The sequence below is a fragment of the Diceros bicornis genome, chromosome 8, assembly GCF_020826845.1.
Source record: "Diceros bicornis minor isolate mBicDic1 chromosome 8, mDicBic1.mat.cur, whole genome shotgun sequence".
Taxonomy (NCBI): domain Eukaryota; kingdom Metazoa; phylum Chordata; class Mammalia; order Perissodactyla; family Rhinocerotidae; genus Diceros; species Diceros bicornis.
In genome coordinates this window covers 77,745,958-78,034,315 of record NC_080747.1, presented here as the reverse complement: position 1 = coordinate 78,034,315, position 288,358 = coordinate 77,745,958, and the positions used below count along the sequence as shown (strand labels likewise).

General features: G+C 37.1%; 1 protein-coding gene across 6 annotated transcripts; it reads right to left on the bottom strand.

Moving 5' to 3' along the window:
* Positions 1-64,407: 64,407 nt before the first annotated feature.
* Positions 64,408-277,689, bottom strand: PDLIM5 (PDZ and LIM domain 5). 6 transcript variants are annotated; one of them, XM_058547524.1, is made up of 16 exons: positions 277,616-277,689; positions 274,253-274,390; positions 216,009-216,160; positions 167,120-167,162; positions 165,037-165,128; positions 155,215-155,387; positions 154,800-154,836; positions 135,777-135,893; positions 133,611-133,757; positions 132,742-132,873; positions 125,297-125,484; positions 89,311-89,485; positions 74,769-74,949; positions 72,281-72,401; positions 69,067-69,182; positions 64,408-67,666 (listed from the first exon to the last, which is right to left on the bottom strand). In XM_058547524.1, the coding sequence occupies exons 2-16, from the start codon at positions 274,346-274,348 to the stop codon at positions 67,577-67,579; spliced, it is 1,860 nt and encodes a 619-aa protein (XP_058403507.1). In that variant the 5' UTR covers positions 274,349-274,390; positions 277,616-277,689; the 3' UTR covers positions 64,408-67,576. The 6 variants fall into 6 exon arrangements, with proteins under 6 accessions (XP_058403507.1, XP_058403503.1, XP_058403504.1 ...); XM_058547520.1 differs by lacking the exons at positions 132,742-132,873; positions 133,611-133,757; positions 135,777-135,893 and having other exon boundaries at positions 165,037-165,455; XM_058547521.1 differs by lacking the exons at positions 132,742-132,873; positions 133,611-133,757; positions 135,777-135,893 and having other exon boundaries at positions 89,311-89,482; positions 165,037-165,455.
* Positions 277,690-288,358: the final 10,669 nt, after the last annotated feature.

Here is a 288,358-nt window from a genome sequence, read left to right as displayed (position 1 = left end):
CCATTCTACCACCCTTGCACGAGGTCAGGCCCTCCTCACACAAAAACAGCCATCCACGGGGGCTGGCCTGTCGGCATAGTGGTTAAGATCGCGCGCTCCACTTCGGCAGCCCAGGTTCAGATCCCAGGCGTGGACCTATGGACCCCTTGTCAAGCTATGCTGTGGCAGGTGTCCCACATATAAAATAGAGGAAGATGGGCACAGATGCTAGCTCAGGGCCAATCTTCCTCAGCAAAAAGAGGAGGATTAGCAACAGATGTTAGCTCAGGGCTAGGGTTAGTCTTCCTCACCAAAAAAAGAAAACAACAAAAAAACACCCAGCTATCTTGCCACCAGAGTGAAATAGCGGGATGTGATGGGATCTTGTCACTCTCCTGATTGAGACTCTTCAGGCCGGACTAATGCTTCTGTGTTCATAAATAATGCCCTGTGTGTGTTTCAATCATGGCCTCTACTACATTGTATTATAGTTACCTGTTTATATCTCTGTCCCACTAACCTATAAGCTCCCTGGTGTTAGGGATTGCGTTTTATTCATCTCCATATCCCCAGCACTTAGCATAGTACCAGACATAGCACAGACAGTCAATAAATGTTTACTGAATGAATGAAAAATTCATAAGCAACCACAATATTGATGATTCACTTAATGTGAGTGAAATAAGAGATAACTCGATTATATCAGATGCAGATTTTGGTGCTGATCTTAAATACTATCAATGAAATGATTGACTATCATCCTTTGGAATTCTTTTAGGACAAAATAGATATTTAAATAAAATTAATACATTCTTGACTTTAAATGATCAACAAAAAATGCTCAGCCTAATAACTTGATGAGTTTATTTTCCTTGTTTGAATAAAGGAGATATTAAAAAACCCACTTCTAATCATAAGAAAGTGGGTTTCCTGCTGCCCTTTTCTCGTTTACTTAAAAACAGTTATTAAATAGCAACCATGTGCTAAGCAGCGTGCCAGAAAATGAGAAAGGGTAGAAGGTAGGGGAAAATAGTCATGGTAACTAGGAAATGATGTTTTCCTGGGGTGTTCAAAGTACGATAGGGGAAACAGTCATGTAAACAAAAATCACTGTGCACGTGGCAAGTGTAACAATGAAGTTATGTACAAAGCATTATGAAAGCACTGGGAGAGCTGTGGTCCATGTGCCTTTGAGGGAGAGGTGTGGAGCAGGCTTCTTAGATAAACTAACATTTGAATTGGGTTCAATTATTGTATCAGTCAGCATAGGTGAGGGTAAGCCACGGTAACAAACACTACCAAAATGTCTGTTGATTTAACACAGACTCAGAAGTTTATACCTCACTCACATTAGACACCCAGTTCTGGTTAGCAGGGAACTGCTGCTCAACGTAGTCTCCAGGTGATCAGGTGACAGACTTCATCCCAACATGTGCCTTCTTGGTAGCTGCAAAGGGCGAGGGAACTCAGGAATTCGCATTCCTCTGAAAATTTCTGCCAGGAAATTTCTACCAAACACATAGCACATCTGCTGACAACATATTAGGAAAAGCAAGTCACGTGGCCACGTCTAAGTTAAGTGGGATGGGGAAGAGCAATACCACCAACTGCCTGAAAGCAGGAGAAACTGACCATCTGTAAAGAGCTATAAAGATTGCAAGTTAAGGATGAATAAGACTACGCTATATGGACAAGAGAAGGCAGGTCATTCTAGACAGAAAGAATGGCAGGCACAATGTCAGAAGGGTGCTGTATGATGTTTACAGGCAATGACATTAAGTTTAGTGTTGGCTGGAGCACAGGCTATACAGCCAGAGATGTTAGAAAACAGTGGGAAAGGGAGTTTGGGGCCACATTGTTAAGGGCCTTATTAGCAAGTTGAGTTTAGACTTTTATCTATCTATCTATCTATCTATCTATCTATCTATCTATCTATCTCTATCTATCTATGTACATCGATCGATCTATCTATATTAGTTTATCAAAAATAGAGTGTACTTTTCAAAAGCTTTCAGTCAATCCAATCAGTGTATCCAATGGTAAACTGGGAGACATTAAAGACGTAGTAGAGACTGGGTAGAACCAAAACACTTAAAAAAGAAAGTACATGAAGCGCAAAATAGCTTCACATCCTCCATAACCTGCATCCACAGACTTTCTGGATTCAGGACCCTGGGCTGAGTAGGTGTGTGAATGTAGATCACTGCCTTCTGGCTAGAGGCTCTGACACTTCCCATCAGGGAGTTACAGCCCCTGGAAACAACAGGGTGCTTTGAACTGTTAATTTACTGTCAAATAGAAAACCACAATTCTCCCTATGGTTTAAGGGTAATTAAGGTTTTGTTTTAAAATTAAAAGTAAATTACATATGTTAAAGATGCCCTGGGGACCATTAGGTCTCCATCATTTGAAGCAAACCAAACAGAATCTTGAAATTATTAGAATTCCTCTAGAGAATATGTTGGGCTGTCTCCTAGTGTCCATTTAATGGCCTGTTTATTAGGAAATTTTGTAAAGTTTCTATATCAAACTCAAAGCTTTTTCCATTCAATCATACAGAGAGAGGGTCTAAATAAACAGAAAACATAGGAATAATTAACTTACCTTTCCAACAGACACTGATGAGAGATCTCAGGTTCGAACTCTGCTGTGGCAACCATTACCACACACAGGTTTTATTTTTTTTCCATCACAAACCAAGTTTAATAAATATAATATATACATATGGATACCAAATATATATATGGATACCAAAATCCAGTCACTCACTCATTTCTTCATTTACTCAAATTCTGGTGAGGGTCCAAGCTTGATCCCCAACAGGAAATCAACATGACAAACGTGCCTAATAAATAGATATGTTAAGGTCTCTAAGAGTTGAGTGAAAGTGTTTTGTGGGCACGTGGAGTTAAGACTAGGAGAGGGGGTCAGCAACCTCGCCTTCTCGAATCTTGGTCCCACTGCAGTTGACTGGGCCTTGTGCATACAGAGGCTGTGTCCAGAAGTTGAAGCTGCTGTTTTTGGGAGGGACAGGATGCAAGCAGTGCTACTTCAGTGCTCAGGTGTCCAAGTGTGTCATAGCACAGAGGGAAAAAGCACTTTCCCCATTTCTGTAGTAACACACATGATATCGGCATATCATGGACTCCAGGGAATACAGCACCATTTTTTGATATGCAGAGGATGTACAAGCAAAGCCACATTGTAGCACAATTCTAGGGAGTGTCTTGCACATTGGAGTGTATGGAACTGGTACGAGGTTGTGCAGGGCACAACATTTATAGTCCTATACAGACCTACTGGCAGCCCTGTTCAGAAGATCAGAAGGCTGCAGCTTAGCAAGGCTATTAGCAGGGCCGTGTTGAACCCCTTAAGCAATTTCTAATCTGCAGAAGTCGAGAAAGGGGCTGGAGTAGAGACCACGACACACCTGCTTTTCAACTCAAATAAGACATTCCTTTCAAACTCCCAGAATCACTGGGTGAAAAATGAAGGAGGCCTGAAGGTCTTGCAGCTTCAGTACAGAGTGAGAGTTATTGCTGTTTGTGTAACAGTCGGGGGCCTAGAGGAAGCTGGGTTATACTTTATTAAAAAACATTTGAGTACCTAATGTGCCAGAGTATTGTGCTATATATTTTCCAAAGGGCATTTTCAAGAAACAAATAAAAAATAAAAAGTCAATGCACTTCACCCTGAAAGTTTTGTCTGTAATCACAGATTTCCCTCTATGCAGCATCCCATCCTATGCTTCCATCCCTCTGAATAACAGCCACTTCTCAGGGGGTGGGGGAGCGTACACACACACGTGCGAGCACACACACACACATATATATATTCAGGTTTCTCTTGCTCTATTCATATTCCCATTTAAACAGAAATAAATACTAAAATCCCCGTGGGTGCTCTTTTTGTCCTGACTGCATCCAGCATAAGCGATAAAACAGAAAAGATTTTCTCTCTTTCCTTCCAAATTCCAAGTGATATTAAAAACGAACAGTTCCAATAAACATTGGTGGTGTGGCCAGGTTTGGTGGAGGCATAATCTTTCCTTTTGTGTTCCAATTTATTGCCTGCCTCTAATTTGGTCTATCCACAGATTGTCACTGCCAAAAAAGGTGATGTTGAGAATGGAGGGACTAATTCAGATACATTTTGCCCTCAAAACAACTTTTCCCTTGAGTGTTAAGATCATTTAACACAGGTGGCATCTCCCCTTGAATGCTTTTGCTTTCTCCTTGGACTTCGCTCCCTTACATGAATATGACTAAACTTACGAAAATGCTTCATAGGAATGATTTACTCTCCACATACATAAAATCTTCACTTTACTTTGAAGTCCAGTTTCAAACCAATACAACATAAAAACAAGAAGAAAAAAAAATCAGGAAACTCTGCCAGCAAAGTCAACTTTCCCCGACAAGATCCAAATATTCCAGGTTCACAGTACAGATAAAACCTTTTATACTGTTGCATTGGAAAGGATATTTCCAATGATCTACCCATCTATTTTTTTTAACCTTTTAGTATCTTAGTCCCCTGGATCACGCTTCACACTGTAGGTCTCACCCCGGACACGAAACTGTTAAGTTCCAAGTGACAGATTTCTATTTTAGAAGAAGCAGCTCACTACTCAACAAAACAAATTCATTTCCTCATACAGATTAAGGCTTGAGGACTGTCCTCCCTCCTGAAGCCTCCGTCTCTAGACAAAGCTAAAGCTTAAGCAGAGTGTACCTGGTCCTCTGACAACAGTTACATCAGAGGGCCTTTGTTACACACCCTTTCTGAGGCGATAAATGAGAAAGCACTTTACCAGAAATTGATTTAAACAAAACTCGTGGCCCACTTACAGCTTTTCTCACACCATTCTCTCTACTGATGTAAAGTCCAGGTTGACAACTAAGAAAAGAAAGTAAGATTTTAGAGGCAAAAATATTTCTTACAACATAATAAAGATGATATTGAGAATTGAGATTTCCATCAGAATTAAAATAGTTTTGCTTGATCTAATGATCAGATGGGACTATTTCAGAAGGGATTCTAAGCCATCAGTAGCTTTGTTTTAGTTATATTAGAATTCATTCGCCTTCATGAAAATTAACTCATATATCTATTTAGAGGTAACCATTCATATTTTTTTTTTACGAGTGAGGTTGTATGCTTTTGGGATAGTGGAACTCATTTTTATTTGTTTGATATAAAGAATGTATTCTGATAAGTGTTAGTGATTCTACCGTTCCTTTTTTTAATGCAATGCTTATTTGACACCTGGAAAAGTGATCTTTCGGTTTTAAATCTTCTGATGGAAAAGCGATTACATTTTGAGTAATGTTTCTATTATACTTCCCATGAGTCTTGTGGAAGTAAATCTGAGCTCTTTTTGCTTCTTAACACCTACTGCCAAGCATAGATTTAATGAAGAACCGAATATGATAATATACCTAAATAGTGGAGGTGAAAATCAGCAGCTACGTTTCTGGCTTCAACTATACCAACCACATAAACAGTTTTACTATTTATGATTAAACCGAATGGTCAACTTAATACAAAAAACCACCACTATGGTGAGATCAGTTAAAATAGTCAAACTGTTTAACAATATCATCCACATTTATACTAGTCAAGCTTTCCAAAACTTTAATTATAAAATCTTTCTTTTAGTAGTTAATGAAGAAATTTTTCAATCTTAAAATGAGTGATAATTGAAAGTAACAGTAAAAAATTACAGAGAAATTGATGCTTGATTTTGTACAAGAACGGAGAGGATTACATTACAATGGATGGTAATTATAGCTCGGTTTAGGCAGCATAAAAATCATCATTTAAATATTTTTTATAATAGAAAATATGTGAATAGGCTGTTGTGTTTTTATGTCAACTGGCAAAAATATGATTGCATATTTTATGAAAGATAAATGATAGGATCCAAATGGCAAGTTGCAGCAGGTGTAGGATTCAGGGCCAGTTTTCTAGTTTATCACATCTCCCCTTACAGGAAATGAAAGTGGGGGAATAAAAAAGCAGAAGCTGTGGATATGGTCAAGGGCAATTGATGTTTATAAGTGCATACTTAACTTTCCTGGCTAGCATTTGACAGTATCACCTGTGTCAAAGCAAACTGAAAAATCACTTCTACAGACAGTTTTGTCATATTATCGTGACACAGTCCTATCCTTATTTAGGAGGGTGGCTATAGACAGGGCGAGCAGGGATAAGAAACCCAGCCCAGTTTAATAAAATGTGGATAGGATAGTTCATTAATAAGGAAGTAAACAATTTTTTATTCTCAGGTATACATAATAATAAATTTAGACTGCAAATTAGACAGGGTCATTCATTAATGCTCAGGATGAGAAGAACAATCAAATCTGCTTTAATGAGTAGAAAAAGACAAATCTGTAGTTTAGTTTAGTTCAGGAAAAAAACAAAACAAAACTTTCAACAGAGTCACTGAGTATGCTTGTGCAGGTGGTGGCCTGTACAAGGCGCCCAGCCCAGGAGGCCAGGGAGCTAAAATCATCTGGCACCCCTCTTGCCAAACCATACACCCACGTGGGCATCTGTGTCTGCCCAGAGAAGGGGCACCTTTTCCTAATTCTTACAAAGTCACCCTTTGGACGAGCAGAGGCCCTGCTTTAAAGAGAATGCTCAGTGTTTTCTAGGGCTCAGGAAAATAGAAACACATATACTGCTATAGGAGTAAAATTAGTACAAATTGTCTGAAGGGCAATTCAAAAATACGTATAAGCCTTAACGTGTTCCATATCCTTTGGTCCTTCAAGTCCTATCTTTAGGAATTTATTTTAAGGTTAGTTGTTGTGATGGTTTTTAAATTGTATCCACAAAAATTTTTAACACTCCTCCCTTCAAAAGATGGAGGCTAATTCCTCTCCTCTTGAATATGGACCAGATTTGGAGAGGACTCACTTCTCATAGACACAACATGGCACAAGTGCTGCTATATGAATTCTAAGGTTAAATCGTTAAAGGAATAGCTTCTTTCTGCCTTTCTCTCTCTAAGATCAATCGCTCTGGGGCAGGAAGCCAGCTGCCATGTTGTAAGAACACTCAAGCAGCCTGTAGAGGAGCCTACCTGGGGAGGAACTGAGGCCTCCTGCCAAAACCCACACTGACTTGCTGGCCATGAGAGTGAGCCATGCAAGTCAAGCCTTCAGCCTCTGGCAAGACTTCAGATGACTCTTCAATAAATAGTGTTGGGAAAACTGGACAGCCAGGTGCAAAAGAATGAAACCGGACCTCTGATGCCACACACACAAGTCAACTCAAAATGGGTTAAAGACTTGAATGTAAGACCTGAAACTGTAAAACTCCTAGAAGAAAACGTAGGGGTAAGCTCCTTGATATCACTCTTGGCAATGATTTTTTGGATTGACACCAAAAGCAAGGCAACAAAAGCAAAAATAAACAAGTGGCACAACATCAAACTAAAAAGCTTCTGCACAATGAAGGAAAGCATCAACAAAATAAAAAGGCAATTTATGGAATGGGAGAAAATATTTACAAATCATATATCTAATAAGGGGTTAATATCCAAAATATATAGAACTCATACAACTCACTAACAAAAAAACCAAACAATTCCATTAAAAAATGGGGAGAGGAACTAAATACACATTTTTCTAAAGAAAACATACAAATGGTAAAAAGGTGCTCAACATTCCTAATCATCAAGGAAGTGCAAATCAAAACCGCAATGAAACATGACCTCATACCTGTTAGAATGGCTAATATCAACAAGACAAGAAATAAGTGTTGGTGAGGGTGTGGAGAAAAGGGAACCCCTGTGTACTGTTGGTGGGAATGTAAATTGGTGCAGCCACTATGGAAAAAAGTATGGAGGTTCCTCAAAAAATTAAAATAGAACTACTATATGATCCAGCAATCCCACTTCTGGGTATATGTCCAAAGGAAATGAAAACAAGATTGCAAAGAGATACATGAACTCTCATGTTTATTGCAGCATTATTCACAATAGCTAAGATATGGAAACAACCTAAGTGTTCATCAATGGACAAATGGATAAAGAAGATGTGGTATATCTATATATATTACATACATACACATACACACATACACAATGGAATATTATTCAGCCATGAGAAAGAAGGATATCCTGCCATTTGCAACAACATGGACAGACCTTGAGGAGATTGTCTCAGACAGAGAAAGACAAATACCATATAATCTCACTTAACATGTGGAATCTAAAAAAAGGCAAGCTCATGGAAACAGATATTAGAATGGTGGTTTCCAGTGGCTGGGGAGTGGGGAAAAAGGGCAGATTTTGGTCAGAGAGTACAAACTTCCAGTTATAAGATGAGTAAGTTCTGGGGATCTAATGTACAGCATAGTGATTATACTTAATAATACTGTATTGTATACATAAAAAAACAAAACAAAACAAAAAAGGACTTCAGATGACTACAGCCTGGGCTGACATCTTGACTACAACCTATGAAAGACCCTGAGCCAGAACCACCAGCCGCGCCTCTCTTTAATTCCTGATCCATACAGAATGTGAGAATAATAAATGTTTATTGTTGTGTTAGCCATTAGGTGTTGGACAATTTGTTAATGCAGCAATAGACAATTGATACAGGTATATACAAAACTTTGACTACATGGATGTGTATTGGAATGTTGTCAGTAATAACAAAGAGTAAGAAAAAATTTAAACATTCAATATCAGAAAGTGATTAAATAGAGTATTATCACACGACTGTCCATAAGATGAAGCAAGAGGTAGACATTAAAAATTATATTCTAAGATTTACTAACATAAACTATATTTATTAATATTAAATGAAAAGTAATTTATAAATCATTAGGCACAATATAATTCTATTCTGTAAAAATATTTCTATATATTTATAGGTCTATAATAAAGACTGGAAGACTGAAAATGTTAGCAGCAATTACCTATGAGTGGCATAGGATTAAAGTCAGGTTTTTTTCTTTTTTTCCTGCTGGTCTATATTTTTCAAATTTTCTGCAATAAGCATGTGTTACTTTTGTCAAATAAAAACATTTTTAAAAATCAGGGTGGGGGACAAGTTAAATTATTAGAACAGGGGAATCCCAATACTCCTGACGTTTGGGTTCCCTCTACGGTATTCCTAGAAGTGAACTTGCCGCTTATGTGCAACCCCTCTAGTGAGATGGAAATTTACTGTTCCCCAAAGTGACCCATTCCATCACTAAGCAGCTTTGACTGAAAGTTATTCTTCATTTGATCTGAAATTTGTGTTTCTATAACTTGCATTCAAAGTTTCTGAGAGGGAACACACTGTGTGATATAATTTGTGAAGAATCAAAGGAAATTTTCATCTCTTATTCTACATATAAACTCTTATCAGTGAAGCATAAGATGTTAACTTTTGGTCAATTCTTTATATTATCAATATCCAGAGCTTCCTGTCAAATTAAACCATAAATACTTTTTTCCAATTTTGCCACAAGCACTGCCCCCAACCTCAACTTAATAAAAATAATTGACATTTGCACAAAAAAAAATTTCAAATATTTTGGACACAAGTAAAGGATTTTACTTTAGTCTTGAAAAAGATTTAATATTCAGTAAGATGCATCCTGGGAATCTATACTTTCAATAACACTCTTTTCAGATGACTCCGAATCTCAAATTGCACTTTGAAAAACACCGTTTTGGAAAAAGTTACAGACTCTTGCCTCAGAAAAACATTCACACTCACAAACTTTGCACACAATTTTAGCGGTTTTGCGGGCCTTCTCAAAGCCATCGTTTGTGCTCTAGGCTGATGGTGCCTGGGTCCATTTGGGGGCTCCTACTTTTCGCTATAATTTATCTCCTGACTGCACAGATTCATTCTTTCCAACTTATTCTATATCATGGCACACACAGAAAATGATAATTATTGTAATCCCGAGCAGAGAAGGCCAGACGGCAACGCACCCCAGCTTTCCAGACCAGGCTGAGCCGCTGAGAGGAAGCAATGACTGCGCATGTGCACCCTGTTGGTGGCACACTTGTAGGGCCCCTGCTTGGGAATCATTGACAGAGGTCAGATATTTTGAAATATAGAGCCAAAATAAATATTTTAAAATATACCAAGTTAAACTCATGCAACAATCAAAGATGATGTCTAGGTGACTAGTTAAGTTGGTTCTTTTCAGGATGCACAATTATATAAAAGAATGGCATAGACTCTCAAATGACCCCTAGAGGGGCATAAAAATCCCAAGTGTGAAGCAACTCTTCAGTACCTTTATTCAGTAAACTAGATATTGTTAATTGCTTAATAAAATTCCAAAAGTCATAGATTTCTTCACTCTTAACAGCTGACATAATTTCTTGAGAAAAGGACAAGATGAAGAAGAAGGAAAAAAAATGGGCACGTTTATATGATTTGAGTTTGTAAATAGAAAGTTTAGACCAATGGATACAATCTCTGAGTAACCTCCTTGTGTGATTTAGTCAGGCTACCTGGGTATCATAGATTCAAAAACATTAGGAAATGTTGACCTAAAGAACAGAATCAGAGACTTCTAGTTTAAGGTGGTAGATTGAAAAGAATTTTCCACTGCTGAATACTTCAAGTTAGCCATAATAACAAAAAAAAAGATTATCTAACATTCATTAAGTGCTTATTATATGCCAGAGACTGTTCTAAAAGCTTTACTTGTATTAACTGATTTACTCCTAATAACAATCTCTTGAGAAAGGTACTTGACAGACTGGGAAACTAACACCATCGAAGCCAAATATCTGACCCAAGTCTCAGAGCAGGCAAGTGGCAGAGACTTGAAGCCAGCCGGTGTAGCTCCAGAGTTCACGCCTTTATCCACTCTACCAAAGCTGCCTTTTATAGTTTAAAAAATGTAAAAACCAACAACAGAAAAAATTCATCAAACCAAATAAGGAAAGAGGCAGAAGCTATTGCAATAAGAAACAGCTGATTTTGGAATGAAGCAATGATAAAAGACATAGCTTGGCTCGGAATCCAGCCCTCAGCTTTCCAGAAACCATGATGTTGGGTTCACAAAAATCTGAGAATTCCCACAAAAACTTCCAAGTATGGAGGAAAGGAAATTGAGTTGGTTTTATTATCCAATTCCTCTTCTGACTGACGAATAGTGGAAAACGGCTGAAGGGGAGCGATAGGTGAAAGAGAAAACAACCCATAGCCCAAGAGTCCTCCGCAGAGTGGACGGGATGAAGTCCTAATTAGTTGGAGTGAACTCTTGTACAGGATAGGTAATAAAATCTCAGAAAAAAAATACAGGACCCAGGTCATCTAACACAGCCTGCACACTACTCCCATTCCCCACCACTCCTTGAGGGTAGAGAAAAAACGGGTAAGAACATATAGAATCTCAAGCTGTAGGTGGGAAGTGAAAAAACACAAACCCTCAGATGTTTTGGAAAGAGTTTAGCAATCACTCGCCATGATCAGAGCAAAGAAGAGTGGAGAGAGTCACCTAGGCAGGAACGATACAAAAGGAAACAGCACAGGCACTCTGTGACGTGCAAACATACAAATGGCAAGATACGACAAAAACCCACCAACAAAATGAAGCGAAAGAGTAGGAGCAAACCATCCAACACACACACACACACACACACACACACACACACCCTCAAGCCACAAAAAAAGAAAATTCAAAACACAGGAGATTCCTCCTAAGTACTTCGCATTGTTCACCTTAACAAGAACATCAAAACAATAATAATAAAAAAGAGCTTAAAGATGTGATTATACAACAAAGTGAGATGAAAAGAAATATGGCAGTTGAAATGAAACAAAGTTAATAGCTTGAGAAAACAAGGTCAATTTCAAAACAAGGATAATTGAGGTCTCAGAAGCAAAGAGCCTATGAAAAGAATAGAAGACATATTCAAAGATAATATAATACAAGAAAATTTTTCTAAAATGAAGGGAAAAATGATATTTGCAGATAGACTGCATACGGAAAGTTTGACACAGAAATCTTAAGCCTGACACACACCCCAATTAAGTTATTGAGCTTCAAGTTACAAACAAACAAACAAAAATCTTCTACTCAGAGAAAATCAGTCTAGACTCTTAATCTAATTTACAGCGAAGTTCAATTCTAGAAGTCAATGTAGCAGTTTGCCAAATTTTGAGGAAAAGAAAAGCATGACCCATAATTATCATAGCCAGCCAAGATGTTCAAATATAACTGAGACAGGCAGAATTCTCGAAGATAAAGAAAGGAACTTAAGAATACAGCCCGCTGAGCCCTTCTGAAAAATATCGCTTGACAATGAAATCTATCCTTTAAGAGCTGAATCAAGACACAGAACATAGAAATAAGAAAATTGTGATAAGAGCTGATGGTAGCACTACGTAAATTTAAACACAGAATTAATAAGAACAGGCGTGTGTTCCACAGAACAGAATGTTAACATGATAAACCTGGGCCAAAGAAAAACAATAATATAAAATACAAAAATCAGGATGTGAAGGAGGATAAAAGAGGTATTATGAGGGCTTTCATGGTCTAGCTAACCAAGGATCAATTTCTACTGTTTAAAAATAATTTTAAAAAAATCATGTTGATGCCAACTTTAAAAGTTATTCATAAATTATTTTTTAGCTTTAGCATAGTTTTTTAGGAAGTAATATCTCCTAAGTGTGTGTATATGCATATATGGGTGTATTAAATTATTTGTTCTCTTCCATTCCAGTTTCTCCTCTTTCTTCACATTCAAGTAAAATTAAATACTTTTATATTAAAAGCAGCATCTATAGTGTGAGTCCAGTTTTATAAAAGGATTTCCACATATCTACATACATAGAATAATATTGCAACTGATGTTTACCTAATGTTGATGTTATATCTCTGGGTGTGGGATTTGGGGTTTTTTTCTTTCAGTTTTGTATTTTTCTGCATTTTTTTGAATACTTTGTAATCAATATGTATAATTTTTAAAAAAAACAAGAGTGATTAAGTTGAAAAAAGGAAAATAGGAATGGAAGAAAGAAGGAAATATGTGAAAATTGGTTAATACTGCGTAGTACAAATGTGAAACAATATATTCTTCTTTGTGTGCATTTATCCTTCTTAAATTTCCAATGGAGAGCAAAAAAAGGAAGTAGGACTGTTGGTAGGACTGAGGTGCTCTCAGGTACACACAAAAATCAAAGGATTATGTGTAAAATTTGCTCTTTTGGAATTGACTACTTTTAGAACGTCCAGGAGGAAGACCTAATTCCACCCATGTTCCATGTCTTGCGCACGTCACTAACCGCGCTCGAGTGATTTCCCGCCCGTCTTCCCACTCCCATCCCTCCATGGCTCCCATGAAAGGACTGAAACGTTGACCCTAGGGAATCCTTCCTCCAAGGTACTCGCAATGAAACAAGACAATGAAACCCTCAGTTCGTTTGCTATTCGCTCTGACTCAATAGACCAAAGCAAACAAGCAAGAACGTGTTTCATTTATTATATTAAAATCAAACACATAAATAAGCCAAAAAACAAATTAAAAAAACACAAGGTCATCAGCATTTCTCCTTTCCCAGCTCGGCATGGGTTGAGAGTCACAAATGGTGTTGAGAAAAGTATATTTTTTCCTCCATTCTCCTTTCCTGGAGATTTGTAGTAAGCGCCTCACGGTCCCCTCATGTAAGGTGCTGCTATGCTCTGAAAATGAGGGTTTTTATATCTTTTGGAATACTCTTGGAAAAACTCAGCAGTCAGAGCAACTACCCTGAAGCTAACAGTTAATCCAATAGTGAGAGTCACAGTCAGGATAAAGATTGAGTGAAATGCTTCTGGCTCCCTAACATTTATTTCTTCTTGACTATTCATCGTGTGTCCTGAGGTTTCCGTAGCACCTGCAGAGATTGTAACTCCGGGCTGTGCTGATGCTCAACGGGGCCACAAAGACAGATAACAAACCAGAACAGGACTTGGTTTTTTAAAAAACTGTCAGCAATAAAGTCATACTTTAATTTGGTTGTGAAGATATTTATTTTCAGATGAAAATACGTTCACTTACTAAAAATTGATTATCAGGCGGTATGGTATTCTCTGATACTAAATATTTGACAATTACAGGTGCACAATTGGCAATGTCATGGTCAGAGGGTTGAACTTGAACAAAAATACTCATTTGTATTTCCTACTAAATGTTTGTCCTTCTTCACACAACTGTCCTCCTTATCCATATAGTAGAAGCTACTTCACTGCCTGAGAATAGAAGTAATCACCCTAAACACATGAAGAGAAACTAAGTTGTGTTTCAAAGATCCACGTCCTGAGAATCATTCGAGTCCCTCTGAAGAATGGAATTCAGACTAAATGAGAGTGAAGTGTGCTAATTATTCCCTTTGCTCGCCTAGGAGTGGAAAAGATCAGGACTAAATATCATTATTCCACACATTCGTTCAATAATATATATTGAGCATTAGTGAGCGTCTAGTTTTTTTCTCTCCTCTTTTTCTAAAAACAGCACCTACACGTTCATTTGGGGAATAACCTCTTCCACTTTCCTGCTTGCAGTCTATTTGGCTCCATTGGTGTAATTTCCTTTCCTGGCACACGACCCAGCATTGGTCCATTAGTATTCTCTATCCCTTAATGATTGGTTCAAGGATGGCACAGACCCAAAGATTGGCCCACAGGATTCAATCCTGGACTTTTACTGAAAATATTGGCAAAGCGTACCTTTTTTCCACTGGGTTGGCTAGGTTGAAAAAATGTGAACCTAAGGACACCAACAGCCATTTTTCTACCTAAATTTTCAGCTGGCAGCTGAGAAATCTTTTGAAATCGTAAAGGTAGTTCCTTCTTTTAGCCCTAAGGGATCGTGATTGGTGTTTTAGGTAATACTTGTCAACCTTGGCTGCACATTAGAATCACCTGGGAAACTTAAATATATCTGATGCCTAGGCCACACCCCAGGACAATTTCATCAGAATCTCTAGGAGGTGAGAATCAGGCATCAGTACTTTTTAAGGCTCTGAAGGTGATTTCAACATGCAGCAAAATTTGAGTCATGCTGGCATATGTTAATCATGGTAATCCCTTTCTTTTTGCTAGTGATTGATCTGGGGTAGGCATGGGACCCAATTTGGGCTAATGTGTATGGACCTAGATCTAGCCTAAGGGATGTTAGAGATAGCTCATTGCTTCTGGAAAACTAGTTTTCCTCTCAGGTGAAAAGAAGGAGTGTCATGAGGCAAAGGCCTTCTACTGCCACCCTTTCTTCCTGCTTTGAACCAGTTGAGTGAGGAAATGACAGTCCAATTGTTACCATGATAAAAGATGGTAGAATAGAAAAGGAGAAAGAACTGGGGTTCTTGGTGATATTGCTATTTCTTCATGAAACCTGCAACTGCCTGCCTTCATTTTCCTGTTGTGTGAAATCATCGAACATCTTGATCGCTTAAGCCACAGCCAGTTGGGTACGCTCTTACTTCCTGTTGAAAGTATTCCTAACAAAACTAACTGAAAGCTTCTTTAAGAAATCAGTTTTACAAGGAAAATATGTCTTAGAAACAGTCACATGGGCTCAGGACATAGTCTTTGTATATCTCAAATGTTTACATGCAAAAGGCAGAGATGAGAAGGAAATTTGGAAGATTTCTGGAATGCAATGCTAAGAATCATGAAGGCATTTATGCAAGGGAATGGAATCATCAAAGCAGGACTTTTCTCGCTCTTGCTTTCTCTTCTGATACGTCTGGCTTTCCGAGCCCCTGCAAATGAGCTGCACATTTCACACCCTTAATTCTAAGCTCAATCCAGATTTGAAGCAGACAATAAGTACTTTAAACAACCGTAACCATACTCTGCCTCCCCCTCTCATAAAGCTAAATATTGAGGTACGTCCCTTTTTTACAAGGAGTCAACGCCCCTTGGTCAGAGCTCTGTCCCTGCATTCTTCCTATGCTGTGCCAGTTGTGTTCCTCTGACTCTCCACTTGCGCTACTCTTTGCCAAGTAAAATAAGTGTTAACCTCTTTGTCTAATATCTTACCACATTGTTCAGCTTCTCATGGGTTTCCTTGTCTGAGTTTTCCTTCCTCTGCAGGCCTTAGTTCACATAACTGGAGATTTTCCCATGGTCCCTCTTTTCAAGTAATTTGTGATACCCTAGTGGGTATTCTAGCATACTTCTAGTGCTGAAGTCCTCTCTTGATCTTATCAATCATCTTCCTAGGATAAAATTCTGTCCTTATACCCCTGAGCAGGGTCTGATTTCTCCTTCTTATGGTTGGCTCTCTCTTATATAAACTTCCACAGATCCCCTATGTTGGGTTCTCTGTTACTGGGTGTTCACCTCTTACAAGATCTCACTTCTTATTGGATCTCTAGTTACTGCACAGTTAACTATCAGTAAGTCTAAACCTCTTGTCAAGAACTGTGAAGGGTCTGATATTTTTCCCTGCTTGCAAGCTACCAAGTTAGCCTGCCTCAGTTTTGTGGATGCCAGCAGAAGACATGAGAAGTTTGAGTTAGAGACAAAGGAGTTTATTACTCAACAGCTTTAAGCCAGAGTACTAGCATTTTCTTATACCAATTCCTCAAGCCCAATTTCCACAGGGCAATGCAAAGAAGGCCAGGTAACACTTGCATACACACTGGATTGTTTTCCAGGAGAAGAAACTTAAACTTGGAGAACTCAAATCTTTTATAATAGCCAATAAGCATGCCTGCCCTTTGCTCCAGAGGCCGACACTATTTCTGTTGTTCTCCAAGATTGTTTCCTATGGAGAAGGAGATAGTCCAGAAAAGATAGTCCAGAGCAAAACCATCAGTGCCTCTTCTTGCAAGACATGCAGAAATACGAGAGACCACTGAGCATTGTCTCCCAATACTCCCACCATAAATCACACATTCAAGTATTTATCTTTTCTTCTACCTTAATCAGTACTACCATCATCTCTTACTGAGACTAATGCAATAGGATTCTAAACAGTCTGTTTCCACTATCATCCCCTTATGATCCATTCTACACACAGAACAGTCAGAGTGCTAGTATTAAAATGTAATTCACACTTTGTCTTAAAACCTCTTAAAAGCGTGCGTGGCTCCCAGCACAATTTTTATTAACATCCAACTCCATATGGCAAGAATTTCTATGAATACATGAAGTCCTACGTGTTCTGGTCTCTACTTCCTTCTTTGACCTCAACTTCTACCACTTTCTCTCTCATTCACTATGCTTCTTTCTGTCTCCTAACATATAAGCTTATTCCCTTCTCAGATTCTTTGTTCTTCTATTCCCTCTGCCTGAAATATTCTTGCCCTAGATCTTGGCAAATTCTCGTTCTCAATAAGACCTTTCCTGATCCCTAGTTAACTTCACTAATTCTGCCTTCAGCTGTGGTTGCAGTTAAAGCTATCAAATTTTAATTTCAGTTATCATTTGTCTGGTTCTGTTTGGTTCTTTTAAAAATCTGCTAAGACTTTTAAAAAACGGTTTTCTGTTCCCTAAAGGTATTTTAAGCTTATCTTCTCTTCGTTTAAATATGATTTGTTTTAGACATAAATTGATACTCACATTTACCTTAAAATCCATGTCTCATTATATCAACATTTGACATTTACAAGGGTCTGTTTTGTTGACTGCTGTTTCTGCTGGTTCTTGCCCATAATGCCTTATTTCCTTGTGTGCTTGATTATCTTTGTGAACTCCTCTTTTCCCTTGAAAAATTCTATATAGGAAATTTTTGAGGCCTAGGATGTAGGTGGGTTTCTCCAAAGGGGATTTGTATTTACTTCAGCCAGGTATCCAAGTACCATGAGTCCTGGAACACTTTAGGATAAATTCAAAGCTTGAACTTTTGGAGGCCTCCCAGAAGGTGTGAATTTTGCCTGTGAAATTCTTTTAGGACAGCCTTGTGGTTGCATCTTCTTAGCGATTGCTTTATTACTTTTTTCCCAACCTTGCTTTGCCCGATAACTTTCCTTGCAATTCTTACAATCCTCTGAGGTTAGGGGAGTGGAAGGAGCAGAGAGAGTTTATTATTGGTTCAATCTTACATCCTTACACATGTGGCATAACCCCTTGAGGTCCCAGGTATATTAGGAATTTACTTGTTAGACTGCTGGTTTTACACTAGGAGGGCCCTTTACACTCCACAAAGCCTTGATAAATTAAGCTAGGTTCTTAGTAACAGCTCTGCTTACCTTTCTAGTTACTGCCTTTTACATGGATTGTGACCTGATATTTCCTTACTATTTTTTCAGCATTTTGATGCTTAAAACACACAGACGCATACACGCACAGCATTTGTAATTCTTTTCAGTAAAATGGTTAGTATAAATACTTCGATAGCCATTTTATAGATGTGGAACTCAAAGAGGATACCATAGTTCCAAAATATTTATGGAATCCCTTCCCTCCTCTCCATTCCTATGGCTCTTGCCCTAGTTGAAGTCATTGCTTTTTTACTTGAATTGTTGAAATAGTCTTTTAAACTGTTTTCTCAGCCTCCAGCCAGGCCCCATTAATTTCATTTTCTACCCTGCTGACAAATTCTTTGTAAAATACTGACCTATCATGTGCCTCTTTTACTTAAAAATATTCAGTGGCTCCTTGCTGCCTATAGAGGTCAAACTCTAGTCTTGTCCCAACTTAACTTGACTCTAGTTCAATCACTTTCTTCACCACACACCAAAGTATAATACTCATCCTTAAACCACCACCCACTTCCATACTTCCATGCCTTTGTTGAAACACCATCTTCTACCTGGTATGTACTGTTCTCTGCTTGGTAAATTTCTCCTCACTCTTCACAGACGAGATCTCAGATCTTCCCTTCTCTTGAGGGCAGCCTTAACTCACACAGGGAGAACCACTCCTTCCTTCCCCTCCTTTACCATATTACATGTTAAAAGTTCATTTGCACAGTCATCTGTCAAAACAGAATGTGAGGCTAAAGTAAGTCAGGGAATGAGTGCTATTTATTTGGTTTAAAATTTTCTAACCTTTAGCATAGTGCCTGTTACATAGCCAGCGTTTAATAAACAAATAAATGAAGGCAGTAGGGTCAGTCTTTATAAAAGTCCAATGTGCAGTTTTTTGTTTTAAATTTCCCACTTACGGCAGTGTAGTCATAGCATTTCAGAGTTAAAGGCACTTTAGAAGTCATTAGTATAATTGCTTTTATGAGTATGAAAGACTAAGGCCCAAAAGGGTTACGTGTAAAACTACATGAAAACTCAATGGACGTTTGTTGTGAAAATGAATACTATTTATTCACTGTTTACTGAAGACCAGCCATCACTAAGTATATTTTATTTTATTTCATTTTCCCCATGACCCCATAAAGTAGGAATATTTTCCTCATTTTATGCACAGTGTTTATCAGTTATACCAACTAAACTTTGTAATCTGAAATAATGCCACAGGTTCAAGTTATTGGACTTTTTCATGGCCCCTGGCACCTTCTCCTTCAGCCAGTTCCTGGCTGCCATATAGAGGAAAAGGTTTTATTGCCTCCTTAACACCTTCTGGTTACTCTAGGCTCTTAATTTCTCTCCCCCAGGGCTGTTCCTGACTTAGAGGCTAGAGCTTGGAGCCTCTGTGCACTTTTCTGCTTTTATCAAAATGGTGGCAAATCATTTCAGAAAGCTCTTCCCACTCTTCCTGAGAGCCACTTCTTCCTGGAACAATTCCTACAGTTGGCACTCTGGTTTCTTAAAGGGACTATATCCTTTTTATATCTGTTTTACATATATTTTAAATATATTTCCTCCCACATCACGTCAACCAATTCTGAATAATTAATTGATTTAAACAAGCATCATCTGATTCAATCAGGACTCCTTCAGTCATAACAGTTTTCTCATTTTATGGTTTTCATCTCATTATACCAAATTACCCTAGCTGTATAAGTCTTTTAATTGTCACAAAATAGTTTTCCAATTTCCCAGCTTCTATATGATTTTTTTAATGGAATCTCATAAGGCTAAAATAGCTAGAGGCATTCAGTAAATTAGTAATCTAGGCACTAAATTAGGAGCAATTAACTGTAGGAAGCCTCGGTAATTCAACCTGGATTTCAATAACAAAATTTTATTGTTTTTAGTAAAATATTGTTTTCCCAAACATGAGTATCATCTCACACCCTGATCGAGTATTGATTAAAAAATCATGAAATTCCCAATAAACAGAGAAGGAATGAGAAAAATAGAAAAATCACCACTAAGCAAACATTAAGGCAAGAACCATCGATGGATGTCAAATTTATTGAGCAAAGTACAATGAGAAACAGCATATTTGCATGCTCTGAAAGTATCTCCTCACAAGATATTTTTTAATAACACAAAGAAAAATAGTAACTTTATTTATTTTATTTTTTTGTGAGGAAAATCGGCCCTGAGCTAACATCTGCAATCCTCCTCTTTTTTTTTGCTGAGGAAGACTGGCCCTGGGCTAACATCCATGCCCATCTTCCTCCACTTTACATGAGACACTGCCACAGCATGGCTTGACAAGCAGTGCATCTGTGCACTCCCAGGATCCGAACCGGGGAACCACAGGCCGCCGCAGCAGAGTGCACGCACTTAACCACTTGCGCCACCGGGCTGGTCCGAAAAATAGTAACTTTATAGTAGAGGAGCCTGGCAGACACCACATCAACCAAATGAGCAAAGTTAAGATCACCAGTAAGACAACAAATTGACATTATGCAGAGTTTGATGTGATGCACAACGTCACTACAAGGACACAACATCACTTCTGTGGTGTTCTTGCCAAAAATGCACAACCTCAAGCTAATAGTGGAAAATGTCAGACAAACCCAAGTTGGGAGACATTCTACAAAACAGTGGACCAGTACTCTTTACAAGTGTCAAGGTCACAAAAGACACAGAAGGCCTGAGGAACCGCCACAGACTGGAGGAGACTAAGGAGACATGACAATTAACGCAATGCAGAATCCTGGATTAGATTCTGTACAAGCAAAATACATTCATGAGAAAATTGGTGAAACCAGAAGAAGATCTGCAGTTTAGTTAATAATTTGTATCAATGTCAATTTCTAGGTTTTGATCACCATACTATGGTATACAAGATGTTAACTTTAGGGGAAGCTGGAGGAAGGGTATACAGGAACTCTCTGTACTACTTGTGCAACTCTTCTGTAAGTCTACATTATTTCAAAATAAGAGTTAAAATAAATCATGAAATTCCAGCACATAAGCTCTCTGGGCTATTTCTCCTTTTCAGTTTATTCTGGGCAGGAGGGAATAAAAGCATGGACTGGGCCAGTGTCTGCACTTCTATTGTCACTACTGGTGCCCTGAACAAACTCTCCAGTCATTCCTGCAGTCAGATCTCATCCTTCAGTTTTTCCTTAGATCTTTGTGAACTAGTCAATACCTTTCCAATAAATCATTTGTTTTCCTCTCTTTTTCTTAAGATTGTCAGAGGTGCGTTTCATTTTACTTTGTAAAATCTGACCTTAGTTAAATATTTAAAAAATCACTATTACACCCAATTAGGTACCTCTCTGTACAAGATGAAACAAATAGATAAAAATGGCTCCTGTTTTAGGAGTTTACAATGTGGTTGCTGCCCCCACCTCACTTATAAATTCTCACTCCTTGCTCCTGTCGTCACACTCCCAGCCCCACTGTTGTGTGCTTTCCTCACCCCAGCACAGCCCTCCAGAGTTTGTTTTTGTTGTTTGTAACCAGTCAATCTGTACATAGACAGTGTTAGCGCTCGCCTCACTTTTCTGACTTCTTGTCCATTTTTCCCCTTAATTTCCTCTGACTTTTATTTTATTTTGGTCTCACCCTGCTTACAGTTCTTCTTTCTTAACTAACACCTTCCTGTGCTCATGAGCTCTCTCTCTCTAACTCTCCCTCAAACTTCTAAGCACATCTTATTATATCAACTGGCAGTTCACCGTGCAAATTAAAATATTTACCTTCACATCTGAGGTTTCTGCATTTAAAACTGCATTTGTATACGTTCTTTTATCTGACCCTGTGAAGTAGGTGGGCCTGTTGTTACTTATCCTGTGTTCAAAGAAAGAAATCGAGTCCCAGAGATGCTAACTGACTGCTCAAAGGAGCAAAAGGAGATTGGGGGCCCCCGAGCACCGAGTGCCTGCAGCTTTGAGACCCAGAGGGCAGCAGTAGCACTGGGGTAAGTACCCTGAGGGTCATGGCACCAGAAGGGGCACAGTCCCCAGGGTGATGGCAGCTGTGGGAGTGTTGTGTAGGAGCATGGAGAGACACCCCTCCCTGAGTTCTCCTCACTGGGGGGACCCTTGGGCTACTGAGTCCCGGGAGACTAAGTACTCTGAGGAGCAGGGACCTGTGTCTTTCTTTTGCTTTCCTAATGAAAAATCGTAGCTTCAGAGCCCTCCCCATAATTTCTCTTTCCAACACAGAAAATTCTCACAACTGTCATAGTTGCTATTTTTCAAAATGTAAAAATAAAGGAAAAAAGCTTAGTTATTCCAGTGCATTTGCTCTCAAAATATACAGTGATTAGACCGAGCTATGTCATTTGGCAGTGAAGGTTGGACCACCCTTTGGTTTTGTCTGTTCCATTCCTGAAGGCCATGGGAATTCTTGGCGCTCGGCGTTCTGTTTTCACAGCTTTGCCCCAGCACCTGTTCCAAAAGCAATTGGAAGGGCTTGACTGGATTCTGATTCCTAATTTTCAGCTCACAAGCAAGAATGTTTAGGATTTAAGGTATAATACTATATTTTACAGTGTAAGAGCTGAAGCTTTTATGTGGAATTATACCATAAAACACTTTTCACGATTTAGTGAAAACAGTATATTTAAAAGGGATTTTTGTCCTTACTGCAAGAAGATAAATAAACACATATGATAACCATATAAGGAGGGAAAAACACATATTTGTATGAACTTTTATTATTTTGACCTATTGATTAGACTGTAACCTTTTCCCTTATGGAATCTCATAGAGTGTAAATGTCTTATAAATGTTGTTTCATCAAACAATGAAAGAATAAAGAATAGTTACTCCAGTATTTTCAGATGTTTGCCCACCTACATGAATCAAAGATCCTTTCAATTCTACAACTGTGTATGAATTATTCATTAAGGCATTGAGAATAAAAATATTAAGTACTAATTAATTTAGTATACATCTAAAACAGAGTTCAAAACTGTTACCTGAGCTTTGGTCAAGTTTGTCCAAAGAGGACTTATATAAACGGTCATGAAAAAGTAAGCTTTTAAAGGATTTTAGGATCTTACTTAGAGACCAGTAAGGGAGAGAAAAGATAATTTTGGGGAGTATCTTTTGTCTTTCTTTGGACTGAAAGACTTCCAGCCTACACCACCATAAAATGACTTAAAATATAAACTCACTTTTCGTTTAGAATTCACTCAACTTAAAAGAGAGATGTCATAATTATAATTGGTACTGATTTAGTGGGACACTGGACTTCCACGGGGGACTCCGGTCGGGAGGCCTGCGTTGAGGCAAGGGTGGGCCAAGGCCTGGGCCTGTGGAGTTCCACTCAATACAAAGCAGGGGGCAATGATGGGCCTGAAACAACCAGTGTGAAGGAGTAGGCACCCAAACTTACAAGTTTTACTACAAAATTGAGAACAGAAGAGGGGATTAAAGAGGTTTATGAGTGAGAGCCTGGGTGGATTTCCCAGGCAACCTCATTAGGTGGAGGGAGCTGTTCCCAGAGGGCAGCCCCGGGGCCTCCTGCTGGGAATGGCTGTAGGTGCAGGCAGAGATTGGGGTTAGGTCACCAAAAGGGAAGTGCCCGAAGACATGAGTGGGTGCTGGTCACTTCTAGACTTCAGAGAGTGAGAACAAAAAGATAAAGTGGACATTTACACTCAGCTTTTCTGTAACACAACAGAATGTCACTCTGTCTCTTAACAGTGGGTTCTGAAATATGCATGAAATGTCTTGTTTGAAATCAACTGTGATATGCAGTCAGGTTCTTTCAGAGCATTTCCCAAAGGACAAAAGAAGACATTGTGATGAACTTTCTCACGTACAGAACTGAAGAACAAAACTGTTTATGTTTGTTCACTTTATACAAAGTCTAAATGCCAGATAAAAGCTCTCTTACAGTATCATCATTCAGGATTATTCCCATTTAAACTACGAACTTTTGAAAACCACATCTTTAAATTTCTTTTATTTTTACTGAATTGTTAATATAAATGTCAATAGAAATAACAGCGGTACACAGACTGATAGAAAGTTTTTATAAATTGATCTGCAAAAGTTGTTAGCAAAGTTACTTCCTAAGCTTATAATTTCTATGCTTGTAAATTAAATAGCCGTGAAGAGCAAAAGTCATTTCAAACAATTGAAAAGTCTCCTTCCAGTCTCTTATAAGGATTGAATTGCTTCATCAAGTAAACTGTACTATTCTAGAATTGTAAAGTAACAACAAAAATAACACATTCTACTCTTTTTCAGATGGTGTATTCTGATTTTCATATTGTAAGATATGTTTAAACATAAAGTGTTAGTCTTATAAAATTTGGAAATCTCTGACCTCGTCCAAACTGAGGCTTGGGATCACAGAGCATCTAAATGACCGGCAGTGTTATGACTAGAATCTGAATTTCCTGACTTCCACCCTGGTGCCATTTCCATTAGAACATACTTAGGCAAGTAAAACAAAGTTGATCAAACTGATGTTGAACTTAAAAAATTATAATAAAATGTAGTTCCGGAGTTTGCCAGTGTATTTATAATAAATGGCAATTAAAATAAAAGAAACCTACAATCTTACTAGTTTAATAAAGAAAAAGTTTTCAATTTGAAATAGTGTTCCAAATATAAACTTTATGGATCAAGGCCATGTTGTACTGTTAAGTTCATATTTTGGCCCCTAGAAATACGAGTATAGTGGAAGTATATACTACAACTTTGGAAGAGGAATTGTGCCAATGTCATAAAATTCAATACCATAAGTCTTCAATTTTATACCAAAAATATAAAAAAATAAACAAATAAGAACACATTGAGAAATTATGCCGAAAACCTATTAAATGTTTAAAGGGCAATAAAACTGCCACCAACCCATTAAATATTCTCTTGTAAGCATTAGATTAAGAGGCAATAGTACCAAAGTTCCCACAATTTAAAAAAAAGAGGCAAAATTCTAAAGGACAGACTTACTAAAAAATTATAAAAATGGCTTAGTTGTGGATGAGAAAATAAATGTATTTAATATTCTAAACACCATACCTACTTGCACTATTGTGCACCATAAGCAAAATAATTGTTGCAAGAAAATGAGGGTCGAATATAGGATGTTTTAATTCAGTATAAAATTAAGAACTGGGAAAATCTTCAAATTCCTTAACAGAAACTTAAGAACACATAAACCTAAGAATATAACGCACTGTTTATTTGCTTTAAACAAAGTTGGAAAGGGAACACATATTGTGTTCTTAATGAGGCAAAGAAAATGAACTCATTTTCAAATATAGCATGTTGTATAGAATATGAAGGTACTTTGTGAATCCAAAAACGATGTTTACTTATGTGATACATTTGTGTGATGTTAAACAGAACACATCATTTTGTTGAAATATTTACTGACAATATGAAAGATTTCTCTAACAATACTTGTGAATTGTTTTAGTCAGACTTGCTGCATTTCAAGGAAGAGAACTCTGTTGAAGGGACTTTAATTATTAGGACAGGTGTGGAATCTTGGGTTTCTAACAGGTGTTCTCAGAAGGGCGCATGGTATATAGAAATATAACGAGGTTCTACCATCAGGAGGAGTGATCTTACTTTGATTAACTTTTCTTTGTATTCACTGGACTTATGCAAACTCTGGAGTCAGGCTATCTGGATTTGAATACTGAGCTCACCACATGCTACTCATGTAATAATATTTTTATTAAAGACTATTTTGTAGCTGTAGCCAGAAAAACATAGCACTTAAGGATATTCATTGCTTTTGTCTGTCATTCTTCTAACTACTTCCAAATAAAATGCACAATTTATTTAAATAACATAGAAGAACAAAAAGCTTTTCAACATCTATATAGTTTTAGTAATATAGCTGATGCCTCTTCCTTTAAGAGTTTCATATCTGCAAATGTTTCTTTAACATCCTCGCAGTCAAAGGGAAAAGAAATCAGAGACCTGGGTCCATACAGGATAAAAGATCACGTATAAGGAATTCTCTCTACAATAAGTTGGGGTGCAAATGGGCCTTTATCCTCAGGATAAAGTTGAGAACCATAGGTAAACCAGCCCTTGCCTGGATTTGCATTCCAAGTTCACCCTGGGTTGTATGAGGAAATTAAGGTGGCTCTGTATTAGCAATGTCCCCAGGATGGTGGAACTGTATTACACATTAAGGCAAAAAAAAAACATTACTAGAAGTAAAGACAGTAATTTAATAAAAACAAAATATTTAATTCATCAGGAAAATATAACAATTTTAAATTTGTATGCACCTCAGAACACAGCCTCAAAATGCATAAAGTGAGAAAACATACCACAACACAATAAAGGCCGTATACGACAAGCCCTAGCTAACGTTGTACTCAATAGTGAAAAGCTGAAAGTTTTTCCTCTAAGATCAGGAACGAGACAAGAATGTCCACTGTCACCACTTTTATTCAACATAGTGTTGGAAACCCTTGCCAGAGCAATTAGGCAAAAAAAGAAATAAAGAAAGAAAAGGCATCCAAATCAGAAAGGAAGAAGTAAAACTGTCACTATTTGCAGATAACATGATATTATAAATAGAAAACTCTAAAGACTTCACCAAAAAACTGTTAGCATAAGCAAATTCAATAAAGTGTCAGGATTCAAAAGCAATATCCAAAAATCTGTTGCATTTGTATACACTAATAATGAATTATCAGAAGAGAAATTAAGAAAACAATCCAAATTACAACCAGGGCCAGCCTTGTGGCCTAGTGGTTAAGTTCAGCATGCTCTGCTTCGGCAGCCCGGGTTCGGTTCCTGGGCATGGACCTATACCACTTATCAGCAGCCATGCTGTGGAGGTGACTCACATACAAAATAGAGGAAGATTGGCACAAATGTTAGCTCAAAGTGAATCTTCCTCAAGCAAAAAGAGGAAAATTGGCAACAGATATTAGCTCAGTGTGAATCTTCCTCAGCAAATTAAAAAAAAAAAAAAAAGAATAAAATACCTAAGAATAACTTTAACCAAGGAGGTGAAAGACCTGTACACTGAAAACTATAAGACATTGATGAAAGAAATTGAAGAAGACACAAATAAATGGAAAGATACTCTATGATCATGGATTGGAAGAATATTGTTAAAATGTCCATGCTATCCAAAGCAATCTACAGATTCAATGCAATCCCTATCAAAATTCCAATGGCATTTTTCACAGAAATAGAATAATTCTAAAATTTGTATGGAACCACAAAAGACCCTGAATAACCAAAGAAATCTTGAGAAAGAAGAACAAAGCTGGAGGCATTGTGCTCTCTGATTTCAAAGTATATTACAGTTATAGTAATCAAAACAGTATGGTATTGGCATAAAAACAGACACAAAATCAATGGAACAGAATAGTGAGCCCAGGAATAAACCCATGCATATATGGTCAATTAATTTATGACAAAGGAGCCAAGAATACACAATGGAGAAAGGACAGTCTCTTCAATAAATGGTGTTGGGAAAACTGGCTAGGCACATGCAAAAGAATGAAACTGGACCACTATCTTATGCCATCTACAAAAACTAACTGAAAATGCATTAAAGACTTGAATGTAAGGCCTGAAACAAAAAAAGTCCCAAGAAAACATAGGTAGTAAGCTCCTTAACATCAGTCTTGGTGATGATTTTTTGGCTCTCACACCAAAAGAAAAGGCAACAAAAGCAAAAATAAACAAGTGGGACTACATCAGATTAAAAAGCTTCTGCACAGCAAAGGAAACCATCCACAAAACAAAAAGGCAATTTATGGAATGGGAGAAAATATTTGCAAATCATATATCTGATAAGAGGTTAATATCCAAAATATATAAAGAACTCATACAACTCAACAGCAAAAAAACAAACAATTCGATTAGAAAAATGGGCAGAGGATCTGAATAGACATTTTCCCAAAGAAGGCACACAAGATGAGCAACGAGTACATGACAAGGTGTTTAATATCACTAACCATTAGGAAAATGCAAATCAAAACCACAATGAGATATCACCTCACACCTGTTAGAATGGCTATTATCAAAAAGATAAGGAGTGATGTCAGCATCATGGCAGAGTGAGCTGCTCCCTTAGTCTCTCCCTGCTAAGATACAGCCAAAAGGACATTCATTAACCAACAGAGGATACCCACACAGCATAATAGGACGTCTGAGAGATCCACGCAGCCAGACGTCTGAAGGTGGGGGTACTGGATCCCCAGGAAGCAGTGGAAGGAGGTGAGCAGATCTCCTTCCCTTCCCCAGTGTCAGGGATCTAGATCATGGGTCCACATGCAGTGGCTGGCATGTGACTCTGGGAGGAGGTGGGGGAGCAAGTGGGCCTCTACTTGAATGCTTTTGCTATCAGGGCTGCATCCTGGCCCACAGGTGCGCTCCATCCTGAATTGGCTTGGCCACTGTGTGGGTGCCCCCACCAAGCCCAGCAGCCCAGACAGGCTTCTGGTGAGTACAGAGCAGGCTTGTGTGTGCAAAAGAGAGTGCTCCTCCCCTCTGCTCCCACCTGGCACACCAGCTCTGCCAGTCAGCTAGGGCAGTGGACCCAAATCAGAACAACTGCACCTGCGTGTGTGACCTGCCAGGCAACGGTGGCTGGTGAGCAGATACAGATGGGCCCTGTTGGCACAGCTTCCAGCTGATGGGCACAACTTACAGCAGATGTGGTGGGTTCACAAAACACAGCGTCTGCCCCCACCCATGGTGGCAGGTGGAATCTGCAACCAGATACTACCACTATGCTCTGGCAAAGGTCCACTTCATCAAACACCATGTAGAAATACATTAACACTCCAGATCAGCAGGAAAATGACAAGTACCCAGAAACCAATCCTGAAGTAACAGAAATTTACAATCTAAATGAAAGAGAATTCAAAATAGTTATCATAAAGAAACTCAATGAGTAACAAGAAAACTCAGAAAGGCAGTTCATTGAACACAGGAATAAAATTAATGAGCAGAAGGAATTCTTCACAAAAGAGATTGAAACTCTTAAAAAAAAAACAAACAGAAATGCTGGAGATGAAGAACACAATGAATGAGAGAAAAAGCCATCTAGAAATCTTAAAAAACAGAGCTAACATAATGGAGGAAAGAATTAGTAATTTATGGGACAGAAATATAGAAATACTTTGGGTGGAGGAAGAGAGAGAACTAAGACTTAAAAAAAAATGAAGAAATTCTCTGAGAAATATCCAACTCAATTAAGAAATGCAGCATAAGGATTATAGGTATTCCAGAGGGAGAAGTGAGGGAGAAAGGAGCAGAGAGATTGTTCCAAGAAATAACAGCTGAGCACTTCCCAAACCTGAGGAAGGAACTGGAATTACAAGTAAATGAAGCCAATAGAACTCCTAAAAACATCAGTGCAAAAAAACTTTCTCCAAGGTATATATTAGTAAAACTGGCAAAAGTCAATTACAAAGAAAAAATATTAAGGGCAGCAAGGTAGAAGAGAATAATCTATAAAGGAACCCCTATCAGGCTTTCAGTGGACTTCTCAGCAGAAACCTTACAGGCTAGGAGAAGTGAAACGATATATTCAAAATACCGAAAGGCAAAAACTTTCAGCCAAGAATACTCTATCCAGCAAAACTATCCTTCAGATGTGATGGAGAAATAAAAACTTTCCCAGATAATCAAAAACCGAGGGAGTTCATCACCACAAGGCCCCTTCTACAAGAAATGATCAAGAATGCCCTCACACTTGAAACAAAAAGGAAAAGGTTTACAACAACTTGAACAAGGAGATAAATAGACAAAATCAGAAAACTGCAGTTCTCTATCAGAACAGGTTAGCAAACACAATGTTATATTTAATTATAACATTTAACTATAACATTAAAGATAAAGTGAAGGAAAGCATCAAATATAACTATGAACACTTCATGTTAATCACAAACTCACAGCACAAAACTGAATATTTTGTGACAACAACAATTTAGAGAGGGAAGAGGAAAATGACGGAATGTGCTTAGGCTAATGGAGATAAGAGGCCATCAGAAAAGGGACTATCTATGAGATCTTTTATACAAACCTCACGGTCATGACTAAACAAAAATCAGAATAGAGACACAAATGATAAATAAAGAGAAAACTGAGAAGACCATCATAGAAAATCACCAAACTGAAATGGCAGTCAGAAATACGTTGGAAGGGAAACAAGGGAAATATAGAACAACTGGAAAACAAGAGATAAAATGGCAGAATTAAGCCCTCATATATCAATAATCACTCTAAAGGTAAATGAATTGAATTCTCCAATCAAAAGACACAGAGTGGCAGGATGGATTAAAAAACAAGACTTAACAATATGCTGCCTCCAGGAAACACATCTTAGCTTTAAAGACAAACACAGGCTCAGAGTGTAGGGATGGAAGATGATACCCCAAGTAAATGGCAAACAAAAGAAAGCAGATGTTGCCATACTTATATCAGACAAAGCAGACTTCGAGATAAAAAAGGCAATGAGAAACAAAGCGGGGCAACATATAATGATAAAAGGGACATTCCACCAAGAGGACAGAACACTTATGAATATATATGCAACTAACACAGAAGCACAAAAGTACATAAAGTAACTATTAACAGGCCTAACGGGAGAAATTAACAGGAACAGAATAAGAGTAGGGGACCTCAACACCCCACTTACATCAATGGATAGATCATCCAGACAGAAAGTCAACAAGGGAAGAGTGGAATTAAACAAAAAACTAGACCAGATGGACTTAATAGATATATATAGAACATTCCATCCAAAAATAGCAGAACACACATTCTTCTCAAGTGCACATGGAACATTCTCAAAGATAGACCATATGTTGGGAAACAAGGCAAGCCTCAACAAATTTAACAAGATTGAAATCATATCAAGCATCTTTTCTGACCATAATGCTATGAAACCAGAAATCAACTAAAGAAAAAAACTGGGAAAGTCACAAATATGTGGAGACGAAACAACATGCTACTGAACAACCATAGGATCAATGAAGAAATCAAAAAATATCTAGAGACAAATGAAAATGAAAATACTTCATACCAACTCTTATGGGATGCAGTAAAAGCAGTTCTAAGAGGGAAATTCATAGCAATACAGGCACACCTCAACAAATGAGAAAAATATCAAATAAGTAATCTTAAACTACACTTAACAGAACTAGAAAGAGAAGAACAAACAAAGCCCAAAGTCAACAGAAGGAGGAAAATAATAAAAATCAGAGTGGAAATAAATGAAATAGAAACCAAAAAAACAGTAGAAAGGATCAAAGAAACTAAGAGCTGTTTCCTTGAGAAGATAAACAAAATTGACAAACCCTTAGCAGATTCATTAAGCAAAAAAGAGAGAAGGCTCAAACAAATAAAATTAGAAATGAAAGAGGAGAAATTACAACTGAAACCACAGAAATACAAACGATTATGAGAGGATACTATGAAAAACTACATGCCAACAAATTGGACAATCTAGAAGAAATAGATAAATTCTTAGACTCATACAACCTCCCAAAAATGAACCAAGAAGAAGTAGAGAATCTGAATAGACCAATCACAAATAAAGAGGTTGAAACAGTAATCAAAAACCACCCCCCGCAAAAAAAGTCCAGGATCATATGGCTTCTCTGGAAAATTCTACCAAACATTCAAAGAAGATTTAATACCTACCTATCCTTCTCAAACTATTACAAAAAATTGAGGAAGACAGAATGCTTCCTAACACATTCTATGAGGCCAACATCACCCTGATCCGAAAACAAGAAAAGGACAACACAAAGAAGGAAAATTACAGGCCAATATTGCTAAAGAACATAGATGCAAAAATCCTCAACAAAATATTGGCAAACCAAATACAGCAATACATTAAAAGTATCATACACCATGATCAAGTGGGATTTATACAAGGGACACAAGGATGCTTCAACATCTGCAAATCAATCAGTGTGATACACCACATTAACAAAATGAGAAATAAAAATCACTTGATCATCTCAATAGTTACAAAGAAAGCATTTGACAAGAACAACATCCATTTATGATAAAAACTCCCAATAAAATGGGTATAGAAGGAAAGTACCTCAACATAATAAAGACAATATATGACAAACCCACAGCCAACATCATACTCAATGGGGAAAAACTGAAGGCCATCCCTCTGAGAACAGGAAGAAGGCAAGGGTGCCCACACTCGCCACTCTTATTCAACATAGTACTGGAGGTTTTGGTCAGGGCAATTAGGCAAGAAAAAGAAATAAAAGGTGTCCAATTTGGAAAGGAAGAAGTGAAACTCTTGCTGTTTGCAGATGACATGATTCTACATACGGAAAACCCTAAAGAATCCATCATAAAACTGTTAGAAATAATCAACAACTACAGCAAAGTTGCAGGGTACAAAATCAACTTACAAAAATAAGTTGAATTTCTATACTTTAATAATGAACTAGCAGAAAGAGAAGTCAAGAATATAAACCCATTTACAATTGCAACACAAAGAATAAAATATCTGGGAATAAACCTAACCAAGGAGGTGAGAGACCTATATAATGAAAACTATAAGACATTATTGAAAGAAATTGAAGATGACATAAGGAAATGGAAAGATATTCCATGCACTTGGATTGGAAGAATAAACATAGTTAAAATGTCCATATTACCTAAAGCAATCTACAGATTTTATGCAATCCCAATCAGAATCCCAATGACATTCTTCATGGAAATAGAACAAAGAATCCTAAAATTTACATGGAACAACAAAAGACCCCGAATAGCAAAAGCAATCCTGAGAAAAAAGAACAAAGCTGGAGGCATCACAATCCCCGACTTCAAAATATGCTAGAAAGCTATAGCAATCAAAACTGCATGGTACTGGTACAAAAACAGACACATAGATCAATGGAGCAGAATTGAAAGCCCAGAAATAAAACCACGCAACTACAGACAGCTAATCTTCAACAAAGGAGCCAAGAACATACGATGGAGAAAGGAAAGTCTCTTCAACATATGGTGTTGGCAAAAGTGGACAGCCACATGCAAAAGAACGAAAGTAGACCATTATCTTACACGATACACAAAAATTAACTCAAAATAGATTAACGACTTGAAAGTAAAATGTGAAACCATAAAACTCCTAGAAGAAAATATAGGCAGTACACTCTTTGTCATCGATCTTAGTGGCATCTTTTTCAATACCACATCTACTCAGGCAACGGAAACAAAAGAAAAAATAAACAAATGGGACTACATCAGACTAAAGAGCTTCTGTAAGACCAAGGAAACCATGAATAAAATGAAAAAACAACCCACCAACTGGAAGAAAATATTTGCAAATCATACATCCAACAAGGGGCTAATCTCCAAAATATATAAAGGACTCATACAACACAACAACAAAAAAACAATCCGACAAAAAAACGGGCAGAGGATATGAACAGATATTTTTCCAAAGAAGATATAGAGATAGCCAATAGGCACATGGAAAGATGTTCAACATCACTAATCATCAGGGAATTGCAAATCAAAACTACAAGATATCACCTTACACTCATCAGAATGGCTATAACTAACAAGACAAAAAATAACAAATGTTGGAGAGGATGTGGAGAAAAGGGAACCCTCACTCACTGCTGGTGGGCATGCAAACTGGTGCAGCCACTATGGAAAACAGTAGGGAGATTTCTCAAAAAATTAAAAATAGAAATACCATACAATCCAGCTCTCCCACTACTGGGTATATTTTTTTCCCCCAAAGCCCCAGTAGATAGTTGCATGTCATAGCTGCACATCCTTGCTGTATGTGGGACGCGGCCTCAGCATGGCCGGAGAAGCGGTGCATCGGTGTGTGCCCAGGATCCGAACCCTGGCCTCCAGCAGCAGTGCGCGCACACTTAACCGCTAAGCCATGGCGCCGGCCCTACTACTGGGTATTTATCCAAAGAACTTGAAATCAACAATTCAAAGAGACTTATGCACCCCTATGTTCATTGTAGCATTACTCACAATAGCCAAGATGTGGAAGCAACCCAAGTGCCCATCAACTGATGAATGGATAAAGAAGATGTGGTATATAATGGAATACTACTCAGCCATAAAAAAAGACAAATTCATCCCATTTGCAACATGGATGGACCTTGAGGGTACGATGCTAAGCTAAATAAGCCAGGCAGAGAAAGAAAAACAATGCGTGATTTCACTCATATGTGGAAGATAAACAAACACATGGACAAAGAGAGCAAATTAGTGGTGACCAGAAGGGAAGAGGGTTGGCGGGTGGGCAAAAGGGCTAAACGGGCACATATATATGGTGATGGATAAAAATTAGACTATGGGTGGTGAGCAGGATGCAGTCTATACAGAATACTGATAAATAATAATATGCACCTGAAATTTCACAATGTATAAACCATTATGACCTCAATAAAATAATTTTTAAAAAAGGACAAGAAATAAGTGTTGATGAGGATGTGGAGGAAAGGAAACCTTTGTGCATTGTTGGTGGGAATGTAAATTGGTATAGCCGGTATGGAACACAGTTTGGAGTTCCCTCAAAAAAAAAAAAAAAAGAACTACCATATGATTCAACAATTCCACTTCTGGGTATTTATCTAAATGAAACAAAAACACTAACTTGAAAAGATATATGCACCCCCATGTTCACTGAAGCATTATTTCCAATAGCCAAGATATGGAAACAACCTAAGTGCCCATTAATGGATCAATGGATAAAGAAGATGTGATATATATAGATATATATACAGTGATAGATATATATAAAATAATATATATTAATATAATATATATAATATTATTCAACCATAAAAAAGAAGGAAATCCTGCCATTTGCAACAACGCAGATGGACCTTGAGGGCAAATGCTAAATTAAATAAATCAGACAGTGAAAGACAAATACTGTATGATTTCATTTATATGTGGAATCTTAACAAAACAAAACAAAACAAACAAAATTGAACTCATAGATACAGAGAACAGTTTGGTGGTTGCCAGAGGCAGGGAGTGGGGTGTGGGTGAAATGGGTGAAATTGGTCAAAAGGTACAAACTTTCGGTTATAAAATAAATAAGTCCTTGGAGATGTGATGTACAGCGTGGCAACTATAGTTAGTAATACTGTATTGTATCCTTGAAAAGTCCTCCAAATTGTATCATAGGTTCTCTTCACTCATTGTCATCCCTACTTTGACTTCCATGCTCAAGGCTTCAGCTATCAGTTTGGTGCAGATGACTCCTTATTCAACACTTTTAGTCCTAAATTCCAGGCCCATATTCTTAGCTTCCTTTCGGATACTTCTCTGTGTATTGTTTCGGCCCCTGAACTTCCTTCAACGAATCCCAAAATGGATTCATCACGTCCTACCTCAAACCAGCTCTTCCCTCTTCATTCATTCAACAAATAATTACTGGGCTCCAAATGTGGTTGGCCGCAGCGGGGGCTATAGCAGTGAACACAAGAGATAAATGCCTCACCTGCATGGCACCTACAGCTGACTGGAGAAGACCGACATCGAAAAGGGTATTGCAAGTTAAGGAATTTTTTTTTTTTTTAAGAAGAGGAGGAGGAAGAGGAAAGGAGGAACTACAAGAATGACAAACTACATGCAAGCTGTCGCCTGCCTGGCCCTTACTCTCCTGGTCAAACAGACTGCTCTCCACTTGCCAATATCTGTCTTCTAGCCCCATCATGATTCTGTCGTCACAAACTCCCCCATTTTTTCCTCACGCCTTCTTTTCCATTGCTGTCTGAACTATTTCAGTGACATCCAAATGTGCATCACTGCAGTCATGCCAATCAAGTACTCAGTATGGCCAGAACAATCTGCCCAAGCTCACAGCTGTAGTTATGTGGCTTTTCTAGATGAAAACCTACAACTGAAGTAAGACAGAGAAAGACAAACACTGTATGATCTCACTTATACGTGGAATCTAAAAAAAAAAAAAACAAAAACGACTCATAGATGAAGAGAACAGATTGATGGTTGCCAGCGACAGGGGGTGGGGCGTGGGTGAAATGGCGGAAGGTGGTCAAAAAGTACAAACTTCCAGTTATAAAATAAGTAAGTCCTGGAGAGGTACTACACAGCATGGTGACTACAGTTAATAATACTGTATTATAGTATTTGAAAGTTACTAACAGAGTAGATCTTAAAAGTTTTTATTATAGTTGTGCTGATCATTTCACAATATATACATATATTGAACCATTATGTTGTATATCTTAAACTAATATCTCAATAAAATTATCTCAATAAAAATGAATAAAGCAAAATGACAATTAAAAGGAGAAATATTCACAAAAGTTCTGAGTAACTTGATAGAGCAAATGAACAAAAATGTAGTAAGATTAAAAGAGATCATAGGACCTGATTAACAAATATGACCTAGTGGGCATATATATAATGGTAAGAACAACTGTAGAATATATATATTTTTCAAGAATACTTGTCATATTTACAAATGTTAAACATATCTTGGCCATAAAGCAAGTCTCAACAAATTGAAATCATATGGAGTAGGCTCTCAAACCATAAGTTCTAGCAACTAAGCTAGAAATAGATAACAAAAAGACAACTAGAAATCTACAGCATTTGTAAATTAGGAAATTTACTTATAAATGATTCAAAGGTCAAAGAATAAATCAAATTAGAAAATATCTTGAACGGAATAATCATTAAAACACTAACTTGCCAATTTTAAGGCTATAGATAAGACAAGGAAATATGGGGCTTCAAATACATATACTGGAAAATATAAGAGCTAAAAGTTAGTGAGCTAACTATGCATCTCAGGAAGTTAGAAAAAGAGTAGCTAAATAAATAAAAAAGACAGAAAAAATAAAAACAATGGCAGAAATCAACTAAATAGAAACAAGTATATAATAGATTCAACAGGGCCGGCCCCGTGGCTTAGCGGTTAAGTGCTCACACTCCGATGCTGGCGGCCCGGGTTTGGATCCCAGGGGCACACCGACGCACTGCTTCTCCGGCCATGCTGAGGCCACGTCCCACATACAGCAACTAGAAGGATGTGCAACTATGACATACAACTATCTACTGGGGCTTTGGGGGAAAAATAAAAAAATAAAAATTAATAGATTCAACAAAGACAAAAGCTTGTTCTTTAAAAAGAGTGATAATGATAGACCTTTGATGAGATTTTGATCAATAAAAGTGAAAAGACACAACTTACAGACTATCAGAAATGAAAAAGGAATATTACCACATATGCTGCAAACTTAATAATTAAAGGATATTAAAAACAACTTTATGCCAATAATCTAAAATTATAGACAAAATGAATACATTTATGGAAAAATGTAACCTACCAGAATTTACTCAAGAAATAAATTAACTGAAACATCCTATAATACTAAAGAAATCAAATTAAAAAATTATATTTCAAATCATTCAATCAATCAATCAATCAATCAATCAATCCTCTGAACCCAGATGGCTTCATCAGAAACATCTACCAAAAATTTAATAAAGAGATCATGCTATCTTACACAAACCATTCCAAGAACAAAAAAAGGAGAAAAACTCCCCAAGTCATTTTATCATCATTTTTGACCAGCAAAAAACAGTAAGAAAATGTAATTTTTAAAACATCATATAAAATAGTGATAAAAATTTTAAGTCCTGGAAACTAAGATAACATAAGCTATACAGGGACTTCACGTAGAAGTCTATAAAGCTTTATTGAAAGCCTCCTGTTGACATAGATCAAATTTTCATGTGTTTATGGATTTGAATCTGGATCTTCTGTTTGTTTCCATTGATCTATTTGTTTATCCTGTGTCAACACTACTCCAATTACTGTCTTAAAACATATTGGTTATACAAAATATTTACTGCAAGGAGGCTTAAAATGATTAAATCCTTTAAGCATTAATAACAACTTAATTGTAAAAAATCTAACTCACATAATATTTTAGGAGCCATCTATTCCGTAAAAGCAATAAGCTACATTTACTGTGTGATCATAGGGTTTAACATTTACTTCTCATGGGTAAAAACTCTGATCACTTAACAGTATCTATTGAACTCAATACCTGTAAGTGCAACGAATGAATGGATGGATGATTGACAATCATTGGGCGTAGAATTTCTGCCACTTTGTTAGACACCAACTTCGTTATTCAATAATCATACTTTCGATTTATAACTCTTACAGCAAAGGTGTGTAAGGCAAGAATTGTCCTTGTCCAAAGCTCAGACCTTCTAGGAATGGCCTCCACAAAGGCTTTATTCCTTTTGTCCTGGCAACTCACTTCTGCACTGGGCTTCAAGGGATTCTTCTTCATACATTCTTGAGTGTGTGTGTATTTGTGTGTGTATGTGCAAACATGTGTGTGCTAGAGGAGTGGGGAAAAGGGGGGTCACATTTATCATTCTCAGATTGTTTTCCTGTTAAAGTCTTTCAAAATACGCACCTATACCTAAGTGTTTGTGTTGAGACCCCAGTCCCAGTTGTCAGCAGAGAACAGAGCTCTCACTGCCGCAGGCAGACCTGCGGTCCAATAAGGAGAGAGAAAACAAAAGGATAAAATAGAATCTTGCCTTAAGGCAAGTTCAGGCAGCTGCTGAGGATCTTTTAAAAATTTTTATGACAAATTGGCATCTCATTTTGAATTTATAGGAAATTGATTATCTAAAAGTCAGCTGGGAAATGAGCAGCAGGAAATGAGTCTTATTCTATGGGAATTTAGCTTTAGAGAGGAGAGTGGGGTGTGCACAGCCTAATTTACAATGCGAGCGCTAAATATGTCAAGATGATTCTTAGTAAGAGTCCAGAGGCAATTTCTGCCAAGGATCAAAGAGAGAGGAAAGCAGATTCCTCTCTTTCCATCCCAAAGCTGATGGGATCCTTGAATACATTGAAATTGGAGCGACGTAATTTTTAAAATATTTCTGAGGGCGTACACAGTCCCTAAATTAAATAAAATTCTTGTTGGAATTAAAAGCTGTTTTTGAAAATTTGTCTTGCTCTCAGTGACTATTTCTGAACTTACTTTTATGGAGTATTTTATAACATCCTTTTATGACAACTATGAAATTTCAAGTTAACAAAAATCTTTGTTAAGGGAAGAGTGAAATACCATGGTAAACCTTTGAAAATCTCCCCAACTCAAAGAGAATCATGCGCTATCAGGGATGCTTGCTCAAGGAAAAGAAATTAACAATGATAATATCTAACATTTTAAAGTGTTTACTAGGTACAGCTAGTGACACGTTCCATTGTCTATAAACATCGTGACTCTATGAGGTAATATTTTTCCCATTTGACAGATGGGGAAACCGAGGCTTAAACAAATAAAGTAACATTCCTTATGTTGTATTTCTAGTAAGTAGTGGAGATGAACTGGAATTAGGTCTAATTTGAGTCCAAAAGCCACACCATTTTTCCTAAACCAATTGGGTATAATCACCATATAGTACCTGAGGTAGGCAGATAAGTTCCCCAAGAGATGTCCACATCCTAATCCTCAGAACCTGGAAACACAGTATCTACGTGGCAAAAGGGACTTTGAAGATGTGATTAAAATTAAGGATCTTGAGATGGAGAGATTAACCAGGATTATGAAGCTGGGCCCAATTAATCATAAGCGTCCTTACACATGAAAGAGGGCGAGTCAGAGAAGGAGATGTGATGACGGAAGCAGAAGTCACAGTGATGCAATTATTGGAAGAGGACAAGAGCCAAGGAATATAGGCAGCCTCCAGAAGCTGGAAAAGGCAAGAAATAAATTCTTCTCTAGAGCCTCCAGAATTGTAACATGGCCCTGCCAAACCCTTGTTTTTATCTCTCTAAGAACCATTTTGTACCTCTACAATTGTGGTACCGATTTCAATTCCTATGTGTTTTTTTCCCGCACCACCAAGCAATTCTCCAACACCAGGTGGAGATAGCTCAGTCCTGCAAGATGGCTCCCCTGCCCCACTTCTGAAGCCAATTACAAGTCCAGGTTGTCACCTGTGCTTCTGACCAACTGGCTACAGATCAAGGGTTCCAACAATCCCCTCCTTAGGTTCCATTAATTTGCTAGAGCAGCTCATAGAACTCATATAAACGGTTTACTTACTAGATTACAGGTTAATTATAAAAGGATATAACTCAGGAACAGCCAGATGCATAAGGCAAGCTATGGGGAAAGGGCTTGGAGCTTCCACGTCCTCTCTGTGTGCACCACTCTCCCCAAATCTCCACTTGTTTACCAGCACAGAAGCTCTTCGAACCCCATCCTTTTGGGTTTTTATGGAGGCTTCATTACACAGGCATGATTGATTAAATCATTGGCCATTGGTGATTGAACTCAATCTCCAGTCCCTCTCCCCTCCCTGGAGGTCAGGGGGTGGGACTGAAAATTCTAACCCTCTAATCACATGGTTGGTTCCTCTGGCAACAAGCCCCATCCTCAGGTGCCTTCTAAAAGTCACCTCATTAATGTAACAAAAGACACCTTTATTGCTCTCATCATTTAGGAAAATCCGAGGATTTTAGGAACTCTGTGAGAGGGAGGGGGACAAAGACTAAATATATATTTCTTATTATAAATCACAATATAACAACTTCTGACCTCCAGAACTGTAAGATAACAAAATTGTGTTGTTTAAAGCCACTACGTTTGTGATAATTGGTTACAGCAAAAATAGGAAACTAATACAGTGGCCAAAGAATGACTATCTGCTCCTAATTTAGAACCCGATTCAACGTCTAGAAATACAAGTACTTGAATTGACAGGGTCCAATGTGTAATCCGGTTTGAAACCCAAAATATGAGATGTAAAGAGATGTTAAAATACAGTGGGTTTGTGAAGACATCTCAGTTCCAGGGTCTTCCCCAACTTAGGATGATGTTGGGCATCCCTCTTCCAAAACAGTCAAAGCCCTAGTTTTCAGTGGCTGGTGAGTATCTTCAATAATTTCTACTTTATTCATCATGAGGCCATGAATGGGCATGGACTCCCTAAGACGAAATTCAGTGACAGTGTAATGTCAATCTCAGGGAAGGCTGTGTGAAACACAATTTTAACTGTGTACAACCTGAAAGCCTGTTCTCAACTCTAACTCAGTGGCAGGAAATTCACAACTCACGCCTCAGTGTCGGCTGCCAAGGACTGTCCGCTGGGAGCCACTAGATATCAGGGAGTAGCATGGCTACTTGCCATTGGACATTCATTCATTCAACAAAGATTTATTGAATATTTAGTACATGAGTGAACAAGACAGACAAGGTCTCTCTCCTCATAGAGCTTATACTCAGATTGGGGAACCAGCAAATAAACAAGGCATTGCAGAAATAATTATGTTAACGGAATCGTGCTAAATGCAGTGATGGAGGAGGACAGTGGTGAGCCAATCTAGTCAGGAGACCCAGAGTAAGTCACTTAACCTTTGGGGGAAGATTTGATAATGTTTTTGAAAATGATTTGGAATTATTAAAATCCAGATAAGATCTTGTTATGCAATGTGACCATAAAGTAAAGGCAAAGTTCTAAAGGCATATGAGCACATGACTACATGAGCATACAGGATTATTACTTTAGAAGACATAATGTTTCTGAAAGGCAAACCTGAGAGCCGTGTTTCTGCTTAAAACCATTCAATGGTTTCCCTGAGCCCTAGGATAATGCCCAAACTTCTTGAGTGGCCCACAGGTCCTTCAAGATCTGAGCCCTGCTTCCCTCCATAGCCCATCCCTCTGCCTCTCTCTATCACACATTTCTGCCCCCACCCTTCTCTTGGTTACTTTCTGTTCTTCCTTCCAAAGTTATCAGCTTAGCCAAGGCGACACCTAGAAGCCTTCTGTGATGCCAGAGTGTGGATCAGGCGCCCCTTCCTGTGCACTCATGGTGTTACTGGTGGCTGGCTAGATTTTCCAGGTTCTTGTTCAGCGTTGCAAAGGAATTTGTGAGTGCACACGAGTGGTGGAGGGGTATAGGAGGGGATTGAAGGGGGTCTATCCAATTAGCTTCTTGCCACCTCATGTTGGGAGGGGGAGGTTTTTCCCTTAGATGGTCCCTATGGGAACTGTCATGGTATCCATCCCCCCAAGGGGGGCGGTCAAAATCGCAATGTACCTACCTATAACTGTGGCTGCTTTTATGTTCCCTTTACTCGCACTCCCCACCATGTGCATCAACATGAATTCTGTGAAGGCAAGGTCCATGTTGTCTCATTGACTGGGGATGGAAATGTGTATGTGGCTTACGTAGATGGAATAGTGGTGGGAAGGAGAAGAAAAGAGGAAACATTGCTGTGGTCCTCTGCATGGATGATAGAGATACCCGCCCACTGGGCTGAACTGGGTATTAAGGATGACTAAGGGAGGTGATAGAGAATCACACCTAAGCATGTACCTCCAGGGTCACACTGCCTGGGTTTGACTCCCAGACCCCCTCGACATAATGCATCCAAGTGCAGGGGGAGTTAGGTAAGAACTGGAGTTAAAACTCAGTCCACTGCTCACCAAGCCTTATGCCCTGGTGCAGGGCTTTATCTGCTCTAAAAAGGGGGCACCTCTTTCTTGTTAGAAAGATGATACCTATCCTCCAAGATGTGATGGCTGAATCCCGCTTGGAGGGTTACATGGACATAAAGGGGCAGGCACCTTTTTATAATGCCTTTGCCTGTGAAGCCCCCTTCTGTAATTTGTCTACCTATATATAGTGCCTTTTTTTATTTGATACAGATGCCAGATACAGGCTAGCCTACCAGGGTGAGATCCCAGGCAAGTGACCGACTCTGAGCAAACGTCAGCTTCATCACTATCTACGTTCCCGGGGCTGTTCCGAAGCTTCTGTTAGATGACCTGCTAAGATACTAAGCACATAGGAAGTGTTCAAAACTGGTAGCTATTGTGTTTAAAACATTCAAGACCCCACGCCACCATTTTGCCTTCTTTTTTTTAAATATGCCTTGGGAATTGCACCCGTTCCCAAAAGCCTTGTAGGAGGTGCCAGAAGTTTCAGAGATGCCTTCTTACTCGCCTGTTCTGCTTACATTGCTCGTTAAATCTTTCCTTGTGCATTATGCCCTTCTAGGCCCACTTGTAAAACTGCAGGATGCTGATTTCCTTGCACATAATATAATTCTCACAATGGATATTTAAAATTTATGGCCAAATCTCCCACATGAAGGTGGTCTGGCAGGCATAACTTTTTCCTTCTGTACATAAATGACTCTTAACTTGTTGGCAGACAGGTTTTGATGAACTATGATATTTTGCTTAAAATCATTCCAAGAATAATGTCAGACTTCGTAATTGCCTTACCCATGACCACCAGCAAGCAAAATTCACCTCCACAGCACAGCTTATATTAAAAGGAATCAAACTACAACCACAGACAGAACTGTGAATTCGAGAACACAGGGCAGACGGCTCCTTTTCTGCAAGGTCCTGGGAATGCACTCAGAAGTGGCACAGAGTTTGGACTATAAATATCTATAAGTGGGTTTCTACAAGCATAGAAATATGCTGTGAGGATGGCTTGTATAGGCTCTTTCAGATTTAAAAAAAACTTGGCAGATGGCTTAACATGAAAACAAAGCAATAATCAAAATTTAATCATAGTGACAATAAAAATATTTCAGTTTGTAATTGGATGCTGTTTAGAACAAATGTTCCTAAATACAAGACTATGTTAAAATGTTCACTCTTTCAGAGCAAAATCAGACATTTATATATGTAACATTTATACATGTAAAAACAAATGCATATATGTATGTCCGGGCTAGACCGCCAACAATCTTTACTCAGGAAAAATTGTCAGTTATTCTGAGATTACGTCCTTTCAACTTCTTTGATGTTAAAATGTTCTTTCTTTCTTTTTTTTTTTTTAATTTTTTGTTTATCGCAGTAACATTGGTTTATAACATTGTATAAATTTCAAGTGTACATCATTATACTTCTATTTCTGCATAGATTACATCATGTTCACCACCCAAATACTAATTACAACCCATCACCACACACATGTGCCAAATTATCCCTTTCGCCCTCCTCCCTCCCCCTTCTCCTCTGGTAACCACCAATCCAATCTCTGTCTCTATGTGTTTGTTTATTGTTGTTATTATCTACTACTTAATGAAGGAAATCATACGGCATTTGACCTTCTCCCTCTGACTTATTTCACTTTGCATAATACCCTCAATGTCCATCCATGTTGTCACAAATGGCTGGATTTCATCGTTTCTTATGGCTGAGTAGTATTCCATTGTGTATATATACCACATCTTCTTTATCCATCCATCCCTTGATGGGCACTTAGGTTGCTTCCAAGTCTTGGCTATTGTGAATAATGCTGCAATGAACACAGGGGTGCATGTATCTTTATGCATTGGTGTTTTCAAGTTCTTTGGATAAATACCCAACAGTGGAATAGCTGGATCATACGGTAGTTCTATCCTTGATTTTTTGAGGAATCTCCATACTGTTTTCCATAGTGGCTGCACCAGTTTGCACTCCCACCAGCAGTGTATGAGAGTTCCCTTCTCTCCACATCCTCTCCAACACATCTTGTTTCCCATCTTGTTAATTATAGCCATTCTGACGGGCATGAGGTGATATGTCATTGTAGTTTTGATTTGCATTTCCCCGATAGTTAATGATTTTGAATGTTTTTTCATGTGTCTGTTGGCCATCTGTATATCTTCTTTGGAGAAATGTCTGTTCAGGTCTTTTGTCCATTTTTTAATTGGGTTAGTTTTTTTGTTGTTGAGATGCATGAGTTCTTTATATATTTTAGAGATTAAGCCCTTATCAGATGTATGGTTTGCAAATATCTTCTCCCAATTGTTAGGTTGTCTTTTCGTTTTGTTGATGGTTTCCTTTGCTGTGCGGAAGCTTTTTAGTTTGATGTAGTCCCATCTATTTTTTCTATTGTTTCTCTTGCCCGGTCAGACATGGTGCTTGAAAATATGTTGCTAAGACCGATGTCAAAGAGCGTACTGCCTATGTTTTCTTCTAGAAGTTTCATAGTTTCAGGTCTCACATTGAAGTCTTTAATCCATTTGGAGTTAATTTTTGTGTATGGTGTAAGGTAAGGGTTTACTTTCATTTTTTTGCATATGGCTATCCAGTTTTCCCAACACCATTTGTTGAAGAGACTTTCTTTTCCCCATTGTATGTTCTTGGCTCCTTTGTCAAAGATTAGCTGTCCATAGATGTGTGGGTTTGTTTCTGGGCTTTCGATTCTATTCCATTGATCTGTGTGTCTGTTTTTGTGCCAGTACCATGCTGTTTTGGTTACTATAGCTTTGTAGTATATTTTGAAATCAGGGAGTGTGATACCTCCAGCTTTGTTCTTTTTTCTCAGGATTCCTTTAGCTATTCGGGGTCTTTTGTTGTTCCAAATAAATTTTAGGATTCTTTGTTCTATTTCTGTGAAAAGGGTTGTTGGAACTTTGATAGGGATTGCATTGAATCTATAGATTGCTTTAGGAAGTATGGACATCTTAACTATGTTAATTCTTCTAATCCAAGAGCACGGAATATCTTTCCATTTCTTTGTCTTCTTCAATTTTTTTCAGCAATGTTTTATAGTTTTCAGTGTACAGATCTTTAACCTCTTTAGTTAAGTTTATTCCTAGGTATTTTATTCTTTTTGTTGCAATTATAAATGGGATTATATTCTTAATTTCTCTTTCTGCTACTTCGTTGTTAGTGTATAGAAATGCAACTGATTTTTGTATGTTGATTTTGTATCCTGCAACTTTACCGTATTCGTTTATTACTTCTAAAAGTTTTCTGGTGGATTCTTTAGGGTTTTCTATATATAAAATCATGTCATCTGCAAATAGTGACAGTTTCACTTCTTCCTTTCCAATTTGGATCCCTTTTATTTCTTTCTCTTGCCTGATTGCTCTGGCTAGGACTTCCAGTACTATGTTAAATAGGAGTGGTGAGAGTGGGCATCCTTGTCTGGTTCCTGTTCTTAGAGGGATAGCTTTCAGTTTTTCACCATTGAGGATGATATTAGCTGTGGGTTTGTCATATATGGCCTTTATTATCTTGAGGTACTTTCCTTCTATCCCCATTTTATTCAGAGTTTTTATCGTAAATGGATGCTGTATCTTCTCAAATGCTTTCCCTGCATCTATTGAGATAATCATGTGATTTTTTATTCTTCATTTTATTAATGTGGTGTATTACGTTGATTGATTTGCGAATGTTGAACCATCCCTGCATACCTGGAATAAATCCCACTTGATCATGGTGTATAATCTTTTTAACGTATTGTTGTATGTGATTTGCTAGTATTTTGTTGAGGATTTTTGCATCCATGTTCATCAGTGATATTGGCCTGTAACTTTCTTTTTTTGTGTTGTCCTTGTCTGGTTTTGGTATCAGGGTAATGTCGACTTCGTAGAATGAGTTAGGGAGCTTCCCCCTCTCCTCAATTTTTTGGAAGAGTTTGAGAAGGATAGGTATTAAGTCTTCTTTGAATGTTTGGTGGAATTCACCAGGGAAGCCGTCTGGTCCTGGACTTTTATTTTTGGGGAGGTTTGTGATTACTGTTTCGATCTCCTTACTGGTGATTGGTCTATTCAAATTCTCTACTTCTTCTTGATCCAGTTTTGGAAGGTTGTATGATTCTAAGAATTTATCCATTTCTTCCAGATTGTCGAATTGGTTGGCATATAGCTTTTCATAGTATTCTCTTATAATCTTTTGTATTTCTGAGGTGTCTGTTGTAATTTCTCCTCTTTCATTTCTGATTTTATTTATTTGAGCCTTCTCTCTTTTTTTCTTGGTGAGTCTAGCTAAAGGTTTGCCAATTTTGTTGATCTTTTCAAAGAACCAGCTCTTGGTTTTATTAATTTTTTCTATTGGTATTTTAATCTCTATTTCATGTATTTCCACTCTGACTTTTATTATTTCCCTCCTTCTACTGATTTTGGGCTTTGTTTGTTCTTCTTTTTCCAGTTCCTTTAGGTGCATTGTTAGATTGTTCATTTGAGATTTTTCTTGTTGAGATAGGCCTGTATTGCTATAAACTTCCCTCTTAGAACTACTTTTGCTGTATCCCGTAAATTCTGGCATGTTGTATTTTCATTTTCATTTGTCTCCAGGTATTTTTTGATTTCTTCTTTGATTTCTTCATTGACCCAGTCGTTGTTCAGTAGCATTTTGTTTAATCTCCACATATTTGTGGCTTTTCTGATTTTCTTCTTATAGTTGATTTCCAGTTTCATACCGTTGTGGTCAGAAAAGATGCTTGGTATTATTTCAATCTTCTTAAATTTACGGAGACTCGTTTTGTGGCCTAATATGTGATCAATCCTGGAGAATGTTCCATGTGCATTTGAAAAGAATGTGTATTCTTTGGTTTTTGGATGGAATGCTCTGTATGTATCTACTAGGTCCATCTGTTCTAGTGTGTCATTTAAGGCCAATGTTTCCTTATTGATCTTCTGTTTGGATGATCTATCCATTGGTGTAAGTGGAGTATTAAAGTCCCCTACTATTATTGTGTTACTATTTCTCTTTTTATGTCTGTTAATAATTGCTTTATATATTTATGTGCCCCTACATTGGGTGCGTAGATATTTACAAGTGTTATATCCTCTTGTTGGATTGTTCCCTTGATCATTATGTAATGCCCTTCTTTGTCTCTTTTTACAGTTTTTGTTTTAAAGTCTATTTTGTCTGATATGAGTATTGCTACCCCAGCTTTCTTTTCTTTGCCATTTGCATGGAGTATCTTTTTCCATCCCTTCACTTTCAGTTTGTGAGTGTCTTTAGTTCTGAAGGATGTCTCTTGTATGCAGCATATATATGGGTCTTGGTGTTTTATCCAATCAGCCACCCTATGCCTTTTAATTGGGGCATTTAATCCATTGACGTTTAAAGTAGCTATTGATAAGTATGTACTTACTGCCATTTTTTAACTTTTTTTCTCAGTGTTTTAGTAGTCCTTCTCTGTTCCTTTCTCTTTCTATACAGAATTGATGGTCTCTTTAGTTTGACCTCTGTCTGAAAACTTTACTCTTTAACTCCCCTCCTCCCTCATTTTATATTTTTGATATCATGTCTAACCTCTTTTTTGTGCATTTGTATCCATTGCCCTCTTATCATGGAAATAGATAATTTTTCCTATTTGTGGTCTTTTCTTTTTGCCTTAAATCAGTCCCTTTAACATTTCTCGTTGCACTGGTTTCTTGGTGACAAACGCCTTTAATTTTTGCTCGTCTGGGAAATTTTTGATCTCTCCTTCCATTTTGAATGATAATCTTGCTGGGTAGAGTATTCTTGGCTGTAAGATTTTTCCTTTTAGCACTTTAAATATATCTTGCCACTCTCTTCTAGCCTGTAAGGTTTCTGCTGAGAAGTCAGCTGATAGCCTTACGGGGTTTCCTTTGTATGTAACTTGTCTTTCTCTGGGAGCTTTTAGGATTCTCCCTTTAATTCTAGACATTTTGATTATGATGTGTCTTGGTGTGGGCCTCTTTGGGTTTATCTTGTTTGGGGCTCTCTGTGCTTCCTGTACCTGGATGTCTGCTTCCTTTCTTAGGTTAGGGAAGTTTTCATCTATTATTTCTTGAAATAGATTCTCTGCCCCTTTGTCTCACTCTTCTCCTTCAGGGACACCTATAACACGGATATTAGTGTGCTTGATGTTGTCCCAGAGGTCCCTTAGACTGTCCTCACTCTTTTTAATTCTTTTCTCTTTTACCTGTTCAGCTTGGGTAATTTCTTCTAGTCTTTCGTCCAGCTCGCAGATCCATTCTTCTGTATCCTCTACTCTGCTTTTGAGTCCCTCAGCGAATTTTTCATTTCCAGTATCGTATTATTTATTTCTGATTGGTTCTTTTTTATATCTTCCATTTCTTTGTTGACATTCTCACTGAGTTCATCTATTCTTCTCCCCAGATCAGTGAGCATCCTTAACACTCTTAGTTTGAACTCCCTGTCAGGTAGGTTGCTCATTTCTGTTTCACTTAGTTCCTTTTCTGGAGTTTTGTCCTGTTCCCTTACTTGGAATGTATTCCTTTGCCTCCTCATTTTGCCTCTTTCCTGTGCTTGTGTCTACCTATTAGGTAGGTCAGCTACGTCTCCTGCTCTTGGATAGGTGACCTTATACAAGTGATGCCTTAGGAGTCCTGCAGTGTTCTTCCCTCAGTTCTCAATGTTCCAGGGGTGACCCCTATGTGGGCTACGTGTGTCCTTCTGTTGTGGCCTGTTTGCTCTCCCTGTATGCATCCAGGGAGGCCGAGTTATGCTCCTGGTCAGCTGTTGTAATGCTCAGCTGCTTGTAGTTGTTGTGGGCCCTTCAGTCTCTTTATGAGGTGTGGGGAGCCCCAGCACATTTGGCTGCAAGTTCTAATACCACATTTGTGTTGCAGTATTTCTTTTAAGTGAGTAGGCCCCCAGCATGGCAGGTTGTTAGGCTCAGGGGCTTACAATTGCTATAAGCCTCCAGCCTTTAGGTCTCTTGTCAGCTCTCTGAGGATTGCAGCTGGGTGGGGCTGGCCTCAGGCACAGGAGCACCCAATTGTTTCAGGCTTTGGAAGGTGGAGCAAACCCCCTTTGTGGGTCTTTGAGAAGCACAAGTCTTCTGCAGCTGACAAGCCCTGCCGCCCACAGGTCCACACACACAGTCAACACAGTCCTGCCCCGTGTGTGTGCCCCGACCTTCCGAAGTGGACCCAGTCTCTCCACAGCGGGAGCCCCACACACTCCACCACTGCCCCACACTCTCCACCCGCTCCTTGTGCACGCCCTGCCCCACTGAAGTGGGCTCAGTTGCCAGGCTGCAGAGAATCCAGTCGCCAATCTATGCAGGCCCACAAGTTGCCTGAGGGCTCGTTGTTGGGTGGGGCCAGTCTCTAAGGTGGGCTGCCCGCCCTGGCTGAGCTGGATTAAATCGGTGCTCTAGCAGGTGGGGCAGACCTGGGCTAGCAGGCCTCAGGGAGAACTCCAATGGCGTCTGTGTCAGCACACCCACACCAGGCCACAACAATGGCTGCCGCCAATGTCCCAGTCTCTGGAGAGGTCTCACCTCTCACTGAGATGCACTCAGGGCCTATCAGGTGAGTCTCTTTTCACCAAAGCACTATGCACCTTTCTTTCTGGTGATTTGAGGATGCTTTCTGAAACAGGTGAGTTTGCGTGCGGGCCCTTTAAGAGCCAGTTTTACTTTCTTGGTGAACAGGGTTTTCTGGGGGTACTCCCCAATGTTTTAGTGGCAGGCAAAGTCAGATATTCTGCCACTCGTCTCGATTGTGCTGTGTCCACAAATGCCCACAGCGGGGGCGCTCCCCGGCTCAGGGCCCCGCGCCTCCAGGGAGGCTGCGTACCTGTGCGCTGCTCCCGGCGGCCGTGACGCTGGCGGCTTGTGAAGGCGGCGTTTTTCCTCTCCGGAAGGGGGTCTCTGCCTCTTCCACCTCAGTTAGGATTGTCCGTTGTTGCAGGAGTTCCTTATCCAGTTTTCAGTTCTGTCTCAGGGGGAATTTTTCCACGAGTAGTTGTAAATTGGCTGTGTCCGTGGGAGGAGGTGAGTTCCGAGTCTGCCTACGCCGCCATCTTGACTCCTCTCCCTAAAATGTTCTTTCTTTATGTAATGATTTCCACAGCAAATGACAGTTGTCAATCTGTGGAAAATTAAAAAATTGACAGCATTTGAATTTGTGTTTTAGGAAATGTTAATACTACATAAAATCCAAAAGCCTCAGAACAAAAAACTGACTGTATTTTCTATTTTCCCCACTGGTTCTCTCTCATGTAGACTAAGCTGACTATCCTCTGTCAAAGAATGGTGTGGAGACCTGGGCCAAGACCTTGGACACGTTCTCAGACGCAGCCTCGGGGCAAACAGGTCTGCATGGAGAACCGCAGCCCACCACATAGCAATCCACTGAGGAGGGTTATAAGATATTTTTCTGTTCAAGAAACATGAAAAAGAAAAAAAAAGAGGGAAAAAAAAGAATAAAATAAAATCCGGCTCATTACACAATGTCTAGTTCCATTAGGACCTTTACTCCAAACCTGATACTTTGCATCATTTTGTCTCACCACGAATGGATGCACTTTCTCACACATCTTCAACAGAAAGCAGCTCTCATGCCACACAACCTCGGGGAATATTGCTTTTCCTAGAAAAGGCTTTCTCTCCCCAGCTGTAAAACAAGGGTTGGACTCAGTTGCTAAAGCACCTCCCAACACTAACATTCCACACTTGTTGGCTCCTGTAGTTTACAAATAATACTCCACTCCCTAGAAGAGCTTGTTTAGTGGGCAGATTTGAACGGCAGTTAGTGAGTATTAGGGATGGCTAGCAATCACATAAAGTGCCACATGCAGCAAATCTGAAGATCTCTTTTCATGTATCACTTTGTCCCTTTTCTTGCATCTTAAAACTCTTCTTTAATCATGTTACTCTCCTCCTGACAGCCCTCCGTGGTTCTTCATTATTCAATCAGGGGCATTGCACTCAAGGGTTTGGCGGGCCCGGCAGGTGATGGATATGAGCGAAGCCCTGCAGGGGCACAGGAGCAAACCAATACCCCGGCCATGGCAAGAGATGGCAGCCACTCGGCTCCAGCACTCGGGGCCAACCAGAAGGGCCACGAGCTGCCAAATCTCTCTTGTTTTTGAGACAAGATAGAAATCGGACTTTCTGAGTATATAATCTATAGAATTTTTATAGTTGGCAACTATGTTTAAAAACTTTTAAACCTGATGGCCCATAAAGACCACAACCAGCAGGTAGACAGGTTGCTTGTCTCTAATTTCTGAGATAAAAGATAAAAATTCTAGTAACCAAGACTGTCATGTAGCCCTAACTTATTTTAGGGCCCCAAAACACATTCTTTTCTTTTCATTATGTTCTTGAAGTCAGCAATTGAGTCCAACAGTCCTGATTTACAGACGAGGGCAGAGAACACAGGCATAAAGAGAGACATCTTGATGCAAGTTCTGATTCGCCATTTGCTATCTTGTAAGATCCTCCATTAGCATTTGTTTTTGCCATCACCAAAAACCTTTTTTTTTTTTTGCTGAGGAAGATTTGCCCTGAATTAACATCTGTTGCCAATCTTCCTCCATTTTGTATGTGAGCTGCCATCACAGCATGGCCACTGATAGACGAATGGTGTGGTGTAGGTCTGCGCCTGGGAACTGAACCCGGGCCGCCGAAGTGAAGCGTGCAGAACTTAACCACTAGGCCATTGGGGCTGGCCCCCAAAATCTTTTGTCTGTCGTTTCTTTGTCTCATTCTGGATTTCAGAGAATGCGTTGAAAATGATCAACTCCCATTGTCAAATTCTAACCTCAGTTGGAAAGAGTGAAATTATTTGAAATGAGAGCACTCTCAGAAATTGTATAGGTTTCAAATTTGATTAGTCCCAAGCATCATCACATGCATAAAATCAGACAATCCCCCTGCAGTGACACAAAACTTCCATGCAGCATAACTGGGAGACTTGGAAAAGAGTTATCTTTTTGACGGTTGCTTTTTAAATACCAACAAGGACGAATTTCAAGAGCCACAACCAGGAACATTTTCTATTCTGCTGAACAACAGTATCAATAATAATAACTAGTATGTATTGTCACAGTTGTTTCCTCTTGTACTCTAAAACATGGCCCTAGTTCTGAGCTGCTAATAAGATCCTGCTCTAATTTTGCTCTGGGCTATGTCCAGACTTGATGGCAAAATGCTCTGCATACACTGAGGTACACAGAGGCCCCGCGAGTGTTTTTCATCAAAGCCTCGCTCTAGTGATAAACCCTGCTCTCTAAGGAGATAAGTAATGCCCTCCCGCGGCAATCCATTTCAATATCTGTCCAGCATAGGTTTCTCTGGAGATTTATTTGCACTAAGTTCCCATGATGTCACACAGAGGTGGTGATCTGGAGACACAATTAGAGAGAAGTGTTTGGGGGAATTATTCTGATGAATGATTGGTTGAGGCGGGTGGTAACGGTGGACACAACACCGATGAGCCTTTCTTACTTGGAGTAAATGATCAACTGTCAATTGTTCCTACCTTCTGAAGCTCATAAAAACTAGCCACACAAATTGGCAAATGCACACAATGTACCCGGAGCCCAGAAGGAACAAATAATGTCATGAGTATAAAACATTCTTATGTGTGTTTAGAGGGAACTGTCTGTAAAGCTTTGAAAATTTTATGTGGCCAGAAAGCAGTGTGCAGAACAAGGTGACTGCTGTCCAGCTGGACAGCAGCTCAAGAGGACAAGCGAAGGGCAGGAAGGGCAAGGACAGCCAAGGAAGCCAGTTTATTGATGGTGCTGAACAAGGTCTGAGGGGCCAGACCACACCATCGGTTCATGTCCTCCCCCACCACCAAGCAAATCCCCAACACCAAGAGGAAGGCTTTAAATCTTTATATTCTCTTCACATGTACACATTCATGATATGTTTGGGGGACTCCTTTTTACCTTTAAACTGCTCCTGATAGTTATTTTTCCTGGACAAAAATGTTTGGGGTGGGGATTACAGTGTGATTTCCCAAAAGCTTTGCAGGTCTCTCAAACAGTGGTTAGAATCACTTTAAGACAAGTAATCAAGGAAACAAACAAAATACAAGAGTCTCATTTTTAATTTCAAGTGAAATTCCACAACACCTCTTCTAGGGGCCCGTGGGAAGAAGGCAGAGGTTATTCCCTTCCCCTGTGGATGCAGGGACATCTACATAACCTCCTGGGCCTTCAGCAACTAACTTAACATCTGGTCATTTCACCTGCTTCCCACGCAACCCGGGCCGTAAGAATCCTATGGGGAGCCCCTTCTAAGTGTCTATGAGCTGATTTGAGCAAGGGGTTGTCAAAGGCTTATCTCATAGGGCAGTAGCCCTGTGAGAATGAGCTTCCTCCAGGCCCAGAAACAGTAAGAAACAAGAAAAGGAAAATTGGAGACTACCAAATTTTGTATTATGGAAATTAGATGGAGTCCAGACTTGTGAAATTTCATCAAGATGAGAACTACATAATTTCTCTTATAAGCCAAAAATAGAGTGTTCAGGAAGCCCTGCCCTGTGAGCAAATCACAGTAAAAGTCAAAGGTTGTTAGTAATGCTACAGACACTTGGGCCTTCATTCATTCAGACATTGGAATGTGGTCCACCAGTTGCCAAAGACCTGCCTCAGAAGTGGGGATAGAGAGAGAGAAAAACATACACGGACCTAAAGGACTTGTTAACTATTTATCATTAAAGTGAAAGCCAGAGTCTTTACAAGGGGAGGCCATCCCTGCTCCCTTCTCCTGCTCCCCAAACTCCTCTTCCTCTCTCCCACTCGCTCCAGCCACGTTGGCTCTTTGCTGTGCTTTGAGTATGCCAAGATTTTTCCTTTTCCTGGAACAAGCTTCTTCCAAATATCTATGTGGCTCTCTCCCTCCCTTCCTGTCTGGTTCACCCACACCTACACTCCTTCCCTCACTCTCATTTCGCTTCATTTAACATCTGATATTCTCTATATTCAGTTGCTACCTTGTTTCTTGTGTATCTCCTGACTGGAATGTAAGCTTTTGGAGGGAAGAGACATGTACTAAATTCCCAGTGACTGAAATGGTGCAAGGTAAATTCTAGGTGCTCCAATACATATTTATTCAATAAATGAAAGAATGCATGAGGCACTGACATATGTGGACCATATTTTTTCAACTCCTTTGCAGAAATGTTTTTTGGGAAGAAATTTAATATTTTGCTCTTAGAGCTGATATAAAACATGATTTTATACAAATGATGGTCTTTCCGACCTATTCAGAGTTTGAAAACATGGGCCATTTTGTTACTCGAGGATCTCACACAAGGATAAACACAAAAAATTCCTTCAAGAATCCAGGGCCAGGAAGTTTTCCCAGAGTGACACTTATTCGCATCTTTAAAATCTGACTGTGCAGACCACATAGCACCTTGCCCTTAGCTGCCAGGAAAATAATACCACTGTTACTAATATACAGAAAGTGTGTGTGTGTGTGTGTGCGTGTGTGTGTGCACTTGTAAGAGGCTGTTCTAATTAGAATTGTCTGAAATTTTATAATTTTCTCTTGCTGGTTATACTTTATATTGACACAAGAATGTATGTGTATTTTCTAGCTCCCTACTGTGTTGGATGGAATTAGAAGTAATGTTATTTTACTGTTTCCTAGGAGACCTCCTGGTCCTTAAAATTGCTTCTGAGTCCTCTGAGACGGAGGGAACTCAAAAACAGGGCCACGTATCATTGCACTAGAATAAACCAAAAGGAGAGTCATCTCCCAGAGTGTGGGCAGAGAGAGAGCCAGAGAGGAATGGGAAATTAAAAGAGGAGACCCTGATGGAAGAGGGGAAATTTTGTGCTCTATTGCCTCCAAACTAACCTACAGGTCTCCTGGAATCGCCGTTACTCTTTTGAGGGCCGCCTTCACATTGGCCTCTGTCCAAGCAGGTTTAGTGGGAAAAGTATTAATGCTTGCAAGGTGGTCCTACAGCAAGGTCCCTGAGGACAGAGGTTCCAGTACAGCTGGAGAAAAGCCGGAGGAATAGGCCGATTCCAACACCATGGCGTCTGCCGCTAAGTGACAAGGCACTATATCATGTAACAAACTGCAGCTTTAGAATGGGGGACGGCAGAGGAATGACGGAAACCCGTGTGTCCCACAGATGGATGTGAAGTGAGTGAGTAGCGCTCTCCTGGAAGAACATGATCTACGTTCCAGAACAGGCATGGGTTTGTTTAGGTCTAAGTCATGGCAACAAATTTTAGCTCTGCAGCTCTCAGAACAGCTGTACTGAGGAGCTGTGGGCAAGGCCCGCACTGGCGTTCCTGGACTCCCTCCTCTGGGCTCTGTTGTATTGTATCTTCAAACAGCACCTAAGTGTTAACCCTTCAGTTCATTTGCACAGCACAGCTAAGAAAACAAGGTCACTCCCAGACCTCCCTGTGCGGCTGCAGACAACCTTCCCTCTTACCTCCTTCTCCCAGACTGAAGTCGTTTTCAACAGCTTGAAAAGAAAAAAACTCTGCTTGTTAGTTTTGGGAGGCAAAACATTGAAAAAAGGGATTATGATTAAAAACAAAAACAAAAAAACTATGGTTTAGGAGAAGCCCGGGTCATTGTAGGGAACATGAATGGATGTGTATCAGCACAGACCCACGGTCCCCACAGGCAGGTTCAATGTTAGACTAGAAGACATTTAGGGGCCTTCTGGTTAAGCAGCTTACGAATCTTGTTCCTGAGAACCTGGGGAATACAGAGTTTCTTTGGTGGTTTTGCAAATTAGAAGTATCTTCTGCTAAAAAATTAAGAAATTAAAATGCCCAATGCTCACCTCTTGCCTGTTTTATGTGTTAGGTTCTGAAGATGTGCGAAGAGACAGTAAAACAAAGTGTAGAAACCATTGATCTAGTTGATTTTTACACAGAAGGAAGGTCTGGTCAGGGTTGGTGAAGTACCATTTCCAGGGTCACAGAAATAATTAGTGATCAACTGGGCCAAACACCCAAATCCGTTCTTCCTCGCTCAGCGCATGCTCTTCTACTGCCGAGCACTCCCCCACCATGAAGTTTATCTTTAAAGGTTAAGAAAATTAACACCCTTAATCTGGAATGGTGAAAAAAATTAAAGATTTAACTTAATTTCTAACTCGCTTGCAGGGCTGCACGTCTACTGCTGGCAGTTAGTGAGCGCTCCAGACCAGCCAACAGCCAGATCTGTCGTATCTGCTCTGCTTCCCACGAGAGCCATAGAGATCCTGGAAAGAAACATAGGTGAAAGAAACTTGCAAAACTCCCAGAGTGGGTCATATTTTTCTATTTATCTAATTTTCAGAAATCGAAGCAGGAGTCTCTGATTTCAGACACAAGAGGAAGAGAGAAAACGCTGGCTTCTCTCTGTGGTCTCCTAAGGCTCCTCACCACGTCGTTTCAGGACATCTAAGCAAGAGAACCCATCCTCCAAGGGTGGCCTGTGGGCCAGCAGCAGCTTGTCAGCAATGCAAACTTATTGACTCCATCCCAGTCCTACCTAATCAGAGTCTGCGGGGGCGGGGGGGGGGGGACAGGAATGCCTTTTAACAAGACCCGCAGGTCATCTGTATATTAAAATGAGAAGCTGTGGTCTAGATCTAGAACAGGTGCTTCCCATAGAGCGGTCTGCAGACCAGCAGGATCAGCTTCACCTGGAAACTTCGTAGAAATGGAGATTTTCACCCTGCTCCAGACCTGCTAAATCAGAAACTCAGGTGTGGGGTTCAACAATCTAGTTTTAACAAGCCCTCTAGAAGATTCTAGACACACCCTCCAAAGTTTGAGAACCACTGGTTTAAAATGTGAAGACAGGCATGACTCAGGGTACTTAGCGTATGAAAAAAAAGACAGGATAAGCCAATATTGCCCAAATATATTTTGGGAAAACATAGTTAACACATTTTTATTTTTCATAGCAAGACTACTCAGCTTAAGCGTGCATTGTGAATCTCTGAGATAGTTGATGGCAATTTCCAAATTTATCTGGGAACACTTAAGATTTAAGCTATAGCAGTCCATTCACATATTACATTATATGTCTCATTGTCTGAACAAAGGATTAACAACTTGAATTTGCTTTTTGACTAATGTCTCTTACTGTCTCCTAGAACAGAGCCTGGATAGGTTGTTTGTAACTCTGGTATGTTCACATACACTATCTCATTTCTGTGTCGCAACAACTCTCCAAGACATTGGAGCATTATCCTTCAAGACAGTGAGGGCGCACACTAGTGAAAAAAAACATAGGCTCAACCAAGTTCTGTAGCTTTTCCAAGGTCAGAAGGGAACACAAGTTAAAGACATTGGTTTACTGGTCAATTGCCTAGGGTGCAAACCCACAAGAAGCTTTCTAAAACACCGCTGGAAACATTATGAGATGGAGAAAATTGTAGTTTATTGGGCGATTCTTGGGGAGAGAAGTCCACAGGGTTGGATGGGATACTTGGATAAACAGCTTGAGTCAGGAATTGAGACTCCTAAGGGAGATTCTGGAGCAACACCAGCTAACTCCTGGCCAAGGGCTGCTCTGCTGAGTGGGGTGGACAAGTGTGAGCAGAGCTAACTGGAGGATGATCGCTTCCAGGCATCCTCCACCTCCTCCTTTTTCCCAACAGTGTGCTCAGCCCTCCCTCTACATAAATGTTGAATAAAAACGAAAAAAGCAACGCCATTGATTTGGAGGTGATCCCGATTATTAGCCTCCCTGTGGCAACCCTAAACATAAGTTCAACCCAGGTGTGATCAAGATTCACACTCAGATAGGTCTATCAAATGCCAGTGCCTGTGTTCCTCCTAAACAAAGTCTTCTCTCCTTAAGCCCTTGACTCGTATATTTCAATACAATTACTATGTAACTGGTAATACTCTGACAACAGCTAAGTTGGTCTTGAGATAAACTAACTCTGTTCTTGAACATTTTCCATTGGCTCCCCATCATATCAGTGTGAGAATGAAATTTATTAGTGTGAGAGTGAACTTTATTACAATCCTTTCAAGAGATTCTTTAGTGATTTTTTTCTCCCTCTTTTTTATTTTCAGAACATTTCATTACCACCTGGAACTCAAGCAAGCACGGTTGTAACCAAGTCATGTCTCTCAAAGAATCTGAGAGTTAGTCAAATCATACAGCTTTCTGACGTATAATAAATGTAATCGTTAGAAGTCTGAAAGACATTATTTCATCAACATTATTTTAGTTTGAACCAGTTTAAGAGCCTAAACACTTAAGACTTAAGCCATAGCAGTCCATTCACATATTTCATAATATGTCTCATTTTCTGAACAAAGGATTAACAACTTGAATGTAAGAAGCAGGTGTGAGCACTCTTGATGGGTCAAAACCTTAACACTACCCAGACAAGTCTATAATTTCTGGGCACAGTACATGGCATGCGTGAATTTTGTTTCAATATGTTTTCCATAGTGATAGCTTGGAAAGTCACATAGCCATAGCCTACCCAGACTTCCATTCCTAGTGGCAGAAGTATTTGCTGATGATTGAAAGGTCATGCAAAACAGATGTGAGGGCAGCTGGATTTTCCAGCTCTGCTTCAGTGGACTTAGCAGTGGTGCCTGCCATTGCCAAATAGCAGAGAGATTTTATTACAATCGAGTAAAAAAAGAATCTTAGGCAACCTTGTCAGCATAATTGGCCGTAGCTGCAGTTTTTCACTGAGGTCTCACCTTTTCCATCTTCCACTCTTCAGACTCACAGCCTGGAACTAACTTCATCACACTGCACAGTAACAATGAGCTGGGTGTCAACAATCTTGACCTGTTTTCCACCATCTTATAAGTAGATATTATTGACCTCTGTGTGAGGAAGTAATTTTAATTGGATTTCCTACAGCCTTCTCATTTGTTTGCTATCACATTTGGCATTATCTACACTTCAAGCCAACTTTCATTATTCCTGTGCTTCTTTGAAACGTAGCAAAAACACAAAGAACAGCAAATGGTGCATAGCAGAGAGGGCTACCACATCACAAATACCATTGAAGAACACAGGGTCCAGTTGCAAACCTCCCAAATATTGACATCTGTATAGCAGGCAACTGTACAAGTCACATAGATACAGCTTTTAAGTTTTACATATTGTACCAAAATTAAGTAATTCCTAAAACTGTCTTTTACTAACTGAATATATGGGAATTGTCCCTTATTAATAAAAGGGACTCTAAGAGAATGTAGATGAAATAGTAAATTTTCTCCCTAGCCATTAGAAAGTCTAAGTCTCAGATTTGCCAGTTAATAACTGTATGCTTTTAGAGAATCATTTCTCTGAGTTTTCATTTTCTTTTCTCTAATATGTGGATTTAAAATACTTGACTCTCAGACTTTCTCCGACTATTAGAACCTTACAGGGTATTAGTGTACCCTGGTATATAACAGATGAGATATATACCACACAAATTACAATGACTATACAACAACATATGTTATTATTATAGATCCACTGGGCTTGCTCCTCCATGGTTTAGTTTATTGTGAAGGGGAAATGGTTAATCTCCTTGCTTATATTACTGAGTATGAAAAAAATCCACTTTTCTATATGATAGGGGTTTAGATTTATACAGAAAAACTTCTATTAACTGAAATTCCAATTAACTAACACAAACCTTCAGTTAAGAATGTTTTACTCATTGTAACTGTAGGAAAAGCATTACAGTACAATAAAATGAACTTATATAAAAACCCTTTGGTTATATCTTAGCATATATCCAACTAAATCTCTGAAATATTCAGAACTGTTCAATTATACTGGATGTTTAGAGGGTAGACCTTGAAAAACACAATGAATGCTGCATAGTGTTTACTCTTCATATGGAAGGTATACTAATTATCAGAGGATTCTGACAGTAAAGAACGAAGTTAGAATTTCCTGTTTGACTTTCCAATTCACCAAGATATGCATTGATGCCCTGGATAATGGAGATTTCAATTTAGTGAGGATCTAAAGTTTTTATTTTGTACTCAGATGTGCCAAGTATCAATTTATTGATTTTCTGTTCCAAATTTCCCCCTCAGGACCCGCTCTGTGCGAGTGGCCTGGACTCGCAGCATTTCTCCTTGATGGTGAGCACAGTGTTAATCTTTGTCGACTGTCAGCCGAGGCAGGTGAAGGAAGACCACAGAAATAAGGGGCTTCTCTTCCGGGTGCCACGTGCTGCACCTGGCTTCTTCTCACTGCAGCTGCATGGTCCACCCATGGTGCCTGTGTATGGAGACATCTGCTGGAGCTCTGCCCCAGCTGTGCATCCAGAGTGCACAGTCCCTCACGGCTTCATTATCTGGCCTGGGCCGGGTGACCACCTGGTGCCGCAGCCCTCTCTCTCAGTGGATACTGTGTATTCTGGGCCTTGTGCCCACAGCAGGACCCCAACTTTCTTGTACACCCACCACCAACCTCAGCTTACCTGTATTCCAGAGGGAGCTTTCCTTGTTCCCAGCAACTGAGGGCCAGCTCTGGCATCAGCGACCCAGAGAACTTCTCTGTCATTGGGAGCTGCAACTACACTTTTGCCAACAAGGTCTGACCCTCAGCCATGGGGAGGGGGCCTCCTTCTAAGGTTGTCCTTCCTTGGGTCCTCTCCCTCAGCCCTAGGTTACCCTTTAGAGTTCTCTTCATATTTTCATAGTTACTCTCCCCTTACAGCTTAATAATTCTTTACATTAAACTTCTCCTGTTAAGTTACTGTGTGATTTTTATCTCCTGATGGGACCCAGTCTGATCCACCAGGAGTAATCAAACACGTTTTCCCCCTTAAGCTCTAATTAATTTATACTCTCAACATCTATACTATGTTGATATTGTTAAAGATCATCTAGAACTTCCTAACTATTCAGGCATAAGAAAACTATAATTGATTCACTTTGTTGATTTGTATCTTTCCTTGGGGCAGAAGTACTGGGTTCATTTCAGTGCCTCTTAATTTGCTTATTAAGTTCATTTTTATTTAAAACATTTATAATGGTACCAGAAAAATTATTAAGCAGTAGCATAAAAATTTAACAGAGCAGAATGAATGGTAAGTTTCAGTTGATGAAGCCAGAATTAATTTAACTTATATTTCAAAGTTCATAATTGAAAAGCTCCGTGGATTCTTTTGCTCTCCACTTCATTCAACTAAGGAGGCTTTCGATTGTCAAGATTCTCAAGCAAACAGGGACAGAGAAAGCTTCCAGGGTCAGATGACATCAATATAGGGTCACCTAACCAAAGATTTCTATTTATGCAAAATTAATATTGGTATGGGGCCGGCCCGGTGGTGCAAGCAGTTAAGTGTGAGCGCTCCGCTGCGGCGGCCCGGGGTTCGCCTATTCGGATCCTGGGCGTGCACCAATGCACCGCTTGGCAAGCCGTGCTGTGGCGGCGTCCCATATAAAGTGGAGGAAGATGGGCACGGATGTTAGCCCAGGGCTAGTCTTCCTCAGCAAAAAGAGGAGGATTGGCAGATGTTAGCTCAAGGCCAATCCTCCTCACAAAAAAAAAAAAAAAATTAATATTGGTATAAGTCACTGGAGTTCAAATTACTTTCCTGTTTACCAAGGGAGCAGTTTGGCCTATCAGCAATACACTAGGGAAAAAAAAAAATCAAAAGACACCTCTGAAGATATTATAGTCTACTAAAATACTTGAAACAAACAACGGTATTTTTGAATAAGTGCTTAGAATAGCACCAGCTGTGTGTGCTTTACAAGCAAAAGAAAAAGAGCAAAAAGAAAAAACAAACCTAAGTATATTTGAACTAGAGAGCAAATGTCACAATTTAGAATATGAAGATGAAAAACTAATTTAGAACCCAATTATTAAACAGAAACTTTGTCCTTTGAAACACGGATGCATGAGAGACCGTGTCGAGCAGTCGATGGAGCTGGCACAGGGTCCTTTTCCTTGGGAACTATAGTCGCCTGAAGAGAAATTGAAAAATTATACTCTCTGTGAACTCTAAACTGTTTTATTTTTCTCCCTGAGGTCGGTGATCAGCAGTTTTCTGACATGGAAATGTTTTATTCTTCTACACTAAGCAACGGCTCCAACTTTCATTGTATGGGATTACACGCAGTTACAGACACAGGAAAACAATTCCCTTGTTGGCAAACTTTGGTTTAATAGGGCTCCCTCAATGCTCTGCCATTAGTGCCAATCACCAAACACTAAATACACCGTGCTTTCCCCCAACTCTGTGTTCAAGGTGTGGAGACCACACCTTTCTTACTAATCACTGATGTCATCTTGCCACCTACTCAGACAGCTTCTAAATCACGGACTAAAGAGGAAAAGGTTAGTAATGTAATACCATAGACAAATTAGTTGTTCTAAATTCTCTTTATAAAACGAACAGTTGAGTGAATCAGACATTTGCCACATTAAAAATACTATGCATATCTCCTTAGTATGATAAATATACAGGCTGCTTTTGACTTTTGGAGGGAAAGGGATTCTTTCACAAACTTTTGGGCTTTATGCTACCTGAGTTAAATGCTCTCATTCATGAGTACAACACAGAACTGTATCAGTCTGTCTGAGATTTCTCTTGGGCAGCCCTGTGTCCTGGTCCCTTTCCTCTCTTAAATTTTAAATACTGCAAAGGGACCATTTTCCCTGCGAGGCTCCCACACTTGGGGTGAACCTTCTCTGCGGAATTTTGGCACCCTATTAATTAGTGGTTATGAGTGAGAGCTGCTCTCTCTCAGCAACTCCTATTCCGCCATCAGTCAAGTGTGATTCTGTAATAAATTCCCACGAAGCAAACTATTTCTGGTAATTCTCCCTAATTAACACCAGGCCTGCTAATAAGACATCAGTACCTATGTGTTTCTGATATAACCAAGATCTTGTCTGCGAGTATGCAAAATGGGAAACCGCCAACCTAAATTAAGCTTTTGCTGGCAAAAAGGATTTTATATGTAGTTCTGTAAGAAAACCTTTGATAATCTTCTATTAGGAACATTTTGAGCAGAAAGCACTGACCGACAGGGAGGCTTGTTCTGGTCTGAGCACTGAATGGGGATTTATTGTGAACACACACTGTTGAGTCTTAAGCCTATAAATCTTGTACTGGATTACTGTTTCTTAACGAAGAAATGACAGATCTCTTATTTTGTCGGTGCATTTTAATGTGCAATGACGTGATTGATAGAAACCAAACAGCAGCTATTAAAATGTCAGATGCAGACTTGATGCTCTTATAAGTTTGGCTTCTGGAGTTTAATATACTGTGAGCAAATAGACTTGAATTTGTGTTTTATTTCCAATATATAGTCTGCAACAGAAACATTTCCTCTCAACTTTATACAGTTGGGAAAAAATCTTATTCAAGTCAATCAACAAACGGGGAATAGGTAGGCCTACTTAGTTATAGAAAAGTTAGCTAATGAGATCAGGATGAGTTAAGCATGAAGTAGCGTACCCCAGTCAATGAGAAATGTAGATAGCGATTTACGTTGTTTGATGTGATATACAATAGAATATAGTGCTTGATATTACAAGTTATTCCAATAAATAATTTCAGCAATACATATTTTTTAAAAGACAATAGAGCTTATTTATCTATTAATTCATAAAGATTTATTGTGTACATGCTACATGCAGAGCATAAAAATGGACTGTAGAACAAATGTGGCAGTTATTTTCAAATGTTTTTTCCTGAGACATTTTGATAGGAAAATGTCATAAAAGAGGGAGTCTTCTGAGAATTATTCATCTCATCCTATCCTGTGAACATGGTTTTTTCCCCACGATGACTTAATGGAAACCACTTGCTACCCAAAAAGAAAAACCAGGAGAGCTTGTCAACATCACTGCAGCCATTTATTTATTGAGGATGTGCACATCAAGATATTACTATACTGATTATATTTCTCATGTGGTTTTTAATTAGAAAATGTATCCAAAAGCAATAGAGCACAGACATATACAAACTTAAAAACTTAAAGAAACAGAAGACAGAGATTAATAGATAAGGCAAATGATACATTGAGAATCCAAACCTTAAACATTTGGGAGATGAAGCCACATTAGATTTGTGTAAAATGATTCAGTACATCTTCGCTTCCCTTATGTCTGAAAAGTCTTTCCTTTCAATAGGGATGACTAAACTCCAAACATCACAAAAATTACTATAACATGAGATTTACACTTGAGCAGGGGAGAGGAAGGAATTATTTTCTATAAAAGTGGTTCTCATATAGTATCCCTTGAAAATGGTACGAAGAATACATTTTTGTTGTAGACGATTTTTAAACATAATGCTGTGCTAATATTTTCAAGATTTAAACTCTTATTTTTATTTATCACAATACTGTGACCAAATGATCAGGTTTTAGTTTTCGACTCTAAATGTAACCTGAATCAGTAGGAAATACGTATGCTACTACAAGCATAAGCAGAGGGGGTCATTCTAAGGCTGCTACTTCAGTGGGCAACATTCAGTCCTTGGAAGTCTAGAGAAACGTTATAAATCTGAACCTATCACTAACATTTGGAAACTGAGAAATCGAAGTAGGGAATGTTTTAGAGTCAGGTACTGTGATTTTAATCTGTATTATACTAAGCACAGCATTCCAAAATATACATCTAGAGACTAAAAGTAAATGCTCTACAGCAAAGAGGTAATAATTAAAAAAATGCTACTGACATGGAATATTTATAATCAGAAAAATAAATATTCGGGGAGCGCACCAGAAGAATAAAGTGCTCTGCCAGTTATTAAAAGATTAATGCTGGTGTATTAAATATGGCATTCCCCACTGGAAAATACAAAGATTCTTCTGGATTATAATCAATATTTATTTCACAGGATTAACTGTTTTCGGGACAGATATAAGGCTTTTCCACAGAAGAGAAGGACAAAGCGCAAAGACAAAATGATAAATTAGGAAGCAACGTTACTCTTTTAGGGATAAAATTTAGAGAGATGCAACATTATGCTCCATGAATAGTATGTAGAAAGAAAAGTCTAATAAAAATGATATCCTTAATGTAAGATAACTTTATAAGAAATCCAGGCCAAATAAAATTCTTTGAAGGAAATACCCAAATGCCATTAACTTATCAAAGCCTATCTTAGCATATAATCTATAAAGGCAAAACTAAATAACAAAAAATCTCTACCACACCAAAACAAAACCACCAACTTATTTTATTATTATGTAAAGCAAAAGACTGACATTAAGATATGCGACAATGCACATTAGCCAGCATGTCTTCCATAGGTGGTTTCAGCAGCAATGAGAAACAACGCACAATTCAGTTCCAGCACTTCAGAAAAACCTTCCTGCCTCCCTCCAAGATGCAAGGGCGGAGGGAGTTAGGGGTTGCTACTGGTGAAGCATTCAGTTTGCCACTTTGTGTCACCCTTCTCATTCTTTTATCCCCAGTTAATTATTATCTGTATATAACATAAATCTGCTAGACCATAAATTAACAGCTTTCAGGAGAGATGCCTTGGAAAGTTCTTAGGGAGGTTAAACAAATATTGTAGCGAAAACCTCCCTCCACAACAAACATGAACACAATAGAAGTGAAGTCGTGAGTGAGTGATGGGGCCGGAAGGACTTTGGGGCTCTGTCTCAACTTTAAAAACACCTTGCCCCAAACAAATTTAAATTATAACTTAGCGGGATCCTGGGCTTTCATCCATTCTGGAAACAAAGGAAAACTATCAAATGCCATCATCTCTTTCTCACTGGGCAAGCAGGATCCACAATTTTGCGACAATTGTTTCTCTGTCTTCATGTGGTATCTACATAACTTTTTTCCTTAAATGAAGAAAATAATGGGCCAGTCTGAGTATTAATCATATTCCCCTCTTATACTACCAAACCTCTGTGAAGAAAAGCTTTCCAAACTTTGTGATCACATTTGGAAGAGGTTCACTTATTACTGAGAGAGAACTACCCAAAGGAAAAAAAAAATCTAGATTTGATCACATCCCCAAGCCTTTTATTTTTCCAATGTAGAATAAAAGAAAAAAAAATTCTGCAAAGAGAGCTCTCAAACCTTCATCAGTCAGCACTACCACCCTGAAACTGATTTAATTGATTCATTGTCCAAAAAGGAGGAATTTTTTAACATTTTGGATCCAATCCTCTGATTTACCATAATTCCCAATCACATTCTTCTCTACTTATTTCTCTTTAAAGAGAGAGAAAACGGTCAGAGTCCAAAGTTATTCAATTAGCTCTTTACCTCAACATGAGGGAAGGGAAAAAAATGGAGTTTGACTAATACAGGTGATGAAACATACATAATGAATACAACGACTATATTTTAATAAAAGGCAAAAAATTGAGTTGTAAGCTATATGGTGGCTTTTTTGGGGGAGAATGAGAGAAAAATATAACATCTCTTATCGGCATGACACATTTTGATCAAAAATCTCATTGGCCTTTCCTACTGGAATGATCAACTGTAAAACAAAAAAAAAATGTACATACAGTTTTTAAAAAACGGACACCCGCCACTGATAAAATTCTCTGTTTTAACTCCTATTTACTGTTTTAAAGATAAACACTATTTTTTAAAAAAATACATTTCACATATTGATCAAGTGTAAGGCATTTTTATTGCCTTTTACAGATTTACTCATAACCACCTAACAAGGAAAGAAAGTATAATTATTTCAGCATAGAGGTTCAAGGTTTTTATTCTAAAATTTAATTCTTTACTAATTTATTCTAAGATAAATTTAATAGTCAACCAAGAAATTGATTTTTATAAAAGTTATTTTATGGGCAGAAAATACATGAAAAAAGTAATAATAAATGCCCAACTGTCTCTTTACTTTATGAAGCCAAATATTTCCCATAGACCTGGCTTTTAAAGCTGGAATTTATCCCTTCAGGGCCACTATTATTTTTCAAAACTCCATATAAATATTAAATCTAAAAATTAATTGGTAATTTTAATTCTCCTCTTTCTCTTCAAATTTCTTCTCATCTCCTGAACTGTTGACTTTCAAAAATTCACAGAATGAGCATGTTTCTTGCAAAGTGGCTTGTCCTTCTTGGAGAAAAAGGTCTGACCTTCCAAACTTTCACAACATACCTGAAAAAGAAGCATTATTTAAGGGAATATCATTATTTTATCTCATAAGCCTAAGAAGGGGAAAATGACTTTTCACCCAATGGACAACATGACAAAGCACTCCAGTTGGCTGTGTCAGACACTTGGACATTCACGATTACCATGACATTTCATGTAATCTTTCAAAAGCAACGAAGAAGGACTTTTTCCTGGAATGCACTCTAATTTATTTAAGTCACTGATCATTATTTTTCTTTATTGGGAGTGAAGCACTTGGTCCTAATGAAAAAATTAACATATAAAGAGGTCACATTAAATATAATTTCTCTTCCCAAATTCTAATCAATGCTTTAAATCTGCCTCCTGTTGTAGAGGACCAAAGCATTCCAAAAGAACACACAACACATCTGCTTTGCCAAGTATTCCCAAGCCCCCAAATGCACGGGCAGAGGACACTTAAGAATTCTTTGTACTCATTCCTCTGTGTCTCAGAGTGAGAGCCCTGGTCAACGTCTGGCTGCCAGATGATTATACAGTCAGTTAACTACCCACATTTATGTCTTCTTGTCTTTCCTGTTGCCTTTGTTAATTTGCTCAAGAGCAGCTGGAGCAGAGAACAGAAAATGCAAATCTGCTAAAAGTTGTTGCTTTTTAAGGACTGTATAAAGACTAGGAGATGGATGAGGTAAACAGTGGTCATGTTTGGGGAAATCATTCAACTTCAGTTAACATGACTTTTTTCCCTTCATATAATGAGTATTGAAAACTATTAGATACAGTAATTCTAATAAAAAAAAATCAAACATCTAAACAGAGTATCTTTACTGGATATTTACTTTCTAAATTAAAAAACATATATCTTAGGTTAATGTTAATCTCTGAATCTAGCCTCATCATTAAAAATAAAACCAAAAATATTAAAGTATGAAATGAAATAGGTAAATATATTACTACACATTTATTACAGTCTCAAAAAGAAAAGAATATTCATGGACTATTGCTAAGGAAGGAAATGGACCAATATATAGTTTATTTCCAGTGTTTATTCAATAACAGATTTTTATAATTGTTTATTTCTATTTTAAGAATTACATATGTTTCCAAAAATTACTAAAAACACTCCAATAAAACAGTTTAAAAAAAAAGTAAAGGACTTTTACCCTTTTAAGAAATATATAGCCTCTCCTTATAAACAAAAATGTATTAAAAATAGGATTTTCTCTAAAGGGGTAAGCATCTTATTCTGTGCCAAGTAATTTCAAAAAGTGTCAAAAATTCTAATAAACAACTTTCACAGTCACTGTAAAAATATTTTTAGGTTTGAAGGACTGAAAGATACAAGAACTGTTATTTGCATTTAGTGCTTAGGCTAGAACTGGCCACAGTGTGCCCCCTTAACTTGCAAATAAGAGTTTACTTACTGAGCATACAAAGCAAGTGTCATGCCAGGTATAGCCCAGAGCCTCCAGGAACATGTCGCCAGCTTCGATGGGAAATTCACATCCACGGCATATGGTACCAAAGAGGGCATAATAATCTGTATTGAGGCGGGGGTAGGGGTGTGGAGACACAATGTAAACATGGCAAAGCTTTAGAATGATAATTTCTAGAAAATAGCAACAAAATTAGAATTAACTGAGATGATGATAAAGTTAGTAGTAACTGGAAAATTTTCAGATGGCATTGAGTATTTGGCTTGAGATATATGTACAGCATATTTCAGGTTACTCTTGGTAAACGTTATTTACACAACTTAACATCTTATTTGTGTGTGTGTGAGGAAGATTAGCTCTGAGCTAACATCTGTTGCCAATCATCTTCTTTTTGCTGAGGAAGATTGGCCTTGAGCTAACATCTGTGCCCATCTTCCTCTATTTTATGTGGTACGCCTGCCACAGCTTGGCTTGATAAGCGGTGTGTAGGTCCATGCCCGGGATATGAACCTGCGAACCCTGGGCTGCTGAAGTGGAGTGCGCGAACTCAACCACTACGTCACCACGCCGGCCCCTTAACATCTTTTATTATATTTTTCCATGTAATATTTCTCATTTCTCTCCAACTACTTAAATATGTATGAAGAAGAACAACAACACTGTTCTCTGATAAGTTATCAATAGACATGACTGTTTCGACAAAATACAAGAGAACTTCCAATAACCAGCAGCAATAAGATTAATGAACTTAAATCAAGAAGCAATATTTGACGTTAGCAAATTTCATAGTGTATCTGACTTGATAAGGGAAAAAAAAGGTCACAGGAAACTCCCATGAATAAGTGCCATGACTGAGTTTCTAACTGGACTGTAACACAACAATAATAGCCACTATTGTTTTTGCTGTATTTTCCTTTCAATTTTATGACTTCATGCTGAAAATCCTTAACCAGAGAACACCATTTACTTGACACAGATTACAGTTTTATAACATACTAATAGGATTTCCTTCTGAAGAAAGCAGTTTTGAAAAGATGTTTCTTTATTATTACTAAATTACAACTTAGCGACATTTTTGTTTTCTTTTATGCGGCCACTCTCACTACTTGTGTTTACTCATGGTTTATTCTTTGGCCTTTGACCTTTTCAATCCAGCCTGGGCTGCAGGAGAAAGGAGGCTATCATTTGCAACTTGATTCACCTTTCTTAGCAATCTTCAATCTTCCTTAGCACCATTTGCTTAACACATATCCACAGAGTCCTACTGTGTGCCAGGCACTGTCTGGGCACTAGTTAGGGGGATAGTGGTGAAGCAGACAGACATGGTTGCTCTCCTCATGGGGCTTATACTCTCATCGGGAGCAGGAGGGCATCACTTACTGTATTTTAAATGATAATAAATAATTTCAGTTGTGGTAAGTACCATTAAGGAAAGAAAACAGTGATGTGATATACAATAATTAGGGGAGGTGTATAACACTAGAAGAGGTTTAGAAGAAACAGCAAGTACAAAAGCCCTGAGGCCAAAAGGATCTTAGCATGTTCAGAAACAGCAAAGGGGCTGGGTATGGCTAGAATCCAGTGACAGAAAGGGGCAGGAGATAAGGTTGGCAAAGCCGGCCCTAGTAAGGAGTATAGTTTTGCTCTAGTGGAAGCCATGAAGGGTATCAAGCACAATCTGATTCACATGTAAACAAATATTACCACAGCTGCTATTTGAGGGTTGGGGGAAAGCAGATACACCATTTCGTTGGTGATTACAATGTCCAGGCAAAGGGTGAGAGTGAGCTGGGTTTAGTCGTAACAGTTGAAGAGCAGAGAAATGAATGAATTCAATACACATTGAGGGTAGAACTGTTAGAATTTACTAATTATATTGGATATAGGGAGAACAAGGGAAAGAGCAGAATCCAAGATGACTAGGTTTGGGATAGTGGATAGCAGGGCCATTTACTGAGATGGGGAAGACTGGGTTAAGAACAAGTCTGGGAGGTTAAAGAAAAAGAATGAAAATAGACCCAGTTGATTAGAAGTGACATTTAAATAAATCTTCAATAATAGTTTTCCCTTTCTGTAAGCAATTTTGGGGTTTTAAAAATATGACTTCTTAGACTACATTAAATATGATATTAAGGCTAGATAGTTTTATATGTGTTTTGGCTAGATAGGGGCTATCTGCCAGTTAGTCAAAACGTCTTGCAAAGCTTCTAAAACAAACAAATAAGCTCTTTCTTAAAGGAGTTAAATTGAATTATAAAATGTAAAATATTCTGTTTGAATCAGGGTATACAACTTATAGCCAGCCTGTCCTAAAACGTCCATGGGTAGTTTACTGGAATTTCCATAGGGCTTCCTGGTGTCTGGTGTGGCACAGATCTAGACTGGTCCTAACTAAGGAGCTACAAGAAAGGTGAAAATAAGACAATATTCAGCGGGCAAAGAGGGGTTGAGTGTTTTTCAATTTTGAATTTCAAGGCAGAACAACAACAAAACCTTATAGTGGGAAAGCAGTGGTAGTGAGTAGAGGCATGATGAAGGAAAAATACTTTATTTTTTGAAATATGTATGTGTGGTAGTAATAGCTAAGTAAGGGTAATATTAACAAGTAAGTGTTATGAAAGTTCACTTACTACCTTTGGGAAGGAAAAGAAAGTGTTCAGAGTTCAGGTAATGAGATAAATGCAGTACATTGGTCCTTAGAGCCTAGTTTATTAAAATATTTACCAAGAAGCAATCCCAGCCAGGATTACCCTCTTACTCAGCAAAAGGAACAAAGGATTTCCAATTTATTGTCAAGGTAGTTGCTTTAAAGAGCAAATCAATATCATATTCAAAAGTTGAACATTTCTCTTGTTTATAACCACTGAAAATTCACTACTGGAGCATAAGAGGTGGCTTTTACCTACACAATTTGGTAGAATTTATATCTGTAAATTATTGGGGAATCAAGCAAAATATTTTTCTACTAAGTAATGCTTACATGCTCACTTCTCTTAATGATGTTGGGAATATATCTGTTTTGACAAAGTCACATAAAAACTTTACATAGTTTTTTGCTATATATTTAGAGTAACATTAAATGCTCCTAAAACAAGTAGGAAAACTACTTTGCCTAATATTTCCTTTGAACTTTATAGCAATGTAAGGGTTAATGTTTTATCTTTATTCAAAACGTAAGAAACGAACAGCTTCTGGATCCTACCAGTCTCACAGTAGGGCTCGCCATCCTCCAAGTGAAAAACATTGTTACGAATGGGTTTTCCACAGGCCACACACACGAAACAGGAAACGTGCCAAGTTTGTTTCAAAGCATTGATGACTTCCTGTTATAGAAAGGTAATTGGATGTAAAGAAAGATGACAATATACAAATGCTTATTCTACTAGCTGGACCAACACAGACCTTTTAAACTGACCAAAGTAGATACACAGGCTTTGTCTTTGAAAGACTTACAAATCATCTAAACTGATGCACTATATAATATGTGCGTTCTTCACAAACACACATCAATAAACTTATTTAAAGAATGATTACTGTGTTATTTAAACATTATACATGCAGTAAATAAAGCAAGCATTTCATAAGTGCTTGCTACAATACATTCTGCTTTCTCTCAAAGGGGTGTCAGGAAACATTAACTTATAAAGGTTTCATAGTATTATCTTGAAAATGTCACGGAGGAAAGGCAAAACATTTAAAAACTAAAACAAACCTATACTTTGGTGCATTATGGAAGCAATAACATAATCAGCGTAATCCAATCAGTTTAACACATGTTTAGGATTTGGGAAATCAGCTGTGACTGTACTAAGCACACACTCAAATGAATGTCTAAAATTTGAACCATAAAGCATGGATTCTAGTCAACAATGGCCCTATGGTTAAATATACCAAGCACCAAGGACTTGGGCTAGATTTTAATTAGTAAAAGAAGTTTGGGGAAGTTGGTTTTGCAAGGAATCATTTCTTGGATTGAGAGATATGGATGGAGCCACTAAAAATCATTTTTGAAGAACAGTTAATAAAATATTTCCATAATATTTATCACAAAAAAGAGGATGCTATACATAAAGTATGGTTACAATTTTCTAAATGAATTACTTATAAAGAGAAAACTGGAAGAAAATACATCCTAAGGTTAACAGGAATTATCTGGGTTTGGTAAATGTATAGGTCATTTTAATTTTATTCTTTACATTTTTCATATTTTCTAATTGTGGTAGAGTGAAATATTTTCTTTTATAATAAAAATATCAAAGTAAAATAAAATGATACAGAATAAATTATTAGCCATAGAAAATGCCATAGTTCACTACTGAAGGACAAGAGGAAGACATGACAGTTGTTTAGATCCGAAAAGATCACCATGAACATGTACAACAAATGTACAGTGAGCCAAATCATTTCTCAAGGCTGCCAGCAGAGACTTCCCTTTCTATCCTACAGACAGATTACCATTTCTTATTTAATAGGTCATCAAACAACTAAAACACAATGCAGAAAATCTATCCCTTCAGTGAAGTTCCGGCCCATCTCTAAAGCAGAAAGTGTAAGATTTCCATCCCTACTTGATTTCATTTTACTAATTATTCTAGAATCCATAGAATACTTTTATATACTAAAACAGTATTATTAATATATATTCTACTTATGAATTATTTGTCATTTGGGAAGGTACAGCCTGAATCATTCTACTCTTTTATTCCCAACATATTGTACAAATTAATAATATAGAACTATTTCATGTGGTGTATTTATAATTTAAGCGTCCTCAAAGTTTTGGACCCATTTAAAGATACTGAGTAAGACTGCTCAATAATTCATACTAACTTTTCTCTCAAGTGATATGAATAGAGTTTCACTATTATATTTTCATATTGAGAATATCAGAATTCAGCAATGCCAATTTCAACTTTTGTATGAGCTGTATGAGTTTTGTATGAGACCAGGCACTTTGGCTGCTTCTAAAATAAGATTCCAACTCCTGATTACTCATAGGAAATGCCTGACCCTTACTCTGTAATTGCAAACTGGCTATTCCAGAGCAGGAAATTCATTCATTCATCATTATTTATTATGTATCTGACTCCTAAATTACTCCCTTTTGTGCAAAAAAAAAAAAAAAGGTGTGGTTTGATTATTTTTCTATCACATAAATACTCTCATGAAACTGAGGTTATATTTTTAAACATTATATGCATTCAAGAAAAATATCATTTATAAGCCTCATGTTTTACGTATTTCATGAGATCTGTGCCCTGTGCTTGAACCCTGACAAATGGGGAAATGCTGCTCTTATAAAAGCTATGGCATTTAATTTAAAACAGTGAAGGTGTCAGTTCTGAGAACTCTTGATGTGTGTGGTCCTGTGCGACCTCTTCATTCCTGAGCAAACAGGGTCCTGTTGAGGTAGCACACCCGCAGTAAATTATTTCTTCCCCACAGTGGCTAGACTTTCACTAGACAAACCAGCCCTCAGTAAGACAAAACCAAAGACAACTTAACCCCAGGAGTCCGATATACTTCTACAGAGGTCTATTTAGTTTTGCTTTACAATAATAAACTGTGATGAAAGCAAAGAGGGAATCAAGCAAGAAGAAAATAAAAAGTAAAAATGATGGAAGAGTTTCATAACAAAAAATTATTCTGCTTTAAAACTCACTCAGAATAAAAAGTTTTCCAATACTTACTCCAAGGATCTTCCTTTGGCATCGACTACATTCAGGAGCAAAGAATTTCTCATAGCACAGCTCACAATACAGGGCTCCCTTCTCCTCCACAAATCCAATGTAGGCCATCGTATTTTTGCAGTGTGCACAGTTAAATTCTTCTGGGTGCCAAGATTTCCCCAGTGCCACCAGGTATGGTCCCCTGCAGAAGAAAAGAGATCAAGTTGGTTCAGGAATAAAAGTTTCTAAAGTTAGCCTGGAGAGGACTTCTTTAATGCAATGTCCAAACAATTACGTACTTGCTCAATTCTCCTTCTCAATGACTGAACACTGTAAATTTACACAGGAACACTCTGTGCACTTGTGTGAAGAGAAAGGGGATAAGAGTTAGAGCGCTGAAGGGATTCCTTCAAGAAAGGCCATTGCCTCCACTTTTTTCTGTCTTCAAGAGATTTGGTGGTTATGATTCTTGAGCTGCAAGGAGCGAGCCTGTCTCATTGTGTCATGATTACGATTGAGAATGAGGATGTTAACTCTGACAGAAAATGAAGTAACCAGAAAAAAATATATAGTTTAGGCAGACATGAGAATTTGACATTTCTATAAAATAAACAAAAGAAAAATTTCAATTTGGTAATGTCAGAGTTTTAAAAACAGTAATAATTATTACCTGAGAAAACATTCTAGTCAATTTCTCTTCCCCACACATTGTTTCATATACTTATTTCTCAACTTTATTACATACATCAAATACTCACCCTCCAAAATGACTACAGAAACTGTAAACTGGATGTTAGGGATTGTTTCAAGCTACTTAGAAAGGTTTTATTTAATTCAAACATGACTGACTTTTAATGCACATTTGTATCAAGGTAACATGTGTTTATTATGAGATTTTTTTCCATTAAATACTATACAGTCAGGAACTGATAAGATGGGTTTGGTTTGCTTGACTGGAATCCATTATGAAGCCTTATCTAGTCATGAAGCCTGCAGAGACGAACCATTCTAGCCTCTGCAACATACTTTTCAGTAGCTACATCACACTAATTTTTATTCATAGAGTGGCTTTACCTCCAAGGCACTTTTACACTTATCTAATTTGTCCATGCAACATTCCTGTGAGATAGACCAGGGCAGTTATTACGAACTCAGTTTAACAGATGGAGAAGCTGAGATACAGAATGTTCAAAAGATATGACATGTGTCATAAAATCACTGTGTGAGTGAAGGCCAGAAGCTGGCTTTCCTGATTTCTAGTGCACTGCTCTAGTCAACCGATATTCTGCCTCTGATCTCATTACCATCAATTATCATCACTGAGGACCACAGGGTAATTGTCAGCAGGCATCAGATACCTGACTTCTAGGCAGATTATTAATAGGAAAAATCACTGTAATGAGCATCACAAAGTCGAAGCATTTTTTAGTCTTTGACAATAACATAAACTTTGGTATTTAGTAACCATTTCCCATAGGGAAATTCTTTGAAAATACATTGATATTTACTCAGAACCAGCACCTAATTCTGCAAGAGTCAAGAAAGGAAAAAGGCTCTTGATGAATGATGAAAATGTGTTCTGTGAGGTCTAAGAGGATATTTGCTAGTCTCACTCTTTGCTAACTTGTTTCTTCTTAATAATATGATGTCACTTTGTATAAGCTAGTGCATGCGGCTCTCTTAGCATTTAAGACAAGTAGTTTATTATTATTTTCTAAGTGTCAGGGTACTATAGTTTTATTATCTCTAACAAGGAATGCCTTTGTTAACTAATTCCTGCCAGAAAAATAAGGGCTACAGATCACCTATTCTGTAACCAAATATGTTCCTTTTGGCAGGTTGTCTCTCAATTTTTAAGTGGTTTATAAATAACAGTCCTACTTAAAAAGTGTCTTCATTTCATTTTCTCAGTGAATATTTGGCAAGTAGTTTACCTTCAGAGATAAACCAAGGAATCACAATGCTCAAAGCCAGAAAAAGCTTTATGAGTGCTCTGAGCTTTTCCACCAGGTGGGTATCTGGTTATACATGCTTGAAAAATCTGCCAGGCTAAATTTATCGTGACCATAACATAGAGTGTGGGAGAACTCTGGGGTTTTATGCTACCATTTGTCTGGACATTAGAGCAGATTCAAAACAATTTGCTGGGTGAATTTTTTAACAGGGCACATCTTCAGCTCATCCATAAGGTTAGATGGCCCCTCAAGGCCCGTGTCCTTATTTAGCTTGTCAGTTTGCAGAATAAGTCAATCCAACCTCAAACTCCAGTTAAAGCATTAGGTGTTGGTATACAGCTGGAGTAAAGAGCTTTACTCCTGGAACATGTCTATCAGTGCTACCAAATATTTAACAAAGTTCATCTGAGAAAAGAAGACATTTAAGAACAACTGATTAAGGAACATTTTCTAGATTTCCTAAAATATGTGTTGAGCTCAAGTCAGACCAGCAGAGAACCAGGTTCTGCGATCACAGCATATTGGGCCTGACCCAGGCCACAGAATCATTCCTTTAATGACCAACGCTCTGCGTGACACCATCAGTCTGGAGCGACACTTGTCACAGGAATAGCTCTACGACAGTCACCCTTGCCCTGCCTGCAGGGCACTGCTGAGAGTGTTGTGTGGTCACTCAGGTCAGTTTCACACAGACTCCTCAGGGAAATTTCTTTCAGGTTTTTGTAACAAGAATAGTTTTGCTTCTTTTGAGCAACAGGTTTATTTTTATCTCATATAGTAAATTGCAAAATTAACTTTCTTTTTTTGTTGATTTCTAGAAGGCTTAAAGCCAAATTTAGTCTAACCAAAGGCAAGTACATAGGTCATTATTGCAGGTTTTGTCCACTCTCAGTGACAAATTTTTGTCCAGTCTTCATTTTAATGGTCCCATCCGTGACTTTCATTCTTCTTTTGCTCCCTTTTGTAATTTAGATTTTCTTATATTTCATGTATTCTTCAATGTTTTTAACAGCTTTCTAGAATAGAGTCCACTAAAAATAAAAACTATCATCCACAGAAAGGACAACTTTATTTCCTTAATTTCTTTACCAAATTTTAATAGTGAAAGGTCTTAAGAACAGTGAAGAAACTCCCTCTGCACCTTTAAAAAGGGAGTTGAAAATGACCCTTGCTTCTGCCAGATCTCTTTTCATTTTTTTTTGACTGAGGAAGATCTGCCCTGAGCAAACATCTGTGCCAATATTCCTCTATTTTGTATGTGGCCTGCTGCCACAGCATGGCCACCGACAAGTGGTGCAGGGTCCATGCCCAGGAACTGAGCCTGGGCCACCGAAGTGTGCTGAACTTAACCATCAGGCCACAGGCCTGGCCCCCAGATCTCCTTTCTTAAACAGACACGCTGAGTGCAGATACTGGCCTAAAGTGATACTGCCTGGCTGCACTGAAAGAGCATCTTTCCCCATCAATACCCTTGAAGTTATGTATAGATTAAACAATAAAATCTCTTACATATAAATACATACAAATACTCTCTTCTCTGTGTCAGCAGAGACTAATTTAACAAATTCATTAACACAGGATTAACACTGAAGAAGTTCTTCTCGTTCCAGGCAGGATTTGGTTTCCATTTGTGAACTGGAACGACACGCTTGGATAACTGCACAGTGGAATTAAGTATTCAGCTCCCTCTTATAGTACTGTGCACCCTGTGAGCCCTTGCTAAATACTCATTGACTCATAAAGGAAGGGAGGGAGAGAGTTAAAGCATTGATTGGCTGAGAAAGAAGAGCTGTGGCATAAAACATTTACCCTGTTTATCTTCTGCAAGACTTATGCCAAAAAAAAAAAAAGAATGAAAGGTAAGGAAGGATGCCAAAGAAGAGTTCAGAGGAAAAGAAACACTTACAAACACTCAGGAAGGTGAAAGGAATTCCAAATTTCAACAGGCACAATCTAACAGGGATTTAGCTTCAAAATTAAATGCTTACTTTTTGCTTCCCTTTGTTATTTAATTCTCACAATAATCCTCAGTGATAGAAATTAACGTTATAAATAGATGAAGAAAACATTGGAGAAGTTAGCCAATTTTCCTAGATCATGTGGATGGCGAACTGTAAAGCTGGAGTCCTCCAGGGCCCAGCCACTACAGACTAAAATTTTATTCGATCAAAAGTTACTGCATCAATAGAAGGTAAAAACAAAAAAAGAACTTAAAAAAAAATCAAAAGAAATCAATCAACAAAAGTTAAAAACAAAGCCACATAAAAAAGAACACACGTGCTGAAAAATAAATATGGAATCTGATATTCTACTTAACTAGATATAATAAATATGTATAAGCCAGTTTTATAATATAGTCATCTTTTAGGAAGAGCCTGGCATGAGTAAACAGTCTAAGAACAACATAACTAGAAGAATAGAGTGAAATAGAAAAGATTATTGGGAGAAATTGCACACACAGTCACAAATATACACAAAGACACACAAGGAAGAGAAGAGAGTAAGACACAGTGACTATCTTTCTTGAAATTAGAGATATTAACAATCCTTCCTAAAATTTAGAAACACTGTATTTTTGACATGCTTAATTTTTCACTTCCAGTGGATTATGCTCAAACTTTCCAATGTGGAACATTTAAGGGCTGGCCCGGTGGCGGAGTGGTTAAGTTTGTACACTCCACTGAGGTGGCCTGGGGTTCGTGGGTTCGGATCCTGGGCGCGGACCTACGCACCACTTATCAAGCCACGCTGTGGCAAGCATCCCACATACAAAGTGGAGGAAGATGGGCACGGATGTTAGCCCAGGGCCAATCTTCCTCAACAAAAAAGAGGAGGATTGGCAACAGATGTTAGCTCAGAGCTAATCTTCCTCAAAAAAAACCCATAGTTCTACTTTCATTGACTATTATCTTTAATTCATAGCCCCTTAAAATATTGCATTTAGGGGCCGGCCCCGTGGTGTAGCAGTTAAGTGCACGCGCTCCGCTGCTGGCCGCCCAGGTTCAGATCCCGGGCGTGCACCGACACACCGCTTGTCAGGCCATACTGTGGGGGCATCCCACATAAAGTGGAGGGAGATGGGCACGGATGTTAGCTCAGGGCCAGTCTTCCTCAGCAAAAAGAGGAGGATTGGCATAGATGTTAGCTCAGGGCTGATTTTCCTCACACACACAAAAAAATATATTGCATTTAAAAGGCTGTGAGGCCAACTATAGTTTTTTATTTAAAGGCATAAATGACTTGCTCCTCCAGAATAAATGCACAGTGAAAATGAGCCCAAACATAATAGTGAATAAAGAGAGCAAGTTATAAAAAATGTAATATTAATTGATAATTTTTTGAAAAGCTTATTGGAGATGATTACAGTCAGTTCTTTATATTGAGGTTATTATAAAATCAGAAAAGCAGGAGAAATGTGATTCTATATAATAAGACAAATAAGTGGGATATAATTTCAACTTGGCAAGCCTAACATCATACATTCCTCCAAATACTTTTAAAAAGTCAATTCATCAACTGAACAAATATTTACTACATGCAATGATATGTGCCAGGCACTGTTCCAGAAGCAGAGAACATGGCAGGAAACAAGCCAGAAAAAACCCTGCTCACACAGAACTTAAGTTCTAGTATGCGGGAGAGAGACAACAAATAAGACACATAAAATATCTGGTACATTAGAGTTGAAGTGCTGAGGAGTAAAACGAAGCAGACAGGGGAGATGGGGAGACTAGGGGTGGGGGTGGGAGGATTTATAAAGGGTGGCCAGCGACCCCTTGATATTTGAGTAAAGACCTGAAGGAGCTGACGCTGAGCTCTGCACCTACCTAGGGGAAGAGAATTCGGGCAAAGGAAACAGCAATTGAAGGGGCCTGATGAAGGGACCTGGGGTGTTCAAGAAACAGCAAGAAGGCCAGTGTGTCTGGAGTAGAGGAAACAAGGGGGAAATCAGCCAGTAATAAGGACATAGAAATAAGGAGGTGGGGGGTGGGGGACTGTGTAGGGCCTTTAGGCCACTGTGAGGATTCTGACTTCTACCAAAAGTGGAGCCATTATAGGGTTTTGAGCAAAAGAGTGACAAGATCTGATTTACGTTTTATCAGCTTACTCTAGCTACTGTGTTGATAATAGACAGGTATAGGGCAGGGGCAAAAGCAGACAGATTAGTTAGAAAACAACTCCAATACCCCAGGTGAGAAATTACAGTGGCTTGGATCAGGGTGGTAGGTGTAGAAACAGTGAGAAGTGTTCAGATTCTGGAAGTATTTAGAAGTTAGAGCCAAAAGGATGTGCTGATAGATCACATGAGGTCTAAGCAATTGAGAGAACAGAGCTACCACTAACTGAGAAGGGGTGGACAGGGAGAGGAGAAGGTGTGGAAGGTAGAATTCTAACATGGCCCCCAAGATTCCTGCCCTCCATGTACATGGCCTGTATAATCCCCTCCCCTTGAGTGTGGGTGTGACCTGTGAATATGATGGGATATCACTCCTGTGATTAGGTTACTTTATATGGCAAAAAGGGTTATGTAGATGTAATTGAGTTCCTAATCAGTCAACACTGAGTTAATAAAGAGAGATTATCTTAGATGGGCCCTGGCCTTACTAAGTGAGCCCTAAAATAGGTAAAAAGCAACAGCAGATGCTCTCCCACTGGCCCTGAGGAAGAAAGCCGTCATGTTGTGAACTCCCTAAGGTGGGGTGGACTCTGGGAGCTGAGTACCTCAGACCTACACCTGCAAGGAACTGAATTTGGACGACAATCTAAATGAGCCTGGAAGAGGACCCTGATCTCCAGACAAGAACTGCAGCTCAGCTGACACCTGGATTTCAGCCTGTTCAGATTCTGAGCAAAGGATTCAGCTAACCCATGCCCAGACTTGTGACCCACAGACTCACAGATCCACTGTGAGAGAACAATTTGTTATTTTTAGTCATTTGAGACTTTTTTTCTTTACTTTAGCTATAGGTTTGTCAATTTTGCTGATCTTTTAAAAAAACCAACTTTTGATTTCATTGATATTCTCTATTTTAAAAAAAATTCTCTATTTTATTGACTTCCACTGTAATCTTTATTATTTCCTTCCTTCTGCTTGCTTTAGATTTAGTTTGCTCTTCTTTTTCTAGTGTCTTAAAATGGAAGGTTATGTATTTATTTGAGATCTTTTTTCTTCTTTAATATAGACAGTTGCAGCTATAAGTTTCCCTCTAAGCACTGCTTTATAAAGCTGCATTTAATGTTTTGGTATATGTTTTCATTTTCATTCATCTGGAAGTATTTTCTCATTTCCCTTCTGATGTCTTTTCTGACCCATTGGTTATTTAGGAGTGTGTTGTTTAATTTCCACGTATTTGTGAATTTCCCACATTTCCTTCTGTTATCAACTTCTAATTTCATTCCATTCTTGTCAGAGAACATACTTTGTATGACTTCAATCCTTTTACATGTACTGAAAATTGTTTTATGGCTCAATATATAGTCTATTCTGGAGAGAATGTTCCATGTGCACTTAAAAAGAATATATATTCTCCTGTTGTTAGACAGGATTTTCTAAAGATGTCTGTTAATACTAGTATGTAGTATTGTTCAAGGCTTCTAAGTCTTGTTGACTTTCTGTGTAGTCGTTACATCCGTTATGGAAAGTGGGGTACTGAAATTTCCAACTATTATTATTGCATTGTCTATGTTGTTCCCTTCTATTCTGCCAGTTTTTGCTTCATGTATTTTGAGGTTCTGTTGTTAGATGAGTATATGTTTATAATTGTTATACTTTCTTGATGGATTGAACTTTGTATCATTATAAAACGTCCTTCTTTGTCTCTATTAACTTTTTTCTTAACACCCATTTTATCTGATATTAGTATAGTCACTCCAGCTCTCTTTTGGTTACTATTTGTATGATATATCTTATCTTTTCCTCTACTTTTACTATTTGTATCTTTTAATCTAAAGTGTGTCTATGATAGGCAGCATATAGTCAGATCATGATTTTATCTACTTTGCCATTCGTTATGCTTGAATTAGAGTGTTTAATCTATTTACATTTAATGTAATTACTGATAAGGGAGGATCTACAAGTACCATTTTGTTTTTTGTTTTCTCTATGTCATATGTCTTTTTTGTTCCCTTTCCTACATGAAAGAATGAAAGAGCAATCAAGGTCATCAGCTGACAGTGAGGAAAGGAAAGGAGGTACTGGAGGTTTAAGGAGAAAGGAGAAGATATGAAATGGCTTTCTGGGAGAGTGGGAAAGTAAACGTACTAGAGAAATACGGCAGACTTTTGTCACTATTAAGAACACACCTGAGATTAACACTTATGAATTTAAAGTGACACTGCTTAGGGCCAGCCCTGATGGCCTAGTGGTTAAAGTTCAGCACGCTCCGCTTTGGTGGCCCGGGTTTGGTTCTGTACCCATGTTGTGGCAGCCACTCACAGAGAATTAGAAGGACTCACAACTAGAATATAAAACTATGTACTGGGGCTTTGGGGAGGGAAAAAAGAAAACAGAGAGAGGAAGACTGGCAACAGATGTTAGCTCAGGGCGAATCTTTTCCAGAAAAAATAAATAAATAAAATAAAGTGACACTGGTTAGTGTGGTTGCAGGTTTCCCTCCAGATACATCCATCTTTTCAGGTGTGGGCACAGAGTAGACCATAGTTGATTTTATCCAGGCTAGTGGTTTAGTTAAGTGAATATGATGAAATGAGAGATGGGCAAAAGAATTCAGGGTGTATGCAACAGAGTGAGTATTAATTATAATGACTGACTACAGAATTCAGACTGGATAAAAGGGGAAGTGAGGACATGGGGACCTGAGGGACAGTGAAGAGGTATTTGGATCAATGAATCAGAGGCTGCTGGGAGGTTGGGGGTGGTCAAAAGATTGTTGGAGTTGAGGTAATAAAGAGAGAGTGAAAATATAGGAGGTGGTTGTTGAAGTAGAGTGGCATGCTTAGAAATGAGATTATGGAGGAATTGCAGTTAATGGTAAAGACAACATCCAGGATATGACTGAAATTTGGTGGCTGAAGTTGGCTAGGGGGATCACTAAAGCAGAAGATGTCAGGGAACTGAGAGACCTGGGTATTAAAAGAATCATATATATATAGATACCGAAATCACCAAAATGGATTTCCATTATTAATATATTTTCCTGAGGCAAGATTAATTTTTCAACTTTACAACTGTGACAATTTAGGACCCTACAGGTATCTCATAAATTTTCCTAAGTACCATGATTCAGGACTCCTTAGTATGGACATAAGGTAGTACACATTTATTCCTTATATTACTATAAGGGTACTACGTACCACTCAGGACACTTACTTTATTACATTAGGGTTATCTGAGCCAGGGCTTTAGCTTCTATATCAGATGACAAATACATGAATACAGGTAGGGCAACTTGCACACATAAGTTTTCTTTTTTCTTTAATATTTATTTTGTTTATTGAGATATAATTGACATATAACATTGTGTACGTTTAAGGTGTACAATGTGTTGGCTTGATATGTTTATATATTGCAATATGATTACCACTTTAGCGTTAGCTAACACTTGATAAGTTTTCAATGGATATCTGTTGTATAAAAGTATTGTTTTATAAGTAGATTATTGAACCTATTGCTTGCCATTCCTTTCAAATAAAAGAAACTGATTGTTGAAGCTAGATAATCCCCACCTCTGCTCTTTGCACCAATAGGATTCTGGATGTATCTCTATTAGATTTACCATGTTGATACGGTTGTTGATTTGCTTGTTTGTATTTTTTACTAGTGTGTAACTGTATTGGTTTGCTTGGGCTGCCTTAACAAAGTACCACAGATGGGTAGCTTAAATAACAGGAATTAATTTTTTCACAATTTTGGAGGTTAAAAGTTGAAGATCAAGGTGTCGGCAGGGTTAACTTCTTCTAAGGCCTCTCTCCTTAGCTTGTAGATGGCCATCTATGTGTGTCTGTATCCTAATCTCCTCCTTCTTATAAGGACATCAGTCATATGGATTAGGGTCTACCCTAATGACTTCATTTTACCTCTTTAAAGACCCTATCCCCAAATATAGTCACATTCTGAGGTTCTGGGGGTTAGGACTTCAACCCTATTCAAATTCATTATGAATTTCAGGGGGCCACAATTCAGTCCATAATAGGGAATAAAGGAAGGGAGTGTGTCTTTGATTTCTATATCAGTGGTGCCTAAAGGGAGTGGCACACAAAATACTCAATGAATGTTGCTGATAAAATGACTATATTTCTACATTAGATGAGAAACTGAACCTAGGTCTTCCATATGAGTCTAAGAATGTGTGTATGTGGTACAAAGTCATTTTGGTGGGAGGTAAGAACTTTTAACTGTTCAACCTACCTATTATTTACTTTCTTCTTTCTTGCTTATACATTCAAACATTATGAAGAAAAGTACATTGGCACACTCTTAAGTTAAGGTAGGTCTGCTTAAGTTCGTTTTTTTCCTGATTCAATACAGTAGAATATATGATTATATGTATATATGTTCATAAGTTATGTATATTATACATATTAATATATCTTGGTGTCTATTTTCTTAACACAAAATTAGAACCATGCTTTATTTAGAGTTCTGTATTTCTTTTTTCATCCTAATATAATCCTATAAACATTTTCCTAAATAGTGGTAGTTAAAAGCATGAATAAAATTTAAAGTTAGACAGATCTGGGCTCAAATTCAGGTTCTCTCATTTACAAATGTAACTTCAAGCAAATACGTAGCTTCTCTGTCCTCAATTTTCTCATCCATGAAAGTAAGGCAATAACAGTAATGGTCTCACAGAGTTGTTATGAGAATTTAATGAGAACTCAGGTAAAATTTTTAGCGTAACATTCGGCATATGCTAAGAACACATTAAACAATTATTATTATCATTATTATCATCATCTGAAAACAGGATCTTAATGGCACTGTAATATTACATCTTACGGATGCTGAAGATTTGTGTTCATTCTCATTTTTCACTACAGTAAATCTGAAACCTTGGTCTATGTCTTGCTCATAAATCTTGCTCTGTGTCTGGCTGTTTCCTTAAATTTAGGCGCTAACACATTAAGCCAAGAAACCTTTTATTTTCAAGTAAAATCTTAACCAGAAGGGAAAATAAAACCTATTAATAAAAGAGTGCTCAGAGATTGAAATGGATAGTGAGACAGGCAAAAAACTCCGTGGGCCTCTGCTTGGGGTAACCGAGATGGCTCTGCTTATGAGCAAAGTTTGAAAATCACTGAGCAAGAAACAAATCAATAATGTTAAAATTCCCTCTTACTGCATTAAACAATGGGTTGACTGAATGTGATTGCTCTGGGCTGTACTGGGGCAAAGACAGAACAATAGGATTGTGGCTAATTTTTTTAAGCATTCCATATTTAAGAAGAAATTCAAGCACCATAAATCCCTTACTTATTTCCCAAAGATGATAAGAAGCTAAACGTGAATGGTCCATTTAACTCCGAGTAATACAAGTGGTCAATAGATTTTAATGCCACTAGATGTAACAGTCAAGAAATAAGCTAGAGTTTTCATAAGCCCATTCTATGAGGGAAACTAAAATGTGGTTTTGGCTACATTAGCCTGATTTTCTGTTTTCCTTTATACCAGCCAACTGTCACTCTATTCATGAGTATAAGGGTCGAAGGAACGGTACTTCTATCATAAATGGACTGGAAATGTTCCACAGCAAACTTAAAGCTTCAGTAAAATCTCCTAAAATGTAACTCCCTATCCATCTGTAAAGGCAACTAATCAAAGTAATGCCTAAATAATATCATTTAGGCAAAACATCCATAATCTTTTCGAGATTCAAATAAACCAAAAATTTTTAAACATTAGATCCAAATAAAATGATGTATGGAATTTTAAGCTAAATATGTTCCATAAGAGATAACTAGTTCAGTACTAACATTCAGTGATTCAGGTTTCTGAGGTTTTCCAAAAACAATTAACTTTGATAAACAAAACAAAACAAAATCCACCGAAGTGGATTTCCATTATTAATATATTTTCTTTAAAAATGTTTTTGAAAATTTGAAATATTTATAAAATAAATACAAAATAAAACAATATAAATTATAAACAAATAATATAAACTATACTGTGGAAAACAATATAAATTATGAAAGAATCTTAAACTTCTCAGAGTTTGCCAGGTTTTAGTATTCTATATTGAACTATCAAGCCTGCAACTACAGCTTGTTTTTAAAACAGGTGTCCAAGAGAATGTCACTTGATCTAATGCCTCTTTGCTTTGGTAAGTGATACTGACACCAAGGCCAAGAACTAGAATTATACTTTGACTAGGTCTGTGAACTGACCACAATCTATTCAAGCTGCTGTAGCACTTGAGCACCAAGCAAATGTGCTAGGTTAATTACTGTTATATGATCTTGACATGAACTAATCCCCATTCCTATTAACTTCCCTAGGAAATGAAGCTTTAATGCTTAACTGATAACAAGTGCTGGTATAATCCAGAGCAATAGCAAATTTAACAGACGAGGGAGCAATAAGCGATGGCCATTCATACTGTTAACATAATATGTATTTATTTCACATGGCAAGAAGATTGTGCATTAAAATTACATCTTGGTTTAGCATTAAAACTGAAACCAAGGCAGATATTGGTGTGGAATGTAATTTCTATTTTGATCCTCAATTTTTCTACATCCTATGTTTTTCAGATGTGCTAGTAGTGGTGATTACAGGATGTTACAGAGTTTGATAATCAGGCAACATGAAATCAGCAACTGATAAGGTCTGACACTTTGTTAACCCATCCAGTCATTACTTGCTTACAACAGCACAAAAACAGCAGCTGCGACTCCTGTCTCCATAAAGGGGGTTTTCATCCAGAATATCGTATCCCCAAATACCAGTTTAGGTAACCAAAATGTCCTAACTCACAGAAACAAGTCAGATACGTCAGAACTTATTTTTATTTTATTAATATTAAACCTAAAAATATAACAAGTAAATACAGTTAGTAGTTAAAAACATTGTTTCGCTTTGGGGACAAAGCAGTACCACATTAGATTTTGTAACAGTTTAAATATTTCTGTAAGGCAGTAACCTTATAGTAGTACTGTCAGGAAAATGACTCTAACCAAATTGATATTATGGCCTTAACGATGAGCGGGTCTGGAGTCACGTATGATCTGCTCAGGTCACATGGTCACTGAATGCGTTCTGTGTGTTGGACATTGTGCTAGACTTTGGAAACCTCTACTGACTCTCTCCTTCTCCCCATAACCACCATTATGACCACCACTGCCACTGGCTAATTCTTATTAAACAGGTACTCACTGAAGAAAACACAACATAAGTGAAAAATAACAGCTTACAAAATACTATATTATGATTCCATTTCTATAAAACAACATCTGTCCTTATGTGTGTGTTTTAAAAGTGTGAACTAAAATACTAATAGTGGTTATCTTGGGAGGTGAAATTATGTATGAACTTTTATTTTTGCTTTCTGTTTTTCTATATTTTTGAAATGTCACAACGGACATAGACTACTTTTAAAATACAAAAGCTATTTTATTTTTAATTGCATACTGTGTGCTGTGTTCTTGACACATTTATTATTTAATAGTGGTTAAGAAGAAGAATATTTATGTTTAAATAAAGTAATGAGGCTTCTTTGTCTCCATTTTAACTAGAAACATTATCCTATGCAAAAATTATGTAAGAGGCGTGGAAAATGCTAGTAAGTCTTAACCTGATTCAACTTTAGAGAAGCCATTGTTTCAATTATTTCAAAACAGGATAACTGAAAACTGAGGAGAGAGCTTGAGCAGTCATGTCAGCTGATCATTTGTTACCGCCCACAAGGCCACTTACCAAGAGGCTACAAGGTCCACTGGTAGGACCCCTGCAGTCGACATTCACACCTCTACCTCATAACATTGTGAAAGCCACTTGTTAAGAAATGCTCAGAGATGTAATAGGTGCCAGTAGAGTATGTTCATTTAAGATCTCTGGGCCTTTTTTCCTTCTTGGAATTTAAGAGACAATAAAATAGGTTTGGATAAAAAATATTTTCAAGAAGCAGGTTACGACCTAATCTAAAATTTAAAGCATTTATGAACAGATCTGAAGGTAATTATATCTTTCAGTGCTTAGGTATTTGAAAATCCAATTTCTTTTCTCTAGGGCTCAAAGTTCTTTATTTTATGTCTCTAGTTATTTTTCATCTAAACGAAAGTCCTCACTTTTATAATTTGTAAAATAATGAAGTTCGGATAAACCATCTTCAGGGTCCCTTCAAGTCTTAAAATTTTATTATTCTCTGAAAGGCTAGATTAATCATTATCTTTCCTGAGTTCTGATAGGAATTAATAACTGACAAAATTGGTATTTTCAGTTTTATTTTCACGGAGCCCAGAACTACTTTTCATTAAAATAGATTCTAACAAATATATATATTCATATTCACCTACTTCAGTAATAACTATTACATAGAAATATGGCAAGAATATTTTCACTAATAAAATTTCAAATGTTTCAGAATATTAAAAAAAAAAATCAACATTGGTATTAAGTACTTTCAAGAAAACTTCAAAAACAACCAACCAACCTGATGACCTGGTTACAGTGGGCACACATTGGAGTTCGCTTCCCTGCTGGAATGTGCTCAGCTCTCTGCACTAAAGTGTCCTGGTCACTTGGCGGGGGCTGCCCCTCGGCCGAGCTGGCTGGTGCTGCTGCTCTCGGGGAAGTGGCACTGTTTGAGACTCTTCCAGTGGAAGCTGCTGGGGGTTAAAACACAGAAGAATCAGAAGGAGAATAAACCAAATATAAACTTTTTCTAATAATCTTACTTTAATAAATAATCTATTCACTTGCTTATATACTCACTCACATTTATGGAGAGATTACGTACCAAACCCTGGACCGTGACTACAGAAATAAACAGCAAAGAAAATCCAGGATTACAACACCGTGAAAGAGTTATGACAGATGACTGCACAGAGTGCTGTAGGAAAAGCACAGTCACCTCTGCTTCCAAGAGGAGATATGGTTAAGGTGAATATCGACAGTGATGTATTTCTAGTCATCTAGACATCTCTGCTAACCATTAATTAGATTTAACTCCAGATATATAAAATCTCTAAGTGTTGAAGATAAAAACAAAAGTGAACTCACTGTACTCCTCTCTCTTCCTGTATTCTCTAAGCAGACTGTGAAATCAGTCACCCGGTCATATAAGGTAGCTACAGAACAATCATCGTGCGGCCTTCCTCTCCCTCCTCTGCAGTTTCAAGGGATCCTGCTGATTTTATATCACAAATAGTTCTTTATTCTGCCCCTCATCTCCATTCCTACAATACTGTCCTGGTTTAGATCCTCAATATCTCCCACCCGGACTAGCCACCAAAATGTGTTGTCCTCCTTAAACTCATCCTCCCAACTGCCACCTAGGACTGAAACCTTACCCCATCACAAATCTGCATAAAGCATTTCAAGGCTCTCCTTGTTCTTTAACACTGAATGTAGTCCACGCTTCTAAGCACTGCATACAGGTCCCTCAGTGGCCTCCACCTGCCCCACAGCTTCACTGTTCACCATTCTCTGCCTTTCTCTGCTCGTTACAGCAATACCAAACTGCCTCACTTTTTCCTGTGAATGGGTCCTTCTAGGCACAGGCTGTCTTCACTGTCATTTCTCTACCCTTCTTCCTATTTACCTAGTAACCATGACTTACTGTTTATGATTCAGCCCAGAAGTCAACTGCTCCAAAAATCCTCCCTAAACTGCCTTTCCCCACTGTCCCCTCCACATAATCTAGATTAAATGTTTCTCTTCCATGTACTCATAATCTTTTGTGCATGACTTATACTGCTTCTACTACCTATATTTGTGTCTTTTCTTCCCCAACTAGATAGAAAACTCCCAGATGGAAGGAACTGTGTCTTATTCATCACCCTAGCAACTAATACAGTATCTGAAATGAATAAATGAATGAATAAACTGGAATCAAGACATAAATGAATGAATGTGGGAACTGTGAGGGACTAAAACCAATGGAAAGTAGCCACAGGCAATTAAAATGCAATGGAAGAGAAAGGCATATATTGAAAAGGTTTGAAAGGAACAACTTTTTTTAATTGATGTCATAATAGTTTATAACATTGTGAGATTCCAGTTGTACATTATTATTTGTCAGTCACCATATAAATGTGCCCCTTCACCTCTTGTGCCCACACCTCAATTCTCTTCCCCCTGGTAACCACCAAACTGTTCTCTCTGTCTGTGTGTTAGTTTATATTTCACATATGAATGAAGTCATACAGTGTTTGTCTTTCTCTGTCTGGCTTGTTTCACTTAATGTAATACCCTCCAGGTCCATCTACGTTGTTGCAAATGGGACGATTTTGTCTTTTTTTTATGGCTGAGTAGTATTCCACTGTATATATATATACCACATCATCTTTATCCAATCATCTGTCAATGCACACTTGGGTTGCTTCCACTTCTTGGCTATAGTGAATAATGATGCAATAAACATAGGGGTGCATAAGCCTCTTTGGATTATTGATTGCAAGTTCTTTGGATAAATAACCAGAAGTGCGATAGCTGGATCATAAGGTAATTCTATTTTTAATTTTTTGAGGACTCTCCATACTGTTTTCCATAGTGGCTGCACCAGTTTGCATTCCCACCAGCAGTGAATGAGGGTTGCCTTTTCTCCACATCCTCTCCAACATTTGTTATTTTTTGTCTTGGTGATTATAGCCATTCTCACAGTGTAAGATGGTATCTTAGTGTAGTTTTGATTTGCGTTTCCCTGATGATTTGTGATGTTGAACATCTTTTCATGTGCTTATTGGCCATCTCTATATCTTCCTTGGAAAAATGTCTGTTCATAGCCTCTGCACATTTTTTGATTGAGTTGTTTGTTTTTTTGTTGTTCAGTTGTGTGAGTTCTTGATATATTACGAAGATTAACCTCTTGTGGGATATATGCTTTGCCAATACTTTCTCCCAGCTAGTGGGTTGTCTTTTCATTTTGATTCTCGTTTCATTTGCCTTGCAGAAACTCTTTAGTCTGATGAAGTCCCACTTGTTTATTTAATCTTGTATTTCCCTTTTCCGTGTAGACATGGAATTCAAAAAGATCCCTCTATGACCAGTGTCCAAGAGTGTACTGCCTATACTTTCTTCCAGGAGTTTTATAGTTTCAGGTCTTCCTTTCAAGTCTTTGATCCATTTTGAGTTAATTTTTGTGTATGGCAAAAGATAATGGTCTACTTTGATTCTTTTGCACGTGGCTGTCCAGTTTTCCCAGCACCATTTATTGAAGAGACTTTCCTTTCTCCATTCTATGTTCTTAGCTTCTTTGTCAAAGAGTAGCTGTCCATATATGTGTGGTTTTATTTCTGGGCTTTCAATTCTGTTCCATTGATCTGTATGTCTGTTTTTGTATCAGTACCACGCTGTCTTGATTATTATAGCTTTGTAGTATATTTTGAAGTCAGGGATTGTGATGCCTCCAGCTTTGTTCTTTTTTCTCAGGATTGCTTTAGCTATTTGGGGTCTTTTGTTGCCCCATATGAATTTTACGATACTTTGTTCTATTTCCGTGAAGAATGTCATTGAGATTCTGATTGGGATTGCCTTGAATGTGTAGATTGCTTTAGGTAGCATGGACATTTTGACTATGTTTATTCTTCCAATCCATGTGCATGGGATATCTTTCCATTTCTTTATGTCATCACTGATTTCGTTCAATAATATCTTATAGTTTTCATTGTATAGACCTTTCACCTCCTTGGTTAAATTAATTCCTAGATATTTTATTCTTTTTGTTGCGATTGTAAATGGGATTGTTTTCTTAAGTTCTCTTTCTGTCAGTTCATTATTAGAGTATAGAAATGCAACTGATTTTTCTAAGTTGATTTTGTACCTTGCAACTTTGCTGTAGGTTTTGATTATTTCTAATAGTTTTCTGATGGGTTTTTTAGGATTTTCTACATATAAAATCATGTCGTCTGAAAACAGCGAGAGTTTCACTTCTTCATTGCCTATTTGGATTCCTTTTATTTCTTTTTCTTGCCTAATTGCTCTGGCCAGAACATCCAGTACTATGTTGAATAAGAGTGGCGAGAATGGGCACCCCTGTCTTGTTTAAAAGGAACAACTTTTAAGAAAAGCATATAAATAAAATAAATGAACAGAGTGTGTGTATGTATGTATATGTCCATGTTGACAGGATACATATCAAAGGTGTGGTTAGAACTGGATAGGATTAATTAGGATGATTGAAAGGATAACTCTCCCTCACCAGACTAAAGCCTGTTTGCAATGATGTGCAATCAAAGCTTCAGAAACCCCGTTTATAAACACTTAGCACATCTCCTACAGTGCTCTGCCTGCCACTTGAGCTGTCAAATGGCACTTTATAGGCCAGGGAACTCTACTATTGCCCATGCTTCAAGTGAGTCAACTGGACTAGGAACATGTTTTCATTCTCTTGGACTCACACTTTCTCTTATAGAAATGGGAAAGAAAATTACTGTAATATTCACTTTGTACACTCTCTTCCTTGTTACTTCATTTACTTACACAGCATAGCTCTGTCCTCTGTGGGTCTTCAATTTCTATCTCCAGGCCTGATTTCTCTTGGAGCACCAGAGATGCATTTTCAATGCCCAATTCTGTTCTTGTCTTTAAATTCAAGACATGCAAAATGGATTTCATCTTCTTGTACCATTACCAGCTCTTCCTAAGAACTCCTATGTGTCTCGATTCTCCCACTTACTCTGGCACAGCCCTCAGCCTCCTACATTGCTGACAGTTAGTCCCCAGATGCTAACAACTGTTCCACTATAAAGGTTTCCAAGGTCTGTCCCTTCTTTTTAATCCAAACCCATGCTCTATCCGTTGAGTCCTGGTCTTGAATTCCTCAAAACTAGACAATTACAAGTCTCCTAACCAGTCTCTCTGCTGCCTTTCTCTTTTTCAACCTTTTCTGCTAGATTATTTTTCCAAATACACTACTCCGATCATATTTTCTTGCTTATAAAGCTTCGGTAACTCCTCACTGCAAACTATACGCAGTCCTGACAGTCCAGTCCCAACAGTCCAGTCCCTCAATGAGCTCACCCCAATCTTCTTTACAATCTTGTCTTTGATGCTCACCCACATCCCTGTCATCCTCCTCCTCTTCAATTATACTTATTTAATATTTAACTTAGGCCATCACTACTCAAAGGCACTATTCTCAGATCCTTACAACAGCCCTATGATTTAGGCACGACTAGTACCACTTTTTTACTCTATCTGAGGCAAAGGGAGGTTAAGAAACTGGCCCAACGTCACACAGCAAATGAAGGGCAATCCTGAACCCAGGCGATCTGGCTTTAGAATCTGTGCTCTTAAACACTATGCTATAGTCTACCCACTGTCTCTTGGACATGTCATGCCAGACTCTGCTTCTATGACCCTCAGCCAATGAAATATCCCTTTCTCCACTGCCACTCATAGTTTTTCCATTCTGTAAGGCTCACGGAAGTTCCATTTTCTTCCCCAGGATCCCTAACCATCCCAGCTAGAAGTGCTCTTTTGCTGCTCTTAACATCTATAACAACCCAGTATGTATAATTTATTTGCTGTTTATCAATATCCTGTAATATCTTTTCCTTCCTAAGTCAATGATAAACTCTTAAAAAACGAGGACAGAAGACTCTACGTGGCTCTGCTGCCTATTCTGTCGAGTTGTGACCCGTACCAACCTCAGGAGTCATAGGAAGGACACTGGGGGACCCAGAAAACCTAAAAATGGGAAGTACGGCCCTATCAAAGGAAATGAATCCTGAGATTTGAATGCCACCTACTAGGTCCTTTCCAAATCAATGATGTGAATTCAAGGGAGTCAATCTATGAGAAGTTTTAGTTCACTTCTTAAAAATTAGGGGCACAGGGGTGACGTCAGCATCATGGTGGAGTGAGCTTCCCCCGTAGACTCTCCCCCTCTATGATACAACAAAAAAGACATTCATATACTAACGGAGGACATTCACACAAAACGAAAGACGTCTGAGAGACCCATACAGCCATACATGTCTGATGGTGAAGGTGCTGGAACCCCTGGAGGAAGTGGAAGGAGGTAAAGAGGACTCCTCTCCTTCCCAAAGGACAACAACCCTGGGACTGGGTCTGCACGGCTCTCAGAGACAGAGGCGAGGGCCAGCTCTCCACGGGAAAACCATCGCTCTCCAAGTTCTCTCACAGCCTGTAGGAAATTCCCATACAGAGGGGACTGAACTGTTGTGGGAGTGCCTTCATCAAGCCAGCACCCCAGGAGAACAGATAGTGAGGGAAATGCGAGAGGCCCCCAGGATCGGGCAGATGAAAGAAAGAGACCCTCTCCTCTGAGACTGCATGGCTCTCAGCAGGGGAGGGAGGGGTGGCCCTCTGCGTGAAAACCGTTGCTCTCTAAGCTCTCACAATAAGCCTGTGGGAAATTCCCATACAGAGGGGACTGAACTGTTGTGGGGGTGCCTTCATCAAGCTAGCACCTCAGGAGAGCGGACAGTGAGGGAAGCACAAAAAGCTGTCAGGATTGGGCAGGTAAAAGAAAGAGCCCCTCCCCCCTGGCCTGGTGCCCCAGCACAACCCATGGGCCAGAGTGCCCATGTAGTGCAGCGGGCTCAGAATACACAGTTCTTGACCCCCACCTAGTGGCAGCAGGTGGAAGCTGCGACCAGATATTTTCAGAAAGAGGAAAAATAAGCCCACATCTTCAAGCAGTATGCAAAAATATATTAAATCTCCAGACCAGAAGGAAAATGAAAAGCACCCAGAAATCAATCCAGAAGGCACAGAAATTTATAACCTAAATGACAGAGAATTCAAAATAGCTAACATGAAAAAGCTCAATGAATTACAAGAAAACACAGATGGACAATTCAATGAAATCAGGAACTTCTTCAGAAAAGAGACTGAAACTATAAAGAAAAACCAATCAGAAATCTTGGAGATGAAAAACACAATGGAAGAGATAAAGAAAAATCTGGAATCTTTAAAGAACAGAGCTGATAATATCAAGGAAAGAATTAGCATTATTGAGGATATGAATGTAGAAATGCTCCAGGTGGAGGAGGAGAGAGAATTAAGATTAAAAAGAAATGAAGAAATTCTCTGAGAAATATTAGGAATATCAATTAGGAAATGCAACATAAGGATTAAGGGTATTCCAGAGGGAGAAGAAAGCGCAAAAGGAGTAGAGAGCTTGTTCAAAGAAATAATAACTAAGAACTTCCCAAACCTGGGGAAGGAGCTGGAAATACAAGTGAATGAAGTCAAGAGATCTCCTAAATATATCAACATAAAAAGACCCTCTCCAAGACATACAGTCCGGCAAAAGTCAATGACAAAGAAAAGATATTAAGGGCAGCAAGCCAAAAAAAAAATATATATATATATACACAAAGGGATCCCAATCAGGCTCTCAGCCGATTTCTCGGCAGAAACTCTACAGGCTGGAAGAGAGTGGAATAATTTATTCAAAATTCTGAAAGACAAAAACTTTCAGCCAAGAATATTCTATCCAGCAAAACTGTCCTTCAGATATGATGGAGAAATAATAACTGTCCCAGATAAACAAAAGCTAAGAGAGTTCATTGCCACAACACCCCCACTACAAGAAATGCTCAAGAAGGCCCCATGCCTGAAAAAAAAAAAGAGAAAGGGGATCCAAAGCTTTGAGCAAGGAGAAACATAGGTAGACAAAATCAGATAAACTGCAGCTCTCTATCAGAATAGGCTAGCAAACATTTAATTATAACATCAAAAACTAAGGGAAGGAGGAGGAGTGACGTCAGCATCATGGCGGAGTGAGCTTTCCCGTGAATTCTTCCCCCACAAAATACAACAAAAGTAACAGCCACAAACCAACAACGGAATCCCAGACAGTGAAAAGCTGGAGCGGAGGGATCCACACTGCCGCACATCTGAGAGCGGAACGTGCTGGGCCCCCGGAGGAAGTGGGGAGAGGTCAGGAGAACTCCGCTCCCTCCCCATCAGATCAGCGATCCGGTCCGCGCGGCTCCCAGAGAGGGGGGAGGGGCGGCCCTCGGCGGGAAACTGTAGCTCTTCGGGCTCTCTCAGCCAGTGGGAAACTCCCGCACAGAGGGCTCAGAGGAGCCACAGGGCTACCATCAACATCTGAGCAACCCAGAGAGCGGATAAAGAGGGGCAAACGAGAAGCCTCCCACGTCAGGGACCCAGAGGGCAAAAGAGAGAGCTCCCCCCTCCCCGCAACCCGGAGTCTGCAGCTCGACCAGATCTAGCGGTCCGAGGCAGACCTGAATAAACTGGACTGGACCCGTGGATCGCAGTGGGGAAAAGAAACAAAACGAAACAAAACAAAACTGCGGATCGCAGCAGAAAAACTGGGGCAGAGCGCAGGGGGCTTAGACTACACAGCCCTTTACCACCAGACAGTGGCGGCAGGTGGAAATTGCAACCAGAGACTTCCAGGATGAGGAAAATCAAAACCAACACAGGAACCACAATGCAAAAATATATGAAATCACCAGACCAGAAACAAAATGACAAGCACCCAGAAATCAACCCCGAAGACACAGAAATCCATAAACTAAATGACAGAGATTTCAAAATAGCTATCATAAAAACACTCAACGAAATACGAGACAACACAGACAAACAATTAAATGAGATTAGGAGTTTCTTCACAAAAGAGATTGAAATCATAAAGAAAAACCTATCAGGGCTGATGGAGATGAAGAACACAATGGAGGAGATAAAGGAGAATCTGGAATCTTTAAAGAACAGAGTTGACAATATGGAGGAAAGAATTAGTACTTTAGAGGATAGGAATACAGATATACTCCAGATGGAAGAAGAGAGAGAACTAAGACTAAAAAGAAATGAAGAAAGACTCCGAGAAATATCGGACTCTATTAGAAAATGTAACATAAGAATTATAGGTATCCCTGAGGGAGAGGAGAGGGAAAGAGGAACAGAGAGCCTATTCAAGGAAATAATAGCTGAAAATTTCCCAAATCTGGGGAAGGAGCAGGAAATACTAGTAAGCGAAGCCAACAGGACTCCTATATATATTAACAGACAAAGGACTTCACCACGACACCTAGTGGTAAGGCTAGCCAGGGTCAACGACAAAGAAACAATATTAAGGGCAGCTAGACAAAAACAAAAAATAACGTACAAAGGAACTCCCATCAGGCTCTCAGCGGATTTCTCAACAGAAACTTTTCAGGCTAGAAGAGACTGGAATGATATATTCAAAATACTAAAAGACAAAAACTTTCAGCCAAGAATACTCTATCCAGCAAAAATATCCTTCAAATATGATGGAGAAATAGTAACTCTCCCAGATAAACAAAAGCTAAGGGAGTTCATGGCCACGAGACCACCACTACAAGAAATACTCAAGAAGGCCCTCAGGCCTGAAAACAAGAAGAGAAAGGGAACACAAAGCTTGGAGTAAGGAGAAAAGTAGGTAGACAAAATCAGAGAAATAGTAGATCTTTACCGGAATAGGTTAGCAACCACTTAAATACTAAACTCAAAGATCAAAGGAAGAAATTCACCAAAAATAAATTTAACCTCATCACTGTAAACACACAGCCACAACACAAGATAGAATAAGGTATAACAAGAGCAACTTAGAAGGGGAAGAGGAAAGTGACTGAATTGACTTAGTATAAGGAAATAGGAGGCTATCAGATAATGGACTATCTCATACAGAAGATTTTTCGCCCAAACCTCAAGGTAACCACTAAACAAATAATCAAATTAAAACCACATATGATAAACAAAGAGAAAACTAGAAGAATCATAAGACAGAACAACCAAACTGAATTGGCAGTCCAAAACAAATGGGACAAGAAACAAAGGAAATGCAAAAGAACCAGAAAATAAGTGACAAAACAGCAACATTCAACCCTCATATTTCAATAATTACCCTAAATGTAAATGGATTGAACTCTCCAATCAAAAGATACAGAGTGGCAGGATGGATTAAAAAGCAAGACCCAACAATATGCTGCCTTCAGGAAACACATCTTAGCACTAAAGACAAGCACAGGCTCAGAGTGAAAGGATGGAAGACAATACTCCAAGCTAATGGCAAACAAAAGAAAGCAGGTGTTGCCATACTCATATCAGACAAAGTAGACTTCAAGATAAAACAGGTTAAGAAAGACAAAGAAGGGAAATATATAATGATAAAAGGGACACTCCATCAAGAAGACATATCACTTATAAATATATATGCACCCAACATAGGAGCACCAATGTACATAAAACAACTATTAACAAACCTAAAAGGAGAAATCAACAACAACACAATAATAGTAGGGGATCTTAACACCCCACTTACAGCAATGGATAGATCATCCAGACAAAAAGTTAATAAAGAAATATTAGACTTAAATGAAAAACTGGACGAGATGGACCTAGTAGACATATACAGAGCACTCCACCCAAAAACAGCTGACTACACATTCTTCTCAAGCGCGCATGGAACATTCTCTAGGATAGACCATATGTTGGGAAACAAAGCAAGCCTCAATAAATTTAAGAAGATTGAAATCATAACAAGCATCTTTTCAGACCACAAGGCTATGAAACTGGAAATGAACCAGGAAAAAAAAACTGGGAAAGTGACAAAAATGTGGAGATTAAACAACATGCTACTGAACAACCAATGGATCATTGATGAAATTAAAGGAGAAATCAAAAACTATCTGGAAACAAACGAAAATGATAACATGCCATATCAAACCATATGGGACGCAGCAAAAGCGGTCCTGAGAGGGAAACTCATAGCGATACAAGCCCACCTTAACAAACAAGAAAAAGCCCTAATAGGCAACCTTAAATTACACCTAACAGAACTAGAAAAAGAAGAACAAACAAAGCCCAAAGCCAGCAGAAGGAGAGAAATAATAAAAATCAGAGCAGAAATAAATGATATTGAGACCAAAAAAACAGTAGAAAGGATTAATGAAACAAAGAGTTGGTTCTTCGAGAAGATAAACAAAATAGACAAACCCTTAGCCAGGCTAACTAAGAAAAAAAGAGAAAAGGCTCAAGTAAATAAAATTAGAAATGAAAGAGGAGAAATTACAACGGATACCATGGAAATACAGAGGATTATAAGAGAATACTATGAGAAATTATATGCCAACAAATTGGACAATCTAGAAGAAATGGATAAATTCTTAGACTTATACAACCTCCCAAAATTGAACCAAGAAGAAATGGAGAATCTGAATAGACCAATCACAAGTAAAGAGATTGAAATAGTAATCAAAAACCTCCCAAAAAATAAAAGTCCAGGACCAGATGGCTTCTCCAGTGAATTTTACCAAACATTCAAAGAAGATTTAATACCCATCCTCCTCAAACTATTCCAAAAAATAGAGGAAGATGGAACACTTCCTGAATCATTCTATGAGGCCAACATCACCCTGATACCAAAACCAGACAAAGACAATACAAAGAAAGAAAATTACAGGCCAATATCGCTGATGAACATTGATGCAAAAATCCTCAACAAAATATTGGCAAACCGAATACAACAATATATTAAAAAGATCATACACCATGATCAAGTGGGATTTATACCAGAGACGCAGGGATGGTTCAACATCCGCAAATCAATCAACGTGATACATCACATCAACAAAACAAAGAATAAAAACCACATGATCGTCTCAATAGACGCAGAGAAGGCATTTGACAAGATACAACATCCATTTATGATAAAAACTCTTAATAAAATGGGAATAGAAGGAAAGTACCTCAACATAATAAAGGCCATATATGACAAACCCACAGCTAACATCATACTCAACAGGGAAAGACTGAAAGCCATTCCTCTGAGAACAGGAACGGGGCAGGGCTGCCCACTCTCACCACTCCTGTTCAACATAGTACTGGAGGTTTTGGCCAGAGCAATTAGGCAAGAAAAAGGAATAAAAGGAATCCAAATAGGTAATGAAGAAGTGAAACTCTCACTATTTGCAGATGACATGATTGTATATATAGAAAACCCTAAAGAATCTGTTGGAAAACTGTTAGAAACAATCAACAACTACAGCAAAGTTGCAGGGTACAAAATCAATCTACAAAAATCAGTTGCATTTCTATATGCTAATAATGAACTAACAGAAAGAGAGCTCAAAAAGATAATACCATTTACAATTGCATCAAAAAGAATAAAATACCTAGGAATAAATCTTACCAAGGAGGTGAAGGACCTATACAATGAGAACTACAAGACATTATTGAGGGAAATCCACGATGACATAAAGAAATGGAAAGATATCCCATGCACGTGGATTGGAAGAATAAACATAGTTAAAATGTCTATATTACCTAAAGCAATCTACAGATTCAATGCAATCCCAATCAGAATCCCAATGACATTCTTCACAGAAATAGAAAAAAGAATACTAAAATTTATATGGGGCAACAAAAGACCCCGAATAGCTAAAGAAATCCTAAAGAAAAAGAACAAAGCAGGAGGCATCACAATTCCTGACTTCAAAACATACTGCAAAGCAATAGTAATCAAAACAGCATGGTACTGGTACAAAAACAGACACACAGATCAATGGAACAGAATTGAAAGCCCAGAAATAAAACCACACATATACGGACAGCTAATTTTCGACAAAGGTGCTAAGGACATGCAATGGAGAAAGGAAAGTCTCTTCAATAAATGGTGTTGGGAAAACTGGACAGCCACATGCAAAAGAATGAAAGTGGACCATGTGCTATCGCCATTCACAAAAATTAACTCAAAATGGATCAAAGACCTGAAGGTGAGACCTGAAACTATAAAACTCATAGAAGAAAATATAGGCAACACACTATTTGACATTGGGTTTAAAGGAATCTTTTCGGATGACATGCCTACCCAGACTAGGGAAACTAAAGAAAAAATAAACAAGTGGGACTTTATCAGACTAAAGAGCTTTTATAAGACAAATGAAACCAGAATCAAGATGAACAACCAACCAACCAGCTGGGAGAGAATATTTGCAAAACATACATCTGACAAGGGGTTGATCTCCATAATATATAAAGAAATCACACAATTGAACAACAAAAAAACAAACAACCCGATCAAAAAATGGGCAGAGGAAATGAACAGACACTTCTCCAAGGAAGATATACAGATGGCCAATAGGCACATGAAAAGATGCTCAACATCACTAATCATCAGGGAAATGCAAATCAAAACAACACTGAGATACCACCTCACGCCCGTTAGAATGGCTATAATCACCAAGACAAAAAACAACAAATGTTGGAGAGGATGTGGAGAAACAGGAACCCTCATACACAGCTGGTGGGAATGCAAATTGGTGCAGCCTCTATGGAAAACGGTATGGAGATTCCTCAAAGAATTAAAAATAGAGATGCCCTATGATCCAGCCATCCCACTACTGGGAATCTATCCAACGCACCTGAAATCAACAATCCAAAGAGGCTTATGCACCCCTATGTTCATTGCAGCATTATTCACCATAGCCAAGAAGTGGAAGCAACCTAAGTGTCCCTCGACTGACGATTGGATTAAGAAAATGTGGTATATATATACAATGGAATACTACTCAGCCATAAAAAAAGACAAAATCGTCCCATTTGCAACAACATGGATGGGCCTGGAGCGTATTATGTTAAGTGAAATAAGCCAGAAAGAGAAAGACAAACACTGTATGATCTCACTCATATGTGGAATATAAACCAACACATGGACAGAGAAAACTGGACTGTGGTTACCCGGGAAGTGGGGGTGGGGGGTGGGCACAAGGGGTGAAGGGAGTCATATATGGGGTGATGGACAAACAAAAATGTACAACCCAAAATTTCACAATGTTAGAAACCATTAAAATATCAATAAAAAAAAAAAATTCAACAGGAAAAAATAAATAAATCGGGAAAATCCACAAAAAAAAAAAAAAAAAAAAAAAAAAAAAACTAAGGGAAGGAAAAACTAAAAATAAATATACCGTCATCACTTTAAACACAAACTCACAACACAAGATGGAATAAGTTGTGACAACCATAACTTAGAAGGGGAAGAGGAAAGGGACGGAATCGACTTAGTTAAAGGAAATAAGAGGCCATCAGAAAACAGACTATCTCATCTACGTGATTTTTTATACAAACCTCATGGTAACCACTAAACAAATAATCATAACAGAGACACATATGATACATAAAAATAAAACTAAGAAAACCATCATACAGAACTACCAAACTGAATGGATAGTCTGAAACACATGGGACGAGAAACAAAGCAAATGCAAACGAACTGGAAAATGAGTGACAAAATAGCAACATCAAGCCCTTATATATCAATAATCATTCTAAATGTAAATGATTGAATTCTCCAATCAAAAGACACAGAGTGGTGGGATGGATTAAAAAACAAGACCCAACAATATGCTGCCTCCAGGAAACACATCTCAGCTCTTAAGACACACACAGGATCAGAGTGAAAGGATGGAAGATAATACTCCAAGCTAATGGCAAACAAAAGAAAGTAGGTGTTGTCGTACTTATATCACACAAAGTAGACCACAAGATAAAACAGGTAATGAGAGACAAAGAGGGGCAACATATAACGATGAAAGGGACACTCCACCAAGAAGACATAACACTTATAAATATATATGCACCCAACTCACGAGCACCAAAGTACATAAAGCAACTATTAACAAACCTAAAAGAAGATATTAACAACAACACAATAATAGAAGGGGATCTTAACACCCGACTTACATCAATGGATAGATCATCGAGACAGAACGTCAATAAGGACACAGTGGACTTAAATGAAAAACTAAACGAGATGGACTTAATAGACATATAGAGAGCACGCCATCCAAACACAGCAGATTACACATTCTTCTCAAGTGCACACGGAACATTCTCAAGGATAGACCATATGTTGGGAAACAAGGCAAGTCTATGAATTTAAGAAGACTGAAATCATAACAAGCATCTTTTCTGACCATAATGCTATGAAACTGGAAATGAACTACAAGAAAAAAACTGGGAAAGTGACAAAGATCTGGAGACTAAATGACATGCTACTGAACAACCAATGGATCATTGAAGAAATTAAAGGAGAAATAAAAAATATACGGAGACAAATGAAAATGAAAATACACCATACCAACTCATATGGGATGCAGCTAAAGTGGTCCTGAGAGGGAAACTCATAGCAATACAGGCCCACGTTAACAAACAAGAAAAAGCTCAAATAAGCAACCTTAAACTACACCTAATAGAATTATAAAAAGAGGAACAAACAAAGCCCAAAGTCAGGAGAAGAAGGGAAATAATAAAAATTAGAGTGGAAATAAACGAAATTGAAACCAAAAAAACAGTAGAAAGGATCAATCAAACAAAGAGTTGGTTCTTTGAGAAGATAAACAAAACTGACAAACCCCTAGCCAGACTCACTAAGAAAAAAAGAGAGAAGTCTCAAATAAATAAAATTAGAAATGAAAGAGGAGAAATTACAATCGACACCACAGAAAAACAAAGGATTATAAGAGAATACTATGAACAACTATATGCCAACAAATTGGACGATCTAGAAGAAACGGATAAATTCTTAGACTCATATAACCTCCCAAAACTGAATCAAGAAGAAACAGAGACTCTGAATAGACCAATCACTAGTAAAGAGATTGAAACAGTAATCAAAAATCTCCCAAAAAATAAAAGTCCAGGACCAGATGGCTTCTCTGGAGAATTTTACCAAACATTCAAAGAAGATTTAATACCTATCCTCTCAAATTATTCTAAAAAATAAAGGAAGATGGAACACTTCCTAACACATTCTATGAGGCTAATATCACCCTGAAACCAAAGCCAGAAAAGGACAACACAAAGAAGGAAAATTACAGGCAAATATTGCTAATGAACACAGATGCAAAAATCATCAACAAAATATTGGCAAACCGAATACAGCAATACATTAAAAAGATCATACACCATGATCAAGTGGGATTTATACAAGGGACACAGGGATGGTTCAACATCCGCACATCAATCAATGTGATACAACACATTAACAAAACGAGGGATAAAACTACATGATCATCTCAATAGATGCAGAGAGGCATCTGATAAGACCAACACCCATTTATGATGAAAACTCTCAAAAAATGGGTATAGAAGGAAAGTACCTCAACATAATAAAGGCAATATATGACTAGACCTTAGCCAACATCATACTCAATGGGGAAAAACTGAAACAGGAAGAAGACAAGGGTGCCCACCCTCACCACTCTTATTCAACATAGCACTGGAGGTTTTGGCCAGAGCAATTAGGTAAGAAAAAGGAATAAAAGGAATCCAAATAGGCAACGAAGAAGTGAAACTCTCGCTGTTTGCAGACAACATGATTTTATATATAGAAAACCCTAAAGAATCCATCAGAAAACTATTAGAAATAAGCAACAACTACAGCAAAGTTGCAGGGTACAAAATCAACTTACAAAAATCAGTTGTGTTTCTATACTCCAATAACGAACTAACAGAAAAAGAACTCAAGAAGACAGTCCCATTTACAACCGCAACAAAAAGAATAAAATATCTAGCACTATATTTAACTAAGGAGGTGAAAGACCTGTACAATGAAAACTATAAGACATCATTGAAAGAAATCAATGATGACATAAAGAAATGGAAAGATATCCCACGCACATGGATTGGAAGAATAAACATAGTTAAAATGCCCATACTACCTAAGGCAATCTACAGATTCAGTGCAATCCCAATCAGAATCCCAATAACATTCTTCACAGAAATAGAACAAAGTATCCTAAAATTCATATGGGGCAACAAAAGACCCCAAATAGCCAAAGCAATCCTGAGAAAAAAGAACAAAGCTGAGGCATCACAATCCCTGACTTCAAAATATACTATAAGAGGGGCCGGCCCCTTGGCATAGCAGTTAAGTGTGCGCGCTCCGCTGCTGGCGGCCTGGGTTCGGATCCCAGGCGTGCACCGATGTACTGCTTGTCAGGCCATGCTGTGGCAGCGTGCCACATAAAGCGGAGGAAGATGGGCACTAATGTTAGCCCAGGGCCAGTCTTCTTCAGCAAAAAGAGGAGGATTGGCATTGGATGTTAGCTCAGGGCTGATGTTCCTCACACACACAAAAAATATATATATGCTATAGGCTATAATAGTATATATATACACAAGGCTAGAATAATCAAAACAGCATGGTACTGGTACAAAAACAGACATACAGATCAACGGAACGGAATTGAAAGCCCAGAAATAAAATCATACATCTATGGACAGCTAATCGTCGACACAGGAGCTAAGAACATAGAATGGAGAAAGGAAAGTCTCTTCAATAAATGGTGCTGGGAAAACTGGACAGCCACGTGCAAAAGAATCAAAGTAGACCATTATCTTTTGCCATACACAAAAATTAACTCAAAATGGATCAAAGACTTGAAAGGAAGACCTGAAACTATAAAACTCCTGGAAGAAAGTATAGGCAGTACACTCTTGGACACTGGTCATAGAGGGATCTTTTTGAATTCCATGTCTACACGGAAAAGGGAAATACAAGATTAAATAAACAAGTGGGACTTCATCAGACTAAAGAGTTTCTGCAAGGCAAATGAAACGAGAATCAAAATGAAAAGACAACCCACTAGCTGGGAGAAAGTATTGGCAAAGCATATATCCCACAAGAGGTTAATCTTCGTAATATATCAAGAACTCACACAACTGAACAACAAAAAAACAAACAACTCAATCAAAAAATGTGCAGAGGCTATGAACAGACATTTTTCCAAGGAAGATATAGAGATGGTCAATAAGCACATGAAAAGATGTTCAACATCACAAATCATCAGGGAAACGCAAATCAAAACTACACTAAGATACCATCTTACACTGTGAGAATGGCTATAATCACCAAGACAAAAAATAACAAATGTTGGAGAGGATGTGGAGAAAAGGGAACCTTCATTCACTGCTGGTGGGAATGCAAACTGGTGCAGCCTCTATGGAAAACAGTATGGAGATTCCTCAAAAACTTAAAAATAGAATTACCTTATGATCCAGCTATCCCACTTTTGGTTATTTATCCAAAGAACTTGCAATCAACAATCCAAAGAGGCTTATGCACCCCTATGTTCATTGCATCATTATTCACTATAGCCAAGAAGTGGAAGCAACCCAAGTGTGCATTGACAGATGATTGGATAAAGACGATGTGGTATACATATACAATGGAATACTACTCAGCCATAAAAAAAGACACAATCGTCCCATTTGCAACAACATGGATGGACCTGGAGGGTATTATGTTAAGTGAAATAAGCCAGACAGAGAAAGAAAAACACTGTATGACTTCACATATGTGGAATATAAACTAACACACAGACAGAACAGTTCGGTGGTTACCAGGGGGAAGGGGATTGGGGGGTGGGCACAAGGGGTGAAAGGATGCATGTATATGGTGACTGACAAACAAGGATGTACAACTAAAAGTTCACAGTGTTATAAACCATTATGACATCAATAAAAAAAAAAATTACAAAAAAAATCAGGACAGACTACATAGTTCTTTCTACCCACTACCAGAAAACTGCTTTTACAAATAGAAAGCAAAAATTAACATTTAAATCAAGTAAATGAAAAAGAGAATGTTCCAAATCACTTTCATTTTGCCTTTTTAAAGAACACTGTTGAGGCAGATATTTTTAAAATGTGGATTAGGTTCAGGATTTCAAACAGTGGGAAAGTTACCAAATGACAAATCTGCAAATCAGACCTCAAAGAGAGTCAAACCCTTTCATCTACCATGTGCCTTTATTTTATCACATCAACTATGCATAAGCCCTAAAGTACTGAGTCATTGAGACATTTTTAGCAATAAAAGAGTGTAGTAATTCTCCATCAGTCACTGTAAAATGGGACATAATCCATCTGGTCCATGCCTCAAGGAGAAGGTACACGGGGAACTAACTTATTTAACATGAGAAGCCATTCTTAACCATGAAACACGTGACTATGTCTTAAACACAAGTAAAAGGCTCTAAACTTGCTGCTGTTCCTTTCTTGGGAAGAAAAGCCTTGCTTTCTGTTATTGCACCATTTTAACCACTTTGGATAAGACAGAAATTCTCACACCTCCGTTTTGTTGCTGTGTTGCTAGCACATTGGCCCGCACACAAAGCTACAGAAGCCCTGCTAATTACCAAGCTCTGAACATTTCCAAGGCACAGTTATTTCCTGTATGAATAAAGTGATGTTTCACTTCATCAGACTGAATTTCTCACTACTCGAGCACAGCAGTGGGCAACTTCCAAACCGTCAAGTGCCAACCCGCTGGCCTCTGCTCACTTGGCTTACTGGGGAGAGGGAGGTGTAAGAAGGTGAGGTCTTGGGAGAGGGGAAGCACCACAAATCGAGCCCTGCTTCCTTTGCAATTCTGTAGAGAACTGCACTCCCAAACAGAAAATTCTTCCATGGGCAGTACAGAGCCCCAAATACTCCAAATTTACTGAACCCATCATAAAAATCACTTTTATGTAGAAAAAAATATATACTTTAGAGATGGCAGTTTAAAGATGACAATGTACTTATTTGTACTAAAATCAGTTTTTTCTTTTAAGTTCTAGTAGAACTATTAAATAGGAGCATTGAATTAGCCCCATTTCATAATCTAGGAATCTAAGTCACAAAAAATTTAAGTGACTTATTCCAAGTGAATAATGAGTGAGTCAGTCAAGTGTCACAATGAGAACATTAGAAGGAAGTTACTTCTTGACTCCAGTTTTCCTTGATAACATTAATTTTGAGCAACTTTCATTAAATTTGGCTTCTTTTGTGGCTAATCTCTACCCTACTGGGACCATGTTTGAAAATTAATTTTCTTTTCTTTTTTACCAAATACATTTCAGCACCACAAAACTCATCTAGAAATGTAAAGCCACTAGGTACTCTCCAAACCACTAGTGTTGGTGAGAATATCTTTCATTAACTTTAGAATGGTTATTTACAAGTCTTCTACAGGTTTAGAATGACATTCAATCGTACTTATTCTGTGCTTTTGTTTTTTTAACACTATGACAGTCAAACCTAAGATTACAAAGATTATCATTAAATAAGTAAACATAAATTAGTGGGAAACCTAGCAGCATACTAGAATACCTTCTCAGTATATAATATGTAAAGTTGTCAGGTTAACCAAGTAAAATATACCCAACCCACAATATGGTGAGTTACTAGTTTTTTAAATATTTGTCATAGTGATATCTGAGAATTCTAAGCGGCAAGACTTGTTTAAAAAGCAAACAGACTCCTACTTATTAAACATGAAATTTAATGTATTACAAAGAAATAAAGTCATCTCTTTTGGACTACGGACTATAAATTGGAGACAATGAATTTTTAAAAATTGAATCGTATAATATTCATTAATTTAGTAGGATACCTACCTCCTGTTTTGAGGAAATCTTTGTGATATATAATTTGGAAAATAAAGTGAAAATTCTTCACTCTAGAAAGATCTTAATTGCATTTTTCCTCAAGCAGATGACTGAGGTTTGCATTATTTAGCAATTAGTTAACACAAGTTTTAAGCAATCTATCCCGAGATTTAATTTTCTTTTCTAATCACTGAAAGGCCCTAACCAAGTGATTATCAAGTTTATCCAAGTAACTTCTGCATTAATGGACCACATAAGGATATTATTGGAGACTTATATAATATCATGCTATAATATTATATAGGTAATATATATACATATACACATATAAGTAATATATAATATTATAAAATACTATGTAATACATAAGGAATTAGAAATTATCTAATTATTTACTATATGCTTCAAAAATAACTGAGCTCAGTAAAAGGCACTTGTTTATATAGTTGCCAGAGAGAAAACACAGATTAAGATCAATAGAATTCCTGGTAGTACAATGTGTGAATTCTCTGAAAACAGATGTTTTCTAACTGCATTAAGAATAAGGTAGGTTATTTGATATTTTTTTTCTATCCCTGTTCAAAAAGGGCTGTTAACTCTAAATCAATACACTTAAAAAAAATAGTAGTGAAGATTATCTTGTATAAATTAAACACCTCACCAGACTGTACTTAAATAGGCATGAAACTCATCAGTTAACTCTTTTGGTTCAAGTCAAATTATTCAACTTCCAGTAAAATATTCTTATTACTAACATGTGCTAGGCGAAAAACTACTACATTATGTCAAACTTTACTTGGAAACGTAAGTCAATTGGGGCTGGAGGATGATATCCCAAAAAACAAACTTAAGTAACAACAGATGTTGCTAGTGTCTTCTAAGGTATGTTACTCCTACTAGATTTTTCAATTGCTTTTGAACTGCTGAACACACCACTCAGCAGGTGAGCAAGTTTGGTGTTGGAAGATGAACTGCCCACGACAATATGAGACATACATAACCTGATGACCTCTTAGACCTCCGTGGTACACCCTGGTCCAAGCCACCATCATCTCTTGCTTGGCTTATTGCAGTGACTCCCCACAGATCTTGCTTCCACACTTGCCAACAAGAGGCCAGTAAAAACTAGATCAGATCATGCTACTCCTCTGCTCAAAATCCTCCAATAGCTCCCTTCTAACTTAGAACTAAGGCCAAAGGTCCTATAGAATCTGATTCCTGCTGCCTCTCTTACCTGATCTGCCACTCTTCCTATACCCACTACATCCGAGGCACACTGGCTTCCTTACTATTTCTCTAAATTTCCAGTATGCTTCTGATTCAGGGTCTTTGTACTTTCTATTCCTTTTGCTTAGTAATCTTTTCTCCAGCTGTTTGTATGGTTTGCTCCCTCACTTCCTTCTGGGTCTGTTCTCAAAGGCCATTTTATCAATGTGGATCTCTCTGACCATCCTATATAAAACAGTAAACTCTTCCCCCACAAATCAGCATTCTCTATACTCCTTAACTGGTTTATCTTTCTTTATAGTGCTCATTCCCATCTTACATATTTTATATGCTTTTTATTATCTATTTCTCCACACCTTCAGGCCAGGGATGCTGTCTATTTTGTTCATTGCTCTATCTCTAGCACCTGGAACAGTCCCTGGTATACTGCTTAGTAAAACTGTGTTTACGGAATGAGTAACCTCAGCACCAAAACTACTGTCTTCCCACTAAAATGAACCAGACTGGTTAGAGAAACTGCTGATTCTAGGATTGGGGCAAAAAACAAACACGGAAAGTCTAGAATATCTTGTCAACTTAGAAAGCAGGTAAGCTATCAAAGACTATGCGAGTTGTCTCCACTGGACTCCAAGAAGCAGATGAGACAGTTTGAGCATTAATAAGAACAATAACTACAAAGGATTGAAATACTGCATATATGTTTAAACCCATGAGCTCACAATAATTCTAGAATTTAAACAAACATCACTGATAGAGGATGCTAAGGAACCAATTCATTATTTTAAAAACCAGTAAAATTTAATAAAGGGGAGGAATCAAGCTTTGACAATTTATCATCTCATAGCTGATCATGTTTCATTTATATCCCACTCATTCCCTTGCCATCTCTGAACTATTCTGAAGCAAATTCAAGATCTGTCATTTAATCCATAATATTTCAGTATGATCCCTAAAAGAGCACTCTTTTTAAAAACCTAACCATAATACCATTATCGCACCAACAACAAAATTTTTTTCAACATCATCACATAACCAGTTTTCAATTTTCTTCTGATTATCCCTTGTATTAGTTTTCTATTGCTGTTGTAACAAGTACTTAAAAACTTATTGACTTAAAAACAACTCAAGTGTATTATTTTACAGTTCTCCTACATGGATATTACTGGGCCAAAATCAAGGTGTTGGCAGGGCTGTATTTCTTTCTGAAGGCTCTGGGGAAAATTGTTTCCTTGCTTTTTCCAGCTTCTAGAAGCAGCTCAAATTCCACAGGTCATGGCCTCCTTCCACCACCTTCCAAGCCAGCCAGCAACAGCAGGTTGAGTCCTTACACTGCATTACTCTGACCCTCTCTTCTGCCTCCCTCTTCTACTTTTAAAGACCTTTGTGATTACATTGAGCCCACCTGAATAATCTCCATATTTTAAGGCCAGCTGATAAGCAATCATAATTCCATTTGCATCCTTAATTCCCCTTTGCCCTGTAATATTCACATATTCACAGGTTCTGGGTATTAGGATATAGATGTCTTTGAGGGGGCATTATTCTGCCTACCACACACATCCCAACACAATATCAATCAGGATCCAAATAAGATCCACACACCACATTTGGTTGTATGTCTCTTAAAGCTCTTCTAATCTATAATTCCCTCTATCTCCCCACTCCTTGCAATATACACGTAGAAGAAACGGAAGTCTCTAGTTATATATACGTGTGTGTATACACATATGTACACACATATATATTTGAAGATATATACAGTAAAGAGTTAAACAAAAGAGAAATTTTATACATACTAAACTGTTTCATGGTGACAACAACATTATAAGGTATTATTATCACTATTTAACGGATCAAGAATATAAAGCTTAGAAAGGATAAATGACTTGCCCGAGGACATACAGAACAAAAAAATGTTTTTTGAACAGCTACTTTGTACCAAATAATGTGCTAGGCTTTACCACTATTAACAAGACAGACATGATTTATGCCCTCACAGAGTTTAAATAAGGTAATAGACCAGCAAACAGTCAATTATGTTATAGTGGGATAAGTGCTAGAATGATGGTGAGATAGTGAGTTTAATTATAGATTACTCATTCATTCACTGAGTATATACTAAAAGTCCACAATGTAGCAGGCACTCTGCTATGCATGGGTACACAAAACATGTAGGAGTCTTTTCCTCCCAGGGCTCATACGTTTTTTTTTTTGAGTTGGAGGTGCTTGCGGTTCATCTAAGTACAGACAGTCTATTGAATATATGAACTCAGGAAAAATATCTGAGCTAGAAGAACTGAGTGAAGAGTCATCAGTATACTAATGATATTTGAGGCTGTGAGAGTTGACAAAATTGTTCAGGGAAAGAGTAGCATAAAAAGAGAAGAACTCCTAAGGCATAAGGCAAATGACATAAATACTATGGGAACAGAGGGGGGAGGGGAAAAACCAGGAGGGTGCATCATTGAGGCCAAAGGAGGAGAGTGGAGAATTTGGGATCTAAAATCACTTCTGTCTGACTCCAAAGCCTGTGGCCCTATGCAGTCACCCCTCAAATAGCTATCATGTGCCTACTGTGTGCCAACCTCTTTCCAGTCAGGGCCTTAACTGTGAACATATGAAGGTAGATCTCCCTAAACGTGATCTGAACCTAGAAGTACTAACTTCCGGATCAGTTTAGAGGAAGGGGATAGTGATGACTGAGATGAGTAATTTCTGCTATTTTAATTTCCTCGCTGAGCCCGCAGGGATAAATTTAGGAATAATGTATGAAAGCATTATTTTTTACTTGCCCTGGGGTGCCTAACGGCTTAGGTTATCACTTTTAAGCCCTTCATGTATTTCATAAAAGATGCGTTTCCTACAGAGATCTAACTTTCTTTCCTTAAACCTGGCTGCTCATACTTTTTAGCCATTATAATTAACGGCTGCAAAGTTCTTGAAATAAAACACACAGATATAAGGCTAGAGTCTTCACATTTTGAGAAACATTTAAAAGGATTTATGTATTCTGCTTCAGAAATGGAAATATAATTATAGATCTAATACTGTTGCTAAGGACGAACAGGCCTGAAGCATTAGAATGCTAAATCCATTGTGTTGTACAAACTCTATATTGGTGTAAATATTTCAATTACTACATTTGAATTAAGATAAAGCAGCAGAGAAAGTTATGGCAGTAAATCTACGGATGATCATAAAATATTTTTTTAATCCTGTAACATTTCATTCTTATTAAGTCATAAATAAGGCTGATATCAAGAATACTAATGTTCCCTCCCCAAAGAAAAAAGACAAATGTTTATAGCTCCGACAGGACAGAAGTCAGATGGGAGGTTTTATGCTGTGAAAAACTACTGGCTCAACCAGGAGGGGTGTTCCTGTTATAAACACTCAGGCTAATGTTGTGCTCATACAAATAACGGGGCTACATCAAAGTGACATCGGGCACTCTTGGGGAGATAAAATATTGTAATACAACATCTCGGAGAATATGTCCACAAAGCTATGGTAGAAATTTTACACATACTAAACTGGGTGGTGGTGATGCAACACACTTGCATATTCTCGTGTGCAGCAAGTGCCTTCTTCTCTGCCCTTTCCCAACCCTCTCAAACAGATGGTGGCCAAGAGCAGCATAGAATCTGCGCACTCTGTCTGTCAAGTTCCTTATGTGGGAAGCATGAACAACAGTCTACTCTTCATAATCCAGGCAGGAAATCATATCCAGTAGAAACAGAAAAGGTTTAAAGTTAAGCCAAGATCTAGGATCAGAGGAAAGTACATTCTGGAGAGGTTTGTGCAAATTTTATTAAATGGAATCAAGGATTCTTTTATTCAATGATTAAAAGCAAAATTGGACAGATTAAACTATTATCATTTCTCTAAGCAGTAGAGAATGCTGGTATGTGTGCCATAAAGAACTGGAACAGGTGCACCCCAGGCTAAGTATCAGATATTTCCACAACTTCAGGAGGTTAGTTTCCTCCATTAGCAACCAGCCTTTCAACTCTAAGAACCTGGATTAAAGTGCATCTAGAGTGTCTTAACTAAAGTGAGTGTGGGGACTTGGATTAGGTTCTGTTCTCTTCTTTTTTAATTTGTCCCATCACACATCATCAAAATTCAGGATACACAGACTTGCATTTTTTTCTCCCTACTAAGTGACCTTACACAGAAAACTTCCATTTGGTCAGAGTTACAAGTAAAAGAAACCCAGTCTGTACCTTGCAGGTACAGGTTGTGAGTGACTCACAACCTCAGGAACACTAAAGAGGATCACTAGTGAACTCAAACAGACTCTGTAAGCTAAGAATTTATTTAAAATATTAAATTTGTAGAATTTTGTCATATTTGGATGAGAAAACTGTGAGGATATATATTAAAATTATTTATACTCACATTATCTCTCAAGTTCTCACATATCTTATTTCCAAAGTAACATGAAACCCAAATGGGCTTGGCTTTTACCATTTTCCCACCAATTTTCATCTATTTATACAAGTGAGAAGGCAGCCTCATCTCAGAAATAAAGGAGAAATGTACCTCAGGTTTGAGATACAATTCTTTTAATATAGGCAAAAACACTGAAGCAGAAAGGGAAAGAAAATTTAAGGAGATTTCTCGATGTCAAACAATATCAACAATGTCTCTAATGATGACTACAAGTTACTGGAAAATTTAAAACCTTCCATTTCTATTACTACTACTAATTTTCTAAGATGTCTCTCTCAAAGTCATTAGATCTCTGAAATAAATGAAACTTTGTTATCATCATCCAAAGTTATGTTTGAATTTCACATCTTTTAAAAGCAGAGAACACTGCTCAGCTGTTTTATGCTGGAGGAAGCAGTATATCTAGCATAACATTACGACTAATGTTAAGATACACTTGGGCTCCTAGTTCTAGTTTCTGACTATGTGAACTTAGAAATGTCATCATTAAGAAATGCTTCATAAATGTCAATTATTATTATACTCTGACATACGATCTTATATGGTTAAAAAAATAAAATATCCACTCATTCAACAGCTACTTAGAAAATACATTCAATGTTTTAGATCTAGCAACTCTTCTGGTATGAAAGCTACACCCAAGGAGAAGATATCTGCACTCAGAGTTTTTCTTCTTACAGGTGATGTTCACAAGCAAACACACAACAGAGTGCCTTAGGATTAATGCTGTCAAGGGTTGCTCACAACTCTCAATAAAGTTTGCATTGACAGTGCAGAATTATCAAGCATAATTTTCCTTATTCCTATGGTTTAAACCTAGGGTTGGCAAATTTTTTCTGTAAATGGCCAGAGTAAATATTTTAGATTTTGTCGACCATATTATTTATGTTGCAATTACTCAACTCTGCCACTGTGGCATAAAAGGAGCCATAGACAACATATAAACAAATAAGCATGGCTGTGCTCCAATAAAACGTTATTTATAAAAACAAAGTGGTTGGCCAGATGTGACCAAGGGCCATAGTTTGCCAACCCCTGGTTTAAACCATATGTATCAATTAATAAGAAGTAACAATTCTTTATGAAAAGCATATATGAATAAATCCAGGTATCTTCCCTTGTAAAAGACTTAATATTTTAATTTTAGGATGAAAGGAAAATGGGGAGAAAGAAGAGCTTTCACAAGAGAACTGGAAAGCTTCCAACATGGAAATACATTCCAGTAAGGGGACATTTAGAAAGAAAAGAAAACAAATGAGAGTCATGATTCTAAACAAAAATCTTGCTGTGTAAAGAGATAGAGCATATCTACATGTTTCACACCATGGTTTTGACAACGGACAGCCCCAGTCAGGCCTTTACGGCAAGTGGACCGTTTAGTTTAATGATGTCAAAATGCAGGGGAGCAGATGGCAATAAAACATTATTAGAAGAGATGAAACATATGCGACTGGTAGCAGTTTACTTATTCATATAAAAATTTAAAAATGGAACCAATAAATCTATCCATTTTAGCTAAGCAAATCTAGTTATCTCGATTTATTACTGGAGCGTAAAGCCTACAATGAAATTTGGGATGGCTGTAGAAACAGTAATTTCCTTTCTCACCCCTATCTCTTTTAGACTTCAAATAAAAGATAAAATTTATATCCACTTACAACTGAGATGCACATCATTCAATCTTTGATCTAATCAGATCTCACAAATATATCTGAGCCTTCCTTGAAAAAAACAATAAGAACACATCAGATCTCTCCAAAGTTCTGTCCATAATGAATAAATAAGCTTTTCTTTATTGCGAAAATGTAGCACACAACAGAGGCAGGGTATGATAGAGGGTCATGTTAACTAGAATCTTAGCTAAGCTTAAAAAATAGAGTTTGGATGCAAAGAAAAGGTTACTTGAAACAGATCTTAGTAGTTGCTAGTCACCTAGTTTATCCTCCATGCAAGGCAAGAATACTTTCAACACTATCCCTAAGAGGTTTAGTTCTCCTAAAATATCTTCACTGATGTTATCTTGTGATACAGGAAAATGCACTACCTCGTTAAATAACTAGTTCAAATCACTATAGGACTCTGGATAATTCTTTTGACTTCTCTCAGACTCTGTCACCTCACTGGTAAAATGATGCTCATTTTAAATTTTAATGACATTATCTTATTGTATACTCTGAATAAAAAGATATTTTTAAAAGTTAAAAGTATTATAAAACCATAATTATTACCACTAATCAATGATACCCACCATTTCACTGTTAAACAAGGTTGTTTGCCCCTTTCAAGGTGACTCATTATATTCCTTAGTTCCAAATGCCCAAATGGGAATGGTGAGTACGCCCCAACACAGGATGCAACAGAAGCTAAAATTAGCTAAATATTCATTTTGAAAAGTAAGTTTGTGTCTTTTTCCCTTTTTAATTTGACCAAAAGAAATTTACTGTCCCTAAACAACTTTTAAACGATCCCAACTTTTCTATTTACAGCTACTTGCACCGTGCTTCTTCAAAACATAATTGATATTTTTTTTAAAAAAATCACCAATTTGTATAAATCTCATCATCAATTATGAGCCCTTGCCTTTACTGCATATATTAAAACTGTTTCATAAAGGAAAAAGAAATTCACTAATAAAAAGCTTATATACATATTACCTGATACATATAAAGAGAATGATGCTGTAAGTAGAATACAGGGAAATTAATATTGTTCAATGTGGAGTATCGGGTTGAGAATGTCTAATATTAAACGGTAAAATACTACTAGTGTATTGAGTATGTCCATAATATCAATGAAATGCCTTTACTTTCCTCGGTAGAATGTCTGCCTTCATGGACATACTTAACAATACAAGTAAAAAAAAGAAATCCACTAATTTTTTGCCAACATCAAGGGACGTAAGAACAAACAGGGAGTTGTGTGTACATACAATAAAGACAGCATGAAGGTGGCCTTATTCTCACATGCTGTAAGAACTGCTAATGAAAACAGCAAAGCAGAAATTTCAACACAGCTAGACAACACTAACACTGTGAAAGAAAACATAACAACGCTTTTATTTTCAATGGCTCTGTGAAATAAAGTCACACAGTTTTCTAAAGAAAATGGTGATTAGAGTATTAGCTAATATTGTATAGCTCAACAATTTTTCTAAGAAATTATAAATTACTTATTAAATACTTGTGATATTATTAATACATTTAAGTATCATTACAAATACTCTCAAAATCAACATATTTTGAAAATGGGAAAGAAAAAAACCCCTACAATTAATGAAAAAATTTTTAAAGCTTATCCATGGACTTAAAAGCTTTCTGAATTACATACAAATAACAACATAAGTATTTAATTTTTGACCAATGGGGCTCTATAGAATTTTTCTTCTTTTGTCTTAGAAGAAACCCCTTTCCCATCTCATAATGTCTATTTCCACGACAACATGTAGTACAAGTGCTTCCTGCAAAGGCAAGCAATGCATTGAGGATCATGACAAACTACCAATCTCGGTATTTGCACTATAAAGAATTTAAAAAGAGTCAACATGTAGAAAATGCTGATTTAGGGGAAATAAATGCACTCGTCTGAGGAAATGCTGCAAAAATAGACTACTTATGTTATAAAAGTAAACTTTATTTCTCAAGTACAAGATGCAATCCACTCGGTTTATATTTCTTAACTAGACACTTACACAAAAAAACCTAAAGATACATTCAACCAATTTTCTGTGCCATAGTCTGACTGACTCAGAACCACGTATAGCTTCTGCAAGGCAAATACAATCCTCTACCAGTGTTTTAATGAAGGATACACAAATACTCTACAGGGAACCAAGCTCCCTGGGAGAGCAATGGTTAGAACTTGCACCCAGTCAGCTGTGTAAGCACCTTGCATTCTCTTGCTCTTGGAATTTCTCTCCATTCCTCTTGCCATTGCCCAGGGTAATATCTATTATCATCATCTCTATACTGGATTACCTCAACAATCTCTTAAATAGTCTCCAGGACTCCACTCTTAATCTCTACGCTGAGGTCATAATGATCTTTTAAACACATTAACACTATAATGATTTTTTAATAACGCAAATCTGTTTATGTCACTTTCCAGCTTACAAATCCTTTAATAGCTTCCTTTCTGCATCAATCCACACTCTTACTTTCAAAGCCCTTTCTGACTGGTGTACTAACCCATCCAACTTTCTTTCTGGCCACTACACAGTCCTGCACATTCTGAACTCCTTGCCTTTCCTCCTGGAAGCCAAGTTCTCTGAGAGGCTTTGCATATGTTGTTCCCGCTCCAATTTGGCCTCTTCCTAAAAATATTTAAGAAGCATCAACTACATGTGATTTTACTTTAGGCACAAACATTAACACTTTATTCTTGCATAAAATATGACTCCACTATAAATAAATATATATTCTATCTTAGCATTGAATCACTGGAACTTTATTGGTCTTTCTCCCCTTTCCATTCATCCAGACTGCCACACCTTCTGATCTGGACCAAGTAACCTGATTTAACTCTTTGCACCTTTTTTGCTGGTTTCTGTTATTTACTGGTGCTTTGCATCCCAGTTAATTTGTCCACAGTGACGAAACAGGTGAATATACCTAATATTTCCTCTGCACTCCACTGCTGAGTTCCTTATATGCCATAAATGACCATATTTTTTGAGAAAAAAAAATCTTACAACAGGGCTTCAGATTGATTATGAATTTTTTTAATTACTGGAAATAAATAATATAGTACTAACTATAGTACTGCTTAGGCTCACAACTTTTAAGTCTTATGGGAGTTTAATGCTTCAAGGAGAGTGAAGTCCTCTTCTCCTTAAGCAATATTATAGTTTTTAATGGCAGCCTTTGGCAGACAGCATGTCCACCTTTGTTCAATGACTGCTGTGGGAATTTCAAGTCTGGTAGGAGGAAAGAACAATGTCTTATGAATCCCACAAATCATATGAAGAAGATGTCCAAAATCAGACAAACTACCCTATCCACTCACTCACTTACTCATTTGTTGACATTTGCTGAGGGCCTATCAACTGTGCCAGGGGTTGTTTAGGTGCTGTAAACAAGGATTAGTAAGACATGATCCCCGTCTTTGAGGGGATCTAAAAACAGTGGTAAATGACACATATGTAAACAATTAAAATGAATATGATGAATGCTATAATAAATCCATCAACAAAATTTTGTAGGAACAGAGAGAAAGAATAGGCATCTATTTAGAGGGCTCAAGAAAGGTTCACAAAGGAGATGACATCTGGTCTTAAAGAGTGAATAGAAATTTGTACGGGGTAGAAGGGTGGAGAAGCATTTCAAATAACAGTACCAGCTTGTACAAAGCACAGAGCCGTGTGCTGAAGGAATGGTATGAACTCATGAACTTTAGTGGGACTGGATCAGAGGGAACATGAGGAACAATATTACAACATTAAGGCTGGAGAAGAAGGTTGGCATGAGGTTGTAAAGGGACCATAAGCCAAACATTTAATGTGTGGGCAACAGAGAGCCCAAAACATTTTCAAGCAGGGAAGTATAGGAGGAGAACTGTTCTGCTGGATGGTAACAGTGTAAGTTATTAATGCTGTCACTAACAGGTATAAAGGGGAAAAAACTTAACCTTTCTTGAGAACCCTCTATGTACCAAGCACTTCAATATATGTTACATCATTTATTCTTCACAGCAATGCTATAGGGGACTTTTTTAGATCCTTATTTTAAGAGATAAAGAAATTGAAGGCTCAAAATGCTCCATTTGGGGACCATCTCTGGCCTTCCGAAATTCATACCCCGTAGGGCAGGCATTCCTATTCTTCAGGGCCACCACCGTCAGCAAACTGGCTACAGTGAGCAATAGGCCTGGTTCAGCAAAGCACTGCTTAGGTTCTAATGAATTAGTCATTCTCATGGTGTATATAATTAAACTAAAGTTAGAAAACTGATGTGCTTCCAACATATAATGGCTCTTCATGACTTTAAGATTGGATTTGAGAAAAACATTTGACTATGTTTGGTCAGATAGCAATATTTTATACATATACTTGCATCAAATGCACTAAACTCACCTAATCTGGTATACACAACCTAAACAGAATCTAGGGAAAACATTACATAGCAAATTAGGTCACCTACATAAACACAGGAACATATTTTAAACTTATACCATTAAATTTACAGAGGTTTTGAAAATATCTATCTAACTACTTATTAATTATAAATAATATGAATGTTTCAAGCATTAAAAAAATCTACTAGATATACAAATATAGTGAATTAAAATATAAATTTTAAAAAGTACAAATCCCCAATTCTGAAAAATAACAAGAAAAATCTCACCTTTTATGTATATTTCTAAATCAAATCAATGTTTCTAAAGGGATGATTGCATATGAATTATGGAAATATTACTAAAGACACAGGGCAAGTAGGAAGTAGTATTGTTAGCTTACATAAAACTCAAGCTTGGATTCTTATTTCTATTGTATCTTAATACTTTCATGCAGACTATGAACTTTTGAACATTTTGCATCCTAAAATATTTAGCTCTTTGTCAGTCACTGGCAAGTTTGTGTGGATGTGGTAGTGTATGTTAAACTATATGCCTGAGAAAAAGAAGATGATCCAATCTAAACTATAATGTTGCTATATACACACCCAGTTCCTATTGATCAACTGGTATAGCATTCCTGTGTTCCTGTAAGACCTCCACGTAACACAGGCTATATAACACCACAAGCGAAAAGACCTAAGAGTTAAAGTCAGAATTTCAGCGCAGGTAACAGAAACCCAGGACAGGTTCAGAATATGCTAGTAGGTCTTAAAATTTCAATTAGCCCTTTCAGCGCTGTCTTTTTTTTTGGCTACCATTTCAAAACTATGTTAGTCATCACCCAATAGATAAAAGTATGACTAAAATACTTATTTATATAGGTGACTTTCAAACCTTTTCTTAACTATAAAACACAGTAATAAATACACTTCGCCTCCTGACCCAAAATATATGCGTTTGTATGTGTGTATATATACACACTTACTTATATACATATTTAAAAACTAAAACCACATTTTCATAACATGATACCTACTCTTTATATGTTAAAATACTTAACATATTAAAATATTCTTGTGTTTTCTATTTCATTGTTTATGAAAATACTGGCTATGATCCACTAAACTGATTTCATGATCAACTAAGTGGGTCACAGACTGCAGTTCAGGGATTGTGATCCCATTCTTCGCACCCAACTGTAGGAATTATTTTAAAATGACATCACGGGTAATAGTCACTCTTTGGTGAGGGTGGGGTGGGGGGGATACAAAAATCCTTTTTTTTCTTTTTTTAACCCACACTAGAGCACAGCTGTGAATTATCAAGAGAAAGACGCCTGAAGTTCTCAGTGTGAGAGAAGCAATGCCACCTGTGTTAGTGCTTTATCTGAGTCCACACAAGCCCAGCAACTCGCCTCTCTAGCTTCTGCCTCCCTTTGACTGGCACTGTAGTTTTCACGGAGAATTGTTAAGAACATAAGAACCCATAAAGAGACAGTTATTACCTCCTAAACCAAAAGAACTTTTTCATTTGCATTAGGAAGCTCCTGAAACTATTTATCAAAGATGAAGAGTAGATTCTGAGGTGTTTTTGTTTGGTTTGTTTTCAAATATGGTATACTGTTATGGTACATTCGACTACGGTACAGTAGAATAAAAGAATTTGAGTGGCTGGGAATTTTGTATCTATTTTATAATTTATACAAAATAGTATAGAATGAGTAACTTACATAACATGATAACTCATTAAATGCCAGTTTGTAGCACCTACAGCAAGATAAACAGCAGGAGTTATGCAAATATTTTCCAATTTGAGCTAAGCATCATGATGTAATTCAACCATGACTTAGTGGCAAAACGTATTTTCTTTTTATAATATCAATGCTGTACAACGTTATATAATGTATAATGTTTTATACTGTTACAGTTTTGTTCAAATTAAATTTACTTATATTTCCTGTAAAAAGTATAATATTTTAAATACTAACCATGTGAATCATGATTATAGTTGCGTTATTTGCCTGCTTTGATTACTGTTAACAAATTAAATTAGACTCAGAGAAGAAAGAATTCTGTTGCCCTCTTGTGGTAATTTCACTGTAGTGTATTCTCCAGGAGTTTCACATCAACCGGAATTCTTTTCTTTTCGTTTTAATAAGCAGTGGTATTTTGACCATAGTTTCTGAATTTCCCAAAGCAGTACATATACTGTCTGCCCTCCACAGTACATATACTTTGTGCCCTCCCATCAGTTTCTATCTCAGAAATTTAATCTTTTCCTTGCTTTTTCAGGAAACGTTCTCCTCTTCCCTTCCAATTACCATGCCAAAGGAATTTTTCTGAAAGTTACTTTCCCTATAGTAATGCACATACAAAATAATTACAGCAAACTTCCATCATCATAGGTAAGCTTTAAGTGAATGGAAATAATTAACAATGTATGGGGCTGAGCCGTCAGCATTTTTTCCCACAAGAACAGGTCTTGCTAAATCAATAGTCCAGAAATTTCAGAGGCTAATGATATTAGTCTAAATATTTTAAGTTTTCAAAAGTAATATAATAGTCTTTTCTTTACAATAGTCTAGATCACACGTAGTGTGGGGAAGGTCTCTCCTCCCCCCATGGCGCACAACTTCAAGCTTCTTTGCAAAATTAGCAACATGTGATGGTAATTCAAACTATACAAAATGACATTATAAAATAAATTTTAACTATATAAATAATTAGCATTTTTCTAAATATAAATTATTTATAACAAATGAAGTTAAATATTTAGTATCTAATATATTTAAACACTATGGAAAATACAAAACAAAGGTGGATTCCTAATTAAATTAACTAAAAATCCATCCTTACAACTGGAAAAAATATTTTTAAACAATAATAAATGATCAATTCTTAAAGCTATTATATTTTTAAAAGCAGCCCCCTGTGTATTCAATCAATCCTCATCCCAAAACTGACGAGGAAAGACTAGAATTATACAGGAGACTAGGTAAAAAAGTGCATTCTACACAGAGGGACCAGAACTTTCAAAGGCAAGGTAACACGGCATGTCTCAGTAACTGAAGATGCTTTAGTAGCACCACGGCACAGATTATAAACTGGGAGCATCAGGGGATGAGATTGAGAAGTGAGCAGGGGCCGGAGTGAAAAAGGTCTCAAATGATAAATTAAGGAATGGGAAATACAGTAAAGCATCTGCAGCGGGAGAGTGACGTGGGCAATCAGAGCTTTAGAAAGACCACGTGCTGCAGTACAGCCGCAACAGCAGTTGATGGGGTGAGAGGACATAGGGAAATTAGTTAGAAGTTGTTTGCAATGACAAGGGCCTGAACCAAGGCAATTGCTCTGACCACAGAAAGGAGAGAAGAATTTGAGAAATACTAAAAAGTGGAATTATTAGGTGTTAGTGTGAGATGAGGGCATGGAGCTTACGTTCTAGCTCTGGTGACTGGGTCCCAGAGATATTTTGATATTTTTGGACCTGCTGCATTTGAGGTACCACCTGGAAACATATGGAGTTCAGGAGAGAAAGGACTGTAAATTATCAGTGGTTAGGCAGTAAAAGGAATCTGGATGACAGATCATCCAGGGGGAGTGTGAAGAGTGAGCAGAGAAGCCTGAGGTGGGATTATCAACCTTTAAGTGTAGCCCCATCTTCTGTTAAGGGACGTACTATAGTCCTATAACCACAAACTTTGCTCAGGTTGGGAGAAAGAGGAGATCATTTAGTCTCCCCTCATTTTGCAGATCAGAAAGCTGAGGGTCAAAGAGGTTAAGTGACTTTATTTAAAGCTATTTATCTGTAGAAGTGAACGAAAACTCAGGTTTCCAGATTGAGCCCAAATTGTTCCATCCATCCTATCATTCAAATGTTCTCTGTCTAGTAATGTGTCCTTCTTCTGCTTCTGCCTTGTAAATTTTCAGAGGACAAGAAGTAAAAGATTCTCTCTTCAATAACTGTTTGATGTCAATAAATGCTTCTGTTGTTATTTTGTATACATAATCAAAACTAAAATGTTGTATTACCAAGGCTACCTTCCAACAAAATAATTCATTAATATGACCCCAAATTTACAATTCAACACATGCTTCCTGAGTAATCTAGGAAACAAGGAAATGCCCAGCTCTATAATGATGAAAAACAAATGGCAACTGTATCAAATACACACAGAGATTGTTTATGAGACACTTCAGAGAGAAAAATAGCTATAGCAATTCTTTCCTTTTTAAATCTGAGATGGTTGAGAATAGGTTTCACCAGTGAATTCCGTCATATATCTCAGAACACATTTTCATAATTACACTTAAGAAAAGCAAAAAGTGCAAAATTTCTTCGGCATACCTGCTTGGTTTGGCCGCTGCCAGCCTGGCGACTTGACAGTGCCGGTGGCTCCCAGAGGCTGGAAGGCGGCCACAGTGGTGAGCCCGGCCACCCCTGGCCTGGCGGAGGCTGGGCTTGCCGACCTCTCAGGCATGCTCCGTGCCGAAGCCACTGACGGAGCCAGCTGCTGAGAAGGCTCCTGGGAGTTGCTGGAAAGAAAATAAGGAAACATTTTCGGTGAAATGGTAGCAATCTAACTTAGTAATGATCCTTTCTTTCCTCCATCTATGAAATCTCTAAGGAAAACAAAAATATTCATGAACTGATGTTTTAAAACACTAAAACCATGACTGAGGGACTGCCTCTCTTTAAAATGGAAAAAAAGAAAACAAAAGGAAAAGAGTCAGATTGCATTTGTTCAATACTCTGGAAATTCTAAAAGGTCTACCATGAGAAATTAGGCTACTGAAAAATTTACACAGCCAATCCTTTTAAAGAATAAGCTAATTTCCTCTTCCTATTCCTCTCGATCTCAACATTTCAGAAGAGTCATCTAGATTAAAACAATTAATTATAGGAGAATTCCTGATAATCTCTATGAAATGGCATAGGTTTTTCTCTTCCCTTTCCCACATTTTTCTAGTATTTTATGATCTAAGTTTCCCTGACATCTCACCAGCCAGTCTTTTCACTCACATGCTCACTCAGTCACTCGCTCATTCAATAAATATTTAAGCACTTACTATATGTCAGACATTGTGCCGTGCATGGGCCACACAGTGGTAAATAAGAGACAACATTCCCAGTCTAAAAGAACATCCAGCATTCTGTGTTCATAATACAGGGAGATGAGAGAGAAGACTACCATTGTCTTCTCTTAATCAGAGTTATTTGCTTAACAGGAGGTCTTACATGTGCTCCTTCCAGTTTGATTTAGAAGATCATATAGCTTTTATTACCCAGTCATTTGTTATTTATGATTATAAATTGTCATTTCCCAAAAAACAATTCTAGGTAACTCAAATTATAAAATATGTACTTTGGAATGATACAATACCATAGCAGTTTCTCTCAAGTGAAGTATTATAACAATAATACCACTAATAATATTGTTACTATTATAATAATAGATAATATAATAATAATGTTATCATAACAACAACGATAATAATACATCCTACTAACTTTCCAGTAGAAATTGAGGTACTGATTGCTTAAATAATTCCATGCAGAAACTCAATTCGTTCAATAACTGAAATTAACAGCTGGAAGAATAGATCGATAAAGATAGGATACTATATTAATAACTTCGGTAAAATAAATACCGTTAATTATGCTGTTTAGGTTGAGATTATTTCAACAAAAAGAAATTTCCAGTTCAACCATGTCTGCTATACTACCAAATGAACGAGAACATCTAATTTCCCCAATGCCGCTTGAACTCAGATAACACCTAACAAAGTGGGCTGAGGCCGCCTATCCTTAGGAAGGCCTGCTTGCAAGGTTGGCCTTTGACTGGCCTTTGGGAATTTGGCTGGTAAATAGCTCCTTACAGTCACATAAAACTTTCTCTAAAAGATAAGGGTGGATCACTGTGCCTAAACTATATAAACAATGTGGTTTATGCTAAACACCTGCTTTCCTTCTGAGAGTCTGGAATTTTGGTACGAATTAGACACAGGGTACCTACGTAACGAGCCCCAATAAAAACCTTGTCTTAAGTACTTAGTTTCTATGAGCTTCTCTGGTAGACAACACTGCACATTTTGTCATAACTCATTGCTGCAGGAATCAAGCACAACCTGTGTGACTTCACTGGGAGAGGACTTCTGGAAACTTGAGCCTCTTTTCTTCTGGCCCTGATCCCATGTACCTTTTCTTCTTGCTGACTTTGCTTTCTATTCTTTCACTATGATACATCTTAGTTATGAGCACAACTATCTACTGAATTCTTTAAGTCCTCTAGTGAAAGTGATCAGCAAACCTGGAGGTGGTCTTGGGGCACCTCTGACACTAAACAGTTTTGAAAAATCATATTAGAGCTATTTTAACTTTCTTAAAATATTGTTCCCTGTTACTGTTCTCTCAAATTCAAGCGCAATAGAGCCATCACCTTCTTTTATCAGTTTCTAATCAGTTTAATGAAAAACTAAAATTTACTTGATGTTAAAACATACTATACAATGAAAAACTTAAGCACTTTAATAATTTTTATCATAAAAAGTGAAAGACTGCTTACTTAATGGCAATGATGAACACAATTATCAATAAAGATGACACAATAAATAATGCTAATGGAGACAGAGTTTAAGCATTATAGTATAGTGCCTTTTAAAGGCTTTGTGATGGACAAATTCTTTTACTTCTCTAAGGTTCAATTACCTAAACTTTAAACGGGGCTAATACTTTGCTCATAAGAGTTCCATGAGGCTTAAATAAGATAATTATGTACAAAGTACTTAGCATGTCTAAGGCACAGAATATGAGCTTAACATATGAAAAGGATAATTAACATATTCAAATAACAAAAGACTTATTTTCAATATTTTTATACATCACAAATGATTTCTGAAAGTAATACAGAAGTACAGATCATTTTAATTCTAGGGTTAATTTCTCATGTAGATTTGAAAAAAATAACTAATAATTCATATAGCCACAGTTCTAAGAAGAAAAATTTATGACCAAGTAACACTAGAAATTACAGATAAAATAAAAATATAATCTGGAAATAATAACAAAACCCAAATCATCATTTAATGTTTAATGACTTGAAAGAATTAAAATTTAATTCCAGGAGAGCTGCCAGACAAACTTACTTAGAAGAAAGTGACCAGGATGATAGGAAATCAGTGCCAAGCTTAGTCAAGTTTGGTTGAAGGAACTGGTAATACTGGCCCAGAGTATGGAGAAAACTGAGGAGAAGTAGAAGAGCAGTTCTCAGATATGTGACATGTGGATTCACTCTATATGGCTACATTCTATTTGCCCAATGTTGAATCGAATCCACAGTTAGATAGATTTGGTTCAATGAAAGGAAGTACTTCCCAATATGAAAAATCGTCCAAAGGAAAAAAATCTGTTTCCTAACCACCCTTTTTGTGAGAGGCTTCTCTCCAGAGGTACTTAAGCAGAGGATACAGATGCTACAGAAGGGATCTAACCGTTCAGAGGGTGGAGGGCCAAGTTACACTTCAGCTTGACATTCAAAGCCTTCTAGGATACAGGCTACAATCTACCTATCCAATCCTATCTCCTACCACTTTGCTATACAAACTATACTCGGGCCATACCTCCTCTCTGTCTGCAACTCTACATTTTTTCCAGGTTCTACAAAGAAGGCACTTCCTCCCACGCTCCCTACACGCTAGGCCAAATCCTATCCATAATTAACAATAGTAGCAGTAACAATAACATCCATCATGCACTGTGTACCATGCTACACAATTAACATATATTATTTTATTTAATCACACAATCTTCTTGAGGTAAAGATACTCCTTCCTTCAATTCACGGCACATATTAACTGCAGGGCTTATTTACATTTTGATTGGTAATAGCCAGGATTTTTTTAAATTAATAGTAACTTCTTTACATATCTTGTCTCTACATTATACCACTTTATGTATCTTGTCTCTACTACTACATTATAAACTACCTGAGATTGGGGCATTTACTATGACCATGGGTATGTTACTTAAACTTGACAAGTTTCCTTATCTTTAAAATGAGATAAAAATACTACCTTTATTCCAAGATTATTGTTAGGATTACACGAAATACAATGAGACATTTATATGTAATACAAGTAAAGTACTTAACACAGTGCTGAGCACGGAGTTGATGCTCAAGAAATGGCACATCCTGTTACATCTAGTTCACATATCTAGCGATAAGTACATTTACCAAATAAACACCTCTCACCTGCACTAATAATTTTGCTTCTAAACGTAGTTTGTGGATAGTTTTGGTCCAGAATTTTGAGACCAGACACAATCTTGCTTTCTCAACTCAATTTTAAATAACACACAATATTTCTTAAAATTCCCATGGAATAAGTATCTCATAAGCCAAAAATTTTTTTCATTTTTTATTGTATCCTTTGTACATAGTTTTGTATATATTCTCTCCCAAAAGGCCTAAGATGTTTAAATCTTAAACAGTATTCTTTAGATACAAAGGGTGTGCAGTATACCATAAAGAACTTATAAAAATCTAAGCTATAAGCAAGAAAGTTGTTCCATTTATGTTTAAATTCAGAATTGATCAGCAGAGTTCAATATTCTCCATGGAAATAGAACTCTATTTACTTAAAACATTTAACGTAGTAATAGAAGAATATTAGGTTTTATCTAGACAATCACATATCTGAATACATATCTGAAAACATGATGCCTAGGTCTCTAAAAATCTATCAGCTTTTTCTCTGATTTTTAATTATTACCAACTGTTTAAAGAAAATAAATAAAATTAGGTATCATATACTAAAGATTAAAGAATTAATAAAGTCATTTGCCACATTATTTTATACTTGGGAACAAAATGTTATCAATAATCACTAACAGCAAAATATTTTAAATTAATGACTAATTTATTAATATAGTATGGCATGATTACTTAAATGAGATTGGTATCTTACCTCTGAAATCATGACTCATACATATTTTTTCTAAATTTAAATTGTTGAAGGTATACCTAAATTCTAAACAAAATTAAAATGCTTTCTAAAAGATTATAATGAGGAAACCAGAGTAAATCCATAAATACCCTTGGCTAATACCACAGAAGCTAAAAATCAAATATGGTCACTTTCACTAGTCTGCCAAATAAGCACTGAAATGAAATGTTAAATTAATATGACTTCCATCTCAAGAATACCAAAGTTTTTGTGTCAAATTTCAAAAACTGAAAATGGAGAAAAATATACCAATAGATCAAAGGTTTCTTTTCACAACTGAACTAATGAGGAAAAAAGAAAAAGCAAGAAAAGTTAACTTTCAGTGTCAGCAACCTGATTTATCTTGAGTTTACATTCCTTTTCCACATTTGTTTAACTATTTCAACAAGTAAATTTCAGCTGCAGAGTGGGAACAGTTGGAAATTTTAAGTCTATTTTCAAAGGAAAAACACTGTTTGAAGAATACTCTTGAGAGTAACTTTTATTCTAATTATGTGTTTAAACTTTTTAAAAGCCAACTGTACATTGTAGGTTTAATTATCAAAGTTTAAACTAAACAAACAGTTTTTAGCTAAAGTCTCATAAAAAATTGATATACCAATACACAGACTCTGAAGTAGTCAGAAAGGAATATTTCTCAAAGGGTCATAATTATAAGCAACTTTTTTTTTTTTTAAAGATTTTATTTATTTATTTATTTTTCCCCCAAAGCCCCAGTAGATAGTTGTATGTCATAGCTGCACGTGCTTCTAGTTGCTGTATGTGGGACGCGGCCTCAGCATGGCCGGAGAAGCCGTGTGTCAGTGCACGCCCGGGATCTGAACCCGGGCCGCCAGCAGCGGAGCACGCGCACTTAACCCTAAGCCACGGGGCCAGCCCCTCAACGTTTTATTTTAATAGAATTTTGTCAGAATTCTATAAAAGGACCTAGACATATAGAGGAGTCATGAGTCTCCTGCCTTCCAGAATTCTGTGTTTACAAGAAAATTTTTTGTATTTTCCTAAGCAAAATTCTTTAACAGACTTTTTGTATAAAAATTCAAAATGCTAAATACACTATAATGGAAACAAACAAGTTTGGTATTACACTACACTTTATTATAATTTTAGAGATTACTGTCATACAAAAGCAAAAATCAGAGATAAAATACCTCTGATACCATCCCAACTGCTCTTTTTGGTACCCTTCTCACTGAGTTAGCAAGGTCTCCTCAGGAAACCCTGCGTTCCTGCTTTCCAGAATGCCAACTGGCTTACCTTGTCGAGAACCATTTCCCTTTCCCAAATATCAAAATATGTTTAGTTTGTGCCTATTGCTGTTAATAAAAAGTAATGATAATGACTATGAACACTTGCTCTAGAAGTGGGTCTATGGCTAGCTTCAGTCAGTCCATAACTGCATGCACATCTTTTTTTTTTTTTTAACCAGAAGTTTATTTAAACAAGATGCTTGAATTGAAGGGAAAACTATCTCGGATTCATTTCTTTTAATCTCTTCCTACTTAAAGACAGATTGCCCTACATGTAACAGCTATGTACAAAAAAGTTATAAAATTATCTTTGGTTTTACAATGATAAATGAAAAACATTAGAATTCTCCAATCGAACAAGATATGCAAAGATTTTTATGTTGTTCTTTTTTTGTTAAACAGGGAGAGCAAAATAACTTACTGGAATAAAAGATAAGAGCTGAATGGGCATGCCACTAATGGAGAAAGGGGTTTTTTCACAGAACCAGTATTTTTCCCCATCCCATTTCTATTTGATGTCAATCAAAACATACCATTGGCGATTTAGTTAAGAAAAAAATGTAATAGTGCTTTTCTGGAGAGAGGATTTAGAGCATTCCATGATGTTCTCAAAAGGACCTTTCTAAGCGTGGTCAGTAACCTATCTCTGTACAGACTTAGCCCTGACAATGAAAGATTTCTGCTCATTTAACACTCACAATTCCACAAACAGAATATAATTTCAGGTATTTTTTTTCCTTAGAGCAAAATGTACAATGATCTCTCTCTTCCTGTTTAAATACCTCCCTTAGAAGTTACCCACAATTATAATTAAATGTATTGAAACCCTCTGTAACAGTGGGTAGGATACAAACGTGATCAACAGGGAGACTATGTCATATTATGCTTTTCCTCATTATAGTGATACTTATACACTCTGCCATTAACTTTATGTTCTGCCAGAAATGATTTTATACCATTATTTCATTCAGATTATACCTTTGGTAAACATTTGGGATATTTTAGTTTTCTTATTATGTCTATAATTTTTGGCATAATTGTTAAATTTAGGAGAAAAAAAAATTAGTGCTTCAGTATTTCCTAGATACAGTGAAAATCAACTTGTTTGCTCAAGTAAAAGCTTCATATTTAAGAACTATAAGATAGTAGTCACAATTATTTTATTATTCTTTTCATTTTTTCAAAAGGTATAAAGATATGTCTTACTAAACATTTGACTATTCTAGTACAGCTACATCCATGCAATAAAAGACAGGGTTCTACTCTAATTTAAATACTTGCACAATTACTCATAATTTCACATCAAACATCAAGTGCGCTAACAAAAGATGTCACAAAGGGTTAAAGGCGAGTTAATAATCATACAAAATAATGTGCTTATGCATTAGCATTGCATTGAAATTACAGTTAATTTAAAACCGGACACAAATCAGCTCGAGGATTTTCTCATCTGGTCTGTTAATATGGTGGTTAAGAGTTAGAGAAAGCAGTATCTTTTATAGCAAACCACCACTTGTGACATCCGCTCCCACAGTACCTTATTTTCCTATCATGGACAGAGCCAGTTGACTTCCTTGAGGCCTGGAGATACGAAAAAGCTAGAGGCTTGGAAACAGGGCTGATGCAAAGTGCATCCAGGAGGGAGTGATATTTTTCAGGACTGGAGAACCTGGTGAGCGTTCAGAAAGTCTTTTAAGTCGAAAAATCACACTACCAAGAGCAGAAAGTAGTTTTTACAGTCTAGGATTTGAAACATTTCCAGAGACAGAGACAGAGACAGAGACAGACAGAGAGAGAGAACAAAGCAGTAGAAAGAAGGGCTCAGAGTCTATTATTTTACTCATTAATACAGAATTGATTAAATTTTCACCAAGATTGATCAAGGCAATCTTCTAGAAAGCATTTAAAGCTGTAAAGACTACTGGAAATTATGTAAAAACAAAACTCCACAAAAATAAAAAGGCTTTGTGCTTTTTTGGGAGGAAGGGTATTGCAGAGAATAGTTAGGCTTTAGATCACCCTCAAATATCATCAGTTTGTGGGAAAAGATAAAACCCATAGAAACTTAAAATCTCTATTTATACTTGACTCTGTTCCAGATATAAAACTAAAAATTATAAAAATCCAAAAGTCAATAGGCATACAACATGCAACAGTCCACACAACTGAGAAGTATCATAGATAAATGGTAGTAATGGAAAGACAGAAAAGGATGATTTAGAGAAAAATCAGTAATAAACATTGTGGGATATACAAATCCACAACCTAGACAAAACGTCCACAATACGATTAAGATCTCATATCAGAGCTCTGACTGCTTCAAATGGGCATGTTTTCTTTGAGGTCACTGTGAGACAGTGGAGAGTGTTGGGGTCACACCAGACATGCACTGAACATGAGTTCTACCTGGTTTTTGCAGCAATAGCAGCAGACACGGTCGCGGCCGCACTGCTCAGAACTGCAGCGCTATATCTAGCAGGAGAAGAGAAGGCAGGAAAGCTCCGAAAACCTTCCAAAGAACTTGCCACCACATTTCTCGTGGAGCTGCTTAAACTGATAGGTAGGGAAAGAAAAAACAGAGGAGGAACAAACAGGAAAGTGAGAAGAGGCAGCATAATGAAGATAAGATAGCACCCACCCCATATTCATGTTCAGACATTGTAAAGGTGTGACAAGTCAGAAGCGTAAGAGGAGTTCAGGTCACTTAGTTACTGTTGCTATGATTTCTCTCAGAAACTAAAATTTGATATATAATCCTCCATAAAACTGATTTTTGAGATATAAACACTTTTGAATGTATTTAAGTTCACTGTCTCTAATCCTATTTAAAACTAAATCAATATCATACAACAATACACATGGAGAGTGACTTGTCAACAACTAAGTAGAAAATAAATCTAAACATGAAGTTTGAATTTCTATAAGCAAAGAAAGAAGGAAGGTTATGTCGATTTTTCCAAAAAGTCTCTACATAAAGAGTTTACCTTAGAGGTGATCTACACCCAGAGCCTGACATTTTAATGACTCGTGTTGTCAGGAGAAGCAGGTACAACCGGCTGCCTATTCAGAAGCAGCAATACAGATTAACGTGAACAAGAAATAACTGTTTGAAATATTGAGAGTAAAGCTATTTGGGGGTGAGGGGGGCCAAGTACCTTTGTAAAATAAACAGTAGTTACAGTGAATATGACTAAAACATCACCTTCTCTGCTGGTGTTCTATATTTCTATTTTCAGTTAGCTCTGTAAAGATTAAAAAATGCTGGCACGAAATTTTATCTTCAGAACTCTTATTACTTAAAATAATTATTTTTCCTTGGTCTTTTAGAAAAGGTCAAACACCTGAACAGGAATTAACACTCCATCATTAGGACTGTAATGATTTCCAATGTGAATGGAGAATTTCTTTTTGATTAAGTAAAGTAAAAAGAAAGTCTAAAGTACATAGTGTGAAACTTGTAGTCTTCTTCACTCATAGGTGCAAGTTATTAAGGAACATCCTCACTAGACTGTGATCATCACTTTTTCAAAATTGGTGACAATGGCCACCTCCAATATGAAGTAAAGATGTGCCAAACTCAACCCAGGTTAAGGAGAGCTCAGACAGATGTCTAAAACCGTGAGGGTTCACACAGGTCTCCTCTCCCTGTCAGAAGAATTGGATAATCCATTATTCCTAGTTCCATTGGCTATAACTTTACAAACCATTAGAAGGCAAATTAAAGAAATAGTGGCAAGCCATTTCTAAAAAACTATACAGAATTGCAAGTATTGCAAGTCTATAATTTAATTGAACTGTATGACTGTATTTTAACAACTGTTGTGAATGGCTAGAAAAGAAAGAACGGGGGCTGGAGAGAGAAAAGGAAGATGCTGTCAGTGGCAGAACAGGGGAATGCGAGTGTCATGCAAAGTGGAAAAACAAAGTTAGCAAGTGATTCAACTTTTGAGTTTCTCAATTACTCTGCATCTCTGAGGAAAAGGCTACTATTTGGGGGAAGTAATAGTGAATATAACTAGAAACTTAAGTCTATAAAAAATCAGGTAAAAAAATAAATCAGCTAAATCATCCTTCTCCTGTAAGAAGAAAAGGAAACTGTAATGAATTTCTTTCATCATATTCTATCAAAAATAATAAAATAAAAGGACTTAGTATTAGCATAGTCCAGCAGAATCTTCTAAGAAGAATTAACCCAAATACCTTTAGAATATGGCTGGGGACCTGGAACACATGATCTCTATTGCTCCTTTTTTAGAGGTGAATGCTCTAATTCAGTAAAGGAGACTATGACAAACTCAAGAAAAGTTGACTTTCCAAATCACAGTGAATAAATAAAGGCACACGTTTCCTGATTCTACATTAGAACTTAGAATCTAAACGAAAAAATGTAAAATATAAAAGCGGTGTAAAGCAGTGTGCCAGGGCTGAGTGCCAAGCTCTCTCGTCTATATATTAATGATGTCCGTTCTGTAATCTAAGATCACTTTTTCCTTTTTAGTCAAACAGATTTGGTATTTAATTTCACCACCAGCACTAAAATTTAGACATACCAAGAAGTTTGAAAAACTCTACCTAGAATATGTAGTTACTTTAGAAAGCGTGGCTACTTGGCCACCAATGTGTAAAACCTGAGCAGTTGCAGGTGGGTGAGGTCCACTCGGAGGCAGGTCTTCAAGAGAACTGTCAAACCTAAGTTTTCAGAAGTAAAATAAACAAGGCAAAGGAAATATTAACGAAAAGTACAGAAATTTATCATCTCTACTACCTTTTAAATGAACATTGGTTCCATTTTGGGAATACTGCTAGTTTTCTTTTAACTTCTTATCCACATAAGGTTAAAACCAAAACCAACACCCTCAACACCACCAAATACAGGCTGTTTTCTCTCCCAGTTTTTTAACATGGCTATTTTCATGTGGTAAAAGATTATGCTTACAGGGGAAGAAAGGTGGATGGAAATTTCCATACACTGACTATGTATTTTGCATGCTTCAGAACAACTTAGGCTCCAACAAAATTAAGTTGCCCAATATTGTATACCTAGTAAGGGTCAGTGGAATTTGAACCAGGTCTGTCTGTACTATTTCCACCACATACTGCTTTCCAGCATCTTGTGGAGCAGTTGCCTGAACAGTGCACTACAAAAAAGCAATTGGGAATTTCCTTTCAGGTCAGAATGCTATGTTTGCAGATCTGCAATTATATGGATGTTGTTTATCTTTATGTAAACCAAGTATTTTATCCAGTCACACAACAAACATTTGCATGCAGTTGTGTTGCTTTGAGTATTTTTTACTTCATTTTTTTGACGTCTGTACCCTTTTTTCTTTTTAATGCCAGAATTAAATTTTAGAAAGAAGTGTTACCAGGTAAAGAAAAAACGAAAAACTCAGCGTGAGGTTTGAAAGAAGAAAGCACCAAGTATAACACTTTGAAAGAAAAATAAAAAAGAAAAGTAAAAAATTTCCATTATTTAGAAATGAAAAAGACCTGTGGATAAAAAACAGAATGGGACAGTCATGTTGATTTTCAAACGCAAAACGTAAAGCTAAGATAAAGAAATAGAAAAGGAGAGGTTATATTCTCATTTTTTATTTAGCACCGGTCATACCTTTACCAGAGCGTTGAAAAAAAATGTAGACAACTTAAGAAAAACGTCATGGTACAATTAAAATATCATTTAAGAGGTAGAGCAGAAAAAGTTAAAAGAATAAGAAATGTAAGGCCCATAACAGGAGTCAGCAAACCACGGCTCTCAGGCCAAAGTCCTCTAGCCACCTGTCTTTGAATGGCCTGTGAACTAAGAGTGGTTTTCATATTTTTAAATGGTTTTTAAAAAATGAAAAGAATCACATTTCATTACACATAAAAATGATATGAAATTCAAATTTCAGCATCCATAAAGAAATGTTTATGGAACACAGCCAGGTTCATTCAGTTACATATGCCTACGGCCACTTTCACACCATACGCAGAGGGGAGCAGTTGCCACAGACCATATGGCTCCCAAACCTAACATGTTTCCCATCTGGATCTTTACAGAAAAGGCTTGCTGACCCCTGTCCTGGAGAATAACATCCCCACACAGCCACCAGAGTAAACTCAACAATGTAAATGTGACCCTGCCCGGCTTGGACCTTCCAGCACTGCTGTGGGGACAACTGTGATCCCGGGCTCCCTATTCCCAGCCTTCTCTATCCCTCTACTTGCTCCAGGCCAACTGGTCATCATCTCTTCTTGAAACAGGCCAAGCCTTTTCCCACCTCAAGGCCTCTGCATAGTCGACTACTTCTCACTTTCTAGACTCACCTCTCTATCACACCTTCACTGGGATAATTCCTAAGCGTCCTTCTTGCCTCAGTTTAAATGCCACCGCCTCAGGGAGGCCTCCTCAATTCCCCAAATCACCTTAGGTTGCCCACATCATACGCTTACTTGGAACTCTGTACTTTTTCTTCACAGCATTTCTTATTATTATAATTTTACAATTTGTGTGGTTCTTTTTTTAAATCTGGACTCCCTCACTAGATTAGAAGTTCCCTGAAGTCAGGGACCACTATATTTCCTGGTATAAAAGAAGTGTAACAAAGTGGTTACCACAAAGTAAACAGCAAATAAGTGTTTGTTGAATACATGCATGAATGGAATTTATTGTTTTCAAATACAGAACTCACTCACAATATACATATACATATACAATATACATTCTTTTTTTAAATCTGGACTCCCTCACTAGATTAGAAGTTCCCTGAAGTCAGGGACCATTATATTTCCTGGTATAAAAGAAGTGTAACAAAGTGGTTACCACAAAGTAAACAGCAAATAAGTGTTTGTTGAATACATGCATGAATGGAATTTATTGTTTTCAAATACAGAACTCACTCACAATATACATATACAGTCAGCCCTCTGTACATGTACACAGAAACCCACAGATACAGAGGGCCAACTGTGTTCACTGTATTATGCCATTTTATATAAGGGATCTGAGCAGCTGCAGATTTCGGTATCCAAGAGGGTTCCTAGAAGCAACCCCCCAGATACTGAGGGACGACTGTATTTCTTAGAACATATTTGTACCTTCCAGAGACTGTATCACAATTCAGGTTAAACAGGTCATTATTGGCTAAGTAAGAAAGGACACACCATCAACCTGAAAGAAATGACTAGAACTCCAAAAATACCTTTGAAAATGTCCTTTATAATGTAAAGAATTATCAATATTCTAAAAAAAATTTAGTTATAAAAACTATCAATGTCTACATATTAATATATAATGAGGACAGGCAAGAAAAGGGAGTGAGTTGAAGTTGAGTCTTCCAACACCTCTAGGAACTCTGTTGACTGGGACAATGATTGCCATCTGAGAATAAAGTTCATATAACTAATGAAATACCTTCTACAGCCAGATTTCCAAGTTTCCAAACAAATGCACTTAGGCAGTTTCCCATGTGTTACACACTGATAACCTATTCCTTTGTTTAGCAAACCTCTAAAAATAGTCAACTTAAGAAAATCATAAACTACCTCATTTAATATGGAACAGACATCAATATCTATTCTCATTCTGTCATTCCCTAATATTCATTCCTTTTAGGGCTGGAAAAAGCTCTGATTAATAGCACCTCTGTAGCAGCCAGACTTTCTGCTTTGTCTGTTACTTGAGTTTTCATTCTTCACAAGAGAGAAGTATGAAGACTTGCTCCTTTCCAGATCTGTCGGGAGAGCTGGGCTTGCAGCCTTTTGGCCTGCTTTTCTCAGGAAAAATGAACAGGATTGTGCATTATCTTTCTCTGCAATTGTGTCTTTCTTTGCACAATCTCTGCACTGCACCTTTCTATGCTTTTCAATGGGGAACCACGTTAGCAATGTGTCCAGGCAAAGCAGGCGTGAGGCTGTCCATCTTCTAACTGACCTCCTGACCATCCTGCAGGACCAGTGAGAGGACCTCTCTTTCTATCCCCTAGGCCTGACAATGGTCAAATAGCAACATCCTGTTGCTGTGTACTCCATCTCCTCCCTTTTTCTCAGGGGCCTCATTCCATCTATCGCTACTTGCAGTGCATTTTCCATTCCTCCCTCTCCACTGCATGCTTTGAGTCTCCATTCAAAATGCGACAGTTTTTCTTAAAAGCAACAACGATAAAACTACCTTCGCCTTCTATTTTCTCAGTCCCCTTAACAGCCAAATTCTGTGAAATGACAGTTTACTCATGTCGTCTCCATTTCCTCACCTGCCTGTCACTCTTCAACCTCTCAAGCGGGCCTCATTTCCCAACCTCATAAAACCATAATCCCGCCAAGGTCACTAATGACCTTCTGTGGCTAAACTCAATTGCCAATTTATATTCTTCATTTTAAACTTTTATTGTCATAAAAAACACAACATAAAATTCACCATCTTAACCACTTTTAAGTGTACAATTCAGCAGTGTTAAGTATATTCATTGTTTGAAACAGATCTCCAGAACTTTTTCATTTTGCAAATCTGAAATTCTTACCCATCAAACAACTCCCCTTTTACCCAGCCCCTGGTAACCACCATTCTACTTGCTGTTTCTGTGAATTTGACTACTTTAGATACATTATATAGGTGGAATCACAAGTTTTGTCTTTTTGTTTACGTTCCTCATTTTTCTTAGCCTCGGTATCTGATCCAATTGTCCACTCCTTCTCGTCTCCTGTCTTCTGTGCCTCGACCCTACACGTGCGCCTGTTTTTAGTACTATTTCCCCAGCTATTCCTGGTTGCAGGATGCTAAAGCTCTCCACCAGTAATTTCAAAATGTTAATTTGGCTCATCCATATTTTGATGGAATGATATGCAAAATACATAAGAATAAATTTTTCACAAAGCCTAACCTTTAAAATATCTGGGAAAAAAGGCAGAAACTTTCTTTTGCAGCATAAAAACCTCGTCTCCAACCAAAAGTTTCAATGCCTCCTCACTCTCCATACAAATATCATAAAATAATCAAATAGAGTGACTTATTACATCACTACATGGCAAGTTTTCAGTAAGAGGAAAAATTCAAAAACCTTAAAACATGTATTTCACAGCCGGTAAAGGGAAAAAACAACAATCAATTGTCCTTGGTATTTTCACTCTTCCACAAAGCAAACATTCACACAATAATATTGCTAAGCAGAAAGTGGAATGCACCAGGATCGTAGCTGCATTCTTACTTTTGGGGTCATTAGCATAGCAAAGCTATTCATTTTAGCCAGGGAAACAGCTAGTTATCTGGAAAAATGAGTATCTTCCACTGGCTTCGTGACAACACATATGGTGAGTATGTTCACTTGTACCTATGATCTCCCTTCTGGAAAATTAAATCAACTAAACCTCAGCTGGAAATTTCTGGTACTCCTAATCACAAGTTAAATTTATTAATTGATTTCAATAGCCTTTGCATCTGTAGCAGCCTAAAAACACTACTTGAGCCTGCTAATTCTACATTTAATAGAGACGGCATCTTGAAGAGAATTGAAAATCATCCTTGCATTGCACATGGGGGGGCAGGGAGGACTGTGAGAGGTTAAAAGAAGATTAGGAAGCAAATTGTCAAACATGAAAATACCACTCAAAACGAGCTTTACTTTTTGTGAGAGCAAAGAAAAAGGACTGACTCAAAGCAGTTATTTTTCTTAAAGCTTCCCACTTTACTGAAGCAAGGAAAAGAGGGAAACAAAATGAGAGATCTCTAAAGGAACTGGAACTTATTATTTGTGTTGGGGGAAAAGAATGCTTTTTGTTGATACATCCTATTTTCTTCACACCTTTCAAACTTTGCCGTAACTCTTATGCCTCTCTCTGCTGCTGCCTTCCCTAATGGATTTTACCATCACTAAATGTCCTGTCTTAACATTATGTAAACTCTTTGGTTACCTACACTATTCCCTCATCCCTTTAGAGAAACTGTAATATGGGGTCTAAAGATAAGATAGATAAAGAATGAGCATATACTGTATTACGTCTATAAAAAATACCTATATACAATCATGCCCCACTTAACGACAGGGATATGTTCTGAGAAATGTGTTAGGAGATTTCGTCGTCGTGTGAACGCCATGGAGTGTACGCACACAAACTCGGATGGTATAGCCCACTACACATCTAGGCTATGTGGTACTAATCTCATGGGACCACCATCGTATATGCAGTTCATCACTGATCCAACGCTTCGTTATGCAGCACATGACTGTAATGTCAGGATTTTAAGGTGTAACATCTACTTAAAAATCACTTGGAATAATCCCCTGATAAAAGCCTGACTCCCTCAGTAACTGCAGGGCACTTACCACTCACCTTGCCCCTTCTCACTCTGCATCATCAATTTCTTCACTGGACCATTCCTATCAAGTATTTCAGCTATTTCTGCTAGTTAGGAATAGCTTCTTCTATGGGGCAAAAATCTGCTATTTTGTAGTATTAGCATAATTCTAACATAATAAAAAGAATTTATATATGATAAAGATATTTTTCCAGATTCAGGATAAGAGGATGCACTATTCAATAAATAGTACTGAGTCAATCTGTTACTATTTGAAAATATAAATGAATCTGAATGCCTACTATGCAACAGCCACCCACCGTGAGTCCTTGGAGAATGGGGTGTCTTCAGAACGCCACCATAGCACCTCCTGTTCCAGTGAGTGTCCTGCCAGCATTAGAGAACAAAAGCCAGGCCACACACGCTCTTGCTAAATATTCTGGATCAGATATCCTGAGGCCTGCCATTTAATTACTCATTGCATTCACTCATTCATTCAACAACAAAATATTATTTGAATTCCCACTTCATGCAGGCATCCTCACACACTCTATTGCCCACTTTAATTTCCTGCCCTCATGGAGCTTCATTCTAGAGCCCACTTTCCTCTAACAGACCATGAAGATCAATCCCATCATACTTTCTATCTCTATTTACCTGCCACAACCAGAAGTGAAACCCCTTGGGTCATCCCTCATCTCCTGGACTAATTTCTTTACTGTTTTATGTATCTTCGGAACTGATCAATTTCCCAACTCTCTCAGCCCTCACAAACCCTCTATCATTCTGCACCTTACTTGCAGTCCCTGCAAACAGAGGTTCCTTTTCTCTCAAACCCCATCCATTTATTATAAACCTGAAGATAGAGCAAGTATCCTCCTCACTACCGTTTCTAACATCATCAGTCGTCTTCAATCCTCCAAAATCCCAACTCCCTTGAGGCTCGTGTCATCAGACTATGACCACTCACTATCTACCCATTCACTGCCTTGCCTCTATTTCATCCACTGTTTGCCTTAGCCTCTGGTTGACTGCCTTCCTCTTTACCCCATCCCAACAGTCTTTCTTGATGACTTCAATGTTATCATGTGGAATTACTGGATAACCTGACTGCTAAATTCTTTGATTTCTTCACTTCAGTGATAATTCCTCTAAGGTTAAGTCCTAGGCCTGGAATACCTCAGCCCCACACTCCAGAATTCACCACCTTTACTTTTTCATCAACAAGCATAACACATCTAAAATCTGGATTTTAGGCACCTTCTTTTTTTCTAACTCACTCACCCCTCTACCTCTTGATTCTATCAGTCATTTTACTGTACTGAATTGCCTTTCACCAGTTTTACTGACTCTTAGCAACTGAATTAATTCTTAATTAATAATTCACCAACTCAGTAATTTTCCATTATCCATCACTTCTGCCCCCTAATACTGCCACATGCGTGTCAGTTCTTCCTGTAAAATACAAACCCATCGAATTTTCTACATTTCCATTAGTCCCTTCACGACCTAAGCCACTATCATCTCTTGCCTGAACTAAGGGAATACGCATAACTAGTCTCTTGCTTTCATTAATTCTCCCTTATAATCAATTTTCCAAGCTATTCAGAGTGATCTTTTAAAAACATACATCAAATCTTACACCTATGATTAAAATCCTATACTTGGCTTCCTACTTACTTGGGATAAAAATCTAAAGCCTTCAACAGAACATGCACGGCAATAAATGTTCTGACTCCTAACTACTACTTCACTCTCTCTCTTATCACTCTAGTTTATTTACTATGCTGCAGTCATAGCTGCCTTCTTTCTTTACTTAAACACACCAAGCTGATTCCTGTCTCAGGGCCTTTGTACTTGGTATTCCCTCTGCCTGGAGAGCCTATCTCCTGCACATCTGCATGGTTAACTCCTTCAGGTTATTTATGTTTCAGCTCAAGTATCTTTTTTTCCTAACCAGTGTCTAATGACTTTACTCCTCCCTTCCCCTCATTATACTCATCATATTGCCCTATATTATTTCTTTATAGAATACATCATAACATAAAACTATATTATTTATTTTTTATTGCATGTCTGCTCCACTAGACTTTAAGACCATGACAGCAACTAGCCTCCACTATAGAACCGGAGTGGCACAAAATAACCACTTCACAAGCATTTGTTGGACTTATTTATTATATACAATACATAATAAATGTGAGCAGGGACCACTGCTAATCTCTGAGGCCTAAGACTAAGGGAGAATGTTTGGGGAAAAAGAAGACATAGCTATGGATTTAGGGCAAGAAACTAGCCTACATTATCAGCTAAAATCATCACTCAAACAACTGCCTCTGACCCAAAGACAGCTTAATTGTCCCATGATTTTTCAGTCGCTTTCTTTGGGATTGTCTATGTAATCATCAGAGATTAACACCAAGGATTAAACATAATATGGCAGGTGAGATTTTATTAGTGCAGAATAGAACTATTGCTTGCTTTATAATTTTAGGAGCCACATGACATGACAAACTCATATTGGATTTATTTTCTTCTAAAATCCCTAAATTTTTTTTATACTTGTTTTTGTTAACCTTGTTCCCCCCCCCAAATATGTCCCAGAAGAGAAAATGATTTGATCCAAATTGCACATAACCACATTAAATTTCTTTCTTCCTTTCTTTCTTTTTAACCAGATTTGGCCCATTTTCCTAGACTCCCACTATATTTTTGAAGGATGATCTGGTTATGGAACACATAGACTACACCTCCCTGCATCCTGACACTCACAAATTTAGGCAGCAAGCTATAGAGAGCTCATTTAGAATCACTTTCTACCTGGGGCTTCAATTCCCTCCAGAATGTAAATAAACCAAAACCTTTTCAGTATTTACCTCTGGGTTTGGGTGATTTTCGTTTGCTGTTTATATCTTTCAACAATGAGCATTTATTAATTTCATAATAACCCTTGACAATACCACTTTAGTTTTTTGCTCTTTTATCTCTTGAATTAATATTGCCTGGTTGTTTTATCTTTCACATTTAAATGATTTTTGTGTGTGTGATGTACATTTTCTTAACTTGTATGTGGAACTGCTTCAAAATCCCTGCTATCACTGCCAAGAGATTTGCTGCTTTAACAAGAGATACTGGATTCCACTGCTGTAAGCAAAAGGTAAGTGGGATTCCACCAAGTCTGTTTAAAAGTGTTGCTTCTCTGTATTAAAACTTCAAATTCACCCATTATCTAACCAGTGCTGTACAACTACCTGATGCCATTAAAATCTTTCAGAAATTTATTCTCAAACATTTTTTTTTCTTATGAATTACTAGGATATCAGGATAAGGAATAAAGTATGTGAAAAGACAAATAAACGTGTACCACTGACTCAAAAACTACATAAGTGTCATCCTAGCTTTAACACATTCTTCTGTTCAAGAAGTGAATACAGACTCTCCAGGGTCATTAACTAGGTGCATCCAGGAGATGAGCGCCTATCACAAGGTTGGACATGGAAGCAACACTCAACACACAGCACCTGTGAATAGATATAAAAAGAGAGAAATACAAAATAGGACACATGGACAGCTCAGACTTCTTTTAAGATTAATGTAATTTGAAAAGAGAATTCTTTAATTTGACTAAGAAGAGGAAAATTAAGATATCCATATATCCATACCTGTCATATGTTTAATACTATATTATGTAATATATTATTTCAATTTTATTTTATAAAATCCTACCATCATAATATCTTTAACATACCTTCACATAACATAAAGGGAGAAAAACTTGGGCTTCTGAAACTTTCGATGTGACTGAAATATGTAAAATAGAGTAGTGGCAAAAGATAGAAAATTAAGCCTTCCATCATGGTGAAGACTGCCAATTATCAATCCTCCTCATTAATTTTTTTAAGTTATGATTTCTTTTGAAGTTAAAAAAATTTAAACTGAAGGTTACATTTGGTTAAATGTAAGGTTAAATACTGAGTTTTAGTCAAGAAGGTAAGATCCTTTTATTTTCTGGTTTAATTCAATAAAATAATTTTGTTGTGTAATTTACCTCTCTAAAGGTAAAGCGAAAAGAATTTATCCAAACAGCATCATAAGAGAAGCACTGCTGGTCTGATACAACTTCTAAGGAACTTAGTGCATGTTCTGGACAATGAAAGTCAATTTTTGCATATTATTAATACTGGGATTTTTATGAAAAAAATCTTTATAAGTGGTACTCTTCCTAGTTTAATTTGGTAAAAGTACACAGTATTTCCATAATTAAACAATTTGTGTGTGAAAATACATAGAAAAGGTAGAAAGTATGTTTCTTGCTTCAATAATTTTAAAGTACCATTGTCACAGGAACTAAAGTGTAATATTTACTTATGTTCAATAGATGGCGATCTTTACATTACAGTTACCAAACCCCGGCATTTGCATAGAACAGTATAACCTACCAGCAGAAAATGAAAGTAGATAAATTACAAATATTCCACATTTTGCAACAGACAAAAATTATTGTTTGATTATATGCCCATTTTTTGGACCTGTGGGTTTTTTCCAGGTTGGTGAACATACTTCGCAGGAATGTATACGATGGTATCAGCTAAGAGATTCTATCTGGCTATCATTTTATTTTTTAAAATTAGACCATGCTGTGGAAGCCTTGTGTTCTGTGTTTTTGGGAAAATCCAATTATTAATTCTTATCTATGAAAATAGTGAAAATATGAAACTAAGAAATGATTCCTGATTTCTTTGCCTAGCGTATAAAACATAGTAGGTTTAGGTAATTTACTCAAATGACATGTGTCTTAACAAGGATATGCAACAAGAATGCTGTATATTTCTGAAACAGAGCAATAATGAAGACAGGGCACATGTGGCAAACTGTGTTTCTTCATTAATATACTTTATGTGGGTCACATGAGGATCTGAAGAAGATAACGTTTTAAAAACTTGCTGTAAAAAGAGTATGTTTGGAAATATTTATGTAGTTTCTGCTTTATAAATTTTCAATGAATGTACAAAGGTGATGGGTTTCTGTTCAAGAATAACTTAAGATCTGTCCTGATGGCCTTCAGCTAGGAATCATGTGGACAGTACTTAGTGCTTTGGGACAGCCTATAACAGGATATTTTTTCCTGTTTCAGTTTTGTGTAATGTAACTGGTGACTGGAGTTTGAACTGTTTTCCTACTAAAGAGAGAGGCAATCAATCACTCCTCACTTGATAAGTATTTTAAATACTTTGAAAATTGGGAATCCGTATCATACATTATTAATTCTTAACCATAACGTGTGAACAATCAGAAGCCACCATTCCCTGAGAGAGATAAAAGAAAAGACTGATAAAAGTATGTTTTTATCACGATAATGTCATATATATTTTTGCTAAACTAAAATGCTACTTTATGCTCATTTACATAGACCTATTTAAGCATGAAAAATTTAAAATTGTTTATTAGATAAATACTTTACTACATAATGGAAACTGAGAAAATGGTGAGATCAAGAAAATCACCTTTTATGGGGCCGGCCCCGTGGCTTAGCGGTTAAGTGCGCGCGCTCCACTCCTGGGGGCCCAGGTTCGGATCCCGGGCGCGCACAGACGCACCGCTTCTCTGGCCACGTTGAGGCCGCGTCCCACATACAGCAACTAGAAGGTTGTGCAGCTGTGACATACAACTATCTACTGGGGCTTTGGGGGGAAAAATAAATAAATAAAATCTTTAAAAAAATTTAAAAAAAAATCACCTTTTAACTTAAATTGTATGGAACTTGATAATATTTCAAAGGATATATTTTAGGTGTATGTTTTTAAAAGAATTATCTTTCAATGAAATTTTCTATGGCCTCCCAGAATTTTCTATCCTGGTAAGCCACATATTATCATCAGCTTTCCATTATTAATATGTTACTGATAATATGGCTGTTGCTTCCTTTTAATCAATGTTGTAGATTAGAGCCACCTTCAAACATGTCCTTAGCAATGATAAAATTATTTCTGTTAGTTTTTCCCATCAGAACACTAAGCATCTCATAGACCTGTTTCTACAATTAGTCAGGTATCGTCTTGTCACAGGAGCCATTGAGCTATCCATGTTGAAACAGACCAAAAACACCAAGGGAAGATGGATTAAGAAATGAATTTCCATTAATTAAAAAAAAAAAATCTTCCACAACTATTTAACAAACAGATAATATCAAGAGAAAAGTGTCAACTTTGTGCCAATTAGATTACTGAAAGCACAATAACTTTCTTTTCCAGCAACTTAGGTATGGTTCCATTTTACCTTCAGTAAAGATATTAATGTCTTGATATTTTTATGAAAATTTGACCTTATATTGAATTTATATTCAATAAAAAGTCATGTATACTATGCTGTAAACAATTTCTCTAAGATTCAACAACTAGGGAGTTGGAGAAATATGCAATAATATACAATTAGTAACCATTAGTTAGTGCTAGTTAGTGCCACATGTGGTGGGGATACTAAAACTCTTATGTTCAAAGAGCTTATACTCTAGTTGGGGATATAAGACATGGAGACAAATACGTGTCATCTAAAGTAGAAAAGGAGGCACCACAACATAGCTACAATGCTTCCAACTGAATCCAAGTCAGTGACTCTACTTAACAAGTTTTTTTCAGACGCTAATCTGTCAAATTGAGTATTAGTACAGAAAGGCAGCTGTGTATGTTATGGACTGAATTGTGTGTCCTCCCGCCCCCTCCAAATTCATAAGATGAAGCCTTAACCCCCAATGTGACAGTATTTTGAGATAGGGCTTATAAACAGGTAATTAAGGTTAAGTGAGGCATAACAGTGGGCCCCTAATCCTAATAAGATTGGCTTCCTTATAAGAAGAGGAAGAGACACCAGAGCTCACTCTCTTCGCGTGTGAATAGAAGAAAGGTCACGTGAGGACACAGCAGGAAGGCAGCCATCTGCATGCCAGACAGAGAGGCCTCACCAGAAACTAACTCTGCTAGCATCTTAATCTTGGACTTCTAGCTTCCAAAACCGTGAGAAAATAAATTTCTGTTGTTTAAGCCACCAAGTCTGTGGTATCTTGTTATGGCAGCCTGAGCTAATACAGTATATTTCTAATTTAAGAAGCAGTTTACCAGAGATGAATCTTACAATCCTAATACTCACTTTCAAATTGAATTTGTATATTTATATTTTTATATTATATTTATAAATATACTTCTACATAAATGTCCATTTATATATATGGGTTTATAGAATGAATGTATAGATCTTTACTTACACATCTACAGTTGCATCCAGGAAGAAATATCATGCCTATTAGAATGCCTTTTCCTTCCAATTTATATGATTATACTAAGACTCTTGTCTTCCAAAAGCACAAACTCTAGTTGGAGATTTGGGACATGTAGAAAAATATCCATAATACAGATTAGAAAAGGAGGTGCCCACAGACAGGTAAAAATGATACAGGATGTTACTTCAGAAGATCATTCCTCCTGTGGAGGGTGGGGTGGTGCACTGTGGGTGAGACTGCGGTTGGAGCTTTAGGAAGAAATTAGAAAATCTTGGAAGAGGGAGCATTTGCAATCAGCCCAGTCATTCTCTGGCACACCACTGGCATTTGGGGCAGGAAGGTGCTTCAATCTGTGGAATTATTCAGAGCATTACATTGAGCATCCTTAGCCCCCCGCAGCACCCTCCTGACCTTGTAAGATCTGTAATAATAATACAGATATTATACTCCTACACATTTCCAAAGGCTACTCCAAGCAGCACCTCTCCCAGAACAGAACTAGAGGTAAACTAAAAGTTTGTGAAGAAAATGGCAGAGGTGTTCAAATAAAATTTATTAAGTGACTGATTAAACGGCTAATACATTTGATTCTAGTTTGTTGCATATGGAAAATTATAATACACAAAATCATAATATTTTATTAAGTGCTGCTTAGCAGTTACAAGTGTTTATTATATTTACCCAGTTAATCTGAATTTTCTATTTTGAAGATTTTCATTCACTGCATCATTCATTTAGCCCTGACTAGATTTGATTTCCAAATACCTTTACCTACTCATTACTCCCAGGATGCTTCTGATGCAATCAATAAATAAACAACCTTTACTTGAGGCAAAGAAAAGTATACGTATCTTCCTTTTGACTTCCACACACCTTTCAGGCTGCCCTTACCTGATCTTTCACTTCAGTGATTTCCCTACAGGGCTGGCCCCGTGGCTTAGCGGTTAAGTGCACGCTCTCTGCTACTGGCAGCCCGGGTTCGGATCCAGACGCGCACCGACGCACCGCTTCTCCAGCCATGCTGAGGCCGCGTCCCACATACAGCAACTAGAAGGATGTGCAGCTATGACATACAACTATCTACTGGGGCTTTGGGGGAGAAAAAGGGGGAAAAAAAAAGGAGGAGGATTGGCAATAGATGTTAGCTCAGAGCTGATCTCCCTCATAAAAAAAAAAAAAAAGATTTCCCTAAATGGTGTCTATGGTCTGGGCTGAAGATTTAAGGAGAAGGGATGAGAAGCGACAAAGAGAGTGATGAGAAGATGAATAAAGGACCACACTGAAGAGAACCTGTGCAACTGAGGTCCAAATTGAGATCTAAAAGATTATGATTCTGTTGCAGATCAGGTTCTCCAGAAAGCAGACTCCAAGACAGAGTTCAGAATGGAGGGTGCTTATTACGAAGTGCCTCTAGGACCAACACCTGTGAAAGGGAGATGACAGGAAGCAGGAGTGGGCAGAGGAGGAATCAAATTGTCATACCGGACTAATGATAGTCTCAGCTGACCGCACAGCAGCTCTGGAGCTAGAATGGCCCCTCCAAGTTGTCCCCACCTGGGCTGAAACGACCAGGATTTTCACATCCCCCTCTGTCCAATCAGGTCACTGCATGTGGACAGCCCCATGAAGGCCCTGCTCTTGGAGGGGGTGTCTGCAGCTGAAGTGGTATGTGGAGATGCTGACCCTTGAAGGCTATCTTGTCCCTGACACACCCAGCAGCAGCAGTGTCAAGTCCTCTAATGACACAGTATCTGGGCAGGCATCACAGTGTCCACCACTGATTCTCACTTCATATTTTAAAGAGGGGGAAACTCAGGGGCAGAGAGTAGTCAGTTACAAATCTGAATCTAAAACTAAGAATTTATCACTCTGTTTCTCAACGTTATAACCACAAAAAATGCTGATGTCTATTTTGGAAAGAATGAGCAAGGAAATATTTACTTAGTTTGAGGAATTTTCTTGAATGGGATAAAGGAAAGAAATGAGTACAAATAATTCTAGACAGGTTTACATAGAGAGGACTAAATTGTGAAAATCATCACTCAAGCATGAATAGAGCATTATACGTCAAATTTCTATACATGAAAGTTTTGTTTTTGAATGGCTTTATGTATGCTTTACAGGGCATTCTATTCCCTACATATATGTTACCAACATATACTGTATGAATGCCTCCTTTTTCTAGGTCTTCAACGGGTCTCAATGGAAAAAGCATTAAATTGATAACTATGCCCAGGGCTGGCACTAACTAGGGGAATGGACTTTATTTAGCAAGTCGATTAACGTCCCTGGTTCTTCATGTTTTAATTTTACTTGGAAGTGGTTAGATATGATAATAAGAAAACTTCTCATTCAAAATGCTGTGAATAGTGTTAAGAATATAAGCCATGTGCCTATATGCATAAACTTTATGTTTCTATATCATGCTTCCACTCATACACCACATTTTGGTCACACGGTCCTTTCAGTTCAGTGCTTGCCAGGCTCCTTTCCACCTTAGGGTTTCCACACTCATTTCCACAGTGACCCCAAGAGATCACGTGACTGACTCTTTTTCTTCCCTTGGGTGACAACATTAAGGTCATCTCCTCAGAGGCCCAGACAATCTACGTAATCCCTCCCCACCTAAGCCAAATTTCCTTTATATTAACTTATTTGACTATCTTGGTAACACAATTATCTCAGATCATCTTGTTTACGTATTTATCTGTTATTCACTACTGAATCCATGTCAGTGCCTGGCATTCAAGCACTATTTAGTAATTATTCATGTGAAAGAGTAAATGCAGGCAATGAATGAATATTAATCATTTACATGATTTTAAATACACATCAAACACAACAACTGCAAAAATATTTGCTGAGGAAAATAAATTCATTCTATGTTTCTAAATAAATATGAATAAAAGAAGGTTCTGCTACACTCTATCTTACTATCAAAATTTTTATTTAACAAGCTAAGATGTTTTTTATCTGAGACTTCCTAAAGGGCATAATGACATACAAAACGAGTATGTTTCTGTTTCCACCAATAATATATTTTTCGAGGTAACAAAAATATTGAATGTGTGGGAGACATTCCACCTTCCGACTGGTAAAACATTTTAAGAAAAAAAATGTTGAAAATTGTTAAGAGTAACTTTCCAATTTTACATTAAAAACAAGCCTATGATAAAGAAAGTCTATATATGAGAGACAAACAAAAACAAGCTATAAATTAGGTCACTAGACTTACAATAATATTTTTGCAAGAAGCTTTTATAATTTTTGGCTAGCTTTTAAGCTAGGAATATAAGATGTCCCAGGAGATTAATTGAGCACAGGAATTCAACCTCCGACTGGGTCAAATGGAATGTCTTTTGTGATCCTGGCTGAACATACACCCTTATAATCAAACATGAATCGTTCCACTTATGTAAGTCTATGCTTTCAATGAGACACTAAATGCTTTATTTTTAACTAGGTGAAGTATTAAATTCTTATTTTTATCTGTACCTATTTCAAGTTATAAATTTCTATACATGTTCTACTGTCTTTATTAGGGAAAAATTCTTTTATTTACCTAAAACTCTCTTTCTAGTAGTTCTTTCTCTCTGTAGTTATTCTAGAAATTTGGCTCTTGGTGGAAAATATCATGTTTACTCTACCCACACCATTTATTTTCATGAGAATTTGATTCTATCTTCTTTTGAACATCATCTTTTGAGATCAAGGAAGAATTATTAAGTATAGGAAAGCCTGGCCTAAGAAAGTAGATTTTTCTCTAGAGGCCAGAGACACAATAATAACTGGGACTGATGTCAGGATCATAAAATCACAAGCAATATCTGAAGTAGAGCTGAGGCAACAAAAGAAAGACATCTTAATACATTATGAAGTATAGTAGAAAATGAACATAGATAAATCCTAGAACTATTTTTAAGTGAATTTGGCATGCCAAATTTTAAACAGTAATCAATCACTAACTGAAATTAATGTTAGTTTCTCCAAATTATCAGGTAGTTGTCCTAGTCTATGGCGACATTAAAGCGAAGAAAACGTGGAAAAATAAAATGGAACCTTGAGTGCAGGCGAGATCCTTCAGTAATCATTTTCACACAAAGACTAACTCTATATTGTGCCCTAGTCTAACTGATCCTATGTTACTCATATAAGATGATACATTAAATAATGTAACCATGCAGGAAAAAAATCGAATATGGGCTTTTGTCATATTCCATACTCACATTTTAGCAACCTCACAAAATTAAAATTGTTTTCCAAATGAAACATCAAGAGAATTATTTATTTTACTCAAGTGATACTGTAACAGTCTTGGATGGTATTGTTACTAGCTTCAAGGAAACAGAAAACAGTACAAGGCTAAGTTAAAGGCAACTTTATTATAATACGTTTCCAAACTTCAAAATGCATGTATTACTGAATTCAGATCTAATATATAATACATTATATTACAAGACAGAAGGCATTTCTAGTCAGATATTTAGCTTGCATGTATTGCCCCAAATAGAGCTTCCTAGGAACAGCAGCAACACAAAATAGTTTATATCACTAAGTAAAATATTTCTCTGGTGTCGCATGAAGAATCATTCATATTGCATTTTATTTTATGTTCATTTCCTCTAATTTAGAAACAAAACAAAGCTATTTTTTCTATATCTTACTAGTTAATGCCTAGAAGTTGTCTATACCCTAAAAAGATCCACCAGCTTAGAAATATTTCCTTTGGTAGAAAATAGGATTTTTGAAACTAACCAACCAAAAGAACACTGTATTTCCCCATTGCAAATTGGGGCAGAATTCTCTTCTTTTCCTTTTTAAGGAGCCAAATCTGAGCCTCCTTCTCTTCACATAGCCATCCTGAATAGTACCTGCTTCAAAAGACACCCAAATCTATAATGAAGTCTATTCTAATAAAGTCTTCTCTGTTTTGTCTTGCCTCCTATTTGTTTACTTTAGAATAATTTACAACCCACTTAGAACATTACATAATAATAAACTTAAAAGTAATCTTGGAAAATGTAGTAACATAATGGAAGTATTTTCCAAATTAGACAAGGACAGTATTGGCTCATCCACCTCTGCTTCAAACGACCAACCAAATTCAACTTACGAAAAGAATTCCTTTTCCAAAGTCACTACCCTAATAACAATGGAAACAGATGTAAATCCACCGAATAGATCTAGTCCCTTAATTTGCTCTCTTAGTTTAACATTGGTGAGCTACCTACTAGCAGAGAACATGTTCCTCCTCCTCATTTTCACAACAGCAGGAAATGGTTGGAAGAGTATAGAAAAAGTTCTATTTTTCATAGGGCAAATTTAATACAGATTTTTCTATGAAGGTGGAAAAAAAAGTGAATGAAAAGGTATGTGCTGGCTGCTTGGGGGAGCAAGGCTCATAAATCACTGTACGTTAAGAGCACGTGCTGAAACTTCATGGTGCCAGTCACGTAATTTTGTGTATTTGGGACTAAAGACGTGAAGGGGTATCTTTTCCCTGTGGAAATAAAAAGAAAAGAAAAGAAAAGAAAAGAACAGTGATAGAAGAGTCATAAGAAAGAGAAAGAAAAGTTTCTAAGTTTATCATGCAGAAAACATGCCTTATAAAAGCTTAATTTCACATAGCTGTTTTATTTAATAGCAACGATTTTAAGGGTAGAGCATTTTTAGAAATACAGAAATTAATTCATAGAGCCTTCTTGGAAACATCAATTTTTATGCCCAAAATGAAGTGACTGCAAGACAACACACTGAACTCATTCACAGAGATCTGCAGTGTTAGCGAAGCACCCTCAGATACACCCTGCCACCCACTTATTGCAATACGAAAGAAAATAAGCCTTAGGGAGAAAATCCACACGGTATTTACTAATTTAAAAATCTGTAAGTCATACATCTAAGTCCCACAAAAGGCACCAAAGTTAAATGCTTAGCTTCTAGTTGCAAAGACAAAATGCCGTATCATTACACTTGAAAATGTGAAAAAATACATTGAGACCATTCATGAAAGGAAAGCATTCAATGTACAAAAAAATGGACAACTTACTTTGCCTTCTTTGTATTATCAGTTTCAGATTCTTTCACTGAAATATAATAAGCAATATCTAGTATTAGTTTGCTTTTTTTAACTTTAAAATCACTTAAGCAATTAGCCGTATCAGTCAATACCAAATGGTCAAGTTGCAGAGAGCCAATAAAAAATTCCATAATATGTTGTCATTAGCTATATACTATAGTCACTGCTACTGCTACTGCTACTGCTACTGCTACTGCTACTATACTTTTCAACATTACGCTCCTGGGCTGGTTTCTTATTTACAGTACCCATATTATGCATGGCATAATTTAAAAGCAAACTGTCTCAGGAACATTATCGTTTTCTAATAACTGTTCATCAATCTAAATGCTACGCTCTAGGGCAAAGAACATTCATCCATTAGAACCTCTAAATATGCACTCACGATGTTCGGTCCCAGTGATCTGGGCAAGAATTCGGAAAGAGCGAGACTGGGTCGTTCCAGTCCTTGGGTGCCAGTCTTCAGTATCCTCAATCAGTCTTTTCTTGCTGGCATCGCTGTGAGTGGGTATGTGATAAAACTCTGTATAGCGCTCCACAATGTGTTTTCTTGGTGGGCTAGCGTTGAGAAGTAAGAAAAGAATTTTAAAAATTTTAATTACATTAAGGATAAAAATATCCACCGCCAAATTATTTATCATTTATACATTTAATCCTCAATGTTCCTTTTATATATTTTGCTTTTGCAAGACTCAGCCTCAATTTTTTTTAAAAAAAGCATCTTTCTAAAATATAGTAGACTAAGTTTTTTAAAAATTAGTAAAAAAACACAAGGTACTTAAGGCTAATATAAAATGATAGTATATGTATCTATTCAACAGAAAGGTTACCGTTTAGGCGGGATTTTCCTTTTAATTGACAGAAGAAGGCAGCAGAAGAGAGATTTCCAACATGAAGAAAAGGAAAAGAAAAGAATAAGAAAAGAAGGCAAATAACAAGAAATGAAAAAGTCCACAGTAGTTAAAATCAAACAATTAGAAATACTTGTATTGTATGCCTAACAAATCACAGATATGTACTACACTCACAACCACTGTTAAATATTGATATGCTGCTAAACGTATTGGCTTTCACAAAATGAAATGATCCTATCTTCCCTAGGCCCAGGACCCAACAATGGTTTAGTACAGGCTAAACTAGCAATTCCAAACACAATTTTGAAAAATGGTCAGACTGTTATTTTCTTTTCTTTCTTTTTTAAGAAGATTGGCCTAACATCTGTTGCCTATCTTCCTCTTTTTCTTTTTTCTTCCCAAAGCCTCAGGACATAGCTGTACATCCTAGTTGTAGAGTTGTAGCTCTCCTATGTGGGACGCTGCCTCAGCACGGCTTGATGAGCAGTGAGCAGGTCCGTGCCCAGGATCCGAACCAGCAAACCCAGGCCGCTGAAGCGCAACGTGAGAACTTAAGTGCTATGCCACCGGGCCGGCCCCCAGTTATTTTCTATAGTTTCCTCACTCACGTGTATAGACATTCCTCATCCTAAATGAAGTGAGTGCAGGACGAGCAGAAAGAAGAGCTGTGGTATATCAGAAACCAATGAAACACCTATCAAAAGACCAAGATGTAAATCTTGGCTCTGTGACTTGCCAGATGTGTGATTTTGGACAAGTCAATCTCACTGAGCCTCAGTTTTTCATTTACAAAACAAAAATATCACATACAAAGTAGCACTGTTCTGAGGATTAAATGTAATAATATATGTGAAAGGGATTTGTAAAGTACAGAGTTCAAGAACTTTGAGTTTGCTAAGAACATTCATTTTTCTATTAACAAAGCAAAGGAATTTACAATGTACGTTGTTTTTACACTTTAACCTAAGATCTACAGAACGTAATAAATACTCCTCCCTTCCTCCCAAACTTTTAGAGGCTATGAATTTAATATCAGAAGAGTCTGAGTCTGGACTAGCAGACGACTGACACAGACCCAAGTAGAGCAAGTGCTCTAAGTGGGTCAGATGAGGGTGGCGACACCTGCTGGGTAGAACTCACTGCGAGGAAATCACAGCACTATCAGCCTGCCACAGGACTGCTGTCATTTTAATAGTTACACTATCAAAGTCGTCTCAGTACACCAGGAGAGTTTGTGTCCAGTGAAGAACACGATATAATTAAAGTGAACCCTGGCATTACAGTCAGACAGACAATAGTTTCAAGTACCACATCCTCCACTCAGTGTGTGTTGTAGGTAAGTCAATTAACTTCTCCAAGTCTCTATTTTTCCCATCTGAGACATGGGGATTGCATCCACCCTAAAGGGTTATTCTGAGGAATAAATAAGACAGATAAGGTATGTAAAGTGCTTTCCATAGTACTTAACCCATACTAGTATGGTCATGATCATGTAATGTGTTCTTTTATGATTACTAGAAAATTTATTTGCGATGCGTGTTCTAAGACTATGGGTCATCTGCAAATATAAAGAACAGAATCAATAGTATTTACACACAAACTAGTAATACTTATTATTATAATGTATGGTAATATTTTAAGATTTCAGAGTAAAATATCTGAAATACCTTTTCCTAACATTGAACAAAATCTAATCCTTTTTAAAACATACATTTTTAAAAATCAGGAAATAACAGGCATAGATTACTTCATAAACACATTGCCTCTGACAGATATAAATTACTAAACAGACAACACTTCATCTTACGCAATTACTTGAAAAACCTTTTACTTAGCTACTTACTATAGTTTTACATTTCTCTCTAGTTAGTGAGTGTAGTTTAATCTTAAATGGTGTCAATTTTAGGTATAAGACTATTTTATCCTCTGTAAAAGGTTTGGCCTATAAAAATACAAAACAGTGGTGTCAAGCTATGACACTAAGAATAATAAAATGACACTGAAGAATATCTTTTAGCCATGACACACTTGCAAAAGGTAGTACACCTCAGACTGTGCCATTCACCATAGCTCAAGGTCTTGTGTTAAGTGACATGAAACTTCTCAACATTTACTTAGTGTTTTCTGGCTCTGAAACTCTAGACGTTGATGACTCTATGATTAAAGAAGAGAATAATCTCAATGATTTTATTTGTAAAAATGTATTTGGGATAGAACATAAATTTAACTATCAAGAGCAAATAATTTATTTCAAAATAGAGACATTCCAAATTAGCAAGTTCATTCAAATTTTTAAGAAATACTAAAGGGAGGCCCAAACTACATCTCTAACTCCAGTATACACTGTCTATAATACTTAATCAGCCTATTAGGTTTTTCCACCGCAGAAGTGTGGTTGTTCTGAATACAATCACTGATTCAAATGAAGTTCTCCAGCATGTAGAACATGTTTTCTAGGCTCCTTAACATACCTGAAAATTCTTGCAATGAGAAGATACTAAAAATTTGCGGGTGGTGTTAAGTTGAAAGCAAGACGGAAAGTTACAGAGAGACAATGATGAAAATTACAAAAGGAACCACTGATTAGCTACTTACACGGTGCCAGGGTTACTGAAGCAGGAATAATACACACAAAAAAGATGTGATAAAGTGGAGAAGACATTGATGTTCCCAGGATGATGGAAAACAGACAAAGATGAGGTGGAAAAAAAAAAAAAGAAGAAGAAGAAGAAAAGAAACAAAATGAAATAACAAAATTGAAACCAATGAATTTATGTGAACATGTTACACAAACATCATGCTTCAAAATAATCATGTAAACACAAACAAAAAAGAACAAATGTTAGTCAAAATTTTGTTACATTGTTATTATTTGGATAACAGTTTTATCTGTTTTTCTTTGTTTCCCAAAACACTGAGAAAAATCTCATATATTAATGCTAGTTCAAGTCTCAAGGTACTAACACCAAGACAGAAAGGTCTACTATCTTTTTTTTTTTAATTTTTTTTGTGTGAGGAAGATCGGCCCTGCGCTAACATCTGCCAATCCTCCTCTTTTTTTGCTGAGGAAGACTGGCCCTGGGCTAACATCTGTGCATATCTTCCTCCACTTTACATGGGAAGCCGCCACAGCATGGCTTGCCAAGCGGTGTGTTGGTGTGTGCCCGGGATCCAAACCGGCGAACCACGGGCCGCCGCAGGGGAGCGCACGCACTTAACTGCTTGCACCGCCGGGCCAGCCCCAAGATCTACTATCTTTAAAACATTTCCAGGTTTCTATAAAATCCATTTTATCATGAATCTAAATTTCTATTATATTCCTAACAAAAGGTAGACAATAAAATAATTATTAGAAGGCAAGATGTAGAAACATCATTTTAGACTCACTTTTAAAATCAGAGAAGAATACGAAAAAATCTTACAGTGTCACATAATACAAGTATATATTAATAGCAAGTGTAATCTCCTCACATAAATTAACCCAAATCATATATTACAAAGGAATGATATGCTATTTGAAAATTTTCCCTACTTTTTTAAAACGTAGTGAGTATGATGAAAACATATAAGAAGCACTGCGGGTCATAAATAATGGGCTATCACTCCATTTTCATATTCTCCTCTGTTTGTCATTACACTGCCCTCATTCACAAGCATATTCCAGTAAGTTTAGAACTGATTTGTGGGAATTTCATAGTTCTGTAATAGCAGAGACCTAATTATTGCCCAGAAAGGCATGTCTGATATGATATATTTAAGGAACGAGGTTAATAACACCTTAAGGGGGAAACCTCAAAACATAATTCATTCACATAGCTTATGAAGTATAGAATCATTAAAAACAAATACATTCATATTCCATTATGGACAGAGAAGACTAAAGTATAAACTCTATATAGTTTGTCAACACACTGTTGAATCAATCCTTCTGCAATGAAGTTTAGTTCTCATAACTACTAATTCATTGTAAATGTAGTGAGAAACACTGCCTCTCAGTTTTAATACTAAGATTGTGCAGTATTCCACAATCTTAGTATTAGCGAAGCTGTATTTCCACACACCAGAGTCAGTTTCATTAATTCAACAGAGGGTTGAATTTTGCTGAATGCGGGTGACATGCAGGAGCAAGTTGATCTCAATAGTTTACCAGTATTTATTCCTCTGTAGTCACAATGCAAAGCATTCTCTCCTCTGCATTGCTATTTTAAATAGGAGGGTAATAGTTTTTCAAAATAACCTCTCCTGAACAGAGTAGAATTTTAGATGTCTATTTAAACATTTTAAAGTTTAGGAAAATGTTTTATGTCAACATTAGGGGGGGAAATGTTCTATGGTTGGTGAAGGGCAGCAAGTGGAGGGTTGATTGGTTTCAACCTAAAGATGCCAAGTGGAGTGTGCTGAACAAATATTTTCACATATTTTAGAAAATGCCCCCAAATAAAATAGCAATTATACACCGCAGTGGCATTTGTGCCAACGTGACAGTCAGATGGCCTGGCTTCTCACTATGGCTATGCTGCCCACTTCCCCTGTGCCCTGGGCAAGTTGCAATCTACAGAATCCTCATTTTCCTCAACAGTGAAATGGATCACAATTTCTGTGTCTTGCAGACTCCTTGCAAGGGCACATGTTCAGCATATTTGAAAGCTCTTTGAAAACTATATAAACACAGGTTTGTTGTTAGTATACATTCCCCAACTGCTCCAAATAAGAAAAGCGCTATCAAACCCAGCTGAGCTTTATGCACATTATTCACTCACATAACCTCAATTCACTCAATTTTCCTCAAGTCTACAATCACCAAAACCAAATACTAATTCAAAGTAACAGAAATAAGCCCAGGTCACAAGCAGGTGATACAGAGGAAGGCACACCAAAATTTGGCTTCAAAAGACCTAGTCTCAAATCTTAACTCTATCACTTATAAGCTGCATGACTTGAAAAATTACGTAACCTCTCATTGTTCAAAGTCTAAATAAGAATTAAATCAGATAATGCATTTAGGAACACCTAGCACAATGCATAGTAATACCTAATAAATTAATGAATCTGAATCTTGAATTTTAAAACAATTATATTTAACCTAAATGCTTAAATTTATTTGTCCAAGTCCTATTTTTTCTCCTTTACAAGTCAAATTGTTTTTTACACTGGAATCTAGTAACTAGTTAAAATCTTTGTGTATAAGAATTTAACTTTAAATAGACAAGCAATATATCAGGGTTTGGGGACGTTTCACTAGTACATTGGTGTGTAATATTCCTATGTGTATATAACATGAAACTATTCAATCAGTGAGACCACAGCCACACCGGAATGAAGCTGCTCTAGTAATTCAAAGTTAATTCTCTTGGGTGTGTCTAAGATTGTATTCCCTATTTCCAATTCTATTCTGTAGTGTCATAATAAAGAAATATGAGCACTTGCTCAGAATAATCATAACTTAAAACAAAATTAAGTTCTTATCTAATGTGATTTTTATCTATTTTTAAAGCTAGTAATCATCAGCCTGTTTACTGTCAATACCAACAGACACAAAAGCGAGGTTTTAAAATTATACCACGGTGATTCCCAATGCCTATGCCAATTAACTGTAACATTTAATAAGCTGGCAATTATCTCTCTTAATTTCAAAGGTGTATAACTTTCTATCATCCAGTGACACAAATTGCATATATAGAGGTCTAAACCTTCCAGCAATATTGTTTGAAAAATCATAAAGGTTCTTAGAGACTTTCCTAGGAAACACTGGTTTTTGATATGAATTTGGAAATCAACTCAGTTTTATATATGCTATTCACTAGTGGTACATACGTTTATTCTTTCTCTTCTGTCTTTATCTTTTGTCTTCTAACAGTCTCAACCGATACAAACTACATTCCCTCAGGCATTACCCCTTCTAAATCATTACACAGCAAACTCCACATATATTTTATGACACAAGTCAAACACTACCATTTATTACCATAAAGCACTTCACCACAACACAGCAATGCAAACCAAACTTACTGAAAATACTAAATGTGGTTATTCTAAATTACAGCTGTTTTGCAAAATTTAACTTAATTTTGCAAAAATCGGGCATTCATGCTGTTTACTCATATATAAATCACCATATTTCCTCTCCAGTAATGTGGATACTAACTTTGTCACTTGTGTTTTCTGCAAAAAGAAAAGCATTTAAAAATATTACTACCATATCATTATATTGTATGTTTCAAGGCCAGGTTCTTCAAAATACCACATAGGAACTGTTAGAAGAAAACTGCAGTCCGAGGAAATTGATGTTAAGGAAGGATCTATGAAAGACTTACCTCTTGAAAGCAGTGGCACATTATAATGCAAGGGCATTTGGAAAGGGAAAAGGTAAATCACTTCAACTACCTGACACAAAAGAGCTTCCCTTCCTGTTTGGATATAAGCCTCGTTTTCCTCTAAGGAGAGTAAGAAGAGTATGAGAGAGTAAAAAAGAAAACAGCAAGCTAAGACCAACAAGCTGTATATGTAGAAGAGAGATTAAAATTTCTTAAATTGCCTTGTTCATTACTATTTATAAGAAAGAACAGGAATGTTTACATAGTATCATTAAGAAACATTCTAAAAAATATCAACATTATAGATTTCATACTATTAGGTTGAATATTAACTAATTATTTCTCAGTAATGATGCTTAATAAATAACCACTCGCCTGCGTCTCATGTTTATTAATCCTAAATAAATTTGTGTGGGATATCTATCAAACCGGCAAATTAGCTAGTTACTTTAAATCACATAGAAACTAACAGTCCTCTTGCTTTGAGGACAAAGATAACTATGCATTTAACTTTAATCCTTCTGAACTCTTAAATTTTTGGTTACTGGCAATACATTATTTATAAAATAAAAACTAATAAAAAGTAACAACTCTCGGGGCCCGCCCCATGGTATAGTGGTTAAGTTTGCGCGCTACACTTCTGTGGCCCGGGGTTTGCGGGTTTGGATCCCAGGTGCAGACGTACTCACCACTCATCGAGCCACACTATGGCAGCATCCCACATACAAAACAGAGGAAGATGGATACAGATGTTAGCTCAGGGCCAATCTTCCTCACCAAAAAAATAAATAAATATAAAAGTAACAACTCTCAACTTTGAAAGAGTTTTGTTGCAGATCTTTTGTAACATTATAAAAATATGGAAAATTTAACAATCACATAATTAGTAAAAGTCTGACAGTGATTTCAGAAAAACTGACACCTGATGGAGGAAATGCACTCATCAATATAACAAAACACCTACTCTTCAAAATGACACATCACTGACTAGTAAAGTGTGTGATTTATTTTTGATTTCACTACTCTAAACACCGTAAGAGAAAGGGCACTGCAAATTGGTCTTACAATTTCACAGACACCACACTTTGTTTTCGGAGTAATCAAGTTTTCATTGTGCCAACATCTGGACAACATTTGAAATCAAGCTCTTTTTAAATACACTCAGTTTGCAAATGCAAAGCAGTAACTTGTTTGTTGATGATGCAAAATATGTAATAATCCCTTTTCTCCTGAATCTTGCACAGTGCTGGACACCAGATACGTGCTTCACAATCACATATTGACTGATTAAGAATCCACCACAAAGGCCCTACAACCATACTACTGCCTACAGTTATAGTGTGAAAATAATAACCTTTAAATCATTTCAAGTTTAATCACCAAAGTTGTGCTTATAAAACACAAAATTTAAGCTTGATATTTTTACATGTTTTAAATGTCATCCTTTTCCGTAACTTCAATTTGCTTATACCTCTACAATTTTCCAATAAGAAGATTTCCTTATAAAAGTTCAAGAAATGTTAGTAAGGAGAAAAGATTTTAGCTCAAATACTTCCTTCAATGAACTTTCTTTTACTGAACCTGGAATTTAATAAACATAGTAAATTTCTGCTCTTAGTTTTCTGTGGGGCTAGCATCTGATGGGCAGCATCTGTCTTTTCAGGATATCTACTTCGATTACTTTAAAATCTACTTGTCTTAAAATAGACATACATGAAAAAAATATAACCAAGTGCACCTCAACACTGTATTATTTCTCTTTCTCACATGAAAAAAGAAATAACACTTTGAGGGATTCTACTTTTCCCCAGTATATATACATCAGAACTTTAAAAAGCCACCCACAACCACAAAACCCTATGTGGGCCCAGGAGCTGTTCCTCCAGACCTCCTGCTCTCTCCCAGCAGCAGCCTGGAACCCTGCCATCTTCCTTTTCAGAGCTCAGAGTTGCCATGGCAGCGGCACTACAGAAAGCATAGCCCCTTCATTACATGAATTAACATGCGGAAGGGATTATCTCAGAAAAGATCTATTCAAACAATTATTTTAATTATATTTTCCTGGGAACTGGCATTGGTAAAAACCTTCACCCATGCAGATTATTTCCCTTTGTTTTCTTTTTAAAGTGCATTTTTGTCACAATAAATCTGATCAAATGATTTTACAAAAATGACTTTGGCTTAAAGTATGGTCACTGAATTCCAAAAAGAATACAATGACCATCTATAAATGGAGGCAGCTGAAAATAGACTTCAACCAATTTTTCAAAAAATGTACCCCAAAAAGGGAAAAATTATAAGGAATAGATTTTCAAAAACTTCTGCTAACATTATATATTTAGTGTTCATTGTTTTAAATCCATTCATTTTAGAAAAATCTTTACAATGAAAATACTTTCTAATTTGCTTCTGACGTTTTTAAAGCATCCCTTAATATTCTTGTTCTGTCATTACTATTTGCTTTTGAAGACTACATTCTAGCTTAAGCTTATCTGAAAAGAATGTTGCTAGCTATCTGACCTAAGCTATTACATGATACATAGACATGAGCAAAAACTAAATTTGTTTTCTGTCTTCTTAAGACTACTTCCTAGAAAAAAAGCTTCTCACAAATTCCTCATTTCCTCTCTCCTTAGGATGAGATACATAGGCTGACACAACTGTAACCACTGTTTAAACTTGTGGGGGCTAATAAAAGGATGGAAAAATCGAAGAAGAAATATTCAAGATTCGCCTTGCATTATAAGTGCCAGCTGCTCAATGTTGTGCCAGGACTCAGGGAAAAAGAGTTACGGAATATGTTACACAGTTCATAACATGTCAAAATGCATAATTAACCTATAATTGCCAATTAACCTATAATTGCCTTGCAGAAAGTGCTGTATGTATATAAGAGAAAGCTACATGTTAATGAGGCAAATAAAACTTCATCTTCCTTCCTTCTAAGAACAGCTGATTTTAGGGGGATGCAGATTGTTTCCCAGAAATTGCCTGAAAGAAGAGTTTTGATAAAAGCAGAAAGCACCCTTGGCCACCTACCCATTTTGCTGTTTACTGTCACCCTGGGATCCTCTTCTCTGTCCCTCTGCTAGCTCCTGAGCAGTCTCGGAACACACGCTGGTGACTGTGGGCTGCCATGGGACATTAACTGCAGGTTTACCAGCGCTCAGTGCAGACGGACGCGGGTCAGCACTAAGACTGGCATTAGCATGCAGTCCAGACGCAGCCAATGGGGGAGGCGTGACAGCAGCCACGGGTGGAGGGGAAGCATGTGATGAAGTGGTCGCATGGGCTGGGGTGAAGGCAGATGATGATGATGGGATGGATGTGACTTTTGGTGAAGACACAGAGCCAAAGGGCCGGGGTGCCTTATTGTAGGTCGTGTTGGTGGCGGAAGTGACTTTGGACACAGCAGGAGATGTAATGGGCACAGGTTTAACTACTTCTTTAGGTTCTCCCTATGTAAAATAAAAATAAACACACAAAACACACCAAATACATGCAAAATAGATTCACTGAAAAGAACACGCAGCTAGTTTTAAAAAGACAAACACAATCATGTTAGCAGCCCAAACTTCACATGTTTCCAGGTAAAAACAATGAGTTGATATAGCATAACATGCATGCTAATGGGTCCCAACATGCATAACACAGATGCACACAGTGAATATATTTTTTTTAATAAAAATGAAAGGTGTTTCAAAATATTTGGGAAATAGAGCAGGAAAGCTATCAAAAAGACTAAAAGGCCATCATAAGTGTCAGTTGAGACATATTCCAAAGGAACATTTTTTAAATACCCCACAATAAACAAAACATCTCTGACCAAAATGTTTATTTGAAAATATCCAGAGTCTCAACTATAATTCCATCTTTCAAACATGTTCAATTACTCTCCAGAGTACAATTATTTGATTCATGCAGAAACAGCAGCACATTTCTAACTCTTCAAGTAAAAAAAGGAAGGAATAAGATCATTTTCATCTAACTCAGAAATGTGCACATTCTAATTAATTATTTTGAATCAAGAAATTGCTTTTTTTTTAAAAAAACAACTCAGCAAAAAAGCAAACAAGTGAACAAAACAAAATCAATCCTTTCCCTTTCCTGCAATCCACCTGTCTCTCTGTCTGGAATGTTTTGAGATATCATTCAGAGATGGAATAAAATTCTTTCCTTTTTCCAAAATAAATATTTAATATTTAATAGTTATATAAGGAAAAAAAACGATCTTAGATGTTTCTTCACTGCCATCAGCCAAAAAAAAAAAAAAACAATAATAACTAGTAAGATCAATTTCTCCTAAAATTAATAGAATTTGTGTTTGCAAATCTCTATTCCAAAGCAAGTGTAAACTTAAAGAAAAAATAAACAGGTTAGGCTTCTATGATATTCAAGAATAAATCCCTACTCACCCTACCATCTTGAAAGAAAAACGATAAAAATTTTTTAAAAGCATACAATAGTGGTTCTATTATATTCAATTTTTTTTAAAAAAAGGTAATCTAAACTAATCTTATAGAAATAATAAAGCTAATGGGGGGGAATAGCTTAATGCCTCAGCAAATCAATATAATAAGTAATTCAATGGAAAGGCACAAGTAAAATTAAGGAGAAAACCCAAAAAAGCATAAACTAGATGTATATGAATAATGGGTTTGGGACAAGATGAGGATATATATGAGAAAAGGGTACTTGCCAATAACCTAATCTAAGAATATCCTGAAAATGTAATTAAAAACTTATTAATATTATTAAACAAAATGTTATTAAAAGACTTGTGATACTCATTTTCAGTAACCACTTGTTTATTCTCTTTAGAATATGTGAATAAAGATAGGCAAATTAAAAGTAAATGTAAGAAATTTGGACATAAGTTATTGATAATATATGACATTAGAAATAATGTTTTAATCATATAGGTATAATTACAGATGGTAATTCTGTAATTCTCTATGTGTTGATTTCCATTTTCCCCTGTTATCTTTAAAGGAAAAGAACTGTGAAGAAAATTGTATTGAAATTATAAATTGCCAGTATGGCCTAAGACAGGAATGAAAATTACAGTGGTTCAGGAGAGGCTATCAAATGGTACCCTAGTGATACTAGATTAGAAACACACCTTTTGAACAGGAACCAGCTCAGGCTTGGGTGCAGCAGATGCTCTGGGGGGGAAAAAAAGAAGGAAAAAAATGAATTTTTGCAAACCTGCAAACTTATTAATGGAATTTTTATTATATACCTTAATATACTAAATCATCAGAATTTATAGTTGCATAATTCATGATTTTCACTATTCACAAACTACTAACTAGTTCATGTACCTCAAACGCTGCAAGATCCAATACCCTTATACACTAGGTATTCATTAGTTCTCTACACACTCAAACAAGGGAAGACAAACACCAATCCTGTTTGCTAACACACCCATGTTTAATCTTCAAATTAAGGCTATTCCCCATCCAAAAGGGCTAGGTATAATAAGCATGACTTTCTGATCCTTTAGGGGTTCCTGAAACATCTAAGCTGAATCTCTGTCTCCAACAGTACCTGCCTTTTCTCCTAACATTCACGAATATGTCCATAGGCCATTGGGTTTCTCTGTGAAGATACTAAGTAAATTCTGGTTGAATTGGGTCAATAAATTGAGTATTTATTTTGTACTTATATTTGTAAATGCTTACACAAGTTACTGGATTTTTTACACTAAAACTAAACTGTAAGTTCCTGCACTAGGCTATAATTTCAGTGAAGGCAAGGACCATGTCCCATTTGTGTCTCGATATCAGCGCTGTGCCTGGCACGTAAGAGGTCATCAGTAATGAGTATGGAAAGGAGAGAACAAGGAAAGGACAAATATCCATGCATAGAATTTGACTATTTCCAAGCTCAAATTAATTATTTTTAATATATGCTTTTTTGTATTATTACTGTCCTTTTGGTTAGCATAGACTAATAGTAACAATACTTGATTTGGAGCTATTATCTCATATAATCATGACAAATAACCAAGGTAGCAACTATCAGTATCCTCATTTTTCACATGAGGAACTTCAAAGCTAGAGAAAGTAAATCACTTACTAGGATGGAGCTAAGGCCAGCAGTTCTTACATCTTACAAGACACTGGCTATAGTCAAGGACAGTAAATGAATGGGAGAGCTTCTAATGACATAAAGGCTATCTACCTAGTATTAAGGTATATGTTATATTTACTAATGCCAGAAGCAGTCTGACTCCTCTAACAAGCCTGAGGATAAGACATCAAGTGAAGAATTCAAGAAATGTGACCATAGCAGATAAAATAATAAGTGATAACAATTGTAAGCTACAAACTATGAGATCGTTTTACTTATAGTGATAACAGATCACTAACAGAAAACACTAGCATAGGATATTCGGTCTCTATGAGTATAACCTAGCAATGAACTCCAATCAACATTTTTAGCAGCAACTGAATTTTCCAACAACAACTAATTTCGTTAGCTAGGGCAAGCACTGACTGAATAATTGGCTAACCTAATGAGAGGCCACAATGGATGCTAACATTCAGTTACTGCAATACAGAATTAGACTCTGTGCAGTTGCATAACTTTCCATGTGTACTTTCAAACAGACAATTTCTCTTTTAGCTTATAGGGTTATTATAACAAGCAAAGGAAACAAGTTCAAGTACAGAACAGTGGAATCTTCCTTTCATTGAAATTTCACAATAAGATGTAATCACAAAGTATCTATTAAAACCAACCAAGACATTACTGAAAGTTTGCCATAAGAGAGAAGATGGTACCCTTTTTCATCTGCACACTTAAAAGTGCATGGAGCTCTTATAGCAACATAAAAAACAATTTATAAAAAAAAAACATGAGGGGCTGGCCCAGTGGTGTAGTGGAGTTCGTGCACTCCACTTCAGCAGCTCAGAGTTTGCAGGTTCAGAGCCCGGGTGCGGACCTACATACACACTGCTCATCAAGCCATGCTATGGTGGTGTCTCACTTTAAAAAAACAGAAGAAGATTGGCACAGATGTTATCTCAGGGCCAATCTTCCTCAAGTAAAAAGAGGAAGATTGGTGACAGGTGTTAGCTCAGGGTCAATCTTCCTCACAAAAAAAAAAAAAAAAAGAACATGAGAGCCAGCCCTGATGGCCTAGTGGTTAAAGTTTGGCATACTCTGCTTCCGTTCCCGGGGGCGGAACCACACCACTCGTCTGTCAGTGGCTATGCTGTGGCAGCAGCTCACATAGAAGAACTAGAAGGACTTACAACTGGAATATACAGCTATGTACTGGGGCTTTGAGGAGGAAAAGAAAAAAAACGAGGAAAACTGGCAAAAGATGTTAGCTTGGGGTGAATCCCTCCCAGCAAAAAAAAAACCAGAACGTGATGTTTAACAGTCACAAGGTTTCCAAACAGAATAAAATGCATTTTTCTATGTCCATGAAAACAAACCCCTTAGTTTCTTCTAGGTGTTAGTTCTTATTTAAACAGTGTTAGCAACAATAACAAAACCAGAATGGTTAGTTTTCATTAATTTTGAAGTCCAACTTGTTTTGTGAGAAAGCATAGAATAATAATGAGTCCTAATGTAGTTTATGGATTGAAAGTTCTACAAAAATACTGCTTGAAATCTTGAATTCACAAAACAATTTAAAAAATCTGAAACTCCAATCTGTTTGCCCTGCTTGCCTTCTGAGGAAGTCTCACACATGTGACGACATGAACTAAGACAAGCGGTCAGAGAAAAGAGGCAACAAGCCTGCAAAGTCCCAGGACTGAGTCCACCGCACATTAAAAACACAAACATTTGGAAGGAAAAGTAGACTGGCTTATAATTAAAATCAAATAAAACGGGTGACACTGGATGCAATAAAGATTAGTTCTGTGGTCTAAATATTTAAATAACTACCAAATGAGTCACAGAATCATTGAAACTTAGAAGGTCCCTTAGAGTTACTTTATCACACGCCAATCAGGTATTCGTCTGACTTCTGTTTGAATATTTTACAGCAGCTCACAATGTAAGCCATGTAATTTTTGAACCCTTCTGTTTAAAATGGCCTTCATTTTAGTGTGTTATTTTGTTATTTGGAGTAAACAGAAGCAGTCAATCTGTCCACATTAAAAATACTTGGAAAAATATTTTTAACACACAGTATACGTACATAAAATCTATAACATGCATTAGTTACATTTTAAAAGATCAGTAGGCTACATAAATCTTATATTTAAATGTAATTACATACTCTTATGACACTAAAACTATTGTGGTTCAGAAAATTTAGACTACATGACAAATGAAATCTGCAAAATTAATGAACAGCAATAATACTAATTTAAAAGAACAAAACTTGGGGCCAGCCCGGTGGCACAAGCGGTTAAGTGCGTGCGCTCCACTGCGGCGGCCCGTGGTTCGCCGGTTTGGATCCCGGCTGCACACCGATGCACCGCTTGGCAAAAGCCATGCTGTGGTGGTGTTCCACATATAGTGCAGGAAGATGGGCACAGATGTTAGCCCAGGGCCAGTCTTCCTCAGCGAAAAAAAGAGGAGGATTGGCAGATGTTAGCACAGGGCTGATCTTCCTCACACACACACAAAATAAATAAACAAAATTTTATTAATTATCACAGAGTAACAAAAAGATACACCACCTTTAACTTCCAAATGTGCAAAGATTTTTAAAAAATATTAATACATAACGCTTTTGAGAATACTCTATACGTTGCTGGAAGAACTATATATTATTACAGCTCTTTTGGAAAATAATTTAGCATTTATTTATAAAAAGCCTTGAAGAAAGTTCACGCCCTTTGACATAATAATCAACTTCTGGGAATCTATTATAAGGAAATAATCTGAAATATAGAAAAGACTTTATGTATAAAGATATTTGTTCCCTACAGTATATCTTACAATAGTGAAAAACTGGAAACAACCGATTAAATACACAACAATGAGAAAGTGGTTAACTGTGATATAACCACAAGATGAAACATCACGCAGCGATTAAAATCATTCTTAGAACTGCTTGATAACATGCTTACTTTATGATGTTAAGTGAAAAAAGGAAGATATAAAATAGCATATACAGCATGATCAGTGCATGGAAACACATCAACATTTTAGCAGGGTGTTTTTTTTTTCTTTTGGTGAGGAAGATTAGCCATGCCCATCTTCCTCCACTTTATATGGGACGCTGCCACAGCATGGCTTGACAACCAGTGCGCCCTGGGATCCGAACCCTGGGCCGCCACAGCGGAGCGTGTGCACTTAACCGCTATGCCACCAGGCTGACCCCTTTTGTGTGTGTTTTTATACGATGCATATGTGCTACTTTTTATAATAAGACTATGTCTCAAAGCATGCCTCATGGAAAACTACTTTCCAAAACACCCCCCCCACACAAACGTGCTGTTATCAAAGATATCTGGAAAACTGGAAGTTATGTAAACATCTCAGCCACAGGACTTCTCAGAGCCTTTAAATGCCTAAAGAAGAAAATACTGCGGATTGTTGTCCATGCCCCTTTTGAAGTACGGAATACTCATTTATTTAGAATACTCATTTCTTTAGGAAACCTTTCTTAAGACTGCAGTTAGGAAGGGGAAAAGCCCTCTGGGAAATGCTATTTTAAAGAAACAATAAAGAAAGTAAATATCTGTAAGCCTGAAATGTTTACTTAAGTCTCCTGAAAGCAGTTAAAATTAAGAGAAAGAAATATTACAATCCATAAAATCCTTGAAATCTTGTTATACAGAATATCTTTCTTATGGAACAAGTGCTTTCTTGAACTTTGTTTAATAAGATACCCAAAGACTATGACCATAATTTAATCAATGTTTAAGAAGGAAAATTTCATTTCCTTCACCAAACTGAAATATGTATTTCCTATATTCCCTAAGGAGAAAATCCTAACATATGAATAAGGAAAACTGTTTCTCAAAATTAAAATTTTTATAGTTGTCTTTTTTTCTTAGAAAAATATTATATTGAGCATTTGCTCCTTTACTTTAGAAATGTCATGGATTACTTAAAAACAAATAATTTTGTAAAGATTTTTAAATAGTTTTAAAAACTAAGGTATAATTATTAAAAATTGTTCCTACATTTTTCTCTTCAAATCCTGGGAAATATGCAATGGGATAAATATCTTCCTTTCAACCGCAGAGATCATCACAAGTCACTTTTCTGTAGTGTGTGCTTCAAACCAGCAGAGATCTTGGCAATGGCTTAGTGCCATGGGCTCAACAATTTGCTTATTGTTCTCTCCTCACTTAGCGCGAAGCCACTGTACAGGAGTAAGCTATGACGGTGAGAGACTCGTGGCTTGGCCCAGTACAATCCTCAGCTCATGGAATTCAAAGAACAAAGTCATCACTGTGGCTGGAACAATCTATTTTGAAAGTTGATTGATTTTTGTTAAGAGGAGTATCCAAAATAAAAATCCCTGATGCATTACAACCAGTTTCAGAACTTCTAGCTAAACAGCTGAAAGGAGTTCTCAGCTAAAACGGATTGTATTAAAAACCAGAATTGTGATGCCCTGGTCAGAATAATGCCTAGGAAAAATAATGCCATAAACAAGCAATAGCACTATCAAGAATTAGATTGAAAGGAATCAAGCAAAACTGCATCTTATGAACACCTAATGAATGGTGTAACTAATTAACACATTTTTCTAATACTGCTTTATAAAATAAGATGTTTTTAGTTAATAAAGTAGCCAATGAATGTTCACAGTAGTGTCTAAGAATGAGGAATTAGGCAACAGAACTAGACTGATAAAGATTATTCACATTACTCATTATGTCTTGGTGACTCCTTCAACCATATCTAATATACTTAATTCATAAACAATTATACAGAAAAGAGGAGGAGTTTTAGCTCATCTTCTGTGAGATGAGCCCTATCTAAGTTTCCCACAGCATGGCCATCTTTGGGCTCACTGACCTCAGGACCCATAAACACTAGGATACATCATTAATCACTTTAATTGCAAAGTTGTCAATTTGTAATAACAAAGCCACTCCAGAGGGGAAAAAAGTGAGCACTCAAGCGTGCCGAGGGATGTCTCTTTAAACAATTTCCCCATATTTTATTGTACTTCCAGTCAGGCTACTTTCCTAAAAACTCAAACCTCAAACATTTAAATCACTTATGGTAATGTATCAGTGGTTTTTTTCTAAATGATCTGAGAATTTATAAAGATTATATTTTCTATAAACAAAAGTACAAAATAGTTTTATATCAGCATATTATAACACCTTTTAGCTTATCAAAGACTGTACTCACCACATAAACATGCACTCATACACAGTCTCACTTTCTCTCTCACTCTTTGTATCTTCTCTATCTTACTCTGGATACTAATAAAATACATTTTTTCCTCTAGAAAGAAAGAAAGAACCCAAAGCTAGACAGACTTTGAAGAGTGGGAGAAAGAAGCAAGGGAACTGCTCTAGCCCATCTGAGTACATGGGACCCCCTCTGCTTGGGCTTGGCTTGAAATTAGGTGTGGCTCTGAGAAACCCAGAACAGGCAGTGACCACTTGAGAATCACTTCCCTAGGTGAGGGTGAGGGCTTTTGCTGTCAAGATCCTTTTTAGGAGGTCACAGTAGCTGATGGGGTTTGAGGAGAAACTTTCATCAACCAGTTCTAAATCAAGCCAAAGAGGGAGACGGGGAGAGAGGGAAAGAGGGCGAGAGGAAGGGAAGAAGAAAAGGACTTCTACCGAGCTTCCCTGATTTGCATGGTTACACTATTTTCAAGGAGAAAAAAATGTGGGGTGGAGGGGTAGAGAAGGGAGCATTAGACTAAATTTAAAATGATAAAATATTTCCCATTATACAAATAATGAGAGCATCAGCATCACCATTACAACTACCATTTATTGGGGTCTTTCTAGGAGCTCAACACTGAAATTAAAGGCCTTATATACAACATATTGCTTAAGTTTCAGAAATAAAGCTTAGAAGTGTTAAATAACTCGGACCACTAAAGAGTTTAATGCCAATGTCCACATTATCCTCCCTCTAATACATCCATCTCATCCCACAGGAGCCAACAAAATCAACAAATATTTCTTCCTCTCATGATACGCTGCTTTATTTTCTATGGTTGAAGTTCACCAATTCAATGCTATTAAAATCTTCAGAAATGCAAACTAAATACTCATCAATTTAAATAACTAGTTTTGGTGACAGTTTTATATATTATTTGACATCCTTCACTTGAGATCATCCTTTCATCTGTCTAGTCATCAGTATTTATTGAGCCATAGGCACTGTTCCAGGGTTTGAGAATACGGTGGTAAACTAGTCAAAGAAGGTCCCTGCCTGGAACCTACATTCTAATGGAGGTAGCAGATAATAAACAAGCCAACTAATAAAATAGCTTCAAATAGTGATAAATGCAAAATTACACATTATTCAGGGCCGGCCCAGTGGGGTAGCAGTTAAGTTCGCATGTGCTGCTTCAGAGGCCCGGGGTCCGTCGGTTCGGATCCTGGGCTCGGACTTACTCACCGTTCATCAAGCCATGCTGAGGCGGTGTCCCACACAGAAGAGCTACAACTCTACAACTATGATATACAACTATGTACTGGGGCTTTGGGGAGAAAGAAGATTGGCAACAGATGTTAGCACAGGGTTAATCTTCCTCAAAAAAAAAAAGAACTGATAGGAAATTCTGTTTGTTTAAAAAAAAATTCACATTATTCCACTTGATTTCAGATGGAAGAAATTTATTTTTTTATTCAACATTTATTTCCACAAGAACATTTGTATCAGGTAAGAAAGTTTCATCTGTCCATTATGTCTCATGTCCTCACTCAAAATAACCTCAGATTCAATTAAGTAAAAAAAATGCAGTTTTCTAACTAGTATTTATAAAATAATTTCTATCAAAAAGAATACTGAAGAGACTATAATATTTTAGATGTGTTTAAGATTAATCAGGATAATTCATCCTTATTATGGGTAAAACTCTTTTAAAGTGAAAATACTATTTCAATAAAAGGTTTTATATAGGAAACCTATTTTATATACCCCATTGTTGAGAAACAGCAAACTTTACTGTGAAGGGCCAGATAGTCAATATTTTAGGCTTTGTGGGTCACAGGATGTTGATTCAACTGCTGAGGTCTGCCATTATAGCAAGTAAGACGACACAGAGAAAATATTAATGAGTCAGCATAGTTGTATTCCAATAACAATTTGTAAAAACAGGCAGCAGAAGGGTGTGGGGAGGTGGTGCTAGATTTGGCCTGTAGGTCATAGTTTGCCAACCCATGGTTTAGATCATTTTATGGTTTTGATTATAACAAACCTACTAGGAAATAATCCTACATCACCATGGCTTTTTTGGACTCTAAGCCTCATAATCGTTCTGCATAATGAAAAACCCCTAATTACAATTGGTTCAGACACTGATAGGTATAAGAACCGAGAGTTCAGCTTCTCATTCTTCTTTTCTGTGGTTGCAGGACACCATCTTTCAATTCCTCTTAACTCCTCTACCTCAAATTTTCCTACTACTTACAATTGAATGATCCATCTAAACTTCCAAACCACCCATTCAAATAAAGTTCACACCACGCAGTACCGACACCGAAGCTTGCTGAAGGAACAGGTTTAATACTATTGGATTAAGGATGACATTTTAAGCACTATTTTTAAATCTCCTACTCAGTAACTCAGTTCATTTGCTAATATACGATAACGGCTACTAAAAACCTCTCTCATCTTCTGCTTCTATGTATTATAAATGGAATCATTAGTAATGTAATTTTTTAAAAAAATTCTAAAAGAACAACTAAAAAGGATGCACCATGCATTCTGTAAGAGAAGAAGCTGAAAAGTACAATTTCCCTCTTTCCCATTCTTTTCCACCAAAACTCTATACTTTATTTCATATTAGGCATGGATTGTAATACTTTTAGGGTTGATATAAATAAGCAATCTATGACAGAGTTGCATTCTCTGAAAACCTACTAGGTTTATATCTTCCTTTGGGCACAATGGTAATTACTTCTACTTAATATACCTTCTCTTCCAGCTCCAATCAGGCAGAGAAAAAATATATTTTTACCAACACAGCACTTCATTACTAATATGAAAATAATAGGATTTGCAAAGCAAATAATCTGCCTGTGAAAAATTAAGAGTTCCATTGATACAGCTACATTTTCTGGCTCTTTTGTGACACTACTAAAATGTCCTTGAATAACAAATGTGGTTAAAATTCATATTAGGAGAGTAGACATCAATAATAAACCATAGGCATAATTGGATTTTCACAGACTTCCAGCAATGCATATGAAACTAACTACTGCAGGAAATCCTTGATGAGGGTCAGATGCTAAGGAGTAGGATAAAAATGGTATAAGCAGGCACAATTTATAACCTGAAGTTTGTCCACTTTTTTTTTTCTTCCTTTTAGGAAAAGCTAGAGACAAACAGATCCTTCCTTTCATATTCAGACTTTCTCTTATCAAGCTCTTCGCTGATAGAGTAATTCTTTGAGAAATAGCTAAATGAAGGTTGCAAGTCTAGGTTACCAACAAAATAAATTAGCTGCTCTACAGTTTCTTTGTTGGTACACGAAGGACAGTAATCCTCCCCTTGCAGAATTGTTTTGAGAATGGAATGAGGTCATGTATGTAACACACCCAGCAGAGCAACTGTACAAAGTAAGCAGTGACAGATATTACTTTCCTACCCCGTACGTAGAAAATGTGACCCTGGAGTTCTGGAAATTATTCTCTGTTTCTGATTACCTACTGTTATAATCAAAGCAAATTATCTACCAGCATAAGTTTCAAGAGAAAACAACAAGAAACTAGAAATGGATGAGAAAATATCACTTATTGAGTACCTACCAAATGCCAATAATTTCTTTTGGCCCATTACATAGATTATCTCATTTATTCTTCCTGAGAAAACAGTATTGTTCTCATTTTAAATATAGGAAACAGAAGCTCAAATAGATTAAGTAATTCAACCACAACTTAGAATTTGAAAATGGCAGAACCAGGATTTGACCGCAAATCCTCCAGATGCTTTATATACAACTCTCACACTCTGCCTTCTAGGAATAACATCAAAGTGAAAGTCACAAAAGTAACTCTGGTAAAAAACTTCAGAGAGAAACGGTTTCAAACAACGAATGACTATTAACTTAACTAATAACTATTTGTTTTTAGTCATTTTATAGAATTCCATCTTTGATTTAATTTACCTAAACACAGAAGATTCTCATTGTAATACATACATATATGTATATATGTTGTTAATATATAGATATATAGAGATAGATGATATATGTAGATCTACTTGTCTATATTTTCTCTATCTATAGAAAGTCACATTTTACAGCTTGAGAAATATATACATAAATAAGAGATTAAGTTCTTCAGAAAATTCCCAATTAAACGGTAATAAACATGCAAAAACAAAGAAACAAGAGCTTTCAGTTCATTCTTCCTTCTTTTTCCAAAGAGGAGTATTTTTTCCCCACAGCAATAGGAATTCTCTATACTTCATTTTCCAGCAGCATGGGGCTGGAGGGTCCTTAATGAACATCATCTATGGTGCTAAACTGGGCGTTCTGTTCAAATAGCAACCAGCTTCTGAAGTTAGCAGCCATGCAGATCCCAAGATACCACATCACGCGATCTTCTTGTAGGTATATGTCAAGAATGTCATGTTTATATCTCCTCTTTCTCATGATCTTGAGAAAATAAAGGAACTAGCAGCACAGTGCCCGTTACAACTATTGATGGGGACATGCTACCAATCATCCAGAATGAATCAGACTGCAGCTCTGATGTATGCCCTGTGATACAGGGGTGTGTACTCAGCATGTAAGACTACAGAAATAACGATGATGGTTCCTTTTCAATTTGGTTTTGGCTACATATTCATATATACCTTGTCACTAAATATATATCTACATACATAAATATACCTACATATATACTTAGTCACTGATTAATAACATTTTTGGTAATGTTCAATTCTTTTTGAATCAGCCTGTACTTTTATAAACAAAGAACTTTTATAAACAAACAGACACATACACTCTTATGTTATGGTCAGAATCTAGCTCCTGTTAACCACCAGATTTGTTATGGTTAGTATGGCCTTCTATATTACCATAAACTATTTTAACCAAGTACCCTCTCATTCCTGACCAATATGTATTATACCCAATGTCACTTCAAGTTCAAGGGCAATACCTGTGCTACATCTTTTCCTTCAATAATTTATTTCATTAATTTATTAATTATTTCCACAAATATTTATTGAGGCCCTAACAAAACAGGCTCTGTTGTAGGAGGTGGGGCAACAGTAATGAATAAAACAGACTAATCTCTACTTTGACGGTGCTGACATTCTACTCGGGAGAGGCAGACTAAAAACAAACAAGCAAAGTACATCACATGGTACTGAGTGCAATACAGTCTAATAAAGTAAGACGGGGCAGGGACACATTTTATAGAAAGGAGTCAGAGAAGGAAGATGAAATCTGAGCAGAGACCTGCAGTAGAGAATTCCAGGCAGACCAAACAGCAAGTGTAAAGTCTCTGAGGCAGAAACGTGCCAATGGGGCTACAATGGGAGCAAAAGCTGGGAGAGCAGGGAGAGGTGAAGCCAGAGAGATCCCTGGGAGCCACGCTACTTTATGTCACCATAAGGATCTGGTCTTTTACTCCTCTAAGTGAGATGGAAAAGTATTCCTAAACACAGTACACCATTTTGTAAGAAAGCTCAATCCAAATCTCCAATTAAAGAAGACTAAATCTAAATACAGTGTTGAGCAATAAATTAGCCTGTATATACGTTTGAACTATATAAGCCTACTTACTAACTAAAAGAAGGGTAAGAGAGATGGACTAAAACTTGCCCCAAATCGTAAATATATCAAGACAAACAAAATACAAATGGAAAATAGCAAAATACCTAATTTGTTCTTCATACATCCAAAGTGTAAGATCATGCTCTTTGAGGTTCACATTTATATGATCTCTGTCCTATGCTAATATCGGAGGCATCATTTTGCTACTAATTTTTTTAGACACATCTCCTTTTCTAGTCTTGTCTAGGCTAAACACATTAAATTGCAAACTTTTTTTGTAAAGTGGGTATTTTTAGGTATTTCAATAAAATTTAAGGGGACGAGCATTCCAGCATTTAGCACAGCCTTATTAGGAAAACAAAGTCAGTCCGCTCTCTGGTGTAGCGCACATGAAATGAAAACTTTTCATTCTTTATAGTCTCAATTTAGTTTTTTCCATGTATTTAACACTTGAATAATTTTGGGTGGGTTTAGGTTTTTTAAAACTCTGGAGGTGCTTACTCAGAGTCAAGGAATTTAAAAATTAATGATCAAATGTGGCTATTTTAGTCATAGATAAGCTAGGTCTACCCTTGTTTAATAACTTTAAGATGAGCCCTTAATTTCATATTTATCAGTTAAGAAGTAGAATCTTCTCCAACACCCTCATCACTGAACCTCATTAAATTAGTTCAAAGTATTTAATATGATAATAATATCTAAATCTAAAAAAGGAAAATTAAAACCAGGCAATGTTCAAATATTCATTCATTTAAAAAAGTTCTTATTTATTTCTGATTAACTTCACATTTATACTATCACATAGAAAGGACTGGAACACATTCTTTCATTTATTAAGAAACTTTATTTTTATTTATAGAAACTAAATTTTGTTTATAAACTATGACCGTATTGCTTATATTTCTGACTGATAACTTAATGGATTTTGTTGTAAAATTTAAGCTACATTAGAATTCCAAAGCTTTCCAATGTTAACAAAGTACTACTTTGTTTTTTTTTAAACAAAGGCACAATATACACTGTTATAAATTATAAAAATTATATATATACTCTCTATATTATATACTCTTTCTCTATAACATATAATATAGAATTTATATACTCTCTATATTATATAGTATATATACGCTATATTATTATTATATTATAGAGTATATATACTCTAATACTTCTGTCTGTCATTACAGGAAGAAAATCTGAAAGTGTAGCAAATTAGCAACACATTCCACCTATTTTACCAAAAGGTAACCTTATTAACCTGAGAGAACTGATGTACATTCCCTCCACCACTGTTTGAATCCAATATATTAAAAAATGACCCTGGAATAGTTCTTAACAGTAACACAACTCACAACATATGTGACTCATCATGCAAGTTCAACAACACCCAAACTGGTCTATACCTGTTCAACGGGACAAATCCACTGACCAAAAGCTGGAAAACTCTGGCAATGTCAAATTGCTATGAAAGTTTCTAAATGCTTATTCTCAGTTTCAGTACTTATCTCCACCATAGACCGGAAACAAACAGTTCAGACTGGCACCAGTGTCCAGAGACCACAAATTGAGTAACATTGACGTAGACCACTGTTTTCAAACTTTTTATCACAATATACAGCCAGAAACGTATTTTATATCATGACCTACCTAGTACAAATATGAACCAATAAAACACATATTTTCATGTGCAATCCATTAACATATATTCTGTTCTAGTCCATTTCATTTACAAAACAAAAAGGGGAAGAGGGAAGACGCTGGTCCTGATTCAAAAAACCAAATGCATAATAAGCCTCAGTTTGATAAACACTAATCATGACTCAAAGGCAGAGAGTTCAGAAGGGTCTGAGAGCTTTATAGGTCATATAATAAACACGATGGTTGGCTAATAGTGGTCACACAACAAATGCTCACTGAACTGAAACTGCCATTCATAAAACAATATTAAACTAGTTTTTTTTAAACTCCACTTTTTTTTTAAATTTTATTTTATTTATTTTCCCCCCAAAGCCCCAGTAGATAGTTGTATGTCATAGCTGCACATCCTTCTAGCTGCTGTATGTGGGATGCGGCCTCGGCATGGCCGGAGAAGCGGTGCGTCGGTGCGCGCCTGGGATCCGAACCCCGCTGCCGGCAGTGGACCGCGCGCACTTAACCGCTAAGCCACGGGGCTGGCCCAATATTAAACTAGTTTTAACTTTTGAAAAGTATTGCATTAAATAATAACCTCAAAGGCACAAAATATACAGACCTAGAAACAACAAAAATTAACACAAGGCTCTGGGTAGGACAGACCTGTAAAGCTCATCCTCACCAAATTTGCTCTTACAGAATTATAATAACTGAGAAGAACAGCAATGCTGACCATGGGTTACTGAATGTATTGTTCCAATACTGATATCCTCTAGCATGTACTAATAAACTGAACTAGACAGAAATTTCCCCTATTTGATAATGTGTGAAAATTTAGAGAAGCCAAACACTAATACCTAACTCTTGAGACAAATAATCTGAAATGGGTATTAGACTCATTAGTAAGAGAAAAACACATCCTCTAACCTGATGTCTCCCTGACCTCAGATGACAGCGCTAATCAGCCCCTAAGAAATCTCTAGAGAACGGGAATAGGCGATTCCTAGCATATTTACTTCCTCCTTTTATTAGATTCACAGGAGGACATGAGACCTCACAAAGGATAAAAACCGTGTATAGAAAAATACACAGTGTGCTCTGTACTGTGATCTTAAAATAACTATTTACAATAAATGAAAAAGTACTTATGTAACTTTGGCATCAAAGTTCCTGATTCTTTTCAAGAAAACAATGATTCTTTTCTTCCATAACTATTCTGATTTTTAACTCTTTTGGCTGCTTTTCTAAAATGATCCTGCTGAATACCAACAGGGATATTTTAATTAAAAGGACCTTCTCTTAATTAGAGTTGTCTAACTGGAATGAGCTGTCCAGCGGTGATGTTCACACAGGAGCTGTATCACTGTTTCAGGGATTCTTTCGTAAGAGAAGGCTGGACCAATTGGCCCACGAGGTCCCTTCAAGCTCAGGGGAACACAAACAGCTCTATCACATAGTCTGTATCATACAGTGTTCTTCTTCATTCTGAAAATCTGTGTATTTTAGCCAACTCTTTTATTTCTCTTAGGAATGTACTACTTATGACAAGGTAGAAAAGACTCAGAACAGACTGGCAAATAAACCTGACACTAACACTGGCCTCAAAGACAAGCAAACCATAGGTAAATTTTAAAAATTCACCTAAGTCTTAGCCTGGTCACTTGGATAAGCAGCATAGCATAGCCTCTAGAATGTCCAGTATCTCACAGAGTTAAGAGCAGATTGCCTTAACTAATGCTAACTCCTCCATTTACTAGTTGTTCAACCTAGGGCCAGTCACTTAAGCTCTCTCTCAGTTTCCTCATTTGTAAGATAAGAATAATAACAATACTTATTTATCTTAGAGGATTATTGTGAAAACTAAATAAAAAAATGTCTGTAACGTGCTTAGAATTGTGCTTGCAATATTAATAGACACTATCATAATGTCAGCTATGATATTTATCATCCTCCAAGACTTGAAAACTAAACATAAATGGTGGTCATAACCTTCTTCCAGGCTCTAGGCTTTCGTGAGAGAGGAAGAGTCTAACGTTAAACTCAATATGGTTTGTTTTTTTTTTGCTGGGAAAGATTTGCCCTGAGCTAACATCTGCTGCTAATCTTCCTCTTCCTTTTTTCCTCCCCAAAGCCCCAGTATATAGTTGCATATTCTAGTTGTAAGTCTTTCTAGTTCTTCTATGTGAGCTGCCGCCACAGCATGGCTACTGACAGACAAGTGGTGCGGTTCCACACCTGGGAACCAAACCCAGGCTGCCGAAGTGGAGCATGCCAAATTTTAACCACTAGGCCATCAGGGCTGGCTCTAAACTCAATATAGTTTTGTGAAAGCCACCTCACCAGTCTCATTTCAGAAAATGTCAGTTCTTGGCTACTGTAATAATGGGGGAGTATTGAGGGTGATGGGAAACAGGAGAGAGAACCCAGTTCTAAATCATCTATAATACAAAGAATCACCTCTAAATCCCCAGAGTGACACTAAAGTCTACTTGTCTTTTAAACAGTTCTTTCAACTAACACCAGTCCAGGGCTTGGTGATGGCTACATTCGTTCCTGGAAAGTTAGATGGAGGAGAAAACAATATGATGTGTTGAATTCCCAAGGTGAAGTCAACGACTCTCCTTTTATGAATTCCCCTGAGGTGCTTCACTGAATCCAAGGTACAAGGGCAACACATCGGCTCACCACAGCATGCAGCTATGTGCACTGCAGTGGGCACAGCATGGACCTGGGATGCCTCCGAAACCATCAAAGTGACTGGTGACAGAGTCCACACAGACAAGAAACTATCACAGACTGGCCGGAGAACAAGCCCTGTTCCCAAAACCCATGAAGAAATCCAGCATATTAAAACTTTCTCCAAAAGTGCTTCCAAGTACTTTTCTATGTACTTTTGTTCTATGAACAAAAAACTTATGATGACACATAGCCAAAGCCAAAAATATGCATGCTACTATACATCCAACGTGTTTCCTTCTCCCTCGTTTACATCAATGGTTATAACCCAAAGCCCCAGTCATATATGGCAATAAAATATAATAATTACAGATCAGAGTTAGCAGTATGTTCATGGGCCACACCCAAGGCTGTGGGTGAGCTGCATACCTCAATGTTGGGATCCATATTTAAGGAAATTAAACTTGCATTATAATTTCGGTTCCCGTTTTGACATGTACAACATCTAAGAGTTTGGCTGCTTTCAGACATGGCCTTGTTTTCAGCTGTCTGCCACATAAAATTGCAATTTACCATCTCACTGATCTCCTTTTTTCTAGGGAAACCTATCCCAAAGCAAACAGTGGCATATGCTTACGTTTGGTGTTCCTACGAAAACAAGATGTGGCATGACTCACTGCTCTTCTTGTCGAATTAGGTGTCTTATATGAGTTCTGAAGAAAGAGACCAGCAGTTAAAGGTGCTGGGATATTGATGAGTAGGCTATAAAAAACCAGTTACTTAGAAGGAACATTTGTAGAGGTAGAGCAGCCTTGTAAAAATAGCACTAGATAGAAGGTCTGGTTCAGATAATTACAACTTTCCCTTTCAGAGTCACAAAAATATTTGCTGTAACCCAGATATTTGCTGTAGTGTACGTTCAATAAAGTTGCATACTTAGGAAACTAGGCCAGTTTCTGAAATCTGACAAAATCTTCAGTAAAGGCTTAAGAAATCAAAGAATCACACAGATCTTAATGGGTCATCTAGACTGATTTTACACAATTATCAACATCAAAATCATAATGAAAATTTTTATATTTTTTCAGATTTCCTGATAGACAAATAATAATAACTTGGTCTATCTCAAACTATCACTATTTCCTACTAGTCTAATCAAAATCTCTCATTCTATAATATGAATTTATTTTCTTTAGTTTACCAAAAATACTGAGCCTGAATGTCTACACATAGACTCAAATATCATTGCTACAGCTGAAATGCTCTAGACAAAAAAATTTCATCACAACTACTTGCAGAGGAAACCGAACACATGGTTTTATTAAAACACTCATCAAGATCAATATCCACTTACATAACTTAATTCTCATTAAATTTTTTACTACCAAAAGAAAAAGACCCTCACAGTTCATTTTACAGAAAAATATAACACACAACTGATTTATTTACAATCCCACCTAGAATAAAAGTAAAGTAGTAAATCAAACACAAAAGCCCAAATTTTTATTCCCAAACTAGGATAGTATTATAATCCTTGGTCACACCTGAATGTGTTTCAAGGCCCAATATATAAAACGAACAAAAGCACAACTCCCCTGGCTGAAGTACAAGTACAGGCAGAAAACTCAGCCTGCACTGCACTGGCCTCCTGGCACCCCCAGTGCGGACACTTCAGGTGAGAGTTTGAGATATACATGAATCCTCATTAATAGATGGGAAAACCGAAGTTCAGAAAGAACAGATTGACTACTATTTCATTGCCTTTCTACTACACTTCAAATCTCAGCCTTTTCTATGCCTCAGTTTTCTCATTTGAGAAATGGCTATAATAATTCCCACTCATATACCTCACCATTACAAGGAGAGAGCATAATATCAAGAAAATTTAAAGCAAGAATTTTATTTGGAGCCAATCAAGACTTACATCTCAATACTACCTTCACAAGAGTAAGTTAGTCCAAGTCCTCATCTGTAAAAGAGGTTACCACCTATCTCACTGAGTTATTGTGAGGATTAAATGATATAATATATGTAAATTATTGAGCACTATACCTACGACTTGTAATTGATAAATAAAATAGCCTAGAATTTGCATAGCATTTCCATGTATTTATAAAATGAATTTACTTAACATTATAATCATCATAGGGTACTTTTATGGGCAAACTCACTATAAGCAGTCTATCTCACTAATCTGGCACTTCGGTAGTGGCTGAAGTAAAAGATTCAAATGAAAAAGTTTATATAATAAAGGTAAAGCTAAAAGCAGAAAGATACTTTACACTAGGATTCAATTCTACTAGGCCACAATTCTATAATATCTCCTAAGGAGAAACAATATTTGACAAACTTACATAGGAGACTACGTTTTTATATATAGAGCATATTACAGAGGCATTTTATTATATAGTATGAGAATAAGATTTTTTTTACATAACAAAACCTGCTCACGAATTTGATAATACTACTCCCTTCCTTAAAACTGTTTATGCTCTTATACCATATCCATTTGTCAAAATTAAAATTAACTAAATATGTTATTATATGTTAACTATCTCCTTTATTAGCTAGTAGTATAGTAGTTTCATGACGGCAGGTACTATGCCTATCTTGTTCACCTCTGTATTCCTAAAGTATGTGTTGAAAGAAAGCATAATTTGTGTGTGTATATACATATAGTCCGACTACAAGGGCATATACCAAAATATGTTTGTTTTCTCTGGATGGCACATGAGTTTCTTATTTTCTGTATCTTCCAAATGTTCTTCAATATATGTGCAATTGTTCTACAAACAGAAGGCAGCCACTAAATATTTTCTTTAAAAGTGCTTGAAATAAAAGATAACATAGAAAAGGAAAACAACAGCATTAATTTGAAAGCCACTTAAACTCAAATGATTTTGTAATCTCTTGATGGAAGACGGCCTCTAAAAGGGATTACAGCATGCACTCAGGAAAAGGGACATAAAGAAAAACAATTAACTAGTTTTAAATAATAAAATGATGAAAACTGCATAAAGGTGATAGAAAGATAAGTCCAATAACAAAAGGGAAGATAAATGTCTCATTCCTAGCAAAGACTTTTATGACAAAGTGATTGCAAACACACTATCTGTGGAGATAATACTGTGGAACAATACAAATAACTATACGAAGAATGTGAAAGAAGAGATTTTTTTACAAAATGTATTTTCAGAAAATATTTTCACATTTCCCACAAGCTCACTCTTTCCATTCATCTCCTAATGCCATGTCTATATATATACTTTCAGTGAAATGCTGAATTTCTTAATATAGGTAAGAACTGGATTTCAAACATGCAGATACTAAACACAACACATGGGGAGCTCTGCCATTTGGTGAGGAGAGATGGGCTCCAGGTCACTGCATGGCACACTGAGCTAATCCACACAGCGTGAATGGGGCTGTGGCTCACACTCTCCTTGGGGGCCCACAACACCTGGAAGTGCTCTCTGTGGGACGCTGTGGACTCTCTCATTGAATTCTTTTTTTTTTTTTTTTAATAATTTTACTTATTTACTTTTCCCCCAAAGTCCCAGTAGATAGTTGTGTGTCATAGTTGCACGTCCTTCTAGTTGCTGTATGTGGGACGCAGCCTCAGCATGGCCGGAGAAGTGGTGCGTCAGTGCACGCCCGGGATCCGAACCTGCGCCACCAGCAGCGGGAGTGCACGCACTTAACCGCTAAGCCACAGGGCCGGCCCTCATTGAATTCTGATACACTGAATTCTCCCAAACTTTGGCTCAGCACTGAATATTTATACTGCCATTAAAATGAAAAGACTGAATACGGATTTAAAAAATTTATTGTTAAATAATCTTCCCAAAATGATGATATTGACAAGATGGCAAGAGAAGCAGTGCTGTAAGTAAGATAAAATTCTCCCCTACCAAAATAGGAAGGCAGCGAATAATAACTAAATCTGATGATTCAAGAGTCAGCAGATAACTATTATTTGGAAATACAAAAGTGAATACCAGGAGAAATAAATAGTTGCCTCCGATGAAAGAGACCAGGTAAGTGGAGGGGCAAAAAAAGGGACTGCTATGGTTCTATTTGCATAAAATATTTTGATAAAAATAAAGTTAACCTTAAGAAGTACATTCAGAGATTCAAAATATGAAATAAGGTAGTAACATTAGTGATATACATATAAAGAGAGAATTTATGGCTGATAATTTCAAATATCACATAAAAAAATTAGATTTACTGAAAAACAAATCAAAACAAAGGAAACCCACAAAAGCACTCATATCTACCAACATACACACCTTCACTCATTTCTGCCTACTTCCCTCCTACTCCAGATGCACTAATCAAACTAGATGACCCAAAGTCACCCAACCCTGCCCTGCCCTTTCCAGGCTCCATGACACGTCAGATGGTCCTGATGCTTCCCTCATGTGCCTTTTTTCCTACTGCTACCATATGAAACTAGATCAATCTTTTCTTAGCCACAAATACCACTATTTTATGAAGCAAAGTCTAAGGGAAAAAGATCTTTTCATTCTCTATGATTCTATTCTTTCTTATATTTTTTCATATGCAAAATTTCATATTCTGACTTATATTCATATAACAGTATATATTAAAATGAGATTTTACCTAGAGTAAACTTTGTATATTTAAGAGGTTTTTATATCTATTTTCAGTCAATTAGTCAACAAACGCCCTACTCAGGTCATAGAATGTATAATGAAAATATTGTCTCTTTAAATGACTTCTATTTAGACAATATTTACAGAGTTAGAATATGGTCGGTTCTCATTTTTATTCTAAAAACAGACTCTAAATCTCAGATATAATCCATTTCATAATACAAGCTTTAAAAACATCTTTTAAACAATACTTTCATTTTCTCCCTATTTTTTCCAACCACAAGAATGTTGCCCACATTTCTTTAAACAAATCTCTCAGTCACTCAACCTGACAGCTTGTGGATATTTTAAAATCACACTAGAGTATATATTACACTGTTGAGAAGCAGTTGTCACTGAATGGAATATATGACATATGAAGGAGATTAAGCTCCTCGAATTCTGAAAATAGATACTATGATGATATATAAAAAATAATCATCAAAGTGTTTGTTTTACAACTGCAGTAAAACACGTACATATTCACAGTCCTCTCCGCTAGAGAAGCACACTCTTGTTCGACATTAGGTAGCTACTGAGAACAGTGATTAAGCAAGCTTTAAAATCATTAGGCAGAGTCAAAAATCTTACCTTAATTAAGTAACCTTTACTGTGCAATATATTTGCTTATTTAACACATAAAAAATAATTAGTTCACATATAGAAAAAAAGTCCTTTTGCAGAGAATGAATAACACATTTCCTAAAGCAAAAAGAAAGGAAGCTCTTTCCTCTCCTCCATTTTCTCTTAAGACTCAGCTGCACAGGAAGACTTTTCTTTCTGAGCCAACCTCAGTTGCTCTCATTTTTTCATTTATGGGTCATATACTAGACATAGTGGCTAGATAGGTAACCATTATGTTGTGTGGATTTAATTCCTCATGTTCATGCATATTTTAGCACCTCTTGTGTGTTAAGATTTGTTATGGGTATTGTAGGAGATACCACATAGCTGAATAGGAAATGAATCCTTCCTTCAAGGATCAACATTTATTTGGGGAGATGAAATAAACAAGCAGTAAGGGCCAGTGGTTAAACATATGGGCTATGGAGTGAGAAAGATTTGACTCTACAATCAAAATCTCTGGGGATGGAACCCAGTGATCTGCTTCAAGCTTTTGAAGTTCAGTCAAGTTTCAGGACCTTGATTTTGGAGAATCTAAGGGATGCCCTTTGATTCACTGCACACTCACAAATTCATCAGGATCCAGCTTTAGCCCAAGTAGATTCTGGGGCCTGTAGCAAATGGTAAATCCAGCAGTCTTCATTCAGATTACTAATTTTTCTATCCTTAGCATTTGGCAGAACGGTTGGCATAAAACAGGCACACAATAGGTTTACTAAATAAATGTTAATTCATAATTTAAATAGCTTCACTGAAAAAAAAGAAAACTGTGGATTTAACTGAACTGGAGACACACTAGCTAGAAAACTAGCTAGAAATGGGAATGATCTTTTCTAGCTGAAGCATGAAAAGGATTTTGCAGCCTCCTATCACCAACTCCACACTGCCCTTGGCTTTACGTTGTGAAACACGGTAGGGTGACCATTTTACCTTGTTCTTCACAATTTTCTAAACTCTTCTTGAGTGTTTGCTCTTCCATTTGAAGTTTAAATTGGCATGTTAAGTTCAAGCTTTTATGCTTTTTGTGTTTTTTTGGCACTCTCATTCTCTTAGTTCTTTTTATATCTATTTAATTTTACTCTGACAGGACCTCAACCTCATAGTTAAGGTAGAGTGCATTTCCAAGAAAGGTTACACTATTTTCATGGATTTCTTTCTAGTAATGCTTGTGCAAATAAGATGCCAAAATATTATGATGGGTAATTTTTAATAAGAGAAATAATAAAAAACATCATTAATTACAAATATCAGAACTATTCCCTTGTGCCCTCCAAGTATAAAGAACTGCTGTCGGACACTGTAGAATTTCAAAATTAGAGTTTCAGAATTCCAAACCTTTAGAATTTCAAAATTAGATATTTATGCAACTGCAAGTCATCAAAGCTTAAGTCAATCTGCGGTGTCTCTGCGATAGTCTGAAGTGGCCAACTAAGCTAAAAGGCCACTCAAGATAATAAACCAAAGTTATTCTGAGAAGCGATAAGCTCTTGCCAAAGCCACATTGCTTCCTCGCATCATTCAGTGTGTGACAACAGACAGAGCTTAAAATAATTTTACAAAGACAATAGCACATGTTAAATGCTTGCTAACAAGTCTTTTAAATTCCTCATCTTCTGTGATTCATTTAGCCTTTACATCCTAGAAAGTAATTGAAAGGTTTCTACTACATAGCTAATGGATAAATCTTTCTGAAATGTCTTAACTTTGAATCCGAAAAGTGAGAATAAAATGTATTTTATATAGAAAAATAATTCCTATGCAAACATAGATGAGGACAAGAATGATATTTAAGACTACAGATGTGTCCTGAATCAAACCTTACAAAATAAGCAAACTAAGAAAATACGTTCAGATGACAATTCTATTGAATCATTATATAATTATATAATATTACATTATAATTTCCGTATAATTGTGCATGTATTTGTGTGTATGCTGATATTGTACCAGTGACTTCAGCAAGGAAGCATATAAATAGAAGCTTTATATTCTGCAAATCATTATACAAATAGGAGGTGCTGGTATCATTATCATTTTACTGAAGATTTATGTTCCTAAAGATTTACTGAAGAATTTTAGAATCATGATATGTGTAAGACCTCTCTAGACTGGGCCTTCTGATTACACTACAATTTATCAAACTCAGTTTTCCTAGCAGTTGGGAAGAATGTGGCCCAGGGATGCTTAATAAATGTTTAAGAATGAATGAGTAAAGCAGCTGACAAAAACCCCTTTTTTAATAATAAAAAAGCCACCTCTGACAACCAAAGCAAAGAAACATAGCTGAGAAAAGTGACTGCTCAATTCACTGTGCCAAAGAAAGGGGAGCTCCAATGAGTTTACAGCCTGCATACAATGCCGATAAGTAACAGGTGACAAAGATGAAAAAGATTTCAGAAAGGAGGAGAACAATACTGGAGGATAATAAGGTCTATTGGTGGTGGTGACAAAAGAGACAGAGCAGGGTGGCAAAAAACAGGCAATGACTTCAGAGAAGAGAAAAGAACCAGAAAACAGAAAAGCCAATCAAAGTACAATCTAAATTTAGTACCATAATAGCACCTGAGCCACAGGGCATTTGTGCAGGGTGTGTGTGTGTGTGGGTGGGTGGGTGGGTGTGGGTGTGTATTTTGTGAAGCAAGGGGCAGGCAGGGATGGGCAATAGGAGGAAGTTAAGCTGACAGACATTTAGCTTTCAGTAGTCCCTAAGAGTACCAAAATACCACATTTAACTAAAGGCAGTGGACCACAGAGGGAAAGTACAGACTCCAAGCCATGCTGGGTTCAAAGCTCTGCACTGCCATTTATAAAGAGGGGACCTCAGGCAAGTCACCTAATCTTTCTGTGCTTTACTTTGCTCATATATAAAGTGGTGACTAAGAACAGCATTTACTTCACAGGGAAGACGCTATGAGTATTATGAGTTAATATATATAAATCAGAACAGTGATTTAGCTGTTGTTAATTACGTGACAGGTGTTCTAGTACACGGCTCTCGTCCTCATTTTCACCATCCTCCTATGCACCCAGTAGCAAGGCCACCTCAGACAATCAATGTAACCAGAAAAGTTCATTCAAGAACTGACCCATCATACAGGTAAAATACAAAATTCACAGACTATTATGAAATGTTAATGTGCCTAAAACCCAGAATTCAGTTCAAACAAGAACATTTTAAAAAAACTCTCAAAATTTTGTGACATGGTCATATGTCAAAAGCAGAAGAAGATGAATCTTCTGAAGCCCGAGGAAAATTTGCAAGCACTGAAATAAAAAAAGGCCAGCTTCTGTTCTCATGCTTATCAAGGACTGTCTCTCACACTCCATGGAAACTCACGCTGCAAATGAGACAGAAGGGCAGGGTGACAAGAAAGTACCTGCTTTCCACTCTGCTAGTGACTTTTTTTTAAAAATCAAAGACAGTGTTTTCAATCTTGACATGATATGATGATCTGATGACACATCAAAGACATAATATAATTGTGAAGAATCAGATATTTTGAAGAAGGAAGAGAAATTTTGGAAATATTTGTTTCCATCTCTGAAACACAAACAGCTTCTGGAGAAGGGCAGCCACATAACAATGCTCAAAGGGCTCATTCTATCTTTATGGGCAGAGGCAAACTAAAAGCAACAACAACAACGCCGACATCCATGACATCTCAAAAAAGCTGGACTAAAGTTGTATTCAGGCTCCCCAGTGTCCATAAGTGCTACAGGAGGGATGAAAGAGAAGCAATGCTGAGCACACACAACACTGTCCAAACAGCACTCTGACATCCGTAAGGTCCGATCCCTTCTAAAGACGAAGAACAGATATAGCCTCTGACCTACCAATTCTATTTCCAGAAATTTATCCCACAGATACACTCGCACATGTATGAAATGAAGCATATTTAAAGTAAACCATTAAAGCATTGTTAAGAGCAAACTCAGTGTCCATCAGTAGGAAATGGATTCAATATATTTTGGTACATTCATATAATGGAACATTATGTATCTATTTCAAAAATAAGCAAGTTTTTATTACTGATATAGAAAGATCTGCAAGATAAGATGAAGTTTTAAAAGTTAAGTTAAAAAAGGAAGATATAAGACAGTATGCATAGTATCTACCATTTGTAGGAAAAGAGAGGAAAATAAATGTATGTATTGCTCTTACATGTATAAAATATCTGCAAAAATATAGTTGCATAGTGTTTTAATACATGGATATATCCTACTATTTAATTATCTCCTATTGAGGAGAATTAGGTGACTGAGGGACAAGGGGGAGGAAAAAGAATTTTCACTGCAAAAGCTTTGTACTTTTTGGATTTTGAACAATATGAATATATTACTCATTCAAAAAATAAATTAACAAAATTTTGTTTTTTAAAAAAAAGAAAAAAAATTTTTTAATAGCTAGTAAATGACAGAACAGAGATCTAAATCTTGGACTAACACTCAAATCAAAAATTTTTTTATTACACCATGCTGCCACCTACAACTGCATCTTTGGCACCTTATAATAAATGTTACTTATAAAAAAAAAAAGACTCTGAATTCTCAAAAATGTTAAATCATGCACGTTCTAACACAGAAATCAAGTAAATGTCACCAGGAGATAACTTAAGCTCTATCTGACACTGAGGCCCATGTCCTTCCCTTTGTCGTCTCCTTCAGCTAAAAAGAATAATTCATTTATCCAGGAGATTCAGATAGTAATAATTTGCCATAGCCAAGAAATTTTTTCAGGTTTTAACTGAATTTTCCCAACTCCAAATTATCATATACATATTTTCAAACAGTTTTGCTAGAGGCAGTAGTTACTTTCAAGGGTAATGACTTGAATATTTTAGCCTATTCAGACGCCAGATCTCTTTAAGTAACTCCAGTCATTCTTATGGTTTAATCAATGAGGCATAAAAGAGTTCTAGATCTTTCTGAAAAAGTCGACAATAGAAGCGAAGAGCGTGAATCTTTGTTTCTAGCACAGTCTCCAAAAATAAATCCTGTTTCTAGTACAGCTTTCAATTCAGAGAATATTTTTTACACATTCTCTTCTACAAAAAGAAAAATTCAAAACTAAAGAAATGTAAATACGTTAAAATGTAACTTCCTACTGTCAGAGCTTATGTCCATCAACGGCCTTTTCTGGGAACACAAACAGGCAGTCTAACAGGAAAATGAGAACATATATTAAGACAGAGATAAAAGAGTACAGAAGTCATTTAGGAACTAACCATACATTCTACATAGAATCTCCTCACTCTACAGAAGAATATGAAGCTTGCAGGCAATATATTGCCCCAACCAGAGTACTAGCATGCAAATGAAGGTCAATTAACTCTGCATACAGCGTCCTCAACTTTAGGACAGAGAGCAGACACACATAAAATGGATGTTTTCTGCAAATAATCATTTGTGGAAACCAAGAATGTAGGAATATAAGAAAAGTAGCCAGTTAAAGCAAAACATGAATTGAAGGACAAAGTAACCATCATTATGTACCTAGTACTTTAGATGGCTTTGTCAGCTCACAGAAATACTGCCAAGGCAGAGGAAAGTTTAGGATTAGGTAAAATATTTGTTAGTCAGGTACTCAGTTATACAAGGAAGAAACTGAGACAGAATAGGAAGAGCCTGGCCAGCCTAGGACATCAAGTCACCATTGGCAAGGTGACCGCATAGCAAAAGCAGTGAGCTGAGAAAGACCAATTTATCTGCAAACCATACTAGGCTTAGAGGAAAGTGGGTGTGCCCCAAAGAAGATTAGATGAATTCCTAACATGTTTTTAAAGCAGAATAATGTGAGTGACTCACAGGGAGTAAACAGGCACTTTATATCTGATGTCTTTTGGTTCACCCCTTTATTTCCTCTTATCTTCCTTTAGAAGAATGTCATGTAAACAGCCTAATTCCCTATCTCCTCCTAAACTGAAAATTAGGTGTATATGAACTGTTTCTACTGAATCTACTAAAACATGCGCATTAGCCCTCGGGTTCCTCGTTTTAGCTCTCTAAAGGGATAAGGCAGAGGGAAAGTATCATTCCATCTTATTCCTATCTTCCTGGTAGTAAACAAATTTATGTTCAACGTAAGGTTCTCTCTTCTAATTGCAAAGATCTGTTTCTTAAAATAAAATATGTCTGTCATAACAAATGGATTTCAAAAGAAAAGGCTCAGGGTTCAGAATAAATGTTAGACAGCAACTCAATCGAGCAGTAGGCATGGGCTCTCTCGGATTAAGTAACCTGGGTTCAAATCCTGAATCCAGCCATTGATGAGTAATCTTGTGTAAGTCACTCAAACTTCCATTTCTTCATCTTAAAAAGAAAAAGTACTCGTGTACTCAAAGGAAAAAAAAAATGTGAAAGAACAAAGGGTGCAGCAGACAGCAAAAAGACCAGGGCAAGACTAGAATCTGATCAAGATCAGACGACTCAAAACAAACTAGCACCCTAAGTGACCAGAAATCAGACACATCAACTGTGGTAACGGAGAGAGACGTAATAAGAATGGGAAGGGGCCTTTTTTCAGTAATAAAGAGAGTGAACAATTGAAAGATTTTTAATTGCACTGTACTTTTCCCAGGAGTGAGACAGGGTTTGTCAAACACTGATCTGTATCCCCACAATAGCCCTTAATGACTCTGGTATAGAAAACCTCTACTGTGTTTGTAGAAGTGTAGTCACCTACAAAAAGGACTAGTGAGCCACCAAGAAGGCCCACCAAGCAAGATGAGGAAAAGCATGGAAGGGACTTTTAATTTCACTCCTGGACAATAGACGGCAAAGTGATAAATCAGTTGGATCTCCTATCTCAGGCAATTTTATGTAGTTATATATAACTGACTAGTTCATTACACATAATTTAACACTTTAAGAAGGTCAAGTGTGGTAGGCAGAATGATGGCCTCCCAAAGATGTCCCTGTCCTAATCTCCAGACCCTATAAATAATGCTAAATTACATGGCAGTGGGGAATTAAGGCACCCTTAAAGTGGAATTAAAGCTGCTAATCAGATGACCTTAAAATAGGGAGATTACCCTGGATTATCCAGTGGGCCAATGTAATGACAAGGGTCCTTAAATGTGGAAGAGCGAGCACGAGCAGTGCTGGAACGAGGTGACATGAGAGACTCCCTAGTGTTTGCCACTTTGAAGATGGAAAGAACGGGAACCAAGAAAGCAGGCAGTCTCTAGAAGCTGGAAAAGGCAAGCGAAGGGATTCTCCCCTAGAGATTCCAAAAAAGAAGACAACCCTGCCAACACCTTAATGTTAGTTCAGTAAGAGCCATTTTGGGCTTCTGACCTCCAGCACTGTAAGATGATAAATTTGAGGGGGGTTTTCTGCCACTAATTTTGTGGTAATTTGTTACAGTAGCAATAGGAAACAAATACACAAAGAAATAACTTTTGAAAGACTTTTATGAAAATGTTACAGTAAACATTTTAAAGAATTGAGATATTTAATGTCAATTTATCTAGAAAATTCAGTTATTGAAAATTAGTCATGCCCTGAGGTTCTGGGGATAACTGAAGTTGTACCACTAACTTTAGATAAATGCTTTTTCCCTTAAGCCTAAAATCACTAACAGTTAACTGTAAACCTAGATGTTACGATGCTAATTGAGATAACCACAACATAATCCAGACACAATTCCTAATATCTTAAATCCGTTAAATACAGATTTGAAAAAGGAAGGGTCTGTTGCCAAACGAATGCTAGAGTTGAATATATTAAGTAAAAATTATAAGTAATATATATACTGAAACATTAAAGTTTAAAATTTTTATATCCCTGATGTTTTCATACCTCTCACCACAGATTAAACTTAGCTTTATATTTTAAAAGTTACTTCAAATTATAGATGGGATGTTATAAAAATCAAGAACACCACATATGTTTAAAACATCTTCTATTGATAGAAAATTTCATTTATATTTAATATCAGATAAATAATTAAACACGTTAATGTATTTCCCTAACAAGTAAGAGTACCAGGAAACAGAACACGTCCGGAACCTCTTCAGAGTAAATTCCAAAGATTTCCAAATAGCTTTTGTTTGATATCAATAAAAAAGTAAATACAAGAAGGAAAAAAATTACTTACATATAATTCTCTAGGTGAAATGTATCTTCTTTTTTTTTTTTTCCATTTATTTATTTCCCCCCCCCAAAGCTCCAGTAGATAGTTGTATGTCATAGTTGCACATCCTTCTAGTTGCCGTACGTGGGACGCGGCCTCAGCATGGCCGGAGAAGCGGTGGGTTGGTGCGCACCTGGGATCTGAACCCAGGCCGCCAGCAGCGGAGTGCACGCACTTAACGCACTTAACCACTAAGCCACGGGGCCGGTCCTGTATCTTCTTTTTCTACATTGTTACTTCCAATTTGAAACTATTCTGCTTTGAATAGAATTGTATGTGCACATGAATGTGTGTGTGGGGGGGGGTATGTTAAATGGGTTGTGGGAGGAAAAAACCATTTTCTACTCCAGGAGGAAATTAACAGCAGGGGCAGTATTAGTAATGTAATATCATTTGGGTCAGAATATTTTTAAAAATCCATCACTACACTCAGTTCTGTGACAATATGCTCTTCCTGAAGCAAGCATCATAAATGCTAATTGTCAAAACAAATTTTGCACCCATCATTTATATTATCTGCACAAAAGTGGAAAACAAATACTTACAAATACAATTCAAATGGGCTTACAAGTTCAGAAGCTTTTGCATTATATAATCAACAGTTCCATTTAGGACAGATTACCTTAAGTCTAAGAGTTTTTATAAAATGCCAAGAAATAATTTAAAAAAAACTGTTTTCTAAAACATACATTTTTGAAAAATTCTCAGTTGTCAGTTACTTAATAGGATATAAGAAAATACTGGGGGGCGGGGGGGAACCCAGTCCTTTCATCGTAAAATAGATGAAAAATACACCGGACCACCACGACCTTATCAAATAGGCTTACACAACTGTGAAAAACAAATAAGAATAAGCAAGAACAACTGGCCTGGGGCAGTTTGTTTTATCCAGCATCCAGTATTCTCAACAAACATCTACTGAAAACAATGAAATGAAGAATGGTCATGCTTCCTGTCCAGGAAATATTATTCAGAACTGGAACACAGTGCTCTTAGAATCAGTGACCTACAACCTTGACAAGAATGTCTCCTTAGGAAGGAGCTATCACTCACAAAATGCTGGAAATACAACAATCTGATGATGTGATCTGAGCATTTTTTCTCATAATTTTTCCCTTTTTGGTCTGTGTGTCAGGCACTGGGTAGGAGGAATGACCCTTTCAAAAAAAAAAAAAAAAACAAACAACAAAACCAAAGTGTGCTGAGGGAGATACCACAAATAGGCAAAGCAAATACTATTTGGGCTTTTAAAAAGACACCATATATGTACATGGGAAATGAAAGATGCTGACATATTAAAATTTTTTTAATTCAAAGGAGCAAGCTCCACCATTTATGACATTGAGAATCATTTAAAAAGTATAACTTTTGGGGCCGGCCCCGTGGCTTAGCAGTTAAGTGCGCGTGCTCCACTACTGGCGGCCTGGGTTCGGATCCCGGGTGTGCACTGACGCACCGACACACCGCTTCTCCGGCCATGCTGAGGCCGCGTCCCACATACAGCAACTAGAAGGATGTGCAACTATGACATACAACTATCTACTGGGGCTTTGTGGGGGGAAAAAAAAAAAAGGAGGAGGATTGGCAATAGATGTTAGCTCAGAGCCAGTCTTCCTCAGCAAAAACAGGTGGATTAGCATGGATGTTAGCTCAGGGCTGACCTTCCTCAAAAAAAAAAAAAAAAAAAGTATAACTTTTATTACCAGTTAAAGAGGCTTAAATAAGCCTGAAGAAATTTATAGACATTGAAATTATATTTTTTAAAATATTTATATGCTTAATTTGGGCAAACTATTTATTAAATGCTCAGCTTTAACTTTTCCAACTTATCTAACTACTCTACAAAACAGGGATTCCTAACTTACAGGTAAATGAACTGAAGTTCTAATAATTGAAGTAACTTGCCCCTAGCCCTAGAGCTAGTAATGACAGAGTCAGGATTAGAGCTCTGATGTTTTTGTTTGGTCTCACTAAACCAGAAAAACAGTCTATGCTGCTGCCAAGTAGTGAGCTGCCTTTTCTTCTGCTGGAGTTAATCTTGGCAAGATAACTCTAGTCTTTGCATCAAGAGAATTCATCAATGAATCCTATGCAAATACTTCCCAAAACAGATATTATGCAACAAATAGAAAAACTTAGCAGGTGAGAAATCATTCCTAATTAAAGGACTTGATATCATAGAGGTAATGCCTCAAAACAGATTGTCTACAAATAGAGCAGAATAAATTAGCATGGCTTCACAGCGTGGTGGTGGAGAGGGACAGCTCCTAGTCGTAACAGATTCACCACTTACTCAATTTCTCCCTGGAAAATGCAGATGATAAGAGTATGTACCTGTAGTGGGTTGAATGTCGGTCCCCAAAAGGATATGTCCAGGTTCTAATACCCAGACCCTATGAATGTCACCTATTGGAAAAGGGGTCTTTGCAGATGTGATTAAGTTAAAGATCTTGAGATGAGATCATCCTGGATTACCTGAGTAGACTCTAAATCCAATGACAAATCTCCTTATAAAAGACAGAAGAGGAGAGACACAGCCATATGAAGAGGAGGAGATAGAGTAAACATGAAGGCAGAGATGGGAGTGATGGAGCCACAGGAATGCTGAAAACCACCTGACACTCTAAGAGACTAGGAGGGATTCTCTCCTAGAGAGTCCAGAGGGAGTACAGCCCTCCGCCACCTTGATCTCAGACTTCTCGCTTCCAAAATTGTAAGAGAATAAATTTCTGTTGTTTTAAGCCACCCAGTTTGTGGCAATTTGTTATATCAACCACAGGAAACTAATACAGTACCAAAAAAGAGTGTTGAAAGGATTTGATGAGGCAGTGTATTCAAAGCACCTTGATCTGTAAATATACAATCAATATTAGCAATTACTATTAACAAATGAATATAGATGAGGGGCAGCCATTCTACATGCAAATGTCTGTTTTTGCATTTTTCCAAGGTGGAAAATGTCACATATTTCTTTCCTCACCATGAAATGAATTACCAAAATGTACTCGGTACCACAGTAAATATATTTTAAAAATCAGCAACTGTAACCATTAAGCTTTGTTTCCAGGAAAGCCAATTTTCTCTTTTAATGATTTTCTCATTTATTTCACCAACTTAGGCTAAAACTAAATTTACTAGTAGCCTTGGAAAAAATACCATTCACTCCTAACATGTTAAATACGTGAAATAAAAGGGATTTGAGATCACTGGAAATAGCTGAACTTATAAAAATAGGGTGAATGATTTAAAAAAGAAAAGGGAAAATACTCATTGCCAATAAGTGAAATATTGCTTTAGTGTATAGCTATTGAAGCACAAGGATTTATTCTTCTAACCCAAAGAGACACATCAGCCACTTAAGTGGTCCATGAAGTGTACTAACCAGGTGGGTCCCCAAACCTCCTCTCACCTAGAAGTTGAGATGCATCACTGAAACCTCCTTTGCTGCTGGGCAATGGCCTACCAAAGACTGTAGGCAAATGAGAAGTTAAGTGCAAACTTAACAAGCCCCCCTTAAGGCCCCAAATGCAGGGTTTTTGATTTGTGTTCGAGCAAAGAAGGGACTCTTGTTTTAAATTCATTCTCCTTGATTCCATTCACTTATCAAAACAGTAGATAAAAAAGGAACAGGAAGTGAGAGAAAACAGCAGGCGTCTCCCCTGCCCAAGGCACCTGCCACACCTGAGGACAGAAGGTGCAGAGGCAGAACTTGGAGACTATGATCCCGTTATGGCACAGTTTACTCCGCTCATTGGTAACTGTGGCCCAAAGAACATCAAGTCATGATCAATCAGGCACAGACTCCAACTCCCAGGGGAGGAGCTGACCTGGATGGGCAGAAGCTGTATCCTCCATCAGCCCCCTCTCCATGTGGGCAGAGAAGATGTATATGGAAGTGCTGTTCTCACAATGGGCAGAGGCAGTAGAAAGGAGAATGAGAGTAGAAAGGAGAATGAGTTACCTCACTCCCCAGCTGGTAATGGACAAGAAAAGGGGCTGGATATATAATCAAGATCTGAAAATGAAGACATTAAAGTTACAGCTGCCCAGAGAGGGATATGGCACGTGGCGCTGCCCCACAAAAGTGTTCTTGCCAATCTATGGCTACAATTTAGTGTAGTTTTATTTACCATCACAAATGTGTGCTCATTCGCCTCACTCATTTCTGTACTCTTCTGTGCTTTCATTTCCTAATTCTTGGTAAAAGCATTTTTAGGAAATTTTCACCCTCAGATGCAATACTCAATTCAACAAATATTTTAGCACACACCATGGGGCAAGTCTACGGAAAGGTCAGGATACAGGACTGTAAACAAGATGGGCATGGCCTTTGCCCTTAGGAACCTACAGTCCAGTAGCACATGTGAATGAGGTTTTACATTAATGAGAGGTTTTTTTCTCTTAAGGCCAAAATGTTGGGAAATTTGGAAGGTGTGTGTGTGTGTTAGGGGACACTAAGTATTCTACACCCCTAAAAACAGAATATGTAATGGCTCCATGAGGGGCTCAGCTCTGACCTTTAGGGAAACCAGGAGCTGCACACCTTACCAGCCCACATGAATCCATCTCAAATAGCTTCAGAAATGCAAATGGAAGAGGAAGACACAGCCACAGGAACATGGCTCTCCTGGAAGTCTGTCCACGCTGATGGCCTCTGTCACACTGACTTGAATGACAGGTTCTGTACTTATCTCAACAGTCACATTAAGTCTCACACCCCTTTAAAAAGGCAGAGATTGTGTCTTTTGTCTTTTTTTCGGTAACTGCACAGGAATTAATGTAGACTCACACCAACTAAAAACCCAACAAATACTTGTTAAAAGAATGAGTAAATAAGTGTCACTAACGGAAGAAGAGAAGAGAGAAAAACTAAAGTAACAGAACAGTTTTAAATGGGAGATAAGCAATAGAAAGGAGGCAATAAGACATGGATCAGCACAGTTGCTCAACAGAAAGTTACTCAACCAGTTCTGGATCTTTCACCCTCCCCATCAGAACTCACTTCTCCCGACTCTCTCCTAGCCCAGGCGTTCATCAGTTCCCACCCACACTTGTGAAAAGTCTCCTGACGGGTCTCCTCCTTTCTCCACCCTACACAGACTACACACCGCCAGAAGACCTGGGCTTGTAACCCTGGAGGCCGACCTCTGGCACTATCTCCCTGGATTTCCTTATCTTTAACAGGAAAATAATAATATCATCCATACCTCACAGAGTCCTTGAAAGGATTAGATGAGCTATATGTACAGCATTTAAAAGAATGCGTGACATATAGTACCTGCTCAATAAATATTAACTATTATTATTGAATCTGTTATTATTGTATTGCAAAACAACTCTTCAATAGTTTCCCATTAAGAATCAAAATTATCAAAACTCAAAATTTTACTTATGGCAGCTGACATCTTTTATAAGAATCTGAATCCTCTTAACCGTCTAACCATCTCCTAGCCTTCCTGTTCTCTCAAAAATTAATTTCAGCCATAGTGAAGTACTGACAAATATGTCAGTATTGACAATAAACTGACAGCTACTGACTCAGAACAGTGTGTGGCCTTCCTAAGCTGTCCTCTCTGCCGAGAATGTCCTCTTTCCTCCTACTGTTTGAGACCACCTGGCTAGCCCCTTTTCTATATTCAAGCTTCAATTCACGCATCACCTCGTGGGACATCTTTGCCTCCTCAGACTCCCTCCTCTATGCTCTGATGCTACTTGAATATACAAACATTCTGACAGTCGTCAACCTGTATTATAAAAATATCTGTTTCTTCCCATTAGGGGCCTCTTGAACTAAGAGATGCATTTATTTCTCTACCTAATCCATGATCCCAGCATAGTCACTGGCACACCACTGTAGTTAAATCCATGCTTGCAGAAGAGAGGGAGAAAGGGAGGGAGGGAAGAAGGTGCTTTCTCCTTCATACATCATGCCCGAACCTTCCCCTACATTTCTCCACTCTCCATATAAGTCCTCTTTAGCTAACAAATTCAGTTAGCAGCCTAAAGCACATATACAGTTTTCTACACAGAAAGGAATTTGGGAGTACGAATTATATATTATATATAGATACACATGCATAAGTATAAGTCACAGAAAACTCAGATCATCTTGTTGCTCATTCACATATTGCTAAGGTTTTTTCAATTCTTTCAAGCTTCTTAACTTATGCTTTATCCCAACTGCCAGCCCAGCTCATCTCATTTGATTCCTGGGAAAACTGGGTACTTTTTGTGCTAACTTATAACTTGCCCTGTATTTTAATCATGGAATCACTTCGAACTGAGATCTCTCTTCTGCAGAATTCTGGCAAACTTTCTCACTGCCCTTAGTCTAAAAAATTCTTCCTTTTCAGAACTGCAAACTTCAGGTGACTGAACAATGCTACTCTGTTCCTTCCTGTCGTCCTATCTGTGTGTGTGTGGGGGGGGGGTGGGGGAGGCTGTACTTCAGTATTTTTAAGGTCTCTATGTCCACTGAAACTAACACAAATATTTTTCCTATTTCTGTAATTCAATTACATATGGTTTCAAGCTCCAGACATGTATAATCTGGGGAGGACATTTTGACACCTCAGAGTCAAGCAGAGGAATTTTAAGGCTCTAAAGAAAGAAAGAAATGCAGGAAAATGAGCAACTTGAAGTAGGAGAAAAGGTCAGAAAAAAGAGAAAACATGTTTTTTCTTTAACAGTTATGGTATTTGCATTAAACCAGTTTACCACTAAATCCAGCTATTTCCCACTCTCAGCGTAAGATACTAAAGAGATACCTAAAGAACACTATCATTAGACCACAAAATAGATGGAGAAAACAGTAGAGCAGGGTGAACAGGCCCAGAAGTGAGGTTAGGCTCATAGGCTAACACCTGTATGTTCCTCCTTTCCTCCTCTGTGGCACAACTCCAATCCCACGTCACCACTGTCACAGAGTTGTCACTTACTTTTTTTTTACACAGATCACAAAGAAATTCTGAAGCATAAACAGAGACAAATGAGGTAGGTGGACTAAAAGCTCTACTGGTTGATAAATGGAGTTGCTTCAAACTCTAAAATGCTGTGAATCTATGAAGTCTATTCTCTATACTTGAACTTAGCCATGCATTGTAATTCAACTGAAAAACGATTTCACAGATGAAAATATTATTAAAGCTGCTTAGTTTATCCAGAGAATGCATACACTGGAGTTGTTAAAGGAATGAATGAGGTAATGGTACTGCTAGAGTATTTTGTGAACTTCTAAAAAAGCAAACTTTTCAAAGAGCATTGACTCCTTGCTAATATTTTCAGGGAATTTGAAATTACTGGAATCTCAAACAAATGTCTACATAAATGCCTCTTTATCTGCCTCCTATGGAACAAATTTAACGGCAAAAATTCTTATTGTGGTGTATTTGGAAGAGCAAAATGAACTTTTAGACAACAGGCATTACAATGACTGTACAATAAAAATATTTTTTTAATTCCTTTATTTAAAGAGACAGTATGATATTGTAGAAAAATCATTATGTTAGGAGGGAAACAGACCTGAGCTTGAATTCTGGCTTACCTACCTACAAGGTGTGTGACTGTGAAGTACTTACTGAACCTCTTTGTAGAGTGGAGTGATAATATCTGCCAGAATAATTGCTATGAAGATTAAATGACTAAAGTATATAAAGTTCCCAGCTCAGGAACTTGTTAGAGTAAGAATTTAAAACGCTAGTTTCTTTTTCTTTAATATGCTTTACTTAATTAAATTCCGAATGCATACTAAGAAACAAGACTGAAATTGCCTCCCCAGCATCTTTAACACTTTTTCCATCAAATATCTCAGAAGGAAAACTATTATCTAAAGTTCTTAGAAACATAAATATTGTTATAACCAATATAGCTCCTTTAAAGGAAAAATAAAAAAGGAACTGTTTTCTGCATAATACCAAAATAATTTCAAACATAAATTTTATATAGCAATAGAAATTACACGCAAAAATCAAAATCATAACAAAGTTGCAATAAAAGAACAATTCATTTTGATCCTTTGGAGATAATTCTTGGCCTCACAGAGCAAATAGGCTTCTCGTTAGAAAATGAAATCTACACAAACATTATAGAATCTATGAAATCTGGAAAAGAGATATTGCTCTGTATTTCAGTGTGTCAGAGAGATTAAACTTCCTCTTTGAAAAGAGGCAGTTAACTAGCTTATTTTTCAAATACAAAAATACTTTTCTTGGTTTTATGAATAATTTGGTAACCAAACATTCTCAGGATAATAAAAACACTCTGGACTAATAAATAATTCATTATTTCAAAGCATAGACTACATAACATAATTCCAGTAAAACAAAAGAATCTGGAAAGTCCCTCATATTCATTGTAACAGGATGAATTACACAGGAAAACAGTGCTATAAACTTCAGCCAAAACAGACAAGATAAAAGCAGACTCAATTGTAAGAGAGGTCATTGAATTTAAGATTATCATCTATGGATTTTTATTGTAATGCAGAAACGAACTCTTGCTGTATTACCCGAGAAACTAAAATTCATAACACAAAAAATAGATGAATGAAAGACTATTTTTTACATGCATTTAAATTTCAGAGAAACTCTGTTAATAGGGATCATGGCTGGTAAAAGAAATTACTAGAACTAGTAACATTTAGACACCTATTCACAAAGCTGGTTTACTGTGAAAATGCAGGCTTTAAAACATATTACAGAAAAAGTAAACTGCAAAGTTTGATGGTATAAATACTCTGCCACATAGTGTTTTGCACGGCCAGTCACTCCCGTTTACTTTTCAACTCATATAAAGCCTAGGCTATTCCAGTCTTTGAGACCCTAACAGCAACAACAGCCACTGGAAACAGTGGGGAATGACTTGAATTTCAACCCTTTCAAAAGCTCTTGATTCTATGGACAAAAACGTTTATTTGGAACTCCAAGGAGACTGCTGTCATTAAATATACAAGAATGACCAGTTTGTCATTCTATCTCACTAATAACTTCTTTGTGAATTATTCTAAATTTATCATGTAAAAGTAGCAAAAATTCCTATACGTTTAAAAGTAGCATTCTCTACAACTCAAGGCAACAAATATTTTTTGAGTATCTTCTATGTCCAAGCCACAGTGGTAGGCACTGGAGTATACAATAAATAGAACATTATTTCTGCCCTTCAAGAGCTGGGTGTGACCTTCTTGCCACTTACCGTGTATGTTATGTCTTACTCAGCTATTCCTTTCTATACAATATTTCCTATACAAGAAATATTGTATGCTCCTCATTTTAAAACTCTGAAATTAAGCTTTTTTTCTTTCTTAAAATGATAATGAAGGTTAATTTGGTAGAATCTAGTGCTGTGGAATTATGGTCCTTTTAATCTGCTAATAAGCAGATGTGACCAGGAGAATCTTCTCGTGTTACTCCTTCAACTGTCCTGCTGTCTATGTCTTTCTGTCTCCCTTTCCCTCCCCAGCCTCATGCTGTCTCCTCTTAGTCTCGCCTGTGGATGTCTCTGCTTCCCTGCCTCTGCTTTCACATGGCTTAAAATGTTGTTAGACAGTGGTTACCAGTCTGAACCACACCTGAAGCAGGTGGAGGTAAGCGGCACACAGTTTTAAGTTTTCACAAGTGACTTATGAATTCATATGTGCACTAAGCACTGTTTAAAAGTCTGCTTAAATCTTGTATACATTTGGATTTTTAAATAAATGTAGATTCTTATATAGAAATGTAAAAAATCTTCCTCTTCATTTAAAATTGCAATACAACATTTATAAAATCTGCAGTTACTAAAAATACAATTATCTTAATGTGGTGGGGGAAGAGCTGCCCATGAAATATTTGACATAAAAAAAAGGTTCTTCTTTGAGTTTAGAAATCAGTGCCCCACACTGTGAGCTCCTTGAAGGCAGGCGTGAGGACTTCCTTTCTATCTCCAGTGATCAGCACAGCAAGTGTTCACTTAGTACAGTCATGCACCCCATAATGACCTTTACATCAACGAAAGACGGCATATACAACAGTGGTCCCACAACATTAGTACCATATGGCCTAAGTGTGTAGTAATTTATGCCATCTAGGTTTGTGTAAGTACACTCTGTGATGTTTGCACAAAAATGATACATTTCTCAGAATGTATCCCCATCGTTAAGCTCCTTATGACTGTATATGCTGAACAAATGGATCTTAAACGTTTCCATTTAAGATATTATGACTAGGAGCTGTTCCTCTCCCCACCACCACACCCCGAGGCCATGCTAATTTATTTTGTTTTATTCACAGCCTATTTTGAGATGTATACAAATGCTACTGAACCGGTGCTTAGAGATGAATGTGGGAGGTGTAAGCAAGTAATGTGTCTTTCTGATCTGGGTAACGGGTGGATGGTGGGCCATTCACCAAGATACGGGCAGGAGATGCAAACTGGTGAGACATGGGCAGAGCTCACTCTGACCATGTTGAGTCTGAGGGATCTGCGAGGCATCCGGTGTGAAGCAGTTTCAGGGACACGACAGGAGCAGCAGCCAGACTCCAGTGAGTAGAAGAGCAGGGGAAGGTGAAAGAAGAGAGTCCGGGTCCAGCAGGCCAAAGACCTGAGCCATCTTTGGCTCTTCCCTCTTTCCTCATAATCACATCATTACTCTGGCTTTTAGAATTACTGTGCACAAGTTCTCATTTCTCCTCTGTTTTCCATTTCAAGCCCTCAGGTAGCCAAGTTACTGCAATACTTGCCTGACCCGTCTGCCTGCCTCTGGTGTCTTTTCACCTTCTTCCAAACAGTCTCACTAAATATTATCCTGAAAATAGCACTTTTATGATGAAAATACCTCAGTGTCTAAGACCTTGCAAAGCACTATTCTAATTTTCCTTTTATTCTTATCTCTATTTTCAGTTGGTCAACATGCTCACCCCAACATATGCACAGGCACTGGCCACCTCCACACTGCTTCAGAGGGGATTCCTCGTTCTGAGACATCCTCCTCTTCTTTCGAAGCCTGGGCCATGTTTCAGCACCTCCAGGAAACCTTTCCATTTGAATTGGGTCTTGCCTCTTTGAACTCCTGTAGCACTCTCTATCTCTTCTTATCCCAATGAAAAGATGATAAATTCCTTAAAGGCAGAAATCATAAATGCCTCTCTTTATATCTACCCCTTATGGCTGCTAGCCATTACGTAAATCTGGAGGAAAAGTCCAATTTTAAACATTTGGAACATTATGAGATTTTTTTAAACTAAACTTGAGTAATTAATACTAGTGTTGATGAAGGATTTTAAGAGAAAATCATTTCTAAAAGTAGCATAACAACACTCTAAAAGTTAGCAATTTAGCTTGATTTTAATATGTTACTCAGGAAATTAAGAGGATACACATAAACTTGGATGAGAAAGTGAGAGAAAAACTCACTTTTTCTTTGTCTTTCTGACTTAAGCCACACTAAAAGAGAACTACATTTGCACTGTTCCTCTAAGGAGAACAAGACGAATTAGCAAAATAAACAAAACTAGGTGTGTACTGGTTTCTCTTTGCTACCATAAATTATTGGTTAAAACAACAATTTTGAACAAAAGCAGTAGTTAGCTGGCAGGAAGCAGAATGTTTGTATCCACTACACTCTTTTAAAAAGCTTTAATTTCAATTGTATGATCAAAAATCACTTGTTTGACTAAACAATCCTTTCTTCTAACATCATCATCTTCCTGGCTTTCTCAGATAACTACCTACCAGACTGCTCTCTCATTTTCTCCCTATTTCCCTCCACCCGACCCATTTTGTTGCTAAGAAACAAAATAAATATGATCTCCTAGAAGTAACTTCACAATGGATACGACATTATGACTCACCTATCAATTGAGGGGAGAAGTAGGAAGAAAGAAGAGAAAACTTATCTTTATTATGTCCTAGGTTCTAACAGCCTTGGAAGGCAGTTGTTACTATGCTCATTTACAAATGGTTAACTGAAACTCAGTTACATAACTTGCCTAAGGTCACACAACTAGGAAGAGGTGGCACCACGGTTTGCACCAAGTTTGCAGGTAAGTTCAAAGCCAGCGTTATTATCATTCCCCTTCTTTATATCTCTATTTCGCGGCCTTGTTTTAAAATTCTGCACATACAAATAATTCTACATATTAAAATTTGACAACAAAGCTTTAAAATTAAACAGGATTTTAAATGTATTATTTCCTAGTATTGTTTTCCCAAAGGATTATAGATTGAAACAATTTTTCCTTCAGAAGAATAAATAAGATTTTTATGTTAAAAAATAACCATACACTTTTAAGATGTAAAGTTCAAAAGGAAGAATTTCCAAATGCAAAATACACCCTGACCAACTCATATTTACCAAATCTGCTGTCATATTGCTACAGACTACCAAAAAAGATGAACTAACTTGAGCCTTCAAGTTCACTGAAAATGAACAATCTTTATCCCTACTGAATTGAAGAAAAAGAGATACAAGATAAATACTTCTCTTCTATGTCTGCTGATTGATTTGGTGATTGACAGTTATAGTCTCTTTTCCAGTAAGTGTCATATTGAGCAAATATTCCTAAAAACATATTTTTAAAAATTCCCAAATGCTTAGTTACTCATGGAACGCATAGATAGAAGCCTGCTGAAGAAGTAAGTCTTTAAACTCTAATACAGAAATAAATTAGCAAATATAGTCAACAGGCTTATGAACTTGGGAGGGAAAAATAAAAGACAACATTCTCATTTAGAATAGGCAATAATTTATACAAGTCAGTACCCAAATGAACTCTCCTATCTAGTGGCCCACTAATCTAGTTAGCCTCCTTTTTCTCTTTTACTTTCATTCTAACATATAGGGTCTATGAAGCACACAGAAAATAATTTAGGTATAATATTTATTATAGAATACTGACAGGTGAGAGTGAAAATGAAAAGTACGTTTTGGACAGAGACGCCTTTGCTTACAAGTAAATCAGAGTCAAAGAGTTACTCCTATTGTGTTACTATCCTGTCTTGTCAAATTTTATTAGGAGACTATAGTCACTAAGTCCCCTGCTACAGCAAAGAAAGTGGGAGGGCACAGGCTTTGAACTGACCTGGGTTTGTTAGGCAAGTCACATAAACTCTAGAAGCCATAATGTACTCATCTAAAAAATGGGTATGTTAACTCCTTCCTCAATGGAGATGTATGTAAAAAGGCCCGCACAAAAGAGATGTCAACGCATGCTTATTCTCTTCCCCTTTCCCAAGCAGTACTTCGAATTTTAATGATGGGGAGATGTAATCAGAATCAGTCCTTCGGAAAATAGTCATCCTCCAACCTAAGAATGGAAAAACAAAACTAAAACCAACACAAACAAGCAAACAAAAAGCAGTAAAATCTAAATTGCAGAACAGACATTACAAAACCATGTGAAATACCAAGGTGAAAAAAGTAAACTGAAATGCGATAATGTGCCACACCAATTAAAAAAAAAAAGGTAATAGAACTAAATGTCTTTTAATTCACAGGAACTGAAATATCCCACATAGACAACTGGAAACTTTGATAAAAAAATTAAAAATTTTCTATTTCTATGCTAATAGTGAAAGGCAGAGCAGAGTTGAACCCATAAAGCTAACAGTAATAGGATGTTAAGCAATCCGCTAAAATGAATCAAAAGATAGCTAATAGCTTCAGTCTGGTACAACAGCTACTTTTTCCTTTTCCTTGTAACTGAAATTATTCCAATCTGTCATTCATTAGCAGTAGTCCTGGACCTCTGACAATTTTTTTGTTGTTTGAAGGACGAGAAAGGGGGGGAGTCAAAAAGAGTACATCAATATTTTTCAAAACTCAGTCCTTCTAGATCTTTCACTTCCAATCACAACAAGTTATACACTAAATGAAGTCTAAGGAACAAAAACAAAACAAAACACAGACATGCCACTACCAATAATGTAAAAAACAAAGATTAGAAAAGCTCTCTATATATATATTCTCTGTGATTCTAAGAGGATTAATTTAAAAATATAAAATAAGGACAAAGATATAAAGTATTTTTTAATGATTAAATGCTGCTTGAATATCCATCTGACCTACCTTTCACCTTAAAGTCAGCAGAGCCGTACAAGTCACTTAGCTAACCTGGCACAGTTTAAGCTAACTCCAAAGAACAAAGTCCAATTTCCTGATTCTCTCAGCCAAAATAAGCAAGCTTAAGTTAGTTTGATCTAACAGCAAGCTCTAGGGAACTTATCCATTTCTAGCTGAAAAATTAGAACAAGAACCAGAATTTAAGGGAACTTAGAAATCACCCATAACCTCATTTTATAGTCAAGAAAATCAGGGCCCAGAAGTTTATAGCAACTTGCCCCAATTCATACAGTAAGTTAGTAATGTTTATCTATGTTATGGAGAGAATTATTGAAATAAAATGAAACAGTTAAAAATCTTACTCATAGACTCCAACTCTAATACAATTAATAAAGTTCATAGACATCAAAGCTTTAGAAAGTAATTTTCTTTTATTAGCTAAATAATGTAATTTAAAAAATGATCCACTTTGACTTGGATCTAAAGCATAGGCAAAATGCATTTGATATTTAAAAATAAACACACTGCTATTTACCTAATTTCCCCAAGAGGAAGAATAATTGCAAATAGAATTTTTCATTGTCCAGTTGTAGTGCTCTTAGAATCAGTTTCAGTTCCAGAAAAAAAATTTTTTTTCCAATCTTTTCCAAGGATAAAAGACAAACCAAAATGAAATCTTCCCCACCTCCATATTCATTACATACCCAGAACAGAGTGAGTTAAATCTTATTTTTTTAGGATCTCACAGAGAGATAATACGTCTGCTTTTTACATACCTCCAAATTAGACTAGATAGAAAAAGTTACAAAATAGCCTTAATGAAGCAAGTATCTTTACCTTACTTTTTCTTATCTAAATACTATTTTGGGATATTGAGGTTGGGCGTAAGGAGAGATCAATTAAATATACATATTTTTTAATGAAAAGATACATAACAATAATACTTAATGGAAAAAAAATTCACAAAACAAAATTGCTGGTAACTTTATTTCAAAAACAAAAGTGGGTTTTCTCTCTCATATTCTTGCCCTGGGGATTCCTGGGTGGAAGGAGCAGAACCCAGCACATGTGGTAATCACCCAGTGTTTCTACAGCACTAGAGGAAAAGGCAGTGCTGCCCTGTCAAGACTGGGGAGAGGCTGGGTCTGCTCCTTCTCCCAGCCCCTCTTTCCAATAACAGAGTTATTTCTCTCCCAAACCCTGCTGTAGATATGGCCAGGACGTTCTAACTCTCCAAGGCTTTCCCACAATTTTTTATAGGCCCAGGATATCTTAATCTGATTACAAACATTACAGCGAGCCACAAGGCCCTACAAATTTTGTCCCACCTCTCCCCACTTCCTGCTACCTCTGACCTCACTTCTGCCCTCACTCACCTGCTCAAGGCAGACTGGCTTCCCTTACAGGCCACTGCACCAGCCCTTCCCTTTGCCTGGGACACTCGAGACCCAAATCCAATAACCTTCTCACTGAGGCTTTCCTGACCACTCCATTTTAAGTTGCAATTCTCTACCACTGCAGTCCCTATCTCCCTTACGCGCTTTATTTTTTCCCATAACACTTATGGCCACGTGATATCCTACACGTTTTTCCTTACTTGTTCATTGTCCATCTCTGCTCACTACAAGGCCAGCATATGAGGTCAGGGACTTCTGTCTGTCTGTTCACTGCTATGTCTCCAGCATCTACGACACTGCCTGGCACATAGTGAGAGCTCAAAAATTATCTGTGGAATAAATAAATGATTCCAAGTTCGGGAAATAATGTTGGTATCCATCAAATGTTTATTAGACACTAAAAACACAAAATTATACAAGATGTTGTCAAATATCAATAGTGCGAAAAATAGGGTCTCTGCTTTGAAGGAGTGTAGTTGGAGAAACAGAACTAATATACATGGAGTAATTAGTTAATTACATAGGTGGTATTGGGTATGACTATTAACTAATTAGGTTTATTTATACATGACTCACGGAATCTGCCTTGTTATTCATGGTTATACCTAGTGCATAATTAAATGCTGAGTCGTATGGTATAAACTTGTCACAAGAATTCAGAGGGGAAAAAAATGAATGAGTTGCAATAGTAAGAAAAGACTGGGGGCAGATGAGGAAGTTTGATATGGGGTTTGCGGATGTAGAGGCATGTACTGGGAGGTGGGCAAGCATTCCAGATGAAGCAAATTTCATGAGAGGATATAAAGGCATGTGAGGGATGGTAAGAAACCTACCTTAATTGGAAAGATGGCATTCATTGATGAGTAGCAATGATCTGGGGAAGACAATTTGAGCGGGCCTAAGTCACAGAGGGCCTAATCCTCCGAGCAGAGGACTCAAATCTGGGTGGAATCTCATAGCACACGCTGTCGGTGCCCTGTCTGGGTCCTCTAGAACCCTTCTCCTAATTTAGTACACCCATCCCCAAGGTGCTCTCTGCATTGCTGCTAATGGATGGTTCACACCAGCAACTTTCTGTGGAAGCAACAGAAGCTACCTCCTAGCCTTCCCCTGCATATGCACGCTCTCTCTCTCTCTCTCTCTCTCTCTCTCTCTCGCTCTCTCGCTCTCTCTCTCTCTCTCTCTCTCACACTCACACACACACACACACACACTCTTTCAGGACAGCTGGAGGCCAATGGCTAACAAATGCAGGGAAGGGGGGACAAAAGCACAGTTCCTTTGCCTCAAGGCATGACAGACTCTACGGTACAATTTTGTTCCCAAATTCCCTCCTGGATCAAGCTGAGGCTAGACATCCCCTGAAACCAAATCTTTGCTCATCTCAGTTTCTTCTTCCCAATCCTGCTTCACTTACTCCCTTGCAAGTAACATGTGAAAGAACTCCCTTAATATATGACTTGCACATGAATCCCATCTCAGATTCTGCTTCTAGGGAAACTGGACTCAGACAAGTCTGTACAGGAAAGTACTACATATTCACGTTTATGAAGAAAAGAGTTACACAGAGAAAGTACTGTTATAGGTCATTCAGACTGGAAGGAGAATGCAGAGCAGTTTGGTTGGTGACAGGTGGGATAAAGAGGGTAAGGTGACTGGAGGCCAATTAAGGACGCTGTTGTTCCAATTCAGAAATAAGTGAAAGAAAACATATTTGCTTTGATATGTGAAAGGGACAGAACGTAAGAAGAGAATGGCCTTAGTATAGAAAAGAAATGAAGATAACTCTTCCAAGTTTTTTGGGTTTTTTTCTTAAAAGGCAAAAAAAGTACTTTTTCAGTAGCACTATCAATTGTACACCATGAATTCTCTTAAATGCAAATCTCTTTTCAGGCTGACATTTTCTAATACAGGAATTGTTCAAAAACCTGAGAAGAATTACAATGAATAACAACAGGACTCTAAAATTCTCTCTCATATTTTGGGTCCCTGAATATCTATATTCAGAAATATGAAGACAAGATTAAGTAGTATCTCCAAATGTTTATAACAAATTGGTTTATTAGATTTAGTATCTAAGTAGCTTTAAAGAATCGCTATTAGAGTCAGTAGCAGGTTACTTAAATTGGAAATGCATCCAAATGTGCTAACATCTGGTTTTTATCAACTCTTAGGGGACCCAGAAGTGTTTTCAATAGAAATTAAGATACTGGGTCCTTGGTCATAAAATAGGGAACACAATGTGAAAACAAGTAGGCTGGTATGAAAGAAATGATACACAGCCCAGGAAAAGAGCTCAGACCCTCCATAAACTTTCAACTTCAGAATTTGAGAAACTGCCCATCATCATCTGTATTTGTTTTGTTGATATCTGAGACAAGTTAACCTTCTTGACTTCTTCGTTCTCTTTTAAAATTCATACTTAGTAAAAATGACTACTTCTATTTAATTAGTAACAATTTTTGTGTTACATGTCTCAATATATAGAACAGAAAGGATACTACTGAAACAGAACTTTTTAGCAAGGTTATTTTTTCTCACTGATTACTCTAGTATGTATTAAAATGTATAGCTAATAGCTATCAAAATTTAAATACACATAACCTTCAATACAGCAGTCCCTCTGAAAGGAATTTCTCCTCCAAAGACAAAAAAATACCTCAAAAAGGAAACTGGTAAGAAAGTCACGATACATCAAAGTAAATCTGTAAGTCTAAGTTCATAAAAATTTTTAAGACCACTTGTCCTCCAGACAATTACATATAATTTACCCTGTGTATATCCTTTAAATAGTCCCAGGAGAGACTCCAAGAAAAAAAGGTTCCATAGCCAAACACATTTGGAAAGTACCAAATATGTTATTCCCCTATTAAGGATTTACAATACACATGATAATTTATGGAAGACCATGACATATTTTGGGGAAAAAATGGTGTTTTCCAAATTTTATAGAACAGAGAACACTTTGAAATCATCAAAAACAAGACTTCTTTAAAACCCTCCATAACCACCTGGTAGATGATAGCTATCTTCCTTATAAACCTGAGGGTTCAGAGCTATCGTTCAGGTACCTCTCTCCACTCCCTCTTTCTCCTCCCTTCCCCTCAGACCAAGATACTGAAGTGGTTCTAAGTTCATAATTCATAATAATCACAAGGACATTATTAAAATATCATTCTTTGTCCTGACTTCCAGATATTCTGATTCCTATCAGTATTTTTAACAAGCAATCCAGGTGATTTCAATGCAGGTCAAATGTTGGAATGCTCAAAATGCCTGATAATAGTATAAGCAATGAGATGATTAGCTATTTTATAATTGAGGCCAGAGTAACTTTAAAAAAAACAACAAGTTCAGGGCTGGTCCAGTGGTGTAGTGGTTAAGTTCGGTGCACTCTGCTTTGGTGGCCCAGGTTCCCGGGTGCGGACCTACACCGCTCATCAAGCCATGCTGTGGCTGCGACCCACATACAAAATAGAGGAAGATGGACACAGATGTTAGCTCAGGGCCAATCTTCCTAACCAAAAACAAAACACACAATGAGTTCACAAAATCTGGACTTCAAAATGAGTATACTAAAAAATTATTTTTCTACCCAGGGAAAAAAGGGCAAAAGACATAATAAGAAAAGCCAAATCATACCTTAAAAGAATACCCTCTAATATATTGCCCATAATATTAAGTTAAGAGTTTTACCCTATAAGAATTCTTAGTCTGTGCTCCACTGACAAATTTCAGGAATTCTTAAATTCTCTGAAACTGTACAATTTTTATGAGTGTGTGAATACAGGCATTGTGTGGGGGGGGGAACAATCCAAAGTTTTCACCAATTCTCATACTGCTCGATTACCCAATTTAAGAGCCATTATTTTTGTTATTTATCTGCCTGAAACAAAATGGTAGCAGCAACTGCTTCTTCATTTAGACCATGAATCAGACACACAAAAACACATTCCTCAGTATTGTTTTCTCTCTTAAAGCCAAACAAGAAGCAATTTACCTTTGCAGAGTCATATTCAAAGAGCCTGTACAACCCTTAATCTTGTTCTGGGCTTCAAGATGAGTCATTCCTTGTGCACTTATTCCGTCAATGCTGAGAACCACATCGCCTATTCTTACATTTGCCTGGGATGCTTTGCCGCCATCTTTTAGCTGTAATACATAGATTTCATTAGAAGTGTCACTCTTTAAAAAATAAATAATAATAAACACAAATGAAAATTATACTTTTGATTGTATTGAAAGAAAAGTATATTAATATACCATTAGACAAAGTAATAAAAGTTATCTTGCTTATAAAGTTAAAATTCAAATGACTTTCATGTTTATTTTCTTAAATTCTTATTTGCTCTCTAAAAAACTAAAATAATTTTCTAAGAAAGGTTCCCTGATAATTTCTCCATTTCTTTATTGTGTAACAGTAGTGTGTGACTGTTATGAATGAAGACGAGAAGTAGCCAAAGAAACCATGTGTCAACAGAAAAGGAATGTAATCTGAATAGGGTATTTAATACCCTTTTAGAAATAATTTTTAAAATTCTTTAAACAGCTGTATTTTTGTTTGAACATAAAGAGTACTACAGATGGAGGATCTACTGAACAATCCTTCCTGTTGAGTCCAATTCATATCCAGTGTTTGGGGGACTGAATTCTTTTAGATCATAGGCCCAAGTATCTTTTATACTGGATGTGTCTCCTGCTCCAGGCATCAAGCACAAGGGGAAGGGGAAGCAGAAGTTGCGCCTGAGACTGTCAGACATTTGCGTACCACAGTCTTTGATCCCCAATCTTTCTTGCCTTCTCTATAAAATTTTCTATGTGTTTACATTATTCAGTTGGATTTCCTCCAAACTTCATGTGTATCTATTTTACTGCTCCAAAAGAAGCAAACAAATACAAAATTACAGTAAAATAAAAGATGATGCAATTTTAATAGATACTTAGAAACATGGAACAAGTGCAAATTAAAAGAAACCATTCTAATTCAAATGACAAGCTCAGAATTCACCAAGTACAAGCAGATCACACTGAATATTCGGTTGCTGGAAGATAGGTGAGACAAGGCCCAAAAAAGAAAGAAAGAAAATAACCAATATTCCTCTAATACTTAAAACTAAAGATTGCATACAGAGTTTCTACTAGGGATGATGAAAAAATTCTGGAAATGGATAGTGGTGATGATTGCACAACACTGTAAATGTACTTAATGCAACTTAATAAACACTTAAAAATGGTTAATTGGTCACCTTTTATGATATGGATATTTTACCACAATTTTTAAAAGACTAAATATCTTGAAGAACATTTTACAAAAATTACTTTTTGATCAAAAAAAAAATATCCCTCAGAAAACTTAACAAGAACTGAGTGCTGGAATTCATAATTTGGAAGCAAAGCAATAAATACAACTGATAGTGCATGTTCAGTTAGGTTTTGATTACTATCAGTTGTCAAATTCTTTCTTTAAAAATAATGATCTAAGCAAACCAATCCTAATACACAAGAACAAGTATTTGGATCTAAAATCAAGAAAACAGTATTGACGGCTAGATCCACGGAGGCAGGGCCCATGTCTGTGTTTCTTCCCGACCATACCCTAAGGCTAGAAGTGTGCCTGACACACTACAGACCTTCACGAAATATATGCTGAATGAATGGATGCTGTATATTTATTATTCAACACCAGCAAAATCTATGGTTTGTTTTAAATTGTGAAATTAGGAAAAACTAAAATTTAACATAATTTGAAACATTTCATTTAAAGATGTAGCTATCAAGTGATTGACACAGTTCTTGAAATTAGTGGTAAGAAAAAATATCTATTTGAGGAAGGATATGTAAAGTCTAACAGACATAAAGTGTAAAAAAAGATTCCAAACCTTTCAAGTGAAATATTCTCTATCACATACATAGTATATAGTGATTTTGTTTTCATCTTTATACTAACAGAAACAAACTAACAAAACAATTCCTCTCAGCTGCCCAGATAGTTAAGGGTAAAAAAAATTAATGAAATATTGACACCAAAGAAATTTCCAGGGGCCGCCAGTGGCACAAGCGGTTAAGTGCACACGCTCCGCTGCAGCGGCCTGGGGTTCGCTGGTTCGGATCCCGGGCGCGCACCACTGCACCGCTTGTCAAGCCATGCTGTGGTGGCGTCCCATATAAAGTGGAGGAAGGTGGGCACGGATGTTAGCCCAGGGCCAGTCTTCCTCAGCAAAAAAAGAGGAGGCTTGGCAGATGTTAGCTCAGAGCCGATCTTCCTCACAAAAAAAAAAGATTGTTAAAAAAGAGAAAAAAGAAATTTTCAGAGTAAAAAAACAGATCAAAATTTAACACATATCAAATTTATCAACATAGCTATATTATATATGCATATATGTATATATGTACACATACACCTTTTATTATATATTATATGATTGACAAAGTAATTCCAAAATTCAACGAAAATTAAACGGATCAGATTTCAGGATCACAGGATCAAGAAGAAAATAATTAAGATAGAACTTTATTAAGTATATTTTAAAAATACTGTATGGGTAGACATTTATTAAAATATAAAAGCAATGTTTATGCGTGTGTTTGGGAGTAAGGAAAAAGTCTTTAAAAATAATAACTACGATATGGTTTTACTATATTAAATAATAGGTGTGGACTGTCTTTTATTAACTAGTATTTCTTTTTATTAAATAAATAATTTAATAACAGAAATACTCATTGTTCTTCTCTAACACAGAGAACTAAATTGTTTACATTGTGAAGGACATTTACAAAGAAAACAAAGCCAGCAATGATGCCCCCTTCTATGGGACTTATTTATGGGGCTGTTAAAATGATTATGTGAGACAACAGCTCAATGAAGGTGAGCTGTTATTATTATTCCCTTGATCTCAGATCACTAATCTCAGAAATGTGGGGGCTGTATTAGATGATCTCAAAAGCCTTCTATGGTCCCTTCCAGTTTAAAAGTTTATCTATCTGTGAGCTATCTACAAAAAGATATAGATCTAACCCTAAAATAAGAGTCAATCTGAAAGACGTTGTTGGTAGGGCAAGGGGTCATCTATTCTCTACTAAAATGAGCAAGTGAATTGAAATTTGAATGCTGATAATGAGAGAAAGTATAAATTTATCCTAGATTTTATTTTAGCCAAGAAGGGCAAGCATAAAAAAAAATTTAACCTCACACACAGCTAAATTACCTCACGATTCCTCACATAAAGTAGCCTTACAATAGAACACTGAAATCTATGGGCATTTGCTCTAAATGTACCCAACAAAAGCAATTTAAATACTCCCAGTTCAGTAGTAATATAAAGGTAAAGAACAATGTAGAAAGAAAATAATCTAATCAAATCCAATATCATAACTAGATAAAACTGTTCTGGGCCGGCCCCCGTGGCTTAGCGGTTAAGTGCGCGCGCTCCGCTGCTGGCGGGCCCGGGTTCGGATCCCAGGCGCGCACCAACGCACCGCTTCTCTGGCCATGTCGAGGCCGCGTCCTACATACAGCAATTAAAAGGATGTGCAACTATGACATACAACTACCTACTGGGGCTTTGGGGGGAAAAAAAAAAGGAGGAGGACTGGCAATAGATGTTAGCTCAGAGCTGGTCTCCCTCAGCAAAAAGAGGAGGATTAGCATGGATGTTAGCTCAGGGCTGATCTTCCTCACACACACACACACAAAACTGTTCTCACTCCTTTGTTCCAGCTGCCTACTAGACTCTGAGAACCTATAATCTTAAGATGTTCAAACCAACTTCTCAGAATTACCTACCCTTTTAGGACTGCTTTTACTGTAACTGCCACCCTTATTTTCAGATAGTGGAGTATAGAAATCTAACAGCCTCTGTGAATTCTGCCTCTTCCTTGGGTACTACATCTAGGAAAATTACTCAATTTTGTCAATCTTTCCTTTCCTCTCCCATGCTAGTTCATATCCTGATCATCTATCACCTTGATCTTGCCTATGGTCTACAGCAATAGTTTTCTCAAGACCTCCCTACTATCAAACTCTCCATATTCCTCCCTCTTTCACATTTCCATAATGGTGGCCCTACTACCACTACACAGTGGAGAGTTCCAATCACGTCAACTACTTATAAAATGAGGGTGAAAAAACTGCAAATACCATCTGCTTCCTATAATGTAGAATAAAGCCAAAGTCTGAAATACAAACCATCTATAATTTGTTACCAACCTGTTTCCAATCTCAAAACAAGCTCCATAAGGCCAGGGAACATATTTTATAATTTGCTCTTCTCTGACAGCCTTGAATATTATAGCTATTAGAAAAATATCTGATTAAACCAGGGTAAGTAAGAAATCAATAAATCAGGACATCAGTTTAATATGCTAAATTCTAGTAGAAATATACTTAATTCACCAAAGAGAGAAAAATAGATTCTAATGTGAAAATGAGAATCTTCAATTAATCATTAGGCTGAACTGACCTAAATAACATCAAAAATCAAACCGTATTTCCAATAGAACAAAGTAAATCCATTTTGGATAGTTAGTAATATATTTTTCCTAGGACCCCCCCAAAAGATGTCACAACTCCCCTTGGTAACTTCATCTAACAAGTGTTAGGAAGAGCTTAATTGTATTTCATCTCAACCCTTTTTCAATCCTCAGAAATGGAAACAAATGCCCTTTGCCATCTGTACAATCTTTCATATTATTTCAACTGTCAAACTCCTTTTTGTCTACAGTTTTTTGAACTTAGTAATATAACTGTCTGGGGTTTTTGACAGTAACATCTTTTCTAAATCTCTAACCATCATTATCATTCAATACTCAGGCTTTCTATTCACACAATTTAAACTAAGAGCATGAAGAGCCTGAACTAATGTTGTATGTATAGTGGGAAAGTTCCAACGCACAGAAACAAATTTAAGACTTGTTAAAGGTGGCATCTCACTGAATACTATGAGCTTCACTTATCTCCAGAACACTTCGTCAAGCCATCTACTCATTAGAAAGATAAATGTTTTTTTCCCCTTAATTGGGTAGGATGTAGCATTATTATGAATTGTGAGCAGCTAAGGAAAGACTATAAGGTCACTCATTATTTGCATAGTTCATTTTTTCCTTTGTTTTTGCACGTCTAAATAGCTTGCATTTGTTTGAAGCAGTAATAACGTTCTGTCGTCAGTAAATCCTGGGACATATTATATGACAGCTATAAGTGTGTGTGTATTTCATAAATGCACAATGCGTAGGAAGGAAGCAGTCCTGGGAAGCTCTTGAGTCAAGCTCAGTATAAATCAAATTAATCACAAGCAAATGCTTCTCCTTTGATCTTTAAATGCACTTTTCAGTACTGTTATCCAATTTTCCATAAACTTAATTGCAGCTGCATGCTTCTTTAAAAACACTGCTTTGTGGCCTCACTTAAATTGCAAGCATACATAGATGTACATGTTGGAACTACTTCTGAGCTTCAGTTTACTGATGCAGAAATGAAGGTAAACTAGGACAACTGCACGCTCTCCAAAAGCTTGGTATCTTTACTGAGCGTCTCCATTAACTTAGATAAAAAAGGATCTATGGGGCCGGCCCGGTGGTGTAGCGGTTAAGCGCACGCTCCGCTGCGGCGGCCCAGGGTTCGGATGCAGATGCGCACCAACACACCGTTTGTCAGGCCATGCTGTGGCAGTGTCCCATATAAAGTGGAGGAAGATGGGCACGGATGTTAGCCCAGGGCCAGTCTTCCTCAGCAAAAAAAGAGGAGGACTGGCAGATGTTAGCTCAGGGCTGATCTTCCTCAGAAAAAAAAAGGATCTAATATCAATCACCTGTCCTTGGAGTAAAACCCCTAGGGATGCATTTTAACCCTTTTATCTGTATTCATAGATTACAAGAAGTTTTGTCTTGAAAAAGAAGTCCAGTCTTCAGTAAGCAGATGGGTAGACTGTGTGTGTGTGTATGTGTGTGGTGTTACAGAGGATGTAAGGAAAAAAGGCATTATAGACTTGAGCTTCCTCCCTTTTACTTTGACTAGGAAATACCCAAAAGTAAACTGTCTTCAGTCATTTTAGAGGGGTAGCTTCTCTCACACGGTCTTTGTCTGCTCTGAAAAAGAAATAACCCAGGAAAAGTCATTAGGACCATTTACTGAGCATCAATAGCAAGTCAGGGACTTTGAGAGGCCTTGTGTCGTTCCTTATCACCATCAGGTAGTTTTAGTCTGATGGGAAAAGAGAGCTTCAAAAGGATTAAATGACTTGCCTACGTCCATACAGCAAGTAAGAACACAGTGCCGGGCAGAGGCTTTGAAGTTACGCATACCTGCGTTCATATTCACGCTCTGCCATCTATTAATTGTGTGACGTGAATTTACTAGCCTCTCCAAGCTTCAGCTCTCTCTCCTTGAAAATGAGGACTATAATTCCACCTGCTTCACAGAGCTGTTAAGCAGATTAAATAAAACACCAGCACAGCACATACCATGCAATGCAAAGTAAATGTTCCACTATTATTATTACTATTATTATTATACTATGCCACCAATTCACATGGGACAGCTATTTCAAGGATCTACAGGGCAGAGAAGACAGTTTTTCACACTGACTAGTCAGACCTTCTGGCTTTTCCCTTCTCTCCTTAAAGGAAAATTAAACATCCCTCCTTCACTCATTCTCTTCCTTCTGCTTCTCTAAGCCTCAACTTTCCCCTCACTCAGCAAGAGCTCAATGTGCCACAGAATCAGAACCCCAGCTCACCGTGTCCTCCTCCTCTGCTTACCACTATCCAAGTCTGAATTTTCCAAACTCCATTCCCACAGGATAGTGACCTGATATCACCACTTCCCAGAACAGTTGGGTGGTGCCACTGTACCAGAGGCCAAAGGATAAGAATCAGTAGGGTGATGTTTGTGAAGAAGTCTTGAGCTGGGGGTCAGGAAAGGACAGGAAGGAAAGGAAACAAGAGAACACACAGCAAGGGGAACAAAGGAGGGTCCTGGTACAGCAGGTAGAATAGGGAACCAAGACTATGAGGGAAGAAAGGGTCATGAGGTATCTATCCCAGGTTTGGTAAGCTAGATCCAGGCCTTGTCTCTGGGTGTGTTGTACCTCCATGTGCACATGCACAAAATAATATTTAAATTGAACAGACCATCAAAATAATTAATTACAGAAGAAAGAAGATTTTATACTTTGATTTGAATAACTAAAATAATCTAAATGATATAATTAATAACTATGATTTAGAGCCAGTTAACTCACCGTAATACTTACGTGTGTCATTAAACATGTCATCAACTTTATTGTACTCAAATAAAATTTGTAACTAAACTTCCCCCAAATGCTTAGCCTCCATGAAAACGTGTGGTTCCAGCAGTATTTCTTCTTAAAACTTTTTAACAAAAGAGAAAAGTAGCACTACATCTTTATAAAACTGCACTGAAAATAAAATATTAGCATCTCAAGATAGCCTACCACTTAGGTCTCAAAATGCACTAAATAGAAAATTTATCTTATCCATTTTTTATCTTATCTGGGATTCATAGGGAGTTAGAAACATACCTGTTAGACTAGCTATTAACCTCTTGAGAGCACATCACAGAAACAAACCAATTATTGAACTCATAGCAAAAACCAAACAAAGATCAATGAAAGCATTATGGAGTTTTGATTTTCAAAAGTTAGAACCCAACATAGCAGATATCATTTTAAATAAGTCTAACTGCCTGAGATTTCTCCATAAAATTACCATTTAAGACAGATGCTATGTTGCCCTAAGCTTTTTCACAAAGAGGCAAAATGTTTAGCCATAGTGACTTCAATACTGTCTTAGAATTCTCTAATGAAACATATCCTTCCAAATCATAGGGAATTCTCAATATGCACACAAAAACCTCTACTGCCTTCCATTGGAAGTAAGCCAGCCAAACCTCAGGAAATAGGTGTTAGCAACAGAAATGATTTATTGAAAATATATACGGCCAAGTATATTACAGAGATCTTTTTATAATAAACATCATTTTAATAGTCAGATGTTTACTAAGAATAATCTATGCTCGTTCAAAAGAAATTTACTTTGGTTAATTATCCTATTATATACTACGGGTAAGAAGTAGGAGACAGGTACCTACATAATGAACCACTACCAACGTGCAAGTTTCCAACCTTCTACATATTTTTAACAAATATGGAATGCTTAGAAATGTATGACCCTAACACCATGGGTATGACAGGAATGCCATCAGACTTAGTAAATGTAAAAAAGGAACATATAAATATGACAGCTACAGAAAGAACCACTAACAGAAATTTCCCATGTCCGAAAACCATGGGAACTAAACCATGGGAAAATAGAAGCTGCTGTTTTTCTAATGGTGCTGTTACCAAAATTTGGAGAAATATACTAATAAAATATTAATTTGATCAACAGGATTTTCTTGAGGCAGAGGAAAGCACTGACAAAGTCTTATTTTAAGAATCAATTAATGGGCAATCTTAATTTTGCTTTAAAATGTATTTTCTAGAACCTATTGTAAAATAAAATATTCAAATCCAGACATATGAGCTTACGGTTGCAAGTCTTTAGGTGTTTATCTATCACATACTTCCCAGAAGACAGCGAATGTGACTTGTTGCACTACCACCCACCAAAAACACATAAGAATATATGAGCATTATGCCAAAATAGAGAGCTCACAGGACTTGTTTTCCTGCCGAATGATGAGTGCGACCTAATCACCACCAAACATCACAAATAAACAGAAGTGGTGGAGTTTTTAGTTGCTAAAGTGAGCAGAAGTAAAGAACATTTGAGAAGTGCTGATTTTTTTTCAAACATATCCTGTAAGGCTTTTTTCAAATCCGAATTTATTTACTATCACTCCAGAGCTTATGAATCTGCCCCAGAATACTACACTCTGCACTTAAAGTTGTCCTCTCTTGCACTATTTATTGTCATGGAGTGTGGCCGCCTTGACCAGCCTGTAAATGCTTCTCAACTCCCTATAAAATGCTATCTCTGGCCTGGATGTCTAATGTCAACATACCCCTTTGAAACCTGAGGCCACTTTGGATTCATTTTAATGCCCTTCTCTGTAAAATAAAAGGATTTGGCTTTTTGTAGGTTAGATGGGGAGATAAAACAAGCAATAACTGATGTGTCTCTGTAAACCTGTAAAATCCTGACTCATGACAGCACTAGTTACTTTAACTATGGGTCTTATTTTTTGGCTTATGAGTCAAACTGTAATCAGTTTTCCCCAAAAGTCTGAGAATACACCTTATATGGTAGCAATGAGGAGAATACCTCAAAGCATGTGTCATTATGTCTTACAAAACCAAACGGAAGTACGAGGGTGATTATGCCTCTTTCCTTATGTAGCCACTGAGCCGCCTCATTCAAACACAGGGCTTCTGCTCAAATTGTTTGTTTTAGTAGTCTAAATGTATTTCCCATGATGAGTCCTTCTCTACTGAAATAACATCTTTATCCTTCCCTACCAGTGTCCTAATAAAATAGAAACATGTCGTCTTAAACTGTCACTCACTAATAAGATGCCACATAACACTTTCATTTTATAGCTAATCCATATGTGTTTAAGCACAGAGATTTAATGTGCTTTGTTGTTAATGTGTGAATATAATTTTACCAGATATGTGAAAAGTATGGTGGTTAGTAAAAAAAGAGCACATCTACAAACATCTCAAAATCTAACAAATTTCTTAATTACAGAGACATTAGTGTAGTCCACTCTACATTATGTAGTCCACCCTATAATAATAAGGAAAATGGTAAGAAATGTTACAGATAGCTATAGAGGTCAAAAAAGAATTAGTCAATCTAGTTTACCTGGGAACAGATTAACACTGAAATTCACACATTTCAATCCTCCCTCCTCACTATGTTCTGTTCAATGATGAGAAGAATTCCCTGAAATTATATGCAAATTGCATGCAAGTATGCATATATTTTTCCACTGAGTCAGTCCATAGCTTTCCCCAATTCTCAAAGGAATTCATGACCAAAAAAATGTTAAGAACTAATGATTTAATGAAACCTTAGAACTGTGTTTCTCCAACTGTGGTTCCTAAACCACCAGTGTCAGCATACTTCTATGACAGGGGGGAAAAAAATCACAAGGCCTTCAAAACCCACAAGCTAAAGATGTTTCAAAGCAAAAAAGTCCATTAGCATTAAGAAAATTTAAGAAATCAAAGCAGAATTAATATTTATTCAAAGTGGTACAAAATCATGATTTCACATGCTAATGGAAGATAAGCATAGCTTTAAAAAACAAGGACTTGCTTTTGGAAAACTTTAAAAATCTTCGCAGTGTAAATCACTAGCACTTAATAAGGGCCTAGTCCAATAAGGCACTAATTCAACATTGAATTCTGAGAACAGGTAGAAAAGAACAGACAGGACCCTTTCCCCCACCTACAGTTTTATACTATTTAACTTTGCACATGTGTATGCAACTCTCCACAGAGCAGGGCTCCTCAAACAACCCATACTGAAACACACTATCTGGGGGGAAGTTTTTTCCCTCCAATCTGCCGTATACCAATTCTTCTGTAATCTATAATAAAGAAAAATTACTGGAAAAACCAAATTTAAAGAAACCATACGAAATATAAGACCAAATTTTTAATCACCAGATTAAATAGACATAAAATTACTCTGTCAAACTACAACAGTTTCTAGATACTCTTCACTTCTGTCCTTATTTCATCTCAAACTGTGACCAACAGTCTGCCAGCCTGCAGGCCAGCAAAGATGCTCCTTCAAGGCAATGACTACATCCAGGCAATGAGTATACATTTTATTTCTCTTCAGGTCCATCACACATGGACTTAAACACAATACACAATAAACATTTGATGAATTACCACACTGGAAATTATAGGTATTTAATAAATAGGCTATTATTTAGTAATTTAACTCATTTTTTTTTAAGAACTTTTTTATTTATTTAGTTTTTTGTGAGGAAGATCAGCTCTGAGCTAACATCCTTGCCAATTCTCCTCTTTTTGCTGAGGAAGACCGGCCCTGAGCTAACATCTATTGCCAATCCTCCTCCTTTTTTTTTTTCCCCCAAAGCCCCAGTAGATAGCTGTATGTCATAGTTGCATATCCTTCTAGTTGCTGTATGTGGGACGTGGCCTCAACATGACTGGAGAAGCGGTGCGTCGGTGCGCACCCGGGATCCGAACCCAGGCCGCCAGTAGCAGAGCGCACACACTTAACCATTAAGCCATGGGGCCGGCCCCTAACTCATTTTAAATTTTTTTTTTTTTTGCTCTTAACGTTAAACATAAAGTGATGAATAATACTGTACATTTATTTTGGCACACTTAACTGACTTTTTCTTTAGGAATTGTTTCTAAAAAGGTATGCACATTTAAATTTTTGATCTATGACACTGGACTGCCAGCAAGAATATTTGTGGCCATTTATAATTCTGCAAACCGTGTATGAAAGTGTCTGTTATCCACACCCTTGCAACCCTGAGTATTACAAAAGAAACCCGGGGGAATTCTAGCTCTAACACTAACAAATCCTGCAACCTTGGGGAGGTTATTCACATCTCTGGCCTCATTCTGCTCAGCTGTACAAGAGAGCTGGACCATACACTCTAGGGTCCCTTTCAACTCTAAGCCACAATAAATATTTAAACAGACCTTACAAGCTCTCATTAGTCTAAACAGTCATTAAAATTAGTATCCATTACCCACTTAGGCACTAAAATAAATTTTGTATTATTCTCCAATTACTTCATATATATTATTCTCATTTCTCTATTACAAAACACTAAAATGGCAAAACATGGGTGCTTTTCAAAAACCTAAACATTAGAAACTCAAAAGGCTGGGTTTCAGAGCTAACTAGGAGAGAGGAGAATCTAGCTTATCTACTTTCCAGAACCCAAATGATTTTTTCTTTTAGAATGAATTAGTCTAAAGGATAGGAATCCTCTTTCCACTGGTAGCAGCTGAGCTCTCTGGCATTTAATGCTGAATTCTGCATTCATTCGTTCACCATACATTTACTGAGCCATGACATATGGACTAGATGCTAAAGACTATAAGGATGAATTATTAGGCTAGTGGGGAAAGCAAGTATTCATTTATTCCACCATTTAAGAAATACTTGCGAAGTGTCTATTACGTGCCAGGCTGTTCTAGGCATGGTGATACAATGATGAACAAAATGAGGTCCTTGCCCTCATGGAACTTAAATTCGGTCAGTAGGAAAGAGACAATCAAATAAATATACAGATAAATAGTAAAATGTCAGGAAGTAATAAGCATTACAGAAGAAAAATATAACAGAGTAGGGACAGAAAGTGTCAGGAGACGCTCTTTTAAAGTAGGGTAGTGAGGGAAGACTTCCTGGGGAGCTGACATTTGAACAGAGGCCAGAATGAAGTAAGAGAAAGAACCATGCAAATATCTAGAGGGAAAGCATTCCAGGCAGAGGGACAAGCAAAGGTAAAGGATACTCTGGGACACTACGGAGTAATAAAGAAATGTACAAAAGTCATCAATAACACAAAGACTGGAATGACTAATATACCCAGGTGGCATGAAGAAGGTTCTTGGAGATAATGACAATTGCCCTGAGTGCTGAAAAATGGATTGGAATTTGCAGAAACAAAATGGAAGAGATGCATTTGCTCTAGGCAAAAACAAAAAGCATGTCAAAGACATGATGGTATGAAAGTACTACCACTTCCAGGGACTGACAAGTAGGTAAGGGTGTCTACACTACAGGGGGAAAGTGACAGGGAACCTGAGAGCCCAGGCTGGCCAGGGTGCCAAAAGCCATATAATAAAGGGCAGAGTATGTGACAATAAACAACTCCTGAAAAATCTAAGTTTACAAGTTGCTTCCACATCAACTAGTGTGGTCTCCTTAAAAAATGTCATTGCTTAGAACAGACTGCTTCCATTACACAACTATCACTCCCAGATGCTGTACTATTTCCAAGAAAGAAATCCACACTTGTCAACTCCCGGTTCCTTTCAGTGCTTTTTCCACCATGGACTTTCTCTCATCCCTTAAAGAAGATTGGTAAGCCTCCACTCCATTCCTGCCCCAGGAAATACAGCTCAGCTTTTTTTGTACATCTGTAGCCTTTCAGAACCAAGACTCACCAACACTCAGACCCAAGGAGCTAACGTTTCCAAATATGGAATTATTTTATTTATCCTGCTTGGGATTTGTTGAGCAAAAAGAAAATCCTAGGGATCCTATTCCTTTCAGCTCTCTTTATTTAGATCAATAATACCCCTTAAAGGTCTCCTGTGCCTTTTCTTGCAGTCCCAGGTTTATTTTTCTAGTCCAATAATCCAGCCTGCACAGTTGGCTTTATTAAGATAGTACCAAATGTTGGTAGATCACTTCTCTAGTCACAAAACATTGATTTAGTCTAGATGTTTCACTCCCTCCACAGAAAGCAAACGCACGATCACAAACAGCAGCTAGAAATGGAATGGAAATGTTCTTACGTCAGTGCCACTATTTCTTTTCCTTTTTTAAACTAAAAGCGACTGGAGCAACACTGAATGATTCTTCTTGCAGTGCAGTTGGTGCACCATATGTTTCTGAGCTCTGGGTAACACTAGACTTGGCAGCGGGCAGGGTGCTGACAGCAGTTAGGGAAAGTCTACTAAGCAATGTCACTGCTCCCAGTTGTGCAAAGTCTACACAGGGGTGGGAGGGAGGGAGCGAGGGGGCTAACATTTTGGTTTGCCTGGTAGAATATTACTGAAGCATAATTGTCTGCTGTTTCATCTTCACCCTGTTTCCCACTCATGACATCAGCACTTTGATGAATCAAACCACCTCTTCCCTTCAGAGTAAGAGCTCTGAATCACTCAAATATAAGGATAAGACTAAAGCCATTATTGTTAGAGAAAACAAGAATTTGCTAGCAGAAGTTACAGATAAATCTAGGATCCATATAGAGCTTTTCTTGTGTAAATCAGAAATTATCAGTACTACCAAGTGTTGATCATTATTAAATGATGAGAGACCAACAATTTACTTAAAAGTCTTTGAGTTATGTTAAAGTAGTTGACATGGGTTCCACTCTTTCAGCAAATAGTTAATGAGTACATGACATATACCAGCACATAAGGTATCTTCTGTGTATGCGTGTGGTGTGTTTGTGCGTGTGTGTGTGTGTGTGTGTGTGGTGGGGCAGGAAGGGTGAGATAACAGAGTTATATTTTTTAATTGTTAAAAGTATGTGTAATTAACAGATAATATTTATAAAACTAACTACCATTTATTGAGTACTCACTACATGCCAGGCACTATGCTATGCTAGGCACTTCTCTACTTTCTCTTTTTACAAAATCTTCCATTTCTACATGTAAAATGACAAAGATCAGATAACAAATGAAAAATGCTACATTTGCCCTTTTATCTCACAGGTTAACATTTTTGCCTTAACATTTCTTTGATATATGCAAATATTATTCAAAAAGTTAAACATTAAGAATACATTTCCAAGAAAATCTATCTGGTAATTCCCCAGTTAGCTTTGTTATTATTCTCTGCTGGCAATTAGTATAAGCCATTTCCTCAACTTCCAAGCACAGTGGAAAACAGTATACAATAATAAAATATTATTTGAATAGAAAACTCTTATTCCAGGAGCAAAAGCCTCTAACAAGTCCATGAGTTCTCCAGCTTCACTGTTCAATATTACAGATATAAACTAGAGAACAATGTGCTCACAGGTCATGTCTAATCGCTCAGAAACATTCAGGTAAGAAATATACTCCTTGCAACAGATTCTTTAATCACACGCAGCACACTTCACGGACTAAAAATTGTTCTGGCACAAAACCAATGAATAGAAACATAAATTTTTACTGAGAATTCTCTGAGGAATTACAGCAAGCTTCAAAAGTAAAGATTTGTTCATATAAGTGTTGTTTTTATTTGTTTATATTTTATTTCATTTGGAAGAAACAAGGAAGGAAAGAGGGAGGCATTTGCAAACCGAAAACTTTTCTCCTTGCAGCAATGTAACACTCACAAAACCCAAAAACTAGCAGACATGACCCAGCCCTAACTGAAATGGATTTTTTAGTATATTTATTTTCTCCACTTCCAAATCTAAAGCTATCTTTAGGTATTTGATTAAACGTATGAAATCTCCTTTCTTGATTTTCACTTGATGATTACCTGGCAATCATAAAAAATCAGTAACACAAGCTCCATTTGTTAGAGCTGGTCGTTTCCAACAACTTTTTATAGACTTAGGAGGTATGTACATCAATTTGTAGATGTCAAAAAACAGAAAAGAGATTAGTATGCTGGGCTGTGGAAGAAAGACTTAAAAGCTCTTTATTGACTTGAAGATACACAAAATATACAGAGATAAATCTGTAACCCAGTTTTTAGATTCAAAAGCAAAAAATTCAAAGAGAAATTCAAATTCAATAGAACTTGGAAGGCTTGATAAGGAGTCTGCAAAAATAAAATCAGGGAGATTTTAGAAGGCTATGAGTCAAGAGTATAATAGTGTCTTGGTTTTTTTAAATTATTATTTCTATGTAGTAATACAGTCTTAGGCTGCATTTAAAAAAAAAAAACAAAAAACAAACTCTATCCACATTAGGGAAAGTGTTAGTTCCACTTTATTCTATATGTTTAGAGCATATCAGGAATATTATTTGTAATTCAGTACCAGAGAAACCACAGTAGAAGAGTAAAAGATCCAGAAGTTACATCATACCAGGAATTACTTCTTAAAAATGGATGGTGTTGAAAAGACTGAGTGTATAATATAATAGTGGATTAGAATTACTGTGTTTTACAAAGCAGTGATTCCCACACTTGGCTGATCAAAATCTCTCAGGGCACTCTTCAAAAGTACAGACTATGGAGACTCATTACAAGAGATTCTGATTTAGAAAGTCTGAGTGAGGACCCAGGAATCTAATAATCCTCCAGGCAGGAACAAAGGTCCATGGGTACAAGTTCCAGGAAGAAAGATTTCAATTTCAGTCCAGTTAAGGGCTTGAAAACATTCAGAACATTCCAGAAATAAAATAGTTTCCTTGCAAAGTAATGAGATTCCTATTCCTGGGTAAGTCTAAGCAGAAGGCAGACAGCCACATGCCATGGGTACCATACAGGAGATGATATGAATCTCAAAATGAGAAACAGAGTAAGTATCCAATAAATTATTGGTGAGTAAATGACCAGACACAAGAACACCATTACACAATTTTAGCTAGACATTATAAATGGTCTTTCTCCACGAACATAACGCAACCATGAAGTTCTGATTCTCGTTACACATCACAGTCATTTCATTCAGACTGCAAACATTTTTGCTTTACTGTAGCAAATGCTATAAAATGAAAAACGAGTTTCATCTAGCTAGAGTTCACAGTACCCGGATTTATATTATTAAAATAAATAATAAACACAGCTTCAAAAGACAACACTAAAATAACTTTCAGTTAAACTGTGATGACACTGGTAAATGGAACGAACAAGAGAGTAGGAGGTCTCCTAGGCCAGACAGAATTCTGATTATTCAGGGTATTGTAAATTATCTCTACACAGGAGATTTAAATTGTCCCATAAAATGTAACAGTAATCACTCCAAAAAGGAATAAAAAGATCTTTGCAAGTTAAACAAAGTCAGTTTCCCTATCATTTTGCATATAATAAATACGAACTCTCATGTTAAGTAACTTGATGACAGACAGCCAATATCACAATCTGCAGTTTAGGAGCTAACAGCAAAAACACAGTGCGAAACAAGCAAAACATAGAATATAAAAGCAGTAGAACTCTGGGAGGTCTGGAGTTAGATATTCAAGTGAACTTTCTTGTGTGTTTGATAGATGAAAAGCAAGTCTCAGGTAACAAAGTTGGTACAGGTAATCAGATGTCTGGGCCTTTTAAAACAGGACTCTCATCAGAGATTGGGTGGTTTAATTTGTAATAAAAGAATTCCTTCTGGTGGCCAAGTGACAGACACAAACACCTAGGAGAAGAAGCTTGGCAGATCACTAAAATAAATTCATACATGACCTGGACAATATTACTGCTATTCTTGTCCCAATGCAAAGCTGCAAAATAAAAAACATCTTCCTCCTACATGATGAAAGGCTATTATAAAAATATTATTTTGGGAGAGGTCAGTGAAAAATACCCATATTACTCAATTAAAAATTCTACTGGCTAAAGAGAGGTTAAGGAATCCTCTTGTAGTAATCACATAAATACTGAATAAAATTCAAGAAAGTTATTTTCAAAACCAAGCACACCCATCACTGAACTCATCTGTTCAGCTGTTTAACAAAAAAAGTGGTGGGGAGGAGAGGCAGTTTGGATTATAGAATCTAAGGTGTCTTGCCACTCTCACAATTTATCTTTCTATGCCTCTGTTTTGTAACTATGGGTTCCATGGGGATATGGGAAATAATTTAAGAAATACCCAACATCTAACATCACCAACCTTGAAAACAAAAAGACAGTCGCTATCATAAACTTTTGTTTGCTAATTTAAAAAACAACAAAACTTTTACAATGATAAACTAGAGAGAAAGAAACCATATCATGTGCCTATCCTGTAAAATATTTGGCTAGTACTGACACCAGTGGCAACACCCACAAAGATATCCATTACAACATGCTACCTGCTACAGGCTTGATTCTAATAATAGAGAAGAGGAGGAGGAAAGGGAAAACCACATTGGAGAGTTAGATGTTTTATGTGTATTAACTCATTTAACCTCACAAAAATGCTGTGGAGTAAGTACTAGCATTCCCAATTTATAAGCCAAGGAAACTAAGGCAGAGAGAGCTTAAGTTACCAGTCCAAGGTCACAGAGCTAGAAGGTCACAGCACTGCGGCTGGAACCCAGGCAGTGTGATTCCAAAGTCCATCTTGTGACTACCAGCTGGGCTGCCCTCCCACCAGCACATCATCTGCCACTCTCCCTCCTGAGATAACATTGCACACTCGAGCCAAATGCACGTTTTATTCCTGAACAGTTTATTCCCTAAATCCCATCTATCTGTTCCTCCTACTTAGATAAACTAGGCTGCATAAACAGAAGGGAATCTCTCTCCCTGAAAGCTTACCTCTACATTGCTACCCTGATTAACTCTCTGGGCCTCATCTAGCTTCCAGGAGGAACACAGGTATGCAAACATCACACAAGTTAAAAAAAAAAACAAAAATTCCTCAATCAAAATTTCTAAACATCTAGACCATAAAGGTAGAGAGACAGAGAAAGCAGAAGGAGAAGAGGAGGGAGGAGGGAGAAGGAGGAGAAATAGGCAAGAAGAAATGAAGGAAGAGAGGGAAAGTGGCAGGAAAGGACAGAGCCCCCCAAATCTCCTTTCTTCATTTTAAAATCCCTGCAGTTCCCTACTGAATTAATCCTACTCCAAATCCAAGTCATAGGCTCATCTGGGGAGGAGAGAAGTTGGCCTGCCCAGTTTCTGCCTTCAAGATGGAGTATTATCCTATTTGATCCCAACATTTTTATTTTGGTGGAGGATCTTCCCTAGCATGCCCTTGACAAATGAGGATGGAGGTTGCCCTCTGAGAAGACCGGTGAAAGAGAAGACCAGCTCAAATATGATTGATCAAGGGAATAACATACAGCACAGTTTCTCAAAGTATGTGTGAAGAACAAGTTTTTTTAAGTCTCCCATCCATTTCAGACCAACACTTTAGTAAAAACACAAAAAAACTCCACAAATTCAGAAAAATTATTTTTAAAAATACAAGCCCCTAATTTTTATTATTAGATTCAATAAACGTAAAATTACTGGGTCAAATTGCCATAAGAATTTCTAAATACTCGCAATTTCTGAATTTACCACAAACTGACAACTCTATGGACAACACTCTGAATAACACTGTATTAGGACATCAAGGACCACTTTCCGTGCCTTAAATATCATGCTATTTGAAAGAGCTAAAAAAGTTTTAGAAATTTAGAAAAATATTTTTTTCTAAGTGTCAACAGGAATTACCAGAAAGATCAGACAATGTGATTATGGGCAACTTTTAAAATTTTACTCTTGGGCCGGCTCCGTGGCTTAGCGGTTAGGTGCGCGCGCTCTGATGCTGGCGGCCCGGGTTTGGATCCCGGGCACGCCCCAAGGCACCAGGGCACCACTTCTCCGTCCAACCCGAGGCCGAGTCCCACGTACAGCAACTAGAAGGATGTGAACCTATGACATACAACTATCTACTGGGGCTTTGGGGGGAAAAAAATGAATAAATAAAATCTTTGAAAAAAAATAAAATTTTACTCTTTATACTCTATATTTAAAAAATCAGTAGAAGTAGACAAAAGTTTTAAAAAGTAAATAAAAATTTAAAAATAAATATCATTTCAGTTGTTACAGCTTATTTTATGGCACATAAAGTCTTGAATACCCAAAACATCTTTTCTGTCCCTTTTTATACTTCTTTTGTGTTCTTCTTTCTCTTTTTACTCAGCCTTCAATTCCCTATTGTAAAAAGAAAAATGTATGCATAAGTTATGTAAAACTTCCTGAGGCTGGATATTATGGATATTGATCTCCTAGTTTGGAAGATCTATTAAAATGTTAACTGTGTTTACACATGTCCCTTTAGCTGAAAATTAATGAAAGAATTCACAGATATTAATAAAATTCACAACTTTTTAAATATTCCTACAAGGTTTTAGATGCTCTGAAAGGAGTTGCTTTTGCTAATAGGTACAGTAACTTATTCAGGGACAAAAAACTACTTTGAGTTATTCAGGTACAAATAGTCACCACTGTCAGAATAATATTACTTTTAGATTCTCTACTATGTACCAGGTTTTTATATTAAAAGTTTTCCTCACTAAAGAAAATACACGTTCTTAAAACATATGAAAAGTATCTCAACACTAAGATTATTTTTCACCTATCAGAGAGCTCAAATACAAATGTGATAACAGCATGTTGCCAGGGTGTGGGAAGTAGGCACTCTCATACATTACTGGCAGGCAGTTTGGCAATATATATTAAAATTACAAATGCATATATATAATTTTTGATGCAGCAATTCCTCCTCTGGGAATTTATCCTACAAATTTCTTCACACATGGGTGAAATCATGTACAATTGGTTCTGCTATCATGCAACACAGTGTTCCTAAAAATCACTGCACTATGGCAAAATCATGCAATAAAAACCTTACAGGGAAAATACGGCTTATCAGGAAAATATAGCTTATGGGAAAAATAGGGTTTAAGACACAACACCCTGGGACTTTACCTTGAAAAAGACCAGAAGTTTGCTGGTGGACAAGGGCTGAAGCCTGGGCGTTGGCTATTGTGACGTGATGGAAGGAGGGTTATCTGAAATTGAATGAAAGTTGTAACAGCAGATATGGATGAAGGGGGCTCATAATACATTCCATGAACTAAGTAGATATTTGAGGTCTGTGTGGTTTGTGTATTCCTAAGTGGCTTGGTTCAGCTGGGTGCAGTTTTCTATGTTCACCCAGTGTTTCTCCCAGACTAAATCACACATAAGCAAATGCAAAATTCACATTACGCTCAAATTGTTTCCTGACACATTAATCGCACTGGAACAAATTCACATATTCAAAACAAACATTATATGGGCCGGTCTGGTGGCCTAGTGGTTAAGTGTGGCACACTCAGCTTCAGCAGCCCAGGTTTGGTTCCTGGGCACCGACCTACACCACTTGTCAGCCATGCTGTGGCAGCAACCCACATACAAAATAGAGGAAGACTGGCCACAGATGTTAGCTCATGGTGAACCTTCCTCGGCAAAAACAAAAACCATTATAGCAAAACTGACTGTATGCAGGACTGTCTCTAATGGATAAGTTATAGGATATCTACACAGTGAAATCATTCACCATTTAAAAAAAAAAAAGAGGAATAATTTGTCAGTTATACCTCAATAAAGCTGAAGAAAAAATGAGGAAGCTTTTAAGTGATGACAAGGCAAGATCCATATATACTATAGGTTAAGTTAACCAAAAAAAGCAAGTTATAGAAAACAGTGTGTGCAAAATGCTACCATTTGTATTACAAAGGTGGAAATAAACATAAATTCACATCTGTCTCCATATGCATAAAAAATTTCTGAAAGGATACTTAGAAAATTACTAACCACAGTTATTGATTTGGAGGCTGGGCACAGAGGAGACAGAGGTAAGAGGTTACTCATTTGGAACTGGGCAGAGCAGACAGAAGTAACACAGATTATTTAAGATATATGTTTGTTACACTGTTTTTTATTTGACCCTTATAAATGTATTACTTGTTCAATAAATATATAAACAAAATGAAATAAATTAAAGTTTAAGTTTACTCTCAACAAAGGGGGAGAGAATATATGAATAATTACTTTTTTCCTCCATTTTATGTTTCATCTCCTATAACTGAATAAAGAACTATGGTCATAGCAGTAGAAAAAGAAAATAAATTACATGTCTCTTAACCATAAGAGACGTCTTCTACAAAGATGGCTTCACTTTTTCCAGAAACATCTATTTTTTTTTTAAGATTTTATTTATTTATTTTATTTCCCCCCAAAGCCCCAGTACACAGCTGTATGTCATAGCTGCACATCCTTCTAGTTGCTGTATGTAGGACGCGGCCTCAGCATGGCCAGAGAAGTGGTGCATCGGTGCGCAGCCAGGATCCGAACCCGGGCCGCCAGCAGCGGAGCGCGTGCACTTAACCGCTAAGCCACGGGGCCAGCCCCAGAAACATCTATTAACACAAAGTATATTTTGGTGAACACTTGGTCTAACCGATCTTATCTCAAATTACTTTTAAAGTGTTCATGATTTCATTCATATAAGTAGAACTCCGTTTACCTACTAAAGTAAACAAACCTAAAGAATTCCATGAAATTATTTGCAATAAAAACCTATGGGCAAAGTTTCTTCTCCCTGTGTTTATACCATTATCAGCTTTTACATCTATTGTTTGAGCTGCCTGCTAAATGAGAATAAAATATCACATAAGGAAGTGAAAACAGCTCTGATCAAAAACTTAATTACTTTGTGAAGAGTTACACATTAAGGATTAAAGAATCTATTTCCAAAACATAGCTGTAAGAGGGGAAAGAAACCTCAAAACTTTATTAATCAGAGATTTCCCCTCCTGCTTCACTTTCCCCTTCCTCATCTTACAATGGATGCATGCACGCATTCATTCATTCTGGACACATCCATTAAACACCAAGGAGGCAATGAGAAACAGGCAATACAGCAGTGAACAAAAAAACCCAGGCTCTGCTTTTGTGAAGTTAGTATAGAAAATAGACAGACTAATTAAATAATTAGTAAAATCACAGTACCTGAATGTAATTTTTATAAATGTACTACCTTTTTTTTAATACAGGATACCATGAGAGTAAATAATATGGGTATCTCAACTAGTCTAGGGGTCAACCAGGTGACTCAGGAAGTCCCAGTGTTAGCCAGGCAGAAAGAATTTCAAAAAGAAGATCAGTATGTGTGAAGATCCTGAGCTGGGAATACATCATTACAACAGCAAAATATATAAAAAGTCAATGAAATATATGAAAACACAGAAGCATCTCTGTTAAATATATTTAATTTTCATTTTTAGCCATGAGCAAAAGACTTCTGAAATCACTTCTGGGGGTACCCAAATTTTAAATTTAGCTACTGAATTTGAGTGAGGAATAAATGTAACACTAATATCTCTCTGCAGGCACAATCCAATGAGCCTGCTTTTTAAAGCACACACATTTGGCTTCTCAATGCTTAGCCCTGACCTCAAAGCCCAGGTCACTCCTCATTTGGATTGCTGGCTGAACATCTAGGTTTAGCTAAGCAGTGTCAAAATAACCCTTTTAGTTCTCCAAGAAGGATTCTCCAACAACAGATATAACAATGCAGTTACTCCTCTCAGCCTAACTAGTTAAAATTGCCCCACAGCACGTACCTACACACTCAGTCTGGAAGCTTTGAAGAGAAAAGTGCTGATAGCTAACTGGTCCAAAATCCACGATTTGAACTGGAGGATGGCACATTTGATACACATTCTTGTATGCTGCAATAATGTATATAGTTAACACAAAACAGATTCTTATTTTATGGATCATGAAGTTGTTTCATGACCTCCACATTAATCGTTTTGATGACATGTAGACAAGACAAGTCACACTACAAAGAAGTTTTAAGCCTGAACTCCAGAATAATTCACTAAGATGTTTTCCCCCTTTATTTCTCTAGTAGGAACGTCAAAGTAGTCTCAAAAAGATATCTTAACAAATGAACACGGTCAATTTACCTTTCCAAAGTGAATTTTGCATCATAAAATTGGTAACCATATTTCTATCATGATCACATCATATCATGTTTTATATAGCTCATTAAATATAAGCTGTTCCTCTACTTTTTTACCTTTAGTAGGATACTGATATTAGGTGTCTGAATTATTATTTCACTTATTTAAATAAAAGGTAGTTATTACTAGTAGGATAAAAAATCAATCATCTTCTCAATTTTAAAATACTAAGCAAAAAGATTTTATTGACAGTAAATACATTAGTGTTAAGACATGCCCTCATAATGCTCAGCAACATCACTAGGAACACAAACATCACAGGAAAGTGTTAATTCAATTAAATCCATTGATAATGCCTTCCTTTAAGATAAATAATACATACGACAAAGAATCATATATAAAGCAGCCTTCAAAAAAAAAGAAACCTACACCAGAGTATAGTCTTAAGCAATTCTTAAACCACATTTCACTCATTTGGTGTTAGCTTGAAAGTGTCACACCTGCTGGGCATAAATCTTCTGAAATCAGGAAGACTCCAAGTTTAATGCCCTTTTATTTACTACCATCAATGAAAATTTACAGAGGAACTACACTACAGTGAGAGAGATAATTTTAGATAAATCTGATTTTTCTGGAACTAATTGAATTTGTAGGCTGCTATCTATTTATGCTCTAGTTTTTGGGATTAAGTCAAATGGAACTTGAAATTGGCAGTGAGTGGTCGGTTGGTTTCTCCTTTATTAGGTCAAATGTGCATCTGGCAAGCCATCAGCCCAGACATTTTCTGGGCACCAGTGTGTAGGCCAAAGCAGGCCCAGAGTAACTCAACGTGCTGCATTAGTGCTGTTCAAGCTGCAAGACTAAAGCATTTCCCCAGACTTTACTTGGAAAACAGCTTGTACTGCTCTCATAAAAACGTCCTTTTACATATTCATCAATTCAATTAGACTTCCACAAGAATTCTATTACTGGCAGTAGAATAGTCATTTCTGTTTTTACCTACAAAGCAAGTAATACACTTAATAATTTCAATTTAACATTCAAAAGATTCTAATTTTTTAAAAATTCCTAGATAGTTATATGGAAATTATGTTCTCATTGCTTAATGGACAAATCTATAAGCCTAGAGGAGATGGATAAGTAACTAAAATGCTAAACCTTCTTTTTTTTTTTTTTTTTTAAATAACTAAGCTCCATTTTAATTTTTGCCTGCTACCTAACAGAAGATGTCATTAAGGTCAACTTAAAACACAACCTTAATTGAACCATACTTAGAGATTACTGTAACTTAATGGAAAATCTTAAGAAAAATCGTAAGCTAAAGTTTAACAAAATATTTTACTCAGTAATTCCAAACAGTAAAATACGACCATACGTATAGTTGTCATTTGACATTAAAAAATTCTGAAATAAAAAATTATTTTAATATGTGTGTTGATGTCATCTACATTCACAAACACAAGTGGGATCTTGAGCATAATGCTAGTAGTTAGGAATATAATCACATCAATAAGCTTTTCAAGTTGAATGTAGCATTAAAATGAAAGATATACTGTAGAATATAATATAAACAAGAAGCCCGATTTGATTCAAGCATAATTTAACTAGTCAGTACCGAGAAAAACCACTTATATATGCCAGGCACGGTGGTAGGTTCTGGAATTCAAAGATGAACATACAAAACGCAGTGCATGCTAGAATAAACTTATACTCTGGGGTCAGAATTGAGAAAGATTTCATTGAGGAGGGCCACAATGGTTTCAGCCTTAAAAGATGTGTGGGAATTTCCAGGTATACAGTGCAGAAAAGTACAAAGAAATGTAGCTATAAAAGCCTTAACAATACATAAGAAACATGTATCAGACAGAGAAAAAAGCTACAAGGACCTGCAGACATGAAGGTACATAATCAGGAAAGAGTGTGATCTAGTCAACATCTAGTGTGTAAAATGAGAAGGCAGATGATATCGTATGGTCAATGCATGCTTCTAAAGGTTTTTCTGACCCTCTCAAATGCTCCCACTGTTGGAGTATAATCTTTCTTGAGGGCAACTTGCCAATAATTAGCAAAAAGCTTAAAAATACATAAACTTTTGTCCCCAGTAATTATACCTCTAAGTACTCATTCTAATGAAATTATGAAATAAGAGAGTAGGATGTTTAGAGCAGCAGCTTTTATAATAGTAAATGACCATCTTTATGGTATGGAGTTTAAAAAATTATAATATATTCATGAAATTAAATATTATTCAGTTATTAAAAGGATAATGGAATTAGATCTCTTTCTATGTGAATAAATATATGATCTATATATTTAAATTTTAGCCGATGGAATATTGTTAAGTGAAAAAGTAGAAGACACGTCACTAAAGAAAATACACAGATGGCGAAAAAGCAAATGAAAGAGGCTCAATTCAGTTAAAAGATGAATAGGTTCTGGGGATCTAATACACGGCACGATGACCATAGTTAACAATATTGTATTATATACACGAACGTTGTTAAGGCAATACATTTTAGATGTTCTCACCACAAAAATAAAATAATAATTATGTGAGGTGATGCACATGTTACCAAACCTTATTGTGGCGATCATTTCGCAATATATATATACACGTACACCTTAAAATATGTTGTACATCTTAAACTTACACAATGTTATATGTCAATTATATGTCAATAAGGCTGAAAAAAGTTTTTAATTAAAAAAGAAAAAAAGAAAAGATTAACATCATTAGTCATTAGGGAAATATAAATTAAAACCAAAAGATGGGACAACTGGATATGCACATGTGGAAGAATGAAATTGGACTTCTTCCTCACACCATACACAAAAACTAACTCAAAATGGATCACTGACTTAAATGTAATAGTCAAAACTATACAGATCTTAGAAGAAAGTATAGGAGTAAATCTTCCAGACTTTGGGTTTGGTAAAACCTTCTTAGATATGACACCTAAAGCACAAGCAACAAAAGAAGAAATAGATAAATCAGATTTCATCAAAATTAAAAACTTCTGTGTTTCAAAGGATAAGTGAAAAGACAACCCACAAAATGGGAGAAAATATTTGCAAATCATACATATGATAAGGGACTTGTCTCTGGAATATATGTTTAAAAAAAACTCTTACTACTCAGTAATAAAAAGATAAATATCTCACTTAAAATGAGCAAAGGATCTGAATAGACATTTCTCCAAAGAAGATACATGAATGTCCAATAAACACATAAAAAGATGCTCAATATATCATTAGCTGTCAGGGAAATGCAAACCAAAACCACAATGATACCATTTCATACCCACTAAGATGACTACAGACAATAACAAGTGTTGACAAGAACATGGAGAAGATGGAACCCTCCTAACACTGCTGATGGGAATTAAAATGGTGCAACCCCTTTGGAAAACAGTCTCACAGTTTCTCAAATGGTTAAACATAGAATTACCATATGACACAGTAATTCCACTCATAGGTATATACTCAAAGCAACGAAAATACGTTTCCACACACAAACTTGTACACCAGTGTTCAGAGCAGCAGCATTCACAACAGCAAAAAGTGGAAACAACCTAAAGGTCCATCAACTGATGAATGGATAAACAATACGTGTCATACCCATACAACAAAATATTATTCCGCAATAAAAAGGAATGAAGTAATGACATCTTCTATAACATGAATGAACCTCAGAAACATTACAGTAAGTCTAAGAGGCGAGAGACAAAAGGTGACATATTGTATGATTCCATTCACACGAAATATTCAGAATAGCTAAATGCAAGAGACAGAAAGCAGATTGATAGTTGCCAGGGGCTAGGGGGAAGGAGGAAGGGGGAGTAACTGCTTAATGAGTATGGGGTTTCCTCTTGGGGTGATGAAACGTTTTGAATCTAGATAGAGGTGGTAGTTACACAACACTGTGAATGTACTAAAAAGGCCACTGACTTGTTCACGTTAAAATGATCGATTTTGTTATGTGAATTCCACTTCAGTTAAAAAAACAAACTTGAACACTGCATCACATGTTGAAGACCCTAATAATTCATCCTGATTTAAAAAAATAGATACTATGCATACCTATTAGAATGCCTAAAAGTAAAAATACTGATCATACCAAGCGTTGATGAGGATGTGTAGGAACTGGAATCCTCAAACGCTGCTAATGGAAATGTAAAATGGTAAAACTACTTTGGAAAACTATTTGTTAATTTCTTAAAAAGTTAAACATATACTTTCCATATAATGCAGCATTTCACTTCTAAGTATTTAACCAAGAGAAATGAGAGCACATGTCCTTACAAAGGCTTGTACATGAATGTTCACCACAGCTTTCTTTGTTAATTAACAGCCCAAAACAGGAAACAACCCAAATGTCCATCAAAAGGTGAATAAATAAACTGCTACGTCTACACAAAGGCATACTACTCAGTAATAAAAGGGAATGAATTAGTGTTAGCCACAACATGCATGAATCCCAAAATAATTATGCTGAGTGACAGGCTGGCCCCGTGGCTTAGCGGTTAAGTGCGCGCTCCGCTACTGGCGGCCCGGGTTCGGATCCCGGTCGCACACCGATGTACTGCTTCTCTGGCCATGCTGAGGCCACGTCCCACATACAGCAACTAGAAGGATGTACAACTATGACATACAACTATCTACTGGGGCTTTGGGGGGAAAAAAAAAAAGGAGGAGGATTGGCAATAGATGTTAGCTCAGAGCTGGTCTTTCTCAGCAAAAAGAGGAGGATTAGCATGGATGTTGGCTCAGGGCTGATCTTCCTCACACACAAAAAAATAATTATGCTGAGTGAAAAAATTCACACCGAAAAAAAAAAAAAGGAGTATATACGGTATGGTTCCATTTATATAAAATTCTAAAAAATGCAAACTAATCCGTAGTGACGGAAAGCAGATCAGTGGTTGCCTGGGATGAGGAGAGCGGGGAGGAGGGGGAGGAAGAGATTAGAAAGAGCTCCCAGAAAACTTTTGAAGGTAATGGATATGTTCATTCTCTTGATTGCAGTGATATTTTTGTGGGTGTATAGATATGTCCAAAGCTACAAAACTGTACACTTTAAATATGAGCAGTATATTGTATGCAAGTAATATGTCAATAAAACTGATAAAAAATTTAGGCTACGAAATATATATGATGATTCCATTTCTGTATTTTAAAAATAAACATTTTTTTTTTAAGATTTTATTTATTTATTTTTCCCCCCAAAGCCCCAGTAGATAGTTGTATGTCATAGCTGCACATCCTTCTAGTTGATATATGTGGGATGCAGCCTCAGCATGGCCGGAGAAGCGGTGTGTCGGTGCGCGCCCAGGATCCGAACCCGGGCCGCCAGCAGCGGAGCGTGCGCACTTAACCGCTAAGCCACGGGGCCGGCCCCAAAAATAAACATTTATAGGCACACAAAATAATTTTCTTAGCAGTATGTATTTCCTACTGGGATTATAAGGTATTTTTTTCCTTTATATTTCCAACACGGAAACTCAAAGATGTATTTGAGTTTATACTCAATACTGTTTATAATTCATCAAAAATAAACTAAACTTCTACAGGGTAAGAAAGCATAATTTAACATAAAAATCAGTTAATTATAATACATTGTATTATAATAAAGATCTGGAGTGCCTTTCAAGCTAGAAAATGCATATAGGAGATCCTGCCTCATAAATTTAATTTGGTCCTATTATCTCTTAACCAATGGGCACTGGGAGAAAGCAATTCTTAAAACTAAATATTTCCTTTGGAATTAGTTCAAGATCTTAAAGCTGAAGAAAGCATATCAATATTGACAATTATTTAATTATTTTAAAGAAGCATATTTTTAAAGAAGGTTAAAGATCTCATCTTATTATAAAAATGATATTCCTTCCTTTATCTGATTCTGGCACAAGAAATCTCTAACTTGATCTCAATGATGACGAAATGGACATCTATCTTAACAATGCTATGAAAAAATAAAGCACAATGACACATCTCAGTTGTAAAGGTTATAAATGTTAGTTGTCACTGAAAATTTCCAAAGGCATGAAGGAACAGCAATAGAATATGCAAGTGATGTATTCAGCAAGTTAGCCAGACACTGAAGATACATTCCATGTATGAGATTATTCAATTTGTTCTCAGTCCAAAAAGAAAAGGAAATTGTCCCAAGAATTAAATATGAACTAGCAACAGTAAAAGGTTCTATAATATGATAATATTAACTCTAAAATATCAGATAAGCATAATCAGTGTCAGAGTTAAGAAGTTATGCAAGGAAAATGATTTAATCAAACATGAATAGCTCAAAAGCTTGGAAGAGGGTTAAGTTTCCTATCTCAAGTATAAATGCTTGGTCTCAATCCCATCAGCAGCCAGAATCAGTTTCCGGCTTTTGTTCTGAATAAGGTGATGATCACTGCATTTTCTTCCACAATGAAAAAGTGGCCACACCCCTACATCAATATATCAAGGATCTCTGTTAGTGAACACAGGTTCACAGCAGCATGTAAAAATTCCCATAAATGTTGCTTTGTGACAGAGATGGAAAATAAAGAGCTTCTGACACATAAAGATGTACAAAAAAACAACGGTACATAGTCATTTAATATTACAGTACAAAATTCATAATCACATATAGTACACAAAAAAAAAACCAGTCATGGAACTGAAAGGTATATTAAGAATCCACTCCTACCTTCTTCTGGGTAGAAACCAAATTAGTTTACTGAATTACTTAACACTGCAAAACTTTGCTATTTATTGAAATGGTAGTCTAAAAGAATCATTTACCTTCTTGAATCACCTCTCCTCTCAATGTTTCACATTTGGATTATATGATTAGCAGATAAGCCACAACATTTTTTTCAAATCCTAAATTGGCTTCTGCTGTCTTTTACCATCTGCACGATTATGAGAAACACTAACTTATTTTATTATGAGCCTACATGAAATAGAATTACAAATATCAAACTAAAGAGAAATTTTAAAAAGATAATACATGCAATATCCAAAATAAATTAATATTGACCATCTACTCCTTTGGATCAGCTCACCAATTTTTATCCACTGTTATATGGAATGACAGTCAGAAATTTTCATGAATAAATAACATATAGCATTTATGGGATTGTAATTCTAGTGACTCTAATTAATAAGACTACCCACACTTTATATCTGATTTTTTTCTGTTATTTACAGCCTCATAAAGATATGTATTGGACAAAAAATAAACGAGCAAATATTCATTTATAAAAACCTCTGGATATAAAGAATACTCACAATGTCAAAAACTTTGATACATAAATTATGTACATCAATGATAAATGCCTGGACGTACTGACCTAGAAACATAGCCACGATAGATATTAAAGAACAAAAGCAAAGTTGCACAACAACACGTATGTGTTGGGGAAAGTGGTGCACATTAGAGTGTAGGAATGAAGAGTAAAAAGCTGGGAAGATTACATCTGGAAAGGAGGGAGACAGGAAGAGGCTGAGGAAATTTTACTTCATAGTTTGTATACTTTTATATTGTTTGAATATTTTACAAGTATCATTAAACTTTAATTTTTAGATAAACATATGTATTTGTTTTAAAAAAGAAGATACTAGTCAATATTCTTGACATTTTACACCTAATTAGTAAGGATCATATTATGACTAAAACCATAAAAGCAACAAATTTCAACTACCTGATAGTCAAACTGTAGAAGGACTTCATCATTTACACGATATTTATCATTCATGTGTCTATTCAAAGTATGTATTATATGCATAAGCATTCATAGGAACTGCATGTTGTGTAACCTAAGATGGTCAAACATTCCCAATCAGCCTGTAAAATTCTAGAACCAAGGACAGAGTGTCCCAGACTGACCTGTGCCTGGTTCACAGCTGCTAGAAAAACTACTTGTCTCAACCATCCATTCTACTCCCCCATGACTAAAGAGAGCCCACACACTATCCGAGACTGAAGGACTGTCCAATCTTCTCGGGCTACTTGTATTTCATGAACAGAAGAAAACACACCTTTATGACCATTCCAAAACGGACATCTTCTGAAATGCCAGACTCTCAACGGGTGGTGTACAAAGTAATTCTTCCAGAAAACTTACTTTCCGTAAAAGGAGATGAGCTGTCCTCTCTGTTTACTTCACTTCCTTAGTCCTCTTACTCCACCTTAACTCATGGAGAAATAACTGCCCTTAAGGCAAATCTTTTATGGCATTTACTCTCATAAAGGGCAAAGCATTTTATGATGACTAAAACAGCCCAATAAAGAAGGGGGTGGTGAGAGGGAATGCAAAACACATGCTCAAGAGGAGGCCTCAAAAATACCTACTAGCTAAACTGAAACTGGCACTGCTGGAGAACTGACTCAAAAAGTACGAACACTTTAAAATGTGTGAGTGTTCTATTTTAAAGATGTATAGATTCAGGTTCATAAAAAAGTTTGTTTGCTTATGTATTTTACTTGGAAGTGAAATTTTTGTACCAAAAAAAATAACAAGAGATGTTTGTTTAATGGCTACTTAGAGTATGCATTTAATGGCAAAGATAGGATTTAGAAGCAACACCACATTTTTCAAAACTATTCAAAGGGAGAAGCAAGTTATTTTAAGGATGCTACTAAATTTTTTCTATTTAAAAAATTATATTTCCATTTCTGAAGGGCTTTGGGAAAGAGTGACTAAAAAATTAACACCTATGAAAGGAAAGAAAAAAGATATCCCCAATAAAATGAAGGTAATAGGAATTTCTGGAAAACCTGAATGAATATGAATCTTGCAAGTCAGATAAGCACCACTAAAAAAAAACCAGCTCTCTGGCTATTTGGAGAAAAACACTGTTTCAATTCCAGAATAATATCAATTACTCCAAGACAAAGTACTTTCCTCGAACATTAAACATTAAGTCCAAAAGTTGATTTCAAATACAGAACCACCATTTGGCAAGCTAGAATGCATCAGCGTCAACAACAAAAGCCAATAGTGAAGGACGCACTCGCCAGAAGGAACAGCTTAAGTCAGCATCTTAACACAAACGCCCAATTTAAGGGACTTCTCTAAAAGGTTGAGGGAATCTAAGAAGACTCAAAAACAGTAATTCTCAAATATTTGTGTCCTTGAATCACTTGTACTATGCGTTAAAAACACAGATTCCCACTCTCTACCCATAGCGATTATAGTTCAGTAAGCCTAGAGTGAGTTACAGGAATGTATATTTTTATTAAGAGCTCCAGGTAATTCTGGATACAGGCAGGCCAAGAAATCCTGTTCCAGAGCCTCCCCTACAGCTCTCAAGTTGCTTAAGAAACACACACAGCTCATCCACAAGCACCCAAATGCAAGCGTGAATACTCCCACCCCGCCGTAGGAATGACTCTCGTGTTATGCACAGTCAATAAAGTCATTCCTGAACATTTGCAGCATGGGACCAATAAACAATGGAGTCTCTCCATTCCTATTGAATGTTTTAAAGGGAGCACAGGTAGGCTAAAATCAGCAAGTAGAAACACAGTGGCTTTTTGGATACGTGCCATGTGCCATCCGTCTTAGTGGCTATATTTTTTAAGAATGGCCAGACTGTAAGAGGTAAGAAAGTTGCAAACAACACACAGAAACCAAACTGCAAGAACTTATCTGGATCCCAAGTTTCTTCAAACTACTGTTCAGGAGGAGAATGGTCTCGAATCACATGATTCTTAATGATATATTATGTTCAAATTACATTGAAATTATGTTTTTTCTCATAACCTCTTCATCCCAGCTGGTCAAGTTCTACACTGGTTGAAGTTCACTGAGAAAATCTCTATCTTGGGGGGTACTAACAGCTTTTAGTAACAAAAGTTCTGGTGTGAAATAAAATGTTTCTTATGCAGCAAAGTTAAGATTATATTCAGCTGCACATACCAGAAAATCCTTCTACAGTGGTTTTAATTAAAAAGAAATTGTTATTTTCTTCATGGAAAGAGAAGGGCCCAAGTAGACAGTCCAAGGCAGCTCCACAATGACATTACCGTCCCAGGTGCCTCGGTTCTTTCTCCTCAGCCACCCATACACAGAGATTTCTTCTACTTTTTAATTGTCACAAATGGCAGCAAGAAAGTCCAAGCACCGTGTCCATTTTCCCGACAGGGAGAAGAGGGAAATCAATAGGGAATGGGGGGCACCTGACTCAGGGAAACAGAAATATACCCTAGCAAACATCCACTTAGACTGCACTGCAATAAGTCTACAAAGGCAAGTCTCTCAGCTGGGCACACTGTCACCCCAAAGAAAGGAGGGTACTGGTAGAAAAGAGAAGGGGATGAAATGTACTGGATAGGCAAACTGCAGTGTTTGTCAATCAAAACTTTCTTATCAAAAAAGTCATCTCAGAGTTTCAGTCTAGAGAGCTTGCTCATGGTCTAACATACCAATACATCCTGCTCACAAAAGACCTCTCTTTTATCTCCTAGAGCTTTACCCCTATAAATAAGCATAGTGTTTTTATCTAGAGGCTGCATATAAAACCTTACCTAGTTTATCAAAAGCTAAAGGATCCTTATCTTACAATACCCTCTATTATTTGGTTATGTTTCCAAATACAAAAAATGCTAAGACTATTTTAAGGAAAGAAATGCTAGTACTAAGCTAGATATTTACAGGCAGTAACCTACAGATCTGTACTGAGTGGATGGAGCATGAGAAATAATAACTAATATAATGGTGGCAGAACTTACACATACAGGATTCACCTGAGAAGTGAATCTACAGGATCTCAGAGAAACACACTGACTCCCCAGTTCTGCCTTCCCGACCTTGAGGAGGACCTCTGAGACACTCATCCATCGTTAGCCCAGATTCATAATCTATTGGCCTTTCACCACACAGACGTCACATGATATATGTTTTGTAAGTGATAGGAGAGCCACTGGAGGTGATAATATTCCTTAAGCACAGGCTTATGCACTTGTTCACTCCAATCACATAATTTCCCAACTGCATATATATACATTGGCCATGCAGCATGTGAAACAAATGCTTCTATTTATATTTTATCATATCATTTCACTTGATGGTATGCATAATCACTTGATGCTATGAACAATAATAACATATAACCAAAGGGAGACATATTGCAGTCAGAATCTGAGAATGTTAACAGCACTAAATGGATAAGCCTAAGAGAAATAAACTTGGGAACTAGCAAAAATAGATGAACAGAACAGAAATAGAATTTAGCTAGTCAAATAGACAAAAGCAGAGATTTGTACTTTCTTCAGTCCTTCTGTCAAGTTAACAGATGCCCATGAGGCATGTATTCACCTTGTGTTCTCAAAACATTAGCTTCTCCTTCCCCTTCCGCTCCTTTCCTTCACAACACACTCTCCTCTCAATAGCAGAGACACACCTGGTGGGGGAAAGACCTTTTAAACTCAGCTAACTTCCCCTTTATCTAGTCACCTGACTAATCATAAGAGGCTTCAACAAAGCCACCACAACAACTTATTATCCAGTAGCCCTATATGGGTATAACCTCCCCGTGTCTACATACATATTTGGAATATGAGTCTAGTCCTGTACATATCTATGATTACAACTGATCCCTCCCCAAAACTCTCACAGCACTCTTATGAAAATGCTTATCCTCTGATAAAGTATTTCCATGCTCTGCTAAAATTCACTTTTTGTTTGTTTGGTTTTTTGCTGAGGAAGATTCACCTGAGCTAACATCTGTTGCCAATCCTCCTCTTTTTTTGCTTGAGGAAGATTAGCCCTGAGCTAACATCTGTGCCAATCTTCCTCTATTTTTTTGTATGTGGGACACCTCCACAGCGTGGCAGGTGAGTGGAGCAGGTCCGTGCCTGGGCTCCAAATCTGCGAACCTGGGTCGCCCAAGCGGAGTGTGTGGAACTTGAACCACTTGGCCACAGGCTGGGCCCTCACTTGTTTTTTAAGTCCGTAATTTTTTCAAGGAAATGAAACATGTCTGATTCATTTTTGTATCTCCAGAGCCTATCAAAATTCATCAAATGAATGAAATGTACTTTGAATTTCCCAATTAAAGAAACAGGAACTCCACAGAAACCAAATTGTGTTACAAACATACAAGAGTGCCTTCCACTTATTGTTTCATTACTTAGATTTCTATGAAAACTTTTTCAAAAGGCAATGAACCCTTACTTCTAAGTTCTATTTCTATTTATTAACAACTACATTACTAAAATGGATAAAATGACATTAATTGAACTCAAGAGAACTTACTTTGCAAATTTTTAAAAATTTTATATTGCTTTCACGTACACATTATCTAATTTCATTCTCAAGAAAGTTCTGTAGCAAATGATCCCAATTTAAAGTTAGAATGACTGCTGCTTAGTGATTTGAAATAAATTATCCAAGCTTAAATAGCTTAGCTAATAAATAGCACTAGGTCTAGAACATCTGATTTCAAATCCAGGGCCTCTTCACATATAAGACAGATCATGGTTCTCAGTATCTCCTAACTAGCTGTGTGTCTACGGGCAAGTCAGAAGATTTCTCTGCACTTCCCTCAACTTCCTAGTTTGTAAAATGTGGATGATAACTCCTCGTAGAGCAACATGAGATACAACTAAGAACGTATCTGAAAGAGCTTTGTAAGTTATTTACAGCATATTTATGTTGATATATAAACAAGGATAATCCTTACATATAAAGCATAGTTAAAGATATTGATCCACACAAAGTAAATTAATAAATTCTATTTTCCCCAAAGTTCATATTTTCAAATTATTTTATTGAAATGGCTTCTCCACAAATTTTTAGAAACTGTAAAAAATATATCACTGTGTTTTCTTCCTCTTAATTTATAATCTTCAAATTTAACTTTCCCTAAAAGTTAAATCCTATTCAACAAAAAGAAAAATGTTTTCAGCTGAAATGTTTTCAGATAAATGTTATTTAAGTCCATTTATCAACAATAAACTAAAGATTTCAATGACAATCCAGAAGCAGGTTCCTGGTTTTTTTTCCTTCCTCTATAAAATTACATGTCACACGTCATGGAATTTGAACCTGAAAGATAAAAATGCTGAGCAGGCTAGATACCACGATCTCAGATTGGTAACACCTCACCAGCAGTGTGCTAGTAAAACCATACTTTGCACAGAATGTACCTTGCTTCTGGAGACATGCAGGAACTATATCTAAGGTTTCAAATTGGTCTCTCTTCGGGTAACTGATTAGATTTCAACACAACAGGTGAGTGGAGGGAATAAGAAGAGGCATTAACATTAAAGCAGTGTTTCCTAAGGTGTGGTATTCATGATGGTACATGGGTGAAGAGTTTTATCTTAACATATATTTTAAAAATGTAACAAAGACATCAAATCCATGATTCCATAAATGTGAATGATTAGAATGAGAATAAAGTATGAATTTTGATTTTAAAAGCAGGGCAATAATCATGAAAATAGTAAGCAAATAAATCTAGGATATGGCAAAAATCATGAACATACTAAACAAATGACAAATCTAGAAAACACTTACATTGAACCATTTCTATTTTTTTTTCTTTTTTTTTTGTGAGGAAGATCAGCCCTGAGCTAACATCCATGCTAATCCTCCTCTTTTTGCTGAGGAAGACTGGCTCTGAGCTAACATCTATTGCCAATCCTCCTCCTTTTTCTCCCCAAAGCCCCAGTAGATAGTTGTATGTCATAGTTGCACATCCTTCTAGTTGCTGTATGTGGGACACGGCCTCAGCATGGCTGGAGAAGCGATGCGTCGGTGCACGCCTGGGATCCAAACCCGGGCCGCCAGTAGCTGAGCGCGTGCACTTAACCGCTAAGCCACGGGGCCCCCATTTCTATAATAAAGTTATCCCTCAAATAAAATGTTTTATATAACACAAATGACCTCGTTTCTTTAGCATAAAATTGTAAGAAATAAAGAACTATGGAAGAGGAAGTTATAGATTAAGATGGATTTGAGAAATTTATAAACCAATTCTAAAGTAGAGACCATATCTGGATCTTGATTCAAACAGATTGCTTAAAAAAACAATAATAATTATACACACACACACATATAATTATGAATGACAACTGGGAAAATGAGAACACTGACTATCTGATATTGAGAAATTACTGTCAACTTTTCAGATGTGATGAAGGTATTATGTTTTTTTGTTGTCGTTTTTTCTGTTTTTTTGTGAGGAAGATCAGCCCTGAGCTAACTTCCAATGCCAATCCTCCTGTTTTTGCTGAGGAAGATCAGCCCTGGGCTAACATCCGTGCCCATCGTCCTCTACTTTATATGGGACGCCACCACAGCATGGCTTGACAAGCGGTGCATCGGTGCGCACCCAGGATCCAAACCTGCGAACCCTGGGCAGCCACAGCGGCAGAGCGCGCACACTTAACCGCTACGCCACCAGGCCGGACCCGGTATTGTGTTTTTTAAAAAGAGTTCTTCTTTTCTTGAGATAACACACTGAAATATCTGGATGAAATGATATGACAGCTAGAATTTGCTTCAAAAGAATCCAGAAGTGAAGCAAGAAGTCAATGAGAGTAGAGATAAAACGAAATTAGCTACAGTGTTGAACCTCAGTGATGGATACATTGGGTTCATTACATTTATTCTATTTTTATAATGTTAAAATTTTCCACATTAAAAATTTTAGGTTTATATTAATAAGTTTTTAATAAGTAACAATTACACCAAAATTTAAAATTATGACTAGAGGGGAATTGAAAACAAAAGTCTTTTACTTCAAAACTAAATCCGAGAGGTTAGTTTTTCTGAACGTTTTCTGATATATAATGCACTTTTTTTTTTTAAAGATTTATTTATTTTCCCCCCAAAGCCCCAGTAGATGGCTGTACGTCATAGCTGCACATTCTTCCAGTTGCTGTATGTGGGACGCGGCCTCAGCATGGTCGGAGAAGCGGTGCGGCAGTGCGCGCCCGGGATCCGAACCCGGGCCGCCAGCAGCGGAGCGTGCGCACCCAACCGCTAAGCCACGGGGCCGGCCCTATATAATGCATTTTTAAACACATCTTCTCTCCTCATTCACCCTCCTTTACAACTCAGTTTTTAAAAAATGCTATGTTAACCATTCTGTCTCTGTACAAATACTTCATAATATACTACATGTCAGAAGCAAATAAAATAAAAAGTCATGTCCCCTCTATTTAGATACTTCCAGAGTTCCAATATCCTCATCACAAGTCAATAAAGTCATCAAGGAAAAGAGTAAGGAGTTAATAATTAAGTAATCCATCCTTCCTTTCTCTTGACACTTTAACTTTTACTTCCCTGTCTACTAAATGTAGACAATGTCCCATACCACAACTGCCAGATTAATATGATTACAGCAACCAATTTTAAAAGGCCAAGTTCAAAACACATTAGACACTCACTGCTCAACACAATCACTTTAGTCTCCCACAATTAAAGTAAATTAAAAAAATGAAAATCAGGCCAGTCCTTTGTGAACCTGCACATAAAAAGCAATAAATAGAATGCATGCATCAATACTGAACTCGTAGCTATTTGTTAGTTAACATGCAAAGGTCTTAAAAGTAACCCAAATCATAACATTTTCATTTAAATCACAACTTTTTCATTTAAAAAAAAAAAGAGGTAAATGCTTTTGGATAGCCACTTCAAAGGCGATTAAAAATAGGAGTACACTTCAGTCGATAAATTAAGGAATTATTTGGAATTATAAGGAAAAATTCAGAATATTACTATAGATCAGTATCTATCAAATTTAAAGAAATCCAATATAGGCAAGGCAATTTAAAAAGAAAAGATCAAGATTCTCAAAGCACAGATAATCTTTAAAAATGAATAAACACAGGCCAGCCCGGTGGCGTAGCGGTTAAGTTCGTGTGCTCCACTTCTGTGGCCCAGGGTTTCACAGGTTCAGATCCTGGGCACAGACCAATGCACCGCTTGTCAAGCCATGTTGTGATGGTGTCCCATATAAAGTAGAGGAAGATGGGCACAGATGTTAGCCAAGGGCCAATCTTCCTCAGCAAAAAGAAGAGGACTGGCAACAGATGTTAGCTCAGGGCTAATCCTCCTCACCAAAAAAAAAAAAATTTAAAAAAATGAATAAGCTATCTTACTTGAGCTTAAAATAATGCATCAACCCCACATCAAAATTAATTCCAGATGGATTACAGTTTAATAAGTTGAAAACCTAGAAAAAGCCAGATGACAGGATAGAATATTTATTAAATATCTCAAGGGAAGTGACTTTCCAATCTTTGAAGACATTAAAAAAATAAAGGAAAAGATTTGAACAAATGAAAATGATTAACTTCTGTGTGTCAAAAATATATAAACAATAAAAATGAAGAGACTGACAGAAATATACGCAGCAAATGTAATAAGAGTATAATACCATTAAATATAAAGGGTTCCTGAAAACTGAGACTGTATATATCATAATTATTTCCATCTTATACAAGGGATTCTGAGCCATGGGAGAAGAGGAGCATCTTAGAATATGAAAGCACTAATAATATCAGTTTCCAGGAAAAAAAGATCAACCTTTTTTTTATTATCTGTAATGGCCATTTGTCTATTGGCTCTCAGATCAATTCCCTGCCCTTCTTTGCCCCTCTCCTTGTATGGCAAGGAACTACATTCTCCAGGACCCTTGTTCTGACTTCTTGGATAAGTCCCACCAGAAAGAGAAACGATAAGCAGAGGGTATCAGGAGGAGAAAAGCCTTGCTATGTCTCCCTCTTTCCACATCTTCTCTGTGGTTCCACCTCTAGCCAGTCAGCCCCTGACTCCACGGTCCCAGGTCTAGATCTGTGCCTTCTCTGTGGTTTTAGCTCCTGTCAGATAGTGCCCACGTCCAGGCTCTAGTAACACCACATTTTCCATCGTGTCTCTTGGCCCTAAGGATGGCAATGGGTTCCTGCTCATCTCTAGGCTGCCCACCATATCCTGTTCAGTTTCTCTGCTCTATCAAAACCTGTTTACCAATTCCTTGTATTAAAATTTCCTGTTTAAAACGTCTAGAGTATTTCTATTTTCCTAACTGGACCCTGACTCATTTACTTCCTAAAATCAAAAACCTTAATGGGAGATTTCCATAAAAGAGGTAGGTAATTCAAAGTAATGTTTACTGGATCTTACTTTTTAGGGGAAAAATAACAAACATTAAAACACAGGGCCGGCCCCGTGGCTTAGCGGTTGGGTGCACGTGCTCCGCTGCTGGCGGCCGGGTTCAGATCCCGGGCGCGCACCAACACACTGCTTCTCCGGCCATGCTGAGGCCGCGTCCCACATACAGCAACTAGAAGGATGTGCAGCTATGACATACAACTATCTACTGGGGCTTTGGGGGAAAAATAAATAAATAAATAAAATTATTTTTAAAAAAAAGAGTGTTTTAAAAAAATAAATAAATAAAAATAAATAAATAAATAAAACACAGAAAATTGAGATGTATAAATTACCCATGATCCAGAATCACTTAACACTAATGATCCTTATGTACACCCTCTGTGGCCCACATTTATGTATAAAGTCATCATGGTGAATAAAAGAGGTAGTGTTTAAAGAATTAATTATATAAAAAGACAGTTGCTAATTTAGTAAACCACTATTAAAATGAGCTTCCTCTCAAACTCGTAACTTTTTCCTTCTTCCCCCTCCTCCTAGTGACATTTTCTCCAGGAACGAGAAAAATTCAAAGGCTGGTGAAAGGCCGTGGAAAGTTTTACACAGAAGCTTGAAAATTAGACTTACAACAACTTTTGCCAGTATATTTCTGCCAGGATTAAAAAATTAGAATCAAAGCAAAGACAAATACCATAAAATGATGACAATATGGGTGAGAACAGATAAATAGGTTGTATGTGAAAAATATCACAAGATATGATAGAATATTTTATCTATATCTTATCCTTATCTTAAAATAAGGTGAATAATCTAAGAATGGTGTAAATTCTCATCATGATTTGCCTTGAAAACAATCCAGTATAGCAAGATCTCCTCATCAACTCCCATAAAGGGCCAATTTGACTAATGAATGTTGGGAAAGACAATGAGTAAGAATAAACTAAGCAAAGAAAATGTACTGAAATAGTGGTTTTGGTGTGTATTGCAAAATGAAAAACACCACTGTCTCTAGAAATCACTGATACTACAAATTTCAACCAGTGGCCTAATGTTCCTGCTCATAGCCTAACACACACAGCCAGACTGAGCTTCACTATGACCTGGTATAGTCGTAACACTACACTAAACCATATTCTACTGCCACAGCATTTCATTTAATTTCTTGTGTGTCTGACTTGCTATCAAAAGTGAAATACACATAAAAATTAGCAGTCAGAAATCAAATATTATTTTATATGTGTACTTAACAAAAAAATGAAATGACAATACAGGTTCATTTGATTAATGACTTTTCATTGATTTTAAGGAGGTTCATAGAAGACTTTACTAAAATAAAATTTTACAAATATATGGAACCACAGACCAAATTTTCTTAAATTTTTTCTGTTTCATCTCATTTCTTCTATTCCAGGCCATTTTTAAAAACCACTTTAAAATGAAAACCTAAAAGTCACAACTCCATTCTTTTCCTCCAAATTTCAACTTTAAAATAAACCCTATAAACATGAAGAAGTCAAAAAGGCTAATTCCAAAAAAGGAAGTATCTCTCAAATAACACAGGCTACTTTTAATGCTTTAAGAATGCTTAAACACACAAATCAAGAAAATGTTCAGCAAGGTTACAGAATGCATCTTCCAGGCTAGACTACATGCCAAAATTCACTAACTCATAGTGAACTTAAACTGCCTTTTACTAGCCCAAGGTTGAGAACCTTTACAACTATTTCCTAGTTTCTAGGATATCGCAGGCTGGCTCTACTTAGAGCAGCTCTAGTCAAAGGCCACCCAAGATATGCCAAAGGCGATATGGCCAGAAAAGCATGGATACCTGCCAAGAGTAATTCTATCCAGGTCTTTGAAACCCAAACCCTCCTTTCTACCACCTTCCCCTTAACCCACCTCCACCCAACAGACACAAAACAATATCATGCACAAACTTTTGAAAGGAGAGGGAACTGGTGAAGGGGTATGTGTGGATGCTTGGACTAAATACCCAAAATCATTTGAAACATACCTCTATCCTAAAATATTAGTATTTCTTGCCCCTCCTTCAGGCAAATAAAAAGGGCAAGGTTTCACTGACACAAAAGATAATACAGTTGATTATGAAATTTTTAATTAGGATAACAGATAATTATCTAGGGATAATAAAACTTAAACCTTCAAAAGAATGAAGATTTAATGATGATAAAATAAAAACACTTTGGAAAAACTGCCCACCCCAAGAAAATATTTAGCTATTTTCATTTAAAATTTCAAAAGAAACACAGTCTAGTGACTATAACAGAAGCCAAGACAGGTGGACCATGGTTACCAGTTCACCTGATAAGTTAGCTGACTTCAAAAGGTCATTCCTGCCAGGTGTAAATGTTTTCATGATCATCCACTGTAGTGAGACCAAAGCTTCCCATGAAATGTTTCTGAAAGTAAAACTTAAAAGGCAATTTCAAACATTATTTGACAAATCCCTAAACAGACTGAATCATATTACATATTAACATGCCTCTAATAATCTGCATGTTACTTTAGTGATTACCCAACAGATACTAAAACTTCTCAATCTCCATTATGAACCTGAAAAATAAGGGTAAAGCCAAAATCTTGCAGTAAAGACAAAAATAATCTTTTGTTTTGCCTTAACTTTCAAAGTGAATATTATTGTAAGGGTGATGGCAATGAAATGAGTAGTCACCACTCCATAAAGTTATTATAACTAAACTATATATTTAATCTGACCCCACTTCTCATTTATAATCAGTTACTCTTCTTACATATAAAAAACTGTACTAAGAATATAAATACCAATACTTACAACCTTTTAAACCTCAAATACTATTAAAAATTAACACCAGTTCTGAATAAAATAACGTAGCAATCTGCAGACTTTTCAGACTTCAGAAAAACTATTTACTGTGTACCACAGTACCGTGTACTATGTTCCAAAAATAAACAAAAACTCTATCTTGACAAGGTCTTATTTTAATCTAAAGGCAAAATGCTTCTGTGCTATCAACTAACCTTCTGCAGATTTTAATACAACAAATCGTGGGAACTAACTACTCTCAACTCTCTAAAATTGTCTTCTACCACTCTCCCCCTCAGTCTCCTCCAGCCACTGACTCTTGCTGTACCTCGCATATGCCAAGCACGTGCTCATCTCAGGGTCTTTACCCCTTGCCCAAAATGCTCTTCCCCTCACTTCATCCAAGTCTCTGCTCAATGTCACCTTATCTACAAGGCCTTATTTGCTCACCTTCTATAAATCAGTAACCCCCATTCAACCACCATCCCTTTCCCTATACACCTTTGTTCTGCCCCATAATATTTATCACCAACTTACTTTTATTTGTTTACTAGGACAGCGCCTGGCAAATAACAGATGTTCAATAAATATTTGTGGACTAAGTAAATAAATCAATGAATAAACAGCAATGATTTATATTTATTTCTATGACTAAAGTTCAGAGCAGTTAAATTTTATATTTCACAAAATTCACAGAGCTTGTGAATAGTAGCACCACATTTCAGATCTCCTAACTTTGTCTCAAGATGGCTACATTTGGGTCAGGCCGCCATCCCAGGTCCAGTTGGCTATGGCGAGAGAAGCAGGACAGCAAGGGAAGGAGCACAGAGCCCTATACACAAAGGCTACTGATATTGCAAAAACTCCTGGAAAGAGACAGTACAGATGGCAGACACATTGCTTAACTTGTCTAGTCTACATTCCACTTATATATTCCCTCTTATCATCAAGTTTATCCTTCACTGGAGAATAAAATTGTTCCCTAGAGCAACTGTCTCACCAGCAATATAGCTTATCATGTCACTTTAAAAGAATTAAAAAGATAAAAAACCACAGCAAATGGAAATCACTGCGGAAAGAATGTCTAACGGGAGGTACCACTGGTGCCAACTCTCCTTGCAAATCTCTTTGAGAGTTTATGCCAGACCATGACAGAAAAAAGAAGTAAACAGCCCATTCGTTCAATAAATATTTATTATGTACCTTCTATAAAAGAAGATGCTTCATGAAATAATTCAAACTCCAGGGTGTATGTATGTATGAGTGTCTGCGAGCGTGTGCTGAGAAGGGTGCTTCTGAAGAATCTTATCTAAAAACCTACAAAAGAGAAAGCCAGAACTTATTTGGAAGATGACGATATCTAAGAAGTGATGGACCTAGAAATATTATTTCAATAATAGTGTCAAAACTACTTGAACTAGATATTACTAGTATATATTTATTACTATAGGTAACCTTAATTATTATTAGGTAACTTTCACTGAGTACTCACTATGTGCCAGGCACTTTATATATGTTAATTTATTCAATTCAACAATCCTATTATATAAGTACTATTTTTTACCCCCATTTGACAGCTGAAGAATCTGGGGCACAGTTAAGCAACTGTCCAAATATACAGAGCTGGTAAATTACAAAGCCAGGATTCACACCCAGGCATGTGCTCCAGAGCCTGCACTTGTAATAACTACACTAAATAGAATGTAGAATATTGTCCACTAAAAATATAATCTTAAAATGGTAGTTGGGAGAAAATATAAACCCTAAAGAGTCATTGTAAAAAAAAAAATCAATAAGAAATACAATATCAGTATATTAGCTTTGGTAATAAAATACAAAATAAAAATTACTATTTGATTACTTTAAATCTTAAGATAAAATCATTAAGAAAACTATATCTAAAGTATCCCGGTTTGGATCCCGGGCGCGCACTGACACACCGTTTCTCCGGCCATGCTGAGGCCGCATCCCACATACAGCAACTAGAAGGATGTGCAACTATAACATACAACTATCTACTGGGGCTTTGGGAAAAAAAAAAAAAGAGGAGGATTCTCAATAGATGTTAGCTCTGAGCAGGTCTTCCTCAGCAAAAAGAGGAGGATTAGCATGGATGTTAGCTCAGGGCTGATCTTCCTCAGAAAAAAATAAAAAATAAAAATAAAAATAGACACATTTTAAAACCTTTTTCAGCTCAACATATCTGATCTAGAATAAACATCCTAACACTCACTTGTCTTGGAGGCCGACTCTAATAAAAGTGTTACCAGCCTAATTTGTAAACAACTCCTGAATGTGTATGCAACATTTCTTTATTAAAGTAGAAAAGGTCATAACATCACAAGGAAATGAAAACAGAAGCCAGCTGGGAAACAAGCTGCTTCTTACGGTGATAATAAAAACATTTAAAAGAACACAAAATAGAAAAATGTAACCAGTGCGCAAATAACAATGAAAAAATAATAATGTGTGTTCTAACTATAAATAACTTTTCAAAACAAACATGTATTAAAATGAGTACTTTAATTCCAAGTAGCCAACTTGGAAGGTTATACGGTTATTGCTTTGCTTAAAAATTTGGGGGAGGGGCCAGCCCCATAGCGTAGCGGTTAAGTGCGCGCGCTCTGCTGCTGGCGGCCCGGGTTTGGAGCCCGGGCGCACACCAATGCACCACTTGTCAGGCCATGCTGTGGCGGTGTCCCATATAAAGTGGAGGAAGATGGGCACAGATGTTAGCTCAGGGCCAGTCTTCCTCAGCAAAAAGAGGAGGATTGGCATGGATGTTAGCTCAGGGCTGATCTTCCTCACAAAAAAAAAAAAATTGGGGGATTATTCCCCTGAAATTTCTATCAAAACCAATCTCAAAACACACCCACTTGTAGATATGGTAAGATCACAATAACAGTAACCCACTCTCTTAGCTCAGCTCTGATCCAGAGGAGTCAGAATCCCTCTCAAGTCTCCAGGAGTTGTCCCACCATCGTCCCCACTCTTACCCTCCTCACCACCTTGAAGCTCCTTCTCTCATTCTGGCACTAGACGTACCTGCCTCCCTCGTCTCACTCCGCTTTCTTCCTTGCTCACTGCAACCCTGCCACACTGGCCTCTCTCTATTCCTTGAACACACCAGGCTCTTTCCCGTCACAAGGCCTTTGCAAGTACTGCTCACTATGCCTCCAATGCTGTTCTCCTTTCTCTTCCCACAACTGGCTTATTCTTCAGTCACTGTTGCCTCCTCAGTCAGAAGAAGCTGTCTTGCTGCCCAGTTTAAAGTAAAACCCTTACCCTAGACACCCATCTTCATTCCCCGCTTATTCCTCAGCACATCACCTTATTAAATCACACTGCTTATTTATTTATATACTTGTGAGTATGTAAGGTCCATAACACTAAGGATTTTGTTTTGTTTATCCCTGTATTTTTAGTGCCTAGACCAGTACTGAGCACATAGTAGGTGCTCAGTAATGATACTGAATAAATGACTCCATGCCCAGATGGAGGTATAGCAAATTCTGTCTGCTGCTGCTACTTCTGTGTCTCCTCCACCTATTCTACAGATCCCGGTCTAGAAGTCCCCTGCTATCCTGACATAGGCTGTATGGTCAACACACATGTCACCGTGGTCTTTTCCTGGCTCTGATTACATATATGTCCTCTCCTACTTTCAAGCTCCTTCCTATATTCCATATCATGTTCTATGTGCCTTTCTGTCAGAAAATAGAGAACCACCCTCTGTACCCAAGGCCTAATACATAGTAAGAGATCACTAAATATGGGCTGACTAACACCTTCTCCTTTCAGGGCTCTGGCATGAGTCAATCAGAAGAAGGGCAGTGCCAGACGACGATATCAAGAGGATATACCCTGCTTTACCAAGAATTTACCCACCTCTCCTAAAAGATAATCAATAATAATATTAAAATCTCCAAGGATTAAGCTTGAATACACGTCAATTATCTGTTTCCTAAATTCCTTCCCATGAGGTTCCTTGATCTTTCACGCAAACAGCGCACACGTGCACGTGCACATACACAAACACCTGCCCCACTCAGGCTCTCCTAACCTCCATATGTGTCCAGACAAGCCTGAGTTTGCCCAGGTACAAAGCATAGGCCAGTCTTAGTTTTCTTTCTCTTTTTAAACAAAAGACATACATATTATAAAAACTTCAAATCATACAAAATTGTACAGAGAAAACTCAAAGTTCCATCAAGCCCATTGCGCAGAGCAGCTTCTAAACCCTGCGCTATCTGGTCACACAAAAATTAGTTTCCTTAATTAATAACTATACATCTGCATTGGTCTTAACGTATCTGAGATGGTAGGTTCAGTTCTGGGAGCCATACATAATAAGACATTTAAAAACTGAACTACTTTTAAAGGCAAATGCTTTTTGCTTTCAAATGTAAAAAGAGGCAAACTATCATGAGAGAAACAATTGAAGAAACGGGTAAGACTCAAAGGCAACTATAATAGTCACCAATTTACAGTCCGTAATGTGAGAAGAGGTTATCCTTTGTTGTGCATGACACTAAAGGACAGAAGTAAAACTGTTGGGTCAAATATACAGAAAACAAATTCTGGCTGACACACAGGAAAACTCTGTACCTTGGAAGGCAGGGGGCTATTACCCAATGCAACCTCTGGGGCATTTCCTAGAAACGTAAACCCTGACTAGGACCAAAAACAAAGAAAAACAAAATGTTTCATCAGTGAATTCTAACTATCAATCACATATATTAACAAAACAAATCTAGAAAAAACTTGATTGCAATTGCAACCCAGCTTTCCATTTGTCCTCTATTATCACTACGACCATCAGTCAATAGCTACTCAATACAGACTGGGAATTTCTAATAAGATCTTGAGTAAATAAGACCAAGAGTGTAGGTTTTTTCCAGTGAGAGAAGTTCATGATTTAACAAAGTGTATGACCTATTTATATGCACTTAAACTGTCAAATCTAATATGGAGACCAAAAATTTGAACTGATCTCTGGCCCATGGCCTTACAAGGACTGTAACTAGTTCTTTTTAATTTAAATGTTACCACTTTAGCTTAATAATGAGGAGCAAAACAAAACCTGGTACAGCCAAAGACTTTGGTAAATTTAACATTATTAAATGTCATAGTATTAAAATATTATAAGTAGTATGCCAAGCTAAAGTCCTCTAAATCTTTTGTCACAAAGATATGGCATCATAAACAGAACTAAAGCCTGATATCATATACTACTAAAATTGCCATTATTTCCAAAAATTATTTGACCTATGGTGACGGAACTCTGAAAAATCAGAAGACTAGTCACTAGAGAAGAGGAGATCTGCCACATTATTCAGTCAGTGGCAGTTCCATTGTAACTTAGCCTTAATCTTTTTGCTGAAATGATCTAAGTAACAAAAGCTCCATAATAAAATTTTTTTTCACAGAAAGCAAAGCTACATATAGTTCCCAAACATTAGTGTACAAAATGGAACTCAAATGGTACACAAGAAATATCTAGAAAGCATGTAAGAATCCCTAAATATCGTGAATTCAAAGTCTGGGGCAAGGTGTTAGAATCTACATTTTTAAAATCTCATTCATGATTTTGATGATTAGTTTGGAAACCTGTCATATTTCTTCCTAATAATCTCAGTTAGTCCCATCTTTAGAAGTCTTTGATTCTACAGTATGACTTCTCTCTAAGATACACACACACAAAACTTGGCTGTCAGCAGTGAAAGCTGCCATCTATTCCCAGAAAATAGAGTATACTAGTTAAAAGCATTATTACTACTCAGGTTAACTGGTTTCAAATCCTAAACCTAACCAATTACTAGCTGCGTAACACTGGGCATGTTATTTAACTTCTCTGTCCCTCAGTTTCTTCATCTATAGCCTTTTTTTTTTTTTAATAATTTTATTTATTTATTTATTTTTCCCCCAAAGCCCCACTAGATAGTTGTACATCATAGCTGCACATCCTTCTAGTTGCTGTATGTGGGACGCGGCCTCAGCATGGCCGGAGAAGCGGTGCGTTGGTGCGCGCCCAGGATCCGAGCCCGGGCCGCCAGCAGCGGAGCGCGCGCACTTAACCGCTAAGCCACAGGGCCAGCCCAGTTTCTTCATCTATAAATCAGAGATTTAAAATCATACTTCCTCAGAGGCTTGTCATGAGGATTAAATAATCAAACATGTGCAAAACATCCAGAACACAGAGTAGAAAAGAACAAGGGCTCAATAAATGCCAACGGATTTTCATTATCATTATTATTATTTAATACAGAAAGAGAGGAGACCCAAGTGAGCTGGAGCACTCAGACATTTCAAAGAGCACCTGGTATATGAATGTGCCTTAAAGGATGGGTAGGGCTTTAGGGAAAAGAAGAAAAAAAGTAGTGTGCATAAAGAATAAAGAGACCAAGGACTTCAGGGTTCAAAATAGGTATTTTGGACCATAAACTCTGTTGTATTAAGTGGGCCCATTTACCTACAGCCCGAATGGCAGACGAGGAGTTAAGCAATAATTCAATAGATAATGAGAAGCGCTTACAATTCTTAAATAGGACAGTAATGTATTAAATGTAGGATTTTAGAATTCTTGCTTGGGCAAGGTGCCAGCCTGAGGATGAGGAACGAATCTAAGAAGAGATAAGCCACTGATGAAGTTTGGAAACACCTAAGTCTGCTAAAATATCAAAGTATCACTCTGAGAATAAGATACCAACTAACTAGAATCTTCCAGAATGGATAGAGGTACATATAAACAAAAATGCCCAGTATAAAAAGATCAAAAGAACCATTTGTAGAATATCTGCAAGTTAGTAGCATAGAGATACTTCAAGAGAATGTCCAAAATCATAAAAATTACATGTGTAATAATGCTTGTTCTCCAGAACATCTCTAAGGGTCCCTAGTGAAAGGACAAAGAGTATGTTTTCTAAAGCCCTGTTCTCTAGTACCATTTTTCAAGAAGAAAAATACTTTCAGAACATACCCACAATCTCCTCTGGTTAGCATTATACAACCTTACTAAATTTTTTAATTTTAGCATTTCTAAAAGTTAATATCTCAGAAATCATTTGAGAAATACAAGGTTAATAATTGGATCCTCAATGGAACTGAATCACATTTAAATCCCTGATGGAATCAATGGTAAATGGCATTTAATTGTTAATGTCATTAAAATAACCACTTCCTCTTTTGGTAAATCAAAATTACATAAGACAATTATCACGAAGAATAGTGGCCATTAAATCAATTATTAAATCATTAAATCAAATCTGGATCCTAAGAAAAAATGTTTAACAAGTCACAGAATTCAAATCACAAATGGTGTAAATTCTTATCTAGTTCCAAACTCTTCTCATCATATTTAAAAACTTAAAGAAACACATTAAAGGGAAATTCCTCCTTCCCTCATCTTTAAGCACATAAAAATACAAACATCCCTGTTATCCTTACTCTTTTTGTCACCACGGTGACCAACAACACATACACTCTACTGCTTACACCCAGGTAAAACGAAGAAATATATTGCGCCACACACACATTAGTATGCCTTCACAACGCCAGACTCATTGTGCTGTGGAACACTTCATAAACCTTTGTGACTTCACTGAAGCTCCACTGGCTAATAACAGTTGGTGATGAAAACACACTGAGGCTCCCAACAGTGAATTTTACTATGTCTTAGGACCGTGTCGAACACCTCATTATGGTCAGTCTCCTTGTCACATCAATTAAAGGGAGCTAGAGAAGAGTGGGATTCAAATCCTACAATGTTATCAGGCTACTGGAGAAACTCCAAAGATAACAACCTTGATCTATTAAATGTGATTTGCTTAATTTTTCACAAAGTCTATGACAGGGCACTACGCCAAAAACTGTTCCATAAAAAACAAAAAAATCCTTCATCATGTAATTGGAAGTAATATGTTAACATAGAGAGTAAATCCATTTAGAAATAGGAAACAAATGATAGAGATAACTGTTAATCAAAGCTCTGGATGAAAAAATTCAAAGAATAGCATCCCCAGAAATTAATGGCATCATTTAAAGAAGGGCATCACATTTTTATTTCATATGTTCTCATGCAAAATGGAAAACAATGAACCACTTAAAAACAGAGAATCCTCAGCAGACTACTTGTCATTAAGCCCTGTAAAAAGGAGAAAGGTGGAAATAGGCCCATCTGATTGGAAAAGATCAAAGTCTGCTGAAACGTGTGCTAGCACAGGAATGAGGAAACTGCATTCTCATATTGCGGGTAGGAGTGTCTCTATAGTGATACTTTGGCAATATCAATCAAAATTACAAACGCATACAACCCTTTGACTCAGCAATTCCATTTCTAGGAATTTATCTGACAGGCTCATATATACGCAAAATATATATATGTGCAAAAATTACAGTGCAGTGTCAATAAAAGAAAAAGACTAGAAACAACCTAATTGTCCATCAATAGGAACTGATGAAATAAATTATGATAAATCCAAACAAAATACAGGTGTACAAAAAGAATGAAGATATATTTACTGATTTGGGGTTAAGTGAAAAAAGTATACTTTTAAGGATACCATTTGTGTTGAAAAGGGGGGTGGTGAGGATATATATGTATTTACATATATCTGTATATTTTTTCTCTGGAAGTACACACAAGAAATTGCTAACACTGGTTGCTTCCAGGAAGAAAAATGAATGCAGAGCAATAGGAGACTCTTGCCTCTAAACCTTATTGCATCTTTTGAATTCCAAACCATATGAATGTCTTACAAAAAGAAAAGCATAAATTAACCAAACTTTAAAAGGTTAAGATTTCTTGAGTGCCAAATATGACCCAGTAAATAACTGTTCCCCTTGTGGCCTTTTTAAAATTGCCTCTTTCTTTTCTCCTTCCCTCTAACTTTTTCTTTTTCATTCCCTCCTGTCCACCTTCCCAGTTCATTTCACCCTCTCCATTTAGGCCTCTCGGTGACATCAGCTGCAACTGCTCAGCCCTGCTAGGAGTACTAACCGCCAAAGAGGTCGATGAACTTTGTTCCAGAAATTGTGACACAAAATGGGCGACAACATCAGCTGTAAAAGAAATCTGAGTATTTACAGAAGGGTAGATAACACCACTTATGCAACACGAAAAAAAAAAATAGGTGAAGGAAGATGGGGGAAGCAATTATGAGATTTGAGAGACTCAGTTTTAACAATCTTATAAAAAATTCTTCCAAACCTAACTTTAAACACTCATTCAATTTTCTCCTCTCTGTCCATTCATAAATATTTTATTACCTAAAAAAAAAAATCTTAATAAAAACAGAGTATCTGTGCTAGAAAAGAGATTTTCCTACTCTGTAATTTAAAAACCAAACCTGCATTCCCAACAAGGCAATCAGTGGCTCTGCTCCTAGAATACCCACATTAGGGGTCACCATGGTCGCTGCTCTTTGGTTGCTTAAACTAATATTTTCTCTTTTCATTCCAGTTATTATGTCACTTATTTGCAAATGTATACATATATTAATATTTCACATGCTAGGGTCTTGTTTTGTTAAGTTTTTATTATATACTCAATATTTCTACATCTTGAAAATTTACATCAAGGCCTAGAGTCTCACCTACTAAAGCTGAAACATAATTATCCCTTATAAGACACCAAAGATACAACCTCTCTGTTTGTCCAAGAAATGTTTGCTTCTAGATTAACTAACTCATAACAGATTTCTCCTCCATGCAGTCATAACCGGGGGAAAAAGCCACGACTGGTCCTGTGGTCCATGGGAATCTGAGCAAGAACTATTGCAAACAGGATGGTGGGACAAAGACAACTGGTTAACTGTATCTGCACACTGCAGCCTGACCAACAACTCTCATAAAGACAAGCTCTTTACTCTGAAAGTTCTCAAAAATAATTGAAAATAAGTCCACAGGCTTCAGTATTCTCAGTTTAATTAGGTCAATATTATACCTAATTCATGAGCAGGTGGATAGGTTGTATGAAAATCTCCTTAGGTCTAAAGTGCTATTCTTACTTCACCCAATCTCAGCAATATTATTTCCTCCATCAGATACAAAAGTCCTGCATACCAGTAAAAGTCCTCTTATTTTAATAAATAACTTTCCAAAATGCCCAGCATTCATTAAAATCTAAATTAGCAAGACCCTTTTTTCTAAACTCTTAATTTGCAATAAAACATACTGATAAGACTTTCATTTCTTTACAAATAACAGACCAGAAAAATATCTTCAGAATTATCTTGAGATTCTTGACCCTTGTGACCACAAGTTATAGAAAACTGCCACATAGAAAAAACAGGTCTCTGAGCCCCCCACAAAAGGTAATTAATATTTTAAAAGTAGACAGTGAACATACATGTGAAATATACATTATATAGTTACACGAACAAAATTATTAACTTTCTAACTTGGCATAATGACAGGGTAGTTGGGAGGGAATGTAAACGAAAATACTCAACAGCTTAAAATTAACAATGGGCCCATTTATTCAAGGTAGGATGGTTCTCCCATTTCAGTTTGAGAGGACTGAAAGTCTCTTTCTATCCTCCTCTAGGAGGAAAACTCTGCAGCTGGCCTGTCTGGAGAATCACTCAACTATATTCACAGCTTCACTGAGTCAAGCAATGGCAAAAAAAGTCTTCATCTTCACTTGGCACTGAAAACCAACACAGAAAAATCTTGACTTGGAGATGTTCAAATTTCATCCTTCAAGGACCAGTTCAATTAATTTCTCCTGTAGGAAGCCAACCCCCACAAATACAAAAGCTCTATGCCCACTGAAACTGAGAAACCATTATCTCTATCTTTGTCATTTCATCAAATATTGTCCTGTGACAGGTCTTATGACACTGTCTCTAGTACTGTACTTATTCTTTCTCCCCAACCTTTGTATTCCACAATACTTTGTAAACCTCTTCAATGGCTTCTGGGAAGTATTCCTTTTAACTGCTGAATGCATGAATTCACATCAAAGTGTTCCACAGTTCTGTCTTTCTCTGTTCTCTCTCATATTCCCAAACAGGGCTCCAAACTCCAGGAAATAGTATATTTCTGATTTTCAAATCCAACTAAAATCTTGTTTGAGCTGGTAACAACTGATCCTCCCTAACGCTTGAGAATCAAAGTCATTATTATTTACGTATTAAATCATCTGACTTCCTTCTTATCTACTAAAGAAAGGTCAGAGATGTGCTTACGGAGAATCAGATTACCTTCAGGAAATCCAAATAGTGACATTTAAGAAAAAAACTCTAACATCATACATCAGAAAATAACACACAGCAGAGTATTTAGGATGCTGTACTTAAAAGATGTGATTCACAAAAATATTATCCTTCTTGTAACGCCATCATGAGGAACATCAACTTGCCAAAATATGGCCTTGAATTGTGCAACAAGTCTCCTATTTCTTCTTATAAAATATACTGGCAAAGACCAACAAACCCACACTGCTACAACGAAACCCATCCCCACATTCCATGGCTTCAAGGCAGTTCCATAAATACAGGGTCATAAAAAGACAGTCTGCGGACTCCTGTAGCCAGCACTCCATTTTAAGGATAGGAAATTACAGACGACATGTGATCAGGTAGTTGCAGCAATCTGAGGATCTTTTTAAAAGTTTGCAGGAATTACCAATCTTATCTTAGGAATCCACCTATTAAAAAAGTATGCAAACATACAATATAGGTAATGAACAAATGTGAGTGAAATGTTAAAATTTTATAGTTTATATGCTTTAAGATACAGTCATATTCAGCATATTCATATGCTAATAAGAAAAATCTCAAGAAAACAGAATGTTCAAAGCCCAGCCAATGACTTATTTATCCCAAATACATTTGCTATCACAGAGTTCTAATGTTATAAGGGAACATAAATAGTCCTTTGGAGTTCAACATAATAATACCTGACCAGAGGAAAAACTGAATATTTTTGAACTCTTAAATATAAAGATGCAGGTTCCTAGCTAAGCACACAACAAGCTGTGTTTTTCTTTTCTTTTTCAATTCCAACAGACTGTAAGTAAAAAAATATAACTGCTATATTTCCTGCAATTATGAGGGACTTGATATTTCAAGTCTCTAAATAATTTTTTCTTTTTAATTTTATAATTTTATTGCAAAAGATAACTGAGAGAATACTACGTGCCAGACCTTGCTAAGAATTTCATATACATTATTAAAATAAGAGAATCACTAAATTATATGTTTTAACACATATTTTCAGGTTTTAATTGCTTCTTGATACTATTAGTTAAATAATCTGGTGACTACTGAAATATCACAATAATTTTACATAATTAAGGCAGAATAAATAGAACTAGAGAATTAATTAAGACGAGGTATAACATTAATAATCTTACTATACCAACATAAAATAGTTATTAGGCACACATCTTTATTAGGCAATGTTACTAGCCATGTTTAAACTGAACCACACAAGGGGTTAAAAATAACTACAATGAAAGGCCAACAGCCTAGCCACAGTTGAGCCAACATTCCCTTCTCTCCTCCCCCTCCCCTTCCCATCCTCTCCAGTCCAGAATGAACTGCACGCCCCACTGCACAAGGCCCAAAAAGGTCACAGGAGACAGCAGAGACTTTTGTAAGAGAACAGAAATAACTCAGCAGCTTTGTTACCATAGTCTCTTTTAATCAGTATGTTCAAAATCCTTTAATTAGCACTCTGTCTACACAAGGAAAGCATTTCTTCTGCGCCGGGGAGGGCACACATGTATGTACACAGTGTTCTGTTGTATCAGCATCACAACATGGAGCTAGCGCCTCAAACTGTCTGCCAGGAAACTGAAGCACAGAAAACTTTTTTAAGGGCATGACACCACAAAATTTACATATGTCATTTGCATTTTGATTACCAAACAACAGTGACCATTAAGTTTGTTTCATTCAGGTGTCAATTTGTTTCTGGGCTTTTATTTTTTTAGCAAAAGTGTACGTATTTTAAACTAAACAATAACTTTCTTTAGTCCATTATCATAAAGTAGGATATTCAGACATTATAAAATAACGTTAACAGAACATAAAAACAGACAACATTCAAATATTGTTCTTTTCTTCATAATAGATCTTCAGTAGGAGGAAAAAAAACACTTCCTCGCTCAAACAGGAATAAATCACAAGACACATTTTCACATGGATGCTCTACATTTAAAATTTCATCCAACCACAAAAAATCTTAAAACTTGCAGGCTGGATTACATATACGGGTTTCCTTGTAAAATCTGATTAACTGGAATCAAGACAAAAATTAGTGATAAATTAAAGATAACTATTTAAAAATACAAAGCCAAGAAACAAAGAAAACTTCATTAGTAAACTGGGATTTGCAGTATTCACAGAGATATGTGTTACAAATTTATTTTCAATTTTTCAAAATCAAGTTGGATACATATACTGTAAGAAGCAGTGTATGTATAAATATATATTTTCACATATACAATTAAACAAAATGATAACCTTCTAAATATCTGATTAGAAAAATAATCTACCCAAATTTAAAAGTTTATTATCAGGGAGGCAGCATAGCATAAGGGCTTGAAAGCCAGCTCTTCCAATCAGCCATGTAAGCTCACAGCACAGTTCCATACAATGGAAATAATACCACTATATCGCAGGTTGGCAGGAGAATTAAGAGAAATGATACATACAAAGCACTTGGCAAAAATCCAAAAGTTTGCTGCTAAGGCTGTTGGGGGGGAAGGGGTATTGATATTTTCCTGCATTGCACAAAAGTGTAAATTGGCACAACCTATCAAAATTATATATATATATAAAATCAGGTATATATGGTATCCACTACAGCACTATTTGTAGCACCAATACTGGAAACAAATATAAATGCCCTTCGGGCCGGCCCCGTGGCTTAGCGGTTAAGTGCGCGCTCCGCTGCTGGCGGCCCGGGTTCGGATCCCAGGCGCGCACCGACGCACCACTTCTCCGGCCATGCTGAGGCCGCGTCCCACATACAGCAACTAGAAGGATGTGCAGCTATGACATACAACTATCTACTGGGGCTTTGGGGGGGGAATAAATAAATAAAATCTTTAAATGCCCTTCAATAGAGGATTGGTTAAATAAATGTTACTTCCCTACAAGAGAATTCTATACAGTTATCAAACAAACAAAAAAAACTCTTTATATATTAACAGGGCAAGTTCTCCACGGTAAATTGTTGAGAAAAAACAAGGTGTGGAACAGTGTGTATAATATGCTACCATATAAGTAAAACGAAAGTAGATACTCATATTTATTTTAATAAACAAAAAAACACCCTCTGGAAAGTTACACAAGTAATTAATAGCAATAATTACCTACTGGTGATGAAAGTGAAAGTGCCTGACACACCGTCAAGCCTCAATAAACGAAAGCTGTAATTACTCCCCTCATCAGTATCATCATCTCATGAAAACAGATCCTTAAAATATATACACAGAATACATTCAAACTAAATCCATAATGAGGTAAACAGCCAAATCTCAATTACTCATGGGCTGACTATCTAGTTGGAGGTACAAGCCCTTCAATTCCTCTTCAAACAGTAAAGTGGCCAGCTATCGCCTTCACCAGAGAGTAAGCTGAGGAAATAACACCAAAAACAGTCATTTTATTCAATACTGGTCAACAGTTTTTAATAAACATCTTTTGGAGTTGAAAGGGACCATGAAAATTCCATCGTGAAACCTTCTAATATTACATACGAAGATATTAAAGTCCAGAGAATTCCCCAAATAGTGGCAGTTCAAAGATTTGGAGTCTGCTCTCTAGTTAAACGCTTTCCACTTTATTATTAATAAGATGGGGGGAAATTGAAAATAAGCTTAACTGAAATCAATTATCCTTGCTAAATTCCCTCCCCACACCTTCCTTTATTATAGATAACTAAGTTTGCTGAGATCAAATCCCATAAGCAATTGTAATAAGTAGAGTACAGGTCATCCAAAGAATTCAACAACTCAGCACTGAGGTTTCCAATATTAAGCACTGAATGAACATCTGTAACAAAATCTGTAAAGTTTGCTTACACTAGAGATTGTCAGAGGCATGTTGAAATCCTTGCCACCTTGCAGCCGGAAACCCCAAGGAGCCGGGCCAACCAAGGACACGGTGTAGTTGCTCATGGTTCTAACGGCTCAAAGTCCAAACCCAGAAAATGATAGAGACTGTGAAAGAAAATTAGATGGTTAACAAAAATGTTTATTTGAAACTCTATTACATATCTAAATGTATTTAATATAAACCCGACTAGATAATGTTCAGTATTTTGTTTTGGGGAGATGACAGGATATACAGGATAAGCACATATTAAGTTCTCATTTCAGTCTAAGAAAAGGAATCTATGAGCTAACATACAATTTCTAAATTCATGCCAATTTCCATAGTCTAAAAATTCCACAACAGAATTATATTTCTAGACACTTGATCAGTTTTACAACTTGCTACAGTACAATTTGTGGCTTCTGGCATACAAACTTTAACTCAAAGCACCTTACAACACTTCGTTATATATATAAAAAAGAACAAGATTTTATTTCAGGTTTAATTCAAAATGATTTTCCCTTCCCTCTACCTCATGCATTCTTTTGCCTATAGTTGGCAAGAGTCCTTCAATTTCACTCACTTAAATTCTAAGTTACTCTAACATATGAAAAGGACTGCACATTCATAGACTTTCATTCATCCTCTCCAAATACTACATTCTTTAATAGAAGTTGTTTTTAAATGCACAAAACTATTCCCTCTGATCATAAATTACAATTTATATTTCCTCTTAGGGGGACATGGCATTTTCCACACTGAAGGTAATACTGACTTTTCCTCCGACAGGCAATGGCAGGCAATACTCTAGCAAGGTGAGACTTCAGTCAGAACCTGCTTTTGGCTGTATACAGACACTTCATCAGGCAAAAGAGGGTGAGGACTGACCACATGGTGAATGAGCGTGACCAAAGGTGGTAGGAATAGAGGTTAATCTGAACGCAGGAAAGGGAACTGGAGCTTCAGACAAGAACCAGCGCTTCAGTGCTTTCTTCTGTGTTTTGCTGTAAGTGTGCTCATAATGACTCACATGGTAGTCCTTTTATATAATAAAAAAACTAAAGAAAAAAAGTATGACTCAAGAGTTTGGTATTGGTTGTTATGGTGGCTACATGAGGATGGGAGAAATTGGTAGGAATGGAGATTTTCTAAAATATAATACTAAGAAACATACTATTTCCCTCCTTAAAAATACTTGAAATATAACAGATGTATAATTTAATAAATTTAAAACCACATTTTTTCTAAAAAAGCTGTTTAAAATACACTTCCTTGGAAAATCTGCACTGTTCAAGCAAATCATCACCTTTTAATATCTGTCTTAAAATATTTTTCCATTTTTTTAACCCATTCAAAATTTCTATCCCATCACACCAAACCAATAGTGGCAGTGTAGTTATTCGAACCATTGGGTATACTGAAAGCAAACAGATTTCATCTTCTCATAAGGGGAAAAGGAGGCAAAACTTTTAAATAAGTCTAGTACTTAAAGAAAGTTAAATCAGCAAAAATCTGCACTGCATCTACCTAGAAACTAAAGGAGCTTTTCCACTGGCATGGTAGTACCCTAAGCGACCAGGCAATAAGACATTATTTCAGTACTGATGGAATAGGCACCAAGCACTAAAAAGACCCAAAGCCCAAGCCAGAAGTCCAACTGTTAGATATACGTGACAGACGAATAGTAGGGAGGCAATGAGGAGCCACACACAATTTAACCGCTTTCCTGCTAAAAAAGGGAAGATTTTCATAGAAAGAGCAGAGAAAGTGTTTTGATTTGGGCACACAATACAAATCAGAAGCATGTGAAACAAACAGACTTCACAGGCAGCCTGCCTCCCCCTTCTTTTTTAATCTTTAACTTTTGTCAAGAGAAGAATGTGAAGTTAGGCTCAACTTCCTCTGGCCCCATTTTTCCCTACAAGAAAATGTATTTAATCATGTATCAACCCACATTTCATGCAACTTCCCTTTACTTGGGAGTTCCCTTCCAGATTTCTCCCATTTGTTATTAAAATTTCTAGCACTGACAAGGTCACAGCCACACTACAGAACCAGTGTCATTTCATTTCTAGTATTGTCAGTGTCGTTTTATTTCTAGTATTCTCCCTCTGCTACCTTCACGTGCCTTAAAATATTCCGATCCTTAAGCAATGGTAACATTATTGGCCTTTTCCAGGTCTCCTCCATCTGGTTATTAGTGCCCAAACTCTTCCTAAAATACCAAGCAGGCAGGAAATAGTGAGCAGCCTATTGTGCTTTCAAACACATGGAAAATGTTGGAACTTCTGTCTAGTTCTGGACTGTCTTTTAGGGAAACTCTAAACAAAGTCTTTTCCCACACTTCTGTCCCAGTTTCTCCGGTGGGCGGCAAGGGGGAAAGGGGAACCGCTCAGAGTGACAAGAAGGGCCTGAAAGGAAAGCGCAGTATCCTGAGCTTCTCTTTTCCCCGACTGAGAGAGAACCGAGGCAGAGCTGAGGAACGAAAAGCCACAGCAAAGGATGAAAGCAGCCGCCGAGACAGCTTCCCAGCAGAGGTGCACGCCTAGCCCTGTTTGCCAAATAAGGCTCCCGAGCGGCTGTTTCCGCGGCAGGCGGGTCCCGACGGCCTCACGGGTCAGGAGGGCGGACTCCGGATAGGATCCGGCGAGCACACCCTAGACCTGCCCTGGCCAGCGCAGCCACGAATCTTCTTTCAAGCTCTGCCCTGTCGAGACGCCCTTCCTTTTCCCACTTATTCTCAAACGCACGAAGGCACCGTCTTAGAAAAGCCCCATCAAGGATGCAAGGATTAATAAATCTGGCAGGCACGACAGATGTGTTTTTTAAACGAGCTTTATTTCGGGACGCAGGGACGTTTTCCCCAAACAGGTTACACAATCGTAAATATTTGGGAGGAAACACACGCTTCTCAGTAGCGTGAGAGCAAACAAAAAATAACACGCCTTTCCCGCTCGGCCCCGCTTCCTCCCCACACCCCGAGAGATGCGCGCAGGACGTGGTGGCCCCGGCCGCCAGCCGCGGGTCGAGCGGGGGTGCCCAGCAGCCCTCCGCGTCCCTGCCTCCGCCGCGCTCACCCCGCCGGCCCGGACTCGGGGACTTCCAGGGCCGCCCTCCGGCCTCGCGCCCACTCCCGCACCGCCCTGTCCGGCGCGCTCCTCTTCCCACGCCGCCCTCCCACCTCCGCCGCTCGGCCCCAGACGGCACCTGAAGGGCAGCCCTCGCGCGAGGCGCGCCCCCTCCTCCTTCCCAGCTGGGCTGCCCTCCGCCCGCTCGGCGCAGGGCCATCGCTTCTTTCCCTCGTCCCCTAGAGGCATCAGAAACGCGCATCCCGCCGGCCGGCCACTCACCTCGGTCCGGCGCGGCGCTGCCTCCGCCTCAGACGAGCGCTGACAAGTGACTCGCGCTGCGTGCGCCGGCCCCACGGCCCGCGGGAACTTCCGCCTCCTGGCTGTCTCCGGCCCCGCCCCCGGGCCGGGCACGCCCCCTCCGCCACGGCCACGCCCCCGGGCCGGGCAAGGTTGGCCAGCGCGGGCAGGGTAGGCTGCCGGGGATCCTGGCCCGCGGGCTTGCTGCGGCGAGCTGAAGCCGCCGCGGAAAAACAATTGCGCTACCGAGTTTCGGTGGAAGCACTCTTAGGGGATTTCGAGCAGTACCTGGCAAAGGTCTGCTGCGCGTGTGTGCTTTGCAGTGGACGCATTTCTGTCTCCAGAAGCTTTGAATTGGCAAGCAGTTGGTCTAGCTAAAAATAGAAGGGGGCTTTGGATAAATGCCTGTCTGCAAGTTCAGCGGCTGCTGCCTGGTTTTTGAGAGAGCTTATTTACGTCCCCTGAGAAGTGCAGACCCTGAAGTTTGCTTGTCAGGAAGGTGAAAATCGCTAACCCTAACGTCTGGAAGGTAAATCTTGTTATCGCACCAGAAGGCAGTGATAGAGAGCAGCGGCCAGAAGTGGTTCAACCACTGTACAACCTCAGGTTATTTTTCTAAGTCCAAGTCAATAGCCTACTTCCCAGTTTCTATAAAGTTGCTTAATTTGGCCAGTGGAATTTGTTCATAAGCAAACTTGAATAATATTCAGTGAACATACGGAAAGTATCTGGTTGACTTTTTAAAACTGTTATTTGGCTAACAAAATGTGAAAAGGACGATTCTCAACCGAGGGCCGTGTAATGCAAGGCTGAACTTCATGGGGTCCATGAATCCCGTAGAGGGGCAAACAAAATTCTAGAAGAAAAGGTCCAAAATGCCTCTGTCCAAAGTAGTGGCCACTATGCGGCTATTGAACATTTGAAATATGGCTAGTGCAAATGGGGCACTGAATTTTTTGTTTTATATAATTTTTATTAATTTAAATTTAAAAAGTGAAACAGGGTAACATGTTTCAGTTACACAATTTTACTGTTTGGGTAAGACTACATTTCACTTTACCATTGAAAGTTTAGTGCCCAAATTGAGATGTGATGGAAGTATAAAAATGCACACTGGCTTTTGAAGACTTAGTATGAAAAATATAATGTAAAAAACCTCATTAATAATTTTTGTATCTGGTGTAGTGGTTAAGTTCAGCGGGTTCTGGTGGCCTGGTTCTGATCCTGGCGCGGACCTACACCGCTTGTCAGTGGCCATGCTGTGGCGGTGTCCCCATATACAAAATAGAGGAAGATTGGCACGGATATTAGCTCAGGGCACTCTTGCTCAAGTAAGAAGAGGAAGATTGGCAACAGATGTTAGCTCAGGGCAAATCTTCCTCAGGAAAAAAAAAAATTATATTGATTACATGTTGAAATGACAGGATTTTTACATTTGGTTAAATAAAATATATTAAATTAATTTTGCCTGATTTTTTATGTGGATACTAAGAAATTTAAAATTACCTATGTGACTAGCATTATATTTTCACTGGATGGCACTGGTCCATAGCTTTCATCACATTCTCCAAAAGATTATGTTGGAGGAAAGGGTTTCCTAGTGTTAGAGCTTGTTTATAGAGTGCTTTAATATATCTTATCATGTTTAACATCTCACCTCAAAATTAAATAAATAAATGATAACAATAGCGGCCATTTTCAAATACCTATGATGTGCTAGACAATGTGGTAATCCTTACAATAATTTTATAAGATGAATGTCTTCTCCATTTATACTTGAGAAAATTGAGGTTGCAAGAGATTACAGCTTGTGACAGTTCTGCAGGACAACGGCTAGAGTTATCCTGTAAGGATCCTATCCCTGCTCTGCCTCATCTGTTTGCTGCTGATACAGTTAAATTGAGCCTGGATCAACAACGGTTGACTAAAGACATCAAAAACTGCAGCTGGCATATGGAAGTATCATCTTGAGGTGATGACAAAGGGTCGAGAGTGAGGAGTGTTGCTTACCTTTGCAAATTCAATGTTAGCCCACAGATGCTAGCCTACCTCTGAATCCTCCTCCTCCTACCACAGTTTAAAGCCTAGGGTGTGGGGTAAGTGAACCAGATTAAGGTATGATCCAAAAACTGATACTTACCCATGTCCTCCAAAGCACCAACTGCATCAAAATGACATGGGCAGCTTGTTAGAATTGCGTTTTCCTGAGTCCCACTCAGATCCAGAATCCTTGCTGGTGGGCCCCGGGAATCTGCCTTTTTTAACAAACACTCGCTACCCAGCTTCAGGTAATTAGTAAACCGAAATCCTTGAAAAACAATTCCCTAGAAATACTCCTATATCCCCAATTTACTGTGTACTGTGCTTAGGTGAGAACCATGTATCCCAGATAGCAGCAACTTATCTCAGTTTCCTCATCTTAGAAGAAATGATAATTATAAATAACCTTTTGTGGGTATCATGAGGAGTAGAGACGATATATATAAAGCACCTTGCAGCATGCCTGGCACCAAGTAGATGTTCAAGAAATGGTAGCCACATGAAACTTTCCTAACCAATTGATTAGATTTATTTATGTATCATAAAAGACAAGTAGAAAACCTTAGCATTCACTATGCATGTACTCCGTTATTGATGACATATACATTATCTTATTTAATTGTTACAACTGCATAAGTAGGTGTTTTTTCAGAGGATGAAACAGAAACTTGGATATTAAGAAATGTAACCAAGGGCACACAACTAATTAGTGATAGAAGTAGAGCAGAGGGTCTGACTCCAAAAACCATGTCGTTTTCATCTCAACACACTTCCTCTCTGTAGATTCAGTAAGCGAAACAGCTTATAGACCAAAGAAGATAAAAAGCTATAGCAACTAACACTGCTGAGGGCCATAGAGGTGCAATCTGCAGCAAATTATGGAAATTAAATAAATGCTGAGTTATTTGTCTCTGGGAGAGGACGAAACTCCTGAACCACTTCTGGAGAGGCATCTGCCTTAACTTACCAATGAGCCATTCTGACTCCCCTTCTCTGTCTCCCTCACGACTAACATTTATGAAATGGTTGGCCAGGGTTTGAAGGACAGTCTGTGACTGCAGACTAGCAGGAAGATAACGGATCTATTGGGAAGTCAGCCCAGTGTCCTTGGCCTCATTAATTCCATGGGCTAAGCAATGAGACACTTGCCACAAATGAAACCATATTAAAAGCTTCACTTTATCATAACCAGTACAGAAAAAGGTAAAGTAGAAAAAAAAGTAGATCAAACAATTAAGTGATTTAGCAGGAAGAGTTTTAAAGAATATTCCATCTAAACATAGTATTTACCTAAGTGTATAAATGTTTCCTCTAACATTTTTTTATCCAATGTATGACTCAGAATCCTCTTGCTGTACTTCAAAAATACCAGAAAATTTAGTTACCAGATGGCATGGCTGTGACGAGTTTTTACAGTTGCACCCAATAAACTATAAAGTGCCAGTCTTTAAAAAGTTCCTACATTGCTCTGTCAATTTATCTTTTAAGTTATAGTCCTGAAAGGTAAATAAACCACTCATAGATATGAATATTTAATGTTTAAAATCTAATAGAGGGCCGGCCCGGTGGCGTAGTGGTTAAGTGCGCACGCTCGCTTGTCAGGCCATGCTGTGGCGGCGTCCCATATAAAGTGGACGAAGATGGGCACAGATGTTAGCCCAGGGCCAGTCTTCCTCAGCAAAAAGAGGAGGATTAGCATAGATGTTAGCTCAGGGCTGATCTTCCTCAAAAAAAAAAAAAAAATCTAATGGAGAGGAAACATTAACTATTCTAACACCTAAAGAAACGTTTGGTAATCTAGGAAGACAGAGATAGAAGGCATAGTGTCCTTCTAAATCTTACTAAGGAATCCTGGAAGGAGGGCCAGAACTAAAGCAGGCACAGAAAGCGTGGAAAGGAATAAATGGATGAGAACGACTCTACGAGCAAATCCATGAAGCCTAGGTCACTGAGTAAATGTGTGATTGAGGAAGAAGTTAAAAAGAAGTTTAAGCATTTTAAAACTAGCTTCAAGGTTTCAAGTCTGGGTTGTGGGGGTGATATTAATAACTGATATTGAAGGAAGAGGAGCACGTTTTGAAGGGACCATGCATTTCACTGGCGGTCTCCAGTAGGCAAAAAAAGCCAACTGGGAAATGAGGAGTATGAATAAGAAGGGTCGATGCTAAGGGCACTGAAAAAAGCACTGGGGAGCTTCAAGTTCGAGATTTCAGAAGGGGAGGAATATTCCTCATAAGATCAAGGTTTAGCCAGTCTCATGTTTTACTCAGATAATATCGTTTCTTTGAGAAGTCTGGTGGGTGGTTCAAAGGATAGAGAATATGTGATTTCGGAGGTGAGATAGAAACAAAACATATAGGTCAATAATTGAAAAATCTTGGTGTATGAAGAAAAATGGTATTTGAAGAAAGTCAAGAAAGTAAGAAATGGGCCTGGGGCACAACTTCCCAATTGGTTGGTTGTGCTGAGAAATCAGTCTCCTCAGGCTAGGAGGCAGCGCCGGCTGGGAAGAAGCCTCATCCGTTCTCCTCAGTTTCCAACTTTGCCTTGACATAGAAAGAGTTGAGAAGCAGTGGGCTGGGAGACCAAAAAGATAAATTAAAAAATTGTCAGCTTTCCATGTACTCATCATGTCTTGCACATTTGCACTAAATGAGTTAGGAAAATGTGAAGAAGGAAGATTTAGAATTCACTGAGACAGTGCTCTCTTAGAACGATCTTGCTTAAAAAAAGTATCAGGTCATTTTTGGAGAACACACAGTGCATACTGGAGAATACACAGTGCGAACACCTCTAGACAGAGTCCCTTTATTAAATTATTTTCAATTAAATACCTTTGAGTGTACTATCCCTTTTCTCTCACAACCCTGACTGAGACATTGTTGGTGCTTCTTTTTATCATCAACACCTTGGCATAAATCATTAAAATGTTATACACACTTATTTATTGAACATCTCCCATGTCCTAAACTCTGTTGATATGTTTTTAAAAGCAAATTCTTTTTTTTGAAAAATATTGGATTTTTGCTTTCTGGATTTTTTAAATTGTTGACTTTTTAAATTAGGCATTTTAGAGTTTTTGGAAGCATTTCCTTTAGATTAAAGTGTTGTGGTATAACCTACCATCACTTAGAATCTGGAAATAAATGTTAATCTTTCCACATTGTCAACTCTCTAACCAGTAAAAGAGTTTGTAACAATTGTGATTATTCTGGATCACAAATAAAATCCTTCTTAAATCTAGACTTGTATATGTATACATAAAGTATTAACAGTAGTTATCTTTGGGAGAAGGGATTATGAGGCCATTAATTTTTTACTTTATAATTTTCTGTATTTCAGATTTTTAGAGAATATTTATTATATGTATAGTGGGAATAGAACTACACAGATTTATTTTTTAAAAAACTACATAAATTGACTAAATTCGTCATGATAATATAAACTCACATTAGCCCAAAATTAATTTTAAATTAATTGGTTTTTAAATCTTAATTTTTTTAAGTATTGTTTTTTCCCCAAACTACTGATGTAATCTCTACTGATCCATTAGGTAGTCTTTCACATTGTCTGGGTTTAGAATTTCTCATGTTTTTCCATGCATGTCTCCATCAATGGTGGAGCTATGAGGACATAATTATTAACAAGACTAGTGTACAAATAAGGTCATTTAAACAAGTGGTATTTTGGATTGGAAAGATCCTTGGGAAAATCTAATCTTAACATGATTTATTTACAGTAAAATCTCTCCACCCAAAAGACAGTACCTCTACTAAGTGTTTTTAAAATCCGTTTACATACTCTGGGAAAAGCAAGGAAACTAATATTTTCATTGGAAGGTATCCACATGTGTAGTCATAGTGGAATGCATTAAGACATGTCATTCCTAGCCAAAATGTAAGAGATGTAGTACTAAGAATGATGAATCAATTCATCAAAAGTCTGATTAAAGCATAGAATTGTTTTTAAGATAAGAAATAATATGAAGGAATGAATATGGATCAATAACATAAACCAGAACTATACTTAATTCCACTGAAAATATCCAATGTACACCTCACATCAAATTCTGCCAGTGTGTAATCTGCACATTTAATTTCATAAAATTAATTCTGGGAAATTCCTCAAAGCCACTTTCTGCCAGCTGTGAAAAGGTTAACTGATGAAGAAAGTAACCAAGACATTTTTTTTTAAGCTATGAGATATGAAATGGGAATCTTTAAATATTTTCATAATCTGATTATTTCACATGACAACATATTTTTAAACCACACTTTACCCAAAGTTTGATGCCTGCTTCTTCTCAGAATTTCAAAGCTTTAACAAAATAACTGCAACTTTGTGATGTATAAATAACAAAATCCATCCATTTTTACTTAAATATTACTACTTTAGACATTAAAACTTACATTTTAAAATTAATGGAAAAATCTAGATATAAATGTTATCAATGGTTGCCTCTGGATGGTGAAACTTGGTATAATTTTATTCTACTTTTATTTGCTTTTTGTGCTTTTCAAATTTTCTATGAAAAAATTTTACTTTTATAATAAACTGAAAACTAGGAGGAGTACTATTTTTAGCACATATTAATACACATACCATTGTTATATACACATGTATTGCTATATACATTGGCATATATTATAACAAAAATATTTGAAATAAATTGAAATTTTGAATAATAACCATTACTTATTAAACACTTACTATTAGCTAGATACTCACCTGAATCCTTTATACATATTGACTTATTGATCCTCACAGCAACCACAGGAGCTAGGTCATATTATTTTCAGATAAAGAAATGAAGGGACAGAGTTAATATAACTTATTTACTGTTGTCCAGCTGGCTAGTATAGGCAGAGCCAGGCTTTGAACCTAAAGAATTTGAGTATAGAGCACATGTACTGTACTGAAATATGTGGTTGCTTTTACAGAGTAGATTATGGAAGTTTGTATTTCTGAAATTTTCTTTTCAATCAAGTCTGATTCAGCGCAATGTGGTTGTAATTCAGAATGTTAACTTCCTTGATGATTTTTATGTTTTTGCCTCACTGACAAGGAGTGTTAGATGAGTAAGCTGCAATAAGGTAAAAAGATCAATCATAATAAAAGTCATTTCAAGATTAAGACATAAATCTCTGAACCTCATAATAAGAAATATTTTCTTCAAACATTTTAAGCTGAAACCACTATTTCAATTAAGATTTATAACCTTCCCTACAGAAAGGGGCCTCTTGATAATAATAACTTATTTTTCAGTATGTGAAAAAGAATGAAAAACCTTAAAATCTCCACAGAATGTTTGGTTTTCTCTATGAATTTCTTCTAGGAAGGAAAATTTGAGAACATATATATGGTCATTCTATCAATACAAAGTTAAACATCCAAATTAAATCTGAAAAATAAAGTATTCACAAATTTGTTTTAGGAGCCGGCCTCGTGGCACAAGCGGTTAAGTGCACGCACTCTGCTGTGGCGGCCCGGGGTTCGCTGGTTCGGATCCCGGGCGCGCACCAACGCACTGCTTGGCAAGCCATATAAAGTGGAGGAAGATGGGCACAGATGTTAGCCCAGGGCCAGTCTTCCTTGACAAAAAAAAGAGGAGGATTGGCAGATGCTAGCACAGGGCTGATCTCCTCACATAAAAAAAACAAAAAACAAAAAAACAAATTGGGTTTAGATAAAACCAAACTATTAGATATTTTCAAATATTTAATTTAATTTAACCCAGGTATTTGATATCAATATACCTTAATCTTAATAGAGCATTTTTTTAGAATAATTTTTTAAAATTTATTTTCCCCCAAAGCCCCAGTAGATAGATGTATGTCATAGCTGCACATCCTTCTAGTTGCTGTACGTGGGACACAGTCTCAGCATGGCCGGAGAAGCAGTGCCTCGGTGGATGCTCGGGATCCGAACCCAGGCCACCAGCAGCGGAGCGCATGCACTTGACTGCTAAGCCACAGGGCCAGCCCTTAATAGAGTAGTCTTAATCAAAGATATAGTAAATGTTAAAAGATAATTTTGATAACTTTTTTATTATTTTTTTAAATTAATTAATTAATTTATTTTTTTTGTGAGGAAGATCAGCCCTGAGCTAACATTCATGCTAATCCTCCTCTTTTTGCTGAGGAAGACTGGCTCTGAGCTAACCTCTATTGCCAATCCTCCTCCTTTTTTTCCCCAAAGCCCCAGTGGATAGTTGTATGTCATAGTTGCACATCCTTCTAGTTGCTGTATGTGGGACATGGCCTCAGCATGGCCAGAGAAGCAGTGCGTCAGTGCGCGCCTGGGGTCCGAACCCAGACCACCAGTAGCGGAGCGCGTGCACTTAACCGCTAAGCCACGAGGCAGGCCCCAGATAACTTTTTTTAAACAAGCACATTTAACACCCCAGTTAAAGTAATATGACAAAAAGTGCTGTGAAAAATACAAGTACAATGATTACCACGGTGAAGTAAATGAGGCACATTGTCCAAATTAACAATAATTGAATATCTCATTTAATGAAATTTATTAGGCTGATAAGTCTCTCTATGTAGGATTTATTCTTTAGGAGAAAAAACTGAGGGCATCTCTAGTTTTCTTTATATCTATCTGGTCAGATTCCTTGACAAAATTCTTGTAGTTATGCTTAATATAATTTTCTATTACTTATAAATTATATTATTTTTAGTATTTATTAAATTTATAATATTTAGAATTTAATATTAAATATATAAAAAGTTATATATATAATATCATATGTAAATTATATGATAATTAAATCAGTGTATCATTTCAGAATTTAGCCTTGGTAACACCAAAGTGTTTCTGGCCCAAAGACAGGAGCATATATAAATTTTGAACATGAGATCCTGTTGGTGTACAAGAGGACAGAGGCCTTGGAGTACAAGGAGAACTTCTAGTTCTTTAATCAAGACAGCAGAGGTACCTCTAGGAGAATCAAAATCCTGCCTATGTCACAGCTATTTCAATGTGATCCACAGGGGCAAACAAGCATCAATCTCTCCTAGAAAAGAAATGAGTTGGTCCATTACAACCTGAGCCAGCGCATCAGCTGTACACCCAGATCCAAATATAGTGCCTGCTGGCCAAGACACAGCACAGACAAGAGACAGAGCAAGGGACACCTGATAGCACAGCCCGAGTAACTTGTTTTTTTTTGTTTTGCTTGTTGTGGAGACAAATACACTGAAAATCCATGCAGCAAACAAATCACATTACCTCAATTTTAGAAAGTTCTTTGAAGATGGATTTTCAATCTCTTGATATGTCTTTTTGTTTGTTTTTTTATTTTACTTTTTATTATGGAATTTTCAAACATACAAAAAATAGAAAGAGAAATATAATTAACTCCCAATGTATCCATTACCCAGCCTCAACAATGACCATCATTAATATAATTTTAGTTTTATACATAGTTTTAAACAAAGATAAGTTTTATACATGACAAGATTGCACCAACTATTTTTCAGGTTAAATGAAGGAATGTGGGCTTTAGTTCATCTTAAAGAGTTAGTTAAAAAGAGAACACTTGGCAGGGTTTTTCCAGTTTGAAACTCCCAGAGCAAATAAATCTTTGTGAGGTCTCCTTCAATTAAAATTGAGCATGTTCAGAAATTCATTTTTATTAGTTCAACTATGGAATAGACAGACTCTCAGGGACACATTCATGCTAATAATAAAGTTCACTGAAAGCTAATGAAAAACCCAAAAATTCAATTTGTTAATTTATAATAAAGGATACTTGTGAAGCAATCTGGAATGCTGACTTTCATTTTATTTCCAGGAAAGTTTAATTGAAAAATAAAATTTAGGTTAGAAGATGGCTCATCAAGAATAGAATCAGGGGGCCGGCCCAGGGGTGTAGCAGTTAAGTGAGTGCGCTCAGCTGCTGGCAGCCTGGGTTTGGATCCCAGGCAGGCACCGACTCACTACTTGTCAGGCCATGCTGTAGTGGCATCCCATATAAAGTGGAGGAAGATGGGCACGGATGTTAGCCCAGGGCCAGTCTTCCTCAGCAAAAAGAGGAGGATTGGCATGGATGTTAGCTCAGCGCTGATCTTCCTCCCACACACACACAAAAAGAATAGAATCAGAATAAAAAGAGGTGAATGAAGTTAAGGAGAACCTCATCCTGTTGGGATAAGCAGATGGACTCTTCCCTTGTTGGGTAATTAGGATATTCATAACACACCTGCCCCAGGCCAGGGTTGGAGAGCCTTAACAAGGGCTTACTTTCAAACTCTTCCTTGTTCAAGTTCCTAATTTCCATTCTTTTCTATTACTAAAACACTTCACTATGAAGATATCCAATTTCTAAGATTGTAGTTTACCTACCTGAGTGACATTTTAAATTAATATCTTCTATTTAGAGGGAAACTCCCAGCCCCTTGCAGAAGTCTAGGAGGCAATCCACTTAGAAACTATTCACTCCTGGGTGTGCTGTCTACCATCCCTCAGGTCATTTAGATTTGAATACTGGGAAAACACAAACACAGATTTTTTTCCTGTTTTTCCAGCTTTCAGACAAAGGACTCTAGTTTTTTTTCTAGGGTTGTTAAAGAAAGACTAGTCTATAGGCCAATCTCTATAGGATGGCTTCCCAGAGAATCAAAGTTCTCACTATTTTCAACTTGAACATCAGGAAAAAAATTTTCGTCTTTGTGCAAG

Excerpts from the sequence above, each read along its gene's own strand:
- PDLIM5 (XM_058547524.1), bottom strand. The coding sequence starts at position 274,348 with ATGAGCAACTACACCGTGTCCTTGGTTGGCCCGGCTCCTTGGGGTTTC. Across the intron at positions 132,874-133,610 it reads GCTATTGCTGCAAAAACCAG|GTTCTCCAGTCCTGAAAAAT; the intron begins GTAGAACTCATG and ends AACGCTCACCAG. Across the intron at positions 72,402-74,768 it reads GCCAAAGGAAGATCCTTGGA|GAAGTCATCAATGCTTTGAA; the intron begins GTAAGTATTGGA and ends TTTCTATAACAG.